Below are 288,358 nucleotides of genomic sequence, written 5' to 3'. Positions count from 1 at the left end.
CGAGGACCAAAATCCAGCAGTTTTCATCACATGATACCAGTTAAGAGCTTTTTCACCCGGAGGCCACCAGCTTGTCTTCAGAAATTCTGATCCACGGGCCAGAACTTTGCACTCCAAAGTCCAATCAGGCCCAACATTGTTAGAAATTCTGACATAAACTGCAATGTATTGGTTTGACCACCAGGGGCGCAGCTTCACCTGTATCATGAGTTGAGTCAGTTCAGGTGATCAGGATTAGAACAGGGATTATTTAAAGAATTTAACAACTTACTCTGACTATAATATGAACCAGCAGGTTATAATATGACGGGTGCAGGTTCAATTGATTTATAATTACTTCCTTACATTTGGCTCCTGGGCCTTATAATGCCCATGTCTGCCCGAAAGCAAACTACCCGTTGCTGTTATTTTGAAGGCCCCTGCATTTGCACATTAGAGAGTGTGTGCTGATATCTCTTGAAGCGTTTGGCTTTACTCTAATGTTTTGACAGGCATCAGGTTTTCAGAGGCAAAAAAAGGAGTACGGCTGGCAACCACACAGTCCACACTGTCTGGGTATAACATTATTAGTTCCTTATTTATAAATACAAAGAAGTAAAAACGACAAAGAAAAACAAAGAAAATTGTGTATTCATTCATGGTATATTCGCAATGCATGCCGCTTTATTCTTATTATTTAAGATCAAACTCCAGGTTGATGTACATGTGAGTCATTTCTGCAGCGTGCATGGTTGACCTATTTGCTCGTTTTATATGAGGATGGTGTGTCATGTTGCCTGCTACCAAATGGGTCTAGTGCACGGGTGTCAAACTTTAGGCCCATGGGACAAAACCAGCCAGCAAGAGGCTCCAACCTGGTCAAAACACCAAGCAAATTGACAAAATAACAAAGAAAATTTTCTTTTTTTTTTTAAAACACATTTTTTAAAAGTAAGGGACACTGAGACCCGAGCTGAGATATTGGTGACGCTGCATCAAAGCCATGCTGTCAATTTGTAAAAACATAACATGCATAATGCAACAGCTATAGGAGACGTTTTATGAACATTTCACTGTATTTTGCACCAGAATGTTTCGTTAAAATTGGCTTTATGTTGAGATTTTAGTCATTATTGGTAGTAATTGTTAGGTTTTTGTTCAAATATAAGCATTTTCATTACGTATATCCTGGCCACAACAGAGAAAACCTTTAAAGTTTACATTTAAAGGTTGATATGGCACTATTTTACTGGTTACACACGATTACGTTCATGTCCAGAATCAATGCTAATATCTTCTAACGACAAAATACTAAGAGCTATTGTTTGTTGTAATGGACTGTTCTCATGACTTTGATAATTATCACTATTAAAACGCTGTGGCTGTCGCCTGGTTTGGCCTTTAATGTCGCAGACAATGCCAACCACACACTGGATTTCCTGGTGACTTCAAAGTGCAGAATTTCTCCCCCTTTTCCCCCAGCGGCCCCCCCACATCCCACCCTGTCACTACAGATCGCCGACATTCGCAATTATCCCGTGTTTACTTCTGCCATTCCCTTCAGCTGTGGTGAGACGCTTATGTAACACAACATACGATGCAGGATCATCGGCACCGCTGTCTCCTTCAGAGAAATCAATTTGCCCCGGCGGTTCTCGGGGTCTCGTCTTGCCCTTTCCGATAGCGCTGTTTCTTCTCCTCGCTCTGCGGCGTGGTGCGCTCTGTGTTTCCCGCCTGTGTGGCTGAACAGTGGGAGTCCCTTCATGGTAACTAACAAGTGTGTGTTCTGCCTACAGACCAGAACACAGACTGAGTTTGAAGCTTATCCTCTCTGAAATACGGTGCTCCAAGACAAAATGTACCCGCGCGGCTGGATGGTGCTTTTAGGTTTAATTAGCTGCGACTGTGCGAAGCATTTTGGCCGTTTCAGTCTTGATCTGTACATCGAATCCTGTCAAAATGTCTGCATGCACCTTTCCAAAAGATGCACAAAAAAAAAAAAAAAAAAAATTCACCCGCGTTACATAACGGTACTGTTGCATTCCCCATCAAATTCACGTGATCATGCCTCCACTCTGCGAGTCTGCTACCAGTTTGACCGTGACTCCCATCCTGTGGCGCTTCACTGCACAAGGGGGGCGGGAAATCTATTAACCTTTCCCGGCAGCAGGAGAACCGCCCAGCTAGCCGGGAGGGGAGCGAGCGCATCTGTATTTAAAGGTTAGGATGGATGTGGAGTAATGAAGCACAGACGCAGAAGAGGACGGGGAACAGACACACACCGATCAGGACTCGCGCTCGGCAAACATGTGCACGCATTCCCTACAGGCATGTTTAAGACCAGTTACCAAGTCCCATGAGAGCGACGGTATATCCCAATCTGTATGGAAAATGAACTGTTATACGTTGCTGTGTAAAGGTGAAGCTTTGCCGAAACGAAAACGCGAAACCGACGTGAGCGGGGCCTGACGGCTGCACGTCGATCACCTCTACATGGAGGACTGTTGAATTAAATCTGCCGATGTAATGAGATCCTCGACGTGACAGCCACACAAGGCCGATGCAAGCTCTTCAAGGTGTTGCACTGTCGTCTGTAAGTGTGACTGAGCAAAGAAAAGCTGAAAATCAAGACAGAAAAAAACACATCAGACACAAGGTCAAGCTCCATCTACGGTGTCAGCTTCACGCTATGTATGTGGGACATTTTCTATGCAAATGGTCTCAGAGTCCTGCTGTGGAGGTTAAAAAGCAAATGCATGGTCATTTCAATGGGTAATGACGGGGCTGAATGTCTTGGTGCCGTTCACGCTCCCCGCTCCAGGCTGTATTCAAACACTTAATGAGATATTTAATGGATAGCCCTGCACACCCTAAAGCGAAGGCAGAAGGAGGAGCAGGGTTCAAACGGTACTCGACTGCCTCAGACACCTCGCCCAACGATGAGCTCCGTACAGCCGCGTGTAACGCTGCACGCAGTATGCCAACCCTGGTGAGAAAGCTATCAAGAAGAAGGGGAGGCTTTGAATTCTTGGCTTTCTTCACACCACTTAGAAACGCTTCAAAGGTTTTGGGCGAAGAGCACTTTGCCAAAACGAGGCAAGTTCAGAGAAGGTATTCAGACAGTGGCAGCAGTATTCAGTACCAGACACACAGCAGACAGAGCCATCTGGAAGAGAAGAAACTTGAAGCACAAGAGAAACACTGAGAGTGGAGGTTAAAACAAAAAATCTTTTGCTTCACAGTTCAAGTTGAATTATTCAGATGAGACACAAAACAATCTCAAAAGTAATCAACTTTGAGATTAAGAATTATGAAGCTGTACTGGTTCATCACCATGGTGAACTGGCCTATTGACTAATATAAACTACTGAAGCAATTACATCAAACTTATTGCCGCCAAAGGAGGATCAAGCATGAGCCCCAGCAACGGGAATATTTAATTCATATGTTCACTGAAGAAGTGAAAAAAATCATGTTGTTTGGGCGTCGTTCACTTACATGAAGGTCAATTCCAAATGGTTCACATACTTTCTCATACCTCTGTGTTTTGAGCAAGTAAGACAAAACTCACAAACAACAAAAACAAACTCATCACAACAACAACAACAAGCAACGACTGTGCTCGGACATAAAAAGATTTGAGGACCTTAAATCAACTAAAAAAATATAGTTTCCAATCAGAAAGCATGAGAAATAATATAAATATAGTATATAATTAAAAGTCTGTACCTTGAAAAAATATTTGTTGGGCTGCAGATAAATTAATTGAAAATTATCAGAAAAACAAACCAGCTTCTGTCCTGTCCTGTAATACCAGTTTGTACCACCAGATGGTGTAGTGAGTCAGCCGAGTGTCTTGTTTATTTCCGGGTGAATGAGAAATTTGTCTTCGGCCCTGTTTACACTGTTTGAAAACGCTTTGAAAACGCTTCGACTGCGCATCACAGCTATTATAAACAGTTGTTCTGCACATGCTCAGTAGATTTCCAGTCCATATTCTACCTGGGACTTGATAGTTTTATAGTTGACAGTCAACATAATAACAATCCAACATGGTCATCTGTCCACACAAATGTCCGTGTTCTCCCATTGTTAATGTTTATAGCATATTGTTTCCTGCTCATGTGTGTGATTTCATTACAAACACAAAGAACAGCGCCAACTGATGGCCCGGCATGCAAAGTACATGGTTTTTTTTTTAGCATTCATGCATTTGCCAAATAGACAGACATCGTTTTCAAAACCTTTAGAAACTTTTCTGAAAATAAAAGGCAAGAATGAGGCGTTTTCACTTCAAATGTTGTCGGAGTCTTTATGCCGGGTTATGATCAGTGATCACAGAGGGATGAAAATGAACAACACAAGAATGTTGAAGATGAAGAAATGTCATGTTTTAAAGTGGATCAACAAAATCTGATGTCTTTTTATTTCTCTCTTTTCCTCAAAGTTACTTACAAGCTGCTCTTGATAAGAAACTGCATTTGCATTTCAATTCTGTGATATAACGACGCATCCGCACATAATGGAGGGACAGCAGGGGGGTGGCTGGTAGGGGGTGGGGTGGGGGTGGGGGTGGGGGGGGGGGAGTTCAGCCCCAACTGACCAAAACCAAATACAGCAACATGCAAGGTATAAATGCTCAGTGGGTGGGAACTCCTAATTAAATGCCCTTTGATCTCCATAAAGAGAAAGAGGATGGTTATATATGAAAGATGTATGCTGATATTGCCGTCAACATCACTCAAAGGTCTGACAGTGTTTCAGTAAAAGGTTGAGAACGGGCTGTTTTTGTAACATTCAGCTGTGCACAGATGTAATTACTTCCCTCAATCCACTCCAGTGCAGAGTGGATTCAGCATCGGCTCTCATGAGATTCACGAAAACAAGCCTTCTTCACCCACATGATGAAAAACCTCTCAACGGCTGCTTCTGTCCACATCGGGCTCAGACTTTCCACCACTGTCCATCAACCCCAGGTCACCACGCAACTCTTTGTCCTCGTCTCCACACTTACACCCTGCGTAAGTGTACCCCCCCCCCCCCAAGTCCTGCATTGTTGAGGGAGATGCTTATGAATTTTCTGCTCACATGGTGGGTTACAGTACTGTGCTGTCAACAACCTGGTAGAGCCGCTCACAATAGGTGAAAGCCTTCATTGTGATGGGAACTACACAGCTCACTATTAATACAAGGTCTTATCAAGAGGCAGCAGGTCTTCAATAAATTACACTTATCAAAAGAACAAGAAATTACTATGATTTATGTTCACTTGTTAGTTTTACTGAGGAGGAAAATGTCCTTTCAATACATCATAATGACACTATTTAAGAAAAGAGTGAAAAACCAAACATAATATATATAACTTTCTGGCATTTGTAGGCACTTTGCAAGATTTTTTCTTGTGTGATCACTTTGCTGTTCTTTGAATTCTAAATTTACTAATGCAGTTACAACATCTGGAGACACAGTGGGCTCATTCCGGTCGACTGGTATGAGGAGGAAGGGCGACAGCTGCAAGGCCCCCAGACAAGAATTAGAACATAGTTTTTCAGAAATGTATGCTATTTGCATGAATCTTTGAGCTGACAATTGTGAAATATGTTTGATTTTGGTCAGTTATATCTACGTACGATACGATGGTATTCATGTCTTTCCAAAGTCATAAAACCTTACAAAATAAATGTCTTTAAAAAGCCTTTAAATGGTATTATTGAGTGACACGTACAGGACATCAGCCCTTGAGGCCCAGAATGGAAGACCCCTGCTCGAGAGCGTCATGACTTCCAGGCCAGATTCTCCTGGACTTGATAGTTTTGTTGTTGACAGTCACCGTGGTAACAATCCAATTTGGTCGAACGGTAGAATGTGGGTGTACTCCCATTGTTAATGTTCATAGCGTGTTGCTCTCTGCGTGCATGTGTGTGGTTTCATTACAAAAATAGCCAACAGCACCAATTTGTACCCTGCCCTAAATTTTCACTTGAAGTGTTTAAACAGGGCCTTTGATTCATTTGTTTGTAACCTCACAAAAAGAGCGCTCAGTGAGACTGTAGATTGACATGATTTCAACTGACACCTGGTTGAAATGTACCTCAAATTACCACGTTTCTGTATTTACTACAATGTAAAGACTTATTAAATAGTTATTATACAAAATATCTTTCGGTATTAAAATATAGACATTTTTTATCACTGTTTCAAAACATGAAAATGATGAAAAAGCCTCTCTTTTCGCGCTGAGCCCTGATACTTTACCTCTCTCCTTTTGCTATCTCTGTCTGTCAAACGTTCGCCAGCTGAACGAAATAAATAAGGAAGCTCCAAACAAGTCAAATTGCTGCCTTTTACAGCCCTTTTCCACCAAAACCATTACCCCGGGTCTGATAATCCAGATAAGAAGGAAAAAAAAAAAGAAGGGGCGATAAAGCCAGGCTAAAGGGGCATCTCTGCGAGCCGTGATTGCACAGCAGTGTTATCCTCCCGCTTTGGCCTTTTGTGCCAGGTGATGTGCTGATGAGCCGCTTCCTCCCGATGGGCCCGCTATCTCCGTGGATAACCCACACCGAGGGCGCCGGCAGCCAGATAGGATCAAAGCTGCCACAGGCTGGGGAGGCAGCTTTCAACAAGTGATGTGAACATGCACCGAGCGTCGACTTTACAAGCCTGTTTATGTGCAGCTAACTCAAAAAGCTCGCATTGTTTCCTGAGTCTTCACGGATAACTTATGCCGGGATTGAGGCTGATAGTTCCAGTCAGTTTTATAGGTGTCGTGTCAACAACAAGAGCCATTATCTCACTTCATCGCAGCCGCGGGAGCTTTATCTTTTCTTTTTTTTTTTTTTTTTCCCTCAGTGTTTTTGTTGACTTGATATTTGCTGGAAAAAGAATTAACTTCTTGTGACGTGTGCTGTCAAATAACCAGAACAACGTGATTACTTGTGTCAACGTGCAGGCAAGAACTCCGATTTCACTGAACTGGAGTCACGCTCCACCTTGGTCCTTTCTGAGCTTCTTATGAGACTGTGTTATGCAACGTCTTCAGTTGGAAATAATTTAATTTACCCTGAGAGACACTGGGGAAGCTTTTCACAAAGAAGCACGGATTTATTTTGACCGTGTAAATACACTGAGCTTCCATTTCTTCCCTAAAAAAATATGAGGAGAAGTGGGAAGTGAGAAAGTATTCATACTTTGTTTCTGTACTTAAGTATATTTTTAAGGACTATGTGACGCTAATGTCACTGTGTGGAGGACTGAGCCCTACTCACCAGTGCACAGGAGTTCAGTGAAATAGCAACTGTCAGGACAACCCCTACGGCTAATCTTACAGTTTTTCCCAATTGATAAAACACAAAAGCCAATTCTCTAAAGCGAATGACCAGTTCTCTAAACACATTTAATGAATGTGGCCGTTTCATACATCTAAACACATTTTGTCTTGCGAAAACACAACTTGCAAAAAACAGCTCAAATTCTCAAATCAAATGCTCATGTGATGCAAAATGCTTTCCACCGTTGGCTCCATTTGAACACAATGGACACACCTGGCTTCATTCATCAAACATCACCACTCCAAATTGAAGACACTTGTTGCAAAGGATGTAACTACGCCTATAAAAGCCAGTTTGGAGTGCCTGATGTGCTGAAGGTTCAACCAAACACAATGGAAGGAGGCAGAGTCAGAGGAAGAGGATGTAGAGTGAGAGGAGGAAGAGGAGCAGGCCCAGGAGGAAGAGGAGGGAGAGTGAGAGGAGGAAGAGGAGCAGGCCCAGGAGGAAGAGGAGGGAGAGTGAGAGGAGGAAGAGGAGCAGGCCCAGGAGGAAGAGGATGTAGAGTGAGAGGAGGAAGAGGAGCAGGCCCAGGAGGAAGAGGATGTAGAGTGAGAGGAGGAAGAGGAGCAGGCCCAGGAGGAAGAGGAGGGAGAGTGAGAGGAGGAAGAGGAGCAGGCCCAGGAGGAAGAGGAGGGAGAGTGAGAGGAGGAAGAGGAGCAGGCCCAGGAAGAAGAGGAGGGAGAGTGAGAGGAGGAAGAGGAGCCGGCCCAGGAGGAAGAGGATGTAGAGTGAGAGGAGGAAGAGGAGCAGGCCCAGGAGGAAGAGGAGTTCGAGTGAGAGGAGGAAGAGGAGCAGGCCCAGAAGGAAGAGGAGTTCGAGTGAGAGGAGGAAGAGGAGCAGGCCCAGGAGGAAGAGGAGTTCGAGTGAGAGGAGGAAGAGGAGCAGGCCCAGGAGGAAGAGGAGTTCGAGTGAGAGGAGGAAGAGGAGCAGGCCCAGGAGGAAGAGGAGGGAGAGTGAGAGGAGGAAGAGAAGCAGGCCCAGGAGGAAGAGGAGTTCGAGTGAGAGGAGGAAGAGGAGCAGGCCCAGAAGGAAGAGGAGTTCGAGTGAGAGGAGGAAGAGGAGCAGGCCCAGAAGGAAGAGGAGTTCGAGTGAGAGGAGGAAGAGGAGCAGGCCCAGGAGGAAGAGGAGGGAGAGTGAGAGGAGGAAGAGAAGCAGGCCCAGGAGGAAGAGGAGTTCGAGTGAGAGGAGGAAGAGGAGCAGGCCCAGAAGGAAGAGGAGTTCGAGTGAGAGGAGGAAGAGGAGCAGGCCCAGAAGGAAGAGGAGTTCGAGTGAGAGGAGGAAGAGGAGCAGGCCCAGGAGGAAGAGGATGTAGAGTGAGAGGAGGAAGAGGAGCAGGCCCAGGAGGAAGAGGAGGGAGAGTGAGAGGAGGAAGAGAAGCAGGCCCAGGAGGAAGAGGATGTAGAGTGAGAGGAGGAAGAGAAGCAGGCCCAGGAGGAAGAGGAGTTCGAGTGAGAGGAGGAAGAGGAGCAGGCCCAGGAGGAAGAGGAGCAGGCCCAGGAGGAAGAGGAGGGAGAGTGAGAGGAGGAAGAGGGCCTGCTCCTCCTCCTCTTTTTTTTTTTTTTACAGTAGAATACATACAAGTTAGTACGGTAATGCATGTTTGTTTCTCCAGAGTTGAAAGAATGCCACATGGAGGTGGGAGGGTAGCCATATTTACACCTGCACAAGAAACCCTCATAATGGATATGATATGGGAGAACAACACCATCAGACTGCTGGCAATGAGAATGTTGACAATGTCAGCTTGACCACAATAGACAGAGTTCTCCGGCATTCTCCGGGCCAAAGGGTGCGCATGAAGCAGGCCAATAGGGTACCCTCTGATCCAATCAAAGACCTGTGTCACGAGCATGTGTAAGTAAGTATACATCTATGTTCATATTACTGTGGGAGCACATACTGTGTTGCTCAGTGGCCTACAGTACTACTGTACAATACTGTGCTACTGTATTGACTGTTGTTCTCGACACTTTCACATTTTCACAGAGGATATTCCGGTTGGACTTGATGGCCAGACCTCATGAGTACATCTTCCTGGATGAGGCCGGGTTCAACCTCATGAAACGAAGGCGAAGAGGCCGTAACATCGAGCTATCGTTGAGGTTCCTGGACAACGTGGGGGTAACATCACTCTTTGTGCTGCCACGAGTTCAGAGGGGCTTGTCCACCGGCATGCTGTCCTTGGCTCATACAACACCCAACGTCTCCTCACCTTCCTGGCAGAGCTACGAGACGTCCTCCTGGACTGCCAGCAACAGAATCGTGGGCCTGCAGATCCTCCCATTATGTTATCATTTGGGACAATGTTTGTTTCCATCGAACGGACCGGATTAGAGAGTGGTCTAACATCAACCAACAATTCCTCAATGTCTGTCTGCCCCCTTACTCACCTTTCCTCGACCCCATAGAGGAGTTTTTCTCATCATGGAGGTGGAAGGTGTATGACCGCTAACCTTACACGAGAGAGAACCTTCTGAGGCTATGGACCTGGCCTGTGATGAGCAGTTGTGGAGGCCTGTGAGTGGTGTGGTGTGTAATGGAGCCTCTGTAGTGTTTGCATGGAGTTGTGATACAGTACAGTAGTGTACATACTGTATTTTCTGTAGATTTACATGCTGTTCATATGAAACACACATCTATGAATGCCACAACGATATATTCTGAGAACATATACTACAAGGTTTCTAAAGATGTACTTTGGCAGTTGTAAAAAAAAGAAAATTCTCACACACTGAACAATGTGTTTTCAGTTGTTTTGTTGCAGCGTGTAATGAATTGTATAGTGTTTACGTTTTTGCAGGCTTTAAGCAGGTGTTTTGGTGGAACGTTTGAATTTTGAAGAGAGAAGGTGTGGTTTTGGTTATGTAGCTGTAGAAAGGTGTGTTGTGTTTAAAGTTTTGGGAAAATGGAGGAACAATTTGTGAAATGTGTTTTTGCAATTGAGGAAAAACTGTAAATCTAACAGCTGGAAACAGAAGCAGCATCTTTGCAAATGTTTTCGAGAATGGTGCTTGGAGCCACTGAAAATACGTTTTGAAAAAGGCTCCAGAGGGGGAAGTTTTTGAAAATGCTCTGACTCGATCTGCCGTTGCCCCCTCTTTATTTGCTCCATCTCTCGTTGTGCAAACGGGGTCTTAGACACGTTGATGATGGAAGTTGATATTCATGACATGGCTCAATCTAACCACAACAAAACTATAACCGAACCTTATTAAGGGGATTTAAATATATTGTAATTCACGTTACAGACCAATGTCTGCCCTCGCGGGAGACAACAAGGGACATTTTCATATTATTTCAAGGTTCCATTGACTTTCTCCAGTCTCACTTTATTATTTGTTTGCATAATTTCTTTTGTTTATCTTGGTACATCTTGGTATGAATCCTGTCTGTCCTGATCTTGAAAGGGCATCAAGACTTAACATTAAGTCTGATTGACTGCAATGATCGCTGGAGGAATAAACATACGATGTCTGGAAAAGTGCTGTCGATGGATATCATGGAGGGCGAACGGCCCTGATGTAATTTATTTCTGGTTTGAAACATGATCACAAGCGATGTCCGCGGTTTGGAGATTTGTTTATAATATAGGGGGTCATATTATGCAAAATTCACTTTCTATTGGTTATCCAACCGTAGTTTACGTCCCCGTTCCTGGAATGATGGAATGTGTCCTCTCTCTCTCTCCCCGGCTTGTTTCAGGTTTTAAAAAGTGTGTTGCTCCAACCAGCCAATCAGAAATCAAACCCTATGTAGTGTCATCGGAGGTTTAGCCAATCACAATCAATGTAGGCTCCTCCCCCTTTGACCCTCCCACAATTACGCAGCTCTGCTCTGGCACATGGCACCACGAGAGGACAAACTTCCTCCTCTTCCCGAGACGGGCATTTGTGGGCGGAGCCAGTCCAGCTCACACAGACACAGCAGATTCTGAATGCAGCTCCTATGATCCAATATTCAAATCGAGGAAAATCAAGGAAAAGCTGGATTTGGAGCGATAAACTTTGATTACAATGTTTTTGGACCAACGACACCATGAGAAAGTTTTGAAAAGCTGGATAATATGACCCCCTTTAATGAGAATGACAAAAGTAAGGCAGAAGGTAGTAATTCTTTCATTTAAAGTTCAACCCAGTTCAAACGTCACAATAAGAGAGTCAACAGTCGTTGCGGCAGGTCGCTCAAACTCACTAAACACGAGGCGAGAAAGAGTGAAGAAATCCTCCATGCATCCACCTTAAATGGGTTTGTCACCGTTGGAGGATCTGCTGGGTCTTTTTGATTGAAAACATGCTCGGCACATCATGCGTGTCCGTCACAGCAGGTGATGTACCCTGAACCACAGGTGTTACACAACACTGTGCCTTATGTAAGCACCACTGTGCGTCGCAGCTTCGCCTTTTATTAATAACTACTCAGCCACTTTCAGCATCTTCTCTAATAACCTTGTGAAAAGCATCAAAAAGAGAACAGCTTCAATGGCAGGGGGAAGCAAGCGAGGTCATCCAGTGTTTGATGGGAAGCTTTCAGTTTGTTTGGGTGTCTGTGCTGTTGATTCCTGTCTAATGTATCTCAGGACTCTAATAAAGTCGCCAAAGCCTTGTGACTTTATCCAGGGGATTATGCGTTCCCGTCTCATCTGCTGTCCTCTCAGGAGATTTTGTTTCCATCCATTCAGAGAACCGCGCTGAACAAACCAAAGTGTTATCACCAGGTCCGTTCTCTTAACTCGGGTGGGGTTATCTGAACAAGTCGTTTATCTTCTGGGAATGTGGAAAAAAGAAAAAAGATAAATGCTTTCTCTGAAAGAAAAGGCAGGCAGCTCACCAGCATGTTTTTGAAGAATAAATTGTGATGTAAAGGAAAAAATACATTGTTGAATTATGTTGTATTTTATTTAATTAGCTTTCATCTCATCACAAATTATTTTTTAATTTATATTTTTGTCCTGTTTTGGGCTATTTTGACAAATATAACTTCATTTACAGATCATTTTTGTATTACAGATTTATTTGCATTTTATGTTTTTATTTCTATTGACAGTTTGACTTATTTATTCATAACACATTTTTTTTTTACAAAATTTAGCTCGTATTAGTGTTATTAGTGATATTTCATTGTCTGACTCAATGTAAAAACTTACTTTATTAATTTACTGACTATCTTGCTCAGTCCTTGATTTATTTAAATTTTTTTAATTCTATATTGTTAGTGATTTCATTTCATTAGCTATATTATGTGCCAATACATTCATTATGTTAATATCAAAAGACTGTTCATTTAAATTTCTTCATGTTTTAATTTAGTTTTTGGTATGTTTTACTTTTTATTCAGCCCTTCATATATCTACTTGTTATTTCAATCATTTGTAATTAATTGTATGAGCTATTTTTTGAGGGAGGGGGTTACAACTAACAGCTTCTATACATTAATTTGTTATAAGCTAATTTATTATCTTATTAGCAAGTTTTGTTGAATTATGCTGAAGTTAAAGTTTTAGGTATTTTATTTAATCATCTGTTTCGTTCTTATTCCTCTCATTATATTGTTATTTATTTTATTTGGTCATTTAAAATATTTTCATTTGGGGTTTTATGTATTTTTTTAATCCAGTTTTTCTTTTGACTCATTATCATCATTTGTACTTGTTGGTTTTTTTTCCCTCTTTCATTCCTCTCTTGTGTTTGCCCTGGCTTGTTGCCTTGTCATGGTTTTTCAGGATACATCTAATCCAAAGTGATGATTTAATCCCTTCATTAAGAGTTAATCTGTGAGTATCAGTGTTTTAGTGTCTTCATGACTGTGTTCCCTCTCCGGGTTCTCCTGAGGATCCTGCTGAGAGTTTCATCGAGTCTCTAGAATGTCCTCATCCACCACGGAGATTACCGCCGTGGTTTTGCTCTAAATTGTATGTAATTGTAGCTCGGAGAGGCTTTTTTTCTCTCTTTTTTTGTTTAAATCTCCAGTCCAGCCCGGCGTCTATTGAACATCCAGGTAACCATGACAACAGCTCAATCAAGGACCAACACCATTGAGACATGGACACATCTCTGGACAGAGTGGAACTGATTGGATGCCTGCTTCCACCAACCATGGGCAAAATTACAGGTTAATTGAATACAATTTTGAACCATTTACAAGATGTCATGGCTCTTTGCACGTAAATAAACAATTCCACATGAGTGGACCCACAAATAAATCAAGTGTAATTTGGATTTTGTTGCCCAGGAGACATTTTCATTACTTATGTTCCTCAGCAAGTGGTTAATGTTGACTTTTTGACACAAACACTGAGCAAACGCATTTTTAGATGCTTTGTGGGCTCCAGGCAAGAAGCAATGATAATTCAAGAAACATCTTTTATCGTTAAGAAAATAAGGCCCCGTTTACATAACATTTGAAGTGAAAAGTTTCACGTTGACACAGCAACATCCTGAAAACGACGTCCCTTTGCACCGAAACAGCAGAATGACTGAAAACGATGTCGTGAGCATGAGATGGTGCTGTTGTCTGTTCCAGTAGTTTTTAGTGAGTACTCTGGACTGAGAGCCAGTTTTTCCAAAGACTTCCACTGTGGGAGTCGTTTTTCAAAGTTGTGAATGCTTTGCGGGGGTTTTTTTTGTCTAAAAACCAAAATCATTTTATTTACGTAAATCATGCATGTTTCTTTATAAACTCTTGACCTGCATATTCAATTTATTTCAAATAATTATATTTAACATAAATGAAATATGTCTGCACGACTGAGAGAAACTTCTTCTATTATTAGTTCATATTATTTACAAGTAGGCATTTGTAATTAGTAGTTAAGGATGCGCTGATATTGCTTAAGATATTAAACTGAGTACTCCCCAAATCTGCCCGGCGAGCATGACGTGACAAGCATCAGCGACGTCGCCCACAGGAAGGAGCGAGCAATGTCTGCGGTTTGGAGATTCTTTAATATCAATGAGTAATATCATTGTCATCTCCTTTGTGTGAGCAGAATGGAGTTTGCATGTTCCCCCCTGTTCAGGCTGGCTTCCTGCAACATTCCACGAACATTGGATTTGATTTGGCTTCAAGTGTTACTGTGACGGACTGCTGACCTGTCCAGGTCGGCTGGATTGTGCCTGACAATGAATTATAAACCAATTTATTCCCGATGCACAGCATTGAAATGTCCATCTGGTATGCTCGGCTGTGATATCTGCAGAGCGCGACTGCATACGACCAAGGTGCTATTAAAATGAAACTGTATGAGGGGACGAAGAATAAAACCAAATGGCATGAATTATAGAGGAAGAGGTTTTATTCCCATGTCTGACCCCCCCCCCCCCCGCTTATTGATTAGTCAGTCTGAAAGAGAATACATTAGATGCAAAGCACGCACTTTAGTCAGTGTGTGGGAGGAAGAAATCAGGCGAGATCAGTTAAGCAAAAAGGAACGATGCACTCAACACATGGCCAGCCTCACCTGCTGAAATCCATCACAATGAGAAAGAGTTTCAACTATGATAACATGGTTGTTGTTGGTCGGCACTGTGGCGCAGTGGTTTCATCTCACAGCGACACGGTCCCAGGTTGGAGTCAGAGCTCGGGAGCTTCTCAGCAGAGTTGGATTACATTCTGCATTTTCTCTCCCTGTATGCAGGTGTGTTGATCCAGCTGGGGAAACAGCAGCACGTCTGCTGAAGGCTGAGCCGGTACGTACAAACCGAAGTGAATCCATCTACGATCATCTGTAAACATGAAGGTGAATTCCAGTTCAACACCTGTTTGTATATATTATCCTAGTATTGACTGTGAAATTTTAGTTAAACTCAAACATGTTACAGACGAAGCCTTCGGTTTTGTGCTTTCATTAAACGTGTAATGTGATTGGTTTCCAGGTTTACAGTTGTGGGGCGAACAGAGTAACACCCCCGATGACCTGATGGGGCAGTGTTGAGCAGCACAGCTCATGTACAACTCGCAAAAGGAACAAAGAACGTTTTCAACTTTGTGAGAAGATGTTTTTAAAATAGTTAAATTCAGCCTTTAGGTTGTTCATAAATATTTTTTACAGTCTTCCTTTCAGGAGGGTTTATTTTTTTTAATCTGTTTCCGTCTTCATCACAAACGTCCTCTGGTGGTGGTGTACTGCAATGTGAGTCTTTTATCATTTAAGATTTATCAAGTCATCTGAAGCCTTGTTGTTACCTTACGCTGTTACGTTGTACCTCTTACTGGTCGTACATGAGCCATACCGCTCAACACTGCCCCCTCAGGTCATCAGTGGTATTACTCCAGTTCCACCTGTAAGACAGAGCCCAAGCATTTTCAAAAAGCTGCATTTTCAGAGGCTCTGAGTACTGAAAGTTCTGTATTTTCACATGAAAACGTTGTCATATAAACAGGGACTTAAGTTGACTTAGTTCACGTATAGCAGGTGGAATTACTGACTGATCTCTGAGTGTTCTGAAGTGGACAGGAGGAGCATCTCAGAAAGTTGTGTCCAATGCTGGCTGATGGCAGGCGAGTCTCTGAGATCTTCTACAAGCCCTGAACACATCAAGCAAAAATGCATGAGATGAGATCCTCATGTCCGTTTTGTTTTCCATAAAGCCGCAGCCAACACAAGTAAATAAAGCCTAGAAACCCCAGCTGGAATCATCCTGCAGAGCCTTCAGTCAGAGCTGCACACAGAACATTGATTGTCATGTTCACAGTGTCCGAAAGGTCAAACTTGTATTTAAAAAAAAAAAGAAACACATGAAACCATATCTGGACTCCATATTATTAAGACACTCTGAGCTTAATGACAGAGATGGAACAGAACGTCTGCATCTCCACGAAGTAGTGAAGGATCGTCAACACTCCAGACATATATCTATTAGGAGAGGCTTTGAATTTGCTTGGTGAGACTCTGAGGAAATTAAATCACAGGTATTTCCGAGTCCATGGTACAAAAGCTGCCTGTGCAAATATTGAGCAAATCTATATTTTACTCTCTGAGACAACAGGAGGCATCTTCGCTTGAACAACAAGTTTTGAAACTGGAGTTTTCAGATTGTATGATTTCAATGAATCTTTCTCCAGAGCAGGTGCACGATATGAAAAGGTTCAAACATCTATCTTAATGATCTGATTTTTAAAAGCAGCCAATTATTTTCAAATAGAAAACATGGATTTTGGTCATTTCAGTGGAAGTCTGAGCCTCTTTTGACCAATTTCAATATTTTGAACACATTTACCATCTCAACAATCAATGTCTTTAGTACAAGTTTAAGGATATGATTAAATATTCAACAATTAAACCTACTTCATGAACATTTGAAAATCAATTTAATAGCCCTAACGGTTAAGTAAAAAAAATGACAAGAATGACTTCTTCCTCCTACGAACTGACATAACATCCTGGTTATAGAGCATCTTCCTCCCAGTAACCTCCATGTTATAGAGCATCTTCCCATTGCGCTAAAAGTGGTCCAAAACACTTTTTTAAGGAACCTCTTTACATTCAGAAGACGTCAGATGTCTGGACGTCTTTTCTGATCGTCATATGGACGTCAATGAAAATACATTTAAAAGCCAAAATGCGGACCGGTCATCAGTCTATCATAGGACATACACAGACGCAATTTAGCATTACCAAAAACAATCACATGCACGTTTTTGCAATGTGCACACGCAAACAAACCACAAACCACAAACACCTCCAGGTGGATTCGAGCCCAGGAACTGCTGTCTGTGAGGCAAGAGTGCCAAACACTGCACCAATGACACAATTGATATGAATAGTGCTTATAAAACATTTACCCAAACAGAGACTGAAACACCAGAGATGAATTCAAGAGTTTATTCAAGAGTCTCAAAGTGGCAAGCTAAGGTTTGCAAGGGGAGATCCAGTCTGAGGTCAGGAGAGGAGCAAGACGCCCAAAATATCAGAAAACAGGAACACAAGGAAGACTGCACACTGGGAGAGGATGAGACAGGTGGAACACATTGATGTGAGGAGGAGAGTTAATTGAAAATGTAAGAGGACACACACACACACACACACACACACACACACACACACACACACACACACACACACACACACACACACACACACACACACACACACACACACACACACACACACACACACCAGGAGTGCTGACAGATGAAAGCTTATCCAAGTGGCAAGTTTCACCGTGGAGAAAAGTTCCATGCCTTGCGACCAAAACTAAAAATGGTCATAACTCATAACTGCCTGTCATGATCTACTTCCTCATTATTTTGATGATGAATCAATAATTATAAAGGCACTTGGACTTAACAGACTTGTGTCTCTTTCAACCGATTCCAGGTGTCTTAGATGTCCATCATTTGTCAAACAGTTCTGGCTGTTGAATAGACGTCCACATTACGTCCTGAACAGACGGGCGTGTCTTGGACGTGTCTGGACATTACTTGCTCAATGGGTTCCTTCCACTAACATCCCGATTATAGAGCATCTTCCTCCTTGCAACTGAACTAACGTCAGATGAACTTAACAAGTGAAACAGTCATTAAAGTGATAAAACCAGCGCAGACAGCTCAGTTAATGATGTCACATCAACCCTGCATTAACGTTCAGCTGCCTGCGCATTACAATGACGGATGTAGTCAGAGTTAACAAACTTACTTTTATTTGTGACTAATTACTATATAAGAAAATTCATTACATTTAAAGGCATAACTGGTAATGTCAGTGACAAATGCTTTTTTTATTCTCTGATATAATTCACTTAAATTCATTTTCCACCTTTTTCAGGCTCCAAATAGAAAATGTGTGTTTTTATTTTAGTTTCCCATATGTTTATTTTGTTAAATTATTTTGTCAGAAAGAACAATTTTCAAGGGATCTGATTGCTTTGATCAGCAGACATCATTATCTCTCTGAGCTATTGGAGACGCAACCATCCTGAAAAGAAAGTATCTGCTCTTTTTGATGTGTTCCGCGGATAAATACATCTATTGTGCGGTGGCTTATGAATGCCTCTGACATGTGGGTGATTCACGCTGGTTCATACTTGTATGAAACTTGGCCTGGTTTTTCCTCTTCAGGCGTGATGAGGACCTGGGAGTCACGTGGATTTCACCTCAATTCAGAGAGAAAACGGGGTCGTATGAGGATGTTCAGCAGGACTTCAACGACAGATGTGTTCAATGCAGCCACAATGAAACACTGAGAAGTGGGTTTATACGGTCTGAACTCTTTTTTTTTTTCTTTTTCGAGCTTTTCAATCCTCTTGGCTCTGGCTGTTTAACAAGTTTCGTGTGCTGCAAATTGCAACATGTAAATAAAGCGTTCTCATCTTGTTTTATTGTTTGAACAGCAAACAATCCTCCGAAGGGAGTCTTATCGCTCAGTGCCAGGTGACAAATGTGGCACCGAAATTGAATGTCTTCCAACAGCACCAATAAATGCCGAAGGCAGGCAAAGATGTAGGTTTGCTTTTGTGTTCCATCATTTGGGAGAAATTAACAAAGCTTCAATGAAATGGAAAAATCGAGCCAAAACTGTGAAAACGGTCCAAACAGGTAAAGCTATACAAGAGAAAAAAGTCAGAGAACAGCTAAATTGGCTGAAAAATAATCCTTAACAGCTGAAATGAAGTGAATTGCTAAAATTAAAACAGTTAAAACTGAGAAAAACAAGAATAAAACCACCAAATAATCTGATAATTGGATAATTGGGTCCAGCCCTACAAAACACAATGAACATTTTGTGTTTTCACTTGGAAATGTCCATCTAAACAGACCTTTGTATTGTTGAAGAGGCTAATTACTCCCCTGCTGCAGATGCCATGTCTGTAAGGACTATGCATTTGGAGGATGAGCAGCAGAGCTGTACAAACCAGTTCTGCACATAAACTATTGTTGCTAATTCCAAAAAAAAAGACAGAAAGGTTCCTTTACCCTCCAAATAAGACAAATGTGCAAATGCCAACGTCTTCCGAAGAGTTAATGTTCAGCTTTGCACCGAGCGAATTGGATAACATCAGACGAGATGGAAGAGCGACAGAGAGCCCATTAGAGCCAAAATCCTGCCGTGCAGCTGCTCAATGATTGAACAGGAGACGGTGAATCACTCTGTTGTGAAAGAAAGTTGGTGGTTTGGATCAGACTCGCGCAGGAACAAGGCGTGTGGCGTTTGTACAGGAGGTCTCAAACTTGCGCCCCGAGACCATAAAAGAACGGCCTTCTGGGGGATGGTGGCCTGTGAGGCCAAACTCAGCACAAGAGGAAGGACTTCTGTTATTGTCAAATACATTAAACAAACCAGTATTAGAAGCTTCAAATAAGGGATGTTCTGCAGTTAAAGGTATACAGGAGGATTTTCAGGTATTTTAGGAAAGAACCGCCCTCTCCACCGTTTGAAAAAAAATGCGAATGCGCAACGCTGTACCTGCTCCCGGGACGGAACGCCTACTAAAACGCGTGCGAGAGACGTGCACAAGCCCAGTTCTCCTCGTGCACGCTCTGTTTACAAGTCACAAGTCGGCATCGCTCACATAAGCTCACTTTACAAGAAGATTTGCACCAGAGGGGGTGAAACTGTGTAAAAATGTCCGAGAATAATGCGTCGGGTCGGCCACCGGCATGATGAGAACCGTGTGGAGTGAGCTGCGCGCAGGGACGAGCACGTACGACGGGCTTACGTCATACATCACCAGAATGATTGACAATTGGGAGGACCAGTTATTTTGATGATCCACCCGGAAGAAGAAAATCCTCTACTATACCTTTAACATAGTGCAGTAATCACAACTATAGCACATTAACAGCTCCTGCTACAAGTCTGCTTTCCAGCAGTAAGTCCTTCTTTGTTTTAGTTCATTTAACAACAATAGGAACACCTTGGCAGGACCAGACTGCACACTAACCCTCCTCACTCCTGGTGGCCCAGCCACAACTCATTAACTAAAATAAACTAAATGAACTAACCACATGAACTAATCAACAAAAACACAACACAACCATTACCTACACTACAAACCTAACATAACCAATAATGACATCTAAAACACAACTAACAGAAACTCCCATGATGCATTGCAGCTATCACAGAGATGATCACGGAGCTGGTAGCTGGAATGCATCATGGGAGTTTCTGTTTGTCGTTTTCTTAGATGTCATTATTGGTTCTATAGGTGTCAAAAATGTAGTTTTTGCTGCTTGCAAAGGAATACAAAGGAAGTTTTATTATCTTAAGGGAATTAGCTCCATCAAGGCTGGTATTTTGTGACATGGGGAGATTTGGAGATTTGAACTGTTTCCTCTCTTAAGTCAGATGTGGCTCAGATATGTGAATTGAAATGCGGCCAAGTCTCTGGCATTTAGCAACAGGCAAGAGAAATCTTGTTAAGAAGAACCATTCATGATCTTCATTCAATGCTCCATTCATTCAAGGACACTTCATGTTCAGAAGAAATCGTTCAAACTCTTAATGATGTTTGAGGATTTTTTTGTACAACTTTGATTGTGGAATCCCTGATGGGGCCCAGCCTCACCCAGACCGTCCCTCCAGCCTCACCCAGACTCTCCCTCCAGCCTCACCCAGACCGTCCCTCCATCCTCACCCAGACCGTCCCTCCAGCCTCACCCAGACCGTCCCTCCAGCCTCACCCAGACCGTCCCTCCAGCCTCACCCAGACTCTCCCTCCAGCCTCACCCAGACCGTCCCTCCAGCCTCACCCAGACTCTCCCTCCAGCCTCACCCAGACTCTCCCTTCAGCCTCACCCAGACTCTCCCTCCAGCCTCACCCAGACTCTCCCTCCAGCCTCACCCAGACCGTCCCTCCAGCCTCACCCAGACTCTCCCTCCAGCCTCACCCAGACCGTCCCTCCAGCCTCACCCAGACTCTCCCTCCAGCCTCACCCAGACTCTCCCTCCAGCCTCACCCAGACCGTCCCTCCAGCCTCACCCAGACCGTCCCTCCAGCCTCACCCAGACTCTCCCTCCAGCCTCACCCAGACCGTCCCTCCAGCCTCACCCAGACTCTCCCTCCAGCCTCACCCAGACTCTCCCTCCAGCCTCACCCAGACCGTCCCTCCAGCCTCACCCAGACTCTCCCTCCAGCCTCACCCAGACTCTCCCTCCAGCCTCACCCAGACTCTCCCTCCAGCCTCACCCAGACCGTCCCTCCAGCCTCACCCAGACTCTCCCTCCAGCCTCACCCAGACCGTCCTTCCAGCCTCACCCAGACTCTCCCTCCAGCCTCACCCAGACTCTCCCTCCAGCCTCACCCAGACCGTCCCTCCATCCTCACCCAGACCATCCCTCCAGCCTCACCCAGACCGTCCCTCCAGCCTCACCCAGACCGTCCCTCCAGCCTCACCCAGACTCTCCCTCCAGCCTCACCCAGACCGTCCCTCCATCCTCACCCAGACCGTCCCTCCAGCCTCACCCAGACCGTCCCTCCAGCCTCACCCAGACCGTCCCTCCAGCCTCACCCAGACTCTCCCTCCAGCCTCACCCAGACCGTCCCTCCAGCCTCACCCAGACTCTCCCTCCAGCCTCACCCAGACTCTCCCTTCAGCCTCACCCAGACTCTCCCTCCAGCCTCACCCAGACTCTCCCTCCAGCCTCACCCAGACCGTCCCTCCAGCCTCACCCAGACTCTCCCTCCAGCCTCACCCAGACCGTCCCTCCAGCCTCACCCAGACTCTCCCTCCAGCCTCACCCAGACTCTCCCTCCAGCCTCACCCAGACCGTCCCTCCAGCCTCACCCAGACCGTCCCTCCAGCCTCACCCAGACTCTCCCTCCAGCCTCACCCAGACCGTCCCTCCAGCCTCACCCAGACTCTCCCTCCAGCCTCACCCAGACTCTCCCTCCAGCCTCACCCAGACCGTCCCTCCAGCCTCACCCAGACTCTCCCTCCAGCCTCACCCAGACTCTCCCTCCAGCCTCACCCAGACTCTCCCTCCAGCCTCACCCAGACCGTCCCTCCAGCCTCACCCAGACTCTCCCTCCAGCCTCACCCAGACCGTCCTTCCAGCCTCACCCAGACTCTCCCTCCAGCCTCACCCAGACTCTCCCTCCAGCCTCACCCAGACCGTCCCTCCATCCTCACCCAGACCATCCCTCCAGCCTCACCCAGACCGTCCCTCCAGCCTCACCCAGACTCTCCCTCCAGCCTCACCTAGACTCTCCCTCCAGCCTCACCCAGACTCTCCCTCCAGCCTCACCCAGACCGTCCCTCCGGCGCCCCCCGGGTGAATTGAGTTTGAGGCCCCTGTTCTAGACCCACAACTTCCTTACGTATATTCAGATTTGTAGAAATGTATTTCAGGATCCCTGAATGATAGAGAAGTATGAGGTTTTCAGGAGTCAAATAAGCAAATCACACCACTGAAATGGAAGCTCTCAGCACATCTCGTTAAAACTTCACCTCTCCTTTAGTGAGACATCCTCCCTTAAACCTCTTTAGTCTTTGCAGCTGCTGTGCAACAGGAAGCAGCGATACATTTTCTTTTTCAAAAGGAAAAGAAAGTCTCATTTTTAAGGGACCAGGCCTTCGACCACTAACGAGTGTAATTGTGGAAATGCATCCAGACGGTCCCCGATGCCTGCTAATGTGAATTAATAGTGACTGTAGTGAGCAGCCCCTGGTTAAGATAATGACTTCACCTGAGGGGTCCAGAGGGGCAGCGAGGCAGAGGTAATTGTTCTGAACATCCCAGTGAGGCGCTCGCAGCGTGATCAGCCACCGCTTTGCCCGAGTGCACACGTGTGTGTGTGTGTGTGTGTGTGTGTGTGTGTGTGTGTGTGTGTGTGTGTGTGTGTGTGTCAAACACAGGGAAAGATTGACTCTTCATTACTGTGCTTTATCACAAATGGAGTTTTTCTCTGTTGAACCATCTTCCATCATGACTTATGTCTTGGTCTATAAAATTACAACTGTAACTTCGGTGAGAACGCTTCATTTTGTCAACATTCAACCATGGAAATAACCCAATACAAGGGGAAAATGAAGAAGCGCCAATACTCATCTTCGTTAAATGCTATTAAATGACTGAGTACTGTAATTACACCGGCTTTTTCTTTATCCTTTACTGTCCACATGTTTTTATCGTACACATGGAGTGCTTACAGGTGTGTGTGTGTGTGTGTGTGTGTGTGTGTGTGTGTGTGTGTGTGTGTGTGTGTGTGTGTGTGTGTGTGTGTGTGTGTGTGTGTGTGTGTGCGCACGCGTGTGTGTACATTGTGCTACAATTATTTATTAGTTTGTGCATTGCCTTGATTATTTCTTGAGTTTATTTGTTTGCTTGTTAGGGTTAGTGTTAATTTTCCTTAGCCATTCAGACTCAAAAGCTAAAAATGGCATTGTTTTCGGTGTTTCTGCTGTTGCCATGTAAACGGATATCATTTACAGAACATTGCCGTGTGAACGTGAAACCTTTCTGAAACAAAAACAATACTTTGTCACTGGAAACCTGGAAACCGGTCCTCACAGTGAGGAGCCCGCTAGCAGCTTTGACGGACAATTTGTTTAAATGTTGTAGTAATTTAAGCCTTTTTCACCGTTGATTTGATCCAAACGCATCCTAAAAATCATGAAATCAATCACAGCACCACAAAAATACAAATACAATTACAGCTCATGACAAACACATTCATGATGGTCAGGATTCATCCTGAAAATCCTCAATTTAACTAAACTATAACTATTAGGTTTATATACATATATATATGAATACAAACAACATAACCCAAACAGAACATAAAAATATAAAAGGTTTGGGGAAAAAACACATAATACACAGTAGGAGACAAATTACACTTATCGATATGAATTCTGCACTGCACATATGAGATATTGTTAATAAATGACCAAATAAAGAAGAAAGAGGAGCTTGCCTTCGGAGATTTATGGTTGCAGTTCAGGTCGTTTACTTGCTTTCAGCATCACGTGCGTGCGGTCAAAACAAATATGAGCATCTCCACAGAGGCCTGCAGTCTGTGAGTGTTTATGTGAGGCCACATAGAGTGAAGGCCCGCTGGGAAAACTTCATTATTTATATAAAAGCATACAGGAGTAATAATCCCAGTCTCAGCTGAAGTCGCAGGCTGGTGAAAGATATCTGCCTAGTTTGTGGATGTTGGTGCAGACCTGGCAGTTAACCTTTAAACGGCCTAATTAAACCACAGAGCCATTAGGAAAATCCGTGATTAAATCAGACCTGCTCCATGAAGGGAATGAAAGATGCCTTTTCAACAGGTTATCAGCGAATCAACGGTATTTCCTTAACAGAAGCAGTTAAACAGAGATTCCGTTTCTAGTGCCGTAAAATTCTTTCATCAAGTGATCGATTTGCTAATACGTCCACTTTAGAAGCATCCTTTGTTCTTCTCATAATGTAATATCTGCATTTGTGGAACCTTCAGACAGACTCCTGGGACGTGTCATTCATCACAAGGGAAGGTCAGAGTTTAATTATCATCATTTGACTTCCTCATTGAGCAAATGCTAATAAAAAAAACATTACAACACTAATAAAACTGTAATGTGGAAAAGCAAAGATTTACACCCACTAATGCAGTTTGTTTGTGTGCAAAACTTGAAGTGTCATACCATTACGATCCTCACTCAAGAGCAGCTCAGTCCTTCAGGTGGCAGCGTGCAATTGAATGCTACCGAAAATCTGACTGACCTTGAGGAAAAATATTATAGTTAGTGAATTATACTCTCACGAGTCAGGGTGGTATTTTTGAGGGGTAGTGTGTGACTTTATCATTAAAAAGCAATACATTGAAGAATAACAACAAGACGTTAAGAACTTCCTCCTCCAGTAAACAGGAGTTTAGTTATATAGTTACTATTAGAAAAGAATATTTGGAGAATGCTAATGCTTAAAGAGTTAGTTGTTAGTTGCAAACCAGAGTTTAGTGACATAGAGAGCGTTAGGAAGGAACGTCTAGATCAGTGTTTTTCAACCTTTTTTGAGCCAAGGCACACTTTTTTCTTTGGAAATATCTGGCGTCACACCACCACCCGAAAGTGTCAAACTCTGTAGCCTCTATTAACAATACAAAGTCATTCTCATCAATGCTTTATCAACAGGAATCAAATAAATACAGAAAAAAAGTATTTCCCAATTTCTTTTTTTTATTTTTACTCACTCAGTGTGAAACCTGGACCTGATGGATGAAGAGCTGAGATCCTGGCAGGAATAGAAGACCGACAAACACCAACATGTCTAGTTCGGTTTCAAATCCTCCCTTTTCAAAAACTTCTCCATCACTGTCACTGACACAGTACTTTGATACAAGATGGTAGCAGCCGCAGGTGGTGGAGATTAACCAGACTGACGACTTTCAGTTTCGATTTCAACGGCAACGTTCTGTGCTGCCATCTATTGGTGAAGAGTATTAATACATCATTACTCTGCAACACACTGCTCTCACAGCTGACAGCGGCTGTGAGAGCAAATGTTTTTTTAGAAGAACATTTTTTTTTATAATTTCCCACTATATTCCCTGACTATATCTCTCGTAACACCAGTGTGCCGGGGCATAGTGGTTGAAAAACACTGGTCTAGATAACGCTAATGCTTTTAGAGTTAGTTCTTCCTCCATTAAACAGAAGTTTAGTGAGATAGTTACTGTTACAACGACTGATTTGGATAATACTAATGCTTTCAGAGTTAGTTATTCCTCCAGTAGACAAGAGTTTAGTTATATAGTTACTATTAGAAAAGAACATGTAGAAAATGCTAATGCCTTCAGACTTAGTTACTTAGTTTCATTGCATAGTTACTATCAAAACAACTGATTTGGATGTTGGTAATGCTTTCAGACTTAATTCTTCCTCCAGTAAACAGGAGTTTAAGTGACATTGTTACTATTAAAACAACTATTTGGGTAATGCTCATGCTCACAGTGTTAATTTCTCCTCAAGCAAACAAGAGATTAGTTTTCATACTTACTGTTAGAACTAATAACTTGCTTCTGCTACACGTAATGGCGTTCCCATTATTTGCACCCTGAGCGTCACATTATGTTTTTCATACACGTTGACAATGATTATTTTCTTTTCTGTTGTGGTGCTTTAGTGTGAGAACGACTCTTTCTCATTTGAAACACTATATCAAGCACGACGGCATCACTCTCAGGGGCCGCGTAATCTGTAATCCCCGGCATGTAACCCAGAGTTCTAAATCTGATAAATGGCGCTCGCTTGAACTGTTGTGAGAATAATTAACACGACTGTCTTTTCAGCTGCGAGGGGCTGCCGGGGCGTCTTTACACCGTTTAGCAACAAATCGATCAGGGCTCATTCTGTCACAGAAAAAGGCAAGTCAAGAACAATCCAAAATGGGTAGAATTAGTTTAACTAAAAACAAGAAAAAAAAACAAGAGGCAAACCTGCCATGAGGGCTCACACTGGTCCGGAGAGATAAACACTGTGTGTTTACACCCAAAACAATCGTCACACTTGACATTCACAGAGGACCGCGACTCCTCGCCACGTTGTGCTGATGCATCCATAATCCTCATGGTCCTGCCTCCAAAATAATCAATTATGGCTGTAATTTCACTGCTGCACTGTCTGTCTTTGTTTTAGGCGGCAGCGTGGCGTGCTGGAAGCCACCCATGCTCCTGCTCATGAATGTTAATGATTAAATCATTTCTCTCTCGCAGGCTCCGTTAATGTCAGCCAGAGTAACAGACAACGTCCTCCTCTGCTGCCTGCTTACGACACTGAAGATGATGAACAGCTTTCTTTTTAATTTAACTCTAATTTGGTTTGTTACCGCCATAAAAAAAAAAAAAGCCTCATGTTGATATAACAAAACTTGAAGCCAAGACGTTATTTCGTCTTTGGCAGCATAAGAGAGAAAAGACTGCAGCTGTGGGCCTGTTTGTCACTGATAGCTACCATATGCTAGACATATACAGAATGCTAACTGTAAATCGTGATGGTGAACACAATTTATGGAACAGAAATCAAGCACAATGGTGTCACTGCAGGTTGTTTTACTAATAACCCTACATTCATAGAAGCTCATATTTCTTACATTTTTCAGCAGCCTAATATTCACTTTTAGGTTATACACAGTGCTTTAAGTTGGCCGCTACCGCTACGCACCGCTACCGCTACGCAGTACCGGCACCTTAAATTTTTAGCCTTCAGTGTACCGGAACCTTTCGTAATGTCTGGACTGTCAGCCGCTACTTTGTTCACACACTTTAAACCCGGCGGCTTAAACAATGAGGCTAATTTATGGATTTTTAGGTTAAAAGAGCTTCATGCCAAAGATACATGGACGATGCGTTTTTATGTGCATCACGTAACTCTGAACTCAGTGGCTGCACTCCAGGCTGACCAATACTCTCCTCACAGTCACAATCAGCAAATACTTTATGACCAGAGATGAAACCCTCAGTGTTTGTGTATTTTTGCAGTAATTCACTTGCCCTCCATCCCTCCCTCTCTTTCCTTCCAGTCCAGTCCGTTGCCCCACCATGGAAGCAGTGTTTAAAACTTGTTTATTCTTAAAAGAAAGAAGAAAAACCCCACAATCCCACAGTGAAATTCATGCCCTGTTACAACGTGGACACATGTACTGATAGAGTGTTTGTACTGTGTATGTAGAAATATATTGTTTTCTTTTTAAATATGGTGGGTGCAGTTTATCTTAAAAAAAAATTTTTTATTAGTGTACACTGTGGTCTATTGACATGATCATCGACAACATTTTTCACAATTACAGACTTAAACCACGCAATACGTTAAATTACAGTACAGGCAGAACATTTCCTCAAAATTCAAATCAATTTGTTTTCAGCAAACTGATCCTGTCCGGTCCATTCCTACCTGACCCCAGCTTCCTCCACGTCAGTTTTCAAATGAACTCACTGCAGCTTTTCTTTTCACAATTACACTCTTAATTTACACCCAATACATGTAATGTCATACAGGCTAATTAAAAAAAGAAACTCCCCACAGGGACAATAAAAGCATATATGAACTTATTCAGGATGGTGTGTGGTGACGGCCACTCATCTCTCTTTCCCTCTTATTTCCTTTAATTTTTGTGGGTAGAATTATTAAAAGTCTCCCAATATTTAAATAGATATGTAATTACTTACAACATGGAGGCTACTTGTGTTGATTTTTTTTAATCTCACACTACTATAATAAAGCAGCCGGTGGATCCAGGCACTGCATAAGGAGCCTTTATTTCATACTGACCGCCTGCCGTACAAAATGTCTGTAGACGCCACTGAATATTATGATTTTGTCCCATAACTAGATGAGAGACTGACGGTATGCTACCAATGGGAGGACCAGCACTTGTTTTTTTCCACTTAAAGCTCTGGTTATACGCCACCATCGCCCAGCGCAGTGACGGCGCCAGATATTTGTTTTTGCTGGTGCTCTGGGGGAGCTCGATCTTTCAGTGAAGGTGTTGGGGAACTTAGGGATCTCGAGTTTATTTTCTACTGTCACACCAACAATATGCTCACACTGCACCGTACACCTAACAGTCTCACGCATACAGTACTATTTCAAACATTATTATGCGACACAAAAGTAAGATATTTAGCCAAAGTGATAAAGATGAAAGGTTTACAAACCTGCCACTTAAACTCACCACTGAATGTAAACTTTAATGGCACAACGTCACTGATGGAGCCTCGACAGCAGCAGGAAGCAAAACACACTGCAAGTTTTCATTAAGACACAAACACACTGACTCCTGCTGTCAGAACCTCCACAGGAAGAAAATTATCTAATATAATGGCTCTAATGACAGATTAATAAACACAGCATAGCGCCAAAAGAGTCAGGGTTCGGATCTCAAACACCAAATAGGCAATAATCATCTCTCACCATGAGACGTTAGAATAAAACGATATGTTGGTTGTTGTGGTTTAGAGCAAATGCATCAGTGATTTTGTGACTTTATTTGGCAAAAAGCGCTCCATGTTTCATTTCTATTAGTAAGTTACGCAGTCACCAGGAGAAATGCCCTCTCAATAACAGGACATTGTAAGTTCACAGGTTAATGCATGGGCTGCAGTGATTGGCTGAATCACATTACACTGCTTTTTAGTTATTAGAAAAATACACAAATCCATGTTTTATTGGTGTATTTATTAGTTAACCAGGCAAGAAATTTAAATTTTCACACATAAAGAACAAAATCTAAATAAACCACTTTTTTATAAAAAAAAATTTTTTTATTAAAAAATGAAATCTCATTTCTTGTAGGTGCTTTGGCTATCCTAGGGGGCGCTACAGCACACCGAGCTGTCCTGCATTGACAGCACAGGTCAGCATCAGACCAGCTACAGACCAGCTTCACACCATGCTCAGACCAGCTTCAGACCAGCATAAACTGACATTGATCCACATACCGTATGTTGTGTTTATGAGCTGGTTTGGAAGATTCATATTGACACAGACCTGCATCAAACCAACGTAGACCAGCACAACAAAGATGAGCATTCAACCATGATAGACCAAATTTGACACGTAACAGTGTGTGACTGTAAATGGTTTCATTAATGATCAAATAAACCAAACTAATAAACTAAAAAGAACTGAAGCAGAAGCTGCTACCGAGCCGAGGCGCTCCAGATCTGAAGAAGAGCAACAGACATAAACTGACACAGCAACAGATCTTTCTAAACCTGTTTTCTAAGTGATACAAATGGAACATTCTGCAACCTCTGTAAAAGATACGGACTCTTTCTGATGTGCGGATGTCCACTCCGCTGACATTTAATATGACATTTGATGCTTTCAGGCTCCTTCAATCCAATAAAATGCAACACAGACCAAAGCTTAGAAATGACTTCCACAATCTCATTTTCTCTCTTGGCACCGTAACTGTGTGAAAAATTGTCAAAGATCCTCTGCGGTTTACCCAGGGGGTGTTTTTTCAATCCTCACAAACAAAAAAAAGAAAAAGGAAAAACCTCAGCAATCTTTAATGCAATACCAATGCAGATGTTTTGTATTCTTATTGCAGCTGGGTCTTGTTTTTTCATTTAATTGTATAGCCAGTTATTTGCTCATAAGTACTAACTGAAGGGGGACAAAGTGGGAGATTTCTCAAACATATCTGTGAGTTAAACAAATTAAGTTGCTGCAATTTCCAGCAAGAAACTATAAAATTGGACAATTTTTAGTGGAATGAAGTGTCAAAGATGAAACAGTGAGAGCTCGTGGTTCAGTCGGGGCTGATGACGTCAGCGTGAACGTCTGTGAAGGATCATTTAGTCTTCTAGGGAATAATTATGTAACAACCCATTCAAGAACCTTTATCTTATCACTCATCTCACAATGGAGAGATAAAGTCTTTAAAGTGTAAGATTAAATCCATTTCAGACACAGAGGATTCAGATAGAGAGCAATTGATGTGGATTGGCAAATTATTTCTGAGAAAATACCCCAAGTAACCCCGACTGAAGGCCTCACAGGCTCAAGGGAAAACACCCTCGTAAACGTATTGGATCACGCTGGAGCAGACCTCATGACTGCACGCCACAGTTTTCTGAGAAAAAACCCTGAAGGGAAAGAAAACCTCATTGATTGTGATTCTCCGTTGTGGAGAGCAATGCTTCACAACTGCAAAAAGCCGAGCTGGCGAAGCCAATCAAAAAGTGCTTCCAGTCGGATTGCAAAATCTGTGTTTTAATTGTATGTCCTCCATCAAGCTGATGTGCTCTGAGCGCTGATGCTGCCAGCAGGGTGCCGTCACGCAACAACGGCCAGCTGTGAAAAAGTGTGATCAGACACACTGGTGTTTCAGTCCAGGTAAGCTCAGACTGGCACTTTCAATCTTTTTTCCTTGGACGATTGTCTCCGCAGGTCGCAGGTCACTAAACGCTCTGGGTATGTCCCTCCTTTCTCCTTAGCTATCGACTTTCACTGAACGGGGTTAAGGAAAGGTGTTAGGAGGCTTCCTAAAGGAGTTAGTGAAAGGCACACGATAGTTAGTGTGGCAGTCGGACCGCGTTTTCACTTAGTGTCATAATGATGCGACGGCGACGCAAGTTTCTGAAAATGGACTATAAAAAGCACATTTGGGTTTTAGATGATTTCAAGTTGTTCCAGCAGATTATTGCTTTGGTAACTTACTCCTTTTTCCGCCATTGTCATTTTTGGTAAATGCTCAGATGAGCGGGTCCCTTTTTAATTAGGTCCCGCAAGGAATTGTGGGGCAGCATGAGCTCGCCTCCTTTGCGAAAGTGTGCATCAATGCTATCCTAAGCTAAAGGAGGCTCTAAAGGAAGCATCGAGCCTTCTTTTCTTTGCTTCTTGAGATTTCGGACAGTCCTTCTCATGGCCGCTACATCAAACACTTCCAGGGTTCAGTGAAAGACGATAGATAAGGAGAAAGGAGGGACATTCAGGACGTACCCTCTCTCTCATCAACATACAGAAGCCGGAGCCTTTCAAATTAAAGCTGTGAGCTGCTTTAGGTACACGACTGTGTTCAACCTTCTTTGACAAACCAGACCTTGATCAATACGGAGCAGACGAAGACTCAAACTTGGGATCTCTACGAAAATCAAACACATTACTCAATCCAGTCATTTTTGTATTTTTTTTTATACCTCATTATCCAACTCAGGCTCCAGTGTTTTGTGAAAACGCAAAACTTTCATGATAGTCGGAGATACATTTACATGACAATGATGCTCAGAGAGCCAATGAAAATGCAACTTTCTGAAAACCCTCCAGCTCCGCCTCCATGTTGACGTTGGAAACGCTGCTAATGCGCTTGTGTGCAACACGGCCATAGTCAACAGTTGTTCTGCACATGCTCAGTAGATTGACAAGAAGAACAATGTTTTCTCCGCTGTGTCATGACTCCCAGTCCAGATTCTCCTGGACTTGGTAGTTTTATAGTTGACAGTCACTGTAATAACAATCCAACTTGGTCGTCTGTCCTCTAGCATGTTGGTGTTCTCCTGCTGTTCACGTTCATAGTGCATTGTTCTCTGCTGCACATGCATTTTATTTCATTACAAAAACAAGCAATAACGCCATCTGATGGCCTGTCATGCTAACTGCATTGTTTTCAGCGTTCCTGTAGTTTCCATGTAAACGAACAGTATTTTCAACAGGAGCAACAGCACCCACTTGTTGTTCAACATTGTTGTTAAGTTTAATTTCCACTTGAATGTTTTGCTGCAATGTTGATTAGATGTGATCATTTGTCTGGATCATGTTCGGAGCCTAGTTGAGTAATAATGGTTTTATAATTCAGTCCTGATAAGATAGTTAGAAGCAACAGGCTGTTCCTTTCCTCTGTTTCTTCTATTTTCCTTGTTGGGCAGCCTAATCGAAAGCAGCAGAGAGTGATAACTTTTGTGTTTAGGAGTTAGCATTAACGTAATCAGGCACTGATCACACGAGTTCTCCTATTTAGCAACCCGCAACTGCTTTTTAAAGTGTGGTTGATTTTCGCAGCAGTAAGTGTGACGTCCCGGCAGGAGTCGGACGAATGCAGTTTATTTCTCCCCGGGATGCGACTCTTGGTGTAAACAGAGGACATTAACTCGGAGACAAAGGCAATCTTGCAGAGAGTGCCATGGGAAATAAAACACTCTGGAGGCAAGAAACGCAGCAGTTGTATTAAATACACTTTAAGTGCTTGACAAAAGGTCAATACAACGCGGTGGCGTTGGACGCCAGTACGGATTTCTGAACAATTCCTGAGTGCAGAATGACAGAAAAGGCTTCCACAGCTCCTCCTATAGAACATCGTCCAATTAAAGGACTGCAATATAGTCCACACAACCAAACTGCGGGCTGCACGCATATGGTTCAAATTAGTTGTGTGTAAATGAATTAAATTTGATTAGCAGACTCCGGTTACTGATTATTTTGTCCTTCTGTTGGTTAATTTCCTGCTCTGGAGCTCTGCCAACCAGCTTCCTGGGTTCAGCTTCACAGATTTGGACACAATGTGATGGAAAGCGCCTTCCTGTGACGGAGCAAAGATGATATTTTTTGAGCGGAGAACGACGATTAAGTTATCAGACACAAGCCAGAATGAACAGAAATGATGGCGCTCTTAAATCATTTGAAACTATGACAACAGCTTTACCAGCAGCTCCGATGCTCAGTCTGATGATGGGAAATTGACTTTTGTATATCATTTTCTACGTGTGTGTGTGTGTGTGTCTCTGCTTTTGGTCAATTCAAGACACTTTATCTGTCACGTTCACCCATTTGCACACATACAATTGGTGGCAGATTCTATGAAAAGTCCTTTCAATTGCTTGTAGCCTCATAATGTGAGAGGATAGAAGGAGGGAGTTTTACATTTTTAACCCAAACATTTGACACATTTTTTCACTTGAGGGTTTCCTCAAAGCATCACAGTGATATTAATTGAATCATTTTGCTCGACGGTGTTTCCTCTTCAATAAAAACATGAAGCAGAGCAGCCGACTTCTGCATGTCTACAAGGAAACTCATTAACTTGAAAGACACATAGCTCATCTTGGGTTAGATACTAATTCCTGACTGAATGTTGGACTTCCTGTATTTTCAAAAATAATTTATCAATCAATGGCGAACTGTTGCTGGGATCATGGGAATTTAAAAATACTGCAGATAGCAGATGCTGGAAGCTTTCAAGACATATGGCATGTAAATGCCCTTAACTGTTACTCATTTCACACCAATTGCATTTTAATCGCTTTCTGGTTTCAGAAAATATGATTTGTGGGGTTTAAATTTGGTTTCAGGGCCCGTTTATGGAACATTTTCAGGTGGAGAGAGAAAACTTTCATTAGGTGTCCACTAACATGACAACAGACTTGCTGAAAATGTTAAATTGACGTGACGTAAACAGGGGGAAACACCACTTTGTAAACGCTCAGGCTATAACTCTGTGAAAATGTCAAAATTGCTGTGATTGTGGCTTTGCAGTAGTAACTAGTTGTTCTGCACATGCTCAGTAGATGGACCATAAGAACAATGTTTCCCCAGTGGTGTCATGACTCCCAGTCCAGATTCTCCTGGACTTGGTAATTTTATAGTTGACAGTCACTGTAAAAACAATCCAACTCCCATTGTTAATGTTTATAGGGTGTTGTTCTCTGCTGCAGGTGTGTGCGGTTTCATTACAAAAACAAACAACAGCACCCGCGACATGAAATCTACAGTTTTTACTATTTCTGCCATTTCCATGGAAACTGACATTATTGCCATGTAAATGTGACACAAAAGGGCCAAAACAATGCGTTTTCACTTGAACTGGGTAAATGGGTCTTAGATACATTTAATGTGCTTGTCATATAAACGCAATTGTAAAAGAAGTGTGGGGTCAAGTCAGTCCCAATGCAAAACAAATTGTTCCTTTGTTGCTACTCGTTCGTAGAAATTAGAGTCAACCGAAAACAATTACTCACCGTTTATCACGCTAAAAACATTCATTAATATTGCAAACGCTCTGAGGAAAATTGTGACAAGCGTTAATGAAGGGCTAAATGCATTCACCCTCAAAATGTTTTTGTTTTTTTCCTGTTAAAAGTTCATACAAGGTCTCTAATTTCAATCACTTAGACTGGATTCGCCATAATAACAATCCAACTCGGTCGTCTCTCCACCAGAATGTCTGTGTTCTCCCACTGGTAATGTTTGTCGCATTTTGCTCTCTGCTGCATGTGTGTGTGGTTTCTTCAAAAATCAAATAGTGCAAACTGGTGGCCCGACATGAAAACTACAACGTTGCTGTTTAAATGCCAAACTTTTCTGACACGAAAACACAAAAACGATCACAATATCTTCTCAAAAGTTGCATGGAATAGCCCCAACATCAGTTTTGGCACAAATTCTACCTTCTTTATTGATTTAGACAAAAGGGGTGATTAATCAATGCTAATTTTTTTTGATATACATATGTAAAAGTAATGTGTCCAGAATTACAGCTATGATTGGAACAATTACACGTCAAATTCATTTGCATGCAGCAATTTCTAACCTGAGCACATTTTTATTTGAACCATTGAGAGTTTTATGGACATTTCACAGAGATTTGAATCATTAAAATTGGCTTTAAGTTCAGATTGCAGTCATGTTTTGGTACTCATTGTCCACATTTAGAAAAAAATATAGACGTTTACATCGTCCATACTCTGCGCCACGACAAAGAAAAACTTTAACGTTTAAATTCAAAGGTTAAAATGGCACTATTTTACCGGTACAACCCCCTTAACAGAAAGGTGTTTGACACCTGTAACGATATGTAATATTGACAAAAATCTTACAATTTAATACATGGAAATGTTCTTATTCCACAAGCAATTCAGCACAACACTAAGCTAGCGTCTGCTCTAAACATCCTGTCAGTCTCGTATCTGTGCACGGCTTTAAACATTGGCTGACTCTCTTGTTTGTTAATGAGGTTTTGGTTGGTTTCTCGTCTCTTCGGGCTCTTTTCTTCTCTTAATGTTCTTCCTTTTGAGACAGCAAGCCCAGCGCAACCATAATTCGGAATCACCCTCGGCAATCTCTGTTGCTTTCTCATGACACGTGTTATTTTCCCAGTTTCCCCTGGCTACAGCTCCGTGCCCCCCGCTGGCATGGAGGATATAAAGGTATATAAAGAAAGAGGCCTGGAGGAGCCTTTGTGCTCCTGCAGGGGAAGAAGCACCGAGGCCGTCTTTGACGTAACACTGATGGAAATCCTTGAACCTTTCGACTCTTATCTCCTCCTGCTTTCTCACGAATTTATGTCGTCTGTCTGGTACAACGTGTATCTGCCATGATGGTGGTACTTTCATGTGGGAAGAAAAAAAAAAAATCAATGGATGTATACACGCTCCCGCTGAGAATAAAGTGAGTTTAACTGGCTTTTCCCACAGAAACGCGCTCATCAGAAAATTGTTTCTGTTAGTGCCCTGCACCGTTTATAGGGCCACTAACTACATTTGGTAACTCCTGCACTTTCTGAATATTTTGTAACTGGAAAATGCGGCCGATGTGTCATACTGCCAAAGATTTGTAATTAATTTCTACAATGTAGAACATTACACATGTTTTAATAAAGATTTAGGAGGCAACACATCTCAACAACTTTGTAAAACACGACACATTCTGTACAATAAATCAGTGGTATGGGAAGCAAGTTTTGATATATATGAAAATGTGACATCTCCATGCATTTCAAAAGCCTTGGATTAATCGTTAAGTAGCTTAAATTATTTAAACTTTCCTAAGAGCACATAATTGATGAATCAATTAATTATTGAAAGCTTTTATTTTATGTTACACAGCAAACAGCAGGAAGGACTGTCATTATTTAAGCACTGACCTTTACACTGGTGGTTGTATGGCGCAAAATAAAAAGGGACAAAAGGCCATAAAGTCTCAAGAGTACAGAAAGCAACACAGAATCTGCATTCAACAATTGAAGTGACTTGAAAAGAAAAAAAATCTTGCATTGCATTGCGATACAAGCAGAAATATATCCTCAGTGAAGAGCACTGGCAGGTAAAAAGTCACGTTCAGGACTGATCGGCCATCAGATCAGAGACCAGATTAATTTATTGTATTTTATCTAGTTTTCGACTGAGATTGTAGCTTTCATAAGGATCCCTCCTGTGTCACACCCTGTACTTACGTGTATGCTATTAAAAAATGTAAATAAATATCAAACCTGACAGTGATTTGAATAAGAAGGTTTCAAACCTTTTAATTTCAGGCCCCAGCTATGAAACAATTCTGCTTTTCCACGGAGATAGTAAACGTCCCATAAATGTTGCGTAAAAACCAATTGTAATAAATGTTACAATAAATAGGATAATGGATGATGCTATACGACGTTGAATCTGCTTATGATTCAGTTAAATACCTCACAAACAACTTGAGTGTAACTCCTAATATTAAGCTGTTTTTGTTTTTTTTTAAATCCTATTCAAGATTGACTCTTGTCTGTGAATCTTTCAGATCCACCCATAACTATGTTGTTGCAAAGGTGCTTTGAAACACTTGATGTATGCCCTGTTGAGACCACAACGATCAACGAATACAATGTCCCATTGTTAATGTTTATTGGATATTTTTCTCTGCTTCACGTGTGTGGTTTCAGTACAAAAACAAGTAACAGCACCCACTAGTGACACAACCTGAGAACTACACATTTTTTTCAGCGTCTATATGAAATGCCATGTGAACAGACATCTCTTTCAAAACGTGGTTGTCAACTTGGCATAATGAATCACTTTAATAGAATATGGAATTGGATTCTTTATTCCTTCTTTTTATTGCAATGTCAACAAATGTCTGTTGTCTAATGACTCAACTATACATAAGAATGAACTGTAATGATCCACATGAAGACGGATGAGGCTGATTTATTGATCAGACTTGAGTGAAGATTTCAGGTTGACGAGGACGGAGACCTGTTGGAGGCAGGGCGAGGTGAGGGGAGGAGGAGGAGGAGGAGGAGGAGGAGGAGGGGGAGGGGGGGGGGGGGGTCGCCGGGTGCGCTCCAACTAGTGGAAGTAATCCCGTTACTGCCACCAAACCCAGCAGTGGCTGCGCGCGGCACCGGGGTTCGGAGTGTTGACTGTCACCGAGGCGCGGGGAGCGCGTGTGGCCAGCCGCTGCTCGCTGGATCAGGACGCAGCGCTGCGCCTCCCCGCTGTCTCCCGCGCGCCGCGCCGCACCGGCCGCGCAGCGCACAGAGGCGCACCAATGAACCGCCGCCCGCCCGGCTCCTCCGGCGTGCAATGGCTTAACCGGAGAGACATGAGTGTCCGGACGGAGGACAGCATCACCTTGTGCCAAAGGGCTCTGCAGATCGTCACGGAACTTTGTCTCACGGGACACGTCGACCGGGAGAAATGCTCGGATATTTTCCCCCTGGAGAGCAACATACCAGGTAAAGGATACGCAGGTAAATGGAAGAAATCACTATTTTCTATTCCCCGAATTCCCCTAAAACAAACACTTTCCTCTGTTTTCCTGGGGGGAAATCTATACTTTTATGACTTATTATCGTAACTTGTTTCTTTTTATTATGATTATTATTAATGTTATCATTGTATGGTGCTGAACTCTGTGGAAATCTACCTGTTACGCTTCTTGCTGCAGCTGGCTGGTGAAAAAGCAACAGGTGGAAAACAAATTCTTCCTCTGGCGTTAAAGTCTGCACCATTGTGGAAGGCTGCATGCTACTGCAGCATTAAAAGATGCACAGACATCGCAAAGTTTTCATATTTGCAAAAAAGAGGAAATGTCAGCTGCAGATAAGAGCTTATATTTTTTGCTTGATGCAAGTCACCTTAAGTGTGGTTGTTATGTAAGCTTTATAGTCCTGCCTGATAAAAAAAAAAATAATACAATAAGAAAAATATGCAATATATATGCATATGCTCTCCCCTCTTTCTTACAGCCTGCTTTCTCTGTGTTTCTCCTTCTCCCCTGCATGTTTGTCTGTCACACTTTCCTGCTTCTCCTTTCCTTTCCCATGTGTTGACTGTGTGGTCAGACATCTCTATCAGTCTCCTGGCTGTGGTGGTGGGTTTCTGTGGCCTCGCCCTGTTGGCAGTCTCTCTCTTTGTCTTTTGGAAGCTGTGTTGGCCCATTTGGAGGAGCAAGGCTCTGTCGGCCCACATTGCTGAAAATGGCCTCCGAGTGGGCTTCCCCGAGCCGCCGCCGCCCAACTCCCCGCCGGTCACCGAGTGCAAAGTGGCGGAGGCGGAAAAGAAGTACCCACTGGAGGCGAAGGTGAACGGACGCAGCACGGTCAAGCTCCTGGAGGCGGCCATGAAGATCAGCCAGACGTCGCCGGACATCCCCGCCGAGGTGCAGACGGCCCTGAGGGAGAAGCTGAGCCAGCAGGCTAAGATCCAGAGGCAGACCACCGAGCCCACCTCCTCCTCCAGGTACCGCCTGGAACCAGCTGCTGACTCACTTTTGGTTATTTCCCACTAAAAACGAAAATAAAATTAATAAATAAATAAACCTCAGCAGACAAAAACTGTCGTGACAGTTGGTGACAGTGGCCACTGTCCTGGAGGTCGTTTGGCACGTGTCTGGCAGACCATCAGCGGCAGCCTCGTGATATTAGATCGCCGCCACCCGACTAAAAGCATCTTCTCTCTGCAGCTACGGACCCTGTAATCACTGGCACGCGTGAGTCAAGCTTCTCTGGTAACGTCAGGAAGCCACTCCAGTAATTAAACAATCAGCCGTGGCCTCTCTTTGTTTCACAGTCCCATGTTTAAACGAGAACGTCCATAATTAGCACTGCTGCGGGGCGGGAGTTGTCACTGGGTTCTGGCGAGAAGCACCAGGCAGCTGCGCTCCGTTTCTCAAAGGAAGACGCTATTGACACTCGCTTGGGCCCGTCGTTAATTAAACGACATATCAGTCAAGCCACTTCGACACACACCAGCACAACAGAACAGTCAACTTAAATAATCCTGGCGCCTCATTCCTTGATTCTGCACGCATTTTTGTTGCATTAGTTTCACTGATTGTCTTTGTCACTCAAGTCAACTCAAGTCAAAGTATTATCTTATCTTCAGAAGAATCCTGATATCCATATTTCTACTTTTTTTTAACAAAGGTATCCCATGAAAAAGAATGCAAACATTTTCTCGGGTTTTCAGCATTTATCAGTAAAGGGAACATGAAACATTAGGTTGTTAGAAAGATTTATAAGTCATAACGTGTTTGTGAACTAATGTGCAGATAGCAGAAGACTGGTCTTGAAGAAATGGAAGTGTTCATAATAATACATCACAGGTCATTGGAATTCATCCCCGTATCAAACATACACGCGGACTGAGCAAGTGAATCATCCAGTAAACAGGAGTTTACTGAAAGAGCAACTGTAAAGTCAGGCGAGTGTTTAACGCTGTTAACTCTACGTCTTCTTACTGTTACTTACAGTTGGACATTTTTATGTTGCTGTGAGAAGATCTGGGCTTTTTCAGGATTAATGATGCATCTATTCTCCAGCAAACAGGAGTTTTCTGAAATAGCAACCGTTTATCTGATGCAAAACTCATTTAGAGCTGCTCGTTGATCACAGATGAACTGTTGCTTAGAGTTGGACATCTTTTAGGCTGTGGCCAGAGGAAATTAGTTCGTCCAGGATTATTGATACTATACTTCTGTTACTGGGAGTTTAGTGAAATTGCAACTTTCAAGCTGAGCTAATATTCATTAAGCGCTGCTAATTGAATGCAGGTAGTCTGTCTGTTACTCACAGTTAATTATCTTTCATGATACTGTCAGAAGAACTGAGTTAGTTTGGGATTATTCAGATGATCCTCTTCCAGTAAACAACAGTTCAGTGAAACAGTAACATTGAAGACAAGCTAACACTCATTTACAGCTGCTAGCTTACAGAAAGTCTTAGCAGTACTTCCAATTTCACGTTTTTCATAATGTCAGAAGAACTGAGGTAGCATGATTGAAACGTTCCTTCTCCTGTAATCAGGAGTTAAGTGAAATAGTAACATTAAGCTAAGCTAACATTTATTCATAGCTGCTAATTCATCACAAGAACTTTGTTACATATGATTGAACACATTTCACGCTGTGGTCAGAAGGACAGAGTTCAGGAATATTGAGATGTTCCTTTCCCTGTAAACAGGAGTTCATTGAAATAGTGATGTTATGCTAAGCTAGCATTCATTTGGTGCTGCTAATTTATCACAGGTTTGCTTACTGTGATTTAGAGTCAGACATCTTTCATATTGCTCAGACTGTTAAAACAAGAGTTTACTGACAAAGTAGCTGTTAATTCTTCACAAGTATTGTTCTACTTGTAGAAAAACAGCTGGATTAGCGTCAGTGGCGTTAACGTACCACATGACATTATTTCCAACTCCGCTTTGTAACAAGTGCTTTGACAGAAGCAACAACAGTGACAACAATCACAAGCTGCTAATCCGCAGGCAGTCACTTCACTGTTTCCCTTTCCACGGACGTTTGACAGCATTGTTTACCGTGCTCCAATGTACTATTCAATTTTTATGGGCACCGTGTCATTTGTACCGCGGCTGGCGGATCACGGCGATTGTCCTACTGTCAGAAAGGAGGAGGTTGCCAGTTGCTAGGTGATGAGATTGGCGAGTCAAACACAGCCATGATTTTGTCGAGAGATGTCAACTTCACTGAAATTTGCAGCATGCGGGGTAATTGGGTACCGGGCCTCCAACCTGAGGGCTGGAAATGTGTTCTCATTTAGGGCGGTGATGGAAAATAAAAATCCGTTTTCCAATATGATCTCATTCCATTTTCACGTTAGAACAAGCAGTTTCCTGCCAACACAATTTGCTGGATTGGAAACGAAGCCATTTTGTTCTCCGGGTGTTTAGCAAAAAAATAAAAAAAAGGGGGGGGGGTGTTGAGTTGGCTTTAAAGAGCCACTTTACAGGAGTTAGAGGAATTGGGTCAGCCACTTTAGATAATTTCAGTTAACATGCATGAAGCACATGGATTTCTATGACCTTCAAGTGTCACTTCTTATGTGAAGGACTGTTCGAACACGAGAGATAATCAGTTACATAACGCTGACCTAAGAGGCCATTTCTATTAATGGATTACAATTATACCATGGGAAAATGGATTTCACTTATATGGCACTTTTTCAACTCCTTGAGCATATTTTTTAAGTGTTAAAAGTTCTACTAGGTCTAAAAGCAAGAAAACGTTGTTCCTTTCTCCAGACTTTTTTGTAAATTGAGGTTAGAATAGGTGAAAACAATGTCGTTTTCATGTCGGGCCACTAGTGGGTGTTTAATCAAGCCACCTGAGCATGCACGCAGAGAACAGAACACTCTAAACAGTGGCACTCATTAAAACTTTCTTTCTCAGTATCGGTTTGTTTGAAAGAAATAAAATGCGTCTCCAGATGTGATCCAGATGTTGGTGTTGTTAAAGTTCTAGGTCAGGGGCTCTGCAACCTTCACAAGCAAAAGAGACATTTTCATGATTTTCCACAAGTGAAATTTGCCTGGGGTTGCAAATCATATTAATAATCTGAAAATTAAGATTTTTATACACACAAAAGGTTAAAATCATGAAGGTACAATTCAAATATACTTTTTGCTATTTCTTATGGATTTTGGGCTATTTTAGCTGCTCTAGCTATTTATAGCTACTCTGTCTTTCCTAATTGCAACACCAGTTTTTGCTATATAGGCTGTTTTTGTTGTGTTTCCACATTTTCTTAATATTTTCCTTTTTTCTTCTTTTTCCCATGTTTTTCTTTTCTTTTCCTTTTTCATTTAATGTCTTTAATCTTGTTACTTTTTCATTTTTTCCCATTTTCTTTATCTTATGTTTTCCTTTACATTTTTCTTTATGTTCCAGAGAAGAAAATCGCAACCAGCAATTTTAATGACTTTGATTTTTCCCAAGTGGTTTTAGATTTTTTTTTATCCTTTAGCAGTTCCAGCTATTTTCTTTTCTTTAGCTTTTTAGCCAGGAGATTAGAGCATTTTTGTAAATGTGTGTGGAAGGCAAATAAAATCAAAGCAAAAAATGTTTATTGATTTAACATTTTCTGAACGCTTCATGGAGCCACTGCAGAGCAGCTGAAGAGCCGCAGGTCCCAGAGCTCTGTTCTGGATCATGGTGTAGTAAATGTTCCAGGTGATGGTGGAGCAAATGTTCTTCATTATAGAAGTTATAGTCTGTTTCTCATAGTTGGACTTGGTCTTTCATGATACTGTCATTTGAACTGAGTTAGTTTGATGATTATTGAGACACTCGTTCTTTTGTAAACAAGAGTTTAGTGATATATCGCTAAGCGAGCATTTATTTCGGGTCACTAACTCTGCACGTGTCATATTATTAACAGTCATATCATTGTTGCTGCCGTCAGGAGAACCGAGGTACTTCAGGATTATTAAGATGTTCCTCCTCCAGTAAGCATTCAGTGAAACAGTAACATTGAATTTCCACCATCATCTGGAAGATTTGCTCAATTTCCTGAGGACACTGTTGATGTACGCAGATGAGAGTAGGATAATCTTGTGCTTCTAAAATACGCTCTATGGCAGTTATCACCTAGTTATCACAATGACAAGCACTGATCTGGTAAAATCACGGTCTGTACAAGTATTTCAAGTGTAGATATGAAGAAAGAAATGAAGGTATCCCTATGCCAATGGTTCAGACTGAAATTTGCAACATTTACCAGACGCCTTCTGCCCTCTCCGACAGGCACAATTCGTTCCGGCGCCACCTGCCCCGTCAAATGAATGTCACCAGCGTGGACTTCAGCATGGACACCGTGCCGCTCCGCCAGTCGTCCACCACGAGCATCGGAAGAATCAAACCCGAGCTGTATAAGCAGAAGTCTGTGGACTCGGAGGACGAGGCCAAAGAGCCCGTGGAGACTTGCGGGAAGCTCAGCTTCTCCCTCCGATACGACCACGAGGAGCAGGCTCTGGTGGTCAGAATCCTCAAGGCCTTGGACCTGCCCGCCAAAGACTTCACGGGCACCTCCGACCCGTACGTGAAGATCTACCTGCTGCCGGAGAGGAAGAAGAAGTTCCAGACACGCGTCCACCGCAAGAATCTCAACCCCATGTTCGACGAGAGCTTCTGTTTCCCCGTGGTGTACGACGAGCTTTGCAACAGGAAGCTGCACTTCAGCGTCTACGACTTCGACCGTTTCACCAGCCACGACATGATCGGCGAGGTGGTGGTGGACAACCTCTTTGAACTCTCTGATCTTTCCCGGGAGGCGGTGGTGTGGAAGGATATCCACGCAGCGACCACGGTGAGTCTGTTTTCGCCTCCGAATCCCCACATATGTCAAAATGATTGCCGTTCGATCCTTGTCGCAGCAGGATTCTGTACCGTCGCTGAGAAAAACGAGCAGAAAATGTGATTCTGTGTTTCTCTCTGAACGGCCCATTGGAGAAATATTGTCCAATCTCCTCTCCTGACAGTGACTTTATCAACATCGTTCCACACAAGTAGCAGCCGGAACACCCTGCATAATTCAAGTGCTTTGGGAAATGCATTTCGTTTGTTAAACACCCACGCCGCACTTTCCAGTAACTGGCAGGGTTTCTGAGGACATAAATATCACATTAGAGACTAGAAATAACCAACACCAGATACATTCAACACCTGAAACTCCAGTGTTGGTAAAGTGATTGAGATTAGAGACCTCGTGTGAACTTTTTACAAGAACAAAAAAAAAAAAACAATTTGGTGCCGAATGCCTATTTAATGCCTATCTACTTAATTAACCTTTGTCACAATTTTCCTGAGTGTTTGCAATATTAATGAATGTTTTTTCCCGTGATACACGGTGAATAATTGTTTTAGGTTGACTTTAATTTTTATGACCGAGTAGCAACAAAGGGGTAATTTTGTTTTGCATTGAGACTGACTTAACCCCACACTATTTACAATTATATTTATATGGCAAATATACTGAACGTATAGAAAACCTTGTTTAAGCGACAACATTTCAAGTGAAACGGCATTGTTTTTGTGCTTTTCTTTCATATTTACGCAGAAACCTTTAGAAAATTATGTTTGTTTCCATGTAAATGGCAGAAACACTGAAAACAGTGTAGTTTTTGTGTTGGGCCACTAGTGGGTGCTGTTGTTTGCGGAACCATACGCATGCGTGCAGACGATACGCTATAAATGTGAACATTCTAGTGGACAGACGACCAAGTTGGATTGTTATACCGGTGGTAGGAATGGCGGCTTTGTTTCAGCCCGTGTGCCACGTACGTGTTCAACACCTCTGACTTCAATCAAAACTCATCCTGATGGAAACAAAACTGTTTCGTAATGTTCCGTTTCCAGTGAACTCAAAGGCTCAGGCTCAAATGGGACAAAACATGTCAGTGAAGCCAGAAAACCGGGGAAAATGCAGATTTAGACGAAGATTTGTCCCAGTTTCAGGTGGACTGTGAAAATAGGAGGTATTATGTTATTTTATGTGTCTAACCTACAGTGAAAACACAACACAGAACAGTTGTTTGCTCAAGTATGTAGAAAATTGCCGCTGGGCTTTAGGAGATGATTTTCAATGCTCTCAGTAAAACCCCAGAGTTTAGTGAGATGCAAGATGTTTTTAGTAGGGATGTTATGATAGTTTTATTAAAGGATGAGTAGAAGTTCAAGTACTGACCTTTAGCTGCTTGCTGATAACAGAGTACTCGCCGTCTCTCAAAGTTCTTTAGCATGGAGCATGTAGCGCAGCTCGGAGGTAAACTACTGAGCGACATTGTCCGAATATCTCTGGTTACTGTTGTACAAACTATCTTTCTCCTCGTCTTGACATTTTGGCAGAACATCATTAACAGTCTGTGTTACTTTTGCTAAATTATTTCCACAACTCGAACTGAAATATTGGAACAAGGATGCTAAATATAGGTGGAAAACACTAATAATAATGATAATAATAATAATAATAATAATAATAATAATAATAATAAACAAACTACAATAAATCAATGCTTCTTATTTTTGAAGCTTTTTTCAGGAGTGTCTGCCCTGAAGTCACCTTATCCACCTCCACGTCATCCATCTCCCTCTCCTCCTTCACCACATCCCTCAATCTCCTTAATTCTTCATTTCCTCCTTCTGTCTGGCAGCCCCGTCTCCAAAAGAAATCCATTCAGTACTTGTAAAGATAGTCGATTTGGATAAAGGCTGGACTGCTGCTACGATGACTAAAAACCAGCAATTACACGCGCAGTTCTAAACAACAAGCAGAAGAAGAGACCACAATAAAAGTTAGAGAGAGTAAAAATGCAGTTGAAGGGACCGAAAATGCATTCAATATTAAAGGAGATAAATATCTCAATAGCCTGGAGTAACAACTTAATTTAATGCTCGGTGCAAAATCCACGACTCCAACTTAGACCAGGTTCTGTCTTTGTTTTGGCACTTCGATCGGCAGAAAGTGGTCAAAACACTTGAAATGGGCCTAATGCATCCTGACGTCTCTCTTTCTTGTCCTCCAGGAGAGTATCGACTTGGGAGAGATTATGTACTCGTTGTGCTACTTGCCCACGGCGGGCAGAATGACCCTAACAGTCATCAAATGCAGAAACCTCAAAGCCATGGACATCACCGGCTCCTCAGGTAACTCCACAGCAAATAAGGCGCCCGTCGATAGCAACGATGCGGCGTGAGTCGAACAAAGCTGGAGCGAGGCGGCCACTTCAGGAGCGAGACGCGAGGACGCTCGCAATGATTTCGCTGGATGAAAAGCTCTTTTGTACAACTTACAAACAGCTAAATGTTTTTACTGATTCGGTCCAAACGTACGGCTGATTCAGTAACTGTGGACTTTCTTTTTTGTTTTTGTTTTTCCTTCTTGCCCAGATCCATATGTGAAGGTTTATCTGATATGTGACGGACGGAGGTTAAAGAAGCGGAAGACGACCACCAAGAAAAGCACCCTCAATCCGGTGTACAACGAGGCCATCATCTTCGACATCCCCCCGGAGAACGTGGAGCAAGTCAGCCTGTCCATCATGGTGATGGACTATGATCGGTTAGTTCATGTGGACCTCGTCGCCTTTCGATTCGGGGTGTCAAACACAATATAATTCTTGTTCTACATGCAGCCCACATCACATTCACTGTCATAATAACCTTTATGTTAGAAGTTGATTGTTTTTCTTTGCTGTGGCGAAGCGAATACGTGAAGAAAATGCCTCTATTTTCACAAAAACCAAACAATCACTGCTGAAAATGACGACAATCGCAACGTAAAGCCAATTGGAATGAAACCATCAGGTGCAAAATCCAGTGAAACGTTACAAAAACTCCTGTAGCTGTTGCATTATGGGTGTTTTTTGTGTCTGCTACTCGTATGAAATGTGTTCACAAAAAAAAAAAATCTAGGTTTTACTTAAAATGTTTCCACTTTGCGTGATAGTTTGGCCAAATTGGAGCCTCTTGCAGTCCGGTTGTGGCCCAGGGGCCTTATGTTGGATGTTACTGACACACCATCTGCCTTTCTCAATGTTTTTCAACCTTGTTGTCTCCCCATGACTTTCTCTCTCTCTCTCTCTCTCTCTCTCTCTCTCTCTCTCTCGCCCAGCTCATACACACAATAATCAGAGAAGTGCATGGCAATGTCATTTTCGAGCTTCTTTTGAAAGCTGATTATAATTATAGCCTTGCGTCTGTATTTAATTGACCATCAGCAGAGTGTGACTCCACTTTTCTCCTTCTATTGTTCCAGCGGTGGAAAGGTTGTGTGTCCCCTGCAGGTGGAATGGAACTGTGCTTGAGTAGATGTTTTAGGCATATGTTCTTCCAGGATTCTTTTTTTTTTTTTTTCTTTTAGTTTTCACCCCAACATTTCAAAATAAATGTCTCTACTTTCTCCTGGGGCCCTTCAAACCTTGTTTTAACTGCAAGACGATTCAGAGTCACAATGACTTGATGGAAGCAGCCAATGGTAACATTTATCCACACTGAACTCGTCAATGCCTTAGTTTGTCAGTTATGAATTATATCTAGAATGTGAGTAGTTTAGCACCTCTGCAGCCGTGCTGCGTTTAGAGTGTCAGTCCCTCCAACTGCTGGAACAGGAAGTTCTGACCGGTTCAACAGAAGGGTTAGGGGGATGTTACATAAATGGACGTCCTTTGATTGAACGACGCTTTCAGACGATCCCAACGAATCCAACAGTTGATTACAAAACCCATGCATAAATTCATGGCACTCGCCAAACTCCAGTCGCGAGCAGGAAGCCGTGTGTGAAAGAGTGTGTGTCGTTGGTTCGTCTGCCCACAGGGTCGGACACAACGAGGTGATCGGTGTGTGTCGCGCCGGGCCGGACGCCGAGGGCCTGGGCCGGGATCACTGGAACGAGATGCTGGCTTACCCGAGGAAACCCATCACACACTGGCACGCTCTGGGAGAGGTACACACATCTTAGAAGACACAACGTTTGTGTAATTTTGATTCCATTTTTAGAATGTTGCTTACAAATTTTAAGCTGATCGCTTCCACCACCAGCAGCCAGAACAAGTTGTTGTTGTTGTTGTTGCACTGGCTGTTATAAATCTTGGATAAAAGGATTTTCAATCAATTATGTAGAAGAAAAAACAAAAGGGTTGGAGAGATTGCTTTTTCAGAATTTGGAAAATGTATTCTCTGTTTAGCCCAAAGTCAGATGAGAAAATCTGTTTCCTGTCGTTGTTTTGTTACTGACTTGATGCTTTTTGTGCATTAACCCCTTCAAAGAGCATTTATTGAAACACCACACTCCAGAGTGTTACCATATTGAATTTGGATGACTTAAAATCAATGTAAAACACAATCATGTACAATTTACACAATGTGAAATATGTAGAAATATGTGCACAGAATTCACTAAAACATCCATATATTGGTCAGTTCTCACTGGAAATCTTAAAGAAATGGCTCCACGCTCTTGTCCTACTATATAATGTATTATTGGCAAATGAAGTGACTTGTGTTTCATCTTGACTTCTGAGTGCTCTTCTTTACTAAAGCTACATTTTACATCACCGCATTTTGAGGTTCAAAGCATCAATCAAGTGAAATGCCTGCAATGAAAAGATGCATTAATGGAAAATCATACTGAGAACCAGCAGCTGCATCTTAGTGAAAAACACGATGAATTATTAGTTCGAAATAAAAGCAGAAATAACTAAATATGATCACTTTGGTACATTTTTTAAAAATTGGAATCAGCTTTGACCCTTGCTGAAGTCTCTTTTCCTTTCTTTTGACAAGGTGTTTCTCAACACTGTAATTCCATATTTCACGTGTTATTTCTTTCCTCTCTTGCCACAAACTTTGCCCACCTGACGAGTAGGAAGGCGCAGGTGATTACTCATTTTCAGTGGCAAACGTCACGTTTTCATGGGAACAAAACAAACTGTGATCACAAGTAAAGGAAACCGACTTTACAGTCTTTTTGAAACTTTTGTGTCAGAGTCGCTCATCGTGGTGAGTTGTCAACTTGTAATAAATGCATAATGGAAGTACACGATGAACATGTACAGAAAAAACGAACTTTAATTTGTCCAGATGTGCATTTTAAGTTGGTTATATTTGTGAAAACGTACATGTTCGAACTAATGAGAGTGGGTCCGATCACTGGGGTTTGCCTTCACTGTAATGTTTTACAGTGGACATTTTGGACATTTGGACCATTTTGAATAATGAGAAGAAGGAGTCGTCCGCTTATCTTATAAGTTAAATAACTATTGATGAAATCACAGCATCATGTTCTAATAAAATTTATGTAATGTCACCTCCGTGCCCTAGGTGGCAGTAGTGAGTCACTGTTCCTCACAGTTTCATTTTCTACAGTCTTGGCTGAGAACTACAGCTTTCTCTCTGCGGTCAACTATTTTTCGTCACTCAGGAAGTGACTCACCGCACCATCTAGTGGCACAAGGTGGTAATACAAGAAGGATCGGGCTGTGACTCGCTAGTTAGCTTGATATCTTTCTCAGCAATAAAAAAGAAATAACTTTTGAGTTGGTTTTTGACTAAAACAATCAAACGCTATACCTTTAAGTAGTACATGCAGACTTATTTGATAGTAGCTTTCCAGAACAGTTTTTGACATAAGCGTTAAGTTTTCATACGGGTGGGTTATCCATCTTCTAGTTATTTGGGTCATATACAAATAATGAAGTTAAATTCCTTTGTAACTTTCCAATTCATACACACAACATGTGCAGTCGACTGTAGTATTTATGCTATTGGACTTATTCAAAGCATGGTCTAATGGCAATAAATAGGCATTGAAAGATGTTGTGCATCTTTCAATTAATAAAGACAACTTCAATTTCATTTTCACAGTATAAAGGAGCCTGGGAAATATAATTAAGATGTCTGTTGTTGAAATTAACACGAAATGAGTGAAATATTTGTCTTTTTGATGATAAATCAAAGGTTGTTTGTGGAAAATCACGAAATGTATTTCAGATTTATTCTGAATCACTTTGTTTTGGCAAAAACTGAGATGAAAAATTAGAGGGGGAAAAATTGACAAGATATTTTTGTGGACAAAGGAGAAGCTGCAGATGGGCTCTCGAATGAGGAAACAGACAAAAGCGCACAGTTTTCTCTGAGCTTTGAAGGATCTTGTGTTGAAGGCTGGAAATTATTTAGATAACAGCAAGATTACACACTGAGGGCAGAAATGATTACTCTCACGCTATGACCCAGACATGTTCCGGGGTAATTTAGGTGTAACGACCAGGCGAAGAGACAATTTAAAAGGTCGGGCAGTCCTGGATGTGCAAAGATGAATTTGCTTGTGATCACAGTGTGTCCACGAGACAATGAGCGCTCGGACGGCTTCCCTCCGCCTGTAAACGTGTGTGTGATGTTTTTTTTTAACCTCGCAGTGGCCGGGACGAGCGGCAAGCTTTGAGAGCCAAGGTTCGTGTCCTTCGCCCAAACCTCCACAGACGCCGTGACGACGTCAGGCAGGGAGACCACGCCTCCTTCTCCAGATGAAGTCCCTGCAGAGAGTCCAACGCCGAATCCACCCCCTTTTGTTCCTTGGGCGTCAATGCAAGTTCTTCAGGTGCTCTACAGAGCAGGCTATGCACCGCACTCACAGGCCAGAGTTTGTTTATCGCACCTTGAACTTCTCCACGGGTTTTATTCGCGAAGCTCTCATGCAGACGCCCTCAATGATTTACCTGCAGCTGCGCCGATTTCTCAACATTTCGAGCAACATCTTTCTTTATTGTGTTCACATGTTCCCAACCTGAGGGCCACAACCCCTTGGTGGTCAACATACGTGGAGGCAAGATTAGATTTGCACTTGAAGAAAACCTTTTCTTAAATTTAGATGAAATTAATTAAAGCACCCGTCGCTTTCATTTTGAAGGCTCCTACTTAAGTGAAGACGCAAAGGTCTTGTTGTGTTTTGGGTGTCCGTTCGTTTACACCACACTGGTCCAAGTCACTGAAAATGCATCTTTCTTTTTTTACTGTCTCCATGGAAACGGGTCAAAATGCAACTTTGCTGAAAACTTTCATGCTCCGTTTCCTTGTAATCATGGTGATGAAATTACTGGCTAGTCAACTAGTCGGGTACTAACTGGTAGACTAGTGGACTATTACAACTAGGGAAGGGAATTGATTACGATTTTTTCTTATTCTGATTTTCGATTCTGCTTAATGATTCAAATCTTTATCGATTTTCATTTGGAGATCAAACCTGCAGCGTTAACAGCAGAGGACGTCAAAAATGCCACATTAAATCAAATGTATCGCTGCTGTGTGTGCAGATGTTCCTGCATGTTGGTCGTAATGCCGTCCTTTGATGAAATATCCACTTTGCAAGTCGCGTAGCGTGGTGACGTCGTTTGTATCACTGGAACCGATAAAGGAATCGTTTGCAAATTTGGCAAACAAGGAATTGAAACACTGGGAACCGGTTCTTGATTCCCATCCCTAAACACAACTCGTCATCGCAGCCCGAGTTGATAGCGTCACTGTTGTCTGTACGCATGTGTGGGTGTGGCTTCATTACAAAAACAATCAGCAGCACCCACTAGTGGCTCTAGATGCTAACTACATCACTTTCAGCTTTTCTGCCGTTTCAGTGGAAACGGACATTGTGTGAAGGAAAGACGTTGCGTTTTCACTTTAAACATTGTCGTGTAAACAGGGGGCGACAAAACCGTTGGGAAGCACTGCTCTAAATGTTAAAGGGCTACGCTGCTCAGATCCTTGAATATCATTACCAGGGATAAACAAACACAGTTTCAGTTGAGAGTCCACAAGGGCTGGCTCGTCGTGGTTTTTTTATTTTGACAATCTACCAGCCTGGAGTGTGTCGACGCAAGAATCCAGTCTGCAGGAGTCTCATGATTACAGAAACGGTAGCAGATACATGTAGCACACTCATGTTCAGAGCAATTGACAAAACAAAATGTGCATAAAGTAACTTTACAGTCCAGGCCAAATCCTACAACATTCCCACAAATTCCCATTCATTTTGATATAAAGTTTAAAGATTAAATTCAGTTAGCAATGAAAGTAGTATTTTATTATCCTCTCAGACTCTTAAATCCTTTTTTTTAACAAAAGAGTTGGCGCGCACAGAGGACATTTACTTGGACTTCATCTTCAATGGACCACTTGAAGAGTAAAGTACTGCAGGAATGAGTGCGACAACATAGAAATGAGTTGAAACTTTAGTCCTCTTGGATTGAGTGGAGCAGCTCAGTGAACACTCTGAACGCCTCCCAGCGATGGATGATGGCAATGTTTCATGCAAAATATGTTGTGGATTCTCAAATTCCCCGCTGCTGAATCACACAGTTAATAATGATGACAATGATCTCAGAGAGTAGCGTTTATTTTAAGCTTAAAACTAGCTTTGTGTTGCTATCAAGCGTATCGTGAAATCAATATTCAAGTAGGAGGGCGATTCCTCCAATGAGCAAACTCGGTAATTTACTCTTTTTTTTAAATGACATTTTCCACAACAATCGTCCAAAAAACATGAAAATCCCATTCTGTCATCCCTGCAGTACTTTATTATTATTTAATAAAATGTGTTACTTGTTCAACTATGAAGTTTAACGAAGGGTTGGGTTTAGTTTAAGATTTCTTCATTTAAAACGTGTCCAAATGATCCATTCATGAGGAATTGGGAAGTGGAAAAGTACCGAATTGCAAATTGAAATATCCAAATGCCATTTATTTTGTTTTGTTTTTTAAATTGACTCTGCAATGAACAAATTTAATGAAGTTAAAGTGAAACGAGCCAGACTTCATCAGACCAGCATGGTTAGATTGCTAGCAACCAAAAAAAAAAAAACCCTGTATTTTCAACATCTGTAGACAATATTTCCAAAGTGGTAACTTCCAAGTTCCCAATTCCATTACCTTACTATGGTTTTCACCATTTTCATTATTTCACTTTTAATAATGCTTATATTTGGACTGGCTAGCTCCGTGGTAACGTTTTAGAAAAAAAATAAAAGAATAACATGTCGTCTGCATAGGACAGTTTGTGCAGTTTTATTTGTGTGTATAGGACATGCTGCTTTAGCCAAATATACGTAGCAATGAGTTGCACATTTACACCATGTTCACGTTGTAATTTACATCAACATGTAAGAAAAACAACAACAACAAAAAAAACAGGTAACTGAATATGGATGACTGTTATTAAACTCGTCAAACAATAAGAAAGTGTGCCATATAAACCAGTTTAAGTTTATTTTAAACAAGTAGAGTATTGTTGATTCAGGGAATTATAATCTATAAATGAAGCTCCACTGACATTCAAACATTTACATCATTTTATGTCAACTTCTACATCAAGCCATATGAAATTAAGTTCTAAAGCAGAACATTGAGTCAGCTTCTCCGCTCGCATGAGTAATAAGAAATTGAATAAAAAAAACCAACATAGCAAATAGAGAAAGGCTAAATACTGTTATCTTACCTGCACATGCAGGTAGTGATGCTTTCCCCCGCCCGGCTCTGTCCTCAATATTGAAAAGAATATTTTTACTTGTAGCATGCTCGTCATTACTTTGCACACTTATCAAGAAAAAATGTTTGGAGTATTTTAAATCTGAAACTTTGTGTTTCCAGTTGTATATGCTTGTCAATGGCACTTAAACATGTTTGTATATATCAAAAGAAGGGGGGGAAAAAACTAAAAAGTTGTTGTAAACCTATGGAAATGGAGACATCACGATGTATTTCTATTGTTTAGTGATGCTTTCAACAGCTCAGACTTGTAATCGAGTGAAATTTCTACGCGTTCTGTAATAGTCGTGAACAATTAGTCCAAATGAAGAAATCAGAGTGACGCCAACTCTACTTTATCAAGTTGTTCCGTGTTTAGGAGTTTAAAGGCTTCGAGCTGTAATCGTTTGGTTTGAATCTATATCGAGCAAGAACAACTGCAACTACTGTCATGATGTGTACAGTTTGTGATAACTTTTGTAACAATTCAAAGTCGACATTTGGGATCTAATTTATTGTATCTGTTTCATATGTATTTTAACAACATAAAAAATAAAAGTAAAGACTCACAGGTTGTCTTTGTTTTGTCTGGGAAGGAGCAACATATTGTTCGGGAGTTAAACTACGCTACGCGACACGACGTCGTGGAGCCTGACACTGTTTTGCACTGCAGTCCCGTTCATCATGATACGTTTTGATCAAATACATTAAGTTGGGTTACGTAACAGTGGGATTTTAAAATGTGTTACGTTACATTATGGTGTGTGAGGTACCCTCACAATGTTTTATACTAAAGTGGCACTGTTTCACTTATATCACTTTACATTGTGATGCGTTCTGTTCAGCTTTGTTACACTATCACATCACGTTACGTTATGATATTTGTTTTAACACATGTCACTCTGAAAGGTGCATTTTCTTCATGTTTAGTTCTATAACATTACATAATGTCATGTTACATAACCTTACCTCATATTGCAGTTATGTTGTATTTTTTTACATTATGATACATGACATAGCGACATTACATTAAAATCCAGTTTGCCATTTCAAGATATTGGATTACTGTACTCTTCAGTACATTGTGGTACAGTTGTATTATGTGACTTGCTTTACAACACTTTATGTTGCATTAGGTTCTGATACACGTTAAGTTACTGTATCTTGCAAAACAATTACGTTCTGATTCATTACATTACTACATATAACATTACGTTGTGTTTTCTTTATGTTTTTGAGGTTACATTGTAATTACAGTATTTTGCAGTTACATTATGCAATGTTACATTACATTAAGTTAAGTTACAAAACATTGCATTTTCAAATGTTATGTTATGTTAAACTGATATGTGAAAATACATTACAATATGTGAGAGGACACTGCTTTATGTTACTGTTGCTGATCAGAGTGGTTACGTGGACCAGACATAATCTGATTTAAGGCCTAAACGATTAAATCTGCACCATATAAACCCTCAAATTCAATAAAATTTGCACCATCCAATTGAAAATACAATTGCAGGAGGTGGTGAAGTCCAGTTATCGGTGTGGTCATGGTTCATGTAAACAGCACATCTGGCTTTTTTATACATTCGGAGCTTTATGTGCGTCTGTGGCTTCAGTTTACCTTACGACAAAATGAAACAACAGTTTTAAACATATGAAAAGTCTTCAAAATAGTTGAAAGACTTGACAGACAAAAACATCTTAGTAGTAACCTGTTTGTTCACGTAAATGGGAAACTCTGATCCAAGAATCAGAAGGAGTATAATCAGATTGACACAAAAGTGACCATGAACGCAGCTACTGAGACTTTGTACAACAACGTGACGTCTCGCTGAGCTAAAAGCTTCACAGTCCATCACACACACTGCCAAGTGGCACACAGTAAGTTTAATTACAGCTTTCTGCGAAGCTCTTCGCACTGAATGTTGGACGTGGTTTCTTCTCGATACACTTTGTAGAGAATAATGAGATTATAGAGCAGAGACGAAGCAGTGTTGTCACTCAAAGCTCCATAATCACTCAAACTAAAGTGAATGACTCTTTGAGAGTGCAGAATGACATCAAATGGTTGGAGTTTCTTCATCTTGCATTTTTGAGTCATTACAGATATTTTGGCACACAGATGTGATTGTAATGAATCCTGAATGCCGGACAATGAATAATCAATAGCTACAATTAATTCACAACCATTAAATCAGAAAAGTTGATAACTTCTCCCTTAAAGAGTTTTACATGAAGAAATGCTATGATGTTCCAAATAAAAAAGGAAATACATGTGTTTTATGTTTATGTTGTTGAATATGTGAAGTTATGAATTTTTCATGACACTTTATTTGTCTCAAATGTCACATTTTAATTAGAAGCAAAAACTCTTCATTTACAATCTAGACAATTTTCACCTTGATCAGCAAAATTGTAAGACAAAAAGTTAAAAAATCTGTTATGTGCCTTTCGAAATCGCAGTTTATGAGACGTCAGAGCTGTAGAGTCACTTTAATGAAGCTCTCTAGCTGTAACTCAAGGCCAGTTTACATCACACTCTAATTTTGAGCAATAAAAAGCCAGAATTGTACTTTACACTTATTTAGTAGATGTCAAATAAACATCTTTACAATTTCTGCCATTAGCAGTCAGACAACAGCACAATTTAAGATTTTTTTACATACAAAAAAGGGTCATTAATGTGTGTATCATGATAACTGGTCATTGGAGGTACCAGTCTGTAGGGACACGTAGCACCATGTGATGTTGTTGTAGTGTATCTATAATTATTTGCCTTGTCTTCTCCTTTATAGTTTGTTTTTTCCACTACTGTTAAAAATACTTTACTGTATGTATCTATGGACCCTGGAAAGATTGCATTTCAACATTTGCAAAGTGTAGCTGTGTTGACTCCCCTCTCTTCTGCACTGCAATTAACAAAAAAAAAAACAGTAACACGACATTATTTCAAGAGAAAATACGCAGTTTCCACGTCGTCATTACAGAAAAGGATCATGTTTGCATGGCAACGTTTTGAAAACAATGTAGGTTGCATGTTTGACCTCTAGTGGGTGCTGTTGTTGGTTTTTGCAATGAGCAAAAAATAATGCTTTTTTTTTTTTTATAGCTAAACCTTACTGAATTACGTATTCACCACAAAGCATGCACAATTCTTATCATAGCATCAAACGCTTTGCCGATATTGGAAAATGAATGTTTGAGTTTTGAGGTTGTCAGATCTTTAAGGCGAACGGCCGCCGGCCTCTTCTTCCACTCGTCTCCGTTTGAAGATGAAACACAAAGGGGACATTTTCATGTTCCTTGGCCTAACATGTGGCGCAACTTCCTTTTCATCCATGATAGCAGGCGGACACAGACAAAGGGCTGCTGCTGCGTTAGTTTCCGTGGAAATGGAGGCTGCCCACTCTCAAACCCGTATTTAGAGTTGTGGCTTTAGTTAGCAACGGCTAACTAAACAGCTCCATGTGGTGATGCATGTAATTAAAGCGTCGTCGTTTCCTGGGGGCCGAGTCGGGCTGACTATTCAACACAACTGCTTTGTGTCGACGGAAGAGGAGATTGAACAGGCCTCGCGTCAGCGACGCACCCGTGAGATTAATCGTTCCTTGGATCCTCAACGTCGGAGAGACACAGATGCTTTGAGTAACGGCCCCTTGTAAGAACTGAATCGTCGTCGTCGTCTTGTCAAGGAGTCTCCGTGTTGGGGATGTATTTACAGCTCATTGAGAAACGTTCAATAAATAACACAAAAAGTCCCTGTCTCAACAATAATCAGGAAAAGTGGTGTTGCATGAAATCGTCGTGACATGACAGCGGCTGGTGTTTAGAGGGTTTCCCACATAAAGACATCGCCGTCCACAGACGGCTCTGCTTTGTTCTCGGACCATAGTCCACGGAGCGTTGGATACAAAGGGTCAAAGGTGGACTCATTAATGGAGAGAACACGGGGGCTGCTTCTATTAAAAGAACAATTACAGTTAAAGAGGCGAGTGGACAGACAGTTACACAACGCCAGCGCCCATTACAGCCTAACGGCGGATTTTATTGCCGCCATTAGAAAAAGAAAAAGAGGGAAAAAAGGCAGCCGAGAAGCTCTCAGACATGTGGTCACGTATAATGCCCTTCCACTGGATTACATAATCCACACTTAAAAGTTATGATGTGAAAAATGTTCAGTTAAATATGGTTCCTTTTCAAAAGGGACGAGTCGTCAGCGAGAAGCACAAGAGACATTTTAGTGAAATGATGAAAAGTGCACGGCGAAATTTACAGTCGCGCTGCTTAAATGATTTCTCCGTCTGGCACACGATCTGGACCTCGTCTGCATTTCAACACCGATCTGACACCGGCCGTCTGCTCTTCTCTTGAATAACTTGAGAGTTGAATAAACGGGATGAAGGGTGTAGACTGAGATCATTTTATCTCATCAGGAGGTGAAGAATTGGTTGAATGAACCTCAACCTTCTACTTCAGTGACACAAGGGTGTACACATATACACATCTTTCCAACACATCATGTATATTGGCTAGTCTAATACAAGAGGATTAGAAAAATCATTTTTATTAGAGAGGAACTATTGAATGATTTAATGTATCGACCCCAACAAATTTACCTCCTTTGTCTAACACACGTACGCCTCATATTGATTCAGTTTACAGATGTTTTACAGTATAAAGATGACATGATACATGACATATCCATATATTAAATGCACCCACCATGCCAAATTCATCTTGTCCACTTACACAAATTCCCCCACCATTGCTCCAAACACGTATATCGACATTCAAAAATGTTTTGGAGTCAATGGGCAGCTTAGCTTCACTCAGTCCACTCAAATTTCTGCATACGGTATTACCGTATATTCTGGACTATCACGTGACTTATTTTAGGAATCTCTCAAAACATACCAGTACATGCTATCTGGGACCACTAGATGTCACTGTTTGACAACAGAATGATGCTACTGTACCACCAAAAAAAACATCTCTATAAGTAAAATTCCCCAAAACGTAAATGCTACATAGCAAAAATATATATTAAATATTATACAATTGCATGAGAAAGAGTTCGGGGTGTGTGAGAAACTTGTGAGGGAGTGAAGAAAAGCAGAGAAACCGTTACCGTGGTCAAGGAAAGAAGGTGGGGCTAATTGTGGGCTCAAAACGTGACGACTGGAGCTGAGGAACAAATTCACAGAAGGTTTAGAACAAAAGTTGCAATTAAGTCTGGATCCTGAAAGAAAATTTGATTTATCACCAGTGCAACTTTTGTACCTCTTCATGACGCGTGTTTTGACAGGCTTCTAAATCGGAACATATGGTATGTTGTGACTATTGCCATGCTGTTCCACGTAGGCAAGGTCGGCCAGTGGAACAGAACAGAATGAGATGGATGAAACTCGTCCATGTTGACACACCGTCAACAGGGGAGTCAAACATAAAGCCTGTGGGCCAAAAGCGACCGCGAAGTGGTTCCAATCCGGTCCGCCAAACCACCAAGACAATTGGTAAAATTTCAAAGAGAACATTGATTTCTTTTGAGAAATTTCTGAAGAGTAGCAACAGAACACAACACTGAGACCTGAGGGGCGATATCGGTGGAGCTGCTATTGAAGCTAGCCTCCTGGCTGCTATTAGACTCTACCTAGCCATGCTGTCAGGGGGCATTGGGAAGAACAACTACAACTACACCAGAATGTTTCATTAAAAATGGTTTTGTGTTGAGATTGTAGTAATTTTCTGTCGTAAAACGTGTTTGATGCCCCAGATCCTCAACTAGGACAATAAATCTGGACTCCCATTAATCAGGCCAATAACTTGCTGTCAAGGTTTTTTTTTTTCCCCACAGACGGATGACATTTATTCAATCATTGATATCAACCTAAACGCTACATTTTTCACACGCTTTGACCCTGTGGCTTATAAAATGACGAGGCTAATTTATGAGCTAATTTTATGGGTTAACGGGCTTCATGCCGCCAGATTCTACTTCCTCGTGTAGATACGTACATGCTGTTTTGAGCCTCTGCTTCTCCAAAACTTGACCTAAAAGGGATATTTCTGCTCTTCGTGAGCTCGTCTTGTGCTGCTTCCCGTGGTCCGGAACTCCAGCAGTTGATGGTGTGAGTGATGCGTTCAGGTGCATCACGTAAAGCCGCCCTGCTGAACTACATGGCTGAGAAATCTTCCCTCCTCAGAATCACAATCAGTGAATAACCGATAAGATACTTGATCAACAGAGAAAAAAGCCTCAGCGATTGTATATTTCTCTCTGTCTCTCTCTTTCTGCTGGCTTCTAAGCAGCAGGCGGACGATGCGCACACACACACACACACACACACACACACACACACACACACACACACACACACACACACACACACACACACACACACACACACACACACACACACACACACACACACAGACTGTGTGCAGGAATTTCCGGCACTAGGAAAGACAGATTTGCAGGAATTTATTAAAATATAAGCAATCCCTGTATTCCTGCAGTGAAATTCCTGCAGTGCGGCTTATATATGTACTTTTTTTATTCTTTTTAAATCTTGCTGGTGCAGCTTATATCCAGGTGCGCTCAATAGTCCGGAAAATATGGTAATTTAAAGCATGCTGTGACGGACTAGTCCACACAGTGAAGGCTGAAGGTGATGCATTCACTCACCTCATCTCACTTCCTTGTTTGCAGACGGCCACACCCCAAACATTCCATATCCACACCACACTTGATTCATTCCCTTTATTTATCATTGATCTTTCTAGTCTTACACTGTTTAAATGACGTGCACACAATTTCACAATGAAAGACTATCGTTTGCCACATTTCTGTTGTATTAATCATGTTTTTCTATTTTGAGTTGCTCTGCTGATGGGAGGAGTCGTCTTGCAGTGACAACAGACAACAGACCAGTTGGCCCGACCATCTCTTGCCATAGCAAGGGGGGGGGTTTCTTTTAGGTTCGGTAGTTTCCCCCTCATTAGTTTGTGTATCGTCATTTGTTTCCCCCTTGTGTCTTAGTTGGTTTTACCCGGTCACTATATATACACTCCCGAGTGGCTCATTTTGGGAGGTCAGTTTTGTTGTGTTAACGTCTCAGTTTGCTAGATATTTTGAGTTTGTTTTGTTGACCTGTCTGCCTTGTTGCTTAGCTGCTTGGTCCATGATTCATGCACAAGCTGAACCAACACACTGGAGACTCGTGCTTGCCACTTGCTGTCTGGTGCTGTAATACATCGCACCGATCCATCAGGGTACAGCCAGAGCAGTCAGACCACCAGGGGCATCTCGTAAAGCTCACAGACCATTTTACACACATGGTAACATTGACATGTGCTCAAAAAAACAAACAAACATTAACGGCTCAATTGTCGTGTCGAAATGTCAATAAAACCTACAGAGAGGCGGCTATTTGTGAAATCACGGGGACATGGACAATTCCCGGACTCCCCCGTGAAAGTAGACTGTGACCTGAGCAAAGCCTTCAAAACACCAGGAGAAGTACCCTGAGACATGTGATCACTGTCACCAGCGAGGAAGAGCTGAAAGGTTGAAGCTTGCCTTATGAAGCATTACAGAGAGACGACACAGCGGGAACTGGATTGATGCAAGAGGTTATATATAGATGTTTTACCCCATGGGTAAAAGCTGAGAAATCCTCTCTCATTATGCTTTTCCCCTCAATTGATTTGCCTTGACAGAAACATCCAGGCCATGAATAAACATGAGACGGACTCTTAATTAGACCTGCAGTGGAAGATTTCATCTTCGAAAACATTATACACTAATTGTAGTATAAACCTAATAGCCCTAAAGAGCGACACATTTCTAGAATTTTATTCCTCATTTGCAAGAATATCACATTTGTAAATGGCTTTTACTTGTACATCACATTTTTACTACTTCGGCTGTAATGCGAGGCACTGACAACAGATTCAATTTTAAGTGTCTTGCCCAGAGAAACAACGGTGACAATATTATGATTTTCAAAAGAGAAGACAGTTGGCGAGGCCTTAATATACTTATAATATATAATACTGTGTATTATTATTATTAATAATAATAATAAATTGTCAAAGTACACAAACATTCATAGGATCAGACAACCAAGTTGGATTGTTTTTACTGTGAAATGTGGACGTGTCGTGACACTGGAGTAAAACATTGTTCTTGTCCATCTACTGAGCTGTTGGCGGTTAAAGTCATGTATTTTATTGTGATGTATTATTCCAAGGGGATCAGAGCACCCTGCTATAGATCGATAAATACTATAGATAAATGCAATAGGTTTCATAAATAGATGTCAATCTATCTCATCTATCACATAGAAACACATCATAGATATGACCGATGCCATAGTTTGATAAATAGGTTGATGTGCAGTGCAGTTGTTATGCAGTCGCAGTTTTAACATATTCTCTTAAACACTTTTTATTCGAGGGCAAAATAGGTTACCAGAGCTATCCAATGCCATCATAATTTTTCCGCTGCACCGCCGAGAATAAGACAATCGCCATCCTGTCAGGGAAATGTCGCTGATTCTGAAGCACCCTTGTTTGAAGCTCTGTTTCACAAGAAGGCATCATGAGCACCTCTGAGGCGGGAAACAAGAGACTCCGCCGAGGCTCTAACAGGTGGGAGCGGCAGCACTATCATTACGGTGGCAGGGAAATGTGGTAATAACAGGTTGGTGGCGGAAAGTTCTCCTGCTGCTCGGCTGATTTACATGACGGCCAGGGCTGGAGGCGGACGCCATGAATCACCCGAGTGAGGACACGGCGCAGGAGCGTGATCCTGAATTTCAATGCGGCCGTTTATCAGACGCCGCTCATTCCGGCACAGGTATATGGCTCATCCCGGCAGTGAGGAGATTCATAACCGGAGACACGTCGGGGGTCCGACAGGAAACAGGTGGGAGGAGACGTTGGCCACCAGAAAAGACACGGATAAACACGCACAAACAAATCAGCACAAACTAATGAACAAGGAATTGTGTTCAATCAGAAGCATGCCGATGACTTTCCACTACACATCCATCCACCTCCTGCTTCTCCAGGAGCTCGGGGATACAAATGATTTCTACAAAGAGGGACAATTCATAATTAAACCTGATCTGCTCAGAGTGCAATCCAGCAAATCATATCCTGATGGTTTCAGGGGCAAAACTTCCTTTTGAGGTCAGAAAGCATCTTTCATGTACTTTAGCTTGCGAAAGCACTGAATTTCTTATGTAAAAGCCTGTATCATGATTCATTTGTGTCTCGAGATACAGTATTTTCCACGCTTGATGTTAATGCTCTTGATGTTAATGCTGCGAGGTGAGCTGCTTCATGGAAATAGGATTCCGAGTTGGTTGCGACAACCAAAGTCTTGGGACTTGTACCAACAAGTGTCAGTGTCATCTGGTTCAGCTGTACCAGCAAGAGAATGAGCAAGTTTGAACAGTACGAGGTTTGGCACCCTTGTTGCTCCAAAGAGTTTTCCAAGAAAAATGGTCATTGTCCTTTGTATATGTGTGTCTGCTGTGTTCGCGCGTTTCAGTGCTTAAAGAATATAACCTTCGGCGCCACTATGAGACTCTTCGAGCCGAAAAAATACAACCACTTGCAAGGACAAGAGAGAAGGTGAGAGAACTGTTGGCGGGTCTGGAGAAACAGCAGTCGGTTTGACTCACAGCCGAGAGATCAGTGATGCTGCGGTGAAAGCCAGCGACGTTGCTGCTAACGAACCTGCACTCGCTTCAAAACCATTCAGTGAGGGTGGATTTGTGAAGACGTGCCTGCTGAAGGCTGCAGAGGTTGTGTTTCCCCCGAAAAGCGCCAGGCTTTTACAAATATCAGTCTGACCAGAAGCACAGTATCAGGATTTCTGATCTTTCGGTGGACGTGGACTTTGCGCTAACTGAAGCGCAAAGTAAAATGATTTATTGCTTTTTCAGTTGTAATTGATGAAAGCAGGGACAATACAGATGTTGCGCGGCTGGCCATGTTAATCCGCGGAGGTGATGACACTCTGGCCGTCACCCAGGAGTTCTTGGAGTCGGTGCCAGTGACGGATACCACAACAGCAGGTGATATTTGCAGCACCCTGGCCGGAGCGCCGGACAGGGTCGGAGTGGACTGTCAGCCTGGCTACAGATGGTGCGACATCAACGGGCGGGAAAAAAGCAGGTGTCGTGACAAGATTCAGAGAGAAAGTTCAGACGGCAAATGGAGGACGTGACTTTCAGACGTGACTTTCGGACGTTTCACTGCATGTTGCATCAGGAGGCTTTGTGTCGCAAGTCGTTAAAGATGGAAAACGTCATGGAGGTCGTCGGCCGAAATGTTAAATTCATCCGATCCAGAGGCCAGAAAAGAACAGTGAAATTCATGCCCTGTTACAACGTGGACACATGTACTTTTACACAAGTGTTTGTACTGTATATGTACAAATATATTGTTTTCTTTTTAAATATGGTGGGTGCAGCTTATGTTAATTTAAAAAGAAATAGTGTACCCGGTGGTCTGTGGTCCATATTGACATGATCATCGACAACATTTTTCACAATTACAGACTTAAACCACGCAATACGTTAAATTACTGTACAGGCAGAACATTTCCTCAAAATTCAAATCAATTTGTTTTCAGCAAACTGATCCTGTCCGGTCCATTCCTACCTGACCCCAGCTTCCTCCATGTCAGTTTTCAAATGGACTCACTGCAGCTTCTTTTTTCACAATTACACTCTCAATTTACACCCAATACATGTAATGTCATACAGGCTGATTAAAAAAAAGAAAATCCCCACAGGGACAATAAAAGCATATATGAACTTATTCAGGATGGTGTGTGGTGACAGCCACTCATCTCTCTTTCTCTCTCTCTCTCTTTCCCTCTTATTCTTTCCTTTTATTTTTGTGGGTGGAATAATTAAAAGTCTGCCAATATTTAAATAAATATGCAATTACTTACAACATGGAGGCTACTTGTGTTTTTTTTTTAAATCTCATACTGCTATAATAAAGCAGCCGGTGGATCCACACGCTGCATAAGGAGCCTATTATTTCACACTGACCGCCTGCCGTACAAAATGTCTGTACATGCCACTGAATATTATGATTATCTCCATATTGATGGCATGTCACCAAGGGGAGGACCAGCACTTATTTTTTTCCACTTAAAGCTCTGCACAACGCCGCACAATTTGTCATGTGAACACGAGCAAATCTTGGGGGTTTGCAATGAGTGTGAACCTTTAGAGAACGACACTGAACATAGCAGGCAAATGTGCGATTCTGCGCTCAGCCCACGATTTAGTTCTTACTATTTGTTTTGTTTTGTTTTGGTTTTTTCTATGAATGAACAGCCGACTCTCCAGCGCTGAGTCACAGTTCTGACCTGCGTCCTCGCGATGTGTCTGTGGGCGCCGCCGCCAGGAAGCTGTTGGGTAACTGGAGAGTTGAATATTTATAGAGTTTCCCTACAGTACATGACAACACAAAAGCACACACATATTCACACACACACACACGCATGCGAAATGACTCACTGTTCTACACAGCTCAGATACAGTTGCATTACTCACACCATGCTATTTTTAAAAATGAAGTCAATTACCATGCAAGAGGGGTGTTTTTTGGGGGGGTGACAGTTTTAACAGTATAAAGCTGAACCCGCCTCCACTGGCCTGTAGAGGAAGCTGCTCCGCTAATCCGACCCCTGATAAGTATAAAGTTACCTCGGCTACCAGCCATGATTAAAAGTTAGCAGAGAAGAAGCCACATGGGGTGAGGACACCTACAAAAGGTGACAGAAGTCTTCTGAGCTCATTTTCTCTTACTTTTTTTCCTTTAGATCCCATTTACACAAAAAGGTTTCAAGTGAAAGTGAACTACAGCTTTTTTTTTTTTTTTTGCATTTACATGTCAAAGTTCTGAAGACGATGTCTGTTTTCCTCCACCTCAAATCAAGTTACTTTGGACGTTTCACTGTATTTTGCACCAGAAGGTTTCATTAAAATTGAACATATGTTGAGATTGTCATGATTTTCAGCAATAATTGTTTACTTAGTTGTATATTCTGTGCCACAACAACAGCCTTTACAGTTTAAATGTAAAGGTTATTATGGCACCATTTCATAACTCCAGAAGTAATTGGGCCCATGAACTAAACAACATTTGACGCCTTTGTTGAGTTGCTTGTAGCAAAATACTATGTATCAAAAAAAGAAAAACTAAACAATGAATCTGACAAAAACCAACATGAACTAACAAAGAACCTGACAAAAACCTCCTGGATTATAGATGTTTTAATAAATCACACTAAACATTAAAGCACTTTTTGCCGCAGGGTTTTGCTTTTTAGTCCTGTATGAATGTTTAAAGCATTAAATCCTACACTTGGATGGGGGAGGTTACTTGAAATAACAAAAACCAAAACTTACATAAGCTTATAAACTAACTAACAGACTGAACCTGGAAGGACTCATATTAACAAAATGTAACGAAACAGTTAATGGATAAACAAATAAATTATTCTTATCATGACGACAGCAAACAAGAAAAAAAATGATAAAATACCACAAGAAATCTTGAAGAATGGGATATTTTAGATGATTTATTTCTACTCTCATGTAGTTCTAAACTGTACTGCAAGAAAAACATGAGCGATCATTAGAAACCTACAGTTCTGTCTCGTTATAAAAAAATAAGAAATACTCTTTCTAATTGAATCTTTTGTTCAAGCCCCTCGATGGCGCAGCGTCCCTCCCTCTTAAATGTATATATTGACGGGGCACGTCAGACCTCCACAGGGACGGGGGGATGCAGAGGAGGTGTGGAGATTAATGCCCTGTCTGATAGGCTGAATCTCCTTTATACCTCCTGCTGCAAGAAGCTCCCTCCTCAATTTGGAGGAGGCTGGAGATAAACCCCGGCTGCAGCGTCTCCGGGGCAGGATGCGTTATCCACACACTGCAGGAATACACAGACCCACACACACTCCCGCATTCCTCCAAGCAAGGTGTGTGTGTGTGTGCGTGTGTGTGTTGAAGTACAAGTTTCTATATATAATTGCAGGATAAATATGGTTCTCTATATCTATTGCTCTTAGAAGTAGGGATGCACCGATACCGGATATCGGGGCCGATACTGCACGTGAGTACCTGTGAAAGATCCCCGATACGACGTGGGCGACGTTGTGCGTCGGCAACGTGGGCAGCAGGTAAACAAGAAAGCATGAGCGATGTCAGTGGTTAGGAGATTCTTCAATATTATTGAGAACAACAAAAGTAAAGACAAAATATCAAGACGAGGCCAAAGTTAATTCTTACAATACCGGCAACTTTATCACCAGAGACGTCTGGACCAGTTGCCTCGATGTCGCTCGTTATGAAGGCTGCAAAGAAAGCAGATCGGGACAGACTTTCTTGTCTCTCATCTTGTCTGATGACTGTTTCCTTTCTAAAAGAAAGAAAGAAAGAAAGCTAAATCTAGCCTCAGATATCATTAATCTTAACATGAACATATTCCCTGTGCCAAGCGAAAGGATTCATGCAACCTTGTACGTTTCCATCTTCTGTTGCCCGGCCGCCTCAAAAAGACAGAGACGTGCAGCCGAGAGTCTCGTCACTCTGAAAATAAGACGCGTGCTGACAGACGTGTTAAACCTGCTCCTCAAGCCCTTTTCTCCTCGAGAGTTTCCATCATCTGTCAGCGATTCAGACGAGCTACAAGTTCTGACACCTGCGTTTGTTCCACTCTGTCGAGGTTACATCTTCTATTTATTTTACAAATAAGGCTTTGATTACATTACCTTTCCTTGTCCTTTTCAGACATCAGTCACTTTGTTCATTGGGTTTTCATTTAAATGTTCAAAACAATTTGTGTGATTACATAAAAGATCACGATAACGAAGGGAGAAGTGGAGTCTTTCAATGTGAAATAATTTGAAGGTCTAACAACAATCAAAATTTGCAACGTGATTTGACACTAAATAGCATGAATGCTGCTCTGATTACATTTTGTTCCTGGGAGATATTTGCAGGGTACATTTTTAAATCTTGGCCGTTGCCAGCAGGTTCAGCTGATTCTGTGTTTACTTTTTTAGGCTGCTCAACACACCATCTTGTGGTGAGAACTGGTAATGCAAGACTAAACTGGCTGGAGCAAAGTGGTTAAATCACTTGTTCCCAAACTTTGAGCTCTGTTTTCTCCACGTTTGTTCCTAGAAAGTCTCTAAACCGCTTCTGTGACCTATTATTTGCAGAAAAATTCATGAATCTACTTTATAATTCCATCAATTGGAGGAAAATGATGAAGGATGCCGGCTCGCTTTAGTACGACAGAACATACCAGGACCTCCCAGAGCGACATGTCGCCTTTGTTTCATGGCTGGTCAAAGAAAAACCTGGGACATTAAAACGGTTTTCAGAAATCACATCGTGTTTTCATCAGCAGCGTAGATATGAAGTACTAGAACTGAAGTATAACTCCCGGAGTCAGCGGTCCTGCCATCATCCATTGAGTGATGGTTATCCAAAGTGGCAGCAGGCTGGAAGATAAACATTCTTCACCTGGTTGAGAATGTTTATCAGTCAAAGTTCAAACACAGAGGTTTGTTTACTCTAGAAAGTATATTCTCATAGTTTTCTTTGAAATCTGAGTGTGATCGACCTCAGGCCCCGTTTATATGATGTTTCAAGTGAAAACACTTAGCTTAGCAGAAAACTAACTGTTTCCATGGTAATGTCGGTTTCCACGGCAACTGGAGAACGTTTGAAAACAATGTAGATTTCCCTGTAAAAAAAAAAACCAAAAACTGGGACATTGAAATAGCTTTCAGAGATCACAGCCCATTCAAAGAGTTTAAGGCTATTTTTTTTTGTTGGAAACAGGTCACATTGATTGAGAAAATAAACGACACTCTGGAGGAAACGTTGTTCTTTTTGTCCACCTACTGAGCAGGTGGACAAGAATTACTCACGACGGCCGCAGTGCACATGCACAGTTTCCTCTCTCCACACACAGACGAAGCAGGAGCCAGAAAATTGCGTTTACACGACAACAGAGTCAAAGCGTTTTATAAAATTTCCACTTTGGGAGCTGTTTCCAAAACAGTTGCATGTTCAGTGTCTCTGAGCAACATTGCCGTGTAAACAGACCCTTAAAACGCAACAAAGCTTTTGCATCTTCAGTTGAAAACCTTGTCATGTGAACAAGGCCTCAGACTTTCACAGTTTGGAGGCAACATCAGCAATATATTACAAAACTGTCAATTTACATTAATTATATAGTCCACTGTGTCGCTTTCAAGGATGTCTTGTAAAAATATATAATTATAAACTACACTTAAACAGTACCTCTACTATTTTGTATTCAAGAAAAGCAGCATTTTCTTGTAATACACCTGATTCCTTTTAGTCCAATCCTAATTTATAGTTAATTGCTCTTGTTATTACTTCAGTTTTTTGTTGTTCTTGAGGTTTCATTTATTTAAATTTTTTCTCATTTAGCATCTTTCTTGTCACATTGCACTTTAACGGTGCTGTATAAATAGAGATATCATTGCCTGCATTGATAAATTCCTTATTTATCCTCAGTAGACTGAGAACCGCTCATTAAATTGCAAACCCAAATGAACCCAATAACAAGTGTCTGGTCAGAGTTGAAAGTGTGGCCGGGGAGCTGTCACTCATTATCCAACGGCCTCCGCTGAGTACTAATGAGCCAACGACACCCCCCCAACCCTCCCTGCAGGTGGTGCTGTTCCTGGTGAACACACACATTAGCGCAGGTTTACACTCTGCATGCCTTGAAATGAAACAAAGCCCACAAACCAAAGAGGATCCATCACGGATTAGCAGACGGATGAATTAATGGGGGATTATAGCTACTTCTTACCAACTTCACTGTTCTGGGAACAGTTTGTACAGATTGGGTATGACAGGTCACGCCTTTGTCACCATCGTCTATACAATCTCTACACACCTTTCAAGTGGAGCACACTGTGTGTGTGTGTGTGTGTGTGTACGTGCGCGTGTATGTGTGTGCGAGAGGACATTTATACGCTCGGGGGGGGGGTTGTACCGACTTCTCCACGTCTCTATGGTAACCTGCGGGCATACCTCCTTGTCTGGGAGCCTTTAATGGGTTGTCACGGCCGTGAGACCAAAACAGCAGCAAGGCATCAGTGTACCGTGTGTGAGTGACAGTCGGGAGCCGCGGGGGACAGAAATGCCCCTGAACCTTGGTTTGACACATGTTTCACTGCTGGTAATGACTGGGGCTTTTCACTGCAGTGGAGAATTGCCCGCCTGCAGGGGCAGAACTGTGGGGCAACTGGGGGGGAATCGTGCCTTCGACCTCAAACTGGGGTCAGGCTCTAGATTTAGTATGGATTCCAATACAGCGGGCTTAAACACACACACACACACACACACACACACACACACACACACACACACACACACACACACACACACACACACACACACACACACACACACACACACACCAATAAGCCATGACTTTATTCTTCAGCTGGCTGGAAGACAACGGTGGTTATCCAACAATAAAATATGAGCAAAGGCGCCAACTGGATCGGACTTGTTGGTCCATTCAATCCAAGAAATGCTCAATTCGATTGAAAAATGTGGAAGTCGGAGGTCAAATCAGCAACTGGAGCAGCAAAAGGAAGCACATGGTCTGCAACAATCCTTGGTGGGCCACCAGGGAGGGGGCAGGGGTCCACAGTGATGTCATCACCATCAAGGTCTCCCACCAGAACATTGGCCAAAGCATCACACTGCAGCCACCGACTCGCCCTCTTCGAGCACCTTGTTCTCACATTGTGAGATGAACTCTTTCCTTTTCTTGGACCACTTCTGACAGACACTGATTAAATCCAAATGAAGAAAGACGTCAGAGGAACTGACCACCTGTTGTTTGACCTGGAGCTTTGAGACGTGCTCAGAACGTTCTGGAAAAACATCATTGAAAGATCTCAAACTGATCAGAGGAGCTGTGGTCCTCAAGATTCTCTGGTCCATTTCAAAAACGTCCTTAAATCCTCCACCTCGCCCATATTTCTGTTTCTAACACATCAACTTACAACTGAAACCACTTGCTGCCATAATAAATCCCAGCAACATGCAGATGCCATGATAAAGAGCAACCTGCCGGTGGTCCTAATGTTGTGGCTGATCATTGGGATACCTTGCCGTAGTGCATGGTTGGTAGTAGATTGAGACGCTTTGAGGACAGATCATTCAATAGAAGTGAAATGTTAATTTGCACAAGCTGGTTTCTGTTCACACTCAGTTAACTTACAACCTGTAATTTGTCCTGTCTGCTTGTTCTCAAGACGACTCCTGTTAGAGCAGAACTAGAGCCGCTTGGTTCACTCAGATCTGTAACCCTTGGATGCACAACCTACCAGAACCTACACTCTTCCACAAGTGGGGTCCAAAATGACCCCAATTCAAATCAATGCGTTTTTGCAATATACTGGGTTGTTTTCTTCAAAATCTTTAAAACAAAGAGTTGTAATATTTTCATATTCTAGGTATTCCTCAAAAAACATGTTTGTGACATGAGGCCATTTGCATTGTTATTTATTTTTTTCATTAATTGTAAGAAATTGCAGTTTTTGTATCACTACCCCACTCTTGCACAAGTGGGGTAAAAAATGACCCCAAGCAGTTCCTATGGAATCTTCTATGAAACTTTAATTCTTAGCAACTCTGACAATCCTACTTACATATCTGATGTTGTCCCACACATCTGATGCAACTTTGACAAAAAATAAATAAAAATGCAAATGGCCTCATGTCACAAACATGCTTTATGAGGAATACCTGGAATATGAAGATATTACAACTTTTCATTTTAAAGATGTTGAAGAATAACAACACGTGGGCTCATTTTTGACCCCACGTGTGCATCTAAGGGTTAAGGACAACTTTTTTTTAACTGGAGATAAAAATGTATTCTTATCTAATAGGTATGGGAATCTAACGTGAATCTAATTTGATGTTTTCCATGTTTTCCAGGAGAGTCGTTTTCACGACGAGATGTTTGGTTCTGCCAAAATATCAACTTTTTATTTATCAAATATACTCTCCACCACAGCAAAGACATTTTAAGTTTGAATGTCAAGGTTATTATGGCTCTATTTTACCGGTGCGGCCCACTCAAGATGAAATTGAGCTGATTGTGGCTCCTGAGTTTGACAAGTCTGGTCGAATCCCTCAAGGATGCGGCTTCCAACACTCACATGCCACAAGTTGGTTTTCTAGCGCCCTCTAGTGGAGGCAGCCTCTCATTGTTCAACACTTCCATTCGACCCGAAGCAGGATCACATTTTCAAAATCCCAATACTTGTTGGCTTCCTGCCATTAGAATGCATTGGATTGTTAAAAAAAAAAAAACTCCTCTACAGTCACAACGTAATGCCTGCTTGTTTTGACAGATTCCTTTTTTTATTGCTTTAAAGAGTTGCAGGGAGAATATTACAGAGAGAAGTAATAGAACATCCTACACTGCCTGCTTATCAGCCCATCAATATATGTTCTGTTAAGGAGATAATAAAACATTTCCAACAAGGTGTGGGAGGAAGTACGAGCTCATCCAACCGCATCCTTTCATTATCAGGTATTGAAAACGTATGTTTTGCTTCCATTTTATACAAAGAAAAGAAGATGGAAAAGAATAAATAGACTTGTGCACTGCCATGCATTAATGCCTGCAAGCACCAATTTACTGTGAAGCCCCAATTTCACACAGGTAACAACAGAAAATACTATATTTATACATTCATAATGTAAACTTACACTGTTTTCTATTAGTTTATTGTTGTGTTATTGTGGATTTTTACTCTGAAGTGAACTTGTTTTGGGTGTTCAGTGCCAGTTGTGTTCATTTATAATTTCCTGAAGAAGCCTTCTCAATGCTTTAACTTACATTGTTTAACTGATGATCCAAACCATGATGTTTAACCGCAGGGGAAGGAACACCGACGATCATGAACAACAGCAAAGTTGATGTTTCCGTTAAAAGGGAAACTGTTATTTTACATTCATTATGTCAGCTAGTTGTTATTGGATGGACGATTTCACAATGATCAAAAGCCTATTGATGAATAATAAAACACACACAAAAATGTAATTGTTCTAGTGAATACTGATGATAGTTTCTCTTCAAATTATAATAATTATTCATTGAATAATAGTTTTTTTGGGCTTTAAAATGATTTGTTGATTCATCCAAGTAAAAAGGAATTGGTAATGCATGAGGTGACTATTTCCATTTCAAATTTCAATCAAATCATTCTTTTGAATCTTCACAGACTTTAAATATTTTTTAACATTGATTTGAATTCATTATATTGAGAACACGACTTACATTCTGAATTGAATTAATCTTTTTGAGGCTGATGTGTGACTTTATAATAGAGAAAATGTGTAATTCCTTATGAAAGGATGGGAGAATTCTGGTTTGAGGAAACTTTGAGGTACAACAACAAGAAATGTATGTGTCAAAAGATCTATTATCTATCTGTGTATTATAATATTTTCAAATGATGTTTTTTGCTACTTAAATAAAGTAATAATGCTATAATTTATTGAACTTTTGGAAAAGTTGTATTTATTAGTCAAATCATCTTTTATACAATCTTGGCAGATCAACAAGTTTTGATGTGTAAAGTGTCACGTCAGTATCAAATTATCGGTTGCTACACACCTAATTGATGCATTTATCTTAAAATTGTGGAATATTTGTGCAAAAGCAGCTGAACCCTTGCAAGTTATAGTTGCAGGATATCATAAGTTAGTACCTGGATGCACACAAAGTCAAATAAGCCATATTAAAAGTACTTTTGAACAAATAACAAAGTATTGACACACAGTTGTTCACAACATAATAAAGGCAACCTTTAACTTGAGAGTTAATCAGTTTTAAAGTAGTTTTTTTTTTTACAGGAGTGCTGACTTATTTTAGATTTTGGTGTCTTTAACTCTAAGTTGTTGTAAAAGGACGTTAATACAGTTAAAATGTTCAATTCACTTGTAGTTAGTTCTTTGTAAACGGTAAACATTGACAATAAATCTCCATGTGTGAGATTCTTCTTTCACTCCGCGACCTTCTTCAGGGGCCGCGACCTTCTGGTCAACATCTGAGTCTTTTATGCTAAAAACACTTCGAAGCTGAAGTGTGAGGAGACTGAATTAGAGGCGCCAACGTTCAGCTGTGCAGCACCTGTTTGACTTCCTCACCCCTCAACACACTGTTACACCCAAATAAAGAACGTTTCTGATCGACCCTTGTCTCAGGCTCGCACGTCTCAAATGGATAAACGGAGACACGTTGAATTCTTACTCACAGTGACACAAATCTCAATTTATTTGGAAAAAAAACGAGGAAACACAAGAGTGAAAAATTCTACATAATAAGTGAAGCTGAACAGCTTTTAGAGAAGATTTAGGTTTAAAACAAAATACAAAGCTCGAAGAGAACGAGAATTCAAACCTGACAAACTTAAACTGAATGATTGGGAATACAGTTAATCTCACTAGGGGAATAATCTATAATCTAGTCCCTGAAAGCTTTCGTCATGAGAATAGGAAATAAGCGTTAAATCGTCCAGCTGTAATCCCAATGCCACCGACGCTCATTTGCAGGAGCCAGACTTGCCTTTGGCCCCGCGGGGGGTCTTGGAGGCCTTGGAGCCCCTCTGGTGGTCGCTGACTCGGTTCCGCAGCACGTAGATCTCGTACTTCTGCCTCTTGAGCTTCTCGGCCAGCTCGAACTTCTCGGCGTGCAGCTGATGGAGCCACTGCCAGAGTTCCTGCGCCTTCTCCGCCAGCTTCTCCTGGTTGAGGTGGTCGATGTTGAGCGGCTTCCTGCGCTCCATCAGCGCCTTCTTCTTCTCCTCGCGGGCCGTCAGCTTCTTGCCCTTCTTCTGGTCCACCTTCTGCAGGTAGCCGCCGAACGACTTGTTGGAGAAGATCTTCTTCTTCTTGGCCTCCTCCTCGGCGCGGAGCTTGGCCGCCTCCTCCTCGCGCCTCACCCGCTCCTCGGCCACCCGGGCCTGCCGCTCGCGCTCCTGCTCGGCCCGGACGCGCTGCTGCTCGGCCCGGTCGGAGCGGCGCCGCTCGATGCGGCTGCGCAGCTCCATCAGCTCCTCCTCCTCCTTCTGCCGGTTGGTGAAGTGCAGCTCGATCAGCGTCTGGAGGTCGTTGAAGTCCTTCTCCAGCCTCTTGCGGTGGAGGTCGTCGAAGTCCACCTTCTCGCCGTCGGGGAGCTTGGGAGGGGAGATGTTTGGCACGTACGTGGTCTTGGGACGAGGTTTGGACTCTCCTTCGTGCTCATGCTCCTCTCCCTTCTTCTTCTTCTCCTCCGCTTCCTCAACCTCTTCCTCCTCGTTCACATGTTGTTCTTCTCCCTCCTCCTCCTCATCCTCGTACTCCTCTTCATCCTCCTCCTCCTCGTACTCCTCCACAATGTCCTCAGTGTCTGACATGATGGCGCCTCACAGGGAGAAGAAGTGTCTGCCACACAGAAGGAGGGTTTTTAAAGGTTTGCCTCCGTCATGTGACCAGGCATCCACCACGCTGGAGACAGATGGAGTGCTCTATTTTCTCCTTCATCTAGTTTTGTCCGTCATCCCCTAACCCCCACCCCGCTCTCCTCCTGTCTAACGCGACCCTCCTCATTCCTTTGTAAGGACAAGATGAGAGACTATTTCAGAGGCACAACAGATGCACACACACACTTGTGCTCGCCAGTCCCATAAAGCCACAAGTAGTAACCTCCAGGAGAAATAATGTGTGGACCTTTAAAGAGATCAGGGAAGGAAACGCCAAACAATTCAAGGGGGATTAAAGAGAAATGTTCCACAACTTCTCCACAGTGTGGAGTTATGAGGCGCTTAAAAAACGTCCATGAACGAAGCACGTTTCAATCTCTTCAGCACGTCAGAGCCAGTGTCGACTATGATGACGGCAAGTTTTGCAGCTGGCATATTTTCCAGAACGAGACATCAGTCAGAGGAACGTTGAGCCCGGGTAGCACCACGAGGGATTCATTTAAAGTCCCAGTGAAGCGCGCTTTAACTTGTAATAATGCTGCACAAAACTCCACACTAATCCTTGAATTAGGATTGACCACATTTTATCCTCTGTCGGAATCTGTGGCGGCAGAAACTCTATGGTCCTATTTAAACAATAATCGGATATTAACAATACTTACATAGATTTTTAAGCATTTATAAACTTCCTATAGTGTTATGGTGGTTAGCGCCTCAAAGTAAAAATACCCTTGTTGGAGTCCAGGCCTTTCTGTGCTGAGTTTCCATGTTTGGTCGAGAAATGAACAATTCACGGGACACAGCTCTGGTGGACATCCTGCTGGCAGCATGCCAATAGAACACTCCCTTCAAAACCTCTGTGCTGTGTGATAAAACTGTGCAATAATCCTGCTGTCTCATCAGCACATTGATATGTCAAATCTGTGAGGTGGATGGATTATCTCGGCAAAGGAGACGCGCTCACGATCACACATTTAGACACATTTGTGAGAAATAGACCTTTTGTGAACATAGAAAAAGTCTTTGGTCTTTGAGTTCAGCTCAAGAACAATGTGAGCAAAAACGTGTTAATATTTAAAGTATATTGTCGTCTGCTTACACGTGTGAGTGTGGTTTCATTACAAAAACTAGAAGGGGCACTCGGTAGAAAACCTTCTTCAGTGGCACATTTGTCACCATGGAAACCAATGGATTATAAGCAATACACACCACTCCTTCCCTCATTTTTCATGGTCATTTGAATTGCTGAATTGTTTCCTATGTGCGCCCGGCTGTTGGAGAATGGAATGTGTCCACACAACGGAGTAAATATCTTACCTATCCATGAGCTGTTTAATCGTATGGTCCTTGGATGATGACGAATCATTGCTGAAGATTTCACGCCAGTCAGGTGAATAGTATCCAAGAAAAGTTGATAAACTACATACATACATACATACCAGTGGCGATTGCTTTAAGACTGCAAACTGTCTTTGTTTTAATCAACTTGTGACAAACCTGGTGTCTATTTTTGGTGTGTGTGTGTGTGTGTGTGTGTGTGTGTGTGTGTGTGTGTGTGTGTGTGTGTGTGTGTGTGTGTGTGTGTGTGTGTGTGTGTGTGTGTGTGTGTGTGTGTGTGTGTGTGTGTGTGTGTGTGTGTGTGTGAATGTATACATTTTCTGTCTTTTACAATCACATTTTAGATTGGGTTTTTTTTGTTTCATTTCAATCTCCTGTCTTTTTGTGCTCTTGAAGTTATTTTAGGCCTTGTTTACACGACAACACTTTCAAGTGGATACGAAACGTCATTGTGCTTTAGTTTCAGAAAAGTTTGGCATCTCCACAGCAATGTTTTGAAACTGATGTCCATTATCATGGAAGCACTAAAAATTATTAGTTTAAATGTATTTTATTATTGCACTTTCTTTCTCTCTATCTCTCTCTCTCTCTCTCTTGCAGATTTCCTCCAACTCACTTGTAATTGCATCACCTTGGTCTTTCAGTACAGAACCTATGGCAACCATGAAACCAGCAGCTTGGCCTCTAAAGAGTCAGTTTGCTTCTTAATTTGTTAAGATTAAAATTTTTAATGACCTTGTTTCACTGTATTTCCCTTGTAAAGCTCAGAATCTGGCTTCAAACTGCACGGATGAGGAAGATAGTGATCTGGTGAAATTCCTCCATCATGTGACGCAAACATCCTTGCTAAAAGCTAAAGCTAAAGCTAAAAGCTAAAGCTAAAGCTAAAAGCTAAAAGCTAAAGCAAAAAGCTAAAAACTCAAAGCTAAAAACTCAAAGCTAAAGACTAAAAGCTAAAAACTCAAAGCTAAAAACTCAAAGCTAAAAACTCAAAGCTAAAGACTAAAAGCTAAAAACTCAAAGCTAAAAACTCAAAGCTAAAGACTAAAAGCTAAAAACTCAAAGCTAAAAACTCAAAGCTAAAGACTAAAAGCTAAAAACTCAAAGCTAAAGACTAAAAGCTAAAAACTCAAAGCTAAAAACTAAAGCTTCACAGAAACTTATGGTTGCAGAATCAGCTGCGATTCTCGTGGCTCCGTTCAAACGGCGGAGCTGGAAAAGTTGTGGTGACGTGAAGATAAAATAACATTTCATCAATAGAAACAGGTTTTCAGTCAGTGTCCAGACTTTTATTTTTATTTGTTTAAATTAAAGATTTAATTGTAAGTATAGTTTAATGTGGTTCCTTGTTTTAATCCTCTGGATGGAAATTATCTGAACAAACTTCCTACCGTTTGTTTTTCATTATTAGAAGTGAGAAATGGTTGATTTTTAGATGGACATCATTTTTATAGAAGAAACTATTAAGCATTCCTCCACTGCCTCCTGAACATGACTCTACTTGCGATGATAATAAAACGATAAACGATGATAATAAACCGAATGCTTCAGATTAGAAACACGGTCATTGATGATTCCCGGTTACATAACCACCTTTCTGGTGAAAGTTCATCGTTTTTGTGTTTTCCTAATTTCACGGAAACCTTCTGGTGCAAAATACAGACAAACTGAAAGACATGCCCAATAAAGCTTTGAATGAGAAGAAAGTTTTCCAACATCTCTTAAAAGTACACTTCAGTGTGTGTCGTGACTATTTGAAGAGGAGAAAACGTTCCAGGTGGAAGACAGTTTGCTTGAAAGTCTGACTTCAAAATTTTAAATCAAGAAAGAAAGAAGGCAGAATGTGAGGTTTGGTGTGGCTGTGATGAAGTGTGACTGGCTTCAGGGACAAAGTACGAACAATATTTGTGTGTGCGCTTTTAACAATAAAACAAAAGCAAGCTGACAAGACTGAAGATCAAAAATATTGACCGGTGCTGGATTATAATCGCTGTGGAAACACAAACAATGAAACCAATGTATCATTTCCAACAGCAGCTCACTTGTAGAAGTGTTGGTGTGCGTGATTTCATCCAAAGAATTATATATTTAATTATAACTTCTGTCAGAGATGACATGCTGCGATAAAGCTCGGAAAGACAGAAAGGCAAATCTTATCTAAAAAGTGTCAAACTTCATTAAAATGTAGTTAAAACAACTAAATAATCAACCAAGTTCAAGTTTATTTTGAACCTTGTTTTTCTTATTTACTACTGTGACTTTTTACAAGAACCCAGAGTTTGTGACCCGAAGTAGGAAAAGCACATTTTGGCACAACTGAAGAGACACAACATTAAAAAAAACAAAAAACAAAGCTGTTGTATGTACATGTGGTGATGCCTAAAAGTCCATCACCTTGGTCTGTACAGGAATTTACACACGTGGGATGGTTTGGTCAGCCAGAACTCCTGATACTGGTGTGGACGGGAGCTGAACAGAGGAAACGTTTCCAAAGCACATCAAGAAATAATCGCTGTGTGATGGAGGTGGCTGCTGAGAAAACAACAGTTTGTACACGATAGAAATAAATAAGAGAAAACAAGTGTCTTGAAAAGACTTTGGTTCAGATTTCCTGTAAAGTCGCTTTTTCAGCTCAGATGTTTTCACCTGCAAATCTGTGGAAGCTGCTTTTTGTTTTTTTTCACAGCAAATAAATAAAAGAGCTTTTGGAGTCAGACCGAAGTGAGTGTGGAGCGACGTCTCACTGAACGAGCATCAGGAGCGGCCTCTTCTTGTAGAATCCGTTCAGACGGCCCCGTTTACATGAAATAAAGTGATGGGATTGGTTTAGATATTTAGGTACTAGGAATATGGTTCAACGGCCTGCAGGTCGGCCTCAGTTCTCCTTACGCTCATTGGATGGCCGTAGCTAACAGCCAATCAGAATGGTTACACCAGTGGGGGGGGGGGTTTCCACAAACCTCCGTGTGGCGCTTGTGAAGCTTAATCAGACATGCAGCAGACGGTGTGCCAGACACAGGAGTGGGATCAGAGACTGTAGGACCATTCCTCACCTTGGGTCGACAACAAGTTGTCCCGGCTGAAGTGAGGGAACTTTGGTCTACCAGAGGTAAACGCCAGCGTCTGTGTTGTGCTCTGCTCCCCGTCTCTCTGGTTCAGTGTGTTGTAACTAGCCACTGCTACACTTAAAGATTGTGCTTATTTCTTCATGAAACAGACTGTGGTCTGGGTCCTCAGATTATATCAGTGATTCAGGAAGTGAGAGAAAAGAGGACCAGGGAGTGTGGACCACCTGGAGAGAGAGACTGTGCCTGCTGAAGCTCCTAACCAGTGTTGACAGCTACTTGAAAAATAATGAATCTAATTACTAGTTACTCCTTTAAAACATAACTTAGATACTTTTCAGACTACTTGTTTTGCAAAGTAAATAAGTTACATTACAAGTTGCTTTTTTAGTTACTTTCAACACCCGCGACACCCCCCATCGTCTGAACATAAAAATTACAACTGATTTTACCAAAAACTCTGCTGATCCCTGCCTCAGGCACCTGCTGGTACATATTTAACCTTTGACCTTCATTCTTTGTTGTATTTATATCCGACTCATGTTTTTATTATCATATTTTTTCTATTACTGGTATTTATTTACCTAGAGATGTAGTTGTAGTCTGTTGTTGCACTATTTATTTATTTGCTCTGACTGCTCTATGCAAATTTAATTGCCCCCCTCCAGGACAAATAAAGTCTTTCATTGATTGATTGATTGGGGCTTATTGCAATGTTAAGGTTAGTTGATGACAATAGTTGGTTCCTATTCTTTTGTGTTACCTAAACGCACCGTTAGAGCAAGCTGGCCTGCTGACAGTGGAGAAGGGGGCGGGTCGAGTAAGCGTGCAGTGTCTGCATGCGCTGTGTCAGTTTGTCTTGCGACTCTACAATAGTAACACAGTGACTTGGACAAGTAGCTTTAATCTGATTACTGGTTTGGAAATATTAACATGCTAGATTACTGGTTATTGTAAAAAGTAGTCATTAGAGAATAAGATATTACTAATTAACACATTAATGACATCACTGCCCATGCCTTTGATCTGATACTGGCCTTGAGATGAAAGGGCAAGTGTCACATCACTGCCCATGCCTTTGATCTGACACTGGCCTTGAGATGAAAGGACAAGTGTCACATCATTGCCCATGCCTTTGATCTGACACTTATGAGAACATATCAAAGGACAAGTGTCAGATCAAAGACAGATCAGTTTAGTGAACTCCTCTTCTCGCAGTGTGCTCTCCAATAGGCTTCAGAACATTGTTCCTGTAGACGAGACAGACGCTGCTCTATGACCTGCGTGTGACCTGAATTTGGAGATTGTAGCCGAGTTTTAAATATTTGAAATTGTTTGAACTTTTTAAAATATTTAAACTTTTCTTCCCCACCACTGTATTCTTTGCACGTGGTTTTCTTTGTTTATGCTGGGTAACCAGTGAAGTGGCCAATTTTCTTTAGCTGTATCAAGAAATGGATCCAAAGCTGTGTGAACGTGAGTTGACCTCTTCCACCCTGGGCCAGTCGCTGCCACTCCTCCCAGACCTGGAGTCTGGGATAGGGAAGTCTGCAGCCATGCTGGGGCTGTCTGCAGGAATAGAGGGAGCAATGCTCCAACTGCAGAATTTGCATATTGAAGAGCAGAAGAACAGCAAAAAGCACAGGACCAACTTCCAGACGCTGGAGGCTGAACATACCATTCTGCAGGAGGAGTTCGCCCGGACACAGGGCGAGTTGAGGCGCCTGCTGAGCGACAAACAGGCTCAGCAGGAGAAATTTCAGCTGCTGCTGACCGAGCAGCGAGACAACCTGTTGGATAAAAACAGGGAGCTGGAGGAGCTCCGGCGGCAGGTGATGACGCCGCAGCGGCTGGAGCTACTCAGAGCTGAGATGCAGCAGGAGATGGAGGCTCCAGTCAGGGAGCAGTTCGACCAGCTGGAGGAGGAGATGGAAAAGTACAGGTCCGAGTACTACAAGCTGCGGTACGAGAACAACCTCCTCCAGTCCCAGATGGAGGACCAGAGGCAGGAAAGTGCTCTCATCCTGGAGACGACGAGGAGCCGCTACGAGGCCGAGCTCTGTTATGTGAAGAAGGAGCAGGAGGACCTGGTGGCTCAGTACCGGGGGTCGGAGGCCCAGCGCGACGGGAAGCGAATGGAGACCCTGCTGGGGGAGAGAGTGCAGCTCCACCTGCGGGTGAAGGGCCTGGAGGCAGAGGCGGCCGAGCTACGAGCTCAGAAGAACAACTTGGGTCAGCGGGCCGAAAGCGACCTGCGCCTCCAGACCCGGCAGCTGAGCGAGGCCCAGGCCCTGCTGAAGATGATGGAGGCGGAGCGTCAGTCGCTGCAACAGGAGCTGGAGCGGACGGGGAGCGAGCTTCACCTGAGCCACGAGCAGAACGGCCAGCTCACCGGGAAACTGCACCGAGCCGAGCGGGAGGTCAACTCGCTCACATTTCAGATCCAGAGCCTGAAGCATTCCCATCAACAGGAGATCGCCAGTGTGAAGCTGGAGTGTGCTCGCTCTAAAGAGGAGCTAGAGAGAGAGCGTGTCAGACTGCAGAACCACATCGATGGTCTGCAGGACGATGTGGAGGTCCTGGAAACAACTCTGAAACGACACAAGGAAGTTCTTGTGGAAAAAGAGAGGGCACTGGTGAGGACGGTGCAGAGCGCCCAGCGGGACGCGGTCTGCACAACTGTAGCTCTCCATGAAGAAAAGTTGATGTTGGAGACCCGTCTTGCTGAACTGGAACAGCAGAGGGTGCAGGAGGACGCTTCAGATTACGCCCAAAAGGAGGAGAGGGAGGAGCGTCTCAGAAAAGCCCTGCAAGGTGAAGAATCCGCCCACAGAGAAGTGCAGCACCTGAGGAACAAACTCCATCAGCAGAGCTCTCAGCTTGACGAGCTGGAAGGACAAAGAGCAGAGATTACAGGCCTACAGCTGCAGAAGCAGGAGCTCAGCATCCAGGTGGCGACGCTGTCACATTCCCAGAGTGGCCTGATGGAGACAAACCAGCGTTTGAAGGAGGCTCTGAGGACGGCCCAAGCTCAGACGGAGAAGAACCAGCACGAGGCCGAGAGGCTGCTGGAGGAGCGTCGGGTCGACTGGCTGGAGGACAAACACAAGGTGCAGGAGCACGACGCCGAGCTGCAGCAGAAATACTCTCGGCTTAAAGAGAAGCTGCAGAGGGCGGCGGCGGCTCAAAAGAAGAGAAAAACACTGACTGAGAACACAGAGAAACGACTGCAGGATAAAATCCAGCTGCTGGAGGCAAAGGTCGAGGAGCTGGAACTGGAGGCCGCTTTAGCCCAAAAACGCTTGTCGTCCTCAGGAGAACCAGCGCTGCTGAAGAGGCAGTTGAAGAAGCTGCAGCAGCGACACAATGAGTTTCAATGTCTCCTCCTGAGCGGCCAGTGTCCAGTCAGCTTAGGCCCCGCCCCCCTGACCTCCTCGCACAACCCGTTGGTCGTCTTCGGGCCGGGGGGGCTGTCGTCTACCGGCACAGAGGAGCTGTCGGTGCTTCGCCAGCGGCTGGATAATGTGGAAAGTGCTCAGCAGCAGCAGCTGCAGAAGCTGGGATCTCTGGATCAGAGGGATCGGGGCCTGACGGCTCAGCCTGACCTCTGACCTCTACCCTGCATCGACATTACGAGACAGGCTGACACTGCTGGTAAATAGAAACATTATTCATTGGCATAATTCCTTAAATATGGAGAGAAAACTTTTTGTTTTTAACACCTGCATCACCTTTGTCTGTACAGGAATTTACACACGTGGGATGGTTTGGTCAGCCAGAACTCCTGATACTGGTGTGGAAGGGAGCTCCTAGAGAAACACACCCAGAGTACATACAAATAAATACCAATCTTAACCAAAAGTTACTATTTACCATGATTGTTGAGGGGGTTGATTATGTTTCAGTCTTTGAAAACTACTGCAAAAGCCAAAGTTAAAATTTTGAAGTAATGTAATTGAACTGGGCACAAAGTTGCCAGGGAAATGATCAATGGCTCTATTAAAACCACCTGCTTGACATTTATTTGCATTACAAATGTCAATATTAAGCACCGGCAGCTATGCATGTGCCACAAGTGGCAATGAAGCAGCACAGACGTCAGAGAAGCGTTTCACTGAGAACAATGACATCCAAGAAGAGCTTTGCTGCTCCGCCTCGTCTCCACTTTGGAATGTAATTAAAACATTCTTGCTATTTGAGGCTCTTGTTGCTCTCAGCTCTCACTGGATTAAAGCATCACGGATCCTATGCGGCTTCATGTAAGAATGTGCTCTCCCGGGTCTTGAGTTATCAGATGGAAAAGGACAAAGTCAGTGTTTAGAGGATGGGTGAAGTGACGGAGAGAGACAGGCGCTCTGAGGGAATCCCCAGCAATTCGTTGCTCCTCAGTTCGAGGCTCCTGACGCTCCTGGTGGCCGATCACTCGTGATTATCTCCACTTCACTCGTATCACGAACCTACTGGGGGTGACGACTTGCTAATCGTGGCCTGGGAGGACCACAAAACAAGTCTGGCCCCAGAGTGGACTGGAACATGCCTGTGTGCAACATGAAGACGGCAGGTGGCTCCGGGATGATGGAGCCAAGCTGAGTTGGTGGTGGCAGGGGACAACTGCGTCCATCAGCGGACAAAAACAACAAATGAGGAGGCTATGAATAGCTACTGCAGTTTAACACAGTTTAACGTGAACAGATGAAGGCACACCGTCCGACTGCTGGCAGCTCAGAGACAATGGAGGAGAAAAGGAAACCACATCCTGAAGAGGTGGAGCGAACCATACTGGAATAATGGACAACAATATACCTGCTTGCTCATGTGGACATGTTGGGCTTTTCTATTTTCTCTGTTAACCTCTGTTAAATACAACTGTATTGTATTTAAAAATGTTTTTTTAATTAAAGAATAAACAAATAAAATAAAAGGAATAATGATAAACAGAGTGATCACATTCTGACTATGATTTCACAAGTTCTAACATATTCTGGTGTAGCATTAAGAATCCCTTTGAAAATCTAATAACTGCATCATAGTCCATAAAAAGAACTTCTTAAAAAATAAACTATTATATTGTAGGTTTTGTACAGTTTATTCACAGATTCAAGATGTTTTAATTTGTCATTTGTACACATAAGCTGACAGTTTGGCAGAATAGTCACATTCATTCATTAAGGGTACTTCACAGCACTCTCTTTATTAATGTCATACATTTGTGTCTGTTTAATTACATTATTGGCTTCATTATAATCAAGTGGCCAAAGTTATTACACTATTGGCCTTTAATATGTTACGAGTTCTACTGAAGTGTAATTCAGACATGTTGAGGATTTCAATGCACACAAAACAAAAGTTGGTGTTCTTTCAAGACATCAGCAGTTGTCCTCTGTAGTTCCAATAATCTCTTGTGGTTCATACTGTGCAGTACAGTTTGGATTCACCTGGAATTATATTTTCCAAAGACACTTCAGGAGGGTCGCAGAGACTATTTCAGAGAGTTTCAAGTGAAATACTCGGAAAATTGCGTAAAATATTAACCGGACCAAAATAATAATAAGAATAAGAATAAGAATAGTAATAATAATGATAGATAAATGAATAAACGAATAAATGAATAAATAAATAAATAAAGTCTACTATGCGAGAAAAAACAGAATCCCCAGTCTAAGCCACTGGTTTGAGAATTCTCACCAGAAAACAAGTGTGTGCATTCTACCCTGCACACACATCGACCTCTTGTGGTTAATATTGTGCAGCACAGTTTGATTTGTACAGGGGTCAGTGTTACAGATGTGAAGAAACCAGTCTTGATAATATAAGAATTAAATATACAAATATGACATTGAATAGATAAATTCTACCCACAAAAGACATTTGAACAACCCTCAGTTCTAAGTTTTGAAGAATAAATGAATAAATGCACCATTAATAGGTAAATAGCTGAAGATAGAACTTGCAAGATTACAACATTCTTCAGATTTGGTTCAAAGTAATGCAAATTGCATTTAAGATTAATAAAAAGTTTCTTACAGGCACCAAAAGCTTTAAAGGAAATGCAAGGATGTAATTCTGTTATTTTGGATCAAACTGTGCAGAAGGGTTGATTTAACAGGATGTGATCATTTACTAATTTGAAAATGATGCCATCACTAATTACTAACCATTACATTACTAACCATCAAATTAATTAATGCATTATGCAAGACATGTTTATATTGTTGATATTTGTGCCGATTAATTAATAAACAGCCCTGAACTCAATTAAAAATATTGCCTAAATAGAATGATGCAGGCTTCAGCTGTGTCTTTGTGTAATGGAAGTTTATGATGACTCATCAGAGACTTTGTGGAGAAGATGGCCTGTGGTGTCCTGGACAATAATGCATTCAACCTGCAGGCCATTGCTCATGTCTCATTTTCTCTTTATGAGCTATACTTACAGGCTTTTTGTTTTCTGATGATTCAGCAGTTAGAGGAGGAGCCCACAAAGGAGCCCTTTGTGGACTGTTGCAAACCTTAATCACAGCTACACAGTTTTACATACATACATACATACATACATACATACATACATACATACATACATACATACATACATACAAAATTACAAAAACAGTTTGCCTCGTATATTTTAAGATGTTTAAATTGCAAGAACAAGCTCAACGTTAAAATAAATTAGTTGGGGTACATATTTTAACATTAGATCAGCTCAGATCAGATCACAGTAGATTAGCTCAACTGAAATGGTCAATTAATCCTCATTCCGTTTTACATTTATTGTTTGAAATGTATGTATTTAAATTGAGCCTCTATAGAAAAATAAAGTTAGTACAGCTGTCATTTGTTGCCAATAAATAAATAAATAAATAAATAAATAAATAAATAAATAAATAAATAAATAAATAAATAAATAAATAAATACGGCTTGATCTGCGCCACACAAGCTGTCGCCCGGTCCAATATGGCGGAAACTTTAACGTTGCAAGTAAAACGTGCCCAATGTGTCATACCTTCATCTGATATTAATTCACCGCTATATAAGAATACAGTTATAAAGTCATGCTCTGTCATTTTACGACTCAAAACTGGGAGGAAAATGATAATTAGAGAACGTTGCCCGGTCCAACATGGCGAGCCAAGGCGGCGTCCGTGTGTGGATACTTCCTGACATGAGCCCGGCCTCTGCTTGTGATTGGTTGTGACGGGTATCCAACCCCTCCTCCTTACAAAGAGCTGTCACGTGCCTCTCATGCGTTCCGCTGCGCGACTCCGCCCACCGCTCCTCCTCTGTGTTATGAAAGCGGCAGGGTGGGCGGAGCCAACTCTGTCCTCTGATCGCAGGCTGAGAAGAAGGTAAATTCAATCCCCGTAATACTCCATTCTGTTCATTTTAACGCGTAAACAACACTTCTCTTTGTGCCTTTTCTTCCAGCTACTAATCCCTCCATTGTGTCCGTCTCGTGGCCGCTCGTGGCCGTTTGTAATAGTACATATCCTATAGATCATATATAGTACATGCATGTACTGCCAGCAGGACATAGTGTTCCCTCTGTGTATAGAACAACTTCTCTATAACCATGTACATACAACACAAACCCCCCACACATTCATTCACATGTTGTATATATGTCTCGTTAAATTTTCTGGATTACTGAGAATCTTAAAGTAGCTCAGGAACATTAATATATATCCATTGATGTGCAGTTTAAGCAAAAGTTCCCCTAAAATGATGTTTTGAATCATAAAGGACACAGATTTTGTTGTGCATTTGTTCTTAACATGCAGGTTGAACATCTTGAGGTCAAAGGAGGACGTGAAATTAACTCTTTTGCTCACATTTGCCCCCAAATTAGCCAAAATTATCACGGGTATCGTTATTTATAAAGCTTAATTTTCGATGAAGAATAATTTTCACTTTAGATGCAGCCACTGCACAGCCCCGCAGCAAGTCTTCACAGTGTCAGATGTGGGATTTGAACCTGTAACCTTCCTGACACTGCTTGCTTGTCTAATCTCTAATCCATGACTCCCTTTATCATAAAGTTGGAGATTTATCCACATTGGACGGCTGATTGGAGGAGTCTGATGTAATAAATGTGTTTGATGGAAGCTTGAGGTTGGATTTCTTTCAGCATTTTTTGGATATTTTGAGGCTCAAACAATTGTTTTAAGAATTATTTTTACACCAAACTTACAGCTGTTTTGTTACATCCAGATGTAAATAAATAGCTTCCTCCACTAACTGATTATAGAGAATCTTCCTCCTCTAACATCCAGATTATAGAGCATCTTCTGCCTCTAACATCAGATTATAGAACAGCTTCCTCCTCTAACATCAGATTATAGAGTATCTTCCTCCTGTAACATCAGAATATAGAGCATCTTCCTCCTCTAATCCAGATTATAGAGCATCTTCCTCCTCTAACATCAGATTATAGAGCATCTTCCTCCTCTAATCCAGATTATAGAGCATCTTCCTCCTGTAACATCAGATTATAGAGCATCTTCCTCCTCTAATCCAGATTATAGAGCATCTTCCTCCTCTAATCCAGATTATAGAGTATCTTCCTCCTGTAACATCAGATTATAGAGCATCTTCCTCCTCTAACATCAGATTATAGAGCATCTTCCTCCTCTAACATCAGACTATAGAGCATCTTCCTCCTCTAACATCAAATTTTAGAGCATCGTCCTCCTCTAACATCAGATTATAGAGCATCTTCCTCCTCTAACGTCAGATTATAGAGCATCTTCTTCCTCTAACATCAGATTATAGAGCATCTTCCTCCTCTAACTGATGTAACATCCATATGTCAGTAACTTTCAGTGATATGAACAGGCAGTAGTGAGTACAAAACCATTCCAAGTGGGAAATTAATGGATTTATTCAAATGATTTGAGAAATCCCATCAAATAATCCATACTTGTGATCACAGGACGACAGTGGACAGGTTTTCCTGATTCCCTCTGTTCTGCTCACAGATCCACTCCAGACGTCCACCATGCTGCGCGTCACCACCGCCTCCTTGTGCGCCTCCTGCCAGAGGATGAGGCTGCTGCTCCCCCCCTCCTCCGCCTCCTCCTCCTCCTCCTCCTCCTCCTCCTCCTCAGTGGCCTCTCCGGTCAGAAGACTGGAGAACCGGCGCACTGTGGACGCCCTCTACCAGCTCTCGGTGGACATTCGGAAAGTGAGGAAGTTCAAGGGCTGGGTTCTGTCCGAGGGCTCTGCGTACGTGTCCGAGACCGCCGACCTGCTGCGGGACATGGGAGCCGACGCCACGGCCATCGCCCGCATCCTGGAGGACCACCCCGAGGCCGTGCTGTGCCAGCCCGGGGACGTGGCGGCGCAGCGGGACCTCTGGGTGTCCGTGTGTCCCAACAGGCGCGAGCTGATGGGAATCATCGAGAAGTTCCCCGCCTCGTTCTTCACCACCAGCCACCACGGGAACCAGCGGGCCAACATCCTGTACCTCCAGGGCCTCTGCCTCAACAAGAGGATCATCAGCCGGCTGATGGCCAGCGCCCCCCAGAGCTTCAGCCGCCCCGTGGAGCGCAACAAGGAGGTCATCCACACGCTGCGGGAGATCTACCTGGACCTGGGCGGGGACGAGGGGAACCTGCGGGTGTGGCTGCAGAAGCTGCTCAGCCAGAACCCGTACGTCCTCCTGCGGCCCGCCGAGGCCTGGCGGGACAGCCTGGGCTTCCTGTGGGAGCAGGGCTTCACCACGGAGGAGCTGCTCCGCCTGGTGTCCAGCCTCAGGGCGTCGGTGGCCGAGCTGCGGCCCGAGTCCATGCGGCAGGCGCTGGCCTACGTGGAGGGCGTCCTCTCCTGCTCCGGGGACGAACTCAGGCGGGTGGTGATCCGCTGCCCCGCCGTCCTGTACTACTCCCTGCCCACCCTGATGGGCCGCTTCCAGGGGCTGCTGGACGCCGGGGTGAGCGCGGAGCAGGTGAGGGAGTCCCCCGACGTGCTGGAGCTCACCACGCAGATCGTGCTCTACCGCATCCACAAGCTGGCCTCGTACGGCTACGACGTGCGCTCCGGCTCGCTGGACGTCATCGCGGGGACCAAGAAGGACTTCGAGATGAGCCACGGGAAGCTGCGGCTGCGGCGGCAGCGGCCGCTCTTCAACCCCGTCGCCCCGCTCAGGTCGGCGGAGGAGTGACGGTCGGGACGGCGATGAGGTCAACACACTGGAACGTGATCGAGTTTCACAATAACGATCTGCAATGCAATAAATCTAACGCCGCACTTTCTCTCGGCCCTAATTGAAGCCAGCTGGGACTTTACACAATGATGCGTGAACTCATGCGGAGGGAGAACATGCAAACAGGACAGCGACGCTCAGAACCAATGAAAACACAAAACTGCTTTTCTGAAACGCATGCACGCCACGGCTGTAGTAAAAATAGTACGTCTGCACACAGCAATGGCGGCTTCCTTCGCGTCATGACTCTCAGTCCATATTCTGCTGGGACTCAGGAGTTTTATAGTTGAAAACCAAAAAAAACGACGCATTTTCTCTTGTAATGTCGCATAAACGAGGCGTCAGACTCAAGGAATTGGAAAAAAGTACCTTTGTTTTAACACCAGAGTCTCTTTTACATCAGGGCGGCGGTCGTCTCCCAGTCAGGAGGTTGTAGGTTCGGATTCCACATGTGTCCTTGGGCAAGACGCTTGAACCCCCAAATCCATTGCGATGGACGGACGAGGCACCGAGCAGTTGAAAAAGAAAACGTTTTCAATTCAAACACGTTTCCTGCCTTCGTTCAGAATCGTTCTGATGTTATTAGATTGTGAAGGAGGCCGTTTGAACGACGCCACCGCCGCCGCCGTCTTCTTGACCCACTTCAACACCAAGCCGATGACGACTCCTCCGCCAACGTGCTTTCAGATAGGAACTCTATTTTATATGGCAGACGTGAAAATTACTGTATTGTGGCAACTGGAACTGCAATAAAAGTAATCATTTGACATTTTTAAATGACATATTGTGTCAAAAAGCTGTTTTGAATTTGAAGCGTGTTCATTCGGGGTGTGAGCTGCTTCAGGGGCGAGAACACCGGCTTGACGCACCCAGAGAAAAACTCAGAATGAACTCTGTACTAAAGCTTTGCGTTAGTTGTTTAAAACCTATTTATCCATGAGCATCTCAAATAACTTCTTAAAAAAAAGTGTCACACATTGTAAATATTTGGGGTTTATTGAAAGGAGGAAATCTCATTTCTAGCATAGTATCTCAAAACAACTCAACTCAACTTTATTTATAAAGCGCTTTAAGCAGCCGTAGCTGAGACAAAGTGCTGTACATTGAAATAAAAATATAAGAGGCAAAATAAAAATATTTAAAACAATAAAAAAGTTAAAACAATAAAAACAATCAGATAGTAAAACAATAAACAAAACATAAAAAGTTAAAACAATTTAAAAAAAAAAAAAAACAAAGGCACTAATTCCAGAGCAGAGTCTCACCCTGAGGTAAAAGCCAAAGAATAAACATGGGTTTTAAGACGAGTTTTAAAAATGGACAGTGAGGGGGCTTGTCTAACAGAGAGGGGGAGGGGGCACCGAGCAGGAGCGTATGAATGAAGAAGCTCAGAGAGGTAAGGCGGGGCGAGACCATTTAAAGATTTAAAAACAAATAAAAGAATCTTAAAGCGGACTCTAAAAAGCACAGGCAGCCAGTGGAGGGAAGCCAGTCTGGGGGTGATGTGCTCACTCTTACGTGCTCCAGTTAAGAGGCGAGCAGCAGCGTTCTGCACCGACTGGAGGGTGAGGGAAGACTGGCCGACTCCACAATAAAGTGAGTTGGTGAGGGAAGACTGGCTGACTCCACAATAAAGTGAGTTGGTGAGGGAAGACTGGCCGACTCCACAATAAAGTGAGTTGGTGAGGGAAGACTGGCTGACTCCACAATAAAGTGAGTTGGTGAGGGAAGACTGGCCGACTCCACAATAAAGTGAGTTGGTGAGGGAAGACTGGCTGACTCCACAATAAAGTGAGTTGGTGAGGGAAGACTGGCTGACTCCACAATAAAGTGAGTTGGTGAGGGAAGACTGGCCGACTCCACAATAAAGTGAGTTGCAGTAATCCAGCCGAGATGTAATAAAGGCGTGGATTACTGCTTCTAGGTGCGTCTGTGTAAGAAAGGGCTTTACTTTCACCAGCTGCCTCAGGTGAAAGAAGCTGGACTTCACTATAGCCCCTCTCTGCCGCTCCAGTTTAAAATCACTGTCCATTTTAAAACCCAAGTTGGAGACTAATGGCTTTATATATTTTGTCAGAGGGCCGAAATCGGCAGAGGGCGGTTCTCTAGTGGCGCTCGGGCCGAACACCACCACCAAAGTTCAGCGACATCCAGGTTTTGATGTCTTCAAGACAAGACAGAAGTGATTTCAACGAGGCATATGGCATATGGTAGTGGCACATAAATCTGACTGTCGTCTGCATCATGCAAACAGTAAATAACATTTCACGTACTCCCATTGTTGATGTTTACAGCGTGTGGCTTTGTTACAAAAACAAATGATGAGAAACTGGTGGCCCAGCATGCCAACCACATTGGTTGCTGCATTTCTGCAGTTTCCATGGCAACAGACATTTTCATAATGTTGCTCGTGTAAAAGCAAAGCGTTTCCGGAGTGAAAATGCAAAATGGATGCGCCATTTTTTTTATCCTTTTAATTCACTGTTTCTCTCTTCTGTGTCATGAAATATCGAGTGATGCCGAAGCTCATATATTAATAATATATTTAACTTCTCTGGAACGTGAATGACCTTTGAACTTAAGTATCCAGAGTAAAAGAAGCATCTAAATGGTTTTTTTTTTCCTCCACAAAAACAGACTGAAAACAGTTGTATTTTTAAAGTTTTTTATTAAACAAGCACAATGAGAAGGAACAATAAAACGAGTGAAGCATTCTCTTCCAGTGGTACATTTATTGGGGGTTGTACAGTAAGAAGAAGCGGGAGGGGCGTCGTGATATGAAGGCTTCGTTAAATCCTCTCACTTTTTCTCAAAAACCACTGAGGGAAGAAAACGATCCACTAGTACTGAGAAAGAAAGGAAACACTTCAGGTGGTATCTACACTGAACCGGAGCCCACGTTATGAAACACACAAGCTTTCTGAGCTCTTTATTATTATTATTGTCAGAATTCTTATTACTCCACAGAAAGGACGGCCTATAAATAGTTTGTTTTTGTTTTTTATTATTGAAAATTTCCCAGACGGAGAATCCATCCGCGATGACATCTCATATCAAAAATATAGCAATGGGTCTATGGCGACACAAAGAGAGAGAATCACACATACAAGATCCAAATATGTACAAGTTGTATGTGAGCCGCAAATGAGCAAATTCATTATATACACAAGGAATATGAAGCCAGAGATACACACAGTGTAACAGCCTCTCCCGGCCGGACCGACCCGTCCAGGGTCTGCAGGAGAAATGTGTGAGTGGATCTGAATGGCGGGGTTCAGGGGGGGTCGGGGGTCGGGGGTCGGGTCGTCATGCAGCGCCGTAGTGCCGTAACAAAATGTTTAAGTGTCTGTTTCCTTTTTGGCTGTGTACACGGTGCGACCCGTCGGGGGTGGGGGTGGGGGGGTGGGGGGGGTCGGCAGAAGAACCTGCAAGGAAACATGAAGACGTCCAGTCAGCGGGATGAAAACTTTATGACCAACGTGATTTTGACAATTAATCCGATCTATCTGGAGACAAACTAAACGTGAAGGCACCATGTGGCAAACGCATTTTAACCCACATTTTCCTCTCGAGAATAATAACTATTAAGCTTTATTATTTTTAAGTCTCTGTGTGCAGAATATAGGTGATTTTATTATTACAGAAAATGTAATTTTAAGTTCACATCAGTCAACCAAAAGATATTTCCCAAAACAAACAGTGAATAAATAAAAGCAGGACTATAGAATCGGGTTACGTGAGTGGGAAGAAGTATGGTTTATCAAATACTACACTTTATTTAAGTCAATTAAATTATTAAAATCAATTCCTGTTTTAAAGTTATAAAGAAATCACATATATTTGGTTAAAATACAGTTATGACATATAATATAGAGTAAATATTACAAAGTTTAATCATGATTATGAAAATAGAACCTCAACATAAAGGCAATTTTAATGAAACCTTTTGACCCAAAATACAGTGAAGTGTCCAGAAACCTTCTCCAATGGCTGTTGCATTATGGGTATTTTTTACAAACTCGGCAAAAATGTGTTTTCTTTCAAAAAAATATTACAATAAAGATTCTCTCGTTGGAATAATAACCATTTTTTTCCCTGCACGTAGTCAAAAAGCTAGACTCTGAGGACCAACTGAAGAGTGTGCGTTCGTGCAACTCGAGTGACGCAACGACGATTTTCCACATTATGCAACTTGATTGACACTGTTTTAAAACCAGCAATTGGAGGAGAAGCTTTAAGTGGCGCTCATTACGCCCGCTTGTGCGCCGGTAACCGAGCGCGCGGCATAAACACAGCGTGGGTGGCTGAGCGTTTGAGCTCACCTCTTTAGTGGTTGCTCTGCCTCTGAAGTTTGGAGCCTCTCCCGTTGCCGGCGTCCTCGCTGTGGCGTTTGATGGTCTGAGAGGCGGAGTGATGATCGGGCCCTTTAAACACAACAACAAACACAGTTTCCACTAATCAGTGACCTACTAAGAGGAAGACGGCTCAGACTAATGATAGTGAGGTGTATACAGTCTGCTGCAGCACAGTATTCATCTGAATAAAAACCTCATCACTATAATTAGCTTTTTTTGCCTTTTCTCCTTTCTTTCTATTTTTTTTTACTGACCTTTTTGCATCGCGGGCCCGGGAATCTGCTGAGTGTAACGCATCATGCCGCCGCTGGCAGGGTAACCTGGAACTGCACGGCAGATTTGACGGATTAGAAATCGCCCCGCGAGCACAGAGACGTCCAGACGGTCCCGAGCGGCTCACCTTGCTGGTTTGTGGCCATGGCGGTTTGCGGTTCGCCCTGCAGGTACATCATGACGCCGCTCGGCCAGTCGGCCTGGGAGTGAACCGGCATCGGATAGCCTGGAACCACAGAGCCAGAGGGAGCGGCGGCGGCGGCGGCGTGGTGCGGCGTCTCGACGGGGAATCCCATGGCGTCCGCGGACGGCTCGCTGCAGCCGTTCCCACCGGAGTTGGACGGAACTGAAGCCAAAAGGCCTGCGGACACAGGAAACCGTCAGCATCTCACGCAATCGCCGTTTGAAAGTTGTTTTATTCGAACGTCTCGATGGCGTGATAACCACGCGCCGCCGCTCACCGAGGCCTCGGTAACAGGACAGCTGCTGGTAGATCTGCTTCATCCTCTCGATGTTGAGGCGGCTGGCCTCGGCGTGGTGCACCATGGGCTTGGGGTAATGCACGCCGATGACGCACTTGGCCGCCTTCTGCACGACCTCCGGGGCGTTCCAGGGGTCGTAGATGTACTTGGCCGGGAAGCCCCGCAGAATGGGCAGGTAGCGCCTGAGCACGGACACACGGGGGGCGTCAGTGGGCGAGCAGTCACACAAACAACAAGCGATATGAACACACCAGCGAGTCGGCGTCCTAACAACCCGACACGGTTACGAATCCAACCTTTATCGAGGTTTGGGCTCAATTTAACGGCCAAAACTAAATCTAATGAAGCTTTTTCAAGAATAAAGTCAAAGTGTTGAGGGAAACAATGAGAAGAAATGGAAATAAATCTCAAATATTGAGGAAAATGTCACAGAAATGTGGTAAAAATGTTGTGGAATAAAGTCAAAATACATTTCCAGAACTAAGAAAAGTCATACAGAGAAAAAAAAATCTAAAGTTTGAGAAAAAACCCAAACAAGAACAAAAGTAAAGCTGAAGTAATGACAAAAAAATGTAAAAATAAAATCATAAAAAATGTGAAATGTCATGAATTAAGATTTTTTTTTTTAAACAATTTTATCACTAAATCTAATAATAAAACTTTAAATTGTGAGTAAATTAAGTCCAAAAGAAAATAAGGACAAATTGTGGAAAAGATGAAGGAAACTTGAAACGTCAGGAAAAAGTCAAATTAAAGTCAAGAAAAGTTGACAAAAAATTTTTTAAATGTTAAAAAGAAACTGAAATGATTGAAGAAAGTAGAAACACTATGAAAGACAAGAAAAACTATGAAGATAACAGTAAAAATATAGTTGAGAAGTTGAGTTTACGAACAAAAAAAGTTTTAAAAAGTGTCAATTCTCTTGTGAAACTGTGTCGTTGGTCCACCAAACGGAATTCAGAACAAAGATTGAGTAGAAATCAGGCACAAAGCACAACACAGGGATCGGTTCTGCTGGCGTGACCTCACCGGATGTAGTCCCCGTTGGGGTCGGTGCGCCGCCCGAAGCCCACCGGACAGTAGCAGTGGAAGAACTGCTGGAAGAAGGAGCTGCAGGAGAGCCACATCCAGCTTCCTGCGTTCACGCTCCAGTCGGCGTCCAGCAGCAGCTCCTCGAACACCTTCAACACAAAACGGCTCCCGTGAGACACAGAACACCGTCAACAGGTTTGGATTGTTCCAATGGATTCCAGAGAGAAAAATCTGATTTTGTTAAGTGTGGACGGGGACGAGAAACGGTACTGATCAGGAAGGGGGTGGGGTGGTACCTTCATGCCCTCCTCCCAGCTGATCCACAGGTCGCCCCGGGTCAGGAAGCAGGCCACGGCGTGCCGGGCCAGGTGGTGGATCCAGCCCTCCTGCCTCAGCTGGGTCATGATGGCGTCGATCCAGGGGAAGCCGGTGCGGCCCTCCGCCCACTTGGCCAGCGCCTCGGGGTTGCGGTCCCAGGGGATCTGCACGCAGATGGGGTTGCTCTCCATCTTGTCGAAGCAGGGGTTGTTGGTGGCCGCCGTGTAGAAGAACTCGCGCCAGAGCAGCTGGCCGTAGAGCGAGAGGGGGGGCGAGCTGTTCTTCTTCACCTTGTCGAGAAAGAGCAGATGCGGGTGAACCTCCAAGACACTGAAGAACCAGAATCGGGTTTCGGGGCGCCGACTTGCGCGACGTTCTGGTCCCGGGCTGCACCTTACCTTCCTGTACAGGTCGGTGAGTTTGAAGTAGAAGAGGCGGCAGGACAGGCAGCCGAAGCGCAGGTACGGACTGAGGCCCGTCGGGCTGGCCAGCAGCGAGTTGGCGTTCATTCTGGGACGCTCGAAATTGGCGACCCACGCCTGGTGACGACAAGAGACCAGATGTGGACGTGTGGAAACGCAGGGAAACTCAAGTTTCAGTCCGTTTTTGCTTAGAATCTCAAATGGGATTCGAACTTTTCAAACTCAATGTCAAAACCACTGCGGATGTCGACACGGGACAGAGTCATGATTGCAAAGAGACAGGTCTTAAAGCAGGGGTGTCCAACATAAGGCCTGTGGGCCAAAACTGGCCCGCAAGTCTTAAACCCCAAATAGATGAATCAGCCCATAACTAGTAATGGAAATGAAGAAAATCTATGACTCATGAAGACATTTTGTTGGTCAAATTTGACTCACCTTCCTCTCCAGGTGCCTCTCCAGTCGTGTGAGGGCTTCAGTCTCTCCCCCCGGCCACACGGCAGAGGACAGACCTTCCGTATCGAAGCCTGGAGGAATCACATCAGAGCGCATTAGACGGACTTTCCCGAGTCTGTGACGGTGTGGCATCAGCTCTCGGGTCCATTCGCGGGGAAACTCACCCAGTTCCTCCAGAGACGGGACCCCGAACTTGTCGTCGTGGTCCTCGAACAGCGGCGTTGTGCACTTCCCCATGACTTCGGCGGTGATGGACTCGACGGGTACCTCCACCGCCTCCATGCGGCTGATGAGGGTCTGGAACCGCTTGTAGGTGAGCGGGGACTGACCCCCGTTCAGCTCTATGATCCTGCAGAGTGGACGGCGAGATCCAAGAGTCAGGCACCGAGACAAAACGCCTCGGAGACGGAGGCGGCGACGAGGGCCGAAGATGTACTCACTTGTCCAGGTCATAGAGCGTGTGCGAGATGCGAACCGTCACCTCCACTCCGGCCTCAGAGGCCAGCTTCTTGATGGCTGCATCGCGCTCTTTCCCGAACGGCTCCGAGTCGTACTCATAGGACAGACGGGTGATGTTCCACTCCTGCGGGAAACCGAGCGGAAAACCAAAAGTTGAAACGCAGCTCAAGAGCGGTTGAAGTGGGAAACGTGCGGAGCAGGGGGGTTCACCTTGAAGAGTCTGGGAAAGACATCAGTGGGTTGGCCTCGAATCACGAACAGACGGGAGTTGAGCTTCCGGAGGCTGGAGTCCAAGTCCTCGAGACTCTGCAGTAAGAACCTGCGGGAGGAGCAGAGAGCGGGACGTGAGCGGCGGTGCGATGTCACTGCTTTAACGAGGGGGAACAAGCTTCTCTCTGGACGACACAGCCACACGCCAGTTTAACTACTTCTACAGCGGGTTGGATGAACGTATCCTGAGAGCGAGCGAGTGGCCGGGGGAGGGCCAAGGAGGGAAATGTCGAAGAGATTTCAGCTATTTTTTTTTTTTGTCCAACAAAACTGTGCGACTGTGACCCCCACCTGCCGGTTTGGTCAAAATAATAATGAGATCGCCATGATACAAGATTCTTTATTACATTTTCTAATGATACATGCTTATAAACAACACATTTCTTCGGTGTTAAAGTGTTGGGCTCCACAAGGAGCCTGCCAAATACTTGTAATTAAATAAAATTCAGTTCTGAATTGTTTAAACTAAATATCAATTTGCAACTCCACATATTTCCTTTTTATATTCATAATTTCTTCAGAAAAAATTAAGTGTGAGGATTTCAATATACTCATATCATCATTTGGTTTTCAAAGTGGATTGTTTGTTCCTGAACTGCTGCACAGATGTAAAAATATGAATATGCAGATTTGTTTCTCCGATGTTTAATTCATTACAGCGTTTCCTTTGATACCTCCAGAGCAAAGCCACAGTGTAGGTGGTGATGAGGTTCAGATAAATAAGCACAATGCAGTGATAAGAAAACACACAATGGATCGAGTAAAGAAGCAATTGGTGGCATGAAGAATTCATTTCCACACGAAGAAAATACAACGAGTTGGTGTTTTCAATGAGAAAGCAGACCGACTGACCAGGCTACAGTCATTAGGAACCTTTAACTGTGAACAAGGAGCCATAGGAGCTGTGTCACTGTTACATAATGATCAACATGAGACTCTCCGCTATAGGATGAAATTATATGGAGAAACCCGGCAGAGAGCTCATACTAGGAAGCAGGTCGACGTAGAATCGATGGGAACAGCATGAGAAAGTTTGCTCAAAACAAATGCTAAATATATTATCAAGCTGGATTGATGGTTAATGTGCTGATATACCGACTATACAGACTATTTAGCTCACTGTATAAGCCGCGTGGTAAAGTAGCAGCTTATAGTCCAGAAATTACAGTAATATAAAACAAAAGTCAAACAAACCCATTCAAACTCCCTTTTATGCAACATTCAGAGCTTTTATAACGTTATAATTCTGACCAATCAATAAGGCAATAGAGAAAACAAGACAACCAACCAATCAATACTTCATAACATAATTTGAGATGATCTCAGCAATATAACCAGGAAAAGAAGCCAGAAATCCTGAATATGTGTCAGGCACAAAGCAGTAGAAAACCTCTTGCCCCAAATACTTAAGACCTCATGTGAAACAGAGTATAATAGCTGAGGAAATACTTGTCTTCTGCTGTGTTGTTCACTGTGGTTGGAAGAATAATTATCCTTAAAACAGAGCAAGCACGTTTAAGCCGATGATGTACGTGCTCCACGCATCCAAATTTCAGGTTATGTAAAGTCCCAAAAAAACCCTTTTGTTTACTTCATGCAACAATTATGTCAATGACATGTAACTGCCTCCAACATGAAACCTCACACAACTCCTGCAGAGTTTGCAAATACCTATTCCTACTGAATGAAACGGGCCAGTGTGCATCTGAGTAATTCTGTGTAAATCGCTTAATATGACCTCGACGTGGCATGAATGGACCAGAGTTACCAGGTTACCGAGTTTTGATGGAAAAAAAAACATTACGACAGACTCTAAGAGGAAAGTGTTTGTGTTCTCAAGGTGGCAAAAACAATAACAAGCTTGGTCCTGGACAGAACTTTTCATTATCTCAGAAAACAAGATGTATGGAATCGGTTCATGTCGAGTATCGTATAAACCTTCCTAATCCTGCAGTATTTCTTCTACCCACAATTGCGGCTAATTGTCAATAAGCACAAATGTCTTTGTTCTCTCATGTTACTTTATTGATCTTGGCTGATTCTGGTCACAAACTAACTTCTAGACTTCAACAGGACTGATGAGCAAGTTTCGAGAGTCAGTCATTTTCTGTGAAAACGACAAGGAACAAAACGACCAAGAGGGACAAGAATGAAAATCAACAAGACGTGGGAAAAGAACCTCCAGACAGACAAAAGTAGGACTAAAAAGGACAAATGTAGGAGGGTTCATGTGAAGCCAACAGAACAAAAATAAAAAGAACTGGAATAAGAAATGAAAACAGCAAATGGTGAATGAACAGACAGAAATGAAACCTAATACTGAAAACGGCCTAGAACTTCTCCCGGAGGCTGGATTACGGCGGCAGTGGATGAGTCAACCCGTCTTCGCGTTGTGTGACGTCAGTCAACACAATCTCCACGGTCTGAGGCAGCAGGTGGAAATACCACCGACAGGAACACCTCACTGCTCTCACATGTTCTTCTTGATTATGTTTCATGGTTTTTAATCCATATTTTACACAGTGCATCTCTTTTAAGTCGCCCCTGTAATAAAAGGAAAAAAAAAGAAATTCCAAATTGAACCAGCGGTGCTCACACAGGTACACGTGTGCAGGCGAAGCGGCAGTAACGTGGCGCTTCCCGTGCCGTTGCTATAGGGAACAAAATTCGTAGGTGGAAGATTTCCTGTTACCCTACAAGCCAAAGCAGGTCCGTCACTAATGGAAAATCCCCGGTCCTCGCCCTCCTGTGCATTACTGAATCAAAATGATCTCAACATCTGTGATCCATTCTCCGGGACAAGCTCCCGTCTCCTGATCAAGACTCTGGAACCCGTCCAGCCAGACGTGTACAGGTAGTGAAGTGTGAAGTGACCGTTTGGATCACAATGGAAGGATTTCATTTCAGGCCGCGGTTCTGGGAGTAAATCCACCATTAAATGTAGCACAATGTGGACAAAGACGAGTGATTAACCATCGGACTTGAGGATTTGACTTCAAACGTCGCACAGAAAGATAATCGACTCTACATGTGTTCAGACATAAACGACAAGCCTGACAAACAATACGACGTAAGGCTTGTGACCTGTGACGACCAGTGAGCGACTTCCTGGGCCCGGATTTCTAAACCCCGATGCCACCAGCCGCGTTGCAGTCATTGTGTGACGGGACCAAGCCAGACTCACACCTCGAGACTCTGTCACCCCCCCCCCCCCCCCCCCCCACCCACATGTCTGTTTATCGTGACATTGGCCACACCCTGCTCTCTCTCCTCGCCCCCCCCCCCTACCCTTTTTAGAAACATTACCGAGCAGCGCCACTCTAATGACCTCCTCCGTGAACTTCTTCCCCCTCGGTGTGAAGTCCTCTTTCGTAATCGCGGCGCTTACATAGAGCCATGCGTGAGACACGAGGTGGAACTGAATATCAGACGGATGCTGCTTTGTTGGGGATTAGTGTCTGTACAGTGTGGCGAGTTGGGGGGGGGGGGGGGGGGGTGTCACACTGCGGCGGGAAAACAGAAGTAGGTCAAAAAGAGTGGAGGGCGACGGGAGGTTTGCGACTAACACACTGACCTACTTGTTCAGTGCCTGGCGACTCATGCTTGAGTACATTTTAAACTTTAAAAAATGGCAAAAATCCTGTTTGAAACGCAGATTTCTTTACCGACGTTGGGCAAAAAATGTGCTTCAAATCAACCGGACGTCTGCTGCTGACCGTGCAATTCACTGTGACTGCGAAAGCCCCCGTTTACACGTCTTCCAAGTGAAAAACGCAAAACTTTTGATGTGTTTTGGGAGCTGAAAATGCATGTTTTTGAAAATGGCTAGCATAATAGTTGGCCAATGGTTGTTGCGCACATCTTTCCCGGGGTTTCTGTCGCTGCGCGTCAACGAACATCCGTTTTCAAAACGTTGCCGTTTAAACACAGAACCTTTCTGAAACAGAGCTGGTGTGTTTCCACTTGAACCGTTGGGACGCAAAGGAGGTGGAAGTAACTTGTGTGTTCTGTTTGCTTGTTAAGCCCTGTCACCTGTCGCTGCTGAGATTAACCCCGCGTGGACATTTGGCCTGGGGTCACTTATTTAACTCTATTTAAATATCATTCATTCTGTGTGGAGCCGGCTAAAAAGAATCCCCCCCCTGGGAGTTAATAAGTACTCTGCTTCTGATTAATACTCTGAATGGTAATGGGGAACAGTGCTTTTGTATAAAAGCTTTTTAAGCAACTCTTTCTTGTAACTGTTCTCTTTCCACCCCCTGCTGACGTGTCCAACAAACTCCATTATGTTCCATTTCGTTTTTCATCAACTCCACAAAAGATAAGGATCCCAGTGCAAGACATTTATGCAACAGGCATGTATGACCCGACTTCTATTTGTCTGAGAAGTGCTCTTCACACTGAAGATGAGACATTTTAATCCACCCGGCTTGTTTGTCTCTCCTATATTTAGAGATGAAAGGCTTCGCCCCATGTACATGTCCGACATGCGCAGATAAATAAAGAAATAAATAAGCGAATAAAGGGAATGAATGAGGGCGAACAGACTGGCGTGTGTGAGCTCTGCGTCACCGCGGGCTGCCGTTATGTAACTATGGCAGCAAAACATGGATGCTCAAAACAGGCACGCCTTTTCTAATGCAGCTTGCTGCAGCTGCCCGGCTTCTTGCAGAGTTGGGACGGCGCCGCGGACCCCCGGAGTGGGGAAAGAAAGAAAAACATCCAGCGAGACCTCTCCGCCGCACTGCACACGTCTTACCACTCGCCTGGTTGCCATACAAGGCCGGACACGGGTAAATGTCTCGGTCAGAGACCGACCAGCGCGCAAGACTGATGGTTTCTAAAAACACTTGAGTATTAAAGAAGCAGCGAACCGCAAAACGCCTTCTAACCTCAACCGTCCCCTCTCTCTCTCTCTCTCTCTTATCTCACGTCACATGAGTCTGCAAAGCCTCCCACACATTTGTGCCACCGGACTCGAGAGGGCTCGTTCCCGTCTCGGCTGTCAAACCATCACACATTCCTGTCGGCAGTCTGGAGTTCAGGACGTGTCGCTTACATAAAGCCGACGCGCTCCGCCACTGGAGCTGCGTCGTGCATCTGCTGTAAAAAAAAAAAAAAAAAAAAACCCTTAACGTGAACCAGTTGGAGGTCTGCTGCTCGTGTGACGAATCGCTGGAGGAACGACGATTAACTGTTATATCATCGCTAATTACAGTCTGGCAGGCAGGTGATCATCAAAACACCAAAAACACTATTTACCCAGCTGAGATCATGCCTTGATTTCTGCTCTAATTATTTATTTTGCCCGATTTAATTGATGTAATTGGTGTTTCCTCTGTTCCCGACGCTCTGCTGAAAGATGATTACGAGGCGAAGACTCCAGTTTAATGTGCGACTGCAGCTGAGTACGTATGACTGAGCGAAATGCGTTTAAAATAGGAATTCAATGCTAATATTGAAGCTGGAATATGGCATTGTGTGACGAGCAATCACCATCTGGTTGAACGTACCACCCAGATACATTCATTTGATTAAATGATGATTAAACATTCCGACTTTTCCAACCTGAATGAGACACAAAATGAAGAGCAAAGTTTGAGTTACTTGACGGTTTGTGTTTTATAACCGGGTCAGAAACTAATAAATATGAGGAAGAGTCACAAGTTAAAGTCCAACGGATGTTTGATGAATAGCCGAGTTAATAAATAACCTCTGTATGGCTAAATGAAGAACAGAAACACTTTATTAATATCAGAGACGGCTCAATCCGTGTGATGGGTTCTTTTTCTCTGATTCATCTGTTTGTCAAAATGATGACAAATCTACAAGCACTTGGTCTTCGGGATCCTGTTTAATGTGAACTCACAACCAAAAATCCTTTTCTGTAGCAATATAAACTTTTTCACGGCATTTTTCAAAAAGACAAATTAAACCTGTAGGCTTTTACCCTTTACGTCGACTGGATTAGATGTCTGAAGTGGCCAATTCAACCAGGTAAATGACAATTAATGCCACATTTACTTAGTGATATAATAATATACGGAGTGTATTCATTAAATGCATATAAACCATACCTGTTATCCCAGATGGTGAAGTATCAATACTGGATCCAATTAATTATTCCACCTCACGAGTAACTTCAGATACATTCAGAGTATTTTGAATTCGATTTGATTAATTTTTAATTTTTTGGGGGACATTTCACTGTATTTTGCGCCAAGTCGTTTCATTAAAATTGGCTTTATAGTGAGATTGTAGTACTTTTCTGTAGAAATTGTTTGGTTCTGTCAAATTATTGACATTTTCATCACAGATTATCTACACCATGGAAAAAAAACACCAACTTTAAAGTTAAAATTTGAAGGTTTTCGTGGCACTATTTTACCAGTCCGGCTCACTCAAGTTGAAATTGGACTGAACAGAAATGTGTTTGACGCCTCAGTATTAAATGGTGGAACTTAAAATTGCCAACGAAAGTTTATCCAGTGATAGACTGATGGCCTGTCGTTACCCAGTCAGCTGAGATCTGCTCCACTCTTTTATAAAACATGAATGGATGGATGAAAGGTCACATTGTGCATCTATTAAGTGAGTAAGACTAATTTCATGGTGGTTTTTTATTTAAAGAACAAAACCTTTGTTGCGTTCTGTGTGTCTGTTTACACAACAACGGCGCTCAGTCACTGACTGTAGTAAATAATTCTTCTGCACATGCTCAGTAGATGATAATCAGATTTCCTCCAGTGTCATGACTCCCAGTCCTTATTGCCCCAGGACTTGGTGGCTTTATGGTTGACAGTCATCGTAACAACAATCCAACTTGGCCGTCAGTCCACTAGAATGTCTGTGTCCTCCTGTTATTAATGCGTATTCGTGTGTTGTTGTTTGCACGTATGTGTCTTTTTATTACAAAAACAAAACAGCAGCGTCGACTCGTGGTCCACCGTGAAAACCGCGTGGTTTTCAGCATTTCTGCCTTTCGCGTCAACAGATTCCCCGTTTACGCGACAGCGTTCCGAGTGACAACGCCGTGTTCGCTTCAGGAAAAGTTTAGCGTTTAAAGTTTAACGCTGAAAACAATCCAGGTGGCACGTTGGGCCATGAGGCAGTTTTTGGAATGAAACCACACTTGAACAATATGTTAGAAACTTTAACACAATCCAGAGAGTGGGACATCCGTATGGACGGATGACGAACTGGACGCTATTAGGGTGAATCCAAACTATAAAATGACCAATATCTAGGATAAAACTAGACTGGGGGTCATGCAGCTGTGTTTGTTATTCATGCATGAGCAGGAGAACTATTTACCATGAGTCTGGAGCGTCAAAGAAAAGTTCCACCTTGGGAGCTGGTTAAAAAAACCCAAAAGTGACTGTTGTCACATTATCAATGTGTTTCTACTGGAAATGTTGTGGCGTCTGAGTGCAAGTGAATAAACGTGTCCTCCCTCTGCCTGATGTGATGAACAGAGCATCATGCAGACAAGCGCCCTGCGCGTCACGGACCTCCGGTGGCCACGCATGTGTGTGAGCACGTGGTGTCGCTCTCACCTCCACCTGTTGATCCCCACGTTGGAAGAGCCCGCGAACCAGGGGTCGAGGATGTAGACGCAGCGGACGGTGTCCGCTCCCAGCAGAGATTCCTTGAGCGACGGGTTGTCGTGGAGCCGCAAGCCCTTCCTGAACCAGTGGATCGTATTAATGACCATTACTCAACTGGATGAGTCCTTTTTGGTTCCTTTTTGCTTTGTTCGGATTGTCTTGATGAAGCGCTTCACTCGAGTTTAAAGTCCCACTCAGCACACAAAAATAAAAAACAAGGCCACTTGGGAGTCCCCAAAAAATATGATGGAAAAATGGAGGAAAGTAGTGCGGATTTTCTTTCTTTCTTTCTTTTTTCTTAAATTAACCTTGCTCTAGTTGATTTATTTCCATAGTGTCGAAAAAGTTAGAAACGTGTGTGACCTGAAGCATCGCGCGCTCTGCTAAACCGGCGGGCTCTAGGACCTGCTTCACCGCGGAGCCGCAGCCCGTTGTGTTGTATAACTTGTTTTTCTGAATGATGAAAAAATGCGCCAATAAAAACACGTAAACTCAGAAAAATCTCTGTCCGCTTGGCTTTACGTTGACATCATTCACCTATATCTGAATAAAGCAGGAACTTTCTTGCCGTTGACGAGTGTCTGACGAGAAACTCGCAGCTCCGTGGAAAGCTGGTTATGTAAATACACAAATATCTAACTGCGACTTCCGTCTGATACGTGGTCCCGAAAAAAAATGATACTTAGCTGTCGTAAGCCCTCTCTAGGTTCGGTCCGAGCTGTTCCCTCTCGCTGCGGTGGATGTTTTGAGTGGGAATGAGTGAAAATCTTTCCTCTACGTCCGCGAATAGACGCTCTGCCTCGACACCGCACCTACAGCAGTGACTCCGCCCACCGGAGACGCACGCGGCTGCGGGCGCGCTGATTGGTCCCAAGCTGGGTCGTACACGTCACAGCGTGGTCACGTTTTTGCAGCGTGCTTGGTCTTTGGGTCTGGATGAGAGGAGGAGGGAGGGGATGAGGGGCATGCGCACAGACTACTTAGTGAAATGTGACCTTATACAAGCTGAGTTAAGAGTTTTTTTTTTAATAGTTTCCCAGCAAATATTCGAAACAAAGAAATGTATAGTGGATAAGCGAAGCATAGTGGGTCGATGCAAAATAGTTTAATGATCTAAAATGTGATCTCATACAAGCTGTGTTAGGAGTACTTTTTATTGTATATTGTGTTTATGTATATATCGTGTATATATTAAAAAATATATATACAAGATAAATGGCGTAGTGAGCATGAACACAGCCGCCCTGACACTTACTAAAATGTGAGCTTATACAAGCTGTGTTACCAAGTTATTCCACTAGTTTTCTATTAAAAAACAAACAGAATTCCACTAGTTTCTATTAAAAAACAAACAGAATTCCACTAGTTTTCTGTTAAAAAAACAAACAGAATTGAGCATAGTGAATGTGAACACGGCCTATGTGAGAGTTACTCAAATGTGAGCTTATGCAAGCTGTTTTGAAGGTTCCTTTTACTTGTTTTTCTGTAAATATTTGGGGAAAAAACATAATAAACAAGCATAGATTATCTGAGACAATCAATGAAATATGACCTTACACAAGCTGTGCAATCAGGTTTAGATAAATGAAGAGTCATGTGCATGCACACAGACTATAGTGAAACATGATCTTATATAACTTTTGTCAGGAGGTTTTTTTTACTAGTTTATAAATATATGATGGAAATATATGAAAAATTATAACAGGTAAATGAAGCACAGTGAGTATGAACACAGCCTCTCTGAGATGTTAACCCTATTCTAACTCTAACCCAAGAATGTGAGGTTATACAAGCTGTGTTACCAAGTTATTCCACTAGTTTTCTTTCTAACTATTTAAAAAATAAAGCATACACACAGTCTAGATAGAGAAATGTGACCTTTTACGTTGGGTTAATAGAATTTTAACATGTTTTTCTGTAAATATCTTGTACAAATTATAAAAATGAAGCGAACTGAGCATACCCAGGGATGATCTGAGATAATCAATGAAATGTAACCTTACACAAGCTGCACTATCAGGCTATTGGCTCGTTTTCTTCTAGATATTTAGAAATTAATTTAAAAGATAAATGAAGCACAGTAAACTGAGTTACTCAAATGTGAGCTTATACAAGCTGGGTTACCAAGTTATTCTACTGGTTTTCCTGTAAATATTTGCACAACAATTATAACAGATAAATAAAACATAGTGAGCAGATGGAAGTTTCAATAAACTAAAATGTGACATTGAAATATGACAGAATTAACGCAATTGACAACGAAATATTTAACCATTATCCCACAACATTCCTAGACATTAAACATGTGTCTGAATTAAGTTATTGATAGTTTTATATGACAATTATTACTTTTTTAAATCAAAAAGACCCATTGAGAACTATTAAATTATATAAGCTCTATACAAATATAATTTATGCATTTATTTCTATGAAAATTATCTCCTGGATAGATTAAATTTGACAAAGCATGCTTGTGAACAGGGAGGTTCTGCACTTGACTGCTTGTCTGCAAAGATAAACCTTAAATATCGGATTGATACATGCGGCTTGCAGTATCACTAACTATCAGAAATGTGATTTTAACACTTTGTTTGGCTTAATTCACACGTTTTATGAATCTGGACAATCGGATTTCACAACTGTTTTACTGTCTACATCTCAAAAATATGAAAGATAAACAACCTTAATATGATCAAATAAATAAAGCGTGTTCGTATTATTATAGGTTATCTGAGGAATAACACAAGTGGATGACAGCTGTGGAAAATAGTATTTAACAGTAAAAACGCCTGCTGATGCAGTTCCAGCTCACTAATTACGTTGTTTGTGTCTGAATTCTTGTTATGAGTTGTAAAATAGGTAAATTGCATAAGTTATGTGTTGTGCGCGCATATCTGTCTATGTGCGTGCAATACGTGCAGCACTCCTCCGAGTGCGCTTCCCCAGAGGACCCGGATGTGCACATGACGTCGTCTGGGAATGAGGTCCCGCTCGTGCTTCACACATGTGCGCGTGCGCGTGCGCGTGGACGGTTATTCTCACAGTCCAACATTTGTCCTGAAAGTGACCCTCCTACTACAAGCAGTTGCCGGCAGGCAGGCAGCAGAAAGCATTACAGTTTGCCACCAGCATTCACACTATCATGCATTTGACGTGGGAAATGCAGATCATCTCGTGTTAGATGATTTTTAACTTTTAGAGATCGTAGAAATCATTAAAAAAATTTAAGTTATTTGTTTACTCCAGAACAGGTGATGAATTCGACAGAAATCTCAGGACAAACTTCAATAGATTGTTACTTACTGTAATTACTGTTTTCTGACTCGTCATTTTGATTGATTTGGAATGAATTGTGTGAAAATGTGCAAAGACACAAATGTGATTGGACACATTTTTATTACAAAAATAGTTTTGCCTCTGACATCCCACCATGACATCACAGTGCTGTTGGCATGGCGACAGTTTAGTTGGAAATAATTATCATCAATCGGGTAGTTTTGATTAGTACCCCTTGGAGAACACGTGTGCCAAATTTGATGCTTGTATCATTTGCACGATTCTTCTAAAAAATCACACTTATCTGCCCCACTATCCTTTATAAACAAATTAACAGCAGCAGATCACACTGAAGTTTACTTGCTGTCTTTAATCTCCAATTATTATTTCTATCTTATTTACCATTATTCATGACCTACATTTAGATTTATTTAATTCTATTGCATATAAACTTGCATCGTTACCAGTTACATACATGTTTCTATATAATCATCTATAATTTGTCTCATGATTGACATGATGTCTGCTGCAGATCTGATTTTCATCAGAGTAGATAACATCTCTGCGTCACACGACTCTTATGTAAAATGTTTGTAATTATGCAAGAAGAAAGCCGGTCAGTTGAAGCGTTACCTCCGTCCGGCCGCTGGGGGGCAGTATAACATCATTCACTCATTGATAACTTGACCCATCAGAACCCAACAGGACATTAACGAGCTCCTGTTGGATTTAATTTAGACAACTTTCCCTGCAGTGTTTTCAAAAGGAGCTTATGACCTTAGCTGATTTTCAAACAGTGAAGAACCAAACTATAGGGTACAGTGTAATATTTTTGCGAAATTATTATTGTTATTGTTATTGTTATTGTTATACAATATGTTTTAAGTATGCCATTTATTTCTTTATTATTTTTATTATTTTTTTAGTTCGTTCATTAGTGACAATGTAGTCATATTATTATTAATTATATAATCATTACTCAAGATAAGATTGACTTTTGAATTATGTTTTATGTGCTGATCAAAATGTGAGAAATCACTTAAAACCACATTTTAAAAAAGTACTCTTCCAATTTAAATATAACTTAACAAGAAATTAATATTTCTGTTTATATCTTATTTTATTCTGCAGTCATATTGTTGAGAATCTATTCATATTTATTTTGTGTTGTTCACAGTAGCTGTTATTTTTTTTTATTATTATACAATTATCAAGTCTACAGTTGTATTTATTTAATTATTAATTTATTAATTTAACTAAGTGTGTTGATTTAAATATAGAATGGTACACACTCACAAACACACACATGTAAAAAGTTACGAATCACTTTTTCAAAAGTCAGTTTCACAGTTAAAAAACAGTTTTTCTGTGACAGATGAAAAAAGACATCATGACTAATGAAGCATGTTTTCATCATATGTCCGTTCTGCTGGCAAAACACCAGCAAATGATCGTCTTGCCAGGGAAATCAAGATAATTTCTCTGTTACCAGGCAACGGATCAGCTCTGGAGCGGCATGGAGAGATGGAGCTGACGGCTGCCCACCTCCACCTCCACCTCCACCTCCACCTCAAACTTCACCTGCAGCTCCACCTCCACCTCCACCTCCAGCTCAAACTTCACCTGCAGCTCTACCTCCCACTCAAGCTTGAGCTCCGCCTCCAGCTTCACCTTCAGCTCTACCTCCACTTCAAGCACAAGGTCCTCCTCCAGCTCAGGCTTCACCTCCACCTCCACTTCCACTTACATTTCCACCTCCACCTCTACCTCTACCTCCACCTCCACCTCCACTTCCACTTACATTTCCACCTCCACCTCTACCTCTACCTCCACCTCCACCTCCACCTCCACTTCCACTTACATTTCCACCTCCACCTCTACCTCCACCTGAACTTCCACCACCTCCACCTCCACCTCCACCTCTACATCCACTTCCACTTCCACCTCCTACACCTCCACCTCCACCTCCACCTCTACATCCACTTCCACTTCCCCCTCCTCCACCGCCACCTCCACCTCCACCTCCACCTCTACATCCACTTCCACTTCCACCTCCTCCACCGCCACCTCCACCTCCACCTCCACCTCTACATCCACTTCCACTTCCACTTCCACCTCCTCCACCTCCACCTCCACCTCCACTTCCCCTTCCACTTCCACTTCTACTTCCACTTCCACTTCCACCTCCACCTCCACCTCCACCTCCACTTCCACTTCCACTTCCACTTCCACCTCCACCTCCACCGCCACTTCCCCTTCCACTTCCACTTCCACCTCCACCTCCACCTCCACCTCCACCTCCACCTCCACCTCCACCTCCACTTCTACATCCACTTCCACCTCCACTTCCACCTCCTCCACCTCCACCTCTACCTCCACCTCTACCTCTACCTCCACCTCCACCTCCACCTCCACCTCCACCTCCACCTCCACCTCCACCTCCACGCTCTCACCTGAGTTCATCAGCAAGACGAGTTGCCGAGCCTCAGCAGTCTGTGGCCTCCTGGTGGAGAAGAGCAGTGGAAGCATCGTCACAAATAATCACCTAGTTTTATGGAAGCACCACATCACTGATGATTACCAACATCTAGCTACTTGCCCACACTGAGTAGCGATACGAGAACTAGTTAACTACTATTAGGCCTCCAGATACAAATGATATGCGAAGGCTATGCGTTGCTACGTACCAATGGAGCAGGAGGGAACTGACACAGAAACATAATTTAGATTGGTTGAATTAATGTCAGGAAATTATGATAAACTGTGTTTTCTTGAGTTTTACTCTTGTCTTGGTTGTCTCTTCCTGGCCTGGTGAGAACTGTTTGCCCTTCTCTACTGCCTTAATCTCCCTGTGACCTTTGCCCTCTATCATATGTAACCTGTGTCCAAATAATGCAACCATAAAATGCATAAATAGAAATAACCTATCAAAGTAAAAAAAAGGCTGCAGAATCTCTCATGAGAATGTTGTCAAACTGTCGGTAATGACCTCATCCAATAGCAACCAAGCACACATACTGATAAGTATTGCTGAGAAGTGGTTTTGTTTATTCTTTCCCATCCAGTCTCTTCATTCTCAGTATTATTGCTCTTCCAGAGCTTCAGTGTCGTAGGTTTTGGTGCTGTTGTTGGTTTTGCCGTGTCATACTAAGACAATGTGAACGGGCCTGTGGCATGGCAGGCAGCGTGGACAGATGGTTGGTCCAGCTCAGACGAACAAGGAGAAGCCCCAGCAGAATGCATGAATCATCGTTCCACCAACTGTTCCCCTCAGCATGTTTGCACAATTCAGCTCGCTCGACTTTTTTGTTTTGTTTTCACAGCCCGACAGAGGAGGGGTAATTTGGTGGTGGTGGGGGGGGGGGGGTAAACCAGGAAGGGAGATAAGGCTTCAATGCTGCAGGTCTGCATGAACACTGTGGACACTTGAAGGACCTCAGAAGATGTTCCAGCTGTTTTACTGGGGTCACTTCATGGAGCTCGTTTTCACTCCGTCAAGCCGTTTCCTGCAACAACTGGGATCTGAACCTGCTCAAAGACAAGACTTAATGCAAAACACCACCAAGAGCATCAAGTGGGGTTGTAGGACTCCAGGCTGGTCTTGGTCTAGAGATCATATTTCAAGGTCTTGGTTTTCACTTGGTCTCAGCCCCTTAAAGTTTTTGTCTTGAGAAGTTCTCATGATGGTCTTGAGTCTGTCTTGGCCCTTAAAGTTTTGGCCTTGAGAAGTTCTCATCGTGGTCTTGAGTCTGTCTTGACCCCTAAAGCTTTGGTCTTGGGATGCTCAGTCCTGGTCTTGACTCCGAATGACTCGGTCTCAGTTTCGGCGGTCTTGACTACAGCATTAGTCAGGGGTGGGACATGGGTTCCTGGACCCTCTTGAAAACGGATACCTGTCATTTGTGAAATACTGTAACACCAGAGGAAACACTATAATAAAAAAAACTGCACCAATACGATACATAAAATTATGCATATATAAAGTCATAAAGCAGCTTAAGATCCAGTCCTTCACCTTCCCGAGAGGTTTATTGGTAAACTTCTTCACAAAAAGCAATGTAAAACCTTTTGTACGACGGAGTGAGCTTACTTCATTTAGAAACCGTTAGGACACATGGAATGCTCTCAAGGTACTTCAATGATCCTTAACGTTTAATAAAATCCCACCAAATGCAACAGAAGTATTCCATGTAAAGCCGACCCAGTTGAAATTCATGCTTCTAAATCAGTCAATCTGTAAAAATCACATTCTTATGAGGCGAAAAACTATAAAACTTGACTTCCAAACAGATAGTTGATGTTTGATCACATCAGTGTATGACTTCAAATGATGGGCAACTTGCCAAGAACAACAACAATTCATCACTTTTTTCCAGATGGAATGATTTTAAGAAGCAGACTTTTATTTTTTAATTTCATTTCGTGCACTAGACTCAAGATGGAATCCCTTTTCAAACATACTCTAGTGACTAGAGTTTGTTTGAAAAGGGATTCCATCTTGTGGCAAGAAAAACACACTAAAAGACAAAAAAATGGTTAAACTGCAAAAAAAAGCCAAAAATGATAAAAGCCTCAAAATGGCTAAAATAAGCTAAAATTTCTATGGCTTAAAAAGCAAAAAAAAATAATACCAAAGCAACATAATCCACGAGAACAGGAAAGTAGTGAGCAGTGCATTTCTTTTGCAGGTAACTGAAATGACCATATATAGATAGATAATAGAGGATAAAACACGTGATGGAATTATGATGAATTGTGTACTGATGATATTCTGGTTTTGGGGGATGTGTGTTAAAAACACACACACGAAGTTTTGTTTATATATATATATATATTTATATATATATTTATATATTTTATATATATATTCATTCATAAAGAAAAACAATAATAATTCGGTGCTGAATGTCTTTGCATGCCTTTATTCTACTCTTATTATTTCCACCATGTGTTTGGTGTTTTTCTCCTCACTGTCAGAACGTCACGTCACGACGCGTCTCTGCTCAGGACGGATTGACTCTTCAGCTCCAGGTATCTTCAGCTGTGTGGCAGCAGGTAGTTTGTCCGTCAAGCCTGATGGATGCTGGAGATTGGGCTGTCTTTGCAGGCTCCTCCTCTCCTCCTCCTCCTCCTCCTCCTCCTCCTCTCCTCTCCTCCTCCTCCTCCTGTCTGCAGCTGCGCTTGTTGCAGTGTGCGCGGAGGTCTTGGTGCGCTCCCGGATTTGCGCTCCTGAAGTTGCTGGAAATTGAAGGGAAGAAAAGTCGATGCTCACATTCCCACGCCGTGAAGTGCGGGGGTAAAACGGAGACGGGGGAGGAATACCCGACAGAGAAAAGCGCACCGGAGGCGAGTTTGTGGCTTTTAATTGAGAGACCAAGCAGACCCAACAGTATGCGGTGCAGTCATGGCAGGCAAGGGTAAGACAGTCGTGAGGACGCTGGAGGATTTAACGCTTGATTCTGGTTATGGTGGAGCCGCGGACTCGGTCAGGTCGTCCAGCGTGTCGCTGTGCTGCTCCGACGGGCATCAGTCATTGCATGGGGGCAACTGCTGGCATCTGACGGAATCCATGCACAGCAGACAGAACAGTTTGGACACGGTCAACACCGTCCTGGCGGAGGACACGGAGATCCTGGAGTGCTCGGGTCAGTCCGCCAGGCTGCCCGAGCTGGAGGACTTGCCGTGGAGCCTGGGCGAGGTGGAGGGCGCGCTGAGGAAAGACGAGGAGCTGATGGTGGGCGACCCGCCGCCGGAGGTGCTGGCGCGCCTGTCCGCGCTCGTCAGCCGCGCGCTGGTGCGTGTGGCCCGCGAGGCGCAGCGGCTCAGCCTGCGCTACGCCAAGTGCACCAAGCACGAGATCCAGAGCGCCGTCAAGGTGGTGCTCTCGTGGACCATCTCCGTCAACTGCATCACGGCGGCGCTGAGCGCGCTGTCCCTCTACAACATGAGCACCGGGGACAAGTTCAGCCGGGGCAAGTCCGCGCGCTGCGGGCTCGTCTTCTCCGTGGGCAAGTTCTTCAGGTGGATGGTGGACAGCCGCGTGGCCCTCAGGATCCACGAGCACGCCGCCATCTACCTGAGCGCGTGCATGGAGAGCCTGTTCAGGGAGGTGTTCAGCCGCGTCCTGCGCAGCGCGCTGGTGGAGAGGGACAACGGGATCCCCAAATTTACGCTGGAGTCACTGGAGCAAGCCATCAGCAACGACTCCGAGATCTGGGGTCTGCTGCAGCCCTACCAGCACCTCATATGTGGCAAGAATTCAAGCGGTAAGCGGGAGCGAGACCTCACACACCTGCAGTGGTTGTTATTTACAGGAACGTGATCTGCAGAGTTGATTTGGAGGCTCGTGCGTATTTTGCCTGTGAAACAAGTGCGACCCTCATTTACATGCGAGTGGCTGCGTCTCGAAACGAGGCACGTTGGTGACTCAATGTGGAGGACGAGACCTGATCTGAGCTGAAAGCTTGGGGGGGGGGGGGGGGGGGGGGGGGGGGGGAATCAACAATACACAAGTCCTTCAGACAAAAACACAGCTGAATATTTCTTCCATTAATATATCTGGAGGGTACGTACATAGTTCTCAGTGTGGGAGGATGACCCTCCCCCCCCAAAAAAACCTCACGCATGTATCTTTCTTACATTAAAATATAGAATCATTTACAGCCCGATTCAATTGGGAAACAACTGTTCTTGTTCCACTTTAATTCTTTATTTTAAATCAAGATTTCTTCTCTGATTGTGAAACCCATGCTGGGAAAAGGCCTCCCCCTGAACCCCCCCTGAACCCCCGTGTGTCCCGGTGGTCGGTGTCTGCAGCCTTTTCTTCGACCTACTTTATCTGAAGGCTCCAATAAATATTGGGAAGGACCACTTGTTTTGTCTTTCAAATGCTGCAGCATTTGAAAGACTGTGGCGAGATGCAGTTCAGAATGTGACTTTATCTTCAACTATCCTCCGTTTTAAAGATGTGTAAAGTTAGTTGTAATAAAGCTGTGAAGGAAGTGGAAAGTGTTCCATTTTTCCAAGTTGCAGTTGGATATTTGAGTTTGCACGTTTCCCTTGAGCATGAGTTTGTGGTGAATCAAGGCTCAGTTTGCACGTTTTGGTGTCACAGTGAAATGTTTTCCAAACGCACGGGCAAGATGCAACTTTTCAGTGGATTATGAGGATGGATGCTGTCAGACTTCCACTTAAAGAGAAACGACTATCAACAGCTGTGCTTGAGGTCACTGAAAGCGCAACGTTTTGAAAACGGCTCTCGAGGTGGAACATTTTGAAAAGGCTTGGGCTCCATCACATCATCTGTGTATTCTGTTTACGGCATTTCGTTCTCTGCTACATGTGTGTGTGGTTGCATTTCAAAAACAACCTCTTTCAGTTTGCCCAGTAATGAACTTGTGGACTGAACCGGGATTGGCTGCAGCTCCTTGTGACCCGAAGTTGGGTTGAAGCAGGCACTCAACCCAGATGGTAAACTAATACGACTATAAACTGTATAATTATGCTGCGGAACAACCATCACTTGCACTGCTGTGTAATTCCACTCCCAAACACAAGAGCTTGACAGTTTCTTGAATATTTATTACCCTCGGTTCAAACCTCAAGTTCTGCAGCTCTGAAACCTGAGCTGTCTACCTTGATTATCGGAGCCTCGGGGCAACAGCAACCAGAACAGGTATTTACGGTTGGAAAAAAAAAAGATCAAACAAAGTGCCATCTCCTTCTCCTTTTCACGCGTTTGTCTTCTCACGGGCAGGAATGCGGGTGTTGATGAGTGTATTTTTGACGGAGAGGGAGGGCATCTGCACATCACGACTGTGTGTGCCGTGATTACGCAGGAACAGGTTTTGTGTATATTTTGTGTTCTGGCCTTGTTGGTGATGCTCCTCTCTCGCTCCAGAAGGTGTAAGCTGTCAGTGTGGGCTGGCCTCGCTCCTCCAAAGCCCTGAATGAGTTGGCTTGAAAACTGTAAAGCAGAAGGGACTCGGAACGCGATCCACCAACTGAGATCCAAACTGGGTTGTGCAATATTGACTGGAAGGAAGAGAGAGAGAGAGAAAAAAAAAAATCATATTGCAACTCTTTTGGGCTGATTGTTTTCTTGTGAAAGTGGAATGGAGGTGCAGAGTGAAGCGGCGTTGGTTAGTCTGGGGATGATTTCTTTCCCTTTTTTCTCGAACATGTGGATGATGGTGCCGGAAACGATTGAGACAGAATGTGTCTGAGTGAAAATTGACCTGAAATACCTCTTTGTAGGTTCTTCTATAGTGTGGTCTGCAATTTTCTTTGTAAACAAGATGTCATTTCTACCCCCCCCCCAAAATAAGAGAATCGAAGCTGAAACAATGATCAAATCCATCTTGTGCTGCTACACCAAGGGCCCCTTTTTACACAACTGTGCTCGGAGCCACTGAGAACACGGCTTCCCTGAAAACCACTCCCAAAGTGGAACTTTTTGAAAACGCTCCGTGTGTCGTACACGACTGCGTGGTGTCGAAGCCAAGAAACCCTGTCAACAAGATGCAGAGCCAAGCGTGAATCCACCTTCACTCCTCCTCCTCCTACATGGTTTCCCGATGGTGCAGAGGAGGCTACAAGTTGCTCTCGCTCAAAGCAGCACGATCTCATTCTGTGACGCTCTGAAAACGTGACAACTTAAAACGTGCCAGTTTTATTCTCCTGACCCATTTGGAGAAAAAAAAATTCTCTTTTGTTATTTTGGGTTGTCGAAGTTGTCAAACCTCGCGTCGCAGATGAGCCCGACATTCACTTAGGAGTCTTTTTCGTGCAGTTTTGGGTGGTAGGAATGAGGCCGTGTGTCGTAACGAGGCAGGGGAAGGCGGGCGAAGCCCCTTCTGGTGAGAAACATGGACTCCAGCAGAAGAAGCGGCGCAGCACATAACGAGTACATCCACACCGTGCGCCACAGCCGCTTTGCTCCGTCTAATGAGCAGAGAAGGTATGAAGCCCTGGTTTCCAGGGGTACATGCTGCTACCCAGCTTTACTTTACAGGAAGAACATAGAGTTAAAGGACAAAAAGAAAATGTCTTAAAGTTTGATTAACCGTTGAGAAAATGCACTGTTTGGAACATTTCTCCTGCTAAATGGTCGTTACTGCTGTTCTAGATGTCAGATATACAGCCTGTGGGTCTAAGCATGCTTTCTAACAACTATTTATTCGGACAGTTTTCGGCGACTCTGAGCAAAAGTTGTCATGTAATTGAACATTTCAAACTGCAACAAAAGTTTCGCATTTCCCTCATGAACACATCATGAAAACGGGGCCTTGAGCAGTGTTTCTCAGCTGGTCTGCTTTCAACACCGATCAATGACAAAACCCAACTCAAGAATATTTAACTTTTAAATCAATTAAATTAACATAGTCCGAACTGGAGTTAGTGTGCCAACACGCTGACACAATGACCAGCAAATTGTGATGCAGAGAGGGGACTATTTCTTTGATCCATCCATCCATCCATGATTTAGGGCTTTTTAATTGAAACTAATTAAAAAGTCTTCACTTCAGCAACTCCAGCTTTGTTTTTCCAACAGTTTTTCCAAGTGAAATTCAAAATGAAGAACTTTAAATCACGAAAGCACGATTACTCAAACAAAATTCCTCATAACGGTGTGAAAAATTAGTATTAGCTGTGGTGATAGTAGTGCTTTTAGCTGCTATCGTGGGCTTCACGCATTTCACCATCATTTTGCCAGACTTGCTAAAAAAGCCCATGATAAAGGTAAGAAAGAAGCCGTTCATAACAGTTCTGATAGTTTTAACCATGAAATATTACACCTATGCCTGTTGTGTTCCTTTTTAATTAGAGAAAGTTTCACGGGTTCCTTCTTGGTCTTATTAACACCCATGAGCCTGACGTGAAGAATGTTTCTCCTCGAGAGACGTTTAACTCTTCCCAGAAAGAAAAACTTCCATGGTCATGAAGCTTCTTGAATATTGTGCCGTATGATATCAGGAGACTGTTGTTTTGAGTCGTGTTTTAGCTTGTCAGCCATGGTTGAGTATCCTTGAATGTGCAGCTGTGGCTCAGGCGGTACAATGAGTTGTCTTTTAGCGTCAGACACGCGAGGATAGTGGTCTGATCCTTCCGTTGTGAAGCGTCACACGAGCTTGAGCGTCGCAGCTTTCGCATCATTGTGGTTCAGCTGAAAAGCATCTTTGATATGCGGAAAACATGTTGTAGAAAGTTATTTATAATGAAGATTTCATTAAAATATTCCAAGTTGATGCAACTCAAAATGTTCAAGTCTGAAAGTAAAAGTGAAGTTTTACCACTTGGTCCAACTTTCATATCAGAGTTCATTCATTAATTCTAAAGTTAAGTTTCCGTGGGTTCCCCTTGTGTTTATGTTGGATTGGTCCTTTGTCCAGAGTTCAAGATTATTAGATCTGTTTAATTATACTTCCTCAGAGTAGGGTTGTGGCTTTAGTGATATTTGTTCAAGGTAATGTCCTTTAAAGTCATGACCTTAGGGTCAGGGCTTTAGGATATTATGGCTTTAGGGTTTCATGATCATGCCTTTATGGTTCTCGCTCTAGGATCAAGGGTTTAGGATGAGAAGTCTAGTCGGTTACTGGGTTTAGGATCAAAACTTTTAGGGTCATGGTTTTACAATATTCTGGCTTTAGGGTCATGGTTTTCAGATCCTGGTTCAGGGATTTGACCCTGGTGCCATGGCTTTCGTTTTAATGTGAGAGCTTGTCGCTTCGGGGTCACAGTTTTCGATTAAGTTGGTTTGGTCATTGCCTGAGACTCATGGCCTTCATGGTTCTAGCTTTAGGGTCATTTTTGCAGTGGAGTTTGCTTTTCATAATTTGTGGCCCAGTTTCTATCTTATTTTTTAGTATATTAAATTGTATTTGTACACCTTTTGGATTTTCAAAGTGGTTTTGGGATTCCTTTACCAAACCTTTGTGGGACATATCCATAGAGAGAAGGCGTTTATCAGAACAAACTGATAGCGGTTATTTTCTCCAGAAAGACCGTTTTATATTTGACATAATTTTACACCCTGAATTCTGTAGGTCTGTGATGATGGAGGGTAATGGCTGTGATGTAAAATACTACAAGATACTGCTTGTAACGTGTTCCCCGGCGACACCTTGTCAGTCTTGTGTAACTCAATTTAATGACGAGCGATGTCGGAAATAAACAGCCCGGTCATCAGCTTCCAAACCTGCCGAGGTGGCGTTTAAATTTGGAATCCCGAATGACTTGATTGCATCTGATTATGTCTGTCATTCGCCGTGACCTTCCCCAAGGAACTGATCCAACGTCCGCGGGACAGATGACACAACATAATGGGATTGCATAGCCTGTTATTGTCAGTCTATTAAATTAGCAGCAGGGTGTCTGTTCTCCCTCCGCCGCTCTCTCTCGCTCTCTTTCACACCATATTTCATAGTTTTTTTCTGCTGGGGGGGGGGCTCACTGTTGGCATATTTGTTTTCTTCTGAGGTTTTTTTTAATAAGCTCAACTCATAACCACATGACTCTGGCACAGCCTTTTGTTGTCCATTCTGTTATTATTTTTGCACCCGGGCAGGGGACTCGCAGATGAGATGACAGATTGCCGTCGCTCTGGTGGCGCCGGCGAAGGCACATGGGTTGTGATGGATTTCATGTCATGGTAATTTCATAAGACCAAAGGCTGCACTCGCAGCTTTCCACGAGCATTTCAGTAAGAGCCGGCGATTGTGAAGTTTGGTGGAGTTGTTTTCTAGGCCAAGATGTGTTTTATTACCTGCATCAATTTCCACTTTTCCCTCCGATACTGACTTCTGTGAAAACATTGACTTTAATTTCACATGCTTCCTGGTAGGGAATCCACAAGCACACGTATAACTCATCTGAGAAGTGCCCGAAATATTGAATTTTATTACTTCTGTGTCATCGGAGCGTGGATCCCCTTCCACTTTCAGAAAGTAGGTGAAAGCACTGGGTCAGGATGAGATAATAGGAGTGCGAGAGCATAGGATGCTTAATGCTGTGAGGGAGTGGAGCGTGCGAGTAGAAAGCAGGCTGGAGTGTCAGCTGGAGGAAGTGCTGCTGAAGGGGCATTGGCGCAGGTCCCTGAGAGATATAATTACCAAGCAGCTCTCTTTAATTACCACGTGTGCTTATCTGGTAGTCATTAAGATTAGAAATTAGCACGAGGGAAACACCAGGGAACTGGAAAGAATGAAGATGATCAATTCTTTCATTCATTATGGATACTCTTGTCATTAAAAAATACATTTGAGACGTTCAGATTTTGCCTTTTGAGGTGACAAAGTGAGATTTTCTATTCATATCATTTTTGTGGCATGTGCCAATCACACACCTTTTACTGCAACTGCTTCTAGAAACATTAAGGAAAATTGAAGTGTAAGAAATGTTTACAAATGGAAAACTCCATAGTTTTAACATGTATTTTGACCTTTCTCAACCAACCAATCTGAAAATGACTCAAAGGAAATCAAATAACCAATCAACCAACACATTGAAACAAAACTAAACCAACTGACAGACAACCAACTAACTAACTAAACACTTTTACAGCCTCGAAAGATACAAGAAGGGAAAAAGACCAAAAACTGACTCCAGAGTCACTCAGGATGTGTGAAACCGCCGAGATTTTATTGACTGTGTGTAAACAAAACTGCTACCAGTTATACCATAGCGAAACATTCTTTCAGAAGCGCCACTGGAAAAAAAAAAACTTTCATTTCCAAAAGCGTAGAACTGCCAGTTCCCCCAAACATGTCACTAATGTCATGCTTTCAGTACCTTGTAGTGAAACCTCGTCGTCAAGTGTGACTTTAATTTTGGGGCTCAAAACACTTCTCAGTCTGCAGGCTTGGAGAGAAACACTTTGAGAGATAGAAGGTGCAATTTTCTTTGTTTCGGTGAGGGAAAGAAATGATACCCAGGAGAGAAAAAACCGGTGATTTCCTGAACAATTTCTCTTCTCCCACTCCGTTGGGGATTAGTTCCAGTCTTGCTTAAATGAAGTGGGATTCCTTTTTTTTTTGGCGATGACTAACTGGGACATTGGAGGAGGATTTTTGTTGTTGTGGAAATAAGCCAGTCATCTGGGAACTTAATGTGGCAACTGTTTTTTGGGGGGTGGTTTAAGTACCAAAGTGTAAATGAAAATGTGTACACACACAGACCAGCCAACAGACTCCTAATACTCTGCAGGTTGGCTCCTTTTGGGGGGGTTGAGGGTCACTCTCACCACTCACACCTTCAGTGACACGTTTGTTGCTCGTCCCACCAGCAGCATTTCATCAACGGACCACCACGAAATCGTTGACCTGTCATTTTTGGTAGTTATTCATTTCCGTGCAGCTGTGCTTCTGATCTCATCCCTGTTGTCACCGAATGACATCCAGTGAATTACTGAAGTGTGAAAATCAATCATCCACATCACGAATGAAGCCAAAGTGGCTTGTTGGTCAATTTATTGCAGGGAAAACCCAGGTCCGAGAGCCGGTGGTCGAAACAAATCTTTCAAAATATGTTTAGTTGGGAACAGTTTTGTTCGTCCTCGTTCCCGCCTATGAACATCGCCGTTTTATTAAATTGAGTTGAGGAGCTGGTGGGGGTGCCGCTGGCCTCCTGCTGCAGCCTCCCCCTGCTGCAGCCTCCCCCTGCTGCAGCCTCCCCCTGCTGCATTTCCTCCAACACGTGTGGTCCGAGAGGCTCACATTCAACTTATATTGGGCCTGGGTTGCAGATCGCAGTGCCGGGGAGCTCTGGGTCTCAGCCTCAGTCCACTGCTGCTTGAATTTTGTGTCCATTGCATATATATATATAAAGTGACAATGCTTGGCTGTTTAAAGATGGCAATTCTGCATTTCTGGGAGAAAAACTTTGGGAATAACCATCTCAACCTGTCTGATTGGTGCAAATGTCCCTTGTACGGATACGTAAAGGTTACATTGGTTTGTCTGTGTGTATTGGTCACACAGTCGGTTCCGCTTGCAGACCGTTCACCTTCAGCATGCAGTAGGTGGCCGTTTGCTCCTGAACTACACGTTTGTTGTGTTCATCCAACACACACACACACACACACACACACGCTTCACTCCAACGTGCAGGGGAAAACCGCCCCACCGTCGATGTGACCCAATTGTTGAGTTCAAGATTGAGAAATCCGCAGCATCCAGGCGACGTCGCGACGAGACGAGTCCTGGAAGTGAGGAGACGAGCGTCTCCTCTTTGATGTTGCGACAGCGGCTGTCAGAACATACCGTGTTATTAGATGTTATCTGTCAACAGTGCAAAAACTTAATTTGGCACAAATATCCTGTAGGCTCTTGTAGAGAAATGAACATCAGCAGACCCTGTAATCTGTCTGAAGGTTTTACTTTTTTGCTTTCACTTCTTGATAAAAGGCCATTTGCTGCTTTTTTTTTTTCTTCTTATAAGTGAATCCGGAGGATAAAAAAAACCCACCAAGGGGCATAAAATGTTCAGTTTTCTCAAATTAGGGAGGCAGAAACATGATTATTCACTTAAACCTGATGTTGTTGTTGCATCACTTTCTACAGTGTCAGAGTTTCCCTGTTTTTCCACCTCTACACCTGAAGTGGTTCATATTTGTTAACCTGAAGGAGCATTTCACAGGAAACGCAACACAAACTGTAAACGAAGTGTTTTTGCTTGAAACGTCATGCAAACGCTGCCTCAGTTTGAAGAGTCAACGCCGACTGTTGCTCTTGGTAATTGCTAACTCAAAGACAAGAAAGAATTGGAGACCAACTGCAACTCACTACTGCACATATATATATATGACATACTACACCTTTAATTGTTTCATATTTTCAAGAGGTCAAGGGGTCAAGATTCTAATGCATCTGAACATAATCGTCTTTACAGAAGTATAAATTGTTGAGTTTTAGAAATCAAGCTGCTGCTGCTCGTTCTCAGGATTGTGTGTTTAATATTAAACAAAGATCCACATGCAGTGATTTAATTGCTTAGATCATAAATGCATATTGTACTTCTGCTCAGCAGTATTTCTCTGATGTAATTTCATTACCTCGTGTTTTCTGCTTGAGCTTTCTTTCAAAGAGCGCTCTGACTTATCGAGTTCAGCCGAGACAAAGTGAAAACAGTGAAATTTAAAAAGTTAGTTTGCGCTGAATCACCTCATCTGCAGTGTCTGCATGTCTTTCTGTTGGTCATGGCTTTCAATTGACACATTTTGATGCTATAAATCATGCAATACTTGCATTTATCTTCACTTTTATACTTTCCTGATGTAAAATATAATATTGAGACATAAAGGTTATTACTCGCTTCACAGTTGTACCATTGAAACGCGCTCTAAGCATTTGAGCCAGTGTCCTGAAAAGGGTTAAATGGGTACATTTCTGCTGCGCTACTGCAGAAGATTTGTATATCATGAGCAATCAATGAAATTAAGAAAGTATTGGTGGAAAACCGGAGCGTGACTGAGGCGATCGAGCAGCTTTCAAAGCTCCGACGTTATTCCACGAGTCACGCTGTCGAGCCTTTCTGTAACGCTGAAGTCACCGTTGAACCAGGAACCAGGATGTTGGTCTGAGACGCTCACACCTGCTGACACTTATATATTGACTCACACATTTGTTTTGTCTTTCTGGGACTTTATCGATTGCAATTTTTTTTTCTTTTTCATTTTGTTTTGTTTTGTTTTTTTGGCCGCTTCGCAACTACTTGGACGTGTCTGGAGTCATTTCGACATTCTCTGCAAAAAGACAGGAATTTGTAGCTGCAGAGCAACAGGCTGCCAAAATAGTTAGTCTGTCTCTCTCTCTCTCTCTCTCTCTCTCTCTCTCTCTCTCTCTCTATTCCACTCTCTCTATTCCACTGTTCTCTGTAATAACATGAATTTGTCGCTCCAGAGCAACAGGCTGCCACAATATTTAGCATGACAATGGCTTTATGTGGACAGAAAAGCTTCGGCCGGAGGAATGAGAAGTGCGTTTGATTAAACGGGCTGTTGGGGAACAATGACGGGTTGCAGAGTGTAATCATGTCACTCCAGCAGCACGTCCGTTGGTTCGGTCCTTCATTACCACACCACCTCTACTGCCGGCCAGATGATCTCCATTGTGTTTAAAAGCGGCAGGCATCAATGTCGGCCTCCCTCTGTGCTCATTATCCCTCCGCCCATGCATTTCCTCACACTCGCTGCAGAACTCCTGCAGTGGAAGTTGTTTGCACGTTTTTTTTTTTCCCCTCGTCGGTTGACGCGCATCTCTGTCCTGCAATCTTTATCTTCTGAATTGAGCTGAAATGTAATTCCTCCCCAGTTTCCCCCCGGTGATGCCTTTCTGCTGTGCAGCCGGCAGTTTTTGTAAGAGAGCCGCAATGTGGACGATCGCCGTCTCGCCGTGTCTGATTTCACATAATTGGGAAAACCTGTTTGTTTACCTTTTTTTTAAAATTGTGCCACCTTCATGGGGACGATGCATTTGTGTGATGAGCGCCACAGCAGAGTCGGTGGAAATTTGCCGATATGGCGTAATGATACGAATATTTATTAAATGCCATTACAATGACCAAAAAAACAACCATTACGCTAACGTACTCCTCCGTCCAGCTCTCATGACTCAGTGGAGTTGTGCAGTATCGCTTCAGACACTGGTATCGGTAATTATTGCGTTTGTTTGGGTGATTGAAATCTAATGAAACTGACTTTTACCTTTTTAAGAAACAGTAACCAATAATGTAATAATATCCTAAAGTTGTAAAACTTATTTTATACCCATAATTAAGAGGGTGCTGGTTAGTACGTGCACTTTTTGTCTTGTACATTTTGTTAAATATGCTTGTAAATCTTTATTATTGTGATTTAAGATGAAAAAAAATTAAATATTGCAGGTAAAAAGCACAAATTGAACTGTCAATTCATAAATGTGCTGCTGAAAAATGTGTTTTTATTTAATGCGTTAAGTGAAAAATAGGAAATAAAATCTTCTGAATCCTTTTTTCTGTTTGACATTATTCTGCTTTTACACAGAAAAAAGTATAATTTAAAGAAATTCCATCAATTCTTGTCCAACATTGAGTTACATTTTACTATGACTGATGTTTAAAGTAAGAAACTATGATTCTATAAATGCCAAAAGATAAAAAATACCAATAAAATGCTTGAAAAATGATATGTGAAGCCAAATGTCAGTTTTAGTTCACTATATTTGTGGTATGGAAAAAGAAATTTCGATTTGAGAGATGAAAAAGTCCAATCATGTCCTGTAAACATGCAGACGAATGAATGTTTTTAATGATAATATTTGTTTCAGTGGACTGCAGGGTCACATTTTGTTCAATGTGAACACTGATAGTTAGCGGACGTCTTCCAACTGCCCCGATAATCTGAGATTACCACAAACTACAAACCGTTACATGATTACTTTCCCCCCCAACCATGTTTGAGCAGGAGCGATTAAAGGCTTTGCACCAAAATATCCAAGAAAAGTAGTTTTTCTTGGTCCACGTTAAAACTAAAGAGTCCAAGAGGAGGACGCCGCCCCTCGTCTGGTGAGTCGGTTTTATGGGATCAAAAAGAGATTAAGAGCTAAACATAATCAATTGGATGATTATATGAAAATCAAAAGAAGAAAGCAGCTCTGGATGATGTCTGTCGGCAGGAAGCCGTTCTTGGCGGCTGATTTGTCCTGCTGCTTTTCATTTGGTAATACTTGTGTCGTACTTGTACTTTGTGTACCGAAGAGTCCTGCTCTGTTGTATCTTGGAAGATCACTAGACTCTGAAGTTATATCATCCAGAGGAACTTCATGATGCTTTTCCCAGCATCCATTTAAGTTTTGTGACAAAGAAAATTATGAAAAACCGAAACAAAGTATCTCTGAAATTCCATTTTCTTATTTCAAATCACAAAAATACTGAAACAATACTGAGATTTAGCTTTACATTTCACCATATTTCATGTATTTCACTGGTAATTTTGCCTTTCAGCTTCAGTTATAATCACAATTTATTTTTCAATAATTTCTTAGTATGTTCTTTATCTTGTGAAATATTCTCTTAGTTGGATTTAGATAAAAAAAACAACCAAAAATGGAAGCCCCATCATTAGTGACTGCTGTTCTCAAGCAACAGAAACAATGAGAATCCCCAGAAATAAATCAATAGAGAAATAAACAAGGTATTATTTTCATGCCAAACTGCATTCAGATATTAACAAAAGGTTGAATATTGTGTGAAGTGAACTTCACCTGTGATGCTGTGTGAAAAAACAGAATGAGACGAGTGTGAAAAGGACAGATAAATAGTGTGTGTGTTGTGTGTTAATTAACACGGGGTGACTGTGGCGGTTCCCAGGTGGTGGTGGGAAATGAGGCTCCTCGCTCTGGGGAGAACCATCTGCCGACACGAAATAGGCCAGCGTGGTGCATCCTGGGTAACGGAGTCTCCGTCAACAACCCTCGCCCCGTCTCGTTTTCCCATCTCCATCTCGACTTGACAAACGTCGCCTCCCGCAGCCCGCAATCACAAGAGGAGACGCCGATTTATGTGTCAAAAGCTCCGCCATTACGAAAGCCGTTGCTCAACGACGGGCTGTTGTGAAACGCTGGCATACTGTCCCGCCACTGTAACTCCCGAGATGAAGTCACTCGGCTGGAGATGTGGCAATTTAATTCACAGCTCCGCCGCGTGCAGAGACACTTCCTCCCACTGACCAGAAACATTTCGTAATGATCACAAGACAAACCTCTCCTCGCTGCTCTCTTGACTCACCGGCTCCTCAAACTATTCTGCTTTTTTTATATATTTTTTTCAAATAATCAAATATGCTGAATTAGACATTGTAATTTTGGTATAAAGTAAGAAAATGTGTTTTTATAGCAGCTAAAGTGTATAAATGCATCACATTTCAGTTGAAATAGTAGAGAATGCAGATACATTTTATTATATATATATTATTGGTTTAATGCAAGGAAATGTTCTAGGTATCCAAAATGCAAAAGCACCAAAACTGTTGAATCACATTTAGTAAAATATGCAGCTGAATCTGGCTTTGAGTCTTTACATGCATTTGTAAAGACTAAAACTAAATCTGACGCTTCACAGTGTATTGAAAGTTTGAAGTCAGAAAATGTCATCATATACTATTTAAGTTGAAAAACGGCCAAAATATTTAGTTAAATCTCGTAAAATATGCCCCCAAAAATTCAGTTAAATTTGAGATTTTGGTGGCTTTATAATTAGTTTAATTTAAAAACATGTTATTGGATGGCATCTGCAGAAAACACAAACATTTACCGTAAATTCCGGACTACAGAGCACACCTGATTAAAAGCGCATGCTCTAATTTCAGAAAGAAAATACATTTTGTTCTTGTACAAGCCGCACCGGATTTTAAGCCGCATGTGTCCCACGTTGTAATATGAGATATTAGCTCAAAAACGTTCATTACTATTGTAAACGTGTTTTTGTTCTCTCTATTAAGACGTAAAAGTGAAAAGAGTAGAGCGGTGACGTGACAGCCGGCGCCTGCGACACGTCCAGGTGCCGGCTGTCACGTCACCCATCAAACAGAAAGCCAAAGCGCAACATCTATTCTTTTCACTTTTGTGTCTCAACAGAGAACCAAAAACACGTTTATAATATGAGATGTTTACACAGAAAGATATTACACGGAGGATTTTTTAACTTTTACTTTAATCAGCATGGTAACATAAACAAATACCGTACATATTGCAGATTTTTTCAAACAGTGCCTGTAAATATACGTAGGTATCGGTAACATACAAATTACGTTGCTTATGCCTTTTTACTTAACACTGCATGAACAACATTCTACTAGGAGATAGCTCCATGACGACTGGTAAACATATATACCGTATACTGCAGCCTACCAGGAAAAGTCAATGATGGTCTTCATCTTCCTCCTGCGCACTGAAACCATCAAAGTCCTTTAATTCAATGTCCGAATTAAACAGCCTCAGGATCTCGCCGCTCACTTCAGCCTCTTCGTTGTCGCTGTCACTTGAACGCACGCCGTCCTCTTCATCACGCAGCAGTCCATCCTCTTCATCACGCAGCAGTCCATCCTCTTCATCACGCAGCAGTCCATCCTCTTCATCACGCAGCAGTCCAGCCTTTCCAAACCCTTGGTGATGGTGGATGTTTTGACACGGCCAGATTACGTGCTGCAGCTCGATTTCCTTCTTCCACCGCCAGATTGATCGCCTTTAACTTAAAAGCCGCATCATATGCTTTTCTTCCATTATTTTCCATGTTGATGAGGGGGAGTACAAATGACTGATTTGCAATAATAAAGTGCGCTTGATTGATCAAACAATTTTATTGGACCTCTGTGAACTACTCATTCATTTGATTGGTCTACGGTTACTAGGCAAAATCTTTTTCGCCATAAAAAAAAACCAAACATGTATGAGCGCACCGTAGTAAAAGCCGCAGTGTTCAAAGTGTCTGAAAAAAGTAGCGGCTTATAGTCCGGAATTTACGGTAATCACATCTCGTATAACATGCAGTTAAATCTCACTTTGTGATGGTTTGTTTGTGTTTTACAGGGAGAGAATGGAATTGTTTTGAACTTGCAGGGTGTGTTAACTTCACGGCTGCTGGCGGTTGGACAGTTCACCGCCTCGGAGATTCACCCGGCTGCGTTCGTCGCCATGGAGGAACGCCGTTTGAGTTTTACCGGCCGAGTTTACGGGCCGTGTCATGAGATAACGGCGGCGGCGCTGCAGAAGGCCCCGGGTGTGGTGATAATCACCACATTGTGCTTAAGTGTCTGCATCTGCCACGCGCAGTGATAAACGGCTAATTCAGGTGTTTAGATTAATGATCTGCTCCTAAACCAAAAAGGAAAGAGGGAGGCGGCGTTCTGAAATGGCCTGAGGACTCAAAACACAAAGATTTGCTTTTTTACTTTTTCTTTTTTTTTTTTTATCGAAGTTGAAAGCAAGACCAAACAATTGATTGCATAAAAAATTCATTTTTTTGTGTGCGACTTCACTCAGCCTGCGGCGGGTTGCCAGGTTGGGTGCAGCTGGCGACACGGCGACTTGCGATACGTGCGTGCACACGCCGCTTTCACGGGATTGCGTCGTGAGGGATTACAGTTACTCCTGGGAGCTATTTGCTGCAGGTGCGCGAGGCCACCTGGCCGGTTGAACCTGCTTTTTTGCGTCATCCCGGTGCAGACGTGTTGCGTCACGGCTCCCCGTTTACCAAACGGCTCCGTCCACCTCGCTGCAGACTGACAAATAAGAACAGACACACGACTCCTGCGTCTTGGCGGCGACGCCTTCAGCTCCGTGCGTCTGCCACAGTCCACATCTGGAGCCTCTCGCCCTCCGGCTGCAGCCACAGCTCGGCACTAAACTTTCATCCTGCAGCTTGGCAGCGTTTCCGTGGCAACGGCAGGGATGCACAGTGTCCGTCTCTGATATGGGATGAAAATAACGCATCAACTCTGTAACGGACCGGAAAACCTCGCTGAATATTTTCCGAACTTATCAGGTCTTGTGGGTCGATTGAGGGAATTATTTGTTAGTTTCACACAGAGTTGCGGAAATGAAGCAATTTTTCTGTTCAAGTTGAAACACGCGGTGAATGAATGCTTTGTGTCTGTCGTCCTGTTGTTAGTCAGTTGTGCCAGTTGTTGTGTAATGCCTGTGATTGTTTACTGTGAATATTGTGTATCTAATTGTTGTGAGTCTTCTGTGTGACTGTAGGATTGTTGTCATTGCAATTTGTTTTGCACCATGTCGTAGTTGTGATGTGTCTGATTGTTAAGTGATTGTTAGGACTTTTGTGTATTTTATTGTTTTTGATTGTGTATCAGATGTGTGACTGATGCATGACTGTGATTGAGTGTGCAACTGTTGTGCCTCAATTGTTTATCATAGTTGTTCTGATATGCTTGTAGTTTTTTGTATTTTTTGCTCTGTGGTTCTAGTTATGTATTACTTGTGACTTTGGTGTATCTATTGATTGTTGTGTATCTGCATGTTTGTTGTGTGATGAGTGTCTGTGATTGTTCAGATTTGTGTGTCTGTTGTTTAACTGTCATGATTGTTGTTGTGTGGTTGTCTTGTTGAACCATTGTGTGACTGTGTCTGGTATTTGTCATGATTGTTGTGTGGTTGTAGTTTGACGATTGCGTGTCTGTTGTGTTTGTGTATCAGCTGTGTGACTGTTGCATGGCTAATTGTTGAGTGACTGTTGTGTGGTTGTTTGTGACGTCGACTGTTGCGCGATTGATTGTTGTGACTGCACGATTGTTCTGTGACTGTCGTTGATGTGACTGATTGTCACGACTTGTGACTTTTGCGATTATGACTGTCGTGACCGATTGTTGTGCGACTGTTGTCGATTGTTGCCGCCGATGGTCACCACTTGTGTGACTTTTGCGATTGTTCTGGCTGTTATGACCGATGGTCATGATTGTTGTGTGACTGCTGTTGATTGTTGTGACCGGTGTGATTGTTGTTGCTGATTGTCATGACTTGTGTTGTCCGATTGATAATTGCCATTGTTGTTGTGACTGTTGTGTGATTGTCTGTGGTGCGACTGGCCTTTCCAGTGGCTCTGAGCACAGCCGTCGTGTAATCGGACGCCCAAGTTTAGCGTTTTCACATGAAATCGTCGTCGTGAGAACGGGGGCCTCAAGCTCAGAATTCAGTCGCTGTTCAGAGCAGATGTAGGTTTTTATTCAAATCCCTCGGCGCCAAGTTTATCCAGCCAGCAACTCATTTACCTATGCTAATGCACACCTACACACAGCGGCTGTACGCTGCCATCCCCGCTTCTTCAAAGTCGATAATCCTCAGGCTTCATGGCAGTATTTTATTTTTTTTGTGTGCGTGTGCGTGTGTGTGTGTGTGTTTTTTTAACCCACATCCCCCAAAACCAGAATCTCATCAGTACCCACAATCCATCATAATTTCCCAGCGGCTGCCTGCTCCTGTCATCAAAATCCAGTTTGTTTCTGGCTCCATTTCACCCCCAGCATGTATCATCGCAGGCTGCTCGCACCTCTCCCTCTCCCTGACCTGCATCCTGCGCCGCTCCAAAGTGACTCACACTGAGTCAGTATGAGTATGCAGAAAATGCACACCGCACTTGAGGATACCGGGCAACATTTTCACGGGTGAAGAAGCTTCCGGAAGCGGTCCCAAAAGTCAAAATGAAATTCTTCATCAAAGTCTCGGGGCCGAAACTGGAAGTTGATGTGTTGGTATTTGTCTAAGCGGAGCTGCATACCGAAGCCTGCGGATCGAATGCGGACTTTTTTCTGTAATGGACTGAGTTGGACCCACCTTGGTTCTTATGTAATTGGTGTTTTCTAACCTTTTCTCGTTCCGAGGATTTCTATTGACCTTCATCCACTTTTCCCACGCCTGAGGCTTTGTGTTGTGTGGTTGTTCTCGCTCATAAATGCAATAACTGCGCAGTGTCTGGACGGTTCGTCGTTCGTTAGTTGGGCAAACTAGACGAAGATGAGAGTCGCTGCTGGTTCCTCCAGAAGACGGTCGGATGCTATAGTTGCTACAATGGATCTTTCTAATTGTCGCAGAAATGATTTAATTTTCACCATTTTCTGAATTTAATTTCCTGTTTGGCCGCACGGTGGAGCAGTGGTTGGCTCTCTCGCCTCACAGTGAGAATGTCGTGGGTTCAAGTCTGACTCTCCCCGTGTGTGTGTGTGTGTGTGTGTGTGTGTCCTCTCGGTACTCCAGTTTCCTCACACAGTCCAAAAACATGCACGTAAGGTCAATTGGTGACGTGAAATTGCTTTCACTATCTGGCAGATTTTTTTACATCGATGTGTATTTTTGTTATAAATGCGTGACAGCACAAAGGTCTAACTCTGTCTTTTTTTTCTTTTTTTTTTATGTTCTTAATTTCATAAATAGCCCAGCCATGTACTTATGAGTAATGGGCATATCAAATCCCGTACCGGGATGGGAATGAAAGGGTTAAAATCCTCTTTTCATTGCCTGTGCATGCCAACATTTGCATCTTTCTTCACTAAACACGTCACCTGGACCTCTTGCTGGTTGGCAAACGCTCCGATCCACTCGGTCTCTTCCAGTGTCAATTTCCTGTGAAAGAAACAGATGGGTGACGGCTCACAGCAAAATATAAACCATCCCTGCTGCTTATCTTGATGCTTCTTGACACATACACATCGCATCAGGCTGCAGCGGACGCTCTCTGTCCACACTTCATGTGTTACTTGTGTGACTATATCTATAAAACCCATGAATCAGTCGATTGATTGATTGATTGATCACTTGGGGCCAAGATGGCCGACTCTGATTATCACCCTGTAGAGCTGATCGATCATTTTACACATCCAGCGCATGCAGGGAAGTTTCCTCATGACTTCAGACTGGAGGTTCTAGGCATTTGATCGTTGACTCTTTATAGGGCACCCATCAAAATACTGATAATTTAACCCCCTTAGGAACAATTTACATCAGTTGAAACTTTAGATTTATTCATTTGACTCCTGATCAAAACTCACAATTCCTTTCATAAATAATTCCCTATAGAAATGATTCATGTCATTTTAGTGGATTCTGCGAATGACCAGAGGACCAATCACAGCCCTTGTGGCCACATGACGCCGTAGAGGACCAATCACAGGCGTTGTGGTCCCATGAGCTAGTAGAATGGACCAATCACAGCCCTCAGGGGCTGACTGTGTCTCGACGTGGAGGAAGTTACACCCCCACATTTAGTTTTGGGAACAAATGTCCATGTAAAGCAGGATTATTGTCCGTTACCGTTTAGCTCCGATAATTCCGATTCGAAGGTGTGAATATTGATAAATGTTTATATTTTTTGTTACTAGCAGAGCAGATTACATGATGTGAACTCCACTTAAACGTAAATACAGTCACACTTCCAAGATACACTTGTAAAAGCGTTTAAGAGTTCAACTTAAATACTGTAATTCGAGTATTTATGATTCAAATAAGAATAAACGTGAACACTTGAGGATGTAATTAAACATTCGCACGGTTAGAAGCCGTGGGAAGACATTTGTTTCTTTGAAGAGGATGTAAATGGTATTTATTAAAGACTCGTCTCTGGGGGAGTTTGCCTTCCCTTCTAATTTCCTCTCGCTAATTGCCATATTTCGCACCCTGAAGTGACTCTGGATCACTTTTCTGACAGTTGTCCTTTTTCTCCCCCTCCTCCATCTCCCCCCTCTGCTGGAGGTTGAGGGCTGTGAAATTGGCCAACAAACATCCATCATGGCTCCATTTCCCAGACCCCCCCCCCCCCCACCTCCACCTCCTCCTCCTCCTCCGCCTCCTCCACCGCCTCCTGCCTCCGGTTTTCAGTCCGGTTCTGGTGTGATGCTGCATCACTCCTCCACTGCATTAATCCCCGGTATCCCCGCCGGCGGAGCAGAGGCCGGCTGACGGAGAGTCCTGCCACCAGGCCTCATTGAAAGGAAGCGTCGGACTCGTCTGTGTTTTAGTGCCACACAATGCTGATGTATCTGTGTGTTTAAAAACCTGCATCTGGAGGCGGGAGGACGGATGTGGAGGAGATGACGGGGATTTCTCCTGCTGCTGCATCACTTTGATTTTTCTTATTTTACAGAAAGCCCGACAAGAAAAAGACCCTGAGGAGTTATGGAGCGCTATAAATGTTGGTCAAGGTTTCTGGGCATCAAATCAGTGAAAATAAAGTCTGGCTGTTCTCCAGATGATGAAATAGCTCTGCCTCATATTATAAATATAATATACACTGTTTGGAACATTTAAACAAAAGATCCTAAATTTAAGAGCACCAAACGCATGATGAGCTTCATCAGAAAACTAAACAAAAAATACGTGTGTAACCAAAAGTACATTAAAAGCTTGAGACTCCACTTACACAACATCCTTTCAAGTGAAAAATGCATAATTTTCTCGTTTTCATTTCATTAACCTGGAAGATGTTAAATGTTGCTGCGGCTGCTCTGCGTGCACAATGACGAGACATAACGGCTTCCAGACGTCTGACTTTTGCCCCTGAAGGCTGTTTAAAGAGCCGTTTGTGTTGCTTTGAATGTCTGAGGCTACGAGCTGGAAGAAGAGCATCACGGTTCACATGACTGATCTTTAAAATGTGAATATTTTTTCACTTTATCAGTGGAGATTCTTGCCTTTTTTTTCTTGAGTTTATAGCTTCTCAAAAGGGATTTTTTGTAGTTTTCTGCCGCTCAGAGTTTAAAATTAGATTTTCTTGCAATTTGGAGAGTTTAAATGGTATTTCTTTCACTTCTCAGCTTCTCTCATTATAATTTCCTGCTCTCTACAACTTTTCAAATGTGTTTCCAGCTTCTCATGTTATGCATTTTTACAGTTTCTAATTTCCTGAAAAGGCATTATCATAGTTAGATTTTTAGATTCTTACAGTCTTGAGCCTCTTCTTGCAGTTCCTAACTTCTGCGGTGATGACATCTTGCAGTCCGTTCCTCAAATATAATTTCTTGGAGTTTCAAGCCTCTAAAATATAGTTTCTCACAGTTTACATGCCTCTCAAATGAAATTTTTACAAGACTCCAGCTTTCTTTTTTCTTTATAGTTTTCAGGTTCTCAAATTTGATTTCTTGTTGTTTCCAGCTTATAAAATGTTGTTTTCATTTTATTTTGCAGCTTCTCTAATGTTTTTTGTTTTTTTATCCTGCAGTTTTGCAGCGTTCCTAAAGTGCTTTCATCTCAACAAAAACACAAAAACACAGGATGACGCATCACGTTTTTGACCCCTCCTGACATCCGTGTGACTTCAGTCCATCATGCACTTTGTGGATTTGTGGTTGTTTACTGAGCTGTTAAAGAGTCAAATTGCTGCAGGTTTCATCACTCTGATAACATTTCTGTAGGACAAAAGTTTGTCAATTATGTGACTTAATGAACATAAAGTGTGTAATCTGTACTCTTTATATGCTTTATTATCCAAGAAGCACTTTTTTTTTTAATTGATCAGTGATTTGGAAGCAAAATTACTCTTAATTATTTATTTAAATGAATTTCCACCTCATCAAATACTTTCTACAGTTTCTCGCACCGTTAATGTGATTTTTGTTTCAGTCTCCAGCTTTTATGTGATATTTTAAGTTTCTAGCATCTGATTTTTTGCATTTTATTAAAAACTATCAATGTTCTGCATTGATCTTTTAATAATTGATGCTACAGGGACGGGTCAGTCACGTGCACAGGGATGTAGGTTTCCATATAGCTTTGCAATGCACAGATCTGATCTAGCGCCACCTCTGGTGAAGGATGTATTACATCTTTTTTTTAATGCTCTACCCCATGAGCTCATTTAGCTAGACACTGTTTGTCAAACATTTTAGTTCGGGGGACACATATTTCATCTCAAGCCAAAATATTGCCTTAATAACCTTTTGTATTTAAAGTTTATCTTTGTTGTTGAGTATACGACAATGAAAATGTCTCTATATTCACAAAAAAACTAAGAATTACTATGGAAAATTACTACGATCTCAACATCAAGCCATTTTTAATGAAACTTTCTGGCACAAAACGCACTGGAATGTCCAGAAAACTTCTCCTATAACTGTTGCATTATGGGTATTTCAACAAACTCCCCCTGACAGCATGGCTTATAAGCTAGTTCAATAGCAATGTGGGACCTAGCTTCCATGGCAGCAGAATTTTTTTATTTAATTTTTTTTTTTAAGTATGATTTTAGATTTTGTGCCAGTTGCTCTGTGGTTTGTTTGGATCGGAGCCTCTTGCCGGCCGCTTTTGGACCCACGGGCCTCATGTTCATCTTCAGTGTCCGTCTGTACAAACAGCCTCTTGACCGTGGCTCCAGCGGGGCGACATGATGACCATTTGTCTCCTTGCAGTCTCACTGAAACCTCCAATGCGTCGACATAATTAAGCTCAGAGGTGGAGAACTTCTACCTGATCTACAACACTGTTGAAGCCGCGGCTGTTCGCCGGCGTTGATGAGTCAGCAGGTGCAGCAGGGTAATTGGGTCTAGTTATGCAGTATGTGGGACAGCTTGAACACGGAGCAGTGTCGTTTTAGGAAGCCTCCAGAATCAGCCACTTATAATTGGAATAACTCTGACTTGGTTTTTTTTTTTTTTTTCTGCTTCAGTACAGTATGTCAAGATATTCCCAACCTCGCCCACATGCGTCTGCTCCGGCTCTATAGTTTATGGAGAGGAGGTTGACACTGTGTGCTGTTGCGGCGTTGCTATGGGAATATGCGGCATGATTTAAAGTGGGGAAATACGAGGCACGTCCCCCCCCCCCCACCCACACCCCCCAGTCGTGCACCAGCTTCACTCTGTGAGAAACTCCTCTCGGCTGTCATGCGGTGGCGAAGTCGGCCCCTCCTGTCATTTCAGATTTATCGCAATGTTTTAGGGTGCGGGAAAACGTGACTTTGCGCGTCAGTGTGGCGTGCCGTCACGTCCGCCTTTAACGTCTCCGCTGGGTCTCCTACAACTGCTGAGCTGGAGAGATTTCATGTTCGACACTCTGTTGTATGCAGATGACTGTGTGTCGGATTTCTTCCCCGTGTGTTATTTTGGTGGATGAAAGAACTGCATAGATGGAGAAGTGGAGGGGGCCGAGGACATATCCCTGTGGTGTGCCTGTACAGAGCAGATTGTCAACTTGTTTACATTGTTAACGCAACAGGGGAGCGAATGTGTGAACGTTGCAGATGAAGGTATAGGACAGTTACTATGAGGTACATCAGAGAATCTCTGAATCTATACTAAACTGTTTAATTAGCCTGCTGCCAATGACGACATGGAGGGTTAATTGATTTATTGGTGAAATCGTGTCACCTCCACAAAGTTTGTCGTATCGAACCATATTTGGATGACCTCCAATGTCACTGACCACAACAATAATCAATCGTTGGGTTGCTCTTTCACCAGAGAACGCATGATCTCTGTGTCAGTTTCCACCATGTTAAGAGTCAGAAATCAGTTGGTTTCTCCTGTTTGAGCTCCTTTTTTTTTTTTTTTTTTTAAACACTGTACGTCTTCTAGTGAGGCTCTAGTGCATAAGTGTTTTTTAGTTCAACGGCAAAAAATGACCCAGTTTTATCTTGTCAGTGCTGGACTGTTAAAATAATGCCATAACTGTCAAATTTCAACTTAAAATATTTCTTTGTTGTGGTGCAGTGATGAAAATGTCTCAAAATTACGACTGAAAATGTCTACAATCTCAACATAAAGCCAATTTTAATGAAACCTTATGGTGCAAAATACAGTGATGAATCTCAAACTCATCTTGCATCTTTTTCACATTTTGTGCTTTGTTGCATTCGAATCATTAAGCTTTGTGATCTGATTCTGGACAGGAAGCACACGGTAGCGGTTTTAAGTAACTCATGAATGAAAACAAAAGCAGACTCAAGAAGGAAGTACAGAGAGGAACTTGAGTCTGCTGATAATCCCGCGAGGATTTCTCGCTATGAGTGACACCGACGTGTCAGTTCCCAGATTATCCCCTGACCTTCCTGTAAAAACACAAAGTGCGAGTCGACTCATCAGCCTACCCTTCAACTAACGTGTCAAAAATAAATGTAAAACATGAAGATGATCTCATGCATGAGGAAAGAATCAGTCATTGGTTCAGTGTTTCAAGTGTCTTATGATGATTGATTAAATTGCAACGTCCGCCTATTTCAGTCAAACCTAAAAAGTACAGGGTCTAAAATGTATTGGAGATGACTTTAACAATCTTTATTGATCCACAATATGTTTTAATGCATCTTGAACTGTTTTCCCCTCATTGGTCAGGGAGCATGTGAACACTCCCACTTGCAATATTAGATTTGTTTCAGTTTGGCCTCGAATAAAAACCAAGAATTCTGATTGTAGAAAAATGCAACTTAAGAGATTCTTCTTGAGACCAAAGACGACGATATGAATGACACTTGTACATCTATAGTCATGTGTATATGCTAAAATAGAACTGTACGCTGCTTTATTGTTTTCACTTTAACTATGAATCATCATCATCATAATTGTGAAAACATGCAGTGAGACAGTTTGATTATTGTGAAAACATTAAAGTACAGATATTTGTATTGAAATGTCAAAACTCAGAACCCATTTACACAATTAAAGTGAAAACGCCTTTCGTGTTTGAGAAAAGTTTCACGTTTACACAAATGCAAAACATTTTTTAGTTTCCATGTTTGGCCACTAGTGGGAGCCATTTCTTTTTGTAATGAAGCCACACACCTGTTGCAGATATATATATATACACTACAAACATTAACAACGACAGAACAAGGACATTCCAGTGGACAGACGACCAAGTCGGATTGTTATTACAGTGACTGTCATCTATAAAACTACCAAGTCCCGGAGAATCTGGACTGGGAGTCTTGACACGATGGAGCAAAAACACTTTTTAAAAAATTGTTTTCAGTGGGTTTTTTTTTTGTTTTCAGTGGCTCCGACTGCTTTGGTTCTGTAAACAGAAACACAAAACTTAAAAGTGTTGAGCCTGGTCCGTCTGCCCTCAACTGAAGTCACGACCCCATCTGCTGCTGAATCACATGCCCTCCCTAACACACACACACACACACACACACACACACACACACACACACACACACACACACACACACACACACACACACACACACACACACACACACACACACACACACACACACACACACACACACACACACACAGTAGTATGTTCATGGCCTAAATAAGCATCGAGGAGAAACGTGCAGCAGTGCATTAAATTACTGCTCTTAAAACAGACTTCCTGCAGACACCCGGGGCCGTAATAACCAGGAGTGACTTTGTAGAAAGGTAAAGAGACGACAAAGCTCTTGAGTGATATCAGAATTCTGGCACTGACTTCTGTCTAGCTGAGGTCTGACTCCAGGTTTCAATGCATCGGAGCCAAAATATCTAAAAAAAAGTCTTGTCCAGGCGGGTTTCAGGTCTCATGCTTCAAGATCTCACTTGGTTGCAACAACTAATGACTGGAGACAAGAAAATGGGAGAAAATCCAAAAACTGGCTGCAGTTTTTTCTGACACTGAACCGATCAATACAGGCAACATTCCCACACGATAATGCCCCTGAAGCGTAGCGTAACTATTTCCCCTCTGATAATATTGTGGGTGTTTAATACCATCAAGGTACCTTTTTGTTTCCTGTATATTCATCACTTCCATTATTGACATTGTTATTGGAACTGGAGTCCCTTCATAGAGATAAATCATTGTACATAATTTTTAATTCATACAGTATGTAGTGGTTTATGATGTTTTTCCTTCTGTATTGTAGTAAATCTGTTGTTAATCTGTCTTAACCTTGGGTTTGTGGGACCCAGGTTGGAATCCCGGTTGAGGCAATGAAGGCCATGTCGTCACCAGCTTCGATGCTCAAGTGTTCAAAACCCCAGAGTGCAATATTTACAGACGTATCATGCCATTAAACCTGTGTTAAAGCAGAAAACCTATTAAAAAACTGACCACTTCCCAGCCATGGGCACTGGAACCAACCGATTGTCCTCCTTTGTCTCAGGTATCATTCCTGCAGCTTTGTGACTCTTCTGTGGCAGCGGTGCTGATTTGGTATTGCGGCAGAGCCTCGTCTTCACACGATCCCGGAGGCGATGCTTTCTGTTTGACAGCGTATTTGTATTCCGGCCCTCACCTACGCGAACTTGGGGTAGAAATCCGGAGCAGATTCTAAGTGGAGTTTCCTTCTCGCCGTGTCTGCGGCTGCTGGTTCTCTCACATCAAAGGAAGCCAGCTGAGGTGGTTTGAGGATTTAATTAGCCCTTCCTCTGCAGGTCCGCTGGCTTTTCTGAGCACGTCCCACAGGTTGGTGGACGAGGAAGAGGAGGAGGAGGATGTCTGCTGACACCATGACCAAAAACACAAATCTCTGAAGCGTTGTCTCGCTACACTCTTACAGAATAATAAGGAGCGCCTGAACAGAATCGCAGAGTTTTATTTCAGAAACCTTTTGACAAGTTGTGCCTCATGTGAGACACAAAGCAGCAGCAGGAGCTTAGCAACCGCAGCAGGCTGGTTCATCTGCAGCTCCGACATGTGGGCCTGACGAGGGTGACTGAGTGGGCGTCTGACAGCAGAGTCAGCGCTACTCAGCACTCCTATTGTTTCCCAGACCTCGCACGCCGGGCTTATGGCGCTCCCCAACAACGCACAACATTTCGCTGTCTGTTTAAGGGGGTTTGTGGAGAACATAAACATTCATAATGGCGTTATGAGAGAGGATAATGGACATTTGATTTTTCTTTGGGGGGGGTGAATGGTGCGAGAGGAAATCAATAAAAGTGGAAATGTTTGTGGAGTTTATCAGAAATACATGATGGAGCCTCGCTGTTGCTCTGGGCAACAAATTCCTTTGTTACAATGAGCAGTGTCGATGAGTTTGACTCGGTCACACACACGTAAACACTGTAAATTATGAAAATATCTGACTGCGTTTGTAGATTGATGTAAATATCTTTTTACTTTTAGGCCCCGTTTACATGACAATAACTTCAAGAGAACTCTGAAAACCTACATTGTGTATTGGGCGTCTGTTCACACGGCAACGGAGCCACTGAAAATGCAACTGTTTGAAAACGGCTCCCAAGATGGAACTTTTTGAAAATGCTCTGAGAAAAAGGCAACTTTTCTGAAATGCTGCCACTCCACGGCCGTAGGAAATGGTTCTTCTGCACATGCTCAGTAGATGGACAATTAGAACAATGTTTCCTCCGTCGTGTCATGACTCCCGGTCCAGATTCTCCTGGACTTGGTAGTTTTATAGTTGACCGTCACCGTAATAACAATCCAACTTGGTCGTCTGTCCATAGAAATGACCAACAGCACCCACTAGTGGCCCTCCAGGAAAAGTACACAGTTTGAGCCTTTCTTCCATTTTCGTTGAAATGGCCATCGAGCGTTTCAGTGTCCCGTCAATCGTTTTCAAAACATTACCCTGCAAACGTGAACCTTCCCCAAACTTCACCCAGTGGATCGTCCCGTCCTTGTTTCGCTGGCCCAGATCAACATTGCTTGGAGGTCAGAGGTCAAGCCGGTTGGTTCTGGAGCCTGGGCTTTAAAAAAAACATCCGCTCATGCCCAGGAGCAGCTCTGACAAATGACTTCAAGAAGCCGATGGTATGAAAGCTACAATAAATAAGTCGGTCCAGCCTTGGTGTCGCAGTGGGTTTTTGTTTTTTTTAGGTTATCAACATTAGAAAAACGATGATGAGACTCTGTCGGTGTGAAGCAGCTTCATCGTGTGGAGGCCAATATGGAGGCAGGAAACAGGAAATGGAGCAGGAGCTCCCGGAGGCTCATGCTGCTGCTGGGCGAGGAGAATCAGCAGGTGGCTGATGGGAACTCTCGACTGGATCTCTTTAAACATGGCCACGGCGGTGATGACGACTCGGTGGGGTTCACAGTGGTTGGTCCAGCGTCGGTGATTGGTTCGTCGTGTTGACATCGGAATCATGAATGACGGTTGTTGCTCCTTTTTCTACAAGTCTTATCGATTCCCTCCTTCACCTACATCTTTACTTCAGATTTGTGGCAGTGGTTCTATTAAATTTACCTTTTCATTTTTAGAAATTGCGGCAAAATAACTACTTCGACGCACAGTTTGTAGAAGCTACAACTTCAGCTTTCTACATAATACATTGATAAACAATTAGAATTCCACTATAGTTCCTTTTTGTCATGTTGGTCTCCGTCCTGGTCATGGCGGAGCAGAGAGGCTGCAGTGGTACTGGGGGAACGTCTCCGCAGCTTCCTCTCTCGTCGATAGACGCACATTGTCCGCTCACACCTTCATCTCTGCTTCTGTGGATGAACCTCCTGTCCACGCAGCATCCTGTCTTCCTCTATGCTCTTGTGTCTCCACAGCGTCCTCTCTGCTCGTCTGCCCACTGACTTTCTCAGACATTTCTCGCTCCACTATTGACCGACCACTCTGCATAGATTTGACTTCCAGTCTCCACAGTGAGTCTCTGCTCGGCAGTGTGCTAGTCTATCTTATACACTGCGCACTGAGCTTGTGTCTCCACAGTGACCCTTCTGCTCTACGTCTTTGTGTACGAAGAAGCTGAAGGCTGACCACCAGTGCCATTGGACCCAAATCAATACAATACCCAATGCATGAATCCACATCTTTTTCATAGAACTCCACTTTATTCTCTCAACAGCAGTTACTTTGATTAAAAAACAAAACACTATTGCATTTTAGAACTGACGACGTTCGCAGTCTGCTGGGATGAGCAAGAATAAAGTACATTTAGCAGCTTGTTGAGCATTTTGAATGATTGTAGCCGAGCAGCCTTGCTTCAGGGAGCGCCCTAACAAGCCATCACATTTATCTGACCTCTGCTGTTATTTTTAAAAAATGTTTCCCAGTGAGCCTGCTGGGCTGAAGAGAAAAACCAATATGTGTATTTTTACAGCAATCAGCACTGCGAGGTAAGACGGTGCTTCTCATGAGAAAAAGAAAACAAAAAAATGCAGATTTCTTTTAAAACGAGGGACGCTTGAAAACGACTGAACCTCGTATTTGTTTTTAAATACAGGGGATCTGGCGGAGGCCTCGTTTTTTTGGCATGCCTCCACGGTCTCACAGAAAAAGCGGAGGAGGTTTTTTCCCCCCCCGACGCACTCACTTCTTCTCCCCGTCAAAACCACCAGGAGAGGCGGCTTCACAGCGTCCGTGATGAAATTACAAGGGCTGCTAAAACAGTCGGGGGAATCCCGTGCTGCCGCACAAAAGCTCCTCTTGATAAACGGGAGAAAACCTCGACTCTCAGGCAGCCTGGAGGGACACGGTGACCAGCGCATTCACACGTCATCCCTGCTGAGCTATACGAAACTAAAGGGAGGCGGAGAGGTGTCGGGGAGCAGAATAATTACAGAGCGAGAGAGGAACAAATGCAGGGAAAAGAGATGATGATGAAGAGGAGGAGGAGGTGGGAGAAGAAGATGGGGCGGCGAGGCCCGAGTGGCAGGAGCCCTGTTCCTGCTGAGCAGGCTGGGATAATCAGAGCAGGGAAATGAGCCGAGTCCCACGCAGTCCTCGCCAACCGCCCTGGAGCGACCGATGACAAGCCTGATGGATGGCAGCGTGCGGCGAGCACACTCCTGAGGGAGCGAGGGCGGAGGGAGAGCGAGGGGTGGGGGGGGGGCAGGAAGCTGCAGGTGGTCCAGGAGGCAACCAGGTAGAAAGAGGATGAAATAAAAAGGTGAACAAAGCGAGAAAGTGTTTGTTAATGACCGCTGCAAGCGGATGTGTCAGTTATACTAATATTTCTGGGAGGCAGAGCGTCTCCGCCGGCGCAGACGTCGCCTCAGTAGCCTGGTTACAGATCTCCGAATCGCTGCTCACGTCTCCATTTTGGCTTGTCAAACTGCTGCCCCAATGGAAGAAATGAGGATTCGGGGAAGTGGTCTGTCGTCTTTTTCTGCTGGAGCCAGAAACTCGCCGTAGAAATGTCGTTATCGGTCACCACCGAGAGCAGAGCTTTCAAAGAAAATGTTGCTATTAATCGATGAACCAGCATCACTGGAGGCCGCCATTGTTGTTGTTCGCCATCTGCTCTCACATGTGCAGAACTATTTACTACGTGTGCTTGTCTACAAGCAGCGTTTCAGAAAACTGGTTTCCACAAAGAGTCGGAGTTTTCAATCACTCCGAGCACCGTTGTCGTGCTAAACAGACACCTAAAATACAATGAATGTTTTGCGTTTTCACTTGAAAATGTTCCTGAGGGTATGGATTAAAAAAATATTCAATCCAAATCAGCAGAGTCGGCATTCCAATGCCGTGTAAAAAGGGCCTAAATCCTCACATTATGCAAAATATACTTTCTAAAAGTTTTCCAGCAGTACTAATCGTCTCCACACCTGGAACGACCCCCCAGAAGAGAAGAAAGTGTGTCCTCCCTCTCTCTCTTTTAAAAAGTGTGTTGCTCCAAGCAGCCAATCAGAAATCAAACCCTATATAGTGTCATCAGGGGTTTAGCCAATCACAGTCAAGGTAGGCTCCTCCCCCTTTGACTCCTCCCACAATCAGGCAGCTCTGCTCTGGCACATGGCACCGCGAGAGGAAGAACTTCCTTCCTCTTCCCATAGATGGGCATGTGTGGGCGGAGCCAGTCCAGCTCACACAGACACAGCAGATTGTGAATGCAGCTCCTATGATCCAATATTCACATGGAGGGAAATCAAGGAGAAGCTGGATTTGGGGCAATAAACTTTGATTGCAATGTTTCTGAACCAATGAGACCATGTGAAAGTTTTGAAAAGCTGGATAATAAGACCCCCTTTAACTCAGAAAACGGTCACATGGGCCAGCCTGAACTTTAAGCTTTATCAAGCAGGAAGGTTGAAACAGTTGAGACTCCACCACCTAAAGAAATAACCTGCATATTAAATATGCTTCTTGTCACCAGTCCTCTACGTTGACGACTTCAGTCGAAAGTGACTGGAGCTCGTCTTTCTGTTGGATCGGCAGGATGGTCGTGTTTGATGTTAGAAAGAAGCGTTCTTTCTTCTCCACATGAAAGTAAAAAAAAAAAAAAAAAAAAGACTGTCCCTCAAGAGTTTAAAAAACTCAGTTCCCTTTTAAAAGTGGCTCCACGGGGTCTCCAGCTACATGGAAGATTGCCTCACTTCCCTGCAGTAATTAAAAAATATGTAAATGCTCGTAATCACCAGTGTGTCCCCCGGTGATGGCGTCCGTGCAACGTTACCTCTGACGGTTTCGTAATTAAATGGGACAAAATCAAACAACCAACTCCGGGGAGCACGATTCCATCGACTCCAGCTCCAAAAACTGGGCGTCTGCTCAACTGGAAAGTCGGCACACAACAACCTAGATGTTTGGTTCACTCGTCCACGTGCCGGCGTCGCGCGATGAAGAGCACCTCGCGGGCTCATTGTGGGGATATCAGCCACCAGGAGAAATAAACAAGTCAGTAAACACTAACTGCTGAGGGGGGGGGGGATATGTCCACAAACCTCCCCAAGCGGAGACTTTTAAAAAGGCCACTGACGGATACGGGTGTTTAAAACTGTATAATGTGAATGTCACACAGGCGGCAGGTTAAATCTGCACCGAGGAGCACTTCAGTGTGAGGGCGCCGCCAAATCCATCTGATTGGACCGCCAAGACCCACAACCTCCAACACCAGGCCGACGTGGGGAGAGAAGCTGCTCGGCTCTGCAGGTTTCAAAGTGGAAACATTTCCAAGAACGCCAGTGTTAAAGTTTTTTGTTTGGTTTTTCTTGATTTTAGAACCTCTAGATTCGACTCAACGTGGAAAATGAGCTTCATTTCTCTTGATTCACGTCTTTAAGAGTGTCACAACCAAAAACAAAAACATGCGACACACATAGTTGTGTAGTTGTGTGTGTGTGTATATATATATATATGTGGGTATGACGGTGAATGGATCTTTAGATTGTGAGGGGAGCGTGTTGCTGCACCTCAGCAGCTTTCAGAAAGCGCGTCGGCGCCGCCGTGTCAGGCCTGATGGAAAGCGACTGATGAGCACGTCGGCGTCCAATCTGAGTCCAGCTCCTAATAGACGCCGATGAGTGAAGCCATCAGCGGCGGCGGCGGAGGAGCCGGCCGATAGAGAGACGTACATTAGCACATGTCACATCTCAAGTCAAGAGAATAGTTTGTGACAAAGCGGGCCGGGAGTGAAGCTTTGTCTCCGGGCAGACCGGCGCCGCGGCCGAGCTGCGACTCCCCACAAGATTTGATTCTCCGTCTCCGTCATTCCATCATAAGTGACACTGATGGATGGCTTTTATAATGAATTCACTTTGAAAATCTTTTTTCTTTGTCCATTATCAAATGCAAATAGCTTTCTGTGGAGGGAGATTTGAACGGCCTCCACTTGAAACCTGCTGATTGAGAATTATTAATGCATTTTAATATTAAATTGATAAATATTATTCTGATATAGCTATTATTTAATTATTTCATTTTAAGTGTAGAGATAAATAAAATACAAATTCTAACAAATATATTAAATTAATAAATTCATAATGGGAATGTCATATTGTGTCATTAATATATATATGTAAATATTAGACGCTATGGGAAATGGACAGAATGGTGTCTTGTCCATCTTATTCACCACTTGGGTTCTAATCACATCCACCTGCCCTGCACAAGGTTCACCAATGAACTCAGGCCTGTCATCGAACCACGAACAGCCGTTCAATTGTCCCAGTGTGGGAAATACCCAGAATGCACTGCTGTGATCAAATCTGACTGAAAGAACCTGACAAAAATCGGATCAGAGGAAGAACTAGGGTAGAAATGAAAGAACTGTTAGGATGCAGGTATACATACTGAACAATTTCACGTTTTAATGTGGAGAAATGGTAATGTAAACAAAACATCCAGTTCACCTATTTATTTATTTTTTCTTGTCCAGGAAAAAAGGTTCAAATGGTGTTTTTCCCACCAAGAGGCTGTTTTCACCTTGTAGGTAATTGCAATGTTTCCACTGCAATGTTTCCAGCGTTCATATTTTTCCAACACGTGGCGTTTACTGACTTTATGTAACAACACAGTTGTCTATTTGTATTTGTCAATATCTGCTGATAGATTCACTTATAAGCTCTGTATTTAATCAGTTCATGGATGTTTTTCAGTGCACACATAACTGAGGCTGAAGTCAGTTCAGATATTGTACAGGAGCATTTCATTCCTAATCTACTTTTTCTACCTACAAAAAAAAAAAACAATCAATCACAGATGTGTAACGGCTCAAAATATCTATTTTTATATAAATGTAAGTTGTGCAAACATTAAGAGCAGCTCTGAGGGATTAACTCGGATTGCTTCATGTTGCTTCCATCATGGCTATTCCCGTTGTTACCGTGGTAACAGTTTAAGTCATATTCAATTGAAAATGCTTTGCTTTTGCGTTTTTGCTTCATGTTTCCACTGCGACGATTTGAAAACGATGTCCGCTTCTCACAGATCCGGCCGAAGTACTGAAAACAATGTCGTTTTCCTGATGGGCAACTAGTTGGCACTGTTGTTTGTTTTGTAAATTTTAGTAATGAAACGTTTAAAATTGGAATCATGTTAAAAGAAAAATAACAAACTAACGTGAAATCACCTCTTCAGTCTCATTTAGCTGCCTATAACTGATTTTTAGCGCATGTACGTTCACAACCGGAGTATTTATAAGCTTATTTTCAGATATTTTCTCTGTCCTGTCTTGGTGGAAAACTTCCCTCGTTCTGCATGTATGAAACATATGAAAGAAAAATCTTTTCTCCCCGAGAGGCAGAGAGGCGAGCGTGGGAAAGTGTGTGTGTGTGTGTGTGTGTGTGTGTGTGTGTGTGTGTGTGTGTGTGTGTGTGTGTGTGTGTGTGTGTGTGTGTGTGTGTGTGTGTGTGTGTATTCCTGTGCGTCACTTTTTAAGTTGGCTCATGAATTATAGAAACTTTCCTTCAGGGAGCACACCAGAAATAGTTTGTAGAGAAACTTCTGGTTTTCTTTTATATTTTTTTCAAAGTTAAAAATGAGGGTTTTTCTTTTCTAGCCACCTACGAGAGGATTTCAAAGATTTCCCCGACGTCGGTTTCGGTCCAGTTTGCAGCTTCGGGCTTGTCGAGTTTTTTCAAACATAGTAGTTTTTACTAACTTTTGGATTATGTACACTGATATTGCATATTATTATTTTTAGATTAGCTTCAAAGAAAATGGTTTAAGCAATGAGCAAAGAAACATTCAAACACAGAAAGATAGAAAATACACATCTGCTGTAATGAGCTAATTCCCATAATTAACACATCAATAAACTGCATTCAAGGCGCCAGAAGTCAAATCTGGCTTTAAGATAAGACAAAAAAAATAAATAATAATTTCTTATCAATAAATAAGATTCAGACTGATTGTTTTCAACAAAACAACTTGACAATGAAAAAAGTGCAAACATTTTCTGTTAAGCCGTTTTGTACATGTTTTATGTAAAATGCAGTTTTTCCTCCCACATTGAAACAAAATAATCTTTTGTTGATTTTGATTAAATGTGTCCAATTTAAGAGAGCAGCGTTCAATTCAATGGCTTTGTTCTCATTTTAATCAGTGCAAATGGTGAAATATGGTGGAAACTCTTGTTCAGCTCGGATATAAGAAAAGTTTACCATACGAATACTTGATTCACGAGAATGCAGTGTTACATTGACGCTTGATAACATTATGTCACACCGGACGACCAGTTTAAATGTGATCCATGAGTGAAGCATCATGGTAGAAATAATAGCGAAACACAAACACACGCGTCTCTTAAAGTTTCAGATAACTTTTGATATCTCGTTGTATCTTCAATTATTTTAGGATGCTACACATTGCATTACATTTTCAGCTGTTTTTGTGCTTGATTTTCAAGGTTTCATCTTTTTTCAGCATTTTCTAAAGACAGTTTAGCCATTTCAGCAGTTTTATACCCCCCCCCCCCCGTAAGCTTTATTCTTTTAAAAATCCTCATTAAATCTTTTTTTGAATCCTGTTTTATCTGGGGTTTTTTCCCTCTCTTTGATATGATTTTTGATATTTTCACCCATTTTAGTTGTGTTTTTTTTTAAAAGCCCTTTTTAGCCAAGAGTAACATTTTGAAAATGACTTGGTGTGCATAAATAAAATAATAAAAACATAAAATGCTCATTTAGGTTTAGCTTTGAAAGGTTCAGGGAGCTCCAGAGGAGCCACAGGTTTGGACGACGGTTACCTCGGTTACCTCTGATGCTTAATAGATCTGTTCTCACAGGTTAAACTTTTAAAATGAGGCGTACCAGCACAAGATTGCCAGATGCTTTATAGTGTGGACCTGCACAGCGACCTGCCCGACACCTCCAACACGACGTCCGCTCTGATGTGTGTGAAACGTGAGGCGGGTGATCTTTGCTGCGAATGGCGAGCGCGGCCCTCCACCGAGTCGCGACCAAGCACATCTTGACATTTGTTAAACAAACCCGGTGCTGGAACAACATGGATGACATATTTATATGGGGAGGTCAGTGGGGGGGGTGAGATCGGTCCGTGGAAACGACCTACTGTGCGGAATGCTGGGAAACGTGAGCATTGATATGCTTGTGTGTGACGTTTTTAAGCGCTAACCAGTAGCGTTAGCGCACGACGGCCCTGAATGTGCCCGAGGTTGTACAGAAGGTATTTTGTATGCTGTGTGCAGGAAAAATGCTGCTTCCAGCTGCGTCTATCCTCTATTCGGCCGGCCAGGATTGTACAACCCCCCCCCCCCCCCCATTTGTGTCCCCCGTGTTAAATGTGCTGGTATTTTTTGTTCCCTCTTTCCACCTCCAACATGAGACTTTCATTTATTTTTTTTACCTTCTCATCACCACACGAGACCATTATCTTTGGCGGCAGTCCATGTTTCACTGCGCCGACATAAATCAGGGCGTAATGAGGCTATCTGTATGCTGCACATGTCATGTGTGAGATTTACGGCCGAGGGTGTCGCCACGGCGAGGTCTTGGGTACACCTTGGCGCAACAGTTTGGTACTTGGAGACATAACCGGCGTGTTAACGGACGTTCTTGAGGCCGGGATGGGAATAGCTCCCGGAGCATGTGATTAGACGGCTCAGCTGGGCTCCTTTAGCGGCTCCGCTGGGTGACTGACTGGCTGCAGCCTCCAGGTGGAGGCGGATTTATATTAATGTTGCTAAAACCAGCCAGCCGTCGCGTTCACTCAGCCGTCGGCGTGTGCGCCGGCGCCGGGGAGAAGATGAACGATGTTGAGGTGGGTTACTTATGGTTTTTAATCTCGCCTGGTGAATTCCACTTTCAGGCCTCCTTCCTGTTTAATTCAGCAGGTTTAAGGGGAGAAAGGAAACGGCTGCAGCTGGATATGGACTTTAAAACCCTCCGACGACGAACTCTGTTTTCTTGAAAGACCTATAAATGTTTCAGAACTTTCCGATTCCAATTCTATTTTCGATTCTGCTTAACGATTTGGCTCTTTATCGATTCTCATTTGCCGACGAGGGGAGGGGGGGGGGGTCGAAGTGTCTTGTGGAAGTTCTGCAGTTTCATCCACCAACTCTTGTGTGATTGGTCAGATTTTTCTTGTTTACTTCTGCATTCGTCAAAAGTCCGCGACAGGGGAGAGCGGGGCGTCTAATTCCACACTGCCATGTGTTGCACACATGACTGTATCTGCCACATTTTAATCAATAGCCTCAATGTGAGCCCCAAAGCTCTTAGCATGTAGCATGTAGCATGTAGCACCAGTCTGGTTTAGGTGACGCCCCAGAACGCATCACTCAGGGCTGTCGGCTGCAGTTAAAACACCTTCTTCTCGGAGTGTGAACTGTTATTGGGAACCGGTTTTCATTTCCCATCACGACTCTCCCTGTAGATCCCTACACTTTGTACTTGCTTTTCTTGACCGATCGATAATGGATTCTTGGTTGAATTTACAAAGCCTTGGATTCATAGCGGGTCTCAGCTTGGTTAGTTTTATGATGCGTTATTGGAATAGCAATCACCATCTTTCCCTGTTAATCGTGTCTGTACAGCATGCAGCATGTGAAATATCTTTTATTTCCCAACGAGAGTGAGATTTTTCCATTTCCCTCAGAGAAAAGCAATGAAGTCACGATAATTCTGAAGTCTTGATAGTTCCCTCTCACTTCCAGATCCACAGGCCTTAAACAGCAGATTACCCCCCCCCCCCCCCCCCCCCGCCCCCTTGGGTTTCACCACACTAACTCTTAAGCCGCACTGAGCTTTGTACCTTCAGGACTGACAACAGCGTTGCAGCAACGCTGCCAAGCTGGTGGAGTCAGATAGGCACGCAGCGCTGTGCTCCTCCCAGAAGATAAGAACGCTGAGAGAAAGCAGGCGAGCGCACTGCAGGGGTCAGTGGCTCCATCATGGACGCTCTCCGGGGCCCTCCATCGTCCTCTTATCTGCAGCCGCTACGTCTCCGACGCCGCCCAATGATCACGGCTCTTATTGGCGCTCCATCCTTCGCAGGGCGGCGGACAGTCGTACGGCAATTTTTTAAGGCCCCGTCTACTCGACGTGAAAACGCTAAACCTTTGTAACGTTTTGGCCGTTCGTTTACACGACAATGGTACTCGGTTACACTGAAAACTGAGCTTTTTTTTAAAATGGCACCCAGGATCTAAAGTTTTTGAAAAAGCTCCATCTCAATGGAAATGGAAACTTTTTGAAAATGCAACATAAAAAAAAAAAAAAAACACCCAATAAACTTTAACTCAATCTCCGGGATAATTCAACTTTTTGAAAACACTCGTCTCTGTGAAAACGATGGTATCACAACTTTCTTTGAAAATGATCCGACTCTGTCTCCATAGAAATGGGCGTGCGCATTTTTGAAAATGCTCTGTTTCCGTGGAAACGGGGGGAAAAGGCAACTTGTTGTCAGCAAGCCAACTCTGTCTCCGTAGCAACGGGGGAAAGTGCAACTTTGCAACATAAAAAAAGGTTCCGTCTCCATGGAAATGGTAGAAAACGCAACTTTCTGAAAACGCTCCATCTCCGTGGAGACCACATTCTCCTGGGACTCGCTAGTTTGATCGTTGACAGTCACTGTAATAACAATCTAACATATGAATGTCTGTGTCTTTGTTAATGTTTAGAGCGTGTTTTTGCATGTGCTTCTCGTGTCATTACGAAAACAAGCAACAGCACCGACTCGAATGGACATCGTTTTCAAAACATTAACATGTCAAAGTGAAACAAAAGATGTGTTTTCACTGGAAACTCTAAATCTCAGAATCTGTGAGTAAAAGTAACCAGAGGAGGGGACCAAAAAAAAAAAAAGAGTGTTTAGGTTGTTGAGTGAGGATGATGAGCCGGCGCTGGACATTTGTTAAGCTAATGGCCCCCGTTGGCCCCCGAGCACACGGTACCGGGCTGCCATTTCCCCGCTGGTCTTTTTATTGACTGACTGTCGTCGGGCTCTGCAGCTCTAAAGGACCTCATCTGTCACACATCTACTTGTTCGGGACTCTCTGTGCTGAACTCCGGCCCGATGGAGTCACAGCACTCGCTGAACCGGCTTCAGATGTTTGCCAGCTGTGCAGAGGCCTTGATGAGGATCAGTCACACTCGCTTCCGGTCTGCATTTCTCTTTGCTGCAGATTCTTCACTTCATAATGGGCTCTTAAGAAAAACTAAAGACACACACACACACACACACACACACATAGATACATATGCCTGCAAATAGACACACATGTACTCACACATACATGCACGTACACACACACACACACACACACACACACACACACACACATACACACAGTGCTCCAATAAGTCTCAGGCAAACAAGAACATAATTGTGTTGACTTCCTTGATTGTTTCATTTAAAAATAGAAAAGAAGAGAGAGGAAAATAGTCCCAGTGATTCACAACAAGGCGACGGACCGTCTTTGATTAGTTGAGTCATTTCATGGCTTTTTATCAAGTGAACATGAAGAAACACTCAACTCTGCACATCTTCAACCTTCCACTGAAAATCTTTTTCTATTGGTTCTTCAAACTGTCTTAAATTGTGTGAGACACTGTTTTTAGACTGAATCTTGATTATTAACCCAAAATCTTTTTAAATGTTGAAAAATCACAATAGTTTACATGACTAAATGTAAAGAAAATTCACGAGGCACACCAGAGATGACAAATAGATATTTTGTTTTACATAAATTGAATTGACACATTTATGTATTTAATTAATTTTTTTATGAATGAATGCCAGCACCTAAATATTTAAAGGTGTATATATATTTATTTCATTTTGACATGTTTAGTCCTTCATACACTAGTTGGCCCAACATGACAGTTACATCACTTTCGACGTTTCTGCCATTTTCATGCGAATGGATATTGTTTTCAAATTGTCGCTCAAACGGCGTGGAATCCGCGCATCACGGAGTCCCATTTAAATCTGCGTCTCCAGTGTCACCGTGCAGTTTGACCTTCGTCGGCTATCTGACGACGTGCCTGAAGCAAGTGGCGGTACAAAGTGTGAGATTATTCTTCCAGTAGTAACACCTGAGGGGAGCCAGCAGCTGTCTGTTAACACCGTCTGTAATTGACTGTGGCGTTTTGGGTTTTTTTCTTTCTTTTCTTTTTTCCCCGGTCCCTCGGAGTCTTGGGGTGTGTTCACGGTAAGCAGGTTGGGTCTGATGACAACAAACAGCGCCGCAGCTGCTCCGCGGCTCATTTGCCGAAGTGTGAACGTCGCAATTTGGCCCCAGAACAAGACGACGGGAGGCTTCTACCATGAGTCGGTCCCAGTCGGCCTCCGGTGTGGCGCCGCGCTGTGCAGGAGCCGAAACACGTGCGACAGGTTGCCAAAGCGTCACGGTTCAGGCTACAGATGCTGGTTGATGTGTGACAGGACTTCCTGCCTTCATTTATGCAATTTTATTAGCCGTCGATGGGCTCTCTGATGCTGAAATCTGCACAGATTCTCGTCGTGGTGCACTGAGCTGTGTTGCACAGGTGAGGAAAGATATACAGAATATACAGATGAGCTCAGCAGCCATGCTCCGTCTCACACTAAGTAATATTTTTTTGATTAAAGCCCAGAATTCTGAATGTTTTTCCAAATATGAAATAGTTTGTAAGCGGCAAGACGTTGTGCTAGTTTAATGTCTTCAATCTGCAATATTTGGGAAATCATTGTGTGCGATTGTTGGCCTTAAGTGCAAAATGTCATTTTTATTTATTTCCAGTCCGTTTGCAAAAAAATGTCAAAATGTTTGTTTATACAATAACCAAGCCATGTAGGCTTGGTTACCTGGCATGCTAACTTCATTGTTTTTGCCGTTTCCGTGTAAATGTACATCATTTTAAAAATATTGTCCTTTTAAACACAAAACTTTCCCTAAACATAAATGCTGCCGTTTTCATTTTAAATGTTTTTGTGGAAACGAGGCCTGAAACCCACAGGTATTCTATTTTTTTTCGCTTAAAAGAACCGATGAAAATGTGTTTTTCTGCATCGGTCTGAATGCTGAATACTCGATTAATGCAGCAGATAATTAGGAAAGTTTTTGATGGTATAATCTGAGCACAAAAAATGCCATTTATATCCCACCGGCCCCTTAGAATTTCAAATTGGCATAATTTTGTAACTAAACACATTCAAAAGGAGCCAAAATGGGCCAATTTGAATCATCTCGGGACTGAATCCTGTTTTTCAACTAGAAGGAAATAGATATTTTCTGTTGTGATGAAATCTAAAAAGAAAAAAATAAACCTGATACTATCTGAAGCAGACAGCGAAAACTGATGAAACTGGAAGAAATTTTGAAAAAAGTCAAACAAAACAAAGGCTAATATCAGGAAAAAAAAAAAAAAAAAAAAAAAACTTCCACTGGGAAAAATGACGGTTTTCTTAAACTGACTGTAAAAATGAATTTCTTTCTCGAAAGTCACTGCTGGTGACTTTGTTTGGGGATCCACTTTTTTAAAAAAAACCTTTGTTTTCCAATTGTACTTTAACTCCACTTCAGTGACCAATGAGTCCCAGTGTGACGCTGTTCCAACCTTTGATTTCTCCCGAGGCGGAGGGAGACGCAGGTATTCCACACTCGCAAATCGAACAACATGAAAGGGCAAAGCGCTCCGTCCAATGAGACGGCTGAAGGTGCGGAGCGGAAATGTACCATAATGAAACTATTACCCTCACAAAGGACCTGGTGTGACGACGAGCCCAGGCAATTATGTAGAGAGGGAAAGGGCAGTCACGTCTCGGCAGTCAACCTGGGAATCGCTGTAGATGCCGTCATGTATGGATTTCCAGGAGCTCTTGGTCGTCGGATAAACGCTGGTACACAGCTGAGGCGTCTTGTTTTAGCTTTTAAATGCTGCAAATAAATGATTAAAAAAAAACTTTTTTTCAAATTCTAAATACAAGAATTGTCTTCCCGAGAAGACAGAAAAGGGGAATTCAGGGACGTGTGAAACATGAGGTCCGTGGGCCAAAATCGAGAGGCTCCAATCCCGACAAACCACCAGTGTTTTTAAAACAAACTTCTTAAGAGTAACGGACACAAAAGCTCTCGACCTCATTATCCTCAAAGAGCAGGGTGAGTTGGCAAAACTACCCATAATGCAACGGCGAGAGACGTTTTCTCCACACAATTCAAAATGTCGTTCTTAAGTTTCCCGTCCACACGGCACCACGGAAATTACTCAAAACAATGCGGTACATATGCCAGGCTCATAGGTGGCGCTGTAACTCTGCTACAGACGTGCGCCAAAAATCCTCTTCCGCAGCTCAATCTGGAGCATGTACCGTAATTTCCGGACTATAAGCTGCTACTTTTTTCATATGCTTTGAACCCTGTGGCAACTAAAATGAGTAATTTCTGGATTTCTTCGGGTTAACGGGCTTCATGCCACCAGATTCTACTTCATGTAACGCATGTCTCCTTAAACATGCTGTTTTGAGCCTCTGCTTCTCCAAAACATGACCTAAAAGGGATATTTCTGCTCGTCCTCGTCTTGTGCTGCTTCCCATGGTCCGGATGCTCCAGCAGCTGACGGTGTGAGTGATGCGTTCAGGTGCATCACGTAAAGCCGCCCTGCTGAACTTCGTGGCTGAGAAATTTCCCTCCTCAGAATCACAATCAGTGAATAACCGATAAGATACATGATCAACAGATAAAGCGGTCTTCTCCGGAGCAATCCCCGTGTTCCCGCAGTGAAATTCCTGCCGTTACAACGTGGACACCTGCAGCTTATCGTCTAGTGCGGCCGATATATGTACTTTTTTTTGTCTTTTAAAATTTCGCAGGCGCGCTCAATAGTACGAGTGAATATAAAATACGGTAGTCTGTTGTTGTTACGTGATGTCATAGAGAGGGTCGCAGGATCATCGGGTTGAGAGGTGGCGTGATCACGTCATCGTTTTCAGCTACTGTGCATCTTTTCCATCCACACCAAAACACAGAGGCGGCGCCTTCAGATTCCTTCACTTGTTTTCAAAACAACTCCCTTTTCAGGCTCCTAAACCACCTCCACCTCCACCTCCACCTCCACCTCCACCAGCCGTCATTCACACTCGACTCGCCAAGGTGTTGAATCACACTGGGTTGGGGGGGGGTGTTATTGTTTGTTCACTTTGCAACATGTTTACTCGGAGTCTTGCGGCGAATCGATGAAAAGCCTGGTGGAAAAATCAAAGCTTTGTGTCGCTGGAGGGATCGCTGTGATTTTTGAAATGTTGCTTTGTTTTTTTGTTTTTTTTCCGGAGCGATTACAACCATTGTGCTTAATTATCTATTTATACATTTATATGAACAGTAATAAACGTGTGTGTGTGCTGAGAACATCTCACATCACATTCAATGTAGGTCCAATTCCTTGAAGCGATGAACTGCGAACTAAATGGAATAAAACAGCACAATTTTTTATAAGACACGCATCAATAGAATAAAAGAATGAATATTTGATGCCTCAGAATAACTTCATATTGGCATGAACATCAGGTTGTTATACTATAAGGATGGAGGCTGTTTCAGGCTGCGTTTACTTGACGAGTTCAAGTTAAAACGCAAAACTCCCGTTGCATGTTGGACGTCCGTTTACATGACAGGAGCCACTGGGAACCAAAAATCTTTGACTCCGTCTCCGTGGAAACACAACTTTTCTGAAATGCTGGTGCTTTTTAGTTTAAAAGCAGATTAATTTCGGTCTATGTGGAGGTTCACTGGCCTCCTAAATGCCACAGGAAACACATTTATGACTCGGAGAAGCTGAAACCTGCTTTATTTTTATTTTATTTGAGCAGTACACATTCTTTTTAAAAACAAAAAGTTAATTTTGCCAGAGATTCCCCTTAACTGGAGCTGCATCCAGTGTTGCCACAGTTACCTTGAAAAAGTAATCCGGTTACAGATTACGAGTTACTCTTTTAAAAGTAATTTAGTTACTTTATTGATTACTTGTTTTTAAAAAGCAAGTTAGATTACAAGTAACTTTTCAGTGACTTTCAGCAGCTGCTGACAACCCCCCCCTCCTTTATCTCAACATAAAAGTAACGGGTTTTACCAAAAATATAATAGAAAAATGTATATCTGACTCAGATTACTACTATTACTGGTATTTATTGACCTGGAGATGTAGTTGTAGTCTGTTGTTGCTCTATTTATTTCTTTATTTCTTTGCACTTAACGCGTGACGGGCATCACTGGTCCTGGGAGACGTCACGGCTCTGCAGCAGGTTTAAAGACCATCCAGGTCTCCGATGACTCACAATCAATTCCTTCCAGGTTTTCCAAACTCCTGCGAGTTGCCCCCCCCCCCCCCCCCCCCCCCCTCCTCCATCACTGCAGATAAAAAAAACTTCCTCCAACTTACAGATATGAGAAAAACTGCAAGCGGTGTGGAAAAGTCCCCAAAATGTTCCTTTGCTTTGTGGAAAGAGACTTACATGAATTTTAAAACAGCAGGAGGAATCGGCAAAAAAAAAAAAAAAAAGAAAAAGCTTGATTCACTCACTTTTCGTCTTATTTAACTCCAGATTCACTCTTTATTCAGTGACTTTGCTTGAGGAATCTTTACACCCTGGAGTATTTGTGTCGACAAAAAGCTGCAAAGCGGAATCTGCTCACTTCATCCATGAAAATGTGGAGTTTTGGAGGGAAAGTCGATGTTGGTTTTCAAGCTTGTGGCGCCTTCAAGAAAAAAGTTAGAACGTCCAACTGAAAAATGCGGGAAGCAAATTTGATGTGAACCTGTTCTTTTGTGTTATTTGAGCTCGCCGTTGGAGTGAGTTGGCATGTGATTGGCTGAGGTGTGGGGAGCGCCGTTCGCAGTATGCTCCCAGATTGTTTTTGCGATAAGTTGGTAAAATACAAACATACCAATAAAAAAAAACCTTTGTTGGCGAAGATCATTATTTTTACCAGTCTCGCTTGAGATGGAATTAACCTTTTGCTAAGCCCCGCCCCCCCCCCCTTAGTTACTGTTGCTAACTTGGACCAGCTGACTGTATGTTTATCTTAAACGCCTTTAATAGCCCAGAAAACGGCCGAGGTGTGACCAGCTCTCATGCTTCTCTACGGAGCTGAGAATGTTTGTTCCAGTTCAGGCAGTTGGTTGTGAAACGCTATTAGTCCGTTTGCATTCGGAGGGGGCGGGGCTTCGCCAATGGCCTCTGAACTGAAATGTGTTGGAAACCTCTGGTTTAGACTCTTGGTCATTTCTCATTTCGCCTATTTTGGGTGATACTCAAGACATTTTGGACATTTTGGACATTTACATTTCAGAACTAAAGGTTCATTGATTGTAAATCTGCCTGTAATTGATGAAATAATGTATTAAAAGATGAGAAACTCTTTTTGGAGGAAACATGACCTGAAGAATGAAAAAAAGAAAAAAAACCCAGCTGTAAATACATAAAACACACACACACACACACACACACACACACACACACACACACACACACACACACACTGTTCTCCTCACTCACCACGACATCATGCAATTAAATCTGAACACGGGACCTTTGTCTGGGCTCATTTCCAAGAGCAGTGTTCGTCCGAATTGATTTTCCTTTAATACAGCTCCACACGGGCAGAAAAACAACCCTGTAGATTCCCTGATTATAACATTGAAGAATGGACGCCATGGTGACACTCACATGTACGTAAAAAGAAAATGACTGATAATTATGAGATTTTTGCAGAGAACACTTCACATCCAGTCTATTTCTGAACAATAGAAGAATATGAAGGGTTCCCTTCAGAGATGTGGAGGTGAAGGTCGCCCCACCGGGAGGCTCATTTACTGGACGCATTGCTGCCGCTGCTCCGGAAGCGAGAGAATAACTGTGATTGAGTTAAAGAGGTTGAAGCTTACTGTGCAGAATCACTCAAGGAACTAAATATTCCCACTGCTGTTTGGAGTGAAGAAGCTCGGCCTCCGACACAAAGATCTATCTTCACATGTAATGAGGCTTTTCACGGCCGTGACGACACCAGCCGCGGCCCGACAATCATGAGCTGACGTACGTATTCAGCTCCAGTTGTGGTTACTTTCGAGAGCAGCTTGTGATCCTAGCGATGAGGAATCGAAATATAGATCACAGCAGAAACAACCTCAAAGGTGGAGACTCCCTGCAGAGACGGACTGACGCGATCTTTGTTGCATCTGTTCAGGCTTCGTCTTCCTCCGTGTGCCTGAGGTTGAAATATCGAGGCCGTGACATACGGGTTGGTATCAGACACTTAATCATAAATGTGTTTGTTGTGATAACAAAATGACTCATAAATTACAAACTGTAGCAGGATCCTCCCGGGGCCCCGTTTACACGACAATGTTTCATGTGAAAACACAGTTTTCGCTTCAGAAAATTTTTAAAATATCATCAATTTATAAGGTAATGGTAGAAATGTTGGAAATGGTGTAATTAGCATGCCAGGTCACTAGTTGGTGCTATTGTTTTTGTAATTAAACACATGCATTTATATGGGAATGTCTTAAAAACCTTGTCCATTTTCACTTAAATGGCAGAAACGCTAAGATGTAGTTCTCCTGTTGAGCCACTCGTGGGCGCTGTCTGTTATTGCAATGAACTCTATGCTCTAAACATTAACAGGAAACATTGTTCTTGTTGTCCGGCTACTGAGCATGTGCAGAACGAGTTGCTACGGTGACCAGGCCTCATAGCGTTTCGTCAACAAGGAGACAGACACCGAGCGTCTTCGGAAAGTCTTGTTTTCACCTGTTTCCATGGAGACGGGAGTCTGTGCCTTTTCAAAAACTTCCACCCTGGGAGCCATTGTGGAAAATGGTTGCCGAGTAAACGGGGCTTCGGTTTGCCTTTTCCTTTCACCGCTGCAGGTTTTTCTCGAGGAGATGTGAGGGTTGATTCGTACGTCTGCATTGTAATGAAATGAGGCTGCACTTTCTCTTACCGGCAAGGACAGAAAACTCCCACGGCTCACGTCTTGCAGCAGCAGACAGCAGGACGCCCACCGGGGACACCGCCTCGGACAGTTCTCACTCATTATGGCGGCTGGCCGGGGCGGCGGCGGCGGCGTTAGCAGAGCCTCTTCGGTATTCTCGGGGCTGGATTTTATCTGCGTGAGCGGGGTCAGGGTCAAATCCGCTCCGTGCACTTCCTCCTCGCCGTGGCTTTGTCGAGGTCACCGGGCAATTGACCTGACGTTTCTGGAAGAAGTTGCAAGGGAAGAGTTGTGCAAGGTGAAGGAGGACGGCGTGATGAATCACAGGAGTCTGACAGAAGTCGGATAAAAGTTTGTCCTTTTTCACCCTGGTTTTAGTGGAGGTTGTATTTCAGCTCTGTTCTTTCACCTGATCAGCAATACCTCTTTTAGAGATTTTTAAAAAACTTAGAAACGTACTTGTTTGACACTTTAAGACTCATTCATGCGTCACTTTTCCAGTAAATCATTGTCGGGAGGAAATTGTTCAGTAACTAGATTCCCTTTAAAAAACAAAAAAACTAATACTGGGGTCTAAATCCTTCTTGTCATTGTTCTATCAAACATATTAGCTTGGAGCTTCAACATCATATAGATGAAACTATTGCTATATTTAATGAAACTGCTGTTTATGTAACATTTATTAAAACTGAAAACTAAAATTAGGAATTTTTTTATTGGAATTAGCAGCTTTATCTTTGTCTGTCTCAGCATTTTGGCTCATTTAGCAACTTTAGCTGTTTAATTAGTTGAGGAGTTTGACTTATTTGCCCATTTTTATTGTTATAACTTGTTTCGCGCTTTCGCCACTTAAACCATTTTATCTGTTTTAGCCTTTTTCAGGTTTAATACCTTTTTCTTCTTTTAGCAGTTAAAATTTTTTTGTGTGTGTTTCATCACTTTAATCATTACATCTTAGCATGTGAAGGTCGCAGTATCGGAAAACAATATTTAAAAATAGATAAAACAAAGTGGTACACATAACTTTGTGAAACTATGCAGGAGCTGCTAAAAAGGAGCTCAAAGTCAACAAACATCAGCAAGAAAGACTGAGCTTCGGTGAGGCGCCTTCTAATGTTGGTTATTTTTAGTTTTTTTTAAGTTATTATTATGGAGGCCAAATAAAATGAATTAAGCTTAATAATCACAATAATCAGAGCAACGTGTGCAGCAATTCCAGACTACATATAAAGACTTACTGTATAATTCATATTTAAGGTTTGATATTTGAAGAAGTCTGATTCTTAAATTCCATGGATCCCGACTACTCTGGACGATATTGTCTTGTAACTTAAGAATATGAGAAATTTTATTAAAAAAAAAAAATATTTACCACAGGATGAACTGCAAAGGATTTAATCACATTAGAGAAAAGTGAGAAATATACTTAACATGACTGATTATTATAGTTTGAACCCTGCAGAATGCCGATCCCTGCTGGACCGGATGTGGATTCCAGCGGGCAGCGTTCACTCCCACAACGCACGTTTACAGCTTATGAATCGTTTTGAAAGGCGGGACGATGTGAATCTCAGGAATCCGTTAAAAAGCGACGCAGGAGGCCAGTGCCTGTGCAGATGTTGCATCGCTGCAGCACTCGGATAAGAATCTAACAGAGTCGATAAGCAGATAATTGCATGTCTGTCTGGAAAACACAACGACAGACAGGCTGGTAACCGTGGCCTTTCCTCGCAAAGCGCATGCTGACGGTGTCATTGACCCCAGCAAGCGCCGCTGCACATGCTGCCACTGATCAATGTCCCATGTGAGTGAGTGTGACATTACTACCTTTGGGCTACTGGCAGTGATTGCACATGTGCGCTGAAACAACACGGAGCTGATGGGCCTCCGAGCCGAGCACTGACAACAACAAATGTTTCACATCGCCTCCGGTGGCAGGGGGGAAAAAAAAACGAACAAATAAAAACCCCGCTGTGACCTCTTTAACCCGGCCCACAAGTCCGTCACACAAACCTGCAGTGCGATGTCGAGTCAGGTTCGTTCACCGGGTTCAATTAAACACAACTGGAGGGAATTAGAAACTAAAAATAGCAAAACCACACACACACTCAATAGTAAATAGGAAGTGGGAAAGGTCCTGACTCCCTGTTGAACTGGGAAATGTCTGCTTGTAAAGTGGTGAAATTCAAGAACTGTTGTGTTGTATACTTTTGCCTCTTCAGGGAAATTCGACTTGCTGTTGTTGGTATTTCCTGTTGGACTGCATGTTGTTCACAAGTGTCATGGGAACGCATCAAACTGGGAAATGAGACAATCCCAACTGGTAACTACCCCAGTTCCTTGTTGCATCGACGGCAACTGCACTGATATATTGGATTTTTTTTTTCTTGAACTTATAAGAACAATATTTTGAGGTGAGGAGGAATGAGGCAGGAAATCCATTCCACAGTTTGCAGCCAGCGAGGAGGCTACGGAAGTAGCGCTATCCGTGCTATCAGACTTTCCATGACAACATGTCGCTGTTTGGACAGATTTTACGCTCAAAACACCACAAAGTATCGACGTGAATGTTTATAAAGCTGCTGCACAGCGAGGCGGACGCTCTGCAGACAGACGTCACAGTTTTAAAACGCCAGCTCTCCGAGGAGAACGCATCGTTCCTCCGCAGTAGCAGGAGATTCACACCTCCGTGAAGCTGCGTCCTCCTCCACCCTAAACTCCCTGAAAATAGTCCCGGTAGTTGGAGCTGCGTTGATAAAGAATTTCTCCAGGGATTAATAAAGTGATTGTGAGGTTTTAAAGATAGAACTAGTTTATTAGAGATGATGACGTCACTCAGACCCCCACATTGTCCTCGTGGAACTAAAATACTTTGTACTGCTTCCTTTTCTCACCTTCTACTGACCTCAAGTTGTCTGTAGAGAGAAAACATGCAAACATGCAAACATTCCTACATTTATTACTTTACTGTCAAGACCAGTTTATTACTGCCTCATATAAAATCAACAATAACAATATTAAAGCAAACAGACATTATTTTCAGAACGTTGCTGTTTGAATGCAAAACCTTTCTGAAACAAAAACGATGCAGTTTTCACTTGAAACGTTGTGTGACGTTGCCTCAGAGCTCATCAAGCTCCTTCCATGATGCTCGTCTGCCATCTTTAATACTTTCCTCACATAAACTCCAGATATTGACGAGTCTGGAGCGTCTGGCCTTGGAAGTTTTACTTTTTTTTTCTGAACTTGCTGGGGGGTCTCTCTCTCTCTCTCTCTCTCTCTCTCTCTCTCTCTCTCTCTCTCTCTCTCTCTCTCTCTCTCTCTCTCTCTCTCCCTCGTCTGACTTGGCGTTGGACCAGACTGGCTCTCAGTCGGCGTCCGGTCCGGTTCAAAAGCCGGGGCTGATCAGGATGCTGCGTCGGAGACGTCCCGGTCGGCTTCAAACCGAGGCTGCAGCCTTTCATCTGTGCTGAAGTCCAGCTAACAAGCTGGACTCTGGCGGCGGCGGCGGCAGATAGTTGTGGTTGATCTCCAGCCGTTTACGGCACTTAGTTTGACCGGATGTGTGTCTCACCTGCACAAATCCTCCGGAGCGTTTAGCCCTGTTGTGTGTTTCCTCATCATTATTTCCTCTCTGGTTCCTCTGCTCTGCCAAATAAACCTCCCGGGGAACAATTAGTGGAAGAAGACGGCAGAATTATATAGTAATAGGCTAAAGTATAAATTCATGCTTGTTTCTTGTGTCTTGTGCTGCATGAAGTAAATTCACTCATTTTTCAGGAACATTTCAAATTCGATATAGTGAAGTCGTTATTGACTATTATGATGAACAGTTTGAAATGACTTTTAATGAGATTGAATTATCAGTCTCAGACTGTCTTTATGTGTTTCTGGAGTATTTTTACACTCGGATTGCGAAACACTGCCTTTTCATTTGGTTCAAAGTGAATTTCTATCAAACCAAGTGTCAATCAGCCGTCGCTTGTTACCCGTGAAGTCGTCATGTGACATGAAATCCAAAGCCCGTCAAAGCAAAAACCCTTTGATATCTGTTCTTGTTTCTGTCTCAGATGTATGTATAGATCCATTTCCAGGTATTTGAATGACACCAATCCAGTCAATTGGCAACACTTTTCAGGAAACTGGTTCAAATATAGTTTAAAATAGTTCAAAAAGAGTTTTTAGGACTGATAAAGGCACCTGTTGGTGAACAGTCCAACAAGCTGTTCAGCAAGCTGTTCAGCCACATTAAGACCAGGTGTGTGAAGTCTGTGATGAACATACACACCCGTTCTTTAATTTTGACTATTATTTTAATTTTGACTATTTATTTGGGAAATATTTTCTTCTGTAAACAACTATGAGCCAAGAAAACTGAGAAAATCTAAAATAAATGAGAATAAAAGTCAAAAATTTTGCTTTTTTTTGTGAGACTATAATAGATTCTACTGTTTTCAATCGTTTCTTATGAGTTTTCTCTTCCTTCAAATGATCTATAAAACAACTTTTGGGCACAAATGATGTTCAAAAACCAGAATATCTGTTCTTGGAACAAAAGCCCATGGTTATGAAGACAATGAGAAAATCTGTTAATTTCAGTTGAAATGCTTCAAGCAAAGAAAGCCTCATTAAACTTTTATCACTCAGAAAATGTTACCTGCAAACAAATAATCTCATTTCAGACTCACCGCTACTTGGGCGGTAAATATAATTTCCTGAAAACAAAGTTGGTCCGAGTTTGACTTGTTGAGTGGATGAAATGAACCGATGAATAAAACAGCAGCTTATTTCCTCACAATTAGTTTATGAGAGTTGATTTTCTCTGTCTATAAATACTTAATATAACCTCGACATCATCAGAAGCGGGGCCGGGGAAACTTGAATTATGATGAAATTTGTGATAATTTTATTCCAACTTGAAGTCCGAGGGTCAAATTATGACTGTGCTTGTTTACTGGATGGATATTTAAGAACCAACGCAACTTATTGACTTGAAATTACTAACTTTTTCTTTTCAAATTACATTATTTATACAGTATTAATAAAGTTTTCATAAGTTCTTTGTCCCGTGAAACCAATCATTTATTGTTTTTCACCTCAAAATCTTGATCGTTTTCAGTATTTTCCACCTTTTTTTAAATGTGTTTCACTTCAGAGATTAAATGTTAAACCTGTTCTCTACAGTTTCTAAATCGCCCTTGAGATCAATGAATCCGTCTTGTAGTTTGTATCTATAAATCAGGTGAGGACGGTTTGGCTGCGGTGACATTTATCCACGGCTGATTTCTTACTTTTGGATGCTTTTCTTGGAACCTCGACTGAGTTGATGTGGCCCGGCAGCTTTCTCTCCCCTCTGGATATTCTCCTTCCTCACTTCGACGGCCAAAAATAAAAAAAACATGACTGTAATTTGTGATAAACTGCGCCTACAATGCCAAATTCTTCATGGTGTTGATTAAAAAGGCGGCGTTGCAGGTCTGCTGCCCCGCAGGGCGAGACGAGGACTCGCGTGGATTCCTGCTCCGTGTCTGAGATCTGAGAGATACTTTGGGATAACCTCCGCGCTGACGACGGCTTTCTGCTCCGATCTGGACAATATGGCGACAATAAGGCGTTTATGAGTCACGTTTCATTTTCGATCCTCTTATCGATTTGGAAATGAACAGCAGGGGACTTGCTCACGTTGCCGCTCCTGCTGGGTTGAGATTCTCTCCGGAGCGGATCGAAACTGGTGACCGACGTCTTCCTCTCTGCGTCGTCGGTTGAAAACTCCAAACGATATTGAGGTGGGCTAGTGTGTAGCGCCGAAATGACTCGACACGACGACAGACAGAAGAATGCGAATTTCCGTGGGAAAAATACATGACCAACATCGCTTGAATATCAATGACGACTGATATGTTTGTTCCAGACTCAGACGGCAGATTGATATCCGACGGCGATAGGGCGGCCAAGAAGACTTTGATCAGGTCATTTTTTTCATCAATGTGATTGAATTCTTTCTGATTGAGGGATCAGATCGTCCTGTTGTACGTGAGCACTGAACAAAGCCATTGCATTGTGTCAGTGGATCAATTCCACAGTGTTTTCCACTGCGACGCCTCCGACGGCTCCACCCAGAAGCCACTGAAGTGTGTTGAAGATTGGATTTGTTAATGTGGCTAATGGAGCGCGCGTGTGTGTGTTTGTATGTGTGTGTGTTGTGTTTTTCACGAAGCGTCACAGACGTTGGCAACTGGGGACATGATGGAAACAAGCGAGAATCAGCAGAATCCACCAATCTTTTCTTTCCAAACAGACCAGATCAGAATCTTCCAATAGACTTTTCACCCTTCAACATTTTCTTTCCGATTATTTTCATTGAACGACTGTCGATTGACACAAATCTCAGCAAACCACCAAACTAAAGTGGAATTTTCCCTTTTTCCCTCTTTATTGATACATGCTGCCGTCTTGAGGTGTCTTTAATGTTTTTTTATTGAAGAGTGAGTTTGCCCGTTCAAACCACTGTCTCCATTGGTTTATATCTCGACGTCTCCTGTCGCAAGAACCTGAGCAAAAATGATTCCCAATTTGATTTCCACAGCGCTGAATACAAGTTATTTAGCGCCATAGAGTCTCAAATATACAGTCTTAAATTTGTTACTCAATCTTGCCTTTGCAATCACTCCTACTTCCACTTCGTCTCCATTTGCTGAAAAGTTTTAGATTCAAATGACTTTCTCATTCGACAACGCATTCAGGATTTGTACATCCAAATCCAAAGTCTAACTTGATTCGGAGAAGTTGATACCTGCCTGAGCCTCACAGCTGGTCTCCAGGAGCTGCTGGTGAAACATCGTCTTCCGGCCTTGCTGGGTATTTCTCTGCAGGTAATGCGGCGGAAACGTCAACGCCGCCGACATATTTGTCCTCCCACATTCCCTTTGGTTGAGTTTTCCATTATACAGCAAGAAAGAACAGGACTATTTTCCACCTCACTGACTCGATTGAGACGGGACGAGCTCCGCCGACAGGTATAACCTTCTGATTGGCGACGCCACAGGACGCGGGCGGCCTCCTAAAGCACCATCCCTGCCAGCAAATCTTTGACCTTCAGCTGATTTATTAAGGTGCTTCCTCTCTGTTTCCACTTGTACTTAGTATTCTTGTCTCCGCTCAGGCGCGTCTCCTCGGGTCCTTTCTGCATCCGAGGGGAGTCGAGTAAATGTCACTTTTTTCTTGGAGATAATTGGACGTGGGAACACAGCAGGGGGGGGTTTCTACGTGTTTTGCTCTGACAGCCTGACATCCAGGTTAACGTCGGCTCGTATCGGCTTCATGCCGCCGAGAAATTCAGAGCATGACACAGACGATCTGACACATCTCCGGATGGTTTGTTGTCTTTCTTTCTTTTTTTTTTTCTTCTCTAAGCCGTGTGCTCTCCTCAACCTTTTCACTCATATTACTCATTAAAATTCAGAGCTGATGAATATTACAGCCTTGGACTGATAAACATCTCTTCGGGACCTTCTGTTGAGGTAAAAGTTCAGCTGACGGTCAAATATTTGACTAAAAGGGAAGCACAAGTCTTGAAAACTTGACTGTGGGTTTTTTTTGGGGTTGTTTCCAGGTCCCTCATGTTAATGTCAGTGAACTTTTGTATGGAGTTTTGGCTCCATGCTTGAAGTACAGTTTTATATTTTAACTCAAAATCATTGGATTTTATCATTATGGTCATTTTTGGTTTTTAAAAGCTTTTTGAATAAACCCCCCCCCCCCCCCCAAAAAAAAAAAAACTTGTTATAAATGCCCCATTAACACGACAATATCCCAAGTGAAAACAGATCCAACATTACATAATAAAAGCATCTATCTAGTAAGTGTCAAATCAACAGTCTTTACAATTCCGACCATAAGCAGTCAGTCAAAAGCACCGTACAACTTTTTAGATACCGCAAAAGCGTAATTACTTGGTGTATTATGGTAATTTGCCCAATCTGAACACTTTTCTTGAATGACATGTTATCTGTAAGGTCACTCAGCCCCATGTGACGTCGTCTCGGTGTATCTTTAATGACTTACCTTCTCTTTTATCGTGTAGTTTTTCCTTTTTTTCTCGTTTAAGGCCTGGTTCACATGACAACGTTTAAATGAAGACGCATCATCTTTTTTCCTCATTGTTTTTGAGGAAAGTTTTGGGTTTATATGGTAAAGCCTCCACAACCATGTCCGTTCACGTGGAAGAAATCAAACACGATGTCATTGTCAAGCGGTGGAAAAGCACTGCGGTAGTGAAATCCGTTGAGTTCAAATGTCGATATTTGCCACTTCTGGTTAAATCTGCGTTGCTAGTGAAATGTAGTGAACGTCTAACCTGTCAACTTCTTTCAAAAAACGTAACAATTTACACGTCACCATGACAGAGAAACGAGAAAAACCATTAGCAGTGCTTGTTTGATGGTGATGCTGTAGTCAAATAAAGTAATCCTGCAACAGCTTGCTCTTAACTCGGCTCTCTCATGAGCTTGGGAAGTGCTAAACACGTCTCTCTCACAACTCTTTAAAAGCTCGCGCACACTGCAAATTGGCATACCTCCTACGTAGCCGTGTTGATGTTGCTGCTTTAAAGCCGGAGCCCTGTAATGTGGCAGCGTTTCATCCCCTCCTTGCATTTCCCCCCCCGGATAATGATTTTAGTCCACAGAGTGGTAATGAACCTGGACGGCGAGCCTCTTTCTGCAGCTCTTTCTCTCCTCCACTCCCCCACATCGTCTGACCATGTGATTGACGGGCAGCCTTTCTTTTATTTCAGTGGGTGGCGAGTTACATAAGGAGAGTTGACGGAGAGATGATTGCCCTCGGTGCAACTTCCTCTATACAGCCTTGGACATCCAAGTGCCAGTTATCCAATTCTGCCACGACGGGTTGTTTTTTTTTTTAAAGATATGTGAAGATCATTGCAGACGTTTTAATGTCATACTTATTAATGAATCAAATTTAGTTTTGTGGGGCCGTGACGTGGTTTTCAATCACTCCTCACAGTCGAGAGGAATTTCTGCATGTTTGCTTTTGATTTGTCCTGGTCTTCAAGCTCGTCCGTTACGTGAACCGAGACCCCCGCTTACACAACGTTTCAAGTGAAAACGATGTGTGTTCGGTTTTATTTTTGTATATTTGTTTCCAACAAAAGTTTTCCATCAATATGGAAATGTCTTAAACGATGCCCATTTCCACGGAGACGGCAGAAATGGTAAACACAATGTAGTTCGCCTGTTCGGCCACTAGTGGGAGCACTTTTTTTTCTTTTTATAATGAAACCGCACACACATGCGCACAGAGAACAATACGCCGAAGTTGTTTTGTTTTTATGGTGACTGTCAAAATAAAACGACCAAAGTCTCCGAGCACTGCTGTTGTGTCTTTACTCTGAGGAAGTGACCATATTTGGTCACTTCCTCATTTTGTCTTATTCCTTCCAAACTAAGAAAATGTTAACAGCGACAGGAAAATGTGAGAAAATAGCAGCAGGATTTATTATAACAAGTGTTGCTTGTGTAGGATTTTCATATATTTTGCGTGACGCATTGAACTTCTCACATAAAGATGGATGTTTTTTTTTTTTTCTCCCCACTTCGCATTGGGAAAAACACCTTTTTCTTCACGTCCGTGCACAGTGTCACATGAGTGGTGTAAAATCAGATCAACTATACGAAACTGTGACTTTGTGTTTATTCAGGATTGGGCTGCAACTTGTGAAAAGATGTACAGCTTTTTGGCCAGTTTTACATTTTTCCTATGGATTGTGTTAAAAATAAGCAGTGCTGTTAAAAGAATAATTCTCATTGTGTTATTGAATAGATGATTAATAACATTGACGCGCCACCCAGATGGACCATTAGATTGAGGTACGCACCTCCATCTTCTGTAACGAGCCTGTGTGTTTTGTTATCGATTACCCGCCAGCAGATGTATAACTCACCGTGCCTGGAATGGATTTAAGAGTGAAATCTCTGCTAACATAATCTCCCCTCCTCTTCTCCTTTGCATGCTCCTGCTGCTGCACCTGATCTCCCACGCCGCCTCCTGCAGGTAAGCTTCCTTTTACATCTTTACATCTTTACATCACGCCTCCGTCGGGTCTCGCCGCGGCCTCCCCCCCCCCCCCCCCCCCCCCTCGTAGAGTGCAGTGGTTCAGGCCACCTGCCAGGCATGAAAACAATTTACCGCAGACTAACAAGTTGTGAAATTGAGACTTTGTGCGTTGTCCAGCTGTATTCCGGCCAGGGCTTGTGCTGGCTTTGTTTCGTTGCTCTGGATTTGGCCGCACGGAAAGCAAACAAAACATTTCTCTTTGTGTGTGTGAACGTGACATCTCATTATCGGCATGGAGCTGATTAATCCTCTTATGTTCTATGACAGGTTTTTTCCCCCTCTGCTTTGATGGTGGTTGTTTTTTTTTAAAATTTAATATGATCTAATCTCTGGAGCTTTATTATTCCAAGTCGGTGAGTGGCTGCCATCTTTAATTTACTATTAAAGCACTTTTGCAGTCTTTTTATTATTCTTTGCGTTCAAATCGGAGCCGGGCAGCAATAATGATCACGAGGCCTGAGAAAACTTCACCCCGAGTCCCTGAGGGTCTTCTTCCTCTTCTTCTTCATCCTCTTCTTGTTCTCTTTCCTAGTGTTCTTCTTCATCTTGTTCTTCCTCTTCCTTTTCTTCTACTTCTTCAACATTAAAGTTCAACTATAAGAAGTTCTCTGTTATATAATCCATCATCTGTTGGATGCTACCATATGTTTTCATGTCTTTAAAGTTTCTTCAATTTCATGTCTTTCATTAAATCACTTAAGTTTTCTTTCATTTCTAGAGAAAATCGCTTGATCAATCATGTCTTCCGAAGCCTTTTTGCAGGTTTCTGTCATGACATTTGGCAACACTGACACAATATTCCTAATTCAAATTTTTTACTGCTTAACTGGGTTTAAATATGATTTCCATCCACCCATTTTGCCTGTTTTATCGCTGTCTGTTTGCACAGCTGTTAAAAGAAAATTCCACGATGACTGTCCATCAGGTGAACGGCTTTGCTGGATCTTTCCCGGCTTGACTTTGCTCCTCGCTGCAGCCTTTCGGTGCATGACGGGCTCTTATCGAAGAAGTCAGTCTCTGTGGATCACGGAGATTCTCGATGGCAGCTTGAATGAGAAGCCTTTGCGTCTCGGGTCGGACCTGCAGAGCTTTCAGTGGAGGACGGGCAGCGTCTCTCTCTCCGGGTCGTCCGGCCGGTGATGCTGTGCTTCCAAGACGATGGTTCCCGTCGGCACATTTATTGCTTGGCATGACTTGCTTCAATAAATGTCGTAGTTGTTTAATTAATTTTGCCACCAAGAAATTACTGCAATGTGTCTGCAGCCTCCTTCACTTGTCCGTCAAGACCAAAACGAGAACCAGACTTTAAGGGTCTCAGACTGAGACAAGACGCAGACTAGAGGATCCCGAGACAAGACATGAATTATTCTGGACCGAGACCATCGATTCTGATCCTCCTCTTTCTATTTTGTGCATTCTCCTTCATATTGTAGTTTTAACTTTGTCCCGGCGGTAACCTCAGTTCGGGTCTGAGTGGGGGAACAAAACCGAGATCTTTATCTGCGTGAGACTTCCTGTCGAATACAAATAAGTTTGACTGTGCAAAAGTCAAAAAAACACAAACTTGTACCAAAGTGATGCAACAAAGCGTCTCCTCTCACAGAAGGTCGTCCTGCTAATTATCTTACAACATTTATTCCAAGGTTGAGTTGCATTTAATGCTTCATCGGATTACAAATACTCTTAATAAAATCACAATTAATTAAATAAACAAATTTGTAGCGTCGGCTCAGGGAAGAAAAATCAACATTTTGCCATCCAGGCGGCTGCTTACACAAGGTCGACCTCGCCTCACTGACTTGCCATATATGACTAATTACCTTTAAAATAAAATCTCACTCACTCATTTTTCTCACAGCTCCCTAAAAACACCAATTTCTTTAATATTGACCTTTGCGATTAACTCCAACTTTTCTGGGCAGTTTTGTTAATATGCAGCCGTCAAAGAAGGAGTTTTAAAAAAAAGGTCAAACATCATGGGGGACTTTAACCGACTGAACTCTCTCCTCCGTGGAAATAGGAATTCATTTCTTGCACCACATTATAGAGCGCCCGCCATACAACCAAAGGCTGGACTGGCTGAAGCGTGCACAGTACAGTGAGCTGATTGCAGCCACGTCAGCTGCACGGCGCCGCCGCCGCCGCCGCCGCCGCTCGCTCCCGTTAAGAGAGTGTTTCATGTATTTGCCTTAATGTGTCTTCCAGGAGGGATTTTGCAGCTTTGATCCTGCGGCAGCACTCGGCTCTGGCCACCATTTGAAAATAATTGCCCGCTGAACTGAAAACGCAGGCAAAAATTGGGTTTGGCGAGAAAAAAAAAAAAAATTAATAGGGGGGGGGGGGGGGTCTCAATTTACTTTTGAGAAATACTACCTGGGTGAAATCAGTTTCTTTGTGCTGGTGGCGGCTGAGCTCGTGTTGGAGAAATCATGTGAACTTTGTGCGACCTCATGAAAGATGAAGGCAGAGAAACGATTGAAATGGAACGAGAAGATTGAAGCCGGTGTCACGAGAAAAAATGTTTAAGCAATACTTTTTGGGGGATTGGGGTTGCACATTTGTTGACCAAAACAAATTTCCCATTATTGACAGTACAATGTAATAAATGAAGCAAGTTTTGCACACTTACTTCTACAGTCACACTTCAGTTAGAGATTTATTGTATATATGATAAAAAAGATAAAACAGGAAAAAAATTTTTTATATTGTATAGTAAAGTGTTTTATCTTTTTCTGCACTGTGTATTTTGTGTGTGTGTGTATATATATATATATATATATAAATAATTTATTTTATTTTAGTTTTTTTTGATGATTATTTTAAAAAAAATGTTTCTGTAACAAGTACATTTTCCCATTGTGGGAGGAGTAAAATCTGATCTAATCTAAAGAGGCTCCAATTTGGTCAAACAACCAAGAAAATGGTAAAAATTTCAAAGAAAACTGATTTTTTGAAACAAATTTCTTGACAGTAGAGACCCAACATGACACTGTGACCCGAGCTGAGACGTCGGTGATTCGCCATGAAAGCCAGTTACCTCGTTGCTAAGAAACGAGCCTCAAAGTCGTGCTCTCATGGTACGTTTGTGAAAACACCCATAATGCAACGACGACAGAAGTATTTTTGGACATGTCACAAAATTTTGCGCCAGAACATTTCATTACAATTGGCTTCAGATTGGAATCATTTTCAGGAGTAATTGTTTTGTTTTTTTGACAATATAGACGTGTTTATCATGTATACGCTGCACCACGACGAAGAAAGTTTAGTATAGTTACATAGTCTATAATGTACTGTAACATTGTAACATAAGAAATTGTAAAATGACGTATGAAATTGAAATTTAGAATATTGTACATGGTAACGTAACAATGTTTCATAACATTACATATCGTAACATAGTGAACTATCACAACTATTGCAACATGTGAAATTGTAACATAACATCATAACATAACAGTAACTTATTGTAACATATAGTGAAATATCCCAACATTACATATCGTAACATAAGAAATTGTAACATGATGTATTATATTTTGACTAAATACCAAACTTCTGAACATATAACATCATGACATAGGAAATTGTAATGTGACATTGTAACACATCATTACATCACGTATATTAATGTATTGTAACAAATGGTAACATTGTTTTAAACCATATAAGATATTGTGACAAAAATAATAAATCGTAGCAGAGCTGGTGATCTCAGTTCCAGCGAGCCACGTTGGCTAATGAGTTGTTGTTCACGCAGAGATGCTTTGATTCCACCTGGACTGAGAAAATAACGCAGCTCATCATGACATTGACCTTAAAGAGCTGCTCGGGTTTAACATTGTTGAAGGTAAAGGAATTAACTGAAAGGACTTTTGACTGTTTTCTTTACTTTTTACGAGACTTGATGAAAATTTGAATTCGGTCTGAAGAGAAATCTTAACATATGCAGAGCAACTTCGTGTTTTGAGAATGACAAATAAACGGCTTCTTCATGCTGATGTGTGGAAGGAAGATACCACGTGATCGCTTCCAGTTTGAGGTCATACACGACTGCGCGGGGAATATTAGTTATGTGCTATCTTTAGCGTGGGTAAACACTCTGCCTAGCCGGTGTATTGCTCTTCCATCAAGATGTCTGGCACTGAGAGCATAAAGGCCTTGAAGTGCAATTGGGAAAAAAAAAATAATTCGATGAGAAATCTTTTTGTCTCCATACATTGAGGTGTGCTGTAGCCGTGGGAGGTGATAAATCATGCTTCTGCTCTGCCTGGAACAATGCTGGAGCTCAAAACCGCCATAAATAAACCAGCAAATGCACACCGTTCACCTCCGCCCACCACCACCCGAGAGCTCACATGACGGACCAGCGACACCTAAAGAATTCGTCCTCCGTTCATGTCGGCGTCTGATGAAAGCTGAAGAAATTATTAATGTGAGGAATCTCCCTGCTGGTGCAACACTTCAAAACCTCTGAAGACATTGTGGAGAAGTTTCTCTCGCTCTTGTGAGACACAAAGAGGAGAGCGGTGGAATGAAGGGTGGTGGTTGCAGCTTGGTGGCGGAGCCAATGTTTCAGTGGAACAGCTTTTGTGTGTGTGTCTAGAATCCTTCAGCTTCTAAAACAGTTTTATTATTTGGTGTGAGACGGTGTGAAGACGTTATTGTGGGTTTTGTTCAGTTTGCTTCCTCGAAGGTTGATAAGAGTCTGATTTTTCGTAAACACTCGGCGGGGAAAACACAAGTGTTTTGAAAACGCTCCGACTCCGTGGGAATGAGGTGAAATGTACGTTTTGTGAAACGCTGCCACTGGTCATGAGCCACCAGAGGACAGAGGAGAAACAGGATGTAGAGCTTGAAATGGTCGAGTTGAGATTAGAGAAAGATTCTTAATATAAAAAAGGTAAAGAAGTATGAATGAATGAATGAATGATGGGTGATGACTTCATGAAATAACTAAAATAGTTTGAGAATGAGGGACACGGATGAAATGGACCAAGTCGGTGGTCCAGTAGGTAGTGATGGAATAGAGGATGAAGATGAATGGATGAAAAACACTGGAGTGACAGAAATCTAAGGGAAGATGTGGAGTGATGAATGGATGAAGAAAAAGATTGACAAGAGAGTGATGCAGGCTGAAGATGAATGGATGAAACAAAGGAGGGTAGATGGAGGATGAGGATGAATGGATGAAACAAAGGAGGGTAGATGGAGGATGAGGATGAATGGATGAAACAAAGGAGGGTAGATGGAGGATGAGGATGAATGGATGAAACAAAGGAGGGTAGATGGAGGAAGAGGATGAATGGATGAAACAAAGGAGGGTAGATGGAGGATGAGGATGAATGGATGAAACAAAGGAGGGTAGATGGAGGAAGAGGATGAATGGATGAAACAAAGGAGGGTAGATGGAGGATGAGGATGAATGGATTAAACAAAGGAGGGTAGATGGAGGATGAGGATGAATGGATGAAACAAAGAAGGGTAGATGGAGGATGAGGATGAATGGATGAAACAAAGGAGGGTAGATGGAGGATGAGGATGAATGGATGAAACAAAGGAGCTGCAAACTAAAAGAGCAATGCAGGCTCAGGTGAATGAATGAAAGAAGGAAAGAGATGCAGGATGAATGGATGAAACCAATGTGGAAGAAGGGATGCAGGATGAGGATGTCATTTGGAATGGCTGCATGAATGAATGAATTGCTGAATGGACATCGAGGTGGATGGACAAGTTACTTGTATTAATTCTTGCAGTTTAATCACATTGAGGAAGTTTCTCTTCCACATTTTCCTGCAGAAACCTTTTTTCTCCACGTCGTCTTCTTCCTCCCGTGCTGCTGGAGGTTGTTATTGTCTCCGCTCCCTCACATCCTGTTAGTATTCATGCGGCGGCTGCCCTCTGACTTCTGCATTTGTCTTTTAAAGGGATATAATTAGCTAATGGAGTGTGTGTGACTCAGGCCTGTTAGTCTGAAGCGAGGTTCTCCTCAGAAGATTCAAGCGAAGCCCTCGATTCCATTGAGCTGCGATATGATTCAGCTGGACGGACGCTGGCTGCCGTTGCGTTTCACTTTTAAAAAGCCGCCGTGGCATAAATAAGTAAAAAACGAGGAGCAGCTGCTATAAATGATACAATGAAGTACGTGTTGAGACTAAATTTAATTTATCTGGATTTTCTGTCCTCTTGATGTGTCTTTTAATAATTTAAGCCAGAGACGCCCCGATAGCACTTTTTTCTTTTTCCCATATAGCCAAACTAGCACTCATAGGCTAACACTGCGCTGCGCGTACTTCAGACGGTAGGTGGAGCCTGAGCTCGCTACGTGCCGCTCACCGTTACGCTCCGTTTCCACGACAACAATCCAAGCGACACCTTGTCTGACAAAAACAAGTGTTCCAAGCACACAGACAAGGATGTAGTTTGCATGCCAGGCCACAAGGTAGCGATGTTGCTCATTGGTGTCAGGAAAGCCGCCCATACATGCGCGCAGAGAACGATGCGCCGTGAGCGTTAACAAAACGGAGAGTAACTGACGTTCGCATGGACAGACGACAAATGGTCGCGCTGCGTCGCCACACCCGTTGACCAAAGTCGCATCTGAAGTGTTTCCTGCGCTTCGCCGCAGCGCCGGGCGGCACACACGCCGATGTTTTGCTCCTGTAAACAAAGTTACATAACGTGTCGGGGCGCGCCGCGCAGGCAGCCGAAAATCCTGCAGAGCAGCTCAGAACAAACTGAATAATTCAGCGCTCCGACCGTGAGGACGCGCGAGCCGCTGCCCTCGTCTTACGTGTCGGCTGTCATGTTTTTTCAAGAAGGACAAGGGTACGGCAGCCATGAGGGGGGAGGGGGGGGGCTCACAGAGAGAACCCCCCCCCCCCCCCCCCGCTGAGGGAACACGGGCTTTTCGGCTGCAGTGCCAGCAGACTTAAGCAGGCAGATGTTGTTGGACGCCTGCCGTCAAAGAGTTCAGAGTCGGAGCTGTGGACGGAAAGTCAACTCAAAGATGCACAAAGTTCTGAGGTGTGAAAAGTTCAAAAGAAAAAAGAAAAAAAATCTATCTGAAGGATTCCAGGTGTTTAGTCAAATAGTTTTACTCAGTAAAGACAGAGGACAGCTTCGCCAGAAGGGACGTGAGGCGATAAATGGGTGCAATGTTCAGTTTTATCTACAGTGGACTGGACTGGTAAAATAGTGCCATAATATCCTTTAAATCTAAACTTCAAAGGGTTTTGTTGTTGTTGTTGTTGTTGTTGTGGCGCAGAGCATACAGTACAGTCTATATTTGTCCAAAATCAAACATGTACTAGGGAAAATGACGACGGCCTCAATATGAAGCCACTTGTTCAGTGTCGTGTCCAGAAGGCGCGTCGTTTCAGGAGCTTGAAATCGGAGTTGTTTTCAGAACGCGTTCCGGAGTGGAGGACTCTGAACACGGAGCCTCGGCGTCGACATGTGGATGGATAAAATGCACATTTGCTTAAAAAGGATGATGTCATCGCTACACCTCACGACACGATAACCCTGTGACCCTCTCTGGACGACATGATCCTGATGCAGCTGCAGAAGCTTCCGATGCTGTTTGGTTTAGTGAGGCCAGATGTCGTGATTTGTCCATTTCTCTAGTTTTGCATGCTCCATGTCTTCTTCTGCGATTTTCGTGTATTTCTGTGGCAGAGTCACAGCGACACCTTAAGGCCTGACATATTTGTAAAAACTTCTATTTGCTCCTCACAGGCTTGGTTGTACATATTTTAATATTTATATTTTACCTCTGCTGTATTGTATTTTCTACCGCTGTGTTTATTTTTCAGCTGTCACTGAGGTTGCTGTCACAACATTTCACTGCCGCCAACACTGTGTTTTAACATTGTTACAGAGTGACAATAAAGGACTATTCTATTCTATTCTATTCTATTCTATTCACATCGGTTTGAGTAGTTTTCATAGTGTCGGTTGGATGCAGATATTTCCTGCACGGATGCCTTTTGGACGGGAAACTTTCTAAGAAGGACGTGAGGATCAGAGATGGTTTGGGCTGGAGTGGACAGGATCTGAGGCTCGCATGATGGCAAGGAGGTAGCAAGCTTTCAGTGCAGCATCACTGATATCTCAGCTCTGGTCTCAGCATTGTGTTGTGTTGCTATTCTTAAGAAATAAAAAAAAAAAATGGTATGTTTTATTAGAAAATCTCATAAATGACTTGGTGGTTTGGTGGATTGGAGCGTCTTGCAGGCTGGTTTTGGCCGACGGGCCTTATGTTCTGATTTAGAACAACAAATAGACACATTTTGTTTTGGTAGCGAAGCCTTCATTGATAGATAGATGGTGTCAAAATGAGTTTAATACTTCAGATCCCCTCAAACTGTGCTGGAGTAGCTGTTGCGTGCAGCTGGTGGCGGTGAAGTCGAGCTATGAATATTTGAGGACGTCTCAGAGTCTCTGCCCGCTAACAGTTAAGTTGTTTTGAGAGGAAGCACTGATGTGAGCTGTGTGAGAAGTGCACTGCTTCTCCTGTGGCTTCACAAATAAAAGGCGTCGTTAATAGGCCGGGTGATAAATAGTGAGGGTTCAGGGCAGTTCGTACAATAAACGTAATGGAGAGTGCAGATTTAACAACAGCAGCATGTATATTGGGGGGGAAGGAAGGGTTTTGTGAAATGACTCGGGACAGTTCTTCCTTCCCAGAATGCCCTCAGTGGCCTCCACTGTGGATCTGTCACACTTTCTCACATCAGCTGAGCAGGGAGGTCAGAGCCGGACGGTCTGCAGACTGTGTGCAGACAGTCTGCAGTGTGTGTCGCAGCCTTCATCACTGTCGGGGCGAAGATGAAGAGGTGTGTGGTCACAGGGAGAAAAGAGCCACATGTATTCCTCCTGTCATCTCGGAGCTGATTTGACCTGGGATTAATAATTTATTTATTGATCTGTGTTAAGTGTTGCGCTCCAAAAACAAGCAGGGGGAAGTTTAAACTTATCCCGTCGTCACATCTCAACCTCTGAACTCAAAAGTATACATATATATTAATACATTCTTATGTCTTCATATCAAACAACAACAGGGACTGATATGCATATATATTAAAATAAATTAATGATATAATTGTCTCTGACCATAAACGTAACGAGAATAAATTCAATTTTCCAAGGTGTATTTTTCCATTATGAACATTTATCATATTACACAATGCGAGAACTGATGAAGTGTCAAATGTCTGTTAATGTGGTTGAAATAATTTAATAAGCAGTGAACCGACAGGAAGACGAGCTGTAAAAAAAAAAAAAAAACCTTCCTCCCAACCCTCTAAAGTCCTGTTAGCTTCCAATAACCATCGTCTTCCACTGAACTGAATCGTCTGAGCGAAGCTCCTCCTGAGTTTTCCTCAACAGTTTGTAGATGGCGGCGCCCTGACACGTCTCCGGGCCGCCGCCACCGGTCAGGACGCTAAAGTCGCGTCCTCTGCAGTTTGTGTCACGTCCACTTCCATCTCTCTCTCTCTCTCTCTCTCTCTCTCTCTCTCTCTCTCTCTCTCTCTCTGAGCTGTGAGTCAGTCCACATTCAACGTGGGAGAAGCTGCACTTCTGGAGTTCAAGAGGCTGTTGTTGGATCACATCCGGTCGGGTTCATGACTTTTACCATTTCATGTCTCTCATACCGCTTTGGCTTTATTAAAGACGGCACCGGGTCCAACGGGTTTTTACCATGAGGCTCATCAGGTTTCTCACATCAACCTCCAAAAGCAAGAGCCTTCAAAATTCCGGTTATGTCTCCGTAGAAGAAAAGATGAATTCAGAAACACACAGGTGCTGTAAATGGTGTATGTATAGATTAAGCATGTGGGGATTAATTGATATGAATCACTATCTAGATGCAAACGTGTGTGATGCGAGTGCATCGGTGCAATTCCTTTTTCACATTGGACTTTTTCAGATGTTTAGAAGTAGTTTGGCTTTTACAAGAAAGGTGGGAAACTTGACGAGACGCAGGCGGTTTGTAAAGAATGTCATGCTGCTAAACTGAACAAGTGTTCCTTTGAAGAGCAGGTGATATTGTGTCAGCAGAGGCCGGCTGCTTCTTCATGAACATGTGGACCAACTCATCTTTTTTTTTTTGCATAAACAATTGTGAAAGACCAACCATAATTGTAAAAGGTTATTATTTGTATTATTTATATTAGAAATTGTAATTTAGTGTCAGTCTGGCAGACAGGAACATGGACATTGCACTATTGTAAACGTCACTTTAAGTTCCTCATTGATAGTGATTGTTGTTGTTGCCTTACTGTTTACTGTTTACGTTGTGATAAAACTCGTTCCACATGTGAGGAACCGATTCCTTATGTTGAATCTGGTTCTAAATCCCAACGCTGTGAAAAAGCCTGTTTTTTGTCTTGTGCTTTCTAAGAGGACAAAAAGAAGAAGAAGCATGAAGTAAAGCATAGTTCTACTAGATTAGAAGCAAAATGTGAACTTTTTGTTAAATGTGCTGCTTAAGAGGATTGAATAAAGAATAAATGCTCTGCCTCTTGTACCATACGGTATTACAGCTTTTTATTTTCGATGTAATTTTTGGTATAATTTCTTTACATCATGTTGAATCGTATCGTATCGCATCAAATCGCTTTGTGTAGAATTGAATCGCCATCACATGAGTACGGTCCTGCTCCTTCCTGACGCTCCATGTTGATTCCCGTTGTTTACTCCGACATCGCTCAGCTTTATTTTGACAGGGTCTCACCAGACCAAATCACGGTTTCGTAATGCAGTAACGCGACCAGCCTGCGGGGAAGTAACAGTATTGTAATCACTGTTTTTGCTAATGTAGTCCCTTACTTTACTCGTTACTTGAAAAAAAGCAGTCAGATTACAGTAACGCTCCCCATCAGTGGGAACAACAAAGAGAAAGGTTGCATTTAAAAGTTGTGGCCATGTCGTCCCTGTCTGACCCACTTGAGGTGAATCAAGGTTCTTTACAGACTCTTCTATTAGTGTGGTCGTTTTAACTAGTCTGATCTGATTTTAACCATAAATCTATATTTTTCTATGCAGCCTTTCAAGGACAAGAATTACATTTCTTTCTACTACATGGAAAAATTAGACCAAATTATTCACACACATCTGTGATGGCTTTTAGTCCTTTATTGAAAACACCATCTTTTCTCCAGCCTTTTCTCACTGCAGCTTTTCTTTTGTTTTCACAAAATAACATCGAGATGTGATTTCTGAATTTGAGGCACGCTTTGACTTTTTTTTTCTTTTCTTTTTTCTGTTCAAGCCCTCGTCCCCAGTCTATCTTCCATCACCTGGATGAGCTCCAATCCCTTCAGCCAGATGGAGAGCTCGCAGAATTTGTTTGCGTCGCTCCATGGAGCAGAACGGTAGCTTCCAAGGGGTGGAGGGTTCACTCCTCTTGGGTTTGAGTAAAGAGGAGGCCAGGTGCTTTTGTCAATTTCATCATAGATCCAGGGAAAGAATCTTGTGTCAGGCCTGTCGCCGACAGAGTTTGTCTTTGTCTTTGTCTCTGGATTGAACCGTGAAGCGGCCGGTCGGTTTCTCCGTGCGTCTGCTCGCCTGCGAGGCGGGTGAAGCTCAGGTTTCGGCTCCGTTTACGCGACAACGAATACGAGTGCATCCGCAAAACTTTCTTCACTTTTGATGGGGTCTGTTTACACGACGGAGTGAAACTGATGAAGGCTACTGAGCCTGTCACTCTGCATCTCTTCCCCTCCCTCCTGCTCATTCAGTTGTAAACACACATGGAGGACCCGCAGTGTATTAGTTGCAGTCCGTAATCGAGTTTTATCATTCATATCAGTAGTTTTATAGTTGAGACTCACTCTTCATTTCATCCGATTCAGCTGCTCTCCATTTTCTTCACGTTTATAGCGTATTGTTCTCTGCACAGATGTCTATGTGGTTTCATTACAAAATCGAGCAACGGCGCCCTCCCATGGCCGGGCAGACTAACTCCATCATTGTCTCTTTGTCCACTGCTGCAGTGGAAACACACTCCTTTTTTTCACGCATTAGGTGTCACTTGAAACGTTGTATAAACGGGGCCTTAGTAGTGTGTTATCTGATTCCCCGTGCTCTTTGCGTCATGGGGCGCAAAGACCCTTTTTACCAACTTGTTCCGAGGGGGAGGAGCTCAGTTGGACAAAACATACAGCAAGGAGTTTGTGATAAAACTGTATTTATAAAATGGTCAGTAAAATGCTAAAATATTCAAAAGTTAAACATGTTAAAATATTAAACTGCTCAAATAAACCCCAGTCTTCTACAACACGTGTCAAACTCAAACTCATATTTTATGTGGCCCGCGAGAGCTTAAAGGTCTGATTGTCTTAAAATAAATACCATATTGTTCACAATAGATGCAGAGTGCAGGAGCACAAGCCTTGGGGTTCGCGTCTATTGAACATGTGAGTGCAGGTTCAAACGGTCTATAAAATAATAATTAGAGTATAATCAATAATTAGACTTAACAGAGCAACTAGCAAATACTTTTTTTCATATCTATGCATATCTAATATTTGTAGTAATACAGTTAGAGTTATTTAAAATTGAGGGGTAGTTACATATATTTTACATTATATTTGGTTACATTTAGTTACATTTATATTGTCTTACAGTTACATTTGGCCCTTTGAGGTGAACCATTATGCTGACCGGGGGATACAGTCTGAGGATTCACAGTCAGGCTGTCAGTGCATCTGTCTGGAACATTGGTGAGTCACTTGGACAATCAAAGGATGGGGGACTATTCAAGGTACTTCCTCGTACCAAAGAAAACAGGCAACCTGCGCCCTGTTCTGGACCGACGAGGTCCGAACGTAATTTTAAAAGTAATCCCGTTCAGGATGTTGCGCTGAACCAGGTCCTTCAGGCAATATCTCCGGGCAACTGGTTCATGTCAATCAATCTGACAGGCCCGTGTTTTCATGTCCCAATTGCCCCTCAACATTGGCGTTTCCTCCCGTTTGCATTCCAAGAAGAGCACCACCAGTGAGGGTTCTTATTTTCTGTTTCTATTTGTTGGTATTTCTTTCCATCCTGTTGAATCGCATTGTTTTGCACCATATCGCATTGTATCGAAGATAAAACAAGGGAGATGGTCACCAGGTACGACGAGAGCAGTGGGAAACAATAGAGGAATACCAGCAGATGGCGGTAATGGAAGCAAACTGTCGTTAAACCCAGAAGCAGAAGAAGGATTTTATATATACAGTATATATTTATAGACGAGGGGGATCGAGACAAGCCAGACTAGATATAGATAGTAGAGATGGAGATAAGAGTATAGAGGCTGAAGATGGAGACTTGAGATACTTGAGATAGACCAGAGAGGGGGAGCGATTGGGGGAAAAGATAAGACTTGTTGATGTTTTCTAAAATCTTCTTCAGTTGATCATCTTCACATTTGATCTGAAGGAAGTTGCTCCTTGTGACTTCTATTTCTGACATTAAACGTGTTTCCAGCAGCAGCAGCGGAGTGAAGTGAACCAAAGTGAGTGTTTGGTTTGTTTGAATCTGCTCGAGTTGACGGAGACTGCCTCATCTTCTCGGTTCCTTTACGGGTCAGAGGTCGTATGTCTCCACATTCAGGCAGGATAAACTCTGAATGCAAATTCTGCGTGGAATCCGCCGAGGAGAGTGCGAGTGTGTGAAATTCTGCTTTAATCTGATCAGAGCGTATCCGGCTGTTTTCTTAAGTCAAGGCCTGAGTGACATACATTTCATCATGTAGATATAAATACAACAACTCGTCACTGCTGAGGGTTTTCAGAACATAAATATATCTTACATGGTGAAAGAAGCATATTTCATCTTCAAGCACTGAAACTGCAGAGCTGTGTATATATTCTCAAGATAAACTGACACCTTGTTTATACTGTATAATAGCGAGGTTTGGAAACACGAGGCATGGTACACAGTTGGCATCGTCATTGGCCCACTTTCTCAGTTGAAGTCATCACAGATCAGTTCTGTATTTTGGAAATGTGTGTATTGGCTTCACATGGATTTATCATGATTCCTGCATATGCTATGACATGTACATATCCATGCTCTACAAACGCTCAGAGTAACAGGTTTGTGAATATAAAAGATTAACTGTTAAATTATTAATACATTATTCAAATAATTCCCCAGGATTTTAAAGAACTAATTTAACAAAAACAAATTCATCCTTAATTTTTTGTGGCCCCAGGGGGAAAAAAATCAAGAAGCAAAAAAATCTATCAAAATGACCGAAAAGGAAAATGTGAAGAGAAAGAGGATTGTTAATTGGAAGAATGAAATCTCAAAGCATAAAAAGAATAATATCATCAGCGTAAATGTTTGTATTAATCACAATAGTCACAACAACTTTATCATGTTCACATGATACCATGAAGTTTTGATAACAGTCAAAAGGACATTTTTGGATCAAAATGTTTAATATTTGTTGACATCTGCAACTTTTCCTCATATTTCAAGTCTTCCAAAGCCCAGACAACGCAGCAAATGTTGCTTTGTTGAGCTTTTCACTCCTAAATGCAGGAAAGTCAAATGTTTCCCATCTTGGCAGAAATTAGTTTCTTTAAATTTAAGAAAACGTCATGATGGCAAAAAAAATGTGACAACGATTTCAAGTGAAAACACTAAACTATTGATGTGTTTTTGGGTCGCATTTAAACGGCAACAGTGCTCGGAGCCACTGAAAATGCAACTTATTGAAAATGGTTACCAAGGTGGAACTTTTGGGAAAGAAAGTCGGTCTGTGCGGAAACGGACGAAAACACAACTTTCTGGAAACACTCGGGCGCCGTGTCGACGGTGGTGAAGGCTGCTGCTGCCGACGTGCACCACGGATGTAGTGAATAGTTGCTCTGCACATGCTCAGTAGACGGACAATAAGAAGAATGTTTTCCTCCAGAGCGTCATCACTCCCGGTCCAGATTCTCCTGGACTTGGTAGTTTAATAGGTGACAGTCTGTGTTCTGTTGTTAATGTTTATAGCGGATTGTTCTTTGCTGCATGTGACTGTGTGGTTTCGTTACAAGAACAAACAGCGCCCACCTGTGGCCCAACGTGACAACTACATCATTTTCAAAACAATGCCGTGTAAATGTGAAACTTTTACAAATCAATGTATCTTCACTGTAAATGGGGGCCTAAATCTAGAATTCCTTTGGCCACGTAGCAGCAGACGAATAAACACATTTTTAGCAGTTGAATCCATTTTCAACGAGGCAGATTTGAGGTTTTGGTGCCCTAACGAGACCTCTCCTCTCCTCCTCCTCCTCCCCTCCTCTTCCTCCTGCTGCGATGACATAAACCTTCTTCTTTATCTCTCCCCATGTCCAATCTCTTAATTATACTCTGTTGCTAAGTCTGCCTCTTTATTCTTTTTGTAGTGATGCCACAGACAAGGCAGCTGAGGGATGAGAGATCGATGTGAGCGAAGCGCTGCCGCAGGGGCTTCAATTAGAATTTGTCGCAGTCCCCCCCTTCTCACTTCTCGCAGCAGATCATCCGACAGGGAGACACGCCGACGTGCACACATCCAGAGGGGGAATAAGTGGAAAAGCAGAAACAATGACAGGGGCTTATTTCCTCCACACATGGCGGTTCCTTCTGGAAGGGGGGGGGGGGGGGGGGGGGGCGGGGAGGGATCATGGTGGCTTTGTGTGGCGCGTCCAGCAGGGTTATTAATCAGTTGCGGTCCAGATTGACTCTCCTGACGGGGATCAATGGGACCAGGCCTCACACGGCAGTGATCAGGCAGCCGCCGGAGCTCGACTGGAGGATTTAAGGGAGGGTCGGCGTGTGGAGAGCTGTGAAAATTGGACCCTGCAACGAGATCTGAATGGGCTCTGAGGATTGTCGTGGGGCCGGGCTTTTGAAGCGCGCTCGGCTAAGCTCTCGTATTGATCTACAGAAGAGGAGAGCAGCACATATCGTTTAGGGGTGACGGAGAGCTACAGATGTCTTTTTCTAAAAGCAATCATAAAAGCCTTCAGTGGGCCTCGGAACACCTTCCTGAGCCGCCTGTGCTTGACCTGACAGCTCGTTTGGAAAGTTTTCCACTGATTCGCAGTAGAACTCGCCTCTCGTACCGATGGCAGAGTGTCGCTTATTGATACGGGGACGGATTGATCCCTACAACTTACAATTCAAACAGGGATTTCACAAAATCGAAACCAACTACGACTGGATTACTGTGGCATTTAAACTCTGTGAGGATGAATTGTGCCCACTCCTGAACCCCCCCACCCCCCAACCACCCTACAGATGGTTGCTGTACTCCTGGAGTTAAACAACTAGTAAACAGCGAGATAGCTCTCTATCAGTATAGAGTGTGATTCAGGTTATTAGAATTTGTGTTAAAAGGGAAACAAAATTCCTATAAAGTGAAAAGTCTCCATATTATTGTTACACGACTATGGACTTAAGTGAGATCGAAAATTACCAATCTGTTAATTATGTTTTTATCGGAACCCGAGACGATACTGGATCAGATCGCCTCCATCTTGAAGTGAGGACTCCTTTCTTAGCTTGTAGTAGGTGTGTTTCCGTACTTCACTGTAATTGGCTGGACAGCATCATCATCAGGAGGAGGTTGGTTGTGCATGCAGACTTTCCGTTGTTAGGGTCCTTACATGACCTTTCCAGAGTTTTCTAGACTATTTGTGTGGTTGAGGTCCTCACGGTTTTCTCGATTATTTCCTCGCTGGGGTCCTGACGTGAACTTTGTACAGTGTTCTAGATTGTTTCAAGGATCTTCGTTGGATGATTTTGGTGGTTCGGGTTCTACATTCTTTCTGTGATTAGGGTCTTTACAACCTTCACTACAATTGAAATTATCCCAAGATGGAGGGAGTGTCTTTGTGTTCGTGCGAATGATCGAACGCGTTCGCCGTCTGAGGTGTCGTCAAACAGCGGAAGACGTGAGAAGAGGGTTATGAATACGGCTCATTGCAGCCGGGGGAGCTGCCGTGGCTGTCGCACGCTGTAAAATGTCTGATTTGTCACTCCGGAGGGAGTCCGAGGAACAAGGTGGGACTGACTTTCAGAGATGGAGTCTAAGAGAGTCTGTGCAGAGGTGTTTAATAAGTCCGCTGGTGGAGATGGCAGGAGTCGGCATTCTTTGAAAGTCCCTCGATCTCTGTCGTCTCCTTTTTGTCCTCGTGTAAATCTCTCAGCTCTGCAGAGTGCAGTGATCCATTCTGATCAGGCACCTTTACTCAATGTCACCTTAATATCCTCACAAAATCCCCTCAAAAGGCTCCAAAGTCCCAAAATACTCCAGGAGAAACTCTTAAATTGGCTTTTTTACTGCTAGAAGTGTGTGGACACCATGTTGCCACACTGCAGAAAATGTAAATATTCACTTGGCTCAAGGTGTAAAGATACATTTCCGTTAAATACTGACTTCTTAAAGGAGGAAACCAGCCGCCATCATTGAGTTTTCATAATTTTAAAGTGAAAAGTTTGACTGGGGAAGCATTTTTAAAAGCGGAATTGGAAAGAACTACACACAAAGCTTCAATATTATTCATGAAGCAAGTGTCTATATTTGGTCACCTGTTCACCGGGTTGCCAGATCTGATAGTTTCCAGCACAAACACAAGCTAAAAACGCAACCAGCTCAGTTCAATCCCCAAAATCACAAAGTCTCAATGAAACCATAACATTCGCAATAAACTCACGTCGTCATAGCAACCATCAAAAAGTTGTACCATCACAACATGAATAAACAATTGAGAGCTTCAAAAACCTTGATCCAGATGATAAACTCCTGATGACGGGGTCACATTTGTAAGGATTATTCATTTGTGGGATGAGCAGCAGACCTGTTAGTGAGTTGAATCTGAGTAAAATCTTGTTTCCGTGGCGACGACAGAGACACAAACACCTCGCCGCAGCTCTGACCTGCACGTCTTCACTTCTCGCCAACACGACCTGTGTTGAGTAAATAAGCTAAATATGTCTGTGATTATCCAATATCACCTTGGCTGCCAGTCGGCAATTAACCTGAGTCCGACCGGGCGCCATCGGCGAGTAATAATCTGAGCAGCTGCTGCGCTGACGAACCAGCGAGGAAGAGGAAGAGGAAGAGGAGGGATTATCGATCACATGAAAATCATTCAGCCCGTCCACATGCAGTGCAGAGTGGCCTCAGGAAAACAGGCATCGATCTCCGTGTACCAACACGCCTCGCTTTGCAGGAATATCTCTAAATCACTGCTTCTGACACACAAACCTGCTTTTACGTTTCTGTGTCCTCTCACGTGGAAGAAACGGAGCTTCACTGACCTGCCAGTTGGAACTTTTTGTTTAATTTCCCACTTTTAGTTTCTTTCATTTCAGTGGTTAATGTAAAACTTACTGGCGTTTAGCTGTGATTAGCGATCAGCCTTTTCTATTTGAACCTCTATGTATTGGTGGATTTGATGTATCCATCCATCCATCCATCCATCCATCCATCCATCCATCCATCCATCCATCCATCCCTCCATCCATCCATCCCTCCATCCATCCATCCATCCATCCATCCCTCCATCCATCATGATACTTTGAGTCCATACTGGGTGCAGATAAAAATAAAATAAAAATAGTTTAAAAATAATAGAGAAAAATAATACCAATTAAAAACAAAAATTTTGTTTGTTATTCAAAAAATAGAAAGCATAATATAAATTGAATATTTAGTAATGAAATAGTTACAACTTTTATTCTTAATGATAATAATAAGAATAATTTGTATAATTATAATAATTATTTTACAAATTTGTCATATTAAATTTAGCCAGTTTTTGTATTGTTTTATAGATTAAAATGTATTTAATTACTATTCAATTTAAAGAAAAGTATTCATTAAAAAAACGTATCATTAAAAGAAATGTAATATATACATTATTTGAACATATTAGGATAAGTTATACTCAAAAAATAATGATCCAAAGTTAAATGTATTCCTGAAGTTAAATTGAGCCAGTCATTTTATGGAAACTCTTCCCAGTGAGCGGTCAGTGAGAGCACTGTGGCGTGTTGTAGGATTAGGAAATCCCTCCCTGGTGGGATTATTGTCTGTAATTAGCTGAATTTGACTGTGTTCATCAATTTGGGACGAGGTTCTTTTTATTAATGAGCCAACGAACAGAGTGGCTGGTACACGGCGGGAACGTCGACCTTGCATTACATGAGCTATTTTTAAGTGAAAATACATCTTTTCTTCATTGATGTGAAGGAATAAAGATCACATAAATATATGTCACTGTCACTGTGCAGTTTTAATGCTTCCATTACATCCTTTCACTTTCATATTAATGTGATTTCGTTAAACTGGTCCCAAACAAATAAAATGTAAGACTGAAGTACAGAGCCAGACTCCCAGCCACGCACCTCACTGATTATCATTTTAAAATAAACTGAAGCTTGTTCCTCTCTAATTATTATCATTATCTACATCTTCTGTGCTTTGCTATCTCCTTAGTGCTGCAGCAACTGCTTCTTTCCCCTTGGTTGGACTAAAAGGCGACTTCTCTGACATAAGAAGACTCACAAAACACAGGAAAACGGGTGTATTGTGACCTATAATCCCTCCTCTTCCTCTTCCTCTTCCAGTTGTACAGTGTATCTGATGTGAGTTTGCGTTTCTTACAGAGCAGTGTGCTGCACCCTGCACCGTTTGTTTAAAAGGCGTTTTTACTCATTTTCGCCACCATCAAAAATGAAATGAAACTAATGAGATATTGTGTAGAATGAAATACTTGAGAATCATCTGTAATGATGTACGTACATTCTGCACTTGAACATAAGTTTAAAAAAGACACCATGGATGTCATCATGGTAAATATCTTGAAGTGCATTTCCCTCTCGTCCACAATCTTTAAGGACTTTTGGACTTTTTGTCAAACCAACTTCAAGAAAAAAAAAACAGTCCAAAAAAAAACTTCCTCTGTAAACACCATTTTGTCATTTGTTTTAGTAATTTCAAATTAAGCTACAAAATTGGAACATTTTCATGGAAATGTATCCCTCATCACTTTTTTTCCAGCCCCTCCAGGACCCCCCGGTGGGAACCCCTGACCTCCAGAGTGGAAGACAAATTCAATTGGCTCAGACTTTGCTGTAATAAAAAGCAATGCAAATATACAGAATGTGTTTGGAATGTGAATATTGTTCATTAAGAAAGGACAGAGCATAAGTTGGCTTTTCGTCATTGCGCTGCTTCTCTCTCAGGACAGAACATAAAGCCATTAACGTCTAAAATTCCGACTATTAGCACTAAGTTTCAGGTGGAAAATATCCTTAATAGTGTTTTATAGACCTTATTTTAGCAGCTGTACCTTTGGGAAATCCTAACCAATCCTCATTTAAGTGCCCTTTGCTTAATTAGATGTCCAAAAATTCAAAAAAAAAAAAATAGTCCCAGGATCCAGGATTAACTCTGTAAATTGCTTGTTTTTGTTTGGCCATCAGTCCAAACATAAGATATTCAATTTCCTGGAAGTGGTTTGGCACATTTACTGGAAAACGGCATTAAATGAAAGAATCAGTACAGATCATGTTTCTGCCTCGGTATTTCACCACCTGCTCCAATAACTTGATTTCCCTGCGTACATGTGACAATAAATGTATTGTGTGTGATCAGTATGCAGCCGCTGGGTAATACAAAGCCACTTTTATTCAGTGAGCTTCCCAAAAAAAAAAAAAGAGCTCCCTGTGAGTTAAATTGCTCTTTTCTGAAAAGTTAAAAGTCAGCAGGATGTCAGTGCGACTCACCGCCGCGTTTCCCGGCACGCGCCGCCGCCACTCCTCCGGGTTTGTTATCGCACTCCGTTATTTCATACCTGTCAGCCCAACTGTTAATTATTCATGGTTAATAACCTCCCGCGCGGCTTAATTTCTGGCCCTGACATTTCATTAGCTCTTATCAGATGCCTTCATTTGTTTTCTGGAATCACAATCCGGGATATTAAGTGGGGTGGCATTAACTTCTTTGGGGGAAAATGATATGACAAACCTTATAAATTGCAAAGCGTGTAATAATTCAAACACGGGGACAAAGACTTTTATGCTTCTGGAGGGTTGATTTTTTTTTTTCACGGATCTTCGGTGGGATTTTACGTTTGACTCCAGATAAAGAACACGTCATAAGCTCACAACTGCACTAAATAAACAAAATAAAAAGTTTTAAGAGGAGTTGGCTCCCCAATCGGGGGAGACCCGCCCAATCTGGCAACACTGGTCAGCGTGTGCAGACACATGTTCAATGGTCGCGTCGAAAGACATCGGATATATTGCTGAGTCGGCGAAATATGTGGTGCATTTCTGTAAGATTAAAAACCCACGAATTGTAAAGTACATTTAAGAAGTTCACATACGGAGACTAACCGAGCTCACGTTGGAGCAGTGAGGGAGAACCTTTTATCTTTTTAAAAATTATTTTAATTCCATATTACAAATAAACTAAACAAAACTTTGCTTGTAATATGTTTAACATTCCATTTTTAAAGCTGCTGCATGATGAGGAAAAGCAAATTTAACCTGCAAAAATTATGAAATTCCAGGTTTTTTTGTTTGTTTTTTTTATAATATATGTGCGTGTATGATTTCTAGCTATTTGAGTTGAGCTGATGCTTCTTCTCCATCTGACTGAGGACAGACTCCATGCCAAATTGGCTCACGACACCACCACATGGCACAAAGTGGTATTACAAGACTGGACAGGTTGGGATGGGCTCACGACCTCATTGTTGGCAGGGTGAATTTGTGAAAACACCTATCATGCAAAGTTGTTTTTTTGACATTTCACTGTATTTTGCACCATAAAGTTTCATTAAAATGTACTTTATGTTGACATTTTTTGTAGTAATTGTTTGGTTTTGACAAAAATATCAACATTTTAATCTCGTATAACCTGCAGCATGGCAATATGCTTATTACTATTATTATTATTGTTATTTTAATTATTGCTGTTTTTTAAGTTGTACTTGCATAACTGACTTAAGTGTCTAAAATAGTTATAAAAGGCTCAAACTTAAAATAAAAAAAAACCTGCTAAAATTAGTAAAAGGAAAAAATTATCTAAATAAAGATTTTGGAAGTAAAATTGGCAGAAAAACAAAAAACAGTAGCCAAAATGTTTTAAAATGTTAAGAATGGGGTAAAAGCAGGTGAAATGGTTTTAGTGACATGAACAAAATGGTCAAAAAATCCAAATCACTAAAACAGGCAAACTTTTTTAATCATGAATCGTCGTCGTGAATTCAGTAAAACTACAAATATTAACTAAAACTGCATGGTCTTTTATGATAAAACATGTTTTGTGGCTGCAGAAGAGTCTTATTTGCTGGAAAGTGACAAAAACGTCTCTTTTGATGGGAAATGGCTCAGACTCCAGGTTCCACCTGGGAAGCCGTTTTCAAAAAGTTGCACTTTGAGAGACTCCGAGCGTCGACGTTTCCACGGCACTTTGGACGTCCCGCCGACTGTCTGCCCAGTTTTCAAGAGTTCACGTCCTCCGGCTGAACAAACACGTCTCCACTGTGGTATTGGATCAATCTTCTTTCCCTCGGCTCTGCTTCTTCTTCTTCTTCTTCTTCTTCTTCTTCTTCCTCTTCTTCCTCTCACACTCCAGCGTGGAAGGAGGTGCGCGGCAGGAAGTGTGCCTCTGATTAGAGTGAGCCTCCTCTGAGCCTCGACCCCTCCTGACCGCGGCGGCGCTCCAGATCTGCAGATGAGGACGTGTGATGGCAGGCGCCCTCCCTCCCTCCCTCCCTCCCTCCCTCCCTCCCTCCCCCCTCCCTCTCTCTCTCTCTCGCTCTCTCTCTCTCTCTCTCTCTCTCGGAGGCCATTGTCTATAAACATTTTCCTTGTCAAGCGGCGGCCTGTAATCCACCTGGCAGCTCCCTCGGCGTTACGTAAGAGCGCGCCAGTGTTTTTACAGTAAAAGTGAAACCCAGAGGACCGGCGGCACCAGCAGATCTCAACTCAGGCACTCAGACCCGACCGCAAAACAATCGCGTGAATTACAGCCTATTTTTGGTTCTTTAAAAACATTAAACTGCGCACCATTTTAGCGGCGAGATCATTTCTCCTGAATCGATGTTCGAAGCTCCATCTGACGTCTGATTTCGGCGGCGTCGAGGTTCACTAGTTCACCCTCAGTTTTGATGCTCTGGATCGATTCGTCCATTAATGCACCGGCTCGCTCTCTGTCAGGGAAATTACTTTTAGGTCTCAACTACAATGTTGACGTTTTCACACCGCAACATTTTTTTTCCCTACAAGTTCTCTGTTACTCTCATAAAATCTTTTCATTCGTCTTTAATAAGGCTTTCCCCGCCTTTGTGTTTAGAATTTCAGTCACGTGACATTTCAAACGTGTGCGGTCACATGTGTACACCGATGCTGTAAAGCCTGACATGATCAAGACGAGCTGTCTGACCTTCCTGGTGTTTCTTGTTTAAAGGAGAAGTGAACACTCGCCCCTCTCTCTCTCTCTTTCTCTCTCTCTCTCTCTCTCTCTCTCTCTCTGCCTGAAGCCTGTGAATAATCCTACAAGTAAATAAATGGCTGCACAGGACTTCAAACCGAGTGTCTATTCCTCACAGAGAAAAATATTTCCTTTGATTTGCAGTTGAATTATTACATGATTCCAGAATGGCCTTGTCCCGTAATGTAATAACACGCATCGGTAGCTGCCAAATAATTTGTGCAGACTAATTTTGACTCGGCATCGAGGGACAGAATATAATTTTGAGATGAAAAGTTTAGAAATTCCTCCAGCACAGCATGAAAACTTCAATCAAGCTTCAAGGTGAGGAAGAAAAAAAAAAAATCCCTCTCATATTAGAGTTTTTAACCTTATATTTCCCAACCTGTGAGCTGATACAGTTTTACAGGATCGGTCACGCTGAGATTTAAACTGAAGTGAAGAAGGAACGCAATCAGAGCTGATAAGAGGAGAAACGGTGACGTTGAGACGCTGTGACGTCACAACGGAACCAGGTGGTGGCGCCTCGAGGACCTGAGAGAAAAACAAACCGACTCAAGTTAGAGATTGTACATGAGATGTTGTGTCTTTAACGTTGTTGTGTGGTGAAATAGTGCTTGCCTATATGAGTACAGCCGTATGATTTACATATGAAAATATTACAGTCAGTGCCACCGACAACCACCAGGTGTCACTGTACAACAACAGAATACTGCTACAGTACTACAGAAAAGCTTTATTCTACCTTATGTGATGGACAATGAAAGCAAATTGTCACAGTAAAAGAAAAAGCTACACAGCTGAATTTAAAAGAAAGAAGGCAAATCATGAGCTAAATGCCTGACGGCCAGAACCGACAAACGAGTTCACAGACGATTACAACTTTTTATACTCACTTTGTTCAATTTGACTCACACCCTGATATTACTTGTGCACTTTTTTTCTTTCTTTCCTCTTCACGACGTGGTGTCTGTACGAGGGCTGCACAATGTACCAAAAAAAAAAAAAAACTTATCATTTACATGTCGCAAAAGACTGACTGAACCACATTAAGGTATATTTCCATGCAACGTGCTTTCAGGCGAAGCCAAAATGAAAGATTTTTAAATTTGAAAGAAAATGTAATCAATCCTAAATTTGTCAGGTTAATTTAGCCGCTGGCAGGAGTAAGAACCTTTAAAAATTGAAGGACAATGTTTCAGACTTGCAGACGGAGAACAAATACCCCGGGGCAGTCTGACCGGTTCACGTATGGATCCCAGTCCCCGCTGATCTACTCAATTCCTCTTTTCGGAGCAGCTCTTTGTGCTCGTCTCGTCTCGGACTTGTTATTAACCTGAGCTGACGTGGATCCGTGAGGATTAACCGAGGTGCTCTCACCAAAACTGCCACTCTACAAATCCCTCATCTTATCCTGTAAGAGAAGAGATTTATCAGAAAATTACTCTTATTTATGGCTCGTAATTGAACAACAAAAAAAAGTCAATTATTCATGAATCTGTAATAAAGCAAAATTAACATGTGCAAAACCTCTGAACACAAATATCTCAATATTATCTGCAAAAGTGTTTGTGTTAGTGCAAATCGTCATTCTCTCAATTCTCAACATTACTGACATTTGTTTAGACGGAGGTGTAACGTGTCTCTGTCCTGACAGCAGCTCAGCTTCAGTTTGGTCTGGAAGAAACATCCCCCTGTGTTGGTTTGTCAATTCTGATAGTTCCAGCTCGTTCACTCGGCCGACACACTTAAAAGAAACTCATTTAAACTGGTTTCACTGTGGAGAAAAGAATTAACCTCTCAGTTCTGTAACTAAACCTTGAGGGGAAATAGTTTTGAGACACGCCTCACTTTTCAAAGTGGTGAATCATAAATGTTCTTATTAACGTAATCACTTTTTTTTGTGGGGTTCTTGTAGTTTTGTTTTCTGAGGATGTGGTTTTATTCACGCTCCAATGCCTTCCAATGAAATGACATCAGATTAAATATTACCATATTGTCCAGATTATATCTTACATTGCTCAAAAAATACTTCATGAAAAGGAAAGAATATATATTTTATCCACACCAGCGTATAACCACTTATATTTTTAGATGCAGAATCGTCTCAATTTGTTTTCAAGCTCTGAATGTTATACTTTTCGCCCTCTTTTAGCAGTTTTTCCTCTTTTTCCCCCTCCTTTGTCTTGCTTTTCTCCACTTTCTCTCAGTTTGACCTCTTTCTGCTGCTGTTTCTGTTTCCTGATGCACATTTGATCTGTTTTACTTTAAATTCTGCAAAAAAAAAAACCCATCAAATCCAATAGGTTTTCAATACTGTAGCAGCTTTCTGTTGTCATACAGTGACCTCTAGTGGTCGCATCTGGCATGTACTCTTATATTATGACATATAAGTTGCTTTTTAAGATAAATCACACAACCAGATAAACATCTAATAACAGTGGAGCTTATCGTTGACAAATTACGGAAACAACAAACAAAACAACAAAAAATTCACTTTTTTTTCACTGTTTGTATTCTTATATTTTATCAGCAGCTAATTTGAGCCATTATTGTTGTTGTTCAAACCGTAATGCAGAGTTTTGGTTCAGGAAATCACTTTAGTTACGCTGAAAAGTTGAGAAAAGATTCTATTAGTCATTCTTCACTTCACTTCCACAAAGTGAGTCTTATTTTTCTTCTTTGTGGGAGATGAGGAGCAGGACTGAATCCTCCCAGCAGGAACGTTTCTCCCACTTTACTCCCCTCTGACGGAGCAGAGGAGACATTTAAACGCCCTGGCTAATTTGACCACGTACATGCTAATCTGGATTGATTTTGACTTTAACCTTAATTAATATGCCTGCTTGTAGCGCCGCTCGCCGCTTCAGGAGCTCCTGAAGGTCTCCATTCATTGGGACGTCATTTGTCAGACCGTCCTGTGTTCAAATATTAACCCAGAAAAAAAGAGCTAAATTGCTTCATTTAATGACGAGAAGAGGCAGAGAAGAACACTCGCTGTTCGGCTTCTCGGTTGAAGGAAGATGGAGTTGACCGTCTTTTCTATTTCTCCAGATTTATACGTTTAGAAGTTGAGAAGACATTTTCATCCAGAGAAAGTTAAATTCACGTCTTTTCGCTTTTTGAGTGGCGATCAAGAGTTCCCTTCACTTTTGACCTGGTGATTTTACAAATGCTTCTGTTGCTTTTGGGGGCTTTTCCCATTGCCGTTCGATTGTTTAACCCTTTATGGGGAATATTTCAATACTTGGACACTGAACATTTCCCTCCAGTGAGAAATCCATTGAAGTGGCTGACTGACACTGAGGGAGAAACAGCTCGTCTGTTTTCAAACATAAATCCAAAGCGTCTGGACACAGAGAATGAAAATACTTATAAATGAGCATGTTCTATTAGAAGTGTCCTAACGAGGTAATCGAGATCATCTAGAATTCCACATTGTAGAACTCTGACAGGTTGTAGGACAGTGTAACTTTCTAGAACTCTCACTCATTACAGAACTTTCAACACTTAAGAACTCTGATATATTCTATAACTTTTCAGTCTAGAAATTCTTCACATTTCAGAAATGACCAGACTGAAGAACTGTGATATCATCAATATATTCTGGAACATTTCACATTCTAGAACTCTTGCACATTTCAAAACTTCTGAAGTAATCTACAAATTACCAGATTCTGGAGCTCTGATGGATTCGAGAACTGTTCACATTCTAGATATCAACACATTTCTGACCTTCTCAGATTGTATTCTAGAACCGTGATGCATTCAAGAACTTTCCAGATTCAGGAACTGTTTTAGATTCTAGAACTTTCCAGATTCTACAAGTCTGCCAGATTCAAGAACTTTTCAACTCTGTAGAACCAACACAACGCTGACATATTGAAGAACTTCTTCTACGTGACTTCAGGTATTTCAGTATTTCTAATTTATGGATTTTTACGGGTTAAAGAGCTTCATGATGTTGAGACGCGCGTGAAGTGTTCAGGTGCATCACGGATATCTGACTTTTCTTTATTTCCTTTTTAAATTTGGTTGGTTTGGTTGGATATAAAGTATTTGGTTGTGTTCAATAGTCAGGAAATGAAGGTTGATGCATGCATATGGTTGAGTAAATACAGTTTATACTGAACCGGACACTTCACACCTGTAGAGAAGCTGCGAATACGTTGATTCACTAATATTGTCGCCTCCTGACCAGAGATAACATTCCACAGTATCCCCTGGTAATGTTGTAGCCTTTTGATCATTTCAGGATAAAATAACTTTATTGCTCCAGAATGAGTGCAATGGCGCCAACTACGTTTGAGAAAGTTATTTATCGGTGAATTCAAATATTTTACAGTATTCTACCTGTAAATTTGAGTCGGTGAGGTTAATTATAGAATACTAAAGTCAAAATATGATTAATGCTATGAAAGTCTTGGAAACAGCATAAATAGTGAAATTATTGCTTGAATTGTCTCCCTTTATTTACCAAGTGTACTGATTTGTGAAGATCATTTTCTCTTGAAATGAACTTTATTTTCTCTTTCGTCTGTTTAGTTTAAGTAAGTTTATTATTAGCTTTTTCCAGCGTTTATTTCCTCATTGCAGCAATGGCATTTTCAGACTTCACCTTGTACTCCACTTCTACAAACTTCACCAATGGAAATCTTAAGCGCCATAAATGTGGTGCAGTCAACGCAGACATGTACTTTATTACAAAAAAAAATAATTCTTTAGCAAAGATTTTGGTCACGTCTTGAGTTATTCCTGCTGTTGCTGTAAGGAATCGATTGTTGGACGCTCGCGAGACAATTAAGTGGAATTACTGTTGGAATCGATAAAAGCGTTTTCCTGAAGAGAGCTGGGATCGCAAGTGTTTTCTTCTTTAAATCGACTCGTCCCTGTGAGATGGAGACGAAGGGCTTGCGGGGAAACTGCCACGATGCTGAAGCAAAAGGTGAATCCCGATTGTGGAGGAACGTGTGTGAACATACAGCAAAACCTCCAGGGCCTTTTTATTCAGGCTGCCATCAAGCAGCAGGCCAGCAGATTGGATTAGCGCAGCGTTTAGAGAATTAAAACACATTCAGTGGAAAATTGATCAGGGTGAAATGAGATACTTGAAGGAAGCTCAAACCTTTTTATTCTCTCTCTCTCTTTCATCTCCCGTTCTGAGATCCACGACAAGATAATTCACTCCCTGAAGGCAAAGATGCATATCTGACAAATATCTTCCCGTCGCTATTTTATACGTCTAATATTCTCAGATTTACTGGCAGCAGGTTGATGACACTCATGTACCAGCAGAGGTCAAAGTCACCAATTACAAATACTCTGTATTGTAAATACACAGGATTTTGGAGTATTTGTAGTTTGAAAACGATTTTTTTATATGATTGTATATAGTTAGCACAATATAATCTCAACAGGACAACTAGTATATATGTTGACTTGCACTATAAATTGATGACTGGATTGCAAATCATTTATTGACGCGATGACGCTATCTCCCTATTCACTTATATTCCTCTTGCTATTTCTCTCCCTGCATTGCTTCCTTGCTGTCTGTCTAGACACCAATTTAACTATTTAACTAGCTACCTAACAAGTTACCTATTTAACATTCTATCGACTTACACACGTGCCAACCTACCACTTACATACCTACATCTGTTCCTACATACCTACCTACTTACCACTGTACCTACCTAGTTACTTACCTACTTACCTACCTGCCTAACTCTGTATCAACGTACCTCTGTACCTACCTAGTTATCCACCTACCTACCTACCTACCTAACTCTTTATCTACCTACATACGTACCTCTGTACCTACCTAGTTATCCACCTACCTACCTACCTACCTAACTCTTTATCTACCTACATACGTACCTCTGTACCTACCTACCCGTCTACCTATGTCTGTACCTACCTACCTACCTACCTACCTACATACATACATCTGTACCTACCTACCTACCTACCTATGTCTGTACCTACCTACTTATCTACCTACCTACTTACCTCTGTACCTACCTACCTACCTACCTACCTACCTACCTACCTACCTACCTACGTCTGTACCTACCTACCTACCTACGTATCTACCTACCTACCCACCTACCTACATCTGTACCTACCTACCTACATACATACATACATCTGTATCTACCTACCTACCTACCTACCTACCTACATCTGTATCTACCTACCTACCTACGTCTGTACCTACCTACCTACCTACCTACATCTGTATCTACCTACCTACATACATACATACATCTGTATCTACCTACCTACCTACCTACCTACCTACCTACCTACGTCTGTACCTACCTACCTACCTACCTACCTACCTACCTACCTACCTACCTACCTACCTACCTACGTCTGTATCTACCTACCTACCCACCTACCTACGTTTGTACCTACCTACCTACCTACCTACCTATGTCTGTACCTACCTACCTACCTACCCACCTACCTACGTCTGTATCTACCTACCTACCTACCTACCTACGTCTGTACCTACCTACCTACCTACCCACCTACCTACCTACGTCTGTACCTACCTACCTACCTACCCACCTACCTACCTACGTCTGTACCTACCTACCTACCTACCTACCTACCCACCTACCTACCTACCCACCTACCTACCTACCTACCTATGTAGGTACATTGTGACATACCTACTTACCTAACTCGTGTGTAGCGGTGTATCTCATTATTTATGTTCTTTTTCTCTCTTGACACCGTCAGCATTAATTTGTTGTAGTTGTGTTTTGTGGTCGATCTCTGGAAGGCGGAGGTGAAGCCTTCACAATGCAACAAGAACAACTTTCACTCTGAGCTCCGTCACCAGGTTGTGTTTGCACTCGTGTGTCTTGTGAGAGGAGCCGGGCCTCATTAGCTCCCATACCTGCCTGCAGCCTCCTGCAGCAGCGTCGCCGTCGAGGAGTTTATGAGAATAACGAGGAGCCGCCTTAATGGAGCACTTTGTTTCTCACCAGCTTCTATGACCTCGATTGGGGAAAACAAGTCAGAAAGTGAGCAGGGTTTGTGTTTCCAAGCGAGGGAGCATCGCTTAAGTCAAGAAAAACACTCGATGGATTTATTCCATGCACTTTTTTCTTTCTACTGTAGCCAGAGCTGTTTTGAAGTGGCGGAGCAGAATTTGCATGATTTCCTTCCCTCCTGTATAATCCATGTCAAGCTGCCACAAACAATTATTCTCACTTCCTCAGCACAGAAAAGATCAGAAAACAGTGAAAAATGTCCATCACAAGGTCCCAAAAGGATGAAATGATGTCCTTAAATGGCTTTATTTGGTCTAGTAACTTGAATGTATTCATTCACAGTGATGGAACACAGGGAAACGCTGGGTGTTTGAGTACAAAGATATGAAATTTCCTTTCAAAACACAATGGAAATCTGTTCAGATATACAATTACAAGACTGGCCAAAGAAATTTTAAGCATTTCGAGTGAAAAGATGAGTCTTAAACAAGTATAAATAACATCACATGTTCTTGACTCCATTTTTCATTAAATTAAATTTGATCAGAATTTCATTTAATAAAAGCAAATCAAATGGAAGGAAACAAACCTTTGAGGTGTAACTATCAATGTGTCTTTAATTATGTAGCAGCAAAATGTATATTTATTTATCTATTTCAGTTTCTGAGCACTGAAGCAAATTACATGGTTGTGTGTTAAGAGAGATGAATGAACGTATTGGAAAGTGCAAATTCTGAACGTTAATAAAGGAGGAGATGCTCAGTTGGAAGGACGTACTCAGGTATTCATTCAGCTGACACACCAGCAGGCAGCGCTTCAATTACATAATCCTGGTGTAGCGCCTCGGGGGCTTCAAGCATTGATTTGGCCTCGACAAATAAAGTTAATGAAGAAAAGTCATGGGGGGGACCAGCTCAGGAAACGGCTCCTCGCAGCGCGATCACACACCCTATATTCCATGTCCATTAAGACAAATGCACTAAATAGACGGCGCAGTGAACAGTTCCTCTGCACATGCTCAGTAGATGGATGGTAAGAAAAGTGTTTCAACAAATGCAAAAACGAAGCGTTTTCACTAGAAACTTTGCGTAAATCGGCCTTTGACTCGGTCCTTCCACGTCCCGTTGGCATGTTTTTCTCTCCGTGCACAGCTTCGGTAGACGACGTCCTACATCATGTGTCCACTGTGAACGGAGCTCCTGGTACAACTTGACACAGTTCTGATAATTATAGCACCAGAATACTGGGTTAACGATTCCCACCAGAAGAGCCGACAACACGGCTTGTTGTTGGGATCTATTGGTAATAAAATGCAGAACTCTCTTTGTGTTAATAGTGTTGTTGTTTTTTAATTAAAAATATTAGACAAGTCTTTGTATATAATCAAACCTGTCATGCCTGTTACACATTTCCTGTTTGTTGAAGGTTTATTGAGGTTTATGATGCTGAAATCTGACATCATTATAAAACACATTTTCTATTATTTTTACATTTTGTCTTTTATTTACATTTATAAAAAACCCTTTCTGATTGTACTCCTTTTAAATTTGCAATCTTTTTATGTCATTTAATCGCCCGAAAACTGTAAATAAACCAAGCCTATAATCTGCGGCTGCACCTTCACGTGAGCTCCTATCAGATCGCCACAAATCTCTTTTCCATCAGCACCTCCTTCCCTCCCCAAAAGCCACATCCTCAGCTCCTTCGTGTATTTAAGGATGGCCTATGAATATCTTGTGCTAACCCAGTGGGTGAGGTCAGCAGTGCGACGCCACAGCGGGCCGAGCAGACAGACGGCCTCCCTGTCCGTCCCTGTGGCTGCGACTTTGACTGGTGCCAGCAGGCTCTGTGCTTAAAAAAAAAAAAAAAAAAAAAGGCCATAAGAGTGGCTGCTCCCCGAGAGGAGAGTGACTGTATATGGACAACTGGTCCTCCAGCTGACCCGGCTCCCTAATTGGCCGGCCTTACATAAGCCGGACTCCCCCTCTGCACTCGGAGGGGAAATACCATGAGTGTGCACGCAAGAGCGAGCAGTCCTCCAGTGTATGGAAGTGGTGAGCAGCGTGACTCTAATCCTGCAGTCAAGATTGCATAAGAAAACTGGAGACAAAAATCAAAAAATAATAATAAGGGGGAAACAGTGGAGTTTTCAGCACCGGCTGATAGAATCTGCGATGAAACTGCCAACCGCTGGACTTTCAGTTAGTTATAGTGGAGCGTCAAGCCCGCTTGCATTTCGGTTTTAATTGGCAGATGCGATTCCCCCCGGTGGGCGGTGGATGTTGTCCGTGCCAGCGGCTTTCCGCGGCGATCTTGTTTGTGCGACTTCAAAGGTTTCGGAAATACTTAATAGGTTTTCTATTTACTTCAATTTAACCTTACCGATCAGTGATGCGTGAATTTGAGCCGTCGGTTGAATGCAAATCACGTCAATGGAACTGAGCTGTTAGTAAGTCGGAACGCAAAACTTTTGTTGCGCTTCAGGGGTCAATCGACACGACAACGGCGCTCTGAGCCAGTGGAAATGCAACTTTTTGAACACGACTCGGGAGGTGGAACTTTATGAAAATGCCTGGAAACGGGGCAAATGCCACTTTTCTGAAATACTTCTTCTGCTCCTGAGCACCACGGCTGTAGGAAATAGTCGTTCTGCACATGCTCAGTCGATGGACAATGAGAATGTTTCCTCCATCACGTCATGACTCCCGCTCCAGAGTCTCTCCGGGTTTCAAGCCATGGCCAAAGATCGCCACGACTCTTCATCTTCATCAGTCGGGAACGGTCAAAACCAAATAGACTCTCGCCGCTTTGAAGCCGTTTGAGTATATCGATCCATTGTTTTTAAGTGAGTCTGTGATGTTCGGCCCATTTCGTTGATGAACCTGACTTCTAAAGACTCTGGAACCCATGAATCTTTGCACAGCGCAGCACTTAACTTGAGAGCCGGGCAGCTCTGTAGGTTTTGTGTTCAGTTCATTAATTTCGCCAGAATCCACCATCCTTCCAGCTAAAGTCTCCTCAGAGCGTAGCGCCTCCCCCGCTTCCCGTTCCATCTAATAAGAAGCCATCAGGAGAGTCATCATGGGGCTAATTTTAGCACAAGGTACTGTGCTTTGTGGGCTGGAAAGTGCCTGGTGTTGATCATAAATCCGAGAGGTTCTGTCTGTTGGGCTCAGCAATCAGACGTAGGTTGACTTTATTGAACATTTGGAGAGTTTTTGGCAAATTGCTTGCTCTATAAAGAAAACTCTATGATTTAGTGGTGTCCAAACTGGGAATCGGAAACCTTCAGAATGGCGCCAGAAATCCCAAGTGGGGCCATCCGCTCTCAGATTAAATCATAATTTGATTTAAGAAAACCATAATGAGACACTTTAGAGCAGAGGTGGCCGAACTTGTGGGTCAACTGCACCACATTTTACACGACTGCCAATATAACAGATTGTAACCCGTCCATCTTCTGTAGCTGCAGCTGTATTATGTTCAGGGCCACTGGGCGATTGTAACCCACTCATGAAAATTGAAATTGATGTGTGCTATCTCAACAGAGGAATGTTGACCAGCGAGCGATGGCAGAAGATTTCTGAGGATTTGTCTCCACTTCTGCAGCTGATGCAGATGACCGCGCTCTGCAACCTGCGGCTCCAGAGCCACATGTGGCTCTTCAGCCCCCCTGCAGTGGCTCCCTGACAGTATCACAGTCTCCAGGCTAAAAACAGCTGAATACATTTTTTCAGCCAGAAAAGCTGGAATTGTGCCCCCCCCCCCAAATGGATGAAATACCTACCGCCACTCTAATAATAATAATAATAATAATAATAATAATAATAATAATACAGTCAAAATTGTTCAACTAAAATAATTAGAATAAAAAAACAAAAACATTTTCAAGAAAAGAGTTAAATATGTAAAAGAAACAAAAGGAGAAAAAAGAAAACAGAAGAAAAAAAGACAAAACTCGGCTTAAAGCGGCTTAAAGTAGACAAGATTCATAAAATAGCTAAAATGGGAAAATCCATGAAAAAGAATGTTGCTACAACATCTAAAAAAGTAATAAAGTATATTTTGGTTACGTGTACGACACTTTATAAAAACAACCTAATTTTTGTACAGCAATTTCTAAAGGATGTTTTTTTATTTCATTTCAAAGAATCGACATGTTTTGCAGCGGAAGACATTTTATTTTGTGGAAAATTGCTAAAACGGCTCGTTTGGTCATAAAGGTTGGAGACGTCTGGTGTTGCAAACCTTATTTTCGAAGCGCTGTTTGCTTTAATAACGTGAGCTGTTGTGAGCTCTTCTGGTTATTATCGTCATTCTACTCGCTTGTGCAGGAAAATCTCTTGAGGAAAGTGAAAGAAAGTGTTCCAAAACACTGTGCTGCACCTATTTCAGATCTCCCTGCTTAAGAAAATAAATTTTTTTATTTTTTTATTTCAACCTTCCATTGACCAACTTTAAAAAAAAAAGGTGACTCAAAGTTTGTGCGGCGCTGCAGAGAAAGTGCAGGTGTGTGGCGGCGTTTTAAGGGGATAAGAGGCTTTTTAGGCTTCATGCCTTTGTGACTAAGTACTGTTTTGGATTGCCTCACAAGAATGATACGTGTCCAATTACTCCCTCGGCTTGTTCCTCGAGGATGCTTGAGGTTTTTCAATATTTTTAATCTGTCACACGACTCTTGAAAGTCCTTGTAAAAGCAGCTGCGCGACGATAACACCCTGCAGAGGCACAACGAAACGAATCGGCCCGCAGCTTATGCCCAGGAAAGATAAAGACCAACCCGATTCCTCTGATGCGGGACGCTGAAAGGTAGAGTGTTTATAGTTACCGGCTGAAGAGCATAGACGGGGGGGGAACCACCAGATATCCCCCAACACTTGACTCTGGCATGACGCTGCAGAAAGAGCTTAACGCCGGGGAAAGCAGACGAATGAAAGAGACGATCACCGGGGAGAGAAAGCGCCGACTTTCACGGAGATGACGACAAAGGTGGGCTTTCCTGCGCAAAGGCAGGGAGACAACAAGGCCTGGGAAATGAAGGATATTCCAGCTCTGCAGTGAAAGAGAGATTATGCACAATCGTTCCTTTCTGCTCGCCTGGAGTCGTCCCCCTTCCAATCGTCCACTTCTCTTGCTCATCAGCCTGCACCTCTAGCAAGAAGAGGGTCCCCGTAAGAGGCTCGCGGCGTTAAAGGCAGACGTCGCACACCACAGGCTGATTTTAGCCTCCAATCGTCTGTAATAGAAAACCCACAGATCTGCCGGCTCGCTTCTTTGTAGAGTGAAATAGGTCATTTCTTCCTTCGCCCGGTGAAGTCTTTTAATCTCGAGTCCGACAAAAGCAAAAAAGGGGGTAAAGAACAATACTGCCGGGCTGCGGGATTGGCTGCCGCAGGGCACTTTTATTAATCACAAAGAAACCAATCATCGGCCGGCTTGATGAATGATGGATGGCGACGTCTGCAAGAGTCCCGTCAAATGTCGAGGCTCAGAGGGACGAACCCGACAAATCAATCTCCTCCGGCAACCGGCGCTGCGCTGCTCTCCAACAAGAAACCCTCAATCTGTGCCGGAGGTGTCCCCCAGGTGTTGCTCGTTTCTTACACTTTCTAGCCACCAGTCACATATCCCGCGTGTTTCAAAGCACCGCGGCTTTGATTTATAGTAAATATTGGCTTGCAGATTCTGCCGTGTGAGACTTGAAAAGCTCTATTAGCGGTAATTTGTGCAAAGTGGCAGGCAGGCTTTGAAATATCCGCCTGGATTGTCGGCAAAATGAGATAATCTGCATCTGACTCAGCAGTATAGATAAACACTTAACCTAATTCCAACGCGGGATAATATCGAATGCTACTGTTGAATGGAGCATCATTCAATTTCCCTTTTTTCATGCATGATTTGCTGAAAACTACAATTGTTATCATCTAAATGCATTCGCGCAATAAAAACGGATTCCGTCCCTAATTGAATGGTTTTCATAAAACAACAGTGAAACCCAGAGCAACGAGCTCGTTGACTGGCTTCAGCATGAAGGCCGTATTGTGAGGATGACTTTGTGAAACTCTACGACAGGATTTCTGATCATCGTGTGCAATTAAAAACAAAAACTGACGTGCATTTTTGTTTTTTTGATGGAATAAATAAAAAAAGTACGTTAAATGGAGGATGTCTTTGTACATTGTACATGACCCTTGTTTTTTCTATCGTCGCTTCCACTTTGAGTTTCATTCTCTTGTGTATTTTCATCATTGGTGTTTTCCTTCGCTGTGTTCCTCAACATGCATGTGTTATTCAATGATTACGCGGCACAGAGTTTTGACAACCTTGGTCCGCGTTTGCTGGAGAAACACTCTTAACGTGAGCGTCACCAGAAGAAGAGTAACGGTGTTAGTGAAAGTTATCGCTCCGGCTGTAACAGCTTCAGCTGAAAATAAATATTAATAGTCCTCATTACTTTCAAATTCCGTGATTGAGCGCGGCCGTTATTTCTAAATCTTGACATTCTGGGGCAAGCTGGATAATTAATGGGAATATATTAACAATTATCCCCTTTAGAGTCCCGATGGGAGAAGGCGCGTCATTAATGGAGCCGTCCTGTCTCCTCGTATATATGCTAATAGGGCCAAAGCGATGCAGCAGGTGTTTTGTTGTTCCTGCTTTATTCGAGAGGAACCATGAAATCGATCTCCAGTCGCAACGAATGGCGACGCCTCGCGTCTGAAATCAGGCTGAAACAATCCGAAGCATCTCCATGTTGATACAGCGAGCGGAGCCTCTCGGAGATGAAAACCGTCATGGTGAGGACCTTGGCACACACACACACACACACACACACACACACACACACACACACACACACACACACACACACACACACACACACACACACACACACACACACACACACACACACACACACACACACACACATCGACAGCAGGGGAGATAATAGAGGAGGCCTTGTAATCACAGCAGAATACAGTAACCGTGTTGTGGGATTGAAATGTCCCTCCTGAGGATTCATATTGGATCCAATAAAACGCTGCGTATATTGTTTGCCGGGGTGGTTAGTGATAGCGATCCCATCCACCCGTCGCTCGGATTCCCCACGGAGGAGCTGAACGCGTTGGCGTCGCTCAGTTTACCGCGCGTGTCGGGGAACGACTCGTCTCGTTCTCATGACTGTTCCTCGTCGTGGTTTTCTGACTGGGACGTTTAAAGGATGGCCGGTACCGGAGAAGTTTTACAACAAACTGCTGATTCGGAAGGTTTTTAATCCGTTCCGATTCACACCAGCTCATTTTGTAAAACTGATGGAATTAGTCTGTACACAGTGCTTTCTTTTTCGACTCTGGATATCTGTAGGAAAGCTGCCAACACTTTAAGGTTTAGTGTCGATGATGATCGACACTGATGAGTGCATGACAGAAACCAAAGGAGCGTCACACAATCCAGTCGGTACATTCGCCTTCATCTACATGGAAAAATCACTGTTCACATCATATTCCACCTGGTTTAAAGTTGCATCATAAGATGTGGCAACAGGCCCGCCCAAAAAAATAACAGAAGCCAACAAACTGCTCCGCTCCTCTAAAATGCATTCAAATCCATTTAAAATAAAAGAAACAACATGATCTTAAAGACGTCAACACAAACAAATCATTTATAATGTCATGATTGCAATACTTAACAACATTACCATGTATATTGAACTGGTTTTGCCTCCATCGACGACAGAAGTAAACCTCACTGATGTTTGTATTTTGGGTATTTGTCATCTTTTAGTTAGAAAAGTGAAAATAGTTGAGATCCATTCATCCATGGAGCAGTTCAGGTGAAAGAGTACAATAACAACCTTTAAAGTTAAACTTGACAGTTTTTCTTTGTTGTGATGAAAATGTCGATATTTCCATAAAAACTGTGTGTTGTCCAAAACTGTCTAGAACTTCTTTGTTTACTTCGTTTGACCGGATCGGAGCGGGCTGGTTTTGGCCCCCGGGCCTTATGTTGGACACCCGAGTTCGGTGGTTTCAGACATACTTCAGGATGCCAGCGGACTATTTGAGGCTCTCTGGGGGACAAATCGTACAACATCATCATCCGAGCAAACAGAGACATTATAAATCGACCTTGTTGTGACGTGACATCAGAATTCGGGCTTTCTAACTCCAAAATGCTCAACAATGAAGAAGCTGATAGAAGTGAAGAGAAGACAACGGCTTCATGGCGGTGAGACATAAACTCTGAATACAATGAAAGCTTGCTGCAGCTCTCTGGCCGGTCAGTTTCCTCCTCCTCCTGCACCGGAACGGAGAAACTGTGTCACGTTGACACTCTCTGTTACGTTGTTCCACTGCACCAGGAGCAGGAGGGTAAATGGAGCGGAGCAACTCGGTGTACAAGTAACCTCAGTTTCTCTGCCCCGATCAATGAAGCCTCGTCTGCTTTATTGTTGCTGAAATGACGCCACAGTGTTTCCCTGCCGCTGCTCTGCAGACTGTGGACTGGATTTCCTGAAGGGAGGCGGGTCTCAATGAGACGTGGAGGGATGGGTCAGGAAATCCGCTCCACAGTTTGCAGCCAGCTGGCAAGTCTAGCATAACACCACTGTGCTATCCAACTGTTCATGACAACATGTCGCTGTTTGGACGTATTTTACGCTCAAAACATCACAAAGTAGCAACGTGGATGTTATCAAAGTGGTTGTCCAGCAGGCGGCGCTCTGCCGCCAGACGTGTTGCTACTGCGTCGATAAAGAATTTCTCCAGGGATTAATGAAGTGATTGTGAGGTTTTAAAGATAGAACTAGTTTATTAGAGATGGTGACGGCACACAGAGCCCAACATTGTCCTTTTCTCACCTTCTACTGACCTCAAGTTGTCTGTAGAGAGAAAACATGAAAACATTCATACATTTCATACTTTACTGTGGAGAGGCCTTATTACAGCCTCATATAAAGTCAACAATAATGATAATAATTCTAAAGCAAACAGAGCTCTGATATAAAAACAGTTTTTCTATTCCAAGCTTGGGTCCTCTACCAGAGGCCTGGGAGCTTGAGGGTCCTGCGCAGTATCTTTGCTGTTCCAAGTACTGCGCTTTTCTGGACTGAGATGTCCGAGGTTGTTCCAGGGATCTGCTGTAGCCACTCCTCCAGTTTGGGGGTTACTGCCCCGAGTGCTCCGATTACCACGGGCACTACTGTCACCTTCACCTTCCAAGCCCTCTCCAGCTCCTCTCTGAGCCCTTGGTATATATATATATATATATATATATATATATATATATATATATATATATATATATATATATATAGTATCTGTATCAGCAGATATCCAAATTCAGGTATTGGGATATAGAAATTTAAAAAACGTGTATCGGTACATCCCACATCGGAGCCGAAGAGTTTTCAGAAAGTTGCATTTTCAATGGCTCCAAGCACCGTTGTCATGGAAACGGACAACCAAAACACTGCGGAAGTTTTGCGTTTTTGCTTAAAAACATTATGTAAATCGGGCTTGATTTTTTTTCTCTCATAACTTTAAGAAGAAATATGAATATATAAATGAGTTGGAGCAGAACTGCTCATATCTTCAATACTTTTCTTCAAAGTGGTTCAAAATTGTGATAATATGGTCATTTATTGTTGCTTTCCTTAATTAATGGTTGCAAACACATTTCGCTCTGTGTAATTGACGTGGTTTTTCTGAATTTGAGCAGAGACACCACTCATTTTAAAGTCGAGGCCTTTATTAATCGAGCCTCTTGTTTCCGGTTAGTGCAAACGACTTGACACACTTCTCCTTCTCCTTCTTCTTCTGCTGTGTGGAGGGAACGCCGCGCGGCGCAGCGCGGTGTGGGTAGTGAAGTGGTCCTCACGTTGGCCCACGACGCTTCACTGCACTTCTGCAGAGCCAGGTAACTAGGCAACAGAGTCCATGGAGGTGGGCTTTGCAGAGGATGCTGCAGAGACACTCTGACTTGTGAGATCCTCCTGTTACGTCACACCGAGTGGAAGATGGGGGGGGGGGGTTATTTTTTTTTATCTGGTGGAAAACGGAAGGATCTCCTCTTTCTCACCGCTGTCAGTTTTTCTCGGTTGGCCTCCGAACAGAAAATCTCAAAATAATAAACTACATGAAGAGACATCACAATAATTTAAGTGTATATTTACAACATAGATTACATTTAAACATAAAATACTAAATAACTTAGTGATCGCAATGAGAAAATCGAAATACATAGTTAAAAAAATTAATTATTAAAGTATTAATGAACTAAATATTAATAGTAATCATGGTAATATTTAGAAACATACACGCACACACCTCCACACATTTGCCTTGTTTAGATTAATCCTATAAATCCGTGGGATTAAAAAGCAGCAGATTTAATATTTCATATGTAAACAAAATCAAAAAACAGGACTTTTTCTAAATAAATAATAGATTGCGCATTATTTGCCCTGATAATAGCAGACGGGATGTCATCTAATGACCTTTATGTTTATCTTAGCTGCAACGGAGAGAGTTGATTTTTCATCCAGGTGGTTTGTTTACCTGCTTGTTTGTCAGCTTTAATGGAAGTGGAGGTAATTAATTAGAACACAGAAGATGTTCAGGTGTCATTAACTGGAGGGAACGTGTCACAATGATCCCTCAGTCGTGAATTTTCATAAAAAGTCACAAAGTGTGTGGGCTACATCAGTTCTTTACCCCCTGGATCATTAACATACTTTGTTTTTTTCATGTTTGCATTGACGTCACAGTTCCATCAGGCCGCGTGCTTCTGTTTGCGTTTCCTGGAATTGTGGCGATGTTTAATTCACGGAGGGCTTGTTGTATAAACCAGATCGTAGTTGTCAGCTCCGCTCTTCCTCTCCGGCTTCCTGCGGCGGCCTGGAGCTGAAGTCCGGGTGGGAAACCAGGCCTGGCAGGTCAGCGCCAGCCTCCAAACACACGTGTTGGAGGATTTACAGTCGGGCTTCCTGTCGGTCAGCCGTCAGCTTTGAAGGTGAAAAACACCTTGTGACGCACGGAGGAACTCGAACGAACTTTGGACTTTAGTGGTTTGCGAAGATGTTTACTTTTTACTGTATTGTTCACTTGTTTTGGCCTCTTTATTCTATTTTCATCTGTTTCACCATCAGTTTTGAAGGATTGTTAAAGTCAATCAGGAGATATAATGTTTACTTTCTCAGCAAAAATCCTTGTTGGTGGCGTTTCCACAACATTGTTTCAAGTTCAAATCCCACGGCTGACGTGTCACTGAGCATGACTTTTAACCGGTAACGCGATACTCTAATATCACCACTTTTTTCAATAGTGAGTAATCGAACACATTACTTTTTCCAAATCGGTAATCAGATTAAAGTTACTTATCCAAGTCACTCTGCGTTATGACCGCAGCGTCCGGCAGGAATTTGGAAAGGAAGACGGGTTTATTATCAGTGAAGCCATTTTATTACAGAACTGAGATTTACTAGGCTGCTCCTCCGACCGGACACACACACACACACACACACACACACACACACACACACACACACGTTCACCTGAAGGTCCGCGATCATTCACAATGTGTAGACCTCCACAAAGCGTCATCACTGTCTAAAGTGGTGTCATTACATTAATGTGCTCCCTAATGAAGTATTGAGATATTCAGAGTGTTTGGATTCGTTAAATAAAGACACGAAGAGAAACAATGAGAGCTGATGGTTCCATTGTTTGCAGATGGGTAATGAACATGCTGACTAATCGCGCTCGCTCTTCGTGGGTTTGCATGTCGGCGAACGTTGCAGTGAAACGACGACGGCACCTGTCCTGCAGCCGAGCTCCGTCCCGCCACAGATGGAGACAGATGAAGTCACGCTGCCCTCTTCTGATTGTTTTCTCTTTGTCAATTTGGAGATTCCACGGCTGACAGCCGACGCAGCTGCTGCCGCGCGGTCGCGATTCACCGCCGCCGCACAGTAATTGTCTCATTTCGTGGCAACGCCGTTGAACTAATCTGGGCGGGAAGCAGCAGGACTCTGACACTGAAGCAAGCGGCGGCAGCTGTGTGGGAGGCGTCGGCGCAGAGTTTACCACCCTCCTTCTCTTTGTTTAATCTCCTTTAAGTGAACCAGGTGTTCGCCGGCGCTGCGCTTTAAAAAGGCCGGCGCGACGGCTCCGTTGAAAGGTGGAGGTCGTAGGCGACGCGCCGGCTGACTGTCGCCTGTGGCGGTGACAGTCAGTGGCAGGCGGGACGCCGTGCTGGAGCTCTGACCCGGGGCCCTGGTTGGCCCCTGGCCTCGCCACGAGTCAGCGCCGCCCGTCATCGTCTGCTGTCAGCGCCGCCCATCACAGACGAGTCGCTGCTTTTCACTGCAGTTACAGTAAGATTCCTCAACCAGGATGAAAATGATATCAGCTGTACTGCAAAACCAATAATTAGTCATTTTATACCATCAAAAGTTACATTTAACCTCTGGCTTTCATATTTGCTAACTTTCATTTCAATTCCAAACTAAAACTAATAATATTATTACCGTCACAGAATCAAACGCTCACATCTGCTCTGCCGAAACATTAAAAACATGGACAGGAATGCCATACTGAGCACACACACACACACATTGGAAGCCAATGTCTCACACATGTGAAAAGTAACGGACACTCCCCATTTAGCTTCATGAATAATAAATCTGATTTAAGACCTGTTTACGCCACAATGTTTCAAGTGAAAACGCATCATATTTGCATTTTTGTTATATAGATGGCAACATTTTGAAAATGATGTAGTTTCTATATTGGGCCACTAGTGGGTGCTGTTTTTTTGTTTTTGTAATGAAACCACACACACACACACACACACACACAAGCACAGTAACAGTACGCCATAGTGAACAAGTTGGATTGTTATCACGGTGACCGTCAACTATAAAACTCCAAAAGTCCCCGGGGGAATCTGAATTGGGAGTCATGACACTCGGCAGCATTTCCGCTGGAGACGGACCCGAGCGTTTGCACAAAGTTTCCTTTTTGAACGTTTCCATCGAGAAAAACCAACTGTGTTTTCATCACATTTGAAAAGCAGGTGCAAATCGTCTCAGTCTGAAGCTGCTCAGCAGAGAAATGACTGTTTTCTGGACTGGAAGTTGTTGTTTTTTTTATACTTCTTTGGCTTGCAAGCAAACTAACAAGCAACTAATATATATATTTCAAAAAAAACTGTCCATACCATCTGTGGCCACTAGATGTCATGGTATGATGAGAGAATGCTGCTACAGTATCACGTAGTATTGTTTCCATATTTGATGGAATTATTTGTGCAAATAATATAAAAAATATTACTACTTATAGTCCAGAAAATACAATACTTCACTTTGCTTGGCATGATTCTTAATTATGGACTTCTAAGATATTTTATTGGTTTTACTTATCAGGGCGTTGGGATTTTTACTGAATCTGATTACTTTTTCACCGCTTGTTTAATAACTGTGTCCGCCAACACATCCATTGTGTCACATTTCATTGGCGTTTATGTGCTTTTTCATTTCATTTCAAGTATTTTCTGTTTGAGTACATCACTAAGAGTTCGTTAAAAGTTGCACGATCTGTCTTGTCAGACATCTCGGTTGTTCGCCTTCGTGTTGCACCTCCTGGTCTCCAAACGCTGTTTCCTTCTTTGTTTTCATTTGAAAACAAAAGTGCTCATTAACCAAAACAGGAAATGTAAATCACTGACACACAAAACCCAAGAATCAGCTTGAGCCTTTGAATCATCGGCTCCACTTCCAGCTGCATAATTTGTTTCATATTTTTAAACACACTTTTATACCCAATTGTTGCTTTTTTCAATTGTTATGTTGCTACTATTATTCTGTTTTATATATTCCCACATTTGACTTTGACTGATTAAGGTAAAGTGCTGTTACATTAGTTTTTGTTAAATATTTTAGAAGCATATTTTCTTCAGCAACTCTCCAAATCTTAAAATCGGAATTTTCACCTGTGAACTTGATTAATTGAATTGTTTGGTGGTTTTAAGTCACACTGAGGATTTTAGCCCTAAAAGATGAGTTTGATGAGCAGCAATGTTCCGCTGATTACGATCAATCAATTGAACAACTAATTAACAATTTTATTAAGTTGTGAATATTGTGATCTGGATTGTAATGATAAAACAATTAATATTTTAACCCTGAGTGCCAAAATAGTGACTATAATTCTGAGTTATGAGCCATTTACATTGAACATTGTCATTGAACAACATCAGCCATATCTTAATAGTTTATTAACGCTTAATAATTGGATAATTCAGTCAGTAGAGTTAAATAAATGACAAATTACAGACTATGTAGCACCAGAATGGATGCATATACTGGGCCTTTCTGTGTGGAGTTTGCATTTCCTCCCCAAAATGTCTTGATTTCCTTCCACAGTCCACAAAAACATGCACCGTGGGTCCCTGAGCCAGGGTTGGGGTTCACCCTAACCCTGGGATTGTTAATCGGACGGCTGTGTTTTAAGCAGAATGAACCCGGTGAAGCCACGGCGGCGTGTTTTCAGCCGTCGGGTCGGAGCAGACGGGAGGCGACCGGGCGAGTGTGTCGCTGCACTCCTCCCGTCATGTTCGCCAAGAGCCGATCCGCGGCTCCCCGGCCCCGTCAGAGGAGCCCGACACTAAGCTCCTCGCCTCTCCTTCCTCTGCCACCCATCACGGATTTATCTCCTTTCAAACAGACTGCGAGCGGCGTGGCAGTGCCGCAAAGTCGCGCAAGGGCAGCTGTCAGAGCAGAAACGTGGGGGGGGGGGGGGGGTGTTCAGATTTCAAAGCACAAATAATCTACCTCCCCTCCGACTATGCTAATCTGACATGTGAGAAGCTTTTATTTTTTATTTTTTGGCATGTTTCTTTGCTCTTAATTCTCTAACCTTCTTACTGAATGCCCCCAGGTTGCATGAGCCACAATGTAGTTCACCACCAGAACACTAGGGGGCGCTGAAAGATGAAACCCATTGGTTGTGTTTATTTTCCGGTCATTGACCTGCCTCATGACATAGTGGAGGACCAATCACAGCCAAAACATGGATTCACACACAGATCGGAGGTGAAACCCTGAGCAATGTCTGTGTTCGCGTTGAGGATGACTGAATATAAGCAAAGAAAGAACAGCGACTTCCGAAAACTTCTGAGAAATATTATGTGTGTTACCGTGCGAGAGCAAAGCGTAAAAACTCGTCCACAGCGGAGCGTCCACAGAGACCGACTTCACAATAAAGACTGGCGCCAAACTCACCGACAAGGACGTTTTCTGTTTCATGAGTTGTTTTGGCGAGAACTGAGTGAAAAAATGACTTTGTGCTTTCTGCTGCACATTTGATCAGTTTCCCTTTTTTGTTGTTTGATTTTTGTTTTCGGGTGATTTTGTTCTTGCTGTTTTCTGTTGTCATAAAGTGACATCTAGTAATCACAAATGGTATGCACTGGCATATTTTTCTTTATACATAAGTCACGTCACTTTTCATTTTAGTCCATAGAATATGGTATTCCAACCACGAGAAAGCAGTTTTTTATTGCATAGCAGAGTTATAAACAATAAAAGTGTACCTGTGAGAATGTACTGTCCTCTACTAGATGGGGAAAAAAAGTTCTTTAGATCTAAGCTGACTGAGAAACCAAAGAAACTACAAAAAAGTATTTATAATCCAGGAAATACGGTAGCTGCTCTCACTACCATCCTGTAGACCTTCAGTCAGTCTTCAGTCCATCCTGTCCTTTCTTTAGACAGTCAACAACAGTTTTCCTACTTATTTTGCAGTGTGTTACCCTCATTGGTTTACACCAGTGTGCAAAACAAGGATCCACATCGTGATGCTGATTGTATTTCAGAAACTTTTCAGCTCCTATAACCCTCGACGTCAGCGCACCGTCTCACGCTGAGCTCGTCTTCAGGTTCCCATCACCGCAGCTTTCATTAACAGCGATAATTTCTGTATGTGCGACACGATAAGCCCATGTTTCCTCCCCCCGTGTGTGACAGGCATGATCAGACCTGCTGCCAGCCGCGATTCCTCCTCAGGCGTGGACGTGGCGAAGCGTCTCCGCTCGAGTCCGTGTCACTGACACGGTAGTTGTAGCAACGTCAGCCCGTGCTCGTCGTCACACACTCTGACATGCTTTGTCACGTTGTTCTGACAAATCCAAGGAAATGGAGACTCCTGTCTGTCGAGCGCTTCCTCAACCACTTTTCTTCTCCTGCATTTGCACAGCGAAGTACTGGACTGCGAAGACGGGTTCCTTTAGTTTCAGGAGAGTTTATGGAGATAAATTCTTCTGTGAATACAGTACACATTTTTTTTTCTTTGTCAGATTTTGCCTGAAGGTGAACGATCTGCTGGAAAATGTCTTTGTTGCATTAAAGTTCTACATACCGCAACATTTTGAGTACAACCACTATTGAACTTGCCGTAGTTTGCATGCCAGGCCACTAGGTGGAACTCTCTATTGCAATAACACATGCATATGCACTGTGGGCAGTATAATTTAAACAGTCAAACAGTTTTTTTTAAGATCGTTGTTGTACAGGTCCACTCACTATGTGAAGAAGAAATGTTCCCCCTGTATGCAGATGATGATGAAGCAAATGTTAGTCAATTTACACTTCATAAAATGAGCACAAGTAAAAGTATGGACTACTGTGACATGCAGAAAAGTCATTTTCCCTGTCAACAAATTAAATATTTCACATTAAAGTCATGTTGATATTCAATTGACAATATTTGGAATCAATTCAAGATAGCGAGAGGAATTGATGTGAAAAATCCCTAAAATATTTAAACAGGAAATTTTTACAAAAAGTGAAATGACGATTAAAACAATTAAATATGAAGAAAAAAAGCTAAATTATGACTTTCGCTATACTTATTTTTGAGAAGCAAACTGCACAAAAGATGGCATTTTCCTTTTCTTTTCTTTTCTTTTCTTTTTTTTAATGAATACATTCATACCTAAAGAAAAAGATCCGGTGCTCCTCTGTCATAGCTTCTCTGTGCAGTTTGCATTTTCTCCCTGTGCTCATGATCTCCTGCAGGTTCTTCCTTCCGCACTGCAGACACATGTAATTTAAAGTGATTGTATTGTGTTTGAAGTGGTGTGATCGCGAAAGCGTCCACTCTGATTACAATGGGTATAATTGAAGGATGGAATAATAGTAGAATACATTCAAATGAGGATTTGCAGACGACGGTGTAATGAGGTATCGGTAAAACTGTGTGGGCGGCAGCGAAGGCGGAAATGCTGCTCTTCTCATCAAACCTCATGAATGTAAAGACTGTGCAACGACTTTCTATTTTTCAAACTTGAGACTCCGCCTCGCCCAGGATTTCACTCCAGTTTCCTCCCACGCTGTATTTGCAGCTGCTCGTTTTATGTGAGCGTCGAAAATGTGAGTGATGCACTTTATTAAGCCCACAACACTTCTGCCATGGGAAAAAATAAATAAAAAATAGAGCAGCACCCTTCACAAACTTCATCCGATTTCAACAGCTGATGATGTCGATGGAAAGTGAAAATGACGAGGAAGTGTCAGAAAACTCAGAAGGACTGCCGGCTGCCCAGCGTGTTGTTGTTGTCGGGATCATTAAATTGGCTGAACTGAGCTGCCTCAGCTCGGCTTGCGGCCACGGAGCAGCTCTGTGGGCATTTATTTAGAGACGGGAATCATCTCATTTAAAACACTTTTTGTTCGCTGGGCATCCACCTGCTGTAACCATTTATCCAACAATAACAATTACATTAACGTCCTCCTCCCTGGACCACACGATCCAAAATTAACTTCTTTATTTCCGTTAAAAGTAAGAAAAAGACATTTTAATACAGAAATTACAGAGTAAATTTAATCAAAAAGAACCAATTTTCAAACCTCTTAGCACACTAATAGTGAGAAACTAGTTTCAAATGTGATCGATTTATGATTACCTGTGAAAAGAATGATTGATTAGTTTAAAAAAAAAAAATTGCTCATGGTAACACAGCAGGGGGCCACATGCGGCTCACAAGCTGTTCTTGTTAAAAAAAAAAATTCAATCTTGTTGAAATTGCTCCATTTGAACTCTTGTATCTTATCAAAAGATATTTAACAAATGTCATTACGCCTTTGCATTAAAACAAAGGTGAGTTTTATGATGGTGTCATTGCACGTTTGGCCGGGTTAATATGGAATTCCTCTGCTTGAAGGCCTCTGAAGTCTTTTGACAGCAACTTTTGATGATGACAAATGAGAGGAAATATCAGTAAATGCATGAAAATTATATTTAAAAAAATGTCCTCATTTCCTGGTTAATATCAGGGAGAGAAAAAAGTAGTTCTCCTGCAGCGGAAACCACCCACCACTTTAATTTGCTTTGGCAAAAGACGATAAAAACAAAGTATTTGGTTACTCAGCCTTGTTTGTGACTGTTGGGAGGCGGCGGCCTGCCTCTCTGTGGGCGGAATCAAACATTGCAAATGACACTAATTTGGGAAAAAAAGGATTGTTTTCATGATCCTTATGTTGTTTGCTGCAGATGCTCCAGCAAACAGGTAAACAAAGCGTCGAGCGTCGCCCCCCCCGCTCGCTTCCTGTGGCGTGCTGGACATATGGAGGCCATCTGGGCCGGCCGGCCGCCCGGGCGGGTTCAGGTTGGGCTGCGGGTCGCGTCGACCCCCTCAGCGGCGAGCGAGGCACGCGATGACAGACGGCCGTTAACACGCCGGGGCGGCGGGCCCGGGAGAGAGCCGCACAACCCCGCTCCTCTTTTTATCCGTGGCAGAGCTTCCGGGATCTGTTAAAGTTTCCTCTTTAATCCCCGTGAATCATGCAGGTTTGATCAGAGAGGAGCAAGCTGCTTATCAGAGAGGAGCTGAGAGCTCAGCGGCTCAACCTTCTTCTTTATTCCTGCATGTTTTCAAACACGTTTGGCTCGAACCGTGCAAAATCACATCTGGAGCCTTTGGTGCAGTGGTTTGGCTTGCAGCAGCTCTGGCTACTGCTCATGTTGCTCCATGTTGCTCCATGTTGCTCCATGTTGCTCCATGTTGCTCCATGTTGCTCCATGCTGCTCCATGTTGCTGCATGTTGCTCCATGTTGCTGCATGTTGCTCCATGTTTCTGCATGTTGCTCCATGTTGCTTCATGTTGCTCCATGCTGCTCCATGTTGCTTCATGTTGCTGCATGTTGCTCCATGTTGCTGCATGTTGCTCCATGTTGCTGCATGTTTCAGCATGTTGCTGCATGTTTCTGCATGTTGCTCCATGTTTCTGCATGTTGCTGCATGTTGCTCCATGCTGCTGCATGCTGCTCCATGTTGCTGCATGTTGCTCCATGTTGCTGCATGTTGCTCCATGCTGCTCCATGTTGTTGCATGTTGCTCCATGTTGCTGCATGTTTCTGCATGTTGCTGCATGTTGCTGCATGTTGCCCCATGCTGCTCCATGTTGCTCTATGTTGCCGCATGTTGCTCCATGCTGCTCCATGTTGTTCCGTGTTGCTGCATGTTCCTCCATGTTGCTGCATGTTGCTCCATGTTGTTCCGTGTTGCTGCATTTTGCTGCATGTTGCTCTATGTTGCTGGGTGTTAATCTGTGTTGCTCCATGTTGTTCCTTGTTGTTGCACATTGCTCCTTGTTGCTCCATGCTGCTCCATGTTGCTTCATGTTGCTTCATGTTGCTCCATGTTGCTGCATGTTGCTTCATGTTGCTCCATGTTGCTGCATGTTGCTCCTTGTTGCTCCTTGTTGCTGGATGTAGCTCCATGTTGCTGCATGTTGCTGCATGTTGCTCCTTGTTGTTGTATGTTTATTTGACTCCATTCAAAGACACACATTTAGTTATTCACATTCAGTTTCTTGTCACAATCGTCACAAATCATTTTGAAGTGTGTTTTCGCTTTTTGCTCTTAATAGAATCAAAAGTGAAGTTTCAGCAATAATAAAGGAGGGTTTCTCTAGTTTCCTGAAGTTAAAGTGATAAAGGTTAGAGAGTGATGGCTGATAAAGACGTGGCGACAATCAATTGAGGACGAGTTGCACTGCTGGTAAAGTTGATGGTAAATAGGCTCTCCCATACATCTACACTGTCTTTTCTAATCAAAATGAAAGAATAGAAAAAGCTTTAAAAATGTATGAAAGTGGTTCCAGATAATGAAATTGGTAATGAACAGGCTTATCGCTCCAGCTGCAGACGGACACTTTAAGCCTCCGGGTGAAACATTGTTTTTTCTATTAACTGCAGCGTCTCGCTCTCTTCTGGTTCCGTTTATTGAAAAATAAAAATAAAAAACAAAACAAAGTCATGTAAGCAAGACAAGAAATGTGATGGAAGCAAACTGATCCATGCAGATGTGAACTATATTTTAGGAGCTTTTTTGTTTGTTTGTGTGTTTTTACATTTGTTCGTTGACCTTGTTACAGTCCAGCCCTTCATGAAAATGTTTCTATTTTTACAAAAAAACAGATAATTAAGTTTGTGACACCCCCTGATTCATTAATTCTTCCATGCAGTAATGAATAATTTTTTATTGAATGTATTTCTATAAATATTCATTGTTATATTCACTTAATAAATTCCATACATATTACTTTATTTCCATTGTTGTTTACAGTATTTCCGTTCATCCATACCCACACATATTCATTTATGCTAATAAAGTAATCTACAGTGGTCAACTGAATGCATTTTAAAAATGTTGCACATTGATTTGATTGTGCGTTTCATTTCGTAACGCACACACACATTTATCCAGTCATTTCCGACTCGTGCCATTATTCCGCCGTCGTCACATTAAAGCCTGCGTTGTCGCCCAGCGGACTCTCACACACTCCACAAATTCAACGACGAGAATCTATGGAGAAATAAAAAAAGACTTTAAATCTCCAGAAGCTGCGCCGGAGGAGTTTCTCTGCTTCGGTTTGACATGAAGGCTTCAAACTCACAGATCTTCCGCTGATACCTGTAATATGTATGGACTCTATACATCACATGTTGTATAAACATTTTATTCATCTTAATACTGTCAAACATTTTCTGCTGCGGGAAGAAATAAAGCTTCCTGGGAAAAGTTCGACCTGGATTGGTACTAAAAATATGTGATTGGTGGTATTTATTCCAGCTTTTTTTCTATTTTGAGTTCAATGTCCCAGTGTTTATATCAATTTAAAAAATGGTCTGAGATTAAATGCGTATTATTGTGTCGTTCCTTATATTACATATGTATTCCAGGTGTGCCGCAAAGAGCTCCAGATAAAAGCAAAGTCTGAGACAATTAATCATCATCTTATTTGTATATTAATCAATTAGCAAAAACTAACCTCAGAGTTTGTGTCCAATAATCCATATTCATGAGTTTAAACTCGTCATGTTATTTTGTACTTCGATTTCCTCGTGTGGATAAATCACATCTTTATTCATTTATGCTCAAATTAATTTTTCACTTTCTCATTTAATCTTAAATAAATTCAAGTTGGAATTCCTTCATCTGTTCCTTCAGCTCATATGGAACTATTCAGTGTAATTCCTCTTTCTACATTCCGACGCACGTTTTCAGTCCTTCGGCTGATTAAACCTCTTGTTTGTCTCCAGTTGCTGTTGCAGGCTCAGTAACGGGGGATTTCCTCATGTCAGCAGAGAAAATAACAACGAATAATTGGTGTAAACTCCCCCGAGTACGAACAAAAATTGACTTGCGAGTGGGATTAATGTCGCTCAGGTTGGTGCGTGATGAAGAGGAGCGAGGTGGAGGAAGACTCCTCTTTGACGCTTTGATCAGGATTTGGTAGTTTTCACTTGAAACATGTGCACCTGTGTGAACGGGACCTAAATCCAATCCCACCGGAATTTGGGGCGAAATGTCGTGTACATCGGTTTGCACGAAAAAAAAAAACTTTAAAGTTGCAAATGAACCCAACACACACATTTTGTGATGAATTGATCTGATGCGTCAACATCTGGGGTTAATCTGATGGATTAGTGCAGCGAATCACAGTTTCCAACCCGGATCTGGGAAAATAGTGTCGTAATAACCTTGAAATTTAAGCTTTTAAGGTGTTTCTTTGCCGCGGTGCAGAGAATAGGTTTTCTTTGAAATGTTGCCCGTCTGCTTGGTGGTTCTGTTGGATTGGACCCTTGTTGAGGGCCTCGTGTTTGACGCCCCTGGATTAGTGGTTTGTGGCGTTACCTCAGATTACACCGAGGCTCCATGCAGTTTAAACGTCTGTTTAAAGCTTCATCCATCAATCCAAACACATTCTTCTTAACAAAAGTCGCTACATGCAGGGAATTCTAATGAATTCCCAAAGATTTTCTGTGTTTTTGCACCAAATCCATCATGTAGAAGCCTGATTTTAAAAAGTGATAAGTTGTCCTCACAGAGTGAGGCGGAAATAAAAGGCGGGACAGACTTTGTAGAAGGCGGCAGAGACGGATGCATTATTGATCCCGATGAGGTGAAGAAGAGTCTGTGAGTGTCTGCTGGACAGCCGGCTTTCCTCTGTGGTGGAGTCGTGGCTCCTGCGGAGTGGGAGGAGGTGCCGGGAGTTTGGCTGGATGCTTCTTTGATTTGGCCGCAGGGGAGGATGAAGTCTGAGCTTTGGGTTTGGACCAGAAGTCGCTGGAGGCCAGTTTGGCTCTCAGCAGAAAGGCATCTTGGGGAGAGTTGAGCGATCGATGATTTGAGGGGATTTTGTTGTTCGTGAGCAGCTCCTGCTGAGCACGGACACTGGATCGGGTGTTTGTGTGGCGGCGGAAGAACGACAACATGGAGGAGAGACGAGAGCGGCGGAAAGCCGCTCGGATGTTGTCAAGTTGGCGTACGACGGGAGTGGACTTCATTGACTTGATTGAAAAAGCAACTTTCTGAAAAGGTTTAGACTCTGTCGCCATGGAAACTGGAGAAAACGCCATTGTTAAGGTTTAGAGTATTTTGTTCCCAGCTGTATGTGTGTGTGTGCTTACAAAAAGAAACAGCAGCACCCACTAGTGGCCCAATATGAAAACTACATCGTTTTCGGCATTCCTGCCATGTAAACTTTTTTTAAATGTCGCCATCTGTTCTGGGTGGAAAATTGAAATTGTAGCCATGTAAACAGGCGGATCGGAACTTGTACTGCTTCTTCCCTGGAAAAACGAGTTCACTTCATGTTCCTCACTAGTAAGATGCATGTTTTAATACTCCATCATGATACTTCTACCACCAATACTGAGTCCACCGTCTCTGACCTAGTGGAGCACTTCCTGTTTAACCGTTTCTTTTTTTCACCGGTTGTTTTTTTCGGGTCTTGGTATTCCGACACAGACTCGTCTACAAAGCTCTGAATGCCTCGCTTGTTTTCCCTTCCTAAAGAAGCGGCCGTCACTCAGTCAACACCAGACCTGTCTGGAGCGCTTCATGTGGGCTCAGACTCGAGTGTCGGCCGGGAAGATTGGCTTGTCAGAACTTTACCAACAGGAGAAGGAAAAAGGGTGTTGGTTTGTTTTCCTTTTCTGGCTCGTTGCATAACTTTTCTTCCCTTCGTTTGCACCGGAAGGCGACGCTCAACCTGAATTATTCAGCTCAAGGCGACGTTAAACCCATAAAGGAGACTTAACTGAGGGTTATTCAGCATTTATGTGAACTTTGTCGGGGAAGCCTCCATCAAAGGCATGAATAGTGCAATTCACGGTGGAGTAAATTGAAGATCATTTTTTATTTGTGCAGAGGTCGTTTTACTTTTCTCCTTTGCCTGTGCGAGTAACACGTCTGCTTGACGGTGTGGATAAATGGAGGATTAGCGTTGTCACTTTCAGGCCACTTAATGCCGACCCTCTCCGACACGGCAGCTTCTCCGACCTCGCCGCTGATTGCGGCGTCCCGTCGGCGAGGGAGACGAGTCCACCGAGACCTGAAACATGTGAATACATCATATCAGTGTGTTGTAAACAACAGAGCCGGCGACAGACCCCGGTGTCGTTCCGAATGTCGTCTTCTAAATGGAGGTTGTAAATACCGCCGGGCATCTGGCGCGGCACCTTCAATCCGTCTGTCACGGAGCGATAACGGTGCCCGGGCGATGAAGGATGGGGCTCGTCATCACGCTGATGACTCTATCGAGGCGACGAAAGCCAAACAAAGCGGCGGCGATAGAGGAGCCTGGACATATGGCTCTCAGGACGGGGAATATCGAGGCTCACGCTGCCGCTCGCTGACTCGTTGTGGACTCGGCACACGACCAGGAAGTTGTTTGGGAGGACCATCTGGTGCAGCACCTGTACCCTGTACCCCCCCACCCCCCAAAAATTTAATTAATTAATAAATCTGTCTCCTGCAATCGGTAATTGCTGCAAATATTTGTGTTGGACTACAAGTGACGCAGATTAATTCTCTAGTTGTAAAGTTTAGAGATGATTGTAGTGAGAGGGAAGGTCGGTGCTTTCTACCCGAGGTGGAGGTTCTTTTAGAGACGGTAGCGCCGACACGTTCTACACCTGGAACAAATGTAATGTCACAACATGTTGAACGTCACATTGTTTTCTGCCTTTTTAATTGTCTCAAGCTGGTCCCAGGTAGATTAGCGTGGATTTCTGTGGAGGAGTGGTTTGAGCACTGCAAACATCAAAGTTGGAAGGATACAAGCACATTTCTAACCGCTTCCATTTTTTTTTTTATAAAGATTTAACCACGTCAATGTTAATTTCCCACTCAGTGCTTCACAATCAATTGTCTTCTGTGTGTTTCATGAGCTAAATATCAAATTTCAATGGCACAGTTTGCATAAATTGATTTCCGGGGCCTTTAAATGACCCATTTTGATCGACTGATCGATCAATTGACTCACCGTGACACAGATCTAGCCGCCAGATTTCAGCCCCAAGGTTCACATATTCAACAGTTCGATGAACTCTGTGTGTGTGTCCGTGTGTGTGTGTGTGTGTGTGTGTGTGTGTGTGTGTGTATGGTTTCATTTCAAAATTAGAAAAATACCAACGTATGGCCTCGCGGGCTAACAACATAGTTTCCAGTGTTTCTGCCATTTCCGTGTGAACGGACATTGTTTTCAAAGCGTTGCCATGTCAACGTGGGACTTTTCTGAAACGTAAATACAAAAATGATGAGTTTTCACTCGGAATGTTGTCATTTAAACTGGGTCTTTAATGCACTGAATTTAAATAGAAATATGATAGAAAAGTTGTCCGACATGATGCTTTTTATTTGTATTTTTTTCTCGATCAGTTTCATATTAAATTTGCAGTTTCCATCATGTATTCAGTAGGTTTTGCCTCGCTGTCGTTTTTTTTTTTTTCTTTGGCATAAAGGTGTGACTTCCCAGAGATTAGACCGTCTGTCCTGAGCAGACGGAGCTCTTACGTTTCTGACGAGCGCCGAGGAATAAAAACCTTTTCCCAGTTCATCATGTTTTTCCGTGCGAAGCGGCAGGTTTTCGCTGGGCTTTGATCTTCAATGAGCTCGGTGTTGGAATAATTGCAGGACCTGGTTTTCACCCCTCTCAGGTGCAGGAGTTGCGTGGCTTTTCCATTAAGGGCTGTGTGGAGGATAATAAGCAGGCCTTCTCTGGACGCCTTTGCTCTGTTGTCTGTTTAGAGAGCCAACAGGCAAACATCCAGTGCTGCGAGTCGGGAGAGTCAACATTTGGAAGGTCAGAAGCAGAGTGCCATGATGGAGCTGATGGTGTCCGGCCACTGCAGAGCGTGCACCGGTTTTCAAAGCATGTCACTTTTATGGAGCACCATTTCTGTCCACCAGGGGCAGTGCCGAGTCACTGGAGTGTCTCCATCCTGCGAGATTTTTTTTTTTGCGATATGTGAATTGATCTCATTTATATTTTATCCTTTTTTAGGGGAGGGGGGGGGGAGGCTGAAAATAGAAGGAAATAAAGGACAAAAATTATGACGATGGATACAATTTTTCTTCAAATTACATAGATTTGCTATTTTTCCAAATTTTACATGGTTGTTTACATGATTCTGAGCCTCAATCAGATTTTGCAGCAAACAAAACAGAAACATAAAACCAGACTGAACTGCAGCGTTTGTAGTTTCTGGAAGGTTGGACAGGAAGTGTTGAACAGCAAGTCCGACCTTCACAGATTACGCTGCTCTACTTTGAGGTTACGTTTATTCCTGTTGGTTAATTATGTCCAAAACAAGTACAGAAACCATCATATTATCCACCGGAGTGTGCATTGTTTCACAAATAAGCTCCAGAGGCGTCCCATACAAAGAAATCAGAGTGAACTGCAGTGTGGGTTGTTTTCCTGTCATAATAAGCCACAATGAAAGATGTGCATGCTTGTAATCCCTGCTAATCCACCGCACCTCCACTTCATTTAAAATGTATTAGGATAACCTGTTGTGCGTGTACGTTCCGCCCTCTGCCATGAATACTCAATAGGATGTTACGGAGGCTGTTTATTTGGTCCACTGCTGCAGAGTTGAGGCCCGGCACCGGCAGCTGGGTCACGGATCCACGGCTGACATTTTGCAGTTCGCCAGTCGGGTCAACCATTTAATCAGTTTGGCCATTTCAACTGCTAATGCGGTCCGAGTGCATTCATTCATTATTGATGAGGGCATAAATGTCTCTGCGGCATCGTGGGTGGAGGAGGTGGGACGTGTTGTGGTGGTGGTGGTGGTGGTGGTGGTGGGGGGGGGGTCATCTCCACATGCCTCCAACATGCATCCTCATTGGAAATTCTAGGAAATCATAAAAAATTCCAATTTATTCAAGGTCAAATGAATACTGGACATGTGAGTTTTATGAAGATAAGTTGTGCAATAACTGGCGACGCAGTTTGGCACGACTTCATCGGCTCGACGGATCCGATCAGCCAGAACATTATGACCACAGACCGGTGACTCTTTATCATGTTTGTGTTGGAAGCAGAATGATGTGCAGTTGTAAGGATTTGAGTGTTTGGCAGAGGTTCCCTGTCGACATTGGACCAAAAAGATGCTCATTCACGTTGACCCATGTTGTCGAACTGCTGCAGAGGTTCATGCTAATGCTGACAGAAAGCGGTCAGAACACACAGTGCAGCAGGGCCTTAAAGATAAACTCACTCACATCTAACTCTGATGGTTGAACCCAGACGATGTAACATCTCATTGCACAATATATGGAATTCTACATAATTCACCTCACAACTCGCAAAATTTTAATTCTCGATGAGATTTCCCCTGACTAAAGAAAGCTTAAATTAAAGATTAAACACATAAAAGCAATGTTTTGACTGACTTAAAGAACTTACATATAAAAAAAAAAAAAAGAATCCAAAAACCAAAAGCATTGGCTCGGTCATAATTTTAAGGCTGATTGGTACAATTGTGTCCCAATTCTTGATTTGTTCAAAGAAATATGAGACGAGTTGTGAACCTTTTGTAGCACTTAAGAGTCTTTGTCTCTCCGTTAAGGATTGGACCTCATGCTCTTGTAATCATTATTATTTTCCTGTTTATTTGTCTTTTCATAAGGTTCCTCTAATTGTTCTGGATCAAAGCTTGAAGTTCTGAGTTTATAGACGGTTGCTTTAGTTCCACTCCTTTTGCACACACTCTTTTTCTGGATCTTTTGGGTGTTTTGTTGAAGTAGCTTTCATCACTGAGAGACGGAGAGAGATTTTAAATCGTAATAACTCTGAAGAAGAAGAAGCAGAGAAGAGAAGTGACCCGTCCAGCTCTTGTGCTTCCCTTTACAGTAAAAGAAGCACGGAGGGGTTCACGCGTTAGTTTCCAGCTCGGTCCAATCATTGTTCGGCAGCAGGCGCTTGTTGCCATGGCAACTACCTGTTAATATTCCAGCAGTTTTCCCTCGCTGTGACGAGCGGACGGCGCCACTTTTTCTCGCTGCAGCGAATCGATTGGACGGTTCCAGCCGGAGACGACGAGCCCCGGACGCAGCGGAAACGCCTACACGTGTCAACGGCGCACCGCCGACCTTGACTTGTTTGTTTTGGGGTACAGTGGAGGCTCCAACATTAAAACCTCCTCAGTGTGATACGGGCCTCGGTTGTCGCCGGGTGGTCAGAGTGTTTTTCTTGACGTGAGGTTTCTCCCCAGGAGGCATTAAGGAACTGAGCCGTCGCCGTGAAGTCGGCTGTCTGCCATGTAAAGGGACGCCATTGATCACTAATCCCATTAATCTCTCTGAACTCACTCAGTGAAGACAATCCAACGTCTCCAATCTGAAAAGACCTTCTGATAATCGAGCTTCTCAGCAAACAGGCGTACGTTACTCCCTCACTCCTGTAGAATCCATCTTTAGCTGAAATTATAACATTATCAACAAAATTTAAATCAGATACGTTGTTTTGATTCCAATTTAACATTATTCCAGATAGGATTAAACTCATTTTAACCTTTTATTACATATTCTGCTGTTTTATGTTGCTTATTTTTGTGTCTTTGTTCTTATTGAAGCGAGACTGGAAGAAATGATTCAAGTCAGTAACTCAAAAAAGAACTAAAATCCCATTTATTAATTTCCAAAGTGAAGCATGCAAAACAGGTGAAATGGATCACAACACTTCACCACGTTTGGCGTCATGGATCAGATGTTTTTATGCTCGTTTGTTTTTTTCCTGGAGCAGCAACTATAAAATGTAAAAAACTTTTCAAAAAAGTTTTGAAGCAAATTCAGGGTTTGAAGATTGACAAAAAACAATTATTTAACAACAAAAATCTTGATGCTTGAAGCAAAAGAAAAGATTAATACAGAAGATCATTTTGCTTTTTTTTCTACATTTCTTCAAGTATTCGAAATAGGAGGCATGTATGTATATTTATGGGGATAGTCAAATTTAGATTGTTTTTTTCTCTCAATATATTTTCATGAAATATAACCTTATATTTAGGGATGGGGCCAGTCTGATCTAGTATCATATCGGGTTCCAATTCCACCTTAATACCCATGAAGCCTCGTCTGCTTTACTGTTGCTGAAATGACTCCACAGTGTTTCCCTGCTGCTGCTCTGCAAACTATGGACTGGATTTCCTGAAGGGAGGCGGGTCTCAATGAGACGTGGAGTGATGGGTCAGGAAATCCATTCCACAGTTTGCAGCCAGCCAGTAGGCTAACGTCGTAGCACTGTGCTATCCAACTTTTCATGACATGTCGCTGTTTAGACGTATTTTATGCTCAAAACACCACAAAGCAGCAAGGTGGATGTTATCAAAGCCGTGGTCCAGCAGGCGGCGCTCTGCCGCCAGACGTCGACGTTTTAAAACTCCAGCTCTCCAGGAGAAGCTCTGACATCAAATAATGACCAGCAGCTCCTCCAGGCTGTCAGCAGGAGATTCACACCTCCGTGAAGCTGCGTCCTCCTCCACGCTAAACTCCCTGAAAATAGTCCCAATGGTTGGAGCTGCTTTAGAGCTGGAAACATTGTGTTGGTGCTGCGTTGATGAAAAATTTCTCCAGGGATTAATAAAGTGATTGTGGGTTTTAAAGATAGAACTAGTTTATTAGAGATGATGACGTCACTCAGACCCCCACATTGTCCTCATGGAACTAAAATACTTTGTCCTGCTTCCTTTTCTCACCTTCTACTGACCTCAAGTTGTCTGTAGAGAGAAAACATGCAAACATTCCTACATTTATTACTTTACTGAGATGAGTTTATTACAGCCTCATATAAAATCAACAATAATGAGAATAATAATATTAAAGTGAACAGCTCTTGTATCGGAATAGTATCCGTATTTGGTAGATATCCAAATTCCGGTATCAGGATCGGACGTGTAAAAACGTGGATCGGTGCATCACTACTTGAATTATCGTCAAAAGGCTATATGTGGATGTATGTAACATCTATATGTATGTGTGTATATATAGAGTGTATGTAGTTACACATGAATTAATGAAAAAAACAAGCAATTGCGAGTAACATTTTCCACAATTTTGTAAATGAATAGCTTCACTCTTTGTTCAGTAGTCCATGTGCATTTTATATATATATATATGTATATATATATCTTGTGTGCCACTGTCCTAACAATCTTTAAGCATACTAATAAATCCTAGTCCCGTGTTCTCTAGTGTATTGTAATGTAATCTATGTTGTCACTGCTCGTTTTATCAGATTCTAAGATTCTAGCAGAACTCTTGAACTCAGTACGATTAGTTTGGAAGAAATAAGGAAGTTACAAATAAAGTGTTGATTTTGAACTGCAAGTCAGTGTCAACTTTCATGAGTTCACACGGCAGTGAAACGTTCTTCGATATCCACGGGGAACTCAAATCAACTCTGATCTGTTTTACCACTGGAGACCCATCGTATACGTGTAACTATTTAAAAACATCTTATATAATGCTAATGTTTTTGCTAAAAGCCGGCAGCTGAAGTGCATCGAGGCATGAGGCGTTGCCTCTGGCTCTGTCAGCAAACTTTTTTTTTGAGTAATGCTCGAAGTCGGGAATGTTATTTTCGGTTTTAAGGGCCGAGTATCCAGACGAATGGCTCCGCTTCCACATGTCAAGCCGTGCCATGAAACGGGCAGTTTTTCTCTGAGACAAAACAATCCAGTTGTCAGCTGAGTGGCGAGCGGCGTGCGGCAGTGCTCTTCGTGTCCGAGGTGCGTGCTGGACTTCGTCTCGTTCTGCGGACGGAGTGCGTCTGGAAGCTGCTGGAAAGCGAAGTCTGTCGAGCCGCTTTCAGCTCAAAGCTCCTTCGCTCCTCTCGTCTCCTTCAGAAAACCTTTTCAGCCCCCCGAAGGCTTTAATGAGGGTAACACTGGGCTTTTTCCCCGAGTTTGATAGCCTGAGAAAAGATTTCCAGCCTGTATATTGACTGAAATGACAGGCCTGTCAGAGCGTGTTTGCTGGCTGAGGTAAATACAGCAGAGGATGGATTTTTCATCTTTCTGAGAACTGACCACACGTCTTCACAGTGCAGCTCTTAATTTCTCTCTGCGATATTAACCGACTTCGCAATTTCTTCCAACGGCCGGAAAAGCTTTTTAAAATGTACCAGCGTCCACTCACTGCCTTTTAACCAAGAGGACAGTGAGTGGACGGGGTTTTAGTTTTACCGTCTGTAACTCTTATACAAGATGAAACAGCTTTTGCGATACCCTATACCGACACCTATGCCTATATCTATAGTCTCGCATCACCAGTTTTCAAAGTTATTTTGAGGGTGTCAAAGAAAACAAGTGTAGATTGATCTTACAGCTCTCGGAGTAGAAAGCTGCGCCCAGTGTGAATTAGAGCTGAGCTACAGATTGTCCTGGCTTATTTCAGTTTTGTCCACCATTACGAACTAGCCCAGCTCTCGACACACTCGGGGAGGACTTCCAGTGCACTGGGGCGCCATCGATTGACATGCACCAAGCATGGAAACACAATTGATCACAGTCACCGTAGTTAATTTGTGATATTGTACACCCGACACACAACTGTAAAATCAATGTAACCTGGCACGACTTTGAAGAGTAGAAAAAAAAGCTGAATGCTTGTAAGAAAAAATAAATAACGTATGCAAACCCAGACCCTGTTTCCACGACAACGTTTCATGTGACAACACTTAGTCTGTTAAACTAATGATTGGGTTTCCACTGCAGCAGCGGACACACTGACAATGATGTAGTTAGTCTGCCGGGCCACGGGAGGGCGCTGCTGTTGATTTAGTAATGAAACCACAGAGAACAAAATGCTATAAATGTGAATAAACTGGAGAGAACCCAACATCCACATGGACTGATGACGCATCGGATGGAATCAGGGAGAGTCTCAACTATAAAACTGCTGATATGGAGGATAAAACGAGAATATAGCGCAAGTCAAACGACTGCGGGTCCGCCATGTTTGTTCACAAGCAACTGAGCAGCAGGAAGGGGAGGGAGGGGGAGAGATGAGCAGTGAGAGCGCTCATAGCCTCCGGCAGCCTCTGCAGGAGGGAGTCGTGAGCGTTGAAAGAACCTTTCCACCCAGGATAAAAACTTTGCGGATCCAGTGGATCAGAACACGAGTGTCTTGTAAACAGACCCCCCCCCTCCCCAAAAAGTGAAGGAAGTTTTGCAGATACACTCGCAGTCGTTGTCGTGTAAACGGGGCGTCGGGCAGAACATGCCAACAACACACCTAAAGCGTCTGGCTGAAAATCGCACCGGCGTCTTCGCGTTGTGAGATGACAGAGCAACCCACTGCCCCACCGCCAGGCCTTCGCCGCCCTCCAGTGTCCAGTCCCTTCTGTAGTCGGGAGCTGTATGAATCGCTTTGTGATTTTATTCTCTCTGCGAAACGAAAGCGTTCTCCCCGAAGATTTATCCTCAAACAGGCGGCTGCTGTGTGTAAATGCTTGTACAGCTCAATATTGTCTGCATTATTTATGACGGCCCGTACGAGCAGCGGTATTTCTGCGCGGGCGACTCGCCGGAGGATTTCGGCTCGTGGCTTTAAAAGTAGTCGTGTTCCCGTGACCCCCCCCCCGTCTGGATGAAGGCACATTCCAGGTCATATCTGTTCATCTGGGATTAGACTCTTCCTCCAGCTCCTCATCCACTAGCCTGGGAGGTCGCGGGAAAGATGCGGTTGAGGTGAAATCTGAGGCTCGGAGTCTCACGTTGCCTGTTTTTAATCAGACGTCGGCGTCAGCATCTTCTCCACGTCTCCTCTCACCTCTGAAGTTTATTACACAAACATCACCCCGGATCAAATATTCCTCCTTTTTTTTTTCACCCCCCCCTTTCTCCACCTTTTTTTCCACAGAAGCCAAGTGTTGGTGAGAGATAACATGCAGAGGGAGTGGGAGGTGGGGAGGTGGGGAGGTGGGGAGGGAGGAGGGGGAGCTGCAGAGTTGTTTATATGTCTTGATCTGACAGGATGAATAATTCAGGAAAGGAAAAGGGCTTCCTGGCACCCAGGATCACATTAAAGGAGTAGCTTGGGCGAGAGAGGAGGAAAAATGTAAATAGATGACGACAAAGACGGGAGGTGTCGATTACAGAGAGCATAAGCAGGTTTTCCAACCCCCCGTTTAAAAGTACCATATTTTCCAGACTATGACCATGTTTACACAACAGCATTATCAAGTAAAGTCACAAAACTTAGTTTACTCCACAACGGTGCTCGGAACCACTGAAAACCAACTTTTTTTGAAAATCAACGTGGAGCTTTTCGTTCTGCACATGCTCAGTAGACGGGACAGTAACAACAAGGTTTTCCTCCAGAGGGTCGTGACTTCTATAGTTGACTTGGTCCATGCAAATGTCCGTGTTCTCCCACTGCTCGTGTTCATATCATCTTGTTCTCTGCTGCATGTCTGTGTGGTTCCATTACAAAAAAAACACGGCACCAACGAGTGGCCCAACATGCTCACTGCATCATTTGCTGTGTCTCTCCTGTTTCCATGTAAGCAGACATTGTTTTCATAGTGTTGCCTTGAAAATATGACATTTTTCTGAAACCAGGCATCGTCACTGGAAATGTTGTGTAAAACAAGTGAAAAACAAAAAACCCTGCCCAGGTTAAAAGTGGCCGAGGATACTTTTAACTAAACCTTCCTCATCTTTGAGATGCATTTGAAAATGCTTTGGTTAAAAACAGAAGGATTTCCAGAGTTGCTTGGCTTTCATCACATCCTGTGGCGCCTTGGAAACCTGCTGCACATGAATTTTCTACTTGAACATCACATATTTCAGTGGAATCCCGTCCCAGACACACCCGAACACCAGCTGCTCAGAGGTGCAACTGCAGTGGAAAAAAACTTATGTAACTCTTATTCCAGGCTCTTGAAACATCCCCGGAAAGGCCTGCGGGAAGAAGAGGGAGCAGGTCTCCCACGTGGGAATACTAGAATTTCTTGGGCTGGACACTGTGGGAGGAATTTGAAACAGGTTTTTCATTTTTGTGGCTCATGATGAAGCCTCACTGTGTCCACTGCACGGCGGCTTTTGTCCTGCCCTGGCAACAAGTGCATACGCGATGACCAGTAATTACTGTTTGTGGAGAAATCCCACCGTGCTGTGTCATTAAGGATTACTGCTCAGCCTGGTGTGGCTTTCCATTCTCCTGCTGCAGGAAAAAAAACAAAAAAACAAACAACCTCAATAACCAATCTGCCACCGGCCAGCAAACACACAGAGCCAGGCGGCAACAACAAACCCCTAAATGGATTATTTCTAATATAATCTGCTGTGACCTGTTTGCAGGAAAACACAGACGTACACCTGTGAACACACTGAGAGGAGAAATGCTCAAGGTCAGAGAGAGAGAGAGAGAGAGAGAGAGAGAGATTTAAACCTACAGCAATTTAGCTAAGAAAACGGTCTGAGCTCTGAACTGTGAACTTTAACACACAGGAAAGGCAGAATCTTATGTGTGTTGTCCTCCCAAGTCGGTTCCACGTCGCAGTTCTGTGAAAGTAAACTGCTCAGGCTAATATGCATAATAATAATAGGATGATAATAATCCGATTAGTTAAAACTGTCCTCACTGGGACTTCATGTTTTATCATCGGTACAAAGCTCTGCTGTGTTGCATGAATGCGTGTTTGAACTTTTAGGGTTTTTGTTTTTTTTCATTCACTTGTGTTTTTATGCTCGTCCGTTTGAAATCAGCAGAAGAAAACCACATTTCGGGGGCTGAAATGCACCATAAACGAGAGTGAACTGGCGGCGTGACGGACAGTGGAGACCCACTGAGCTCGTTTTTGACCTTTGACCTTTGACCATGTGTGTCGTCTCCTGTGCTTCCAGGTGTGCTGTGCCTGCCCGAGAGTCTCAACCTGCACCGGGACCAGCAGCGGTCCGGACGGGCCGGCGAGGGTCCGGGCTACACGCAGGCCGAGCTGCGCACGCTGGAGCAGTCGCTGCTCGCGACCCGGGTGGGCAGCATCGCAGAGCTGAGTGAGTGTCGTAGGGACGCATTGACCGTTTGACCACGTTTACTACTGCGTTCAGCGTTAGCGCTCATGTTTCAATCCACAGTTTGTTTTCAGTCAAGAATTCGTAGAATAAAATTTCATTTGGCATTTATTACTATTTGCATTTTTTATTTTTTTTAATTTAGCCTTTATTTAGCCGGGAGAACCACATTGAGATTAATAATCTCTTTTTTAAGTGTGTCCTGGACAGCTGGGGGGGCTGAGGGTCTTGCTCAGGGACCCCCCCCATTTTAGCTTAGTGACATTAGTGTTTCATTATCCATTATTACCATTAGTATTTTAACTTATGGTTAGCATTAGTATTTCATTGTTCATTATTACCATTAACATTTTAGCCTACGATTAGCATTAGTGTTTCAGCATTCATTATTACATTAGCATTTTAGCCTGCGATTAGCATTAGTGTTTCAGTATTCATTAATACATTAGCATTTTAGCATGCGATTAGCATGAGTGTTTCAGCATTCATTATTACATTAGCATTTTAGCCTGCGATTAGCATTAGTGTTTCAGCATTCATTATTACATTAGCATTTTAGCCTGCGATTAGCATTAGTGTTTCAGCATTCATTATTACATTAGCATTTAAGCCTACGATTAGCATTGGTGTTTCAGCATTCATTATTACATTAGTATTTTAGCCTGCGATTGGCATGAGTGTTTCAGCATTCATTATTACATTAGCATTTTAGCCTACGATTAGCATTAGTGTTTCAGCATTCATTATTACATTAGTATTTTAGCCTACGATTAGCATTAGTGTTTCAGCATTCATTATTAAATTAGTATTTTAGCCTGCGATTAGCATTAGTGTTTCAGCATTCATTATTACCATTAACATTTTAGCCTACGATTAGCATTAGTGTTTCAACACCCATTGTTACATTAGCATTTTGGTCCAAGTGTAAATGTGTGTAGAAGTGGGTGATTCGTTCCATTAGTAATCAGATTACATTGTGATGTGATGCTGCTTTAACACACTGGAAGTGACTCAGCTGTTATTTCCATGTCCATTCGTCAAAAAGGCCCCATTAGAAAGAAACCCCCGTCCCCGTCCCTGAAGGTGGTCTGCCTCTGACCCGGCATCCCTCTGCTGTCCCCTCGCGTCCCGCCTCCCCCGTCCCTCCCCCGGCCCTCCCCCGGCCCTCCCCCGGCCCTCCCCCGTCCCTCCCCCCTCCAACGCCCCGGCCAGGACGTGTCCCCCGAAAGCTGTTTGAACACCCGTCTGTGTCCCAGTGGAAACCTTTCAGTTCGAGGTCACCGCCGGAGTCCCAGGCTTTGAAGTCCAGAGCTCCACCTTTACCTCGGGCGCCCCCCCCGCATCCCCCCGCATCCCCCCGTCCCCCGCAGACATTCCCACTGTGTGCGTTCCACCGCACAGCACATCATGAATGAGTAAATGTCGGTGCGTCATTGATTGAAGGAAGAATTCAAGGTGTCCTCTTCAGCCCAGAGGCGCTTTGTGAAGCCGGCCGTCGTTCATCAGAACCCAGCGGTGGAATAACGTCGATACAGAGACCAAGAAATCTCACATCCACAACACATCATAGTCATTGGATCTGCCGCCACAGGGTTGAGCTCATGCTGATGTGGAGACGACGACGCTTCAATCCCACAGCTTCTTCCAGCACAAAGTGACCCGCAGATGTTTCCACACATCAACAGGAAGTCATCAGCAAATGAATGTACATAATATTCAAAAGTACTTTCTTTTACTCAACACAAACTATGAATAATGTCTTTGAAGTTTAATTTATCAGCAGGAGCAAGTCACTGGATCATTACTGTGATGGATTAAATGGGGAAAAGATGCTTTGTTGTTCTCTTGAATTAGTTAACTTGGCAAGCAAAGTTAACTACTTGAAGACTTTAACAGATTATTTTTTTTCATAATACTTGGTTATTTGGCCGGTTGGCTTGTTGTGAGTTGGTTGGTGGTTGGTTTTTGGTTGATTGGTTGGTTGCCTTGTTGGTTGGTCGAGTTGATGGTTTTCATTTGTTAGTTCAATTAGCTTCTGATCTGTTTGGTTGTTTGTTAGCCATTTGTTTGTTGATGAGTTAATTTCATTTTTTTATTTATTAGTTAGTTTTTTGTTTGCAAGTTGGTTGATTCAATGGTTTGTTTTTAGTTTGTTTGTTAGTTTATTCATTTTCTAACAGTTAGTTAGTTAGTTAGTTTGTTAGTTTGTTAGTTAGTTAGTTGGTTCGTTGGTTAGTTAGTTGGTTAGTTAGTTGGCTATTTGGTTTGTAGCTTGATCTATTTCTTTTAATCCATTTGTTGGTTAATTGGTTTATTTAATTTAATGTTTAAATATTTCTTTGGCTTGTTTGCTGTTTGGTTGGTTTGTTTGTTCCTTCATGAGATTCTTTTCTCATTCATCAGCTGACGAGTTGGTTTGTAAGTTTCCTTCTTTTTTTTCTTTTGTTCCTTTTAATGAGAAGCATTTTAATCACAAGTACAAATGACTGAGGTTAATTGTGTATCGCAAGGAACAAACCGCGCACCGCCTGTCCAGAGTAGCTTCTTACACAACATCCAGTGTGTTTGTGTTTGTGTCATAACAAACCAAACAAGTCCGTTTTATTCAGATCCTGTAAACAGAATGAAAGAGTTTCAATAAACAATAAATAAACAGAATGTGATTCTGGACAAATTAAGTGATCACACTAAGAAAATGTACCTATTTAATACAAATACCTGTCTTGTGGTTAATTAATAAGATCCCAGTCAGCTGCATTAAAGACAAAACTCCACATTGTAATGTGTTCCTGTACAGTCGTTAGTTTTCACATCGAGTTAATGAGGCGGCAGAAAGTTTTCGTCTCGTTCTGAGCAGCTCGTTACGCAGAGCTTGGAGACTTGACAGAACCATGTTGCTGACACCACACATGTAAACAGTGAAGAAGGAAAGCGAGACATATGGCACACAGGAGCGTTTCTTACATGGTAATTAACAGAAACCCACCAGCTACACGCACGGCGACGATAAAAGCAAATTAATGAGTACATTTACTCTAAATGCAAATATGCATCAAAAAGCTGCCGTTTATTCCGGATAATTTGAAGACATTAGTGCGAAGCGTTCCCGGGCGGGATGCTCACGTGCTTGGATTGCGAACTAAAAGCTGCCCCGCTTGATTCCTGCAGAATCTCCGGGAGTCGCCTTGTCGCACGCCGCCAGAGGTTAGCATGTGGCTAGCAGCCACCCCGCAGGATTTCAGCCGGTTCGGCGGCGCGGTTTCCACCTCGTGATGCATTTAGTGAGCAGATTGATCATCAGCGGTCGAACCAGCCAGAACAAATCTGCTCACGGAGTGTGTGATGATTGCATTAAGGGCGCTACTTTAAGCACGTTCCACCATCTGCCTTCGCGGCGATCTCAAAGCGGGGGAGTTTCTGGATTTCAGATGCGTTCGCGCACAACTTTACTTGAAAGTGAAAGAACCTGCGAGAAGCGCTCAGGAGTAACAAATACTATGTTCAATGGATTCAGTCTGTCAGGGTTGATGGTGCGTTCAGGAATGATATAATGTAAATCTCCCAAGACGTGAAACTCAGAGCTTCGATAGGCGAGGTCAGCATGAGGGATTTCTCTATAGGGAAAATTATCTTTTTTTTTAATGCATCACCTAATAAAATCATTTTATTACAGCTGAGTATAGTCACAAATATAAAACGTTTACACAACGATAAATGATTCATTCACAACAAGCGATTTACCTGAAAAAGTCTCTGTTCTTATTTATATTTCAGTATTTAAATGGTTTTATAATGAGGCGTAAGAGACCTGCTCTTCTCGTCGCAGCTGGACCCACATGACCTTGATTTATGAACTTTATTGTGACATATTTTCTGTTTTGGGTCCTTTTGAAGGTACTGAGCTCTTTTTCTGAATTTTTGATTCTGATGATTTTTTTTTTTTTTTTTTCCCCCACTGGTTTGACCTTTTGACCGAGTCGAGCAATAATCCATGAAAACCTTCATTTTCCTCATAGTTTTATTCTTATTCTCACCCACAAACTCAGATAGAGTATACGCTCTTTAAAAATTCCACTGAAAACACAAATAAGGCTTAATAAGAACCACATTTCATCTGTTAAGTCACTAAAGAAAATCCCCAAATCAATGTGCAGAATGAATAAATGAGCAAGAAAAAGCAGCGTAACTGGACAGTATGTTGGTTTTTCTGTTGTGAAAGTTTTGTATCAATTTATTGTTTTTTGATACTTTTTATTCATCAACATATAGATAAACAAAAACAAATATCAAAATTATTTATTACGTACTTACAAACACCTAAAATATTGGATTAGGAATAATGAGGTGGCTAGTTTCATTGTATTTTTATTTATTTTGACAACATGATGGCGATGCCAATAAAGAGGGAAAACAACAGTATTTTGGTTTGAGATTTTTTTTTTTTTTTTTTTTCCAGATTTGGGTGTTTAGTTTCAATCAACATTATTTCCATGTAGAAAAATGATTTTAACCAAATTCCTATGTGACACAAATATGAGGTTCTCAAAATTCCTGATAATAGCCATCATATGAACACATAATTTAGAACTAGAAAATGTGGTCAGTAGTGATGATCGGTGCAGTCTCCATCTATTTGTGAACAATGTTGATGCAGCTTCTCGCTTCACAATCTGGTGCAGCCAGAAGGAAAACACCAAATGTGCATGAAGCTCCCGAAAATAGTCGCCAGGAAAATCCAGTGTGCTCCTGTCGGAGCGTCGTGTGCCACGAATTACAGTCCCCAGCTGCTTTAGGAAATTAAAAAGCCTGCGTTTGAACCGCGAGTGAGCCGGGGGCTCGGGGAAATCATTAGGTATCGACAGACAGGCCGACCCCCCGTTAACTCCGGCTTGTTAATGTGATTAAAAAAAACCGCATCAATCAAAGCAAATGTGAAAATGTTTGTTTTATGGGGACAAGTTGGTGAAACATCCTTTTTTTCTTTCTTTTTTTTTTTAAACAGGTCAATCATGAGAAATCTAATGAAAATGGAAGATAAAGCACCAGCTAGTTTAGATTTCTATTTTTTGCTCAGACAGCCTCTAAGTGATTAAAGTAGAAACCAGACAAGAGAAATCAGATAGAAGGTGGCACCAGGAGGGTCGGAGATAAATAAACACTGGTGGATTGAACATCTCTGTCAGACACTGTGAAGAGTAAAAAGCTCTGTTTCATGTGGGGATTTTTTTCTTTCTTTCTTGGGATTAAAAAAAATATATAATAATGAAATTACAGAAGTTATTTCAGCGATTTGGAATTTAAGAGTGGAGCAGTTCAATAACGTCGATGTAAAAAGCCAAATTACAAATAAACCAAACCTTCTGAAGTAAACACATTAAAACATAAAACCAGTTGTTTAGCTCGGACCTCGTTCACGCCACATTCTTCAGTTCACACAGAAACAGCAGAAACACTGAAAAGAAAGTAGATTATATGTTGGGCCACTAGTTGGCGCTGTTGGTCATTTTTGTAATGAAACCACACGCTTGCAGCAAAGAACAATACGCTCTAAACATTAAGAATGGCAGAACATTGACATTCATAACCAAGTTGGATTGTTTTTACGGTGACTGTCAAAATAAAAGTACCAATCATAAAAATAGACATGAAGACGATCAGTGTCCCTCCAGATGACGGTTGGGAACCGCTGACCTCATACAGACTGATCAACACTATCATGTTTCTTTGCGTGTAGGTTAATATAATAATGTTTGAGTTTCACGGCCACCGGAGGTTCTCCTTTTCCCTGATATGAAGACTTGATTGAGGTTGTTTCACCTGACAACTGGTTCACTGCCAGCAGTTCTCTGTAATGGATGATAACGTGTAAACGTGTCTAATCCAAGTCAAGGATGCATCAAAAGTAAATAATCCGTCCAACACCAGCTCCTTAGCCAGCCTGTTAAATATTTTCTCAAATCAATTCTAAAGTGATAAAAACCTGGACAATAAACACGACGAGGTGGGAGCAAAGCCGCCGCACCGAGCGTTTTGTTTCGGTAATTTCACGCCCGACTTGTTCGGTAATTAATGGATAAGAGACGAGTCGTCACTTCATCCACGAGCTCATCCTCTGGAGGTGACTGAGCGAGGTCGTTACTTCACAAGTCGTGCGAAACCTTCGTATTTCTCGTGGCGGTCCGGCGGAGGGCGGCTCGTCGCCGCTGGCAGATTCAAACAGTGGGCGCTCGGGATGTTTGTTCTTTTCCTCGTATTTCATGCATATGGGCGACTCCTCCCTCCGATTCCCTCCACGTGGGTCGTCACAGGATCCGTAGGTGCAGAACTGGACATCTTGTGACCAGGTGTGACGGAGAAAGAGCCTCCGTCTGTCAGTACAGAGGTCAGAGGTCAGACGCCGGGCAAATAAATGGTGGAACGTGATACAGTGCAGGGTCCAAACAGGGAGGCCCCCCCCCCGTCCCTGAAGCTGGGCGTAGACCTGCACTGCACAGAACGGTACTCTGTTAAAATCACGTCTAGATGTTTTACAGTCAAACAATTGCGACCAAGAATGTTTACAGTCGCAACGTAAAGTCAATTTTCATGAAACCTTTTGGTGCGAAATACAGCGAAATGTCCAATAAAACAAAAATAACATGCATTATGTGTGTTTTTACAAACTTCCAGCCGTGCTTTAGGCTAATGCTGGTTTATGATCTCTCATGGCGGCGCCACCAACATCTCAACTCTGGTCTCAGTGTTGTGTTTTGTTGATAGTCTAAGACATTTATCTTTTCTGATTTATCGCTCAATACTTTTTAGTTTAAAAAAAAAAGAGTTAAAGTTGTTTGGACTATGCTTGTGAAAGCGAGATATTAGAACACAACTTCACATATAAATATCGGATTCATCCAGAGACAATGTTTCTTCAACTTATTCAACTCAAAGAAAATTCTACTTGGACAAAGGAACACGTATAAATGGAAGCTAATTCACCATATTAAACAAATTGTACCAGATCAATCTGCATAACTTAAAAAACCCTAAATAGGCCTAATTGTTTTTATTGCCTTGATAGCTTCTTGTTTATGAAAGAAAATGACTTCAATTATGTCTCATAAATATTAGGTTATTCTGCAGCGCATTGTTTACTCCTCCCTGCTGCTCCACGTTAAATTGGTTTAATTTGTGTTGCAGCAGCTTTTAATTTGGCCAAAGGAGTAGCATGGAGCTAACACGGCCACCACAACCATGACCTGACACCGAACACTGTCTGAACCGTCGTCTCTGCTCGTTTGGCCGCTGAATCATTCGCCGTCCTTCATTTTTTATTTTTTATTTTTTTTGAGGATGTTCGTCACCGGCGCAGTTTGCGTTAAACATCTGGGCGTCACCGGCCTGGCGCTGTGCGGGGAAGACAAGAGCCGGCCGGGAGAGATGAGTCAGTGTATTCTGCCGTGCGCAGACGAGGGGAAGTGCTCGCTCTTCAGGGCTGAGTGGGTCTCACCGATGGAGGAATCCCCTCCTCCTCCTCCTCCTCCTCCTCCTCCTCCTCCTCCCACGCCGCTCCAGGAGCTGAGTGCTGCTTGGAAAGGGGACAGAAAATTGCACGGTGACGGGGTGTCATTTGTCTTTTTCCATGAAGCGATGGCTGCGCTTGCTGAATACCTCACTAACTACAATTTGGACGCACACGAGTGTTTCCGCCTCCTTTTTTTTTTTTTTTTTTGTCCTTTGCCGGGTGACCTTGTGCTTCACATGTCTCCCTATAACCCGGCGTGGTGAAGGACTAAAGCCTACATCTCGGCCAGATTTCATTAACATGGCTGCTTCCTCTCCTCTGCTTCATTATCCCTCGCTCGCTATGTGGGATAATGAGATCGCTCCGCACGCAGGAAGCTGTTACGTTTCCGCTCAAGACCAACTCATTTTTCATTATATTAGAGATAAAGTACTTTTTCCTCCATCGCCGTGCATCATCATTCCTAATCTGCTACGTCTGACCTATTTCTTCACACAGGTAATGATGGAAGGGGAAAGACAAAAGAGCCAGATTTCTCTGAGGTTTAATAAAAAGTAAAAAACTAAAACTCACCCAACTATCAGGATTATAACTTCAAGTCAGTTTTATTTATGCAGCACCAATGCTCTTTTGTTGATTGCCTCTTAGTGTGTCACATGATGGTCCAAACAACTCAAAAAAACAAGAAAGGTAAAGAGATAATGGCATTTTCAACATAAATTAACATTCAGATACAGTTAAAGGAGAACAATTTTAAAAAAAAAGATGAAAATACACAAGAGGTTCATGATTGTGCTCAGTTTGAAGTATTTCCTGGAGTGTAAACACTCCAATGCTTCTCACCACTAGAGCGACTACAGGCTACTCAGTTAAAACCTTTTTATTAGATGAGGGAAAAACACAAAACCTCCATTTCCGACTCTGCATTCATCGAGAGTCGGACTTTTCAACAGACTTCCCAGCTCGCGATCTGGTGGCGTGTCCCTGATGGACGCCCCACTCGTTCTGAGGACGGTTGTCATTTTTGTCCTCTTTACTTCACCTCCAGCTCTCCGAGGTGGACCTTGGAGAGCTGGACAGCGACTCGCTTGTCCATCTCACAGCCACCTTCACTTCTGAGGAACGACAAAAGGAAAACTCCCCGGGCTTCAAAGCCCAGGTGAGCTCGGTCAATCAATGGGGGGGGGGGGGGGGGGGGGGTTTCTCCTTATCTGTCTCCCTGCACCTTTAGCAAGGCAACGAAGGCATGCCGACACAAACGGCCCTCCCCACAATCCCACAACACACACACCTCTTCATTCACACAAAAGGTAGGAGCCGGGCGATCTGGCAGGCTGTTGCTGCATTCTGCAGTGATTACCAGAGGCAGGATTCATTATTGTGTAATGGTTTGAAGTCCCCAGATACCGACCGCGGGCTCCCGCACGCTCAACGCTGCGGAGATTAAATACAGATTAAGGAGCTGCCGGTGGATAACCGCAGTGCTTTTTAAAAAGCGGGAGGTGTCGGAGTGTGTTTTCACTCAGAGAGGTCAGGTCTCACTTTGGATTCTTGTCTTTTTAATGAGGAAAAAGTGGTTGGACATGAAAAGTGAAAGAACAACTGTAGTTTAAACACACTTAATATGAAGGAAATATCGATCGCCTTCAGTCACTGAGTTCGAGTAGCTCTCAGTTACCTTTACAATATAAATGCATCTGCAAAAATATAGGCTCTACATTTTACTGTAACGACTTGTATCCACAATGACAGAGTTTAGATAGAATTTACCTCATTTTCCTTTTCCTAACTTGTGAAGTAAATTGTTACTGTGATGCCACTACTTTTGACAGTAACGCTCTAATACCGTATTTCCCAGACTAGAGTATAAGTCACATTTCTCAAAAAATGCATTTTAAAAATCAACAATATGGATGTAATTAATAACTTTTGAGTAGCTTTTTATTTGTGATGATATTTTGTTGGTGTCAGTGAAACAGTAATAGAGATTTTTACGTTATGCTGGAGCAGACATACATCTGAAATTGTTAAAACAGCCAAAACGGATAAAGAGCTGTTACAGCGAAAACACCTGAAAGAGCTAAATTGGTTTTATCGGTTAAGCTAAAACCATTAAAATTGCAAATATCGGCAATTTACTGAAAAAGCTCAAATGGTTACAACAGCTAAAATGACTAAACTAGTTATATCAGCTACAACTCTGTCATGGAGAATAAAGGCTCACTCTGCTGTAACGGGCGAAACATCAAACATTCATAAATTCAGCAAATGGTAAAAAGAGCTAAAATGAATAAAACAGCTAAAAGAGCTAAAACGGCTAAAATATATAAAGACGGATAAAAAATACCAAGTGGAGACAACTAATGATGCCTAATAATACTAAAATAGTTATGTTTGCAAAAACAGTTCAATTAAAAGAGTTACAATAGCTTTGAGGCTAACATGGCTAAACTCCATTCTTGTTTTGTTTCATGTGAACCTTAAACATTAATTTAGCTCTTCTAACACAGATTTATTTGGTGGAAATTCTTTTGATTGTCAAGGTTGCCGACTGCTGATTTAAAGTATTATTTCAACTTGGTCTGTAAAGAAACAAAGGTTCTCATAATGTGGCGTAGCTCCATCAGGAATCCTTGATTTATTTATCTTCTGCTTGTATTTGAAACCTGTTTACAGTTTTACCGCAAACGTTTTTTTTTTAAAAGAAAATCTAACAGGAGACCACAATAGAAACACTGCATTGTGGGTTCCGGCCAAGGCTGAGCTCAGCGCCCAAAGCTGCTCCTTCATCTGCCCAGAAATAATAATACTTTCCCTCAAGGACATGAAACTGGGCCAGGACTGGATTTTTCACCTTGGGCAATTCTTCAGAAACTCTAATCCATTGACAAAATGTACAAAAGCTGTTCAGGAGACTGAAAGGCGGGACATGGACGGATAAAGATCTCCTTGATGGAGGGACTTTGCTGGCAGTGGTGAACGGAGTGTTCGGAGAGCCGCCGACTCGTTACGCCCGAGCAGCTGCCGACTCCGCCGGGAAGTCGGAGGGACTGATCACGGAACGTCAAACGCAGGAACAACTCGGAGCTCTAATGATGCTGTTTGGCCTCGTGTTCCCGAAACCTTTGCTCCTCGAGGACGCAAACACAGAGCGAGGGCCCTCCGGTCCAATAACCCTCCCACTGCCGGGGACCGGAGACCAGGCTGGTGGGGGTCGCTCTGCTACCCCGTTCACGTCCGGGGGGGGGGCCAGCGACCCCCGTCCCCCGTCTCCGGTCGGCGTGGACGTCCCGCGGTTGGGCCCGAGCGTGGGACTCTTAATTGTTGGATGTGTTGCATTTTTAAAGAGGCGGCTTTGTGCGAGCGCTGAAGTGTGCGACTGGTTTCCGGGAAGCGACAACAGCCACAGGCAGACGCTCTTCATTAATAGTCATTAGCCATTAGCCTTCGACGTGAGAGCCGGGGATCCTCCGCGGCGCCTCCGTCCATGACTTCAGGGGCCCGAGAGACAGTCTGAAGTTATCTGTGTTTAACGTCCACGTGAAGCTGGAGTCCCGCTGTAATGAGGTGGACCTTACACCACAGACGCTGCAGGGAGATAATGCACACCCACTAATTGACTGGTTGTTTTTTTTTTCTTTTTTCTTTTTTGTGGGAGCCGTAAGGCTAATAGAAATTCGGGGTAATAAGGCGAAGAATTGAACAGGCTGCTTTTAGTTCCCACCTCTCATTTTCCACCCCCAAAAAAAATGTGCTGCAGCTGTTTGGAGACACATCTTGGTGGCTTTGTGGCGATGCGTCGCAGGACGCGTCATCAGCTGATAAAACCGCTGCTGTTTTCCAGCAGAATCCCCCGAAACCAGCACCATCGAGCCGTTAGTACCGTTCTGTAAAGAACAAATAGTTATTTATGTGACATTTGTCGGTCAAATATGAAAATAACGGAGGATTTTCAGTGACATTGTAGCTTTTTCTGCTATTATACAGTGACATCTAGTGGTCACAGATGGTATGTACCATTATACTGAGACCAGTCAAACGACAAAATGTGACCGATCGTGTCAAAAAACGCTCAAACCGTCCAACACTTTTAATATAAATTCATCAGGAAAAACTGCGATAAAGTTATTAAAACCTCTATATTTGCATCCTGATTAGCTCCTGAGTTTTCTTTTGTTTTTTTAGCCTTTGTCATTCTTTACAATTTGAGACTTAACTGACTTGTCATATTCATATTCTGCTGCAAAATTACATTCTGCTGCTTTCGAGCCTCCATTTTTTTTCTGTTTTATTCACATTGAAACCCTTTTATTCAGCCCATAAGCAGTGAAATCTTAAATTCGAAAGACAAAAACAGAAATAGAGGTTTAAATTCATATATTAGATGAAATACTAGATACTGCAAGTGTTTTTTGTTGTTTTTTTTTTTACAAAAAAGGCAGACAGTTATTGCGCATTTGTTGGTGATTCTTCATCCATAAAGTCCCGATCATAAAGTAAACAGCTGGACTGTCCATTTCTTCACGCTCTGTTCTTGTGATTCGCTTCTTTACGACGGGATCAAACATGAGCCTTCGCCCCAAAGCATGAATAGTTTAAACTCATTTGGCACAGTGGATAATAATGACATGGGAGCGTTATTTATTATGGGCCGTCACAGTCTGCAGTGGAGCTTCCAAAAAAAAAAAAAAAAAGAACTATTAAAGTCTCTAAAAGAGCCATTACGCAGAATAAAATGGCATCCATTTAGAGGATCCCTCCTGCGAGTGGCTGAGCAAGACGACGACAACACGAGTGTGCGTGTGTGTGTGCGTGTGTGTGTGTGTGTGTGTGTGTGTGTGTGTGTGTGTGTGTGTGTGTGTGTGTGTGTGTGTGTGTGTGTGTGTGTGTGTGTGTGTGTGTGTGTGTGTGTGTGTGTGTGTGTGTCCTTCTGCTCCATTTCCACAGACTGGAAATATCTGGAAAAACTAAGATAACCTGATGAAACGAAATGAAGCCGCGGTTCACCGGCTCCCTGACAATGAGACGAGTCATTATCCAGAAGGTTCTGCTATTATTTTCCTGGGCTTTGTAATAGCCGGTAATGAGCACACTTTGTTGGAGGGATCCCCGGGACTTTTACAAATGAGCCACATCATTGCTGTTTTTTGGGAGGGTTTGCTTGATATTTCCTGCTGAGTCATCATTCTGAGGGTCCTGGTCCACTCAAGGCTCAGGAGGGTGATCCTGTCTGATAGACACACAGCCATCAATTAAGCATATTTGTCTTCACAAATGTTGGATGTCAGGCGTTTATGCCAAAATAATTCTGAACAAAACTTTTCTAATATGAATGAGTACAAGCTGAAATATACATGTCTGATCATTTTGCTTCTGCTCAGATAAAAGAGCCGTGAATTTTCGCACTGAACCTGCTAAAAGTGGGCAGAAACTCGATACGTCCAGGTGCTGGAAAAGAAGCTGCTCTCACAGGATCCAGTGAGGATTAAGACCCTGTCTACACGACAACGCCATTTACTGTAAACGTTGACGTGTGGATGGACAAGACACACATTAGCTGAAAACGATAAGTTAGAGATGCACCAATCCAGGTTTTTTGACTTCCGATTCACTCCCGATACCCACATTTGAATATCTGCCGATACCGATACTATTCCGATACCAGAGCTGTTCGCTTTAATAATATTATTATCATTGTTGATTTTATATGAGGCTGTAATTAGGCATAATAAGGCCTCTACAGTAAAGTATGAAATGTAGGAACATTTTTGAGCGTAAAATCCGTCCAAACAGCGACATGTTGTCATGAAAAGTCAGGTAGCATAGCGCTAATTCCCTAGCATGCTCAGCTGGATGCAAACTGTGGAATGGATTTCCTGACTCATTACTCATTGAGACCCGCCTCCCTTCAGGAAATCCAGTCCACATTTTACAGCGAGCAGAGCAGCCAGCAGTGAAACACTGTGGACTCATTTCAGCAGAAGCACAGACTTCATGGATCAAGAAACCTCCGCAGGTTGGATCGGAGGTTTTCCGATCCGTGAATTACGTTCATATCAGAACCCGATACCGATACTGGATCGTATCGGCCCCGTCCCTACGATAAAGTCACCTCCCCACCTGCCGACCCGAAAACTCCACGACGTCACTAAACAACAGTGGCGGACGGCGATGGTCCAAATCGAGCTGTAGAAGCTTCTGATGCTCGTCGCTTTAATAAGACCAGATGTTGTATTTCTGTGGCAGCATGACAGCGCCACCTACAGGACTGACATATGTATATCACTAGTTTTCGTGTGGATGCTGATGTTTTCGTGTGAACTGGAAACTTTTTAAGAACAACGGGGAGAAAAACGCCCATTTTGGCTCTTGGTCTACAAGAGGTGTGGCTTGACGTATATGATCCATTTAGCATTTTAGCTTCGATTAATATCAAACGTCTTCCAGATCACGTGGCCCAAAATGCTCCCTGGCATCGCTTTCAGAACGTCGACGTCTGTACGCGTAACTTTTCTGAAACGAAAACACAAAAACGGATGCATTTCCACTTGAAATGTTGTCACGTAAACAAGGTTGTTACGAAATGGAAACAAGGTTGTTACGAAATGTGAACACAATCGATCCGAAGCAGACTTTATTGGCTCCAACCGCCAAAATTCCACCGCCCACGTTACGCCTGCAGCGCCGCGCGGGGGCACGCTGCAACGCCCCCGTTCCAGTCGACGGCTCCTCTTCCAACCGGCTTCGCCACGCCGGTTTACGTTTACTCGCTTTTTACTTGCGCCAGTGGCGTAGGTAGTCGCACACAGACACAAACCAGATCCTCCGATCCAGGCGAAATTCCACATCGTGGTGTTTTTCTGCAGTAAAAGACAGATTTGATGCAGAACCAGACGAACTTGACTCTTCAAAACACAGATTTGTTCATATTTTTGCAGCTTCTTGCATCACCTCATTTCAAGTCTAAACTCCCTCCGGGGAGAACCAGGGGCTCCAGACTTGACCCTTGCTGACCCCCAGAGCTTCTCCTGTGGATTCCTGCAGAAGAAAAGTACCTTTTCTTTTTAACATGATGTGATTCAGAGGTAAATAGTTTCATATTTAATGTATTCTGTACCCCATGGTCACTTGATCCTGAGGTAAAACAGATGGTACCACGCTGCTGCCTTCAAGTCTGCTTTTTTAACTGTTTGCCTCCAGATATCCTGTAGTTTTTTGGATAATACTCCAAAGTAAGTAAGTTTGATCGAAGAAAACTTTCTGCGTCCGTCAAGTGAAGCTGAATTGTGATTTTCGGGGCTGAACTTTAAGTTTGAGTCAGCAGAACAATTTGCTGCATCGATTTGTTCACAACAATAATTACTGGAGTTTCATTGAGTGTTTTGAATAGTTGCATAATTTAAGTGTTTTGTTGGATTTATTATGTACTTGGAAAGCAAATCTCCACACAAAAGTGTTTAACAGCTGAACTCCACACCGATCAGCCAAAACATTATGACTAGTCAAGTGAGCAACACTCGTTCTCTGGGTGTTAAAAGCAGGAAAGGTGCAGTAATGTAATACCTGCCAATAATTACATAAGCTTGTTCATTATGAATGTGATAAAGTCAGTAACATAACATCGGGTCTAGTCTGTTTAAAATGGCAAATGCGATTTTGTTTTTGGACAACATTACATTATTAACCATTATTATATTATTGTTGCTGCAGGATGTTTTACAAGATATGAAAAGTTGTTAAAAACAAGACAAATATTGATTTCTTTTCTCTTTTTTTTAATTCAGATTCATCATAAGCTGGTCGTAATGTTATGGCTGATGAGTGAATACTTTTTAATTAAAATGTTTGCATTTGTATTGTGGCTCCAGCATTAATTCAATCCATTCATTGTTGTTAATTGTAGATTGGAATCATATTTAACACTGGACTTTATCAAAGCTGCTTCTCATCAGCATGATATTTTTAGCTGGATTTGAAGGACTCGCAGTGTATGCAGTATAATGCTGCTTTCAAAACAAATCCGTCGTTTCGCAGTGAATCCTAGAAGGTACTTCATCTCCGTCCTTTGTTAGTTCTGCAGCGACGAACCCTGCTGCTTCTCCGCGCTGCCATTTATTCATCCACACAAACAATGTGTCATATTCTGATGAGCCGAGTGTCGGAAGAGGCAGATTAGAGGATGGATCAGTGCTCCCCTGGTGACTAACCCCGGCCCGCTCCCTCCTGAACAAGGAAAAACACTCTCTGATGTGTTTTGCTCTTCAGTTGTGGTCCTCTGTGGGTGGAGGCGCGTTCCCGCATCCACCTGCCCAGCAGGTAGCCTCCTGCAGCACCACTCTGGATTATTGAAAGCTCAGTGTTAATACATGCAAAGCGCAGCCGCCGCACTGCGCGTGAGAGATACACATTTTATCCAGCTCGTCTCAATCAGCTCTCCGCAAAAATGACTTCATGTAATCCACACGTGAGATGAGACTAATTAAAAAAAAACAACTCATGGGGGACAAATGGAGGGAAGAGCTGCATAAATTAGATGGTTTCTCCTCAGAGGATTGGTGCTTCAGTCTGTTCATGTTGCTCTCAAAGAAAGAGAACATGGAGAACCAACCAAAGCTCTGCTTATGAAACCATTTGAGTGACATTGTTTTCACGTTTTTGTTTGAGAAAGGTTCTGCGTTCACGCATCAAGTCACTGAGTTCTTGAGTGTTTTCAAAAAGTTTCACTAAGGGAGCCGTTTTCAAAAAGCTACGTTTTCCCCGTTTCCACTGAGACAGAGGTGGAGCGTTTCCAAAAAGCGTTCCATTGTCATGTAAACGGACACAATGGGAGTTTTACTGTTTCACTTTTAAAACGTGTAAAACGTCGTCTGTTTGTTTCCTCTAAATGTCCAAAATCATGAATTATAGGTTGTTTGGTGACTTAAGATTATAAGATTGTGAAAATGCATTAAAAGAATCCACACGGGAAACGTTTAAAATGAAGGAGCCAGTTTTAGTTGTTGATGTACGTCTCTAATACGTCGTCAATACCTACAAGTTTGTCATGACACTCATACAAACACGTATTTCCATCATTTCTCTGAAAATACCCGGGTGTGTTGATCCAGTTTATAAACTTGATCCTGCCAGATTTTGATTTGCACTGCAAAAAAGATTAATCATTCATTTCATAACATTTCACATTATTCTTGTGGCTTGAAGACTTTTATTTTGGTATCCTCTGCCTTTTTTACCGGCTGAATTGGTCTAATGTTGATATTTTTGTTTGCGCTGCCGCGGCGCCATCTTTCAGATCTGATAAACTCATTTCCCAAGATGGCGTCAGTTCGGAAGCATAAACACAGTTTGATGGCCACAAATTTGGTTTGTTTGTAAACATGTCGACTTTGGTGTGATCGATTGAAACTCCTAGATTGGAAATGTGTAGTAATGAGTCGTGATGCTCTTGTTTTATTGTTTTGGTTTATTCTCTGTGCAGAAGTGATGCCGTTTACGGGAAATATATACTACAAAGATTTTGTCTGTGCAGACTTACTTTAATACATCATTTCAGTCTTACAAGTCTGCGGGGGGGTCGTCGGTTCGAATCCCTGATGACGCCTGTTTCAGCTGAATGGAGGGTGTGAGAGACCGGTCTGTTGAAAGCTCCCATTAAAGCACATCACCAGTGACCCCCTCGTATCACAACTGTTGAGTGGCGATTAATTTCCACTGCTAGTAGACGTATCTGCGAGATCAATGTTGATCATGACGTGTCGCCTAATTGACTGCGATTAATCATTGCCATGGAATTGCTAATGTGCCCCGGAGGCAGAGCTCTGAGTCACAAGTATTACCAAGTGGTGATTAAACGTCCTCTGCGTGGCCTCACGGGAGCGATCAGCCGTGACGGCGTGTCACGGGACCGCCGAGGAATCGTCCGTCAGGCGCCGCGCGCCGGCTCTTCGCTCTCCGTCTGCCGCGGTTATGCTCTGCTCGGCTCATTGTTTTTTTCATTAGCGAGCCGACTCAAAGTGCTTGAATCTCATCATGTCAAATGGCCGCACAATTCAAATATATTTTAATTTCCTGGGCTCACGGGCTCAATGTGCCGCTTCGACTTTAACACCAGGCGGCAAAGTGGCGGCGCTGCGCGTCAGCTCAAATGATTTCAGGGAATTTCAGTGGTTCAGTGGTTTGAAGACCTCGATTTGGTTCCAAGTTCAGGATCTATTTTGCCCCCCGGCACGTCGGCATGTTGGATTACAGTCGGCTCCTTGAAGTTATTGAAGTTCTCATGGAAAAAATTAAAAATCGTCTGAATGCAGACTTCTGGTAGATTTACACACATTTTTTTTCTCTGATGGGGTCCGACGGCTCTGTAGCTCCGACTAGTGGCCGGACGCTGCATGACGGTTAAGAAAAAAAATCATTGACTGACATATTTCTTGTGCCGAGACGAAGATTTTTCGAGGTAAATTCCTGACAATAGATGTTAAAGGGTTAAGTGTGCTGTTCCTAATTTTCTTCTTTCTTTTTTTTTTTTATGAAATGATACCAAAGGCGGCCATGCATCTCATCCATCTCATTAGTGTGAAGACTTTTTGTTTTTCTCTTTTGGGGGAACAAAGCTTGTTCTTTCCCAGAAGGGTTAGATGAGTCAGTGGAGGAAATACCATCAAAATTCCCATTAAAAATATCCTTTATATTTTGGCAACAAGATAAGAGGACATTTACAAATTTAAACCATAATAAAGCTTAATATTTGTATTTTATTTTTGCCATTTTCTCTGAAGCACTCCAAGAAAAGCATTGAGGCTCCATTTACCTGCCGACAGTTCAAGTAAAAGCGCATCGTCTTTGTGGTTCTAAGAAAAGTTTTACATTTACACGACACTTTGAGAACCATGTAATGCAGAAATGCTGAAAAGGTTGTAGTTTTCATGTACGGCCACTAGGTGGTGCTGTTGTTTGTTTTTGTGGAGAGAAAAATAAGCAGTAAACAATAATAATAATAATAATGGGAGCACACGGACAACTGAGTCGAAGTGTTGTCACAAGATTCTACCCTGAGAGTTTTTAAAAAGTTGCGTTTTTAAACTGACCCCAACACGCAACTGAAGTTTGGTGCTTTCACTGGGCCGACCACGTTCATAGGAAATAATGAACACGGGCATTTTACGCTGAGGTCACGGTGGTAAAATGACATTTCTTAGCAGGTTGACGGAGATTTAAGTTCATTAGAATCAGAAAAAACGACTTATTTTGTGCAGATAGTCATCAGTTTTTACTCTCTGAATTTACATGCGTGACTCATTACTCAGCGTGACACAATCTATAATTCTGTGTGAACGTCTCATGATGTAACACAAATAATTCTCTCATGAATAAAAGCTGATGATAGTGACAGTCGAGGTTTTAGTCGACATCAACCAGAACATTAACATTTAAATATGTTAATGTATTTTATTATTAGGACTGTTGATGCTTAATGTGGCCAAAATATCATTTCAATTTAATTGCTTCACAAAGTAAATGATTTTTATGATAAATGATATTCATAAAGGTTTAAAAAAAAAAAATGCTTTTGGGGGTTTGTGCTTGTATATTCCTGAAGAAAAATGTATCATTGTCGAATTAGTGAAGACACAGGTCAGAGTACAATAAGTCAAAGCAGCGCCCGCGGTGCCGCTCATTGCCAGAAGATAATCACTTTGTGCTTCACTATACCTGCAGACAAAGTAAAATATGCAGCAAAAAAGCCGTCTTCTCTGATCTGAAACGACCCAATTTGGCCTATTTATGGTCGTCAAATATGAACAAAAACAACCGTGAAAGTTGCTTTTGAAAAGTATCTTGAGTTTAATGCCAGGAGGTTTTCAACGAGGTCTCACTGGAGGTGTTTGAACTTCACATGAGTCAGAGGAGGGAAGTTTTGGTACCTGTCATGAGCTGTGCGGAAACAACAAACCAAAAACTTGATTTACTTTTAATGCAGCAAAAACAAAAAAAAGAACAAGGCAAATGAGGTCATGAGTTCTGAACCGTGTGAGAGTTGTACAGTTTGAACATGAGAGCGCTCCAGCATGTGACGGCTCTGGAATGCCTGAAGATTGAAGGAGGTGTGAGGGTTGTCGAAAGTGTGCGATTTCTCGGATGTCGTAGAATGATTGAGTGTGAGTTTCTACATATATAAGATCTAAATCATCGGCTCTGGATTCACGCCTCAACAACCAGACGCACTTCTTTGAAAACAGCATGTTGGAGCAGAGAAGAAGAAGAAGAAGGGCTAATCAAGACGGTCTTATTGCTCACATATACAAATAAGTAGAGAGTCTTGCTCGTGGATCCCACTGTGAGATTCGAACCCGCAAACCTCCGAAGGTTCAGGCCACCAGCGCTGGAGTCAGGGTGAATCATAAGTGACCTCCTATGAGCTTTATGGGACTTTTTTTTTTTGGTTTCACTGCAGGGATTTAGAAAGGAACATTTCCTTCATAGCAGATGTTTCAGCTTTGAGCTGTTTTACTAGTTTTATTCTCACAGGAACAAAGTTTTGCTCGGTAGCGAGTCCTTTCAAGAGGGAAGGACTTAGCCGGTGAGAAAAGACGACACTAATCTCTCCCCGACGACCGATTCAAATGAGACGACGCATGAAGCCCATAGGAGTGTTGCTCAGATGATCACAGCAAAGGAGGGGGGGAAAAAGCACATGTCATCCTGGTGACAGAATCAAAATCACTTGAACCACTAATGAAGATCTCAAAGAGATAACATAGGTTTCCCTTTGAAGCACTGTAGTGTTGTGATTTCTGCCAACGTCTCCATCGTATCGCTGAACTATGTTCATTTTGTCATCTCAAACTTTATGTCATAGTCTCTGTCGTATTGTTGGCCTGAGTAAAGTTTAGTAGCGAGAGAATAGTCCTCTAACAAACAGGACAAGTAAGTGGATGCAGGTACATTTGACCATCTCTTCTTATACAAGGTAAAACACCTTTCTCTTGTTTTAGCTCCCATAGTTTCTGGACTTCAAATCACTCTCAAGTCTACCGATGCTCACGTTCTGGGGGCCGTTTATATGACAACAGTACTCGCAGTCTCTGAAAACTGAACTTTAAAATAAAAATAAATAAATCACACCACAGAAACAAGGTAAAGCACAACTTTTTTTCTTTTTTTTTTTAATGCTCTGAGACGGTCTCCATGGAAATGGAGGAAAGCGCAATTTTTCTCAAAAGCGGCAGCTGCACACGCGAACCACGGCGGCGGCAACTAGTCGTTCACAGGAGATGGACAATAAGAACCAAGTTTCCTCACGACTCGCACTTCTGTTTTATCAAAACACTGGAGTGTCACCAGCTCTCTGACTAAGCAGCTCTGTTTCCCATATCCGTAACATAAATGCGTATTTCTTTGTTTTTGTCTGTTGAACGTTTATTAATGTCTCATTTTGCCCTTTTGATACTCCGGCTTGTCGTGGAGAAGCTGCACAAACACCCACCGAGCAGCACGGGGAATCGCTGCAGCGCTTGAGGTGGGAAGGTTTTCTCCGCCTGCTGAATACTCCAGAGCACCGAGCGTGAATAGCAAACAGTCTGCCTACTCCTGCACTTCCTGTAGAGTAATGATTGCTTTCTGCAATTATTTATAGGTAATATTGATTTATTTTAACGACCTGGGGTCAGGCTGTTTGTCTGCTCAAAGCGAGGGGATAAATTCTCACTTTTAAGGAGTTGGACCGGCAGAGTGTTCAGCAGCTGTGAATGCTAAATAGTTTGTGATTAATCAAGAAAACTTTTCTAATTTCTTCAAACTGTGATTAGACTAAGTAGGATACTATAACCCCTGGTGCAGTTTTGGACATGGAGGAATAAATTAACACGGTATTTTGGCAGCACATTTAGAATAAAAAAAGTTTCTGAAAAGTGTGTGCCGGACTTATTATTACCACAGAAACGTCTTTATCCACAATAAGTCAGCCAAAGATTCCTTCAAGCATCTCACATTGTTGGTTTTAGGGTTTTTAACTGGCACAATTTACAGATGGCAGCAGTTCAAGTACTTTGAGGTCTTATTCCCCAGTGATGGATGGAGGGATGGAGGGATGGGGAACAGCTTCAGGCAGACAGACTGCCATGGTGACGAGGAAGAACGCCCCCTGCTGGATTCCCATTGGAGGTTTACCAGGCATGTCCAACTGGGAGCAGGCCCAGATTGAGGTTCACCCGAAGGGAATGGTAGAAGGTACAGGGATGTCTGGGTTTTCTTTACACAGACTGAGAACGCAAGAACAAAGATAGATGGTTCTCAATCATGAAAAACCAAAGAAATTAGAGTTAGTTTCTGTTTTGTGGTGTTCTGGTGCCAAGAGGCACACGACCCCTGGGTTTGTCTCCAGACATAAGTCAGGTGTTCAGGTTCCTCCTGCATGAGATATTTCGAGTTGTTTGTCTTGGCATCGCTCCTGACCTCGAGGACGTTGCGTCCAACAGCGTAGAGGTCAGTGCACCATCCTCAACAAGGCAACACTCCAAGACTGTTGACCTTTGGGTTCCCACTGACGAATGTGTAAATCGGGTTTCTTGTCAAGATGTTGATTCTCACCTTTTTTTCTCAAGAGCTTGATGATCAGGATGATGGTCACAGTGGAGCTGCGTCTGCTCTCCGCTGAACAGAATCTGTTGGCGATGCCAGCTGGTGGTTTCTTTTTGGAGGTTCACGAGGCCACAGGGAGGGCTGGGGGTTTGTGTGACCACTGTATGAGCTGTTACTATTCCATCCACCAACACTTACTACATATCTGTAGCCCACTCTTATGGCAAACCCCATCTAATGACCTCGTCCGCCCATCCAGTTGTGGGTTGCTGGAGCTGATCCTAACTAAGCAGGACGGCCGGTCTCAGAATGGGAGTGTCTGTCGTGATGGACCATTTATCTATTTCCCTGACTCTGGCATCGTCACAAATTGGGAGAAAACTGGATTCATCAAAGCGGGTTTGTTAATTTTGCAGTCCTAATCACGGTCAAAGACCAACAGCATTTGTCCAAGCCTGACATTTTGGTGACCTATCCGAGCGCCCGGCGGTTTCAGTGCGACAGCCGGATGGGCCGCGTTGTCTCCGTCCTGCAATCAGCACCTTCGGCAGCTCGCCTTAATCTTTCCCCGCATCAAACCGCAAGACGGGAAGCTCCTCTCCAGTCACACATAATCATGCCAACGCAGCGTGTTTGCCTTGTTTTCAATTATTTATGGTTGTATTCTCTCCCGCCGATGATACTCCCCGGCATCCGAGTGCAAACTGTGCCTTGTTTTCGCCCGACTGCCTGTGAACTCTGTCAGAGGCCTTTAGTCTGACAGATGGAGAACCTCGGGCGCCGGCTCACCGTGTCGCTATTTCAACACGGGCCAACTTTCCTCGCGTTGGGTATTTTTGGAATAAACAATGAAACCAGATCGCAAATACATGTGCGTTTGCCATTTCTCTCACAGACTCTCACACGTTCTGCCCCATTTGCGTGCTGCTCGGGTCGCCGCTACGAGAATCTGCGTTTTCTATCCGAGCTCCAAAAGCCTGTAGCATCAGTAAACTGAAGAAGTAATTAGATCGGTGGGGGCATCCATTTTTCAGAGGAATGAACCCACGCTACAGTTTTTTTTCTTTATTTTCAGAGCAACATTGGGCTTTTCTTTTAATGGCCTCATCAATAAGCTGCTGTGCAGCCGTCTCAATCTGAAAATTACGACTCTACACATCAACACTAAACACCAATGATGAAATAAAAGTCCAAAAAACGAATTAAAAGAAATAATAATTGAAAGAGAGCTGCATAGTATGAGTCCTCTGTCATCCCCTATATGCACAAAAAGTCATTTTCATGCATTATGACAATATAGCATTCAATATATTTTAATGCCTCTGAAGCAATGATTAATCAAATTATTGGAAAATATATGTTGGGCTTCTTTTGCATTTAATATGGCCAAAATCATTATCTATTATTATTATGTAATTTTATTTTCATAAAAAATGCCATGTTTATGTATTAATAAATTACTGACTTCTTGGCTGATTAATATTGACAATATTGGCTCATTGCATTATTGGGAACTTATTATAATATTGGCTATTATTACATTATTCTATGCAACAATATTTCTTTTGTCCTATAAATGGATTCAGAATATGACAATATACATTTATTCCTTCAATCATTCTGTGTTCAAACTGTTTTGCACTGAAATGAGTCAACAAGTGCCGAAATTCTTCCTCAGAGAAACCAACAAACAAAGGCTTTCTTTTTAATATGTGCAGCTGCTTCATTCTCAAAGGTTTTTATTGTGCGAGTTGTTATCTGGGGAAAGATATTCTCGGATTTTTTTCTCATTTGTGAATAAAGTGAAGTATTGCAGGAGTCTAATCATCGCCCACAGTTTCAGCTTCCCAAACACATCTGCTGTCGTTCCCGTTGTCAGTTGTGCAAGTGTGAGAAAGAGGATTTCACCTTTCTCCGTCGTTACACTGTAAAACTGCACGAGCTGGATCAAGTGCTTCAAATTGTTCACGTTGGACGAGCTGAGAAACTTCAGGAGTTTGAACAAGTGTGTTTAAACTGAATTAAAGTGTAATCATGGTGTCATTATGCAAAGCCAATTTGCCTACAGACACTAAAATGTGACGATCCAGTTCATTTCTTGCTCAGTCCACCTTTTGTTGTCGCTGCAATATGAGGAAGTTGTGGCTCTTTTAGCAGAATCGCTCCCTTTGTCATAAAAAAGTCTGTTCTTTTGACTTGAATAAAAACAGTCCTTTTTTTCAGTCACTAGGTCACTAAAGAAAATAATGGTTTGTCAGTTTCCAAAGGCTCCTCGTATTTTTTGTGACTGCTAAAATGAATTTATTACTGCGAATAATAAGAGAACTGTACATGTACTGTAGCTATGATGGAGTTTGCCACGTAGTATTTAATGGACTTGTGTCATAGGCTGATGTATAAATTGGGATTTGCATTAAACCTTCAAAAATGCAAAGACATTTTATTTCATATATTATTTTTCTACAGTGCACCCTGACGGCTGAAGTTATAAGACACAGAATCGGAGTTCATTGAAAGAGAAATGCTATTCCATGTATGCAGATGATGTCGTGCTAAATGTAGTTGGTTGAAAAGCACTGGTGAATTCTAAAGGCTCACCAGCACAAACACCTTGAGGTCATCCATTATTATTTACATGGAGGTCTGTTATTTCTCTGAAAGCCATTTTCAAAAAGAGCTGTTTTAGAGACTCGTGACGTCATTGTTGTAAATGAAGAGCCAAAACGTATCGAGTGTTAAAAACAGGGCCTGTAGCCCCGCCCCCTCCTCTCCCGATATTCCATTTGCAGAGCACGCTTCTCCTTTTACATGTTTTTTTTTCCCGTCTTATTGAGCACGTTGATGCGCTCGCTGACCCACATTGTCACTTCCCGGTGACTCACAGTGGCCACGCGGGAAAAACAGGAAGATAAAAGGGGAAAATGAAGTCGAGATACGATGAGAATGAAAGAAGTGTGAGAAACATCTGAGTGCTTTTCTGAGAGACGCTCCACCGTGTGCGTAAGATTTGTTTCAAGGCAGTTGTGTGGGCACACGGTGTGTGTGTGTGAGAGCGTGTGTGTGAATGACTAAATGTGTGGTGAATCAGAGAGTGTGTGAATGGGGGAGTGTGCCTCCACAGTTCTGCAGCTAATAGGTTTGTACTGAGCGAGCAGGACGACATTTCCTGTCACAGTCTTATTCGATGGCCACAATGAGATTCTACGTGTGTTTGTTTGTTTATTTTTTTGGGAACACGTGCATCAGTCTAACGTGTTGACCCCGGTCCTGCAGGTGACCTGGTGTCCCGGGCCATGCACCACCTCCAGCCGCTGCACATCAAGAACGCCAGCAACGGGACGCCCGTCCACCAGAAGACCAACACCACCGTGGTTCACTGGGAGCCCGAGGCCCTCTACACCCTGTGTTACTTCATGCACTGCCCCCAGATGGAGTGGGAGAACCCCAACGTGGAGCCCTCCAAGGTCACCTTGCAGACCGAGAGGTGAGTCTCAAAGCAAAGACAGAGCGCATACAGTCGCCAGCGGCACATTTGTCACCATGGAAACCACTGGATTACAAGGTTATTTGATCCATCGCGCCACTCCTGCATTATCTGTCCTGGCCGTTTGAATTACTTCATGTTGTTGCGGGTAAATAATGATGTGGTTCTGTTGGTTCCTACTATTCTGTGTCACATGGAGTGAGTTGGCATGTGATTGGCTGAGAGTGGAGAACATGGTTTTAGGCAGAAATTGGTGTTTTGGGTGTCCGTCCCAAAAATATGGGTGTTCAAAATTTGGGGGGGGAGGAGAGGGATATTGTCTCTTAAGATTATTTCCTTTTCTCATTTCATTTTGGAAGTGAAAAATTAGAAAGATCTTAGGTCCATATAATTAACCACCTGTGTGGATTCTGCAGATATAATCCCTCAGCATCTTGGAAAGGGAAACCCTCCTCTCTGCTTTAGCGCTTGAATGCGCTGGGATGAGTCAGAGGATTACAAACCAATCAGAGGCTGCCTTTCAAAAGGTGTAGACCACATGGCATCAATCGCGTTGCTCGTTACTGGACATGACACATGATACCAGAAGTCAGTTGTGCGTTGTATACACGAACCGATAATTCACGATACGTATTTCGGCGAAAAAAGAGGAATTCAGGCAAAATTAGATGGTGACAGACATCGTGACACACATATTTTTGTCGGGTTTGAGCAACACGTCCACTATTATTTTTTTGGCCGTCTTTTCCAAAAACTGGCAAACATTTAATAAACATAACCTTCGCCCCAACTTTTGTTAACGAAGGCAACAACCAGGTCACATTGGTAAAAATAGACTTTATCAATCTTTTCAGAGGAAAACTTATAATGATAAACCGAGCTGCACACACTGAAGGCCAGCGAGCTGCCGGGGGTCAGGGGCCTTACTCTGGCCCTGTCCGAGTTTCAGAGTGGAAAAGATTTAAAAACAATGATGCCATCACCCCACCTCTCGACCCCCCCCCCCCCCCCCCCCCCCCCCCCACAGGCCTGGCTTATGTACGAGTCGTTCCCATGGCGTTGCCTGGACGCTTCCCTTGTGGATGGGAAACTTTTTAAGTTGGGCAGGGACAAAAACAGTTTTTGCTGGTGTGGACAAGACCATTATCAGGTTGGAGAATTGGGGGGGCGGGGGGGGGGAGGGTGCCCTGTGGGGGAAGGGAGAGCTTCGATGTTTAACATATAAAACATCGAGGGCTGACTGACTGACTGACTGATTGACACACAACGGCAGCAACGGCGACCAAGTTGGATTGTTGTTATGATGACTGTCGACTATAAAGCTCGCTGGTCCAGGAGAACCTGGACCGGGAGTCGTCACACAATGGAGGACACATTGTTCTGATTGTCCAGATTGACCAGACACATTTCAGAAAAGGTTCCCCCCAAGGAGCCATTTTCAACAAGTTACGCCTTCAGTGTCTCCGAGCACTGTTGTCATATAAATGGACACCCCCCCCCCAAAAAAAAATTGTGTTTTCACTTGAACACGGGGTTTTATTCTCCCCACAGTCCGACTTCGATTGAAAGCGGGGGGACTTCAGTGCAGTGGACGGACGGACAGATATCCCGACATCTCTCCTGCACTGTGAACAGATAAAACTCCCTCTGCGCGGCCCTGGGGAGCACGAGGAATGTCAGGCGGAGCGACGTGTCAGCAGAGTCTCGGGTCCCCGGAGAGGAAAAACTCTCTATTTAGCATTCCGCTGAAAGCTTTAAGACGAGTGGAGGAGAGGCTGCAGAACAGCAGCAGAGAGGAAGAAGAGAGGAGACATGATTAACTGGGATGAAACAACTCGTGGAGGATTTTCTTACGTAACAAGAAAAACATCGCAAACGGGAGATAAATCGCCGCTGTGATTTATACAGATCTGTCGTCAACGCATCTTTAGAAGACGATAAACTATTAATCGAATGTTATTTTTTTTAAGCATCTTTCCTCCTTTTGTGTAGCTTCATTTAACATTTGCCAGGGGGTCAACGTCCAGGCCCCCTTGGGGGGGGGGGGGCGGTAGTGATGATAAATCTCAGTGAAAAGCGATGCAGATATAAAATGTGCACGAGTCAGCATGTCAATATCGGAGATCCGTGATTAAACATGAGCTCCAAGCCAATATGCAGAAGGGCTGTGCAAACGGTAAACACCGCAGTCCCGAACGGTTCCTCTCAGCTTCAGCTGGAAACGCTTTGTGGAGAAACTCCCGTTGCCAGGGGGCCACGAGGGAGAAACACTCCGAAGGGGCCTTCACTGATCAATCCGTGTTCTAATTTAAGTCACTATAACGTAGAATCAACACATTTTATTTCATGTTTTCAGACTTTCTATTACACGCCAGGGACTACTTTGTGGTGTTACAAGCCTTGAAGGGAAATGTTCTCTTTCATGACCGTTTAAGCTCGGATCTGAGTGAGAATTACTCCCGACTGTCATAATCGATGGTTTCTTCCAGGCTTTTGTTGTTGAAGGCATCCTGAATCGTTTAGAAAAAAAAGGGGCAGAGAAATAATGGCTGAGTGCAATCGAGGAGAAAAAGAGAGATCCTGAATGGGCTTTATGTACCAATCGCTTATATTTATATTGAAGAGCCTTGAACACATTCGCGCTCAAAACACAATTGGGAAAAATTGTGCAATGAACTGATTATAAATAAGCCAAAGAGACAGAGAAAAAAACCTTTAATCTCCAGAACACAGACATTCTGCATACGTTTGTATTTATCACAAATTATATCATGATCAAAGTCCGATCATGTGAGTAATACAAACGAACAATACAAATGATACATTTACTAAAGTTACAAAGAAAAGTGCAATTCATCCCAAGTTATTAACCAGAACCACCTGCATTCTTCCCGCTTAGGTTTCACTTTATCACCACTTTTGTGTTTATGTCTTTTCCCTGTCAATCACAATTTTTTTCAATGTTGTTCAAACAACTTAGATGAACGAATTAACTGCAGTTTTCTTATATTTAGAATTTGCAGTGGTACCACAGTGGAGTCCGTCTTTCGCTGTATTGAGACGACGTGTGTTGACGTTGTAACCATGTATCGCTTTGCCTTGAATAAGCAGTCATTTTCCATGTTAAATTTCCTTTGAGCTTAAAAAATATATATAACTTGATTGAAGCTAACCTGTGATCATCGTGTCCAACAGCCTCGGCTGCATTCCGTTTCTTTTTTCTGCTCGCTGTACAAACACGACCCGTCAGAAATCTCACTTTCATCATCTTCAGCTCTGCATCTTTCAAAAGCCTTTTCATTTATTCACGTCTTTCCAGGAGATCAAAACCCTCTTTGACATAAAGAGGTGATCATTATCCTTGTTAATATGCATCTCAATAGAGGAGCTTTTTTTTCTTTTCCAACACCACCGTGGGTTTTTTTAGGCACTTTGGCAGATTTCTCCTGAATGTAGTTCCTGATGTAGATCGTAGCTGGAACCCAGACGATGGTGCAGGTTTCTACTGGAGCAGCAGGGAAATGTTTGGAAAGGTTTGGGCCTCTGATGGTGAGTCAAGACCAGGACAACCAGGACATCCCAAGACCAAGACCAGGACAACCAGGACATCCCAAGACCAAGACCAGGACAACCAGGACATCCCAAGACCAAGACCAGGACAACCAGGACATCCCAAGACCAAGACCAGGACATCCCGAGACCAAGACCAGGACATCCCTAGACCAAGACCAGGACATCCCGAGACCAAGACCAGGACATCCCTAGACCAAGACCAGGACATCCCAAGACCAAGACCAGGACATCCCAAGACCAAGACCAGGACATCCCTAGACCAAGACCAGGACATCCCAAGACCAAGACCAGGACATCCCAAGACCAAGACCAGGACATCCCTAGACCAAGACCAGGACATCCCAAGACCAAGACCAGGACATCCCAAGACCAAGCCCAGGACATCCCAAGACCAAGACCAGGACATCACAAGACCAAGAACAGAACATCCCAATAACAAGAATAGAACATACCAAGACCAGGACATCCATAAACCAAGACCAGAAGAAGCCCAAGACCAGCACATCCCAAGAGCAGGACTTTAAGGAGCCAGGACGGAATCAAGACCAAGACCGGTCTCGGATGGATGGATTCCTTCTCATCTTAAAATTCAATTCACAAACGTGTTCCAAAGCATTTCTCTGAGTGTCGGACAGATTTTAAATGTGTTGTTGTATGAAACATGGCTGCAAATGACATCAGTGAGAACGAGGAAGGTTAGAATGACTAATTGAGACACTAAAGCCGTATTTTCTGCATTGGAGTGACCAAATGAAATAGAAATATATTAGTGGCAATGATTTGACAAAGCACAAGAAGTGTAATAATGTGATTAATGGCTGACCTGAATGGAACTGCTGGAGCTCTGAGGAGGGGGGGAAGATGAATGGAGGGAAACAACATGTTTAGTACACACACACACACACACACACACACACACACACACACACACACACACACACACACACACACAGGAAATAAAATGATGAAATATGAACATGTCGGCCGGGCAGGACCCATTACTGATTTTGATTAAAGAAGGTAATTTCTGGAGGTTGCAGCAGCGTCCAAGTCTTTTTCTGTTCTGTTGTAAATGATCGACATTGATTCCGTGTCGTATCTGCGGGAGCATCTCTAACTACAAAGTTTGGTGGGACCACGGTCTTTATTTCAAAGGGGAACGAAGGAGTGGGAGGATTTGTTTTTTCACATTAACATAGAAAGGTCACGTTATGTTATTTTCTACGGAAACACTTTTCCATCAACGTAAGCAGCCTGAGTGCTAAACGTATCAACAGCAGCTACAGTCATGATTGCACAACTTGCTCTGCAGCTTGGCTTCTTTGCCGTTTGGGATTGTTTGGAGGAGAAATGGCGTCCAGGATGGATGATAGGACAGATACTCACCAACTCTTTATTCATTCTTAATAATCCGTCACCGTGTTCGGTTGTTGTGCCGGTCGATTGTTACGTCGTACTCCGCCGCTTTTGGATTGATTTTTTTGAGACGCTTCATTTAAATTCCGACACGGAGAAAGACGGTGTTCGTACTGGACCACAGAGGACCAGAGACTTCAGGCCACATGACGGATATCATCATCACTGCCCACCTTCGGAGAATCTCGCTGCTTTGAGGGTCCATCAACGATGTAATCGGTTTTACACCTGAGATACGAAGCCTCCAACTTTCTTTTTTGAAAGAGGTTCTCCAAAGGACATTATAAAATCACCCGTATTCATTTGAAGGTGATCTTCATTTTTAAAAAAATAGGTTCACGGGTGCATTTTGATCAAAGAACCCATTAAAGTTTGTTGGTGATCCAGATCAAAAACAATTATGACAATTTTCAATGTTGCTATATATTGTTATTTGCTTATCCCGTCACTTTAAATGGGAAATAGAGTTTTAGCGTGTTTGATTTTGGGAAGTGTGGTTTGTGTTGTGCCGCTGCGCTCCGATGTGAGGCAGCAGATATGAGGCTTCTCAACCGTGGTTCTGATGTGAACCAGGAAGAAGGTTGTGTTCTTTCAAATTATGAAACGGAATCATGGGATCACCAAACTAAAATACAATATATGAATAGAGGCAGATGATCTGGAAGTGGAATTTTTCCCTGTGTCCATGTCTTCCCTTGGCCGAGGTCAGAAATCTCTGATTGCTCTTGTTTTCGTTTTCGCCCAGACCAACATTTTGTTTTTCTCCACTTCGGCTGCTAATTTCTCTCCCCCCCAGTGACAATCTCGACTCGGATTTTTAAAAAAAGTGAGCGTCTCCATGTGAGTTTGACGTGGTTTCTGCTGTGCAGGCCCTTCCTCGTGCTGCCTCCTCTCATGGAGTGGATCCGCGTGGCGGTCGCCCACACCGAACATCGACGGAGCTTCTCCGTGGACAGCGACGACGTGAGGCAGGCCGCCCGGCTGCTGCTGCCCGGCGTGGACTGCGAGCCCCGCCAGATTAAGTGAGGATGTCGTTTCATTTACCTTTCTTACTTTCTTTTTATTCTATATTCATGAGTGGAATGGAGTGAACCGACGCAGACCCAAATATCACAATTTCCAAGCAGTTTTGTTGTAGTTTAGTTGATGGTTGAATATCTTTTCTTTCTTTTTCTTTTTTTTAACAAAAGCAAATGATGAATATCTCGGTTCTTCCTATAGAACATTTTTAATCCTTGTCCTCATGGTCTGTTGAGCACTGTGTGCCCTCCTCGTCACGTGACCTTTGCCCTCTACATATACAACCTGCGTCAAATTAGTGACGGCGGGGGGGCAGTAATGGGTCCTCTGCCTCCACCCTCCAGGGCGGAGGATTGCTTCTGCGCCACCAGAAAGCTGGACGCCGCCTCCACCGAGGCCAAGTTCCTGCAGGACCTCGGCTTCAGGATGCTCAACTGTGGGCGCACGGACCTGGTGAAGCAGGCCGTCAACCTGCTGGGGCCCGACGGCATCAACAGCATGAGCGAGCAGGTGTGTGTACACACACACACACACACACACACACACACACACACACACACACACACACACACACACACACACACACACACACACACACAGCTCCATAAGCCTTCATAAGCATTTTAATTATAATCGTAATGTGATGATGGAGATTAATGACTGCGATGTGTAATATTCACGCAGTATTTTTACATTTTAATTATTACTTCTCGTAGTGATAAGCACTGGAGATGTAGTAGGAATAATATTTGCAATGATAGTAAGGCGAGTCTTGGTAATTACAAGAGTAGTAGTGGTAATTGGAAGAGTATTGTTCATATGTTTCCAGTGCGGCGATGGCAATCAATCAAGTCATAACTTTGTTGGCGCAGACCTCGTCTATGCAAATGAGTTTTGAAGCATTTAAATATCAAATTTCTGGTGTTAATTCATCCCCCCCGTTCGGTTTACGATCAATAGCTGCAATGGTGCAGAGCTCATTTGGATTCTCCTCCAGCTCTGACGCGTTGTAGTAAAATAACCGATGGGCCCGTTTCTCTTGTTTTTGTGTCGTCGGATTGAATTTAATTTGACTTCAGCAGGTGTCTCACGGAGAAAGAAAAAAACCCACAACAAATAAACTGGCAGGATTTCAAGTTGGCAAAGCTTCTGGGCTCCGATTCGCCCATCACGACTCAGCGCTTTGCTTCAGAAACGACAATAAAAAAAATCCCCAAAAAACGTGGAACGGAGCTGAGCGGAGATGAGTCATCTTGTAACACTACTGTTCACATGAGTCACCGTGTTCCAGTGAAGTCAGTTGACCTGCATCCTTTAGAGTACGGGAAGAATAGTGTTGTTGTGAGTCTGTCGTCTCACAGTGAGAGGACCTCCAGTTCGATATCAGGTCACCGTTTGAAAATGTCCATCTTCTGCCTGAGTACGCGGGACTTCTTCCTCGTGTCACATGATGTAGTGTAGTATCTTATCTTATCACACAGTACTGTACCGTATTGTATCATATGGTATTGTATAGTATCATACAGTATAGTATTGTGTCACATCATATCGTAATGCATTGTATGGTATTCTATACTATGGTCTTACAGTAATGTCTCATATTGTGAAGTATCATATTGTATAGTGTAGTATAATATCATATAGTATAGTAGCGTGTCGTATGGTATACTATAGGAATCATTTAGAATTGCATCATATACCCTACCATGGAATACTATCTAGAGTGCAGTACAGTGCTGGATTGTATCGTGTGTATAGTACCATATTGTATCATACAGTACAACACTGCACTGCACAGTATAGTATAGTATAGTATAGTATAGTATAGGATCACACAGTACACTACCATATCATATTGTATTGCAGCATAATAGATACTAATCTACTATAACGCTACTTAGTTAGAGTTATATGTTATCTTAGTTATAACTCTACTTACTACCACTCATTTACTAACTAAAACGAGCACAACACTCATATTATTGGTTGTTGGACCTCCTGCATCAGTGAGACTTGGTCGTTCAGGACGTCTTGTTTTCGCTGCTCTTCCTTCATGAGGCCACGTTTCGTCCACTGTGATCCACCAGGTCGGGAGAAATCAGGACAAAACTCAACTTTCTCCTGAGACTTTTAGAATTTTCTGCTTCTAAGACTTCACCTTTGGGACCAAACCTTCCCTTCCTGCTTGATTATAGATCCCTGCAGCAGGAGTCCCGATAAAACCACAATCCACACGTATAATGTGACGGTTTTATCTCGCTCTGCTCAGAACAAACCGGTGAGCGTTGGTCGGAGCGGAATGAAGTACGTGACAGTCATACCTGAACAGATGTTACCCCCCCCCCACCTCCCTTACCCCCCACCCCCGCAGGGTATGACCCCTCTGATGTACGCCTGCGTGCGGGGCGACGAGGCCATGGTGCAGATGCTGCTGGACGCCGGGGCCGACATCAACAGCGAGGTCAGTGTCGGCCGTCTGCCAGCCGCGACAACGTCAATGTCTAAATTGGTTCATTTGCATCATTGTCGTCTCTGTGTTCCTGTGAAAATCTATGTACCCCCCCCCCCCTCCTCTCCTCCCCTACGACCCCCCCCACCCCCCCTCACCCTTTCTCTGTCGTCGCTGTCTCTCAGCTCATTACATGAAGTGCACTCTGAACGGCGAAGAGCGAGTAGCGTCTGCCCCCGGGGGGGATCACTGATGGCTTTTGCCCGATGCATCATAATAATAAGACGAACACTCCACTGGCCGTGGCCTCATCGCGTTCCGGCGGCGGTTCGCTTTGACGCCGCGTCAGTGGCGAGCACGTGCACTGAGTGTAACCTGCTGCCACGCTGTTCTGTGCGCGACGCATGAACTCCGTCGCACCTGTCTGTCGGGGTTCGGGGGGGGGAGAAACGCCGCAGAGGGAGCTCACCAGCTCACCAGCTCCCGGAGGGCGGTCGCTGCATGGCGGAGATGGTGGGAACCGTTTTAAGGTTTCTATGGAAACGGTGAAAAAGCTGAAAACGATGCAGTTGGCATGTTTGTTTCTGTAGTGGAACCAGAGAACGAAACGCTATAAACATTATAATATGAGGATATGTTTCATTCCGTCTTTACATTTTGTATTTTTTTTCTTCTTTTTTTTTTTTACATCTTTATTTTATACATCTTGTCTATTTTAGCCACTTGAGATTTTTGACTTTTTCAACTTTTTTAACTTTGAGACGAGCAGTTTCTTCTATTTTTCCTCCTTTTTTCTTTTCTTTTTTTCTTTCACATTTTTTTCCTTTTCTTCCCTTTTTCTGCCTTTGCTTCCTTTCTTTTCTTTTTTCCTTTACCTATTTTCTTTTGTTCCTGAAGTACTGCTGTACGAGCAATTTCTAGTACATAGTTGAGCCATTTTTACTATTTTTTTTTTTTTTTTATTACATTTGATCTTTTTTGGGCAATTTGTTCTTGGCAATTTGAATAAAGTCAGAATTGGCTCCAGAGCTTTTAGGTTTGCAGATTTCTGGTACCAAGTTAGATTGTGACTCTTCTTGGAGGATCCTCGATGAGGGTGAACCACATCAGATTGATAAATAAATACAATGAATGACTACAGCACGTGATGCTTTTCCTGTCGCGTGTGCCTTTAGCCCGTTTTCAGTTCAAGTCTCCAGTGAGCTCCTGGACTCTCTCTGCGCCGTCATAAAGCTCCCTGGTCATTGCTGTGATTGCTCCGTTGGTTTGATGTCTGTGTTTTAAGCGGTGTTGACTCAAAAGCAAAGCACTGCCCGCGTAAATCACGCAGGACCTCAGCCGTGTTGTTAATGCCGGAAGGCTTGGTTAACCACGGATTTACGGCTGCGGGTGGAAACTGGCCGGTTTTATGTGTGCGCTGGTCCGTCTTTTACACCAGTGAACACGCGTAACTCACTTGTTTAGGAGGAGGTTTTTTAGTCTGGATTACACAAACCAGGAATGAGCTGGCGAGGACGGCTTTAGATGTATCTAACAAAGTGATAACTGTTTTTTGTTTTTTTTCCTAAACCAGTTGGAAATGGGTCACCTGTCCTCAGAACAAAAGTCCCAATATGAACCAGCAAGTACAGGTTATTCTGAAAAAAACCATTGAAAATAAGCAGGAAAAACCTCTTCTAGTGATTCGTGCTGCCGGTTGTTGCCCGGGGTGACGACGCAACACTATTCTCTCTGGTTCATTCAGGATTTACAGAACTCGGAAAGGTCCCTTGGGTTCATTTTGCATGTGTGGCTCTGCATGTCGGACACACAATGAGCTGCCATTCACTGCCAATAAAAACGATTTAGTTTTTTCAAATATCGTACCTTAGTTCTAAAATAATTATCAGCTCATGTTTGTAGGAGTTTTATACCAGCAAAGTGTCTATTTACATTGTTTATGAGGTTGTTTTATCCACATTCAGATCATTAAATGATGCGTGACGCCATAGAAAGGCTTCCAAATGAAGCCATGTGGTTCAATGATGCTATACATTCACCCCATCTTTGGGCTTAAGGCCAAAATAGATTATGATTTTCTTTTTTGTTTGTTGCCATAAACGGGTTTCGAAAGAAAGTTTGATTTAAAAAAAAAAGAGTTGGCTCTGAGACATTTGCAGATCAGGATGCTTTATGTTATGTTTTTGGCAACTGTGAGCACCAAAGTGAAATTACATTCAATTCTTCTCTTTGAATTGACACAAAAAGTAAGGAAATATAAGTTTAATGGTCCATTTTCCCTCCACTTTGATGAAACACAAAGCAACAATTAAATTGCTAAAAGGCAAAACAATTGGCAAAAACTGCTAAAAATGCAAAAAAAAGAACCAAATAATCTTGTGAAGCTTAAACTTTTAAAACTGATAAAACAAACTTGAAATATTGTCAGTGGATAAACAGGATCAAATAGATAAAAATCACTAAAACAACTAAAGACAGGTCAAACTGGTTAAAAGGGATTAAAGTGGTAAAACGGTTCATTTTCTTCTTTCTCGCAAACTTTTTTTAATCAGTTCTCTGATGAAAGTTTTCAGCGCATTACCATCATGTGATGACACTGACGACACATTTATTTATTTACATTGTTTCACTAAAGTTCTTGGGCTTAAAAAGTTTTAAGGTTTTTTTCTTTTGTTAAGTTGCATATTTTGCTCATGTGGCAAAGATCAGTTCAAATATTTGACTGGCTGATAAAAGGTCAAATGTTATTTTACAATAAATAAGTGTTGCTGAAGGGTTAAACTGCTTAAGCAAAATCTAAATAGGGTCAAAACCTAAAAGAAAATGGAATAAATGTATAAAAGGTTGTTAATTAAATATCATTCTTCAATTTCTATACAGCATAGGTCTAAATCTCTATATACAACATTCCAGGCCAGTCGTTGTCAGCACTTTGTTGTAAATGTCTCGAGATGAATAAAGGATGATGTTATCTTAATTGTAGTATTTAACAGTGAAGTGAAATGTGACGTGACGGCTGCTTTGCTCGTGAGTCAGCACCTCCCAGGCCGCCGCCGCCGCCGCCGCCCGCGTCGTGTCGGTTGTTCTGAAAAGAGAAGCTGTAGCGAGGTGAGGCGAGGCCGGTCTGACGCTGCGGTGGGATGTAGGGAGTCTGGAACCCCGAGGCGGGAGCCAAGCTGCTTCAGACTGAGCTCAGGAGGGAACTCTCCCTCTGCCATCTTAGCCCTCTTTTGCTTCCACTCCTCCTCCTGCTGCTGCATACTGCTTCCCCCTCTTCCTCCTCCCCCTCCTCCTCCTCCCATCCCCGCCCTGAGCTGTGACTGTTAACGGCTGTATATCTCTCTCCCTGAACCTCACCTATGACTTCCCAGGTGCCCAGCACAGTAAACAAGCACCCCTCAGTTTATCCTGAAACGCGCCAGGGGACGCCTCTCACATTCGCCGTGTTGCACGGACACGTCCCTGTCGTGCAGGTAGAGACGTTTCTGATGACCTGTAACCTTTGACCTGTGGCCCCTCGGCCCGTCCTTTAGGGATGATGATGATGATGATGATGATGATAATGATGATGATGATGATGATGATGACTATCATGCTGAAGCTCTCCTCCTTTGGTCCAGACCTGTGGAGTTTTGTAGCGCACGAGTGTTTTCTGCTCTATCGGCTCGACGTCTTCGCTTTTCAAAGTGTGGGGAGTCCCAACATTCATTTTTTATTTAAAATCACTTACTTACTTAAATTCTTTAATATAAATAGATAAATTACTAAAAATTGACCCCATACATGCTGAACAGAACTCAGTGTGACTGTAATGATTAATTGTTTTATATTTATTTCAAATTGTTTGTGTGTACAGATACAGAAATAATCTAAATGTATAATATCTAGAAATAGACATTGATAAGTATTATAATAAAGATAAGTCATATGTCTATATGCATTTTAGATATATAATTTTCTATTGTATGAATTGAATATAATAAATAGGTATGCAGTTTTTACATTTATTTATAAATATAAATGTTCTGTGTTTTAATCAAAATGAATCATGGTAAATATATTATGTAACATTCTATATTTTTTTAATGTATGCATTATCCATGCATTTACATATCAACATACACACAATTTTAAATAAATACAAATTAAATCAATGACTCTCACTGTGAGTTTTGTGCATTCTGATAAAATGTATGTAATTATTTATTTATCTGGAAATAAAGTAAATGTCTGTATACATATAAGCAATGATAAATGCAATGGGGGAAAAAAAATTGAAATGCTGAATTATTTTAAAACAAAAAGCTGATCCGATAAATAAAAATCCACATTTATATTTCTATTGATCAATTTTCACAGTCACATTTTGGGATTGTGATCATGAGGATACAATTCCTGCACAATAATCAAAGTTGCACATCGACGTTGTAGAAGATTAGAGTTGAAGCTCCCACACTTTGAGAATCGCCAGGTTTCGAGGCGTGTGTGTGTGTGTGTGTGTATGTATGTGTGTGTGTGTGTGTGTCCAGGCTCCGCCCCCCAGTTTCCCCCAGATGTGAAGCTCAAGTCCTCAAACAGAGAGAAGCTTCCAGACGTGTTGTAGATGTCAAGCTGCCCGAGCAGCATCGCCCCCCCCCCTCCCCTGAGTTCTCAGTTTGCATCGGTGCAGAGAGAGTTGTCTGGAAGGAACACCTCCCCCATCCCCCTCCACCCCCACCCCCACCCCCACCCCCTCCCCACCCCCTGGACATGTATGTAGGAGAGGAGTGTGTAGAAGCCGGGGCTCAGGTGTCAATCAGATGAGGTTGTTCCTCCTGCCCGGCCTGAGTGTAACGCTCTCGTCTCCTCCTTCCCCCTCACCCGCCCCCCCTAACTCACCCCTCCCCTCCTCCTCCTCCTCCTCCTCCTCCTCCCATCACATCCATTCCACAGTTGTTGCTGGACAACCGAGCGAACGTGGAGGGCGCCCTGCAGGATGGGGCGGAGAACTACACCGAGACGCCGCTCCAGCTGGCCGCCGCCGCAGGTAACCGCCCCGACCCCCCGTCACAGACCCCCCCCACCGTCACAGACCCCCCCCCCGTCACACTTTGCTCTTCAGTGCACCAGAAGGCGTCGTCTAATTAAGTCATCGCTTTCAATCGAGACCTGAGAGCGGCGAACGAATTCGACACGCCAAACAGGCTCCGGAAGGGCTGGGAAGTGTGTCTCCAAACATCACTGGCTGCATTAATGTCGCTTATTTCTTTAATAAAGCTCATCAGTCACATAAAAATAACTTTGAATTAACCTGCATTGGACCAAAGCAGGAAGCAAAGTCATCGGAAGTGAAAACTCACATGTAAAGGCATCAAATTTAATTCAAACACTTAAACTTTACAATTATTATTATACTAAGAAGAAGAAGAAGAAGAAGAAGAATCTTGTAGTTGATGACTTCTCATCTGTTCCTTGTCGTCATGTGACTGTTTCCAATCCAGAAGTGGGAATTTCCAAACTTGTAGCCTTCCTTCTATAAACGCACCATTATGGTGGATTTGTGAATAACTGGTAAGAAGGAATCACATCCCAGGAAGAAAGTTACATATATTCTGAATACATTGTAATACTTCTAAACTGGGAACTTCCCACTAGGAATGTGGGATGCCTTGGAGCCATCGAGGAATCAAGTTTGACGTTACATCAGAAATATTCTGACTTTCTAAGTTGGAATTTCCCAACTGTTAACTTTATCACTTCCCATCTGGATAAACACTTCCCTAAGTGGTAACTCTTCAAGTTCCCAGTTCCATACTCTTTGGGAGCAGAAAATACTGCAAATTATTTCACTGCTGGTAAAAAGATGGAAATGTGGGAATTTCCCAAATGGCAACTTTCTGACTTCCTAGTTCAACCATATATGTACTTCTTGTCCCAAATGCTCACAAATAGGAAGTGGGAATATTCCCAACTGGTAATATTTTTAATTCCCATCTGGATAAACACACCATTATTGAACATTCATGATTACGTTCTGGAAGTGGGAATTTCTTACATGGCTTTTTAGTAGTATGAACCAGCCGTCCAAATGTTCCCACTTTAGAAGTGGGAATTTCCCAAGTGGTTTCCAAACTTTCCAAATACCCAGCTCCATACTGGAGCTGCCGCCACCAACTCTCTGACCTCCACGTCAACAACTCTCACTACACTCTTTCTCACACACAAACAAACAAAACAACATGTAAATTAGCTGCTGGAGGAAACGTCGTTCCCGTAGATGGACTTTTTATATACGAGGCAGATGTTTCCGCGGCTCCCGTCTCATTAACCTCGGAGCTCGTGACGGTTTCCGTGGCTGACCTTGGAGGAGTGTCGGCAGCCGCGTCGCTACGGCGACGACTCGGCGCAACAGATAATCAACACTATTTACGTCCCTCCTGTTAAAGCATAAATAATGCAAGAGACAAAAGGCAGGGAAGCTGGTTGTGGTGAGGAGTTAATGAGAGAGGGGACTGGAACGTCACATAAAATCAAAGGAGTAAGAAAATATAAAAAAATGATAAAAGTTATATCCCTGTTTAAATAGCTGCAGTGGGGCTCTTGATATATCTGCTTGATTTCACCGGTGCAGTCACTCGAACTGAATTCAAAGCTGGAATGCAGATTTTGAGGGAGGCTGTGAAAATGTGTTTTTCCTGATTTATGTTCCGCTGAAGAGCTGCTTAAAACACTTCAACGCTTGGCGGCCAGGAGCTGCAGGAGCAAACAAGGCCCACTTTCAAACATCAATAAAATGCACGCACACAAAAGAAAATCTACATTTTCTATATTTGAAATGAACTTGAGACGTCAATGGGATCTATTGCGAATGTGTTTAGATTGAAGGCCGACGGAGAAAAGAGCGTTCAGCTAGCGGCTGACGAGCCCGAAAAACGCCAAAAACCTTCCGGAGCGTTCTGGCTGTGGGTTCACGGTACCACGTGAATTTCAAAAATAACCCTCGAGGTGGAACATATAAAAAAAAACTTAACTTTACGAAAACGTAACTTTAAAAAAATCAATTCATAAAAATGAAAAAAAAAAGATTGTCCATGTGAGGTTCAAACAGGCGATGTGAGCTGGTGTTGGTGGTGTCGACTCTGGTTCTCCAGGAAACTTTGAGCTGGTGAGTTTGCTGCTGGAGCGAGGAGCCGACCCCATGATCGGGACCATGTGTCGGAACGGCATCTCGGCCCCGCTGGGAGACATGAACTCCTACAGCCTGGCAGCAGCACACGGCCACAGGTGGAACACACACACACACACACACACACACACACACACACACACACACACACACACACACACACACACACACACACACACACACACACACACACACACACACACACACACACACACACACACACGGCCAAGCTGTCTCCACTACCACGGTCCTGCACGTCACAGCCGCAGTAAAGTGTTTTGCACATGCTCCCAACAGCACCCTCTAGTGGTCCAACGTGTGAACTACATTGTTTTTCCAAATGTGAAACTTTTCCCGAAACGAAAACGCAAAAAGACGATTCACGTTAAACATTGTGCTGTAAAATGGCACCTCGGCTTTGTCACACTTTTTTTTCATTTGACAGGTAAATAGAACTAAAACTACTCGTTTGTGGAGATGTTTTTTGTTGTTGTTGTTGTTTCATGTCGAAACAAAGAATTTCCTCACTGCTTTCTACAACGTGTGGAGGAATTCCTGACATGACCTCAACAGCAGGAGTAAAATAAATAACTCGGTGGATTTCTTCAGGTTTTCTTGCTTTTCAAGGCGACGTTTTTAAAAAAAGAAGAGCCTTTGTTTCTCCCGGTTGGTTGAGGGCAAAGCCGGCGTTGAGTGCATGCTTCCCTGACCTCGGGGCCCTGCAGCACCTCTGGGAGGAGCCGGAGCATCAAGCCTCATCGCCCAGCATCAGTAGCAGAGCTCTGAAGCTCCGCTGGCTGCAGCCGTGTGAGGAGCTGCATGCAGCGGCCACTGAATAAAAACGCCGGATGCACGCCGACGCGCGTCGTCGTCTGACGAAACAAGCGGGATGAGGCGTTTCGCTGCACGAGCTCCTCCCTCGCCGGAGCAGATGGTGCAGCGGCACGTCGTCACGCCGGATATTTCACGTGCTCGCTCTCCTGAAGCGGCTGCGTCTGTTACTGCTGCATCCCGAGGTCGTTGTTTCGCAGCGTGGAATGATTTGCTTATTCTATTTGATTTCCAAAAAGTAATGACTTCAAGTCTTCACGTATCCCACACTGCAGCTCCGGAGCACAATGCCGCATCTGTGCTTCAGGAAGTATGTGAGAATGTTTCCGGTGCCATCGGAGCCCAATGAGGATTTAATCATGTTCAACATCCCCTCTGCAGTTATTCCTGGTGCTGATGAGGCTGGTGTTGAATTACAAGCATTTCTCACCAAGTGAGCCTGTTGTGAAGTGCTTGTAATTTAACATCAGCCTCATCTAAACCTGGTGTTAAACTACAAGCAAAGACAAGATTGGCATTGAAATGTAGTAAGTCTACACCAGATGAGGCTGGTGTTAAATTACAACACTAACAGCAGATGAGGCTGGCGTTAAATTACAACACTAACAGCAGATGAGGCTGGCGTTAAATTACAACATTAACACCAGATGAGGCTGGTAAATTTAAATTACAACACTAACACCAGATGAGGCTGGTGTTAAATTACAACACAAACACCAGATGAGGCTGGTGTTAAATTACAACATTAACACCAGATGAGGCTGGTGTTAAATTACAAGTATTTCTCACCTGGTGTGAAATGCTTTGTCCGTGCTTGTGATTTAACACCAGATGACGCTGATACACTGAAACACTTGTAATTTAACTCCAGCCTCACCTGTGCCAGTAGGAGATGCCCAAATATGGCAATTGGAAAATTTTACTTTTCACAGCTGTCCTGAAAAACTGAAAAGTGTAACAGAAGTGGGTGAAAGTAGAATGACGGCGGTCGTGGTGGTGGAGCAGATCATATCTCACTTGCAGGTTGCCGGTTCGATTCCTTCCTGCGTTGGCGGTTTTCAGTTTTGTGGTGTGAGTGTGACTGGAGGAGCGCCGCTCAGTGAAACCCTTTGACCGTCGTCTCCCCCCGTCTCCCCCTTCAGGAACGTGTTCCGGAAGCTCCTGTCCCAGTCAGACAAAGACAAGGGGGACGTGCTGTCGCTGGAGGAGATCCTGGCGGAGGGCTCGGAGCCGGGGGACAAGAGGCTGGCGCCGCAGGCCAACGGCCGAGGGACCCTGCGAACAGGAAAGGCCCGGCTGCGGGCCCTGAGAGAGGCCATGTACCATAGCGCAGAGCACGGCCATGTGGACATCACCATAGACATCCGCAGCTTAGGTCAGACTCGCTAACGCACGCCGCGCCGGCGCTCGCGCCGCCTCGCTCTCTCGGCGCCTCCAGCTGTCCTGGAGACGTGCCTGTTCTGTCCCGTCCCGTCCTGTGCTGTCCTGTAACACACACACACACACACACACACACACACCTCCGCCATCAGGGCTTCCCACCCGGGCCGCGGCGCGGCGGCGCGAAACCCGCTGATCAAACCGTGTCCTCCCGCCGTGCTCACCTTTGCTAACACGGCGCTCGCCGACGCACCGATGAGGATTTATTGATCTGTAACTGATCACACCAGCAGGTTCGATTGACTGCGTTCAGGTTGCGTGGGAAATTCGTCGATCGTCTCAAAAAAAACGTTTTTAAATCCGCCTACCAGCACGTCTCAAGCTCAGTCATTAACACTCTCTCTCTCATTTGTTTCACGAGTACAAAAAGTGTTTACTCGTGAGATATGACCTGTTGATTAGCGAGCCGCTTCCTGCCGTCTCCTCTCAGGCTCATGGTCACCACGTCATTACGTCACCACGTCACCTCGTCAGGAGACGACGTTGGTTTCGGGGGTGAGGACGACGATCAGGGAAAGCAGAAGGATCAGAAAATTTCGCGCAAAATCGAAATACTTGAATTATAGTAAACGCCAATATTGAAACGGAGGAGAAGCGACGAGACTGGTGTCATTGACGCAATAATAATTCTATATTACTTAATAGACCGTTTACAATGAGAGGAGGTACAACATGACAAGATGCGAGAGGATGATGTATAGATACAGTATTATACAATATGGCGAGATATGATAATATATGATGATGTAATAACGTGACATATGATCCGAGTTAATTGGCTGCTATATTATTAAATATGATACAGTGATGTGATAGGGATGCTATTATATAACAATTTATTACAATACATAATATATGATATATATTATAGATGATATATTATCCGTTATGACATGATGATAGATGAACTCACGTGATGCTTTAACATGAGGAGATATAATGAAACACAATGATAAAGGATGTAATGCTCTCATGTTCAATGAGACATAAGACATTATAAAAGGCACCGTACAGCCAGATCTATATAATAGTTGATAAGTTCATATATGACGAGATATAATATTTGTTTACATATAAAAGATGGTCAATTAGAAATGATAAATGTGATGAGACAATAGGAGAATATGTGGAGCAGTAATCAGAACTAACATGATATTATTTGATCAGATACAATAGATCACAGAATGTATGAGAAGCCTGATCATGTCGGACGTTTCCGTCTCCTTCAGTCGTCTCCTCGTCTCCTCTCATCTTCGTTTGCATCTTTTTTGTGTTTGTCGTCTTGATAAAGACACAAAGTGTCGATTCTGTGTTGTTATTATTGTTGTTGTTGTTGTTGTGATCCAGTACATGAAGTTAGTGTTGTTGTAAAACCTCCAGTGACACAGAAACAGTGTTGGATTGATTGATTGATTGAACACACACACACACACACACACACACACACACACACACACACACACACACACACACACACACACACACACACACACACACACACACACACACACACACACACACCGACTGAACACTGACCAAGTATATTTATTGTTTTCCCTCTCTGTGTATCTACAGATTATATAATATATATTTTCTTCATCAGTTTCAGTTTTTAAGCTCGAGGATGAAAAGAACTTTTTCTTTTCCGTGTTAAATTGTCTCATTTTCTCCAACCAGTCGTCTGAAGAAAAAAGTAGATAACTGTTGTTTTCTTTACTTTTGCAGTGACATGAAACACAAACGATAAATCGATGAATTCTTCCGCTCGATAAGTGGAGTCGAACAGCTTTTTAGCTCATTTCATGTCCTCCGCATCTCCAATTCATTCCTTTTATGACATTCAGGTCCTGCTTCTCCCCCCCCCCTCCCCCCCCTGACCCCGCCCCTCTTCAGCTCATGCTCTCACCCCACAGTGATGGAAACATGGTCGGTTCTGTGACCCCTGACCCCCCCTTACCCCCCCCCCCCCCCATGCACGCCTGTATTCACTGTGTGCGTCTCCGCCGCTGTCCCCAGGGGTTCCCTGGACGCTGCACACCTGGCTGGAGTCCCTGCGCACCTGCTTCGTGCAGCACCGCCGCCCGCTGATCCAGGGTCTGCTCAAGGACTTCAGCTGCATCCAGGAGGACGAGTACACGGAGGAGCTCATCACGCACGGCCTGCCGCTCATGTTCCAGATCCTCCGGACCAGCAAGGTCCTCTGCAGCCCCCCCCCCCCCCCGTCCACCGGCACGCCGCTGACATTAACGCTCGCATTTGCATATATTCAACAGCGTGTTAACCTTCATTTGCGTGGCGCTTTGTCCCAGAAAAAAAACCCCTCCAAAACAAACTTCCCCCTAAAGAAAAACATTGTGTTTATAGATGTTGGGGTTTCTTCCCTCCTTACAAGGACCTGGAAATGTCTCTGGTCCATTTGAATGTCCCTGCCTGGGTTGTTACAAGCGTCATGCAAACGAGGGTTTGAAAACGCTATTTAAAAAAAAATATTAAAAGAAAGAAACCTGCTCTGATTCTGTTTATGTGGAAATGAGGGGGGACAACTTTCTGAAAACGTTCCAGCTCCGTCTCCATGTCACTGTCGGAGACGCTGCTACTGCACATGCTCACTACGACCACAGTGCCACGACTCCCAGTCCAGATTCTCCTGAGACTTGGTACTTTTATTTTGACAGTCACCATATTAACAGTCCAACTTGGTGGTCTGTCCATACCAACGTCCCTGTTCTCCCATTGTTAGGTTTTAGAGCTTATTGTTCTCTGCTTGCATGTGTGTGTGTGTGGTTTCATTACAAAAAGCGACCAACAGCACCCACTAGTGGCCCAACATTGAAACGACACTGTTTTCAGCATTTTCTGCAAAACTTACGCGAACAAACGATGCGTCTTCACTTGAAACCTCGTGTGAACGGGGACAGACAAATTTAGAGGGCGATAATCTGACGTTGGAGATTATTCCCTTAATCCCAGGGGCAAGTTTTTGTTACGTTGCTCTGCGATCCACACAGTTCAAACTCTACAGAACTCCAAATACAAGCACAGACACTCACCTGAATGTGGCTCCTCTGCCGTCTGCCTTGCAGAACGAGGTGATCAGCCAGCAGCTGTCGGTCATCTTCACCAAGTGCTACGGACCCTTTCCCATCCCCAAGCTGACGGAGATCAAGAGGAAGCAGACCTCGCGCTTAGGTAAGACGGCTGGGAACCCCTCTGCTCTTTTTAAAACGGGTGACGAGGAGATGAGGGAACCTTCAGCTTTAAGAAGCTGCTCGTATTGAGGTCAGAGGTCGTGTGTCAATCTGTGATTCTTCTGCTTCATAAGTGACATGGATTTTTAACCACGTTCTTTTTTTTGTTGTTGTTTTTGTTTTTGTGTTCTGACACAATGGGCAGATTTTAACTGGTCAAAAGCCTCAAACTCATTATGAAGATTCCAGAAAGGATCAATCCACGTTTATATGAATCATAGCAGATCATTGAATCCAGGTTTCTAACTGAGATGTGAGTCTTTGTTTTTAGTCAACAAGCATGAATTAGATTTTTTTACAACCTTAAAATAAACTCAGTAGGACGGTCAATTAAGTTGAGACCTGTTGGCTAACATCAGAGTATAGAGCATCTTCCTCCTCTAACATCAGAGTATAGAGCATCTTCCTCCTCTAACATCAGAGTATAGAGCATCTTCCTCCTCTAACATCAGAGTATAGAGCATCTTCCTCCTCTAACATCCACATTATAGAGTATCTTCCTCCTCTAACATCAGATTATAGAGCATCTTCCACCTCTAACATCAGATTATAGAGCATCTTCCTCCTCTAACATCAGGTTATAGAGCATCTTCCTCCTCTAACATCAGATTATAGAGCATCTTCCTCCTCTAACATCAGATTATAGAGCATCTTCCTCCTCTAACATCAGATTATAGAGCATCTTCCCCCTCTAACATCAGATTATAGAGCACCTTCCTCCTCTAACATCAGATTATAGAGCATCTTCCTCCTCTAACATCAGATTATAGAGCATCTTCCTCCTCTAACATCAGATTATAGAGCATCTTCCTCCTCTAACATCAGATTATAGAGCATCTTCCCCCTCTAACATCAGATTATAGAGCACCTTCCTCCTCTAACATCAGATTATAGAGCATCTTCCTCCTCTAACATCAGATTTTAGAGCATCTTCCTCCTCTAACATCAAATAATAGAGCATGTTCCTCTTGAAAGCCTCTCACATCCAACATGTGACTAGTTGTCGTTACTCCACCGTCAGTCAGATGTGGTTTGATGAGCTTCATCATCATCATCATCATCATCATCACTTCACATTTCAACACACCGTCTGAAGTTTTCAGGGGAACCAGGTTCTGTCTGAATTTAAACGATTTAATAATTTTTAATGTTCGATAAATCAAATCATTTGTTTAATTGGACCATAAAGTCTCGTCGCTCTGACAAAATGATGCAACACTAAATAATCCAGTCTTTTTCTTGTTTTTACACTTTCAGCCAAGCAGGCCTTAAATTCTGCTTTATGTGTTCGATAAAAACATCTCCAAAAGACTGAAATTTACCTCAATTGCTTCTGGCTGTTTTTTTTTTTGTTTGTTTTTTGTTTTTTATAGAGCTTGTTTGATTTCCTTCAGATTTACTTTTCAAAGTCATTCTGAACTTTGTTTGGATATTTTAGATGTTACAGAAAAGAAACCAAAATGTCTTTTAGTAGTTGTATTATATAGATATTGTGCATTTAATGTTCTTATAATGGCCATTTAAAGCAATTTTTCATGGGATTGACTCAGATTTTTATCTGTTTTTTCCTTCTATAATCTTAACAGTGAGTCAAATTCGCAGATATCTGGAAAAATGTAGATTTCCTATCAGTTTTACAAATATTTAAGTTTCATTTAACTTTATATCCACATATGGTTTTACAGTCATGTCACTTTCAAATACGCTAATTTGAGGATTTAATTTGAACTGTAAATATTTTTATCCAGAAGGATAATAAACTGAATTGAATAATTCGAATTCACTCCATTTTGAAAAAAATAAATCAACTAATATCAGAAAATATCAGAAAACAGAACTTAGATGACAGTCATGCGCTGTCCTGCAGCGCCCTCTGCTGGTCATGTGACTATGTTCAGCAAAACCTATTTTATCCTTTTGTTTTTAGTAGAAATATAAACCAAAACATGCTTCGTGTCTATTTATTTGTTGTCCTACAAAGTTTAAAATTAATATAGTTAATCTTTCTATTAATTTGTGGAGAAAGCTAAAGAATGTAAATTTTAAAAATGAATTTAAAGTTTCAGATCTGCAAGAAATCGTCTGAAATCGAGTTTTAAAACATGAAAAATCTACCTGTGTCGTATGACAAAATACACAATAATAATTAATGTCATGCAATTATCTTGAACTGGATGTCTCACTGTTTATCGTGTTTTACAACATGTCGATGTCTCAAACTTCAATGAGAATATATTTGAGAATATAAACAAACTAAATGCCATGTTTTATGGAACTATGTCCCCCGCCGGCCACCAGAGGGCGCTCACCCTCCACTGTCAATGTGTCAATCAAAGAAAGTGATGGGGGGGAAACGTCAAAGCTAATTATTTGCTCTTTCAGGTTGTTGTTTTTAGCTTGTTTCATATTCCAAAATCTGTTTTCCCTCCATTTTAACATTAGATATTGTGTGTGTGTGTGTGTGTGTGTGTGTGTGTGTGTGTGTGTGTGTGTGTGTGTGTGTGTGTGTGTGTGTGTGTGTGTGTGTTCCTCAGATCCACACTTCCTGAACAACAAGGACATGTCAGACGTGACCTTCCTGGTGGAGGGGAAACCTTTTTATGCACATAAAGTGTTGCTGTTTACGGCGTCACCCAGGTTTGAAACCATGAGCTTTGATCCACCAGATCAGCTGTTTTGCAACAAGATCAATGGAAAACTACTTTCATCATGAGATTTGTGCTTTTCTTCAGATTCAAGTTGCTCCTGCAGAACCGACCAGCCGCAGAAAACACCTGCATCGAGATCAGCCACGTCAAGTACAACATTTTCCACGTAAGAACGCCACTGTCACACTGTAATCTCAATTTCCCATGGTTGAATTGTGCTGAATCATACTAAGCTTTGAATCATGCTGAATCATGCTAAATCATGCTAAAGGCGCTGAATCATGCTAAATGTTGAATTGTGCTGAATTGTGTTCAATTGTGCTGAATCATGCTAAACGGTTAATTGTGTTAAGTTGTGTTGAATTGTGCTGAGTCATGCGAAATAGGGAATCATGCTGAATCATGTTAAATTGTATCGAGTCATGCTATATACATTGAATCATGCTGACTCATACCGAATGCTAAAATTGTGCTGAATCATGCTGAATGATGCTGAATGATGTTGATTCATGCTGAATTATGCTGAATCATGCAAAACATTGAATCGTGCTCAATCATGCTAAATGCGCTAAATCACGCTAAATGTTGAATTATTGTTGTGCTCAATCATGTTAAACGGTGAAGTGTTGAATTGTGCTGAGTCATGCGAAATAGTGAATCATGCTGAATCATGTTAAATTGTGCTGAATCATCTTGAATTGTACTGAGTCATGCTAAACATTGAGTCATGCTGACTCATGCTGAATGTTGAAATTGTGCTGAATCATGCTAAAATTGAATCATGCTGAGTCATGCTAATTCATGTGTAATTGTGCAAAAGTGTGCTGAATCATACTAAACGTTGAATCATGTCTAATTGTGTTGAATAATTGTTTAATAATTTTGAATTATCCTAAATGTTGAATCGTGCTAAATCATGTTGAATTGTGTTGCATTGTGCTGAATCATGCTAAACTTTGAACCATACTGAATCTTACTAGACATCGAATCATGTTGAATCGTGCTAAATCATGCCGAATCATGCTGAATGTAGAATCATGCTCAACCGTTCTGAATTATGTTGAATCGTGCTAAATGCTGAATCATGCTGAGTGTTGAATCTTGCCGAGTCTTGTTGAATGGTGTTGAATCATGCTAAACATGCCGAATCATACTGAATGGTGCTGAGTAATCCTAAATATTGAATCATCCATAATTGTGCTGAGTCATGCTCTTGTTTCCCAGTTGGTCATGCAGTATCTGTACTGCGGAGGCACCGAGATGCTGCACATCCGGAACACCGAAGTGATGGAGGTGAGACGGACGTCAACGACGCGAGCTGAGACATTAGCGCGTCTCAGTCCAGCCCATGTCCCGCCGTGTCTCACAGAGTGTCTCCTGTCCCCTGAAGCTCCTGTCTGCAGCCAAGTTCTTCCAGCTCGAGGCCCTTCAGAGACACTGTGAGATCATCTGCTCCAAGAACATCACCACGGAGACCTGCGTCGACCTCTACAAGCACGCCAAGGTGAGGCCGCCGACCGGAGGCGCTCAGAAACGCTCATCTTGAGTGCTAGCAACGTCAAAATAGCATATTAATCAGATTCCGCTAGCGGCAGAAAAAAATGTCAACCTCAGCGCTAAGTCTGTTATTTGTTTGTTTAGATATTTACTTATTGAATGTCGGGTTTTACTCGTCGGCAGTCAAATTCCATTCAAATCAACTCAAAGAGTTAAAGATGTCGGGCCGCTAGCAAGATTAGCCTGTCGCCGCCGTGATCTAGACATGTGGAACTCCTTCAGTGGATCTGCTCCGACGGTGGAAATAAAAGTTGTTGAACGTGCGTCTGTGAACCTTCTCCACCCCGGCCAGGCCTGTCCTACTAACCTGTCGTCTGCTCGGCCGCAGTTCCTGGGCGCGTCGGAGCTCACGGCCTTCATCGAGGGCTACTTCCTGAAGAACATGGTGCTGCTGGTGGAGCTGGATGGCTTCAAGCAGCTGCTGTACGAGGCGCCGCCGCCGCCGCCCGACAGCCCCGCCTCCAGCCCGGGCATCTGCTCCGACATCCTGCTGGACCTGGAGAAGACGCTGGCCACGCGCATCCACTCCATCCACCTCTCCACCTCTAAGGGCTCGGTGGTGTGACCCCCCCCCCCCCCCCCCAACCCCCTTCCCCCCCCCATGCCTCCGACGTCCCTTTAACTTTCACTGGAGGATTCAAAGAAGAAAAAAACTCAAGCCGACATCACTTAGACTAAAAAACCCCCGACATGAACTCGTAGGAAACGTGCATGAGAACCACACTGTAGACCCCCCCCCCCCCCCCCCCTCCTCCCCCCTCCCCCAGATATGGTAGAGTTAGAGCTGCACCCTCCTCTTCTCTCCTGGATTCCCGACGCTTCACCACCTCGCCACAGTCCAGAATATAATCCCACCACGACTACAACCAATAAGAAGTGATTTAGTAGCAATGCCAGCAGGCGGACTTTTAGGTTGGATCACTGTGTTATTTAGAGAAAAAAAACTGTGTGCAGAGGCCAAACACCTTCCTCGTCTCCGTCACCATCAGAGGAACTTCCAGAGGGAACTTCCCCCCCCCCCCCCCCCCCCCCCTGTTCTGCAGACGTTTCATTCTCCTGCATGAAAAAAAACTCAAACCTGGGTG

General features: G+C 42.9%; 6 protein-coding genes across 7 annotated transcripts; 4 read left to right on the top strand and 2 right to left on the bottom strand.

Moving 5' to 3' along the window:
- Positions 1-37,829: 37,829 nt before the first annotated feature.
- On the top strand, positions 37,830-53,137 carry syt10 (synaptotagmin X). 2 transcript variants are annotated; one of them, XM_080517967.1, is made up of 7 exons: positions 37,830-38,169; positions 38,779-39,175; positions 43,476-44,037; positions 46,253-46,373; positions 46,617-46,788; positions 48,042-48,171; positions 50,642-53,137. In XM_080517967.1, exons 1-7 carry the CDS (start codon positions 37,983-37,985, stop codon positions 50,711-50,713), a joined length of 1,641 nt encoding a protein of 546 aa, XP_080374093.1. In that variant the 5' UTR covers positions 37,830-37,982; the 3' UTR covers positions 50,714-53,137. The 2 variants fall into 2 exon arrangements, with proteins under 2 accessions (XP_080374093.1, XP_080374092.1); XM_080517966.1 differs by having other exon boundaries at positions 37,830-38,184.
- Positions 53,138-74,412: 21,275 nt separating this feature from the next.
- On the bottom strand, positions 74,413-75,264 carry LOC308146556 (troponin T, slow skeletal muscle-like; the record flags this gene model as incomplete). The annotated part of the gene is made up of 1 exon (XM_080518442.1): positions 74,413-75,264. The coding sequence occupies one exon, from the start codon at positions 75,262-75,264 to the stop codon at positions 74,413-74,415; it is 852 nt and encodes a 283-aa protein (XP_080374568.1).
- Positions 75,265-81,187: 5,923 nt separating this feature from the next.
- Positions 81,188-83,344, top strand: LOC308146712 (centrosomal protein of 83 kDa-like; the record flags this gene model as incomplete). Its single annotated transcript, XM_080518615.1, has 1 exon — positions 81,188-83,344. One exon carries the CDS (start codon positions 81,188-81,190, stop codon positions 83,342-83,344), a length of 2,157 nt encoding a protein of 718 aa, XP_080374741.1.
- Positions 83,345-87,060: 3,716 nt separating this feature from the next.
- LOC308146251 (transcription termination factor 2, mitochondrial-like) lies at positions 87,061-90,667 on the top strand. Its single transcript, XM_080517980.1, has 2 exons — positions 87,061-87,080; positions 88,710-90,667. The coding sequence occupies exon 2, from the start codon at positions 88,730-88,732 to the stop codon at positions 89,891-89,893; it is 1,164 nt and encodes a 387-aa protein (XP_080374106.1). The 5' UTR covers positions 87,061-87,080; positions 88,710-88,729; the 3' UTR covers positions 89,894-90,667.
- Positions 90,668-93,220: 2,553 nt separating this feature from the next.
- Positions 93,221-106,413, bottom strand: LOC308146431 (cryptochrome-1-like). The gene is made up of 13 exons (XM_080518234.1): positions 105,556-106,413; positions 97,940-98,048; positions 97,711-97,853; positions 97,435-97,619; positions 97,253-97,341; positions 96,794-96,934; positions 96,374-96,685; positions 96,075-96,226; positions 95,025-95,227; positions 94,691-94,924; positions 94,545-94,616; positions 94,258-94,359; positions 93,221-93,360 (listed from the first exon to the last, which is right to left on the bottom strand). The coding sequence occupies exons 1-12, from the start codon at positions 105,711-105,713 to the stop codon at positions 94,262-94,264; spliced, it is 1,896 nt and encodes a 631-aa protein (XP_080374360.1). The 5' UTR covers positions 105,714-106,413; the 3' UTR covers positions 93,221-93,360; positions 94,258-94,261.
- Positions 106,414-114,199: 7,786 nt separating this feature from the next.
- Positions 114,200-287,838, top strand: LOC308146531 (ankyrin repeat and BTB/POZ domain-containing protein 3-A; the record flags this gene model as incomplete). The annotated part of the gene is made up of 17 exons (XM_080518405.1): positions 114,200-115,148; positions 236,194-236,343; positions 261,716-261,926; positions 267,785-267,937; positions 268,280-268,445; positions 270,307-270,396; positions 273,756-273,857; positions 275,317-275,410; positions 277,515-277,647; positions 279,523-279,755; positions 281,837-282,015; positions 282,904-283,009; positions 285,603-285,705; positions 285,801-285,882; positions 286,941-287,009; positions 287,107-287,220; positions 287,602-287,838. The coding sequence occupies exons 1-17, from the start codon at positions 114,287-114,289 to the stop codon at positions 287,836-287,838; spliced, it is 3,084 nt and encodes a 1,027-aa protein (XP_080374531.1). The 5' UTR covers positions 114,200-114,286.
- Positions 287,839-288,358: the final 520 nt, after the last annotated feature.

This window comes from Blennius ocellaris, assembly GCF_963422515.1.
Source record: "Blennius ocellaris genome assembly, chromosome: 22".
Lineage (NCBI taxonomy): Eukaryota > Metazoa > Chordata > Actinopteri > Blenniiformes > Blenniidae > Blennius > Blennius ocellaris.
This window is presented reverse-complemented; position numbering and strand designations above follow the sequence as displayed.

Coding starts and splice junctions, on each gene's coding strand:
- syt10 (XM_080517966.1), top strand. CDS start 37,983: ATGAACCGCCGCCCGCCCGGCTCCTCCGGCGTGCAATGGCTTAACCGG. Junction 39,176..43,475: donor GAGCCCACCTCCTCCTCCAG/GTACCGCCTGGA, acceptor CCTCTCCGACAG/GCACAATTCGTTCCGGCGCC. Junction 46,789..48,041: donor ATGGTGATGGACTATGATCG/GTTAGTTCATGT, acceptor GTCTGCCCACAG/GGTCGGACACAACGAGGTGA.
- LOC308146251 (XM_080517980.1), top strand. CDS start 88,730: ATGCTGCGCGTCACCACCGCCTCCTTGTGCGCCTCCTGCCAGAGGATG.
- LOC308146431 (XM_080518234.1), bottom strand. CDS start 105,713: ATGGTCATTAATACGATCCACTGGTTCAGGAAGGGCTTGCGGCTCCAC. Junction 96,935..97,252: donor AGAGGCACCTGGAGAGGAAG/GTGAGTCAAATT, acceptor TGTCGTCACCAG/GCGTGGGTCGCCAATTTCGA. Junction 95,228..96,074: donor CCCAACGGGGACTACATCCG/GTGAGGTCACGC, acceptor GTCCGTGCTCAG/GCGCTACCTGCCCATTCTGC.